Raw genomic sequence first — 288,358 nt, forward strand, 5'->3', positions numbered from 1 at the left:
ATTTGTTCATTGTTTCACTTAAAAATAATAGACTCTATTGTATGGTAACATGAACAACACTTTATGAAAAATAAGTACATATTCAAAAACCAAAAAATGGCATTATTTTACATTTGTGCTATTCTCTTTAATGTCAAAGTTAATAAAGGTAGCTGGATTTTTATGTCTGCTTGTGCATTTATACTGTTGCAATATCGTGTATTATGTAGCCTCTAGGAAACTTGTGACAGGAGAATGAGAAAGGCAAGTAATGTTTTAGAATTTAAATAAAAAGAGTTTGGAGCTCATGAACCCCCTGAAAAGGTCTTGGGACTCCTAGGGTCCCCAAATTACACTTTGAGAATTAGTATTGCAGATGAATATTGTTGGCATGGAGATATTCATGATATATCAACATTTTAAAGTAGTGGATAGGGGTGCCTGGGTGGCTCAGTCGGTTAAGTGTCTGCCTTCAGCTCAGGTCATGATCCCAGGGTCCTGGGGTCAAGTCCCGCATCAGCCTCCCGATGCGGGGAGCCTGCTTCTCCCTCTGCCTCCCAAGGAGCCCGCTTCTCCCTCCCCCTCTGCTTGCTACTATGCCTGCTTGTGTGCTCTGTCAAATAAACAAATAAAATCTTTAAAAAAAAAAATAAAGCGGTGTATATATTTTTAGAATGATTAATATTAAAATAGTGTATACAGTTATTTTCCCAGTGGGGAAAACTACTCTGTCTCCCAAGGGGCCAGCACTTTGGGGGCTGGGGATTCTGTTTTGGAACCCACAGTCCCATTCTCAACCTCTCTCTACTTGGCTGACTCAACTAAATTAGCCAATCTGGTTTTACAGATCTGAATTAAAGTGAGCCACAGCCTATCAGCCTCCCGGCCTGCTGTTGTGGAAGGGAAGATCTACTGGGAATGGAAGGCCCATTTGAAGAGAAACCTCCTTTCTCCATCATTCTCTTCCCTTCTAGCCTTCCTATTTGTTCTGTTATGGATCTACCGCAAAGCTATCTAAAGAATGAGGAAAGAAAATGGATTTCTTGGGTGCCTGGGCGTCTCACTTGGTTAATCGTCGTTAAGCATCGGACTCTTAATTTCGGCTCAGGTCATGATCTCAGAGGTCATGAGTCTGAGCCCCTCATCCAGCTCTGCCCTCAGCATGGAATCTGCTAAATTTCTCTCCCTCTCCCTCTGCCCCTCCCTCTGCTCATGCACCCATGTGCGAGAGCGCTCTCTCTCTCTCTCTCTCTCTCAATAAATAAATTAAAAATATCTTTAAAAAAATAGTAATAAATAAATAAATTCCCTTGTCATTACCTCTGTGCTATGAATGGTTGTTGATCCACCAGGTAAAAGGAACAGTACTCCTCTGCATGGGAGTGGGGAGTAAGGGGCTGGGGTGGGCATGCCAAGGGGCTGCAGGAGACCCAGCAGACCACTGGGGAAGCATGCAGACCCCACCTGCTTGGAGAAGATGCTATTTCAGCAGAGATTTGCAAAGGGCTATCAAGGACTATTGAGATATTTACAAAGCATTCTCAAAAGCCCCTAAGGCTTCCCAAAATTCAGTATTTACACGTGGCTCATTGTTGCTTACCAAATTAAGTCTAAACTCTGTAACTTATTTATTTAAAATATTTATTAATTTATCTTCATTTACCTTTTGTCCCCTTCTCATCATGGAAGTAACACATGCTTAGCTGGGGAAAAATGTTAGATTATGGAACTTCATAATGAGTGCCCCTTGCCATTTTAGCCCCCAGTGGTTGCTCTTACTTTTGAGTATATTTCTTCTTTTTGTAGTCACATACACTAACATATGTTTGCAAAAAATGAAATTTTGTTAAGAATACTTCACTACGGGGCGCCTGGGTGGCTCAGTCGTTAAGCGTCTGCCTTTGGCTCAGGTCATGATCCCGGGGTCCTGGAATCGAGCCCCACATTGGGCTCCCTGCTCCGTGGGAAGCCTGCTTCTCCCTCTCCCACTCCCCCTGCTTGTGTTCCCTCTCTCGCTGTGTCTCTCTCTGTCAAATAAATAAAAAATCTTAAAAAAAGAAAGAATACTTCACTACAACTTGCTTTTTCCACTTAGCAGATCTAGAACATCTTTTCATGCCAGTATATGCAGATCTTTTTTGATGTCACACAAATATTCTCCATAAGCTAAGCTGGTTTATTTTCACACTTCGTATTTTTCCAATCTTGTATTTCTGTACATTCTTCTTTTTGCTCAGGATAGGATTCTTACTTTTTTCCATAGCTACATAAATCCTACCCACTCTTGAAAGCCTGTTCAAATATCACCCTATTCAGATATCAAAAATCATCTTTCGTGACTCAACACAGTGCCTGGCACATAGTAAGTGAATGAATTGATTAAAGGAATGATTTCCTGGCTAAAGTCCCCAATAGCCTTTGAGATCCTAAAGCATTTATTTGCACTGACATTTCACTATTAATGTATATATGTTTTGTTTGCTCAACTAATTTTAGAAGCTTCTTTAGGGCAGGAATCATGTCTTTAATGTCTCATTTCGCTGTGTGCAGGGATTCTCAGGCTCTTGGAAGATCTGCAAAAACTAGGACCAATGGTCTCACCTGTATTAGCCAAAATGACAACAGTAATGAAGATGTGAAAACAATTAGTGAAAATGATAAGGATGCACAGAGTCAAGAGCTTAATTGTTACTTTAAGAAACAAGGAAAAGCAGGGGCATCTGGGTGGCTCAGTCAGTTAAGCAACTGACTCTAGGTTTTGGCTCAGGTCCTGATCTCATGGGTCATGAGATTCAGCAGGCCCGTGATAGCAGGGAGTCTGCTTGAACTTCTCTCCCTCTGCCCTTCCTCCCACTCCTGCATGTGCCTGCATTCTCTCTCTCTCTCAAATAAATAAATAAATCTTTAAAAAAGGAAGGAAGGAAGGAAGGAAAGAAAGCAGGAAGGAAGGAAGGAAGGAAGGAAAGGAAGGAAGGGAGAAAGAAAGAAAGGAAGGAAGAAAAAGAAAGAAAGCGAGCAGAGATCAGTGATGCTTGGAATAATCAGAAAGACTTCCTGGAGGCTTATGCTTGGTCTGAAGGGAAGTTCAGACTTGAAGGGGCAGAGAGGGGGATTTGGGGGTGGAGGTGATGAGAGGTGAGTGACCAGAGTGGGGCTGGTTGGGAGGAGGAGTGTCCTAGCACCAAACCACCCAGGACAGCCTCAGTCCCTCAGTCCTCAGAGCCACACCACCTTACAAGAGAGGAGCACCAAGTAACCTAAGAACTTAATGTTGTCTGTGTGTGTTAAAATTCATGTAAGATAAAATTTATCATTCTAACCACTTAAAAGTATACAATTTGGTGGCATTTAGTATAGTCACAATATTAAGCAACCATCACCACTATCAAATTCCAGGACATTTCTCTCACCTCAAAAGGAAACTCAATACCCATTAAGCAATGACACAACCCCCACCCCAACTTGGCAATCACTAGTCTATTTTCTGTCTCTATGGCTTTGTCTCTTCTGAACATTTCAGATAAATGGAGTCAGACAATATTTGGCCTTTTTATCTGGCCTCTTCACTTAGCATAAAGTTTTCTTTTCTTTTCTTTTTTAAAGATTTTATTTATTTATTTGAGAGAGAGAGAGAGAGCATGAGCAGGCAGAGTGGCAGAGGGAGAGAGAGAAGCAGACTCCCCACTGAGCAGGGAGCCCAACATGGGGCTCAATCCCAGGACCCCGAGATCATGACCTGAGCAGAAAGCAGATGCTTAACTAACTGAGCCACCTAGGTACCCGGCATAATGTTTTCAAGTTTCATTCATGTTGTAGCATATAACAAAAGTTTATTCCTTTTTGTGACTGAGCAATATTTCATTGTATGATATACCACATTTTGTTTATCTAGTCATCAGCTGATGGACAATTGGTTTGTTTCTACTTTTGGCCATTATGAATAGTATTGCTATGAGCATTCATGTACAAATTTGTGTTTCAACATTTTTTTTGTTCTTTTAAAGAGAAAGAGAGTGAGCGAGAGTTGTGGGGTAGAGAGGAGTAAAGGGAGAGGGAGAGAGATTCTAAACAGGCTCCAGTGTGGAGCCTGGCACAGGGTTCCATCTTATGACCCCAAGGTCATGAACTGAGCCGAAATCAAGTCAGATGCTTAACTGACTACCCAGGCGAACCTGAACACTTGCTTTCAATTCCTTTGTGTATATAACTAGGAGTGGAATAGGTCATACGGTAACTCTATGTTCAACTTGTTGAGAAACTGCAATACTGCCTTTCACAGCAGCTGTGCCATTTCACATTCTCACTAGCAATGTATGAGAGCTGCAATTTCTCCACATCCTTGCCAGCATTTGTATTTTACATAATTTTGATTATAGGCATCCCAGTGGGTGCAAAATGGTATCTCATTGTAGTGCCTAATTATTTTTTTCATATGTTTATGGCTTGCTTTTTCCAGGAAGGATTGAAAGAAGCTAGAAAAATACAAATGATACAGGAAGGTCCGATTAACCTTATAACCACATAGGGAATTTGAAAGAAAGGAAAATAAGGTCAAGAGACCTTATTAGGTCTCTTATAACCTATAGGGAATAACCACATAGGGAATAACCACATAGGGAATTTGAAAGAAAGGAAAATAAGGTCAAGAGAATAACACTGGGCACAGAGTGGCACAAAAATGACTCATTGTCAGACAGATTCTAAGCATTCTCACAGCAAACGCAAAGAAAGAAAACACAACCCATCACAACATCCACAGTATTTGTAGAATAAAAATGAACTAGAAGTACTGCTTTTCCTAATATTTATTGAGAGAAAGTTCTCCCACGGGTTCCCATGAAAAACTGCATTGAATGATTCAACAGAAATATATGTTGGACAAATAAGTTGAGGATCTATTGTGTGCCAAGCACTGGGTTAGGCATTGGCTATTGGCTATTTTAAAACTTTATCTCCCAGGGCGGAGCAAGATGGCGGAGGAGCAGGAGACCTGGATTTCGTCTGGTCTCAGGAATTCAGCTGAATAGGGATCAAACCATTCTGAACACCTACGAACTCAACAGGAGATCGAAAAGAAGAATAGCAACAACTCTCGGAACAGAAAAGCGACCACTTTCTGAAAGGTAGGACGTGTGGTGCGGAGAAGTGAATCCGAGGCGATATTCGGGAGGATAGACGGTGGGGGAGGGGGCCTCCCTCGGCCGCTTCTGGCAAGTGCTAGAGCCGCGGAGCACAAAATCGGACCTTTTACAAGTCAGCTCCGCTGAGGGACGTCGCTGCAGTGGCTAAGCAGGGGGTGGAATCCTCCCGGGACAGTGTGGTCTCAGGACCCTTGGGGTCACAGAAAGACCGGGGGAGCCTGAGTGCGCCCGAGCTCCCAGGTATCGGAGCGGGGAAGCCGCTGCAGAGACGGAGCCGAGGCGCGGGCTCTCAGCTCGGGGTTGCCATAAACTGTGATCCGCGGCCCAGTCGGGCCACTGCTCCTCCAGCAGGGACCCAACAAGCGGCAGAGCCGGGGAGACTCCCCTTCCTCCCCCGGGAGGAGCAGCGCGGGAGCGCACCGCAGGGATCTGCTGGGTTTGGAAACTCCACACGGGGTCGGGTGCCAGAGATAGAAACGCTCCGTCACAGGCCGGGTGAGCACGGAGTGCGGCCGGAGACCAGGGAGACGGGAGTGACTGACTGCTTTTCTCTGGGGGCGCACCGAGGAGCAGGGCCCCAAGTCCTCAGCTCCTCCGGGCAGAGAGTGGGAGGCCGCCCTTTCACTCTCGTCCCCCAAAACCCTACGGAAAGCTTGCAGGGAACAAATGCTCCCAAGGGCAAAGCCCGAGCAGATTGCTTAGCCCGGACCGACAAGGGCAGGACAATTCAGCCTCCGGCAAAGACATTTGGGAACCACGGCAACAGGCCCCTCCCCCAGAAGATCAGCACGAACAGCCAGCAAGCCAAGACCAAGTCTACCGATCAAGGAGAACGGGAGAACTCCAGCGCTAGGGCAATACTGCACATAGAATTCAGGGCTTTTTTTTAACCATAATTCTTTAATCCTTCAAAGTTAATTTTTTTAATTTTCTTTTTTTTTTGAATTTTTCTTTTTCCCTTTTTCAAACAACATCTTATCAATCCCTTTTTAAAAATTCTTTTTTATTTTTCATTTTTAGAGTCATATTCTATCCCTTCATGGTAGTTAACCTTACTTTTGAAATATATATATATATATCTTTAAAATTTTGGGATACAGTTTCTTCTAACAGACCAAAATATACCCTAAATCTCTAATGTATGGCTTTGTTCTAGTCTCCTGCCTGGTCACATTCTCTCCCTCCCCCCTTTTTTTTAATCCTCTTCCTTCTTTTTTCTTTTCTTTTCTTTTTTTAAAAATATTTTGTTTATTTATTTGACAGAGAGCAAGAGAGGGGACACAAACAGGGGGAGTGGGAGAGGGAGAAGCAGGCGTCCCGCTGAGCAGGGAGCCCGATGTGGGGCTTGATTCCAGGACCCTGGGATCATGACCTGAGCCAAAGGCAGACACTTAACGACTGAGCCACCCAGGCGCCCCAATCCTCTTCTTTCTTTTCTCAACCAACTTCTTATCTTATAAATTCCTTTTATAAAATCTTTTATATTTTCATCTTTACAGTCATATTCCATCCCTTTGTCATGTTAACCCTCATTTTTGTACATATATGTTTTTCTTTCTTTAAAATTTTGAGAGTCACTTTCTTCTAAAGGACCAAAATATGCCCAAAATCTAGTGTGTGGCACTGATCTATGTACCAGCCTGATCATATTTGATCATATTCTGTTTTTTGTTTGTTTATTTGTTTTTATCCTTATCTTTTTCTTTTTCGTTTTTCTCTCTTTTCCTTTTCCCCCAGTTTCAGGTATCTTCTGATTTGTTTAGTGTATATTTTCTGGGGACGTTGTTACCCTGTTAGCATTTTGTTCTCTCATTCATCTATTCTCTGGACAAAATGACAAGACGGAAAAAATCACCTCAAAAAAAAAAAAAGAACAAGAGTCAGTACCGACCGCCAGGGACCTAATCAATACAGACATTAGTAAGATGTCAGAACTAGAGTTCAGAATGATGATTTTAAAGATACTAGCTGGGCTTGAAAAAAGCATGGAAGATATTAGAGAAACACTTTCTGGAGAAATAAAAGAACTAAAACCTAACCAAGTTGAAATCAAAAAGGCTATTAATGAGGTACCATCAAAAATGGTGGCTCTAATTGTTAGGATAAATGAGGCAGAAGAAAGAATTAGTGATATAGAAGACCAAATGATGGAAAATAAAGAAGCTAAGAAAAAGAAAGATGAACAGCTATTGGATCATGAGCACAGAATTCGAGAGATAAGTGATACCATAAGATGAAACAATATTAGAATAATTGGGATCCCAGAAGAAGAGGAAAGAGAGAGAGGGGCAGAAGGTATACTGGAGCAAATTATAGGAGAGAACTTCCCTAATGTGGGGAAGGAAACAGGCATCAAAATCCAGGAGGCAGAGAGAACCCCCCTCAAAATCAATAAAAATAGGTCAACACCCCGACATCTAATAGTAAAACTTACAAGTCGCAGAGACAAAGAGAAAATCCTGAAAGCAACTCGGGAGAAGAGATCTGTAACCTACAATGGTAGAAACATTAGATTGGTAACAGACCTATCCACAGCGACCTGGCAGGCCAGAAAGGACTGGCATGATATATTCAGAGCACTAAATGAGAAAAATATGCAGTCAAGAATACTATATCCAGCTAGGCTGTCATTGAAAATACAAGGAGAGATAAAAAGCTTCCAGGACAAACAAAAACTAAAGGAATTTGCAAACACGAAACCAGCCCTCCAAGAAATATTGAAAGGGGTGCTCTAAGCAAAGAGAGAGTCTAAAAGTAACATAGACCAGAAAGGAACACAGACAATATACGGTAACAGTCACCTTACAGGCAATACATTGGCACTAAATTCATATCTTTCAATAGTTACCCTGAATGTAAATGGGCTAAATGCCCCAAACAAAAGACACAGGGTATCAGATTGGATAAAAAAACAAGACCCATTGATATGCTGTCTGCAAGAGACTCATTTTAGACCCAAAGACACCCCCAGATTGAAAGTGAGGGGTTTGGAAAACCATTAACCATGCTAATGGACACCAAAAGAAAGCTGGGGTGGCAATCCTTATATCAGGCAAATTAGATTTTAAACCAAAGACTGTAATAAGAGATGAGGAAGGACACTATATCCTACTTAAAGGGTCTATCCAACAAGAAAATCTAACAGTTGTAAATATTTATGCCCCAAACATGGGAGCAGCCAATTATATAAGTCAATTAATCACAAAAGGAAAGAAACACATCAACAACAATACAATAATAGTGGGGGGCTTTAACACCCCCCTCACTGAAATGGACAGATCATCTAAGCAAAAGATCAACAAGGAAATAAAGACTTTTAATGACACACTAACCAAATGGGCTTCACAGATACATTCAGAACATTCCATCCCAAAGCAACAGAATACACATTCTTCTCTAGTGCCCATGGAACATTCTCCAGAATAGATCACATCCTAGGTCACAAATCAGGTCTCAACCGGTACCAAAAGATTGGGATCATTCCCTGCATATTTTCAGACCACAGTGCCTTGAAACTAGAACTCAGTCACAAGAGGAAAGTCAGAAAGAACACAAATACATGGAGGCTAAAGAGCATCCTACTAAAGAATGAATGGGTCAACCAGGAAATTAAAGAAGAATTAAAAAAATTCATGGAAACAAACGAAGATGAAAACACAACTATTCAAAATCTTTGGGATACAGCAAAGGCAGTAAGAGGAAAGTATATAGCAATACAAGCCTTTCTCAAGAAACAAGAAAGGTCTCAGATACACAACCTAACCCTACACCTAAAGGAGCTGGAGAAAGAACAGCAAATGAAGCCTAAATCCAGCAGGAGAAGAGAAATAATAAAGATCAGAGCAGAAATCAATGAAATAGAAACCGAAAGAACAGTAGAACAGATCAATGAGACTAGGAGCTGGTTCTTTGAAAGAATTAACAAGATTGATAAACCCCTGGCCAGACTTATCAAAAAGAAAAGAGAAAGGACCCAAATCAACAAAATCATGAATGAAAGAGGAGAGATCACAACCAACACCAAAGAAATACAAACAATTATAAGAACATATTATGAGCAACTATATGCCAGCAGATCAGATAATCTGGAAGAAATGGATGCATTCCTAGAGATGTATCAACTACCAAAACTGAACCAGGAAGAAACAGAAAACCTGAACAGACCTATAACCACTAAGGAAATTGAAGGCGTCATCAAAAATCTCCGAAAAACAAAAGCCCAGGGCCAGATGGCTTCCCAGGGGATTTCTACCAAACATTTAAAGAAGAATTAATACCTATCCTTCTGAAACTGTTCCAAAAAATTAGAAATGGAAGGAAAACTTCCAAACTCGTTTTATGAGGCCACCATTACCTTGATCCCCAAACCAGACAAAGACCCCATCAAAAAGGAGAATTACAGACCAATATCCTTGATGAACACAGATGCAAAAATTCTCACCAAAATACTAGCCAATAGGATCCAACAGTACATTAAATCCCATGACCAAGTGGGATTTATCCCTGGGCTGCAAGGTTGCTTCAACATCCACATATCAATCAATGTGATACAATACATTAATAAAAGAAATAACAAGAACCATATGATCCTGTCAACAGATGCAGAAAAAGCATTTGACAAAGTACAGCATCCTTTCTTGATTAAAGCTCTTCAGAGTGTAGGGATAGAGGGTACATACCTCAATATCATAAAAGCCATCTATGAAAAATCCACAGTGAATATCATTCTCAATGGGGAAAACCTGAGAGCTTTCCGCTTAAGGTCAGGAACACGGCAGGGATGTCCACTATCACCACTGCTATTCAACATAGTACTAGAAGTCCTAGCCACAGCAATCAGACAACAAAAAGAAATAAAAGGCATCTGAATTGGCAAAGAAGAAGTCAAACTCTCACTGTTTGCAGATGATATGATACTTTATGTGGAAAACCCAAAAGACTTCATCCCAAAACTGCTAGAACTCATACAGGAACTCAGTAAAGTGGCAGGATATAAAATCAATGCACAGAAATCAGTGGCATTCCTATACATCAACAACAAGACAGAAGAAAGATAAATTAAGGAGTCGATCCCATTTACAATTGTACCCAAAACCCTAAGATACCTAGGAATAAATCTAACCAAAGAGGCAAAGAATCTGTACTCAGAAAACTATAAAATACTCATGAAAGAAATTGAGGAAGACACAAAGAAATAGAAAAACGTTCCATGCTCATAGACTGGAAGAACAAACATTGTGAAGATGTCAATGCTACCTAGAGCAATCTACACATTCAATGCAATCCCCATCAAAATACCACCCACTTCTTTCAAAGAAATGGAACAAATAATCCTAAAATTTGTATGGAACCAGAAAAGACCCCAAATAGCCAGAGGAATGTTGAAAAAGAAAAGCAAAGCTGGCGGCATCACAATTCCGGACTTCAAGCTCTATTACAAAGCTGTCATCATCAAGACAGTATGGTACTGGCACAAAACAGAAACATAGATCAATGGAACAGAATCGAGAGCCCAGAAATGGACCCTCATCTCTATGGTCAACTAATACTGGACAAAGCAGGAAAGAATGTCCAATGGAAAAAAGACAGTCTCTTCAACAAATGGTGTTTGGAAAATTGGACAGCCACATGCAGAAGAATGAAACTGGACCATTTCCTTACACCACACACAAAAATAGACTCCAAATGGTTGAAAGACCTAACTGTGAGACAGGAGTCCATCAAAATCCTTGAGGAGAACACAGGCAGCAACCTCTTCGACCTCAGCCGCAGCAACTTCTTCTTAGAAACATCGCCAAAGGCAAGGGAAGCAAGGGCAAAAATGAACTATTGGGACTTCATCAAGATAAAAAGCTTTTGCACAGCAAAGGAAACAGTGAACAAAACCGAAAGACAACCGACAGAATGGGAGAAGATATTTGCAAATGACATGTCAGATAAAGGGCTAGTATCCAAAATCTATAAAGAACTTGTTAAACTCAACACCCAAAGAACTAATGATCCAATCATGAAATGGGCAGAAGACATGAACAGACATTTTTCCAAAGAAGACATCCAAATGACCAACACATGAGAAAGTGCTCAACATCGCTCAGCATCAGGGAAATCCAAATCAAAACCTCCATGAGATACCACCTCACACCAGTGAGAATGGCTAAAATTAACATGTCAGGAAAAGACAGATGTTGGTGGGGATGCAGAGAAAGGGGAACCCTCCTACACTGTTGGTGGGAATGCAGGCTGGTGCAGCCACTCTGGAAAACAGTATGGAGGTTCCTCAAAAAGTTGAAAATAGTGCTACCCTACGACCAAGCAATTGCATTACTGGGTATTTACTCCAAAGATACAAATGTAGGGATCTGAAGGGGTACGTGCACCCCGATGTTAATAGCAGCAATGTTCGCAATAGCTAAACTATGGAAAGAGCCATGATGTCCATTGACAGATGAATGGATAAAGAAGAGGTGGTATATATCTACAATGGAATATTACACAGCCATCGAAAGGAATGAAATCTTGCCATTTGCAACGACATGGATGGAACTGGAGGGTATTATGCTGAGCGAAATAAGTCAGTCAGAGAAAGACGTGTATCATATGGTCTCACTGATATGAGGAATTCTTAATCTCAGGAATGAAACTGAGTGTTGCTGGAGTGGTGGGGGGTGAGAGGGATGCGGTGGCTGGGTGATAGACATTGGGGAGGGTGTGTGCTATGTTGAACCCTGTGAATTGTGTAAGACTGATGAATTACAGACCTGTACCTCTGAAAAAAATAATACATTATATGTAAAAAAAAAAAAAACATAGCAGGAAGGGAAGAATGAAGGTGGGGAAATCGGATGGGGAGATGAACCATGAGAGACTATGGACTCTGAGAAACAAACTGAGGGTTCTAGAGGGGAGGGGGTGGGGGGATGGGTTAGCCTGGTGATGGGTATTAAAGAGGGTGTGTACTGAATGGAGCACTGGGTGTTATACACAAACAATGAATCATGGAACACTACATCAAAAACTAATGATGTAATGTATGGTGATTAACATAATATAAAAAAAACTTTATCTCCCATTTTTTCCAAATTATGGTTATATTTTCCTCTACTTTTCTGTACATACACAGACTTTAAAATTCTATTAACATACTTATTTACTAGTTCCATCATTGTTTTTATTTCTCATCCAATTTCTATTTTTTTATGGTTAAGGGTCATAATTTCCTGCTTCTTTACATGCCTGATCACGTTTTTAAAGTTTTTATTTATTTATATGAGAGAGAGAGAGATAGGGACAGAGATAGCAAAAGAGAGAGAGCACAAGCAGGGAGGAGAGGGAGAAGCAGGCTTCTCGCTGAGCAGGGAGCCCGAAGTGGGACTGATCCCAGGACCCTAGAATCATGACCTGAGCGAAAGCCACCTAGGCACCCCATATGCCTGATCATTTTTTACTGGATGTTAGATACTGCAATTTTTCCATTTTTGGTTACTGGATTTTGTTGTATTCCTTTAGTGATGGATTAAGTTCAGTTGTGCAATTGAGTTACCTGGAATAAGTTTAAGTTTTTTAAAATATATTTTTTAAGATTTTATTTTTAAGTAATCTCTACACCCAATGTGAGTCTCAAACTTACAACCCCGAGATCAAGAGTCATATGCTCTACTACTGACTGGACCAGCCAGATGCCCCTGATTTGATCTTTTTTTTTTTTTTTTTTTAAGATTTTATTTATTTGACTGAGAGAGAGAGCACACAAGCAGGGGGAGCAGCAGGCAGAGGGGGAGGGAGAAGCAGGCTCCCCACGGAGCAGGGAGCCCGATGTGGGGCTTGATCCCAGGACCCTGGGATCATGAGCTGAACTGAGGCCAGATGTTTAACTGATGGATCCACCAGGCACCCCTGGTTTGATCTTTTTGAAGCTAATTTTTAGGATTAACCAGAGGGGATTCAGGGCTTATTTGGCCTCACAAATGCAATGTCCTGCTGAGTACTCTATTTGAATCCCTGGCCATTAGATCTTTCCTCCTTGGCTGACGGGAACACAAACTATGCCCAACCCTCTTGTGAGGTCATAGGATTGTTCTGCTACTTCATTATCAATGGAAGTGAAAATGTGGAAGAATTATATTTAGCATGTAAAAAGAATAAATTTCTGTGCCTCTGTTCAAAGAGAATTATGTTATAATGTATTTACTCTGGTATAGAGGTGACTAATAGGGAAAAGGCTTTGGACTATTAATACAAATGTACTTTCGAATTAAAAAGCATTAACATACTGCCACGAAAAATTGTAGCCTGTTTCCCCAAAATCAGTAGGGGAAAATATTGGTGCCATCATGTAGTATTGTTCAGAATGAATATACAGAGGGGATAGCTTGCTTTGGTAATTATTTTAACTCATGATTAGGAGCTTCAAGATTAAGAGAGTTGACTTTACCATATCCCAGTGGAAATACACTGTATAGTAAAAGATTGCTTAGAGAGTATAAAAAGCCCCTGAGAAAATTCTAAAATAACCCTAAGAATTAGAAGAATCATATCTTTAGCAGCATATATTTTGTAATATTAGGACATTAGACTGCTAGGCAGTCTTCCTATCAGAGTTCAGAGTTCTATATGTGAACCCTGTCTGATCTTCACAACATTGAAGAATTCTCATGGTGGAGAATTTGGGAGATTTGCTACTGTGGATCTGTCTTGTTGGCTAGAACAGTCCTGTGCATAATCCAAAATACTTAGTTTCCCATGCAGAAAAATGTAATGGCTGTGGAATTCTGAATGAAATTAGACTCATAAGCCTATTCTAAAGTTATTAGTTCAGCCTAGAGTTCTAAAAGTTACTCTGTCATCCATTCCATCTGCCTGGGAATTTTTTAGTTCCAACTTGTTCTAATAGGGCTGGACTGAAAATATGAGGCTAGGTGAGGAGTCTATCTGAGAAGGTATTTGCTCCTTGGTCTAAAAGAACCAGATGGGGGCGCCTGGGTGGCTCAGTCGTTAAGCGTCTGCCTTCGGCTCAGGTCATGATCCCGGGGTCCTGGGATCGAGCCCCGCATCAGGCTCCCTGCTCCACGAGGGGCCTGCCTCTCCCTCTCCCACTCCCCGCCTGTGTTCCCCCTCTCGCTGTGTCCCTCTCTGTCAAATAAATAAATAAAATCTTAAAAAAAAAATAAAAAAATAAAGGAACCAGATATTCAGTTCTCTGTAAGGGAAAGCAGGCAAAAGAATGACTGCTGAGATGGTACTATGTTTTAGCACAAGAATTTATCTCAGTACTAAGATGTTCATTGAACATCTTTTTTTGGATAATAAAAATTTGCAAAATACCTAAGTGTCTAAGAGGAAACTGGTTCAATAAATTATGGAATGTCCATATGATGAATGTTTAATGAAATGGTAAATTATTTTGCTATTAAGTAAAACATTATGTGAGATATCTAACTAATCATCTATTTATCTATATCACATGGTACTTTTGTCAAAAGCCTGTCACTTTATTTTATTTTTTTAAAGATTTTCTTTATTTGAGAGAGAGAGAGAGAGCACAACAGGGGGAGTGGCAGACAGAGGGAGAGGGAGAAACAGGCTCTCCACTGAGCAAGGAGCCGGATGTGGGGCTCGATCCCAGGACCCTGACCTGAGCGGACGGCAAATGCTTAACCAAATGACCCACTCAGCCACCCCAAAAGCCTGTCACTTTAAACAACTGACAGTGTTTGTTGCCAATAACGTTTGACCTTCCAAGTGAAAATTAGAATTTTGGAAAACTTGTAATTGTCACTTACAGCTTCACAGCTTCCTAATACTTAAAAGACATTTCTGATGAAATCAGTGGTGATATTAACAAGTGTGAATTTTGGTATTATATAATGAGGTGTGTCAACATTTGGAAGACACACGTAACACAGTGAATCAATGTTTTCTAAATGATCAATACACGATGTTAAAAATCATTCATTGCTAAAAGATCCACTCAAAGTGCAAGATAAATAGATTTAATGTAACAGAGTTAGCAAAAGTTGATTATATAGTTTCAGATTCCACAAGGTGACTAACTTTTTAGAAACTATTTGTTGGGTGGCTCAGTCTAGTAAGCGTCTGACTTCAGCTCAGCTCATGATCTCAGGGTCCTGGGATTGAGCCTCACACTGGGCTCCCTGCTCAGCAGGGAGTCTGTTTGTCCTTCTGCCCCTCCCCCTGCTTGTACTCTCTCATAAATGAATAAAATCTTAAAAAACAAGAAAACTGTTGCATTTTGATGTGGAATCGAATAATGCCCACATTTGTTTGAAAGTCTATTAAATATTTAAAATTTTTAAATATTCTCCCCCTTTTCCTATTATTTGTGTGAGGCCATATTTTTTTCATACAAACCAAACCAAACCAAAACCAAACAAATAATAGATAAAACACATTGAGTGCAAAAGCAGATACGAAATTTCTAGCTTTCTTCTATTTGGCCAGATATTAAGGAGATTTGTAAAATTTAAAATAATACACTTTTCCTACTAACTTTTAATTTTGGAAATCTATTTTTCATAAAAATATACATGAAATAGGCTTATTAATACATTTAAAATTGTTTTTGTTTTAATTTCTACTTCGGTAAATATCAACTAATATAACACAGAAACAAAAGCTCTCAAAGTCCTTTTAGGACTCCAGAAACTAGTCATTAAGAAAAAATGGAAAAGCAGGCCACAGACTAGGTAAAAACAATCAGGACAAACAAATGTATCTGACCAAAGGACTTATATGCAGACTATATAAAGAATTCCTACCAATCAGGAATAAAGACAACCCAATAAAAATGAGCAAAACACTTGAGGACATTTCACAAAATATGTACAAATGGTCAATATGTGTATGAAAAGTAATGTTCAATCTCATTAGTCATCAGGAAAATGTAAATTAAAGGCACAAGATACCATTACACATCCACCAAAATTGCTAAAACTGAAGACTGACACCACCAAATATTGATGAAGATTCAGAGCAACTGGGTCTCTCATGAGATAGGGGTATAAAATAGTACAACCACTTTGGAGAATTGTCAGTTTCTAATAAAGCTAAACACACAACGATACTCTCTGACCTAGTACTCCAAGGTATGTACGCAAGAATGAAAGAATATATCCACAAAAAAGTACTTGCAGATTCACAGTGGTTTTATTCACAACAGCTCCCAAATTGGAAACAATCCAAATGTCTACCAACAAGAGAACGAATAAACAACTTTGTACAATATACTACTGCTCATTCATAAAATGGAACATATTACTGATATATGCAACATGGATGAATTTCAAAACCTTATGTTGGGAGAAAGAAGGTAGACACAAGAAAATAGTATATACTGCTTGATTCCATTTATATGAAGTTCAAGAACAGGTACAAGTAACACACAGAGATGGGACCATCACAGTGGTCGCTTCTGGAATGGGGAGTACTGACTGCAAAGGGGAACCTGGTGGCGGGGACGCCTAACTTTGGTGATGGAAACAATCACGATTCAGGCAATGGTAACAGTGTATACATTTGTTAGGACTGGCCTTTTTGTTTGCTTAAACTGGATTTAAACCAGTTTAGAAAAACGGAGAAGGTACTGATAATGAGCTCTTAAGCTGAGTGATGGGCACACAGGTCTTGTTCTTTAATCTTTAAACGTATGCCGCAAAAGCTTGCTTCATTCTATTAACAGCAAAATTTTCTTCAGAAGTGGGGAAAACGGTGGCTACCTAAAAGCTTTTTACCTGGACTACTCGTATTTTGATATGGCATATAGCTTTTTTTTTAAACATTTAAAAAGTCACGGAGTTAAATAAATGTGTTTCATAAATAATCTTAAATTCTGTGTAACTAATGATCCCCATGCAAGCAAAGGCATTTATCTTTAGGTAAACAATTTTATATGCTTTTTTTAAAAAAGATTTTTATTTGAGAGAGCGAGAATGAGAGAGAGAGAGAGCACTTGAGAGGGGGGAGGGTCGGAGGGAGAAGCAGACTCCCTGCTGAGCAGGCAGCCCGATGCGGGACTCGATCCCAGGACTCCAGGATCATGACCTGAGCCAAAGGCAGTCGCTTAACCGACTGAGCCACCCAGGTGCCCAATTTTATATGCTACTCTTATGGAGATATGCACATGTATAAAAAATTCACATTACTTGCAGATACTGTGTAGTATTTAACATTTCATCACTGGGAAAAGTCATTCTAGATGTATTTTTCACTGTTTTAATGCTAATACTTATAATTCTACATGCTTTTTTCACCATATTAAGGGAATTATTTAAACTTTATTTGCCTTTGTTCTAATGAACTCTGGTTTTACTGACTGGAAATATTTCAGGTAACTGCTACTGTGGAGGCTTTGTAACTCCATTTTAGGTACAATGGAGATTACAGTGTCAAGAAAGCCACCAAGAAAATGAATTACAAGATATTTAATCCATTAAACTTCACACAAACTTTTCCAAAGATCAGTAACTCTTGTATCAATCTTTTCGCCTTAAATGTTTGAAAGGGATTTTTAGAAAAATTATGAAAATGCTCTCTTTAAAATACAAGAAGACTATCTGAGTTTAGTCAATTTCTTCTATATAAAATTTTGTGGGTTTATGTATCAGGATACCAGAAATAGAATAAAAAATATTGCCAGCTTTCTGGATAACTAAGAAAAATACATACTTAGCACTGCACTCAATTTCTAGAATAAGTGTATAATTATTAAGTCAGTTAAAATGAGCCTCATGGGGTCTTTGAGATTTTTGTGGTTATGAAGTTTGCAGCATGTCTAACATTTAATATTCATTTTTGAGACCTCATTACTGAATAGAGTTGAGCTATTCTTCAGAGGTTGTTTCCCCAAAATGAGTATTTCTGTAATTTTGCTACTGCCTAAGTAAACACTGGTGTTTGGCTTAGAGTCACATGGGAGTGGAAAGTAAAAAAACACTTAGCACACATTTCACTCTTATTTTTTTTCTATAAAAATATAACTCTTTATTAAATAACATGCACAAATATCAACTAGTCATTTATTAAACAGATATGATTTAGAACAAGATTTAAAGAAATACAAATCCTTAGGTACAATTTAGTATATCTTGTTCATGATATTTGAATAGTTAAAAAAAAATCACTGATTAAACTAACCATCCTTTATTTCTCTTCCAGAACCCTAAATCTTTTTAGGTATATACCCCATTCCAAGGTTTTTCCTAGCATTTCAGAGCTTTAGAATATCTTTAATATCAAAAGCTCTTAACTACTTATATATAAATTCCACCGAGAAGGCATTCACTTTTCTTTTAGGCTATCCGATTGGCTTTGAGTCACTTTACTAAAGGAAATCTCCAGAAGCAGAATCATGGCAGAGAGGCTCCAGCAACTTGAGGTACCATTGAAGAGGGAGAACTAGGGTTAGTACTTAAAAAGCTGGGACAACTAAAATATGCCAGATTCCTGCTTGCTTGCTTTTTCTCTTCTGCAGCTTGTTCTGTGTGGCCAAACAGTGATTTCCCCTCCTTTTCCAGTTGGACCCTCAGAACAAAATGCTGTATAATTTACCCCTCTCATATTTTTCTATGACTCCAATGTTCAATAATCTGGTTTTTTATCTTTAGGCGAAAGTATAAACAAAATTTGCATTGAGTTTTTCCATATTAAAAAGTATTGCTTTTATAAATTAGCTTTTAATGTTCCCAGCCTTAATAAACTTAACTTCAACAAAACCAGTGCTTCAAAATCTACCCTGCCTTTCTTGGCCCCATTTATCCAATAAAAAAGGCTCAAGTCTCTCATCTAAATTTCTAAAGAACACTACATCCAACCATTATAATAAAGTCCTTGCACTGTGTATCTTTTACACGTGCTGCTTTATTGCGCATGCCAAGTACAGTATGAATTAAAATATAAACTGACGTAAAAATTCAAAAATCCCTAAGCTTAATATATACCTTTGCACTCCAAAACTTCCAATTTTTACATTCTCTCCCATTAGCTGGGATGTCCAACTTGCTTGCTGAGTTTAAGTCACTTTATTCCTCATATATTCTTTTTACTTTTCTCTATCAGAATAAAAAATATCCAGCATTATTTTATAATTCAAGAAAGTACTGTGGAAAGTTCTATAAATTTTATCTCATATACTTATGTTCAATTTTACATATAACCTAATTTTCCTTTCAAAAATGTTTAGTAAGTTTAGCAGATTTCAGACCTGAAATATTCCTGAATATTTAATCTACTTCATGTTATAGGAGAAACTGGATTTTTTCTAAGTATATTGCTAATTATTTTATTAAAAACAGCATACCAAATCTTAATTATAAAATTCTGAAAATTATGTTTTGCATCTTGATACAAGGAAAAAATACGTATTAATCAATTTTTCATAAATATTGAAGATTGATCAGAATATGCCTGTTTCTTGTACTTATTTTGACTACCGAATATCTTTTTGATTTCAGTACTCAGTTTGTATTTTAAAAGTGCAAAGGTTATTAAGCTTAAAACATTATATTTAAGCAATGTAAAAAAGTTTTACAATGATTTAACATGACCAATAAAATTTATTAAACATATTTACATATATTCACAGATTCTTTCATACTTGAGTATTAAAATAGACATTTACAATTTCAGAATTTTCATTCAAAGGCATTTTGGGAAAGGGGAATAGGTTCCACTGTGAGATGAAAAAAAGAGCTGTTTCTTTGCATGACTAATTCTAAATAATATGTCCAACATAGTGGAGTCATAGGAACTATCCCAGGAGACTGGCATGAAACACCCTACACTACTTTAGGCATCGCCTATGGAGAGAGTTAAATTATAGGAAACATGCAATACAACTAAGTCACAACCTTTACAGTTATGGTAATGAAAACAAGCTAACTCAAACACATGCATGCCTTATTTGAAAGTTTTGCTACCTGAACACATTACTAGTACACTCCATACAAACCACAACTTTGGTCCAATAAAACATTAGACACAACAGCTTTACAATTATTTCTTTGTACATGTTTTGACTACCAATCCCTTTGTATACATTTTGACCATTAATTACAAGATTTACATCTGCACAATATGTATAAAATAAGTTATTAAAAAGGAAGACAATATTAAAACTTTGAAAAGAAAACTGTACAATTAATTTACAGATAAAATAAACTGAAGAAATTTTGTGCCAAGTTTTTCTTCCACATTAGAAACTATTTGGTAGGAATTGAACCTTTTAGTTTACCAATATATTTTAATGAAACTTGAAAGATTTGAATACTAGTGGTTATCTTGTTACTTAAGAGGGCTAACAACTTCCAGTGCTGTTAGCAGATTCTCAGCTTTCAAAATATCTACCACAGTTTGCCAACATGCTCTAATGCCATAGTTACCTCTCACCAATATAAATAGATTTCAGTTAGAAACTGTTTGGATCTAGGATCCAAAATAATTCTTTTCATTTTTCATAAAATGACAGTGTTTACTACATAACCAACTTCAGTCAAACTTTACTAACAACTGTAAAGGCATAATATCAGTATTTTTCTCAAAAGGCAGTGTTCCACAGTTTAATACTCTTGAGCCACATGAGTTTAAGACGACATCACCGGAAGGAATGGCTGCTATATAGGAGTCAATTCAAAGTCATCATTAACATCAACAAGGGGAACATAAAACTCCTGGATTTCATAAATGCTGATAGATTTATAGGTGGCAGGATCAAGTTCCTGGAGTTTGAGCTGCCATTCTAATCTCTGGACGGCATTTAAAGCTGCAGCTTCATGTTGTTGCCTCATTAAAAGACAGGTCTATTGAGAAGAAGAGAAGAGTTAATTGATTTTTCTGTTAAATCTGCTTTAAAAATTAATCTCATCCACAGTTTCTTTAGTGATTAAGTTTTTGAATGACACACCCATTTCTGCTTTACCCTGTATCTATATGACAACTATTTCTGGATCTGCAACTTCACCACTGTCTGACCTCACAGACTTTAATTTGAAACTGCTCTTTCAAATAATGAGATTTCAAACTATCAGAAGAATCACCAACATCTAAGAAGTGATTTTTGAAACGGTTTAAAATCTCAAACCAAATAATTTTCCTTATTTGTAGTATATATTCTTTCCTTATTGCTCTAACCCATTCTTTCATAAGTCAGAACTATCACCAGACTTGGATACTGGACAGTAAGCATAAAGATCCCCATCAGAAACTGCTTCTTCTGTGATAGTTTCATCTTTCATTCTACACTGGTCTTGAAAAATGGACTTGTGCTCTTTATTTTCCTTTACTTTCCCACTGTAGCTGGCACGAGGACGCATGACTAATGGCTATCTCCTTTCCTAGTCACTCCTAACAGAGCTGCACTGTTTAAGAGGGAAGCATCCAGTTAAACTGAGCTTCTAAACATACATACCTTTAGTTTGTCAAATTTATCATCCACATCTTGTAACCAAGACATGAACTGTCTTGCATTAAAGCGATCCCTCACAGAAGTTTTACTGTCATCAGACTGAAAGAGAACATCGAAAGTAGCTGAATACTATGCAAGAACCCACTTTAAAACCTATATGCCATTATATCTTTTTATGGTATGATGGAATAATGGAAAGAATGATGGAACTTGAAAAAGGATAAAAATATAATTTTTTATGCCTACAACTTTCTTATTAAAATTGATTTTGTGTCTCATTTTAATTTTAATGTTAATGTTTACCATATGTAGGGAGAAAAAGTGTTAAGGTGGGCTACAGGGCTTTGAGGCCAACATTTTTTCCAGGACCAATATTTTGGAGTGATCGTAAAGAAATTCTGTATCAATTCTTAAGAATACCAGTTTTGGAATGAAGACAGGCTGTATTCAAATGCCAGCTTTGTGTCTTACTATGTAATCTTGAACTAATTACGTACTTTCTCAATTTTCCATTCTGTAAAGTGGGATGAATACCTCTTTTAATCTTGTTTTGAGAATTAAGTTTTTGAAGTCCTCATCAGAACGCTTGGGCATACAGGCAGCACTCATTCCAATAAATGTCTGCTGTAATTACTATTACTACTATTACCACCAGTACCATCAAAGTGCCATGCAGGCATCACGTAGATGCCCACATTCTGAGCCATTATCACTTCCTCCTTGGTCCTCCATAAGATGTCTTGAGTCTTTAAAATTTTATTGTTGGATCTTTTTAATATTACAAGTTTATTTTGAAAAGGAAGAGGTCTGATGAGAAACTAGACTAATGGATGACCCAAGCCCTTAGCCAGGAAAGGTAGATTTTCCTTTTCCTTAAATTCCTTGCAGGCTATTCTCATAGGAGCCTGCTACTCAGTTTAGAGACCAGTGTCTACTCTAAAGCCAGAGTAAAAGGATGGGTAAGAGTTCCACAGTTTTCCTCAAGTGAAGGATTAAGTTCTTCCGTCCTTTAATTACTAGGCCGATCATGGCCTAATCTTCTTTCAGTCTCTGACTTGGGGATCATTCTAAGGGCTTACTGGGAAACTTCACTTATTTTTGATGTTCTCCTTATCATCTATCTGGGGCAACAGATGCTCATCAGAAGTTTCATCATGTGGTGGTCCAGTGGCTTTGTGTCTCGATTTCCAGTTCTGCTATGGATTGGTTTTTATTTTTACATGTCTTTTGTCATTTCAGGGAGTTTTGGAAGGAAGACAAAATAAAAAGGTATGTATACCCAACCACTGTGAACCAGAAGTCTTCAAGAGACTTTCCTTGTAGCTTGATTTATATTGTTCTCAAATTGATTTCAGTACTCTACAATTGCACAGAACTTGAAAAGATCTCAAGATATTACACTGTCTAGTCCAGCCTTTAGTTAAGCTGTTAATTTCCATTATTAAAAACCATTCATTCTTCCCTTTAAATTCTTTAAAGCTGAGAATTATGTAAATTCCCTCAGTGGCCTTTCCAGTGTTTATTTCCTTAGAGTCAAATAGTTCTTTCTTAAGATCCAATTATTATTATTAATATTTTAGAGAAAGAGTATGCATACAAATGGGGTGGAGGGGCAAAGGAAGAGGGAGAGAGAGTCTTAAGCAGACTCCGTGCCCAGCATGGAGCCCAATGCAGGGCTTGATCTCATGACCCTGAGATCATGACCTGAGTAAAAATCAAGAGTCAGATGCTCAACGGACTGAACCACCCAGGCTCCCCCTAACCAATTATTATTATTCTTAATAGCCTTTTCAAATATCTCTGAATACTTTCATTTGGGTAAAACAGTTGGTGACTTAAAGTTTGAAATATACTGATCTAATGTAATCTTTTTTTTTTTAAAATATACTTTTAAAGATTTTATTTATTTGAGAGAGAGAGAGAATGAGAGAGAGCACATGAGAGGGGTTAGGGTCAGAGGGAGAAGCAGACTCCCTGCTGAGCAGGGAGCCCGATGCGGGACTCGATCCAGGGACTCCAGGATCATGAGCTGAGCTGACCGCAGTCGCTTAACCAACTGAGCCATGCAGGCAGCACCCACCCCCCCGGCCCTTTTTTTTTTTTTTTAAAGAGGAGAAAAATAAAGCCGAGAGAGAACTAAGTAATTTTCTCTGTAATACACCCTATATCCTTTGTGTTTCTAGTCTGTCTGACTTAAAACAGCATTTCCTAGTATTTCTGTGTGATAATCCTTCACTGTCCATGCTTATACTCTTTAATCATTATATTCTCTCTATGACCAATGAATTTCATTCTAGTTTGTGAGGCACAAGAAATTCTGACAACTGATATATTTAGTTCTGAATTCAAATAATTTCTATATGGCAGTAAACTTTATTCAAGACATAGCTACAGTTTTTTTTTTCCCCCACAACTATATTTCTTTATTCCAGCCATATCCAAGATCAAAACAAAAGCCTGGCCCTATTTTAGCACCACCACAATCTAGAGATTCAATCTGCCTGTAGTGTTTTCCAGCTTACAGTTGCTTTCCAGTTGCTTGAAGGTACAAACATCCACTTTAGAAACAAATTACAAATTATGTAAAAGGGCACTATCCTAAAGACATATTGGTTTTGTAAATATCAGCTTTTATAATATAAGCCTAATGTTTAGAGGATTTTAGAAAAAAGATCAAGTGATCTAGAAGTACTTTATTCTGCAAGAATTGTTTTTCTCCTTTGAGTTTTACTGATTGCTGAATTCAAGTTTCTTCTATGGAAATAGATTACAAATGCACCCAAGTTGTATTTAGGAACATTTTAACTGTATCAGTGGCACTTTACCTGAGCGTCCAGTGGCACACTGTACACTTCTGCATCCAGTAACACAGTGCACGCACTAAATGGTAGTGTTTGATTTGCCAATGTTCTTGCAGCTCTGTAATGAACTCGTAGAACTTCCTGTTCATTGGATACAATGAGTTTTTCCTAGATGAAGCAAGAATGGAAAAAAAAAACCATTAATACTTCAATCACCTGTTTTTTTCAAATAACTTAAAATGTACTAAAGAACCTGAATCTCAAAAGTTTTTTCTTTTTTAAAACATTTTATTTATTAGAGCAGAATGAGCATGACGGGGGGAGGCGCAGAGGGAGAGGGACAAGCAGACTCCCCACCGAGCAGAGATCCCGACATGGGGCTTGATCCCAGGACCCCAATATCATGACCTGAGCCGAAGGCAGATGCTTAACCAACGGAGCCACCCAGGCGCCCCGCAGATAAGTTTCTTCTTCACAGAAAGCTTCAGAGACTTGAGAACTCAAAGTGTTCTAAAAGTGTAAGTAAATGTTCTCTTTCCAAAAGTGGCAGGCTTTTTAAAAAAATTAAGTTTTCAAGTGTACAATGGTGGCTTTTAGTATGTTCACCAAGATGTTCAACCATCACCACTAATTTCAGAACATTTTCATCACCCCAAAAAGAAACTCTATCACCAGTCATGCCCCATATACCTCCTCTTCCCCTGGCAACCACTACACTCTACTTTTTATTTCTATGGATTTACCTACTCTGAACCTTTTCTTACAAATGGACCCATGGAACATGTGGTATTTTGTAACTGGCTTCTTTTATGTCACTTGTTTTCAAGGTTCACCTCTGTTGCAGCATGCATCAGTACTTCACCCCTTTTTATGGCTGAATAATATTCCACTGTATAAATACACCACATTTTATTTATCCATTCATCAGTTGATGGTCTTTTGGGTTGTTCCTAGCTTTGTACTATCATGAATAACGCTGCTATGAACATTCATGCTCAAGTTGTTGCTTGGATGCATATTTTCTGTTTCTCTTAGGTAAATAACTAGGAGTGGAGCTACTAGGTCATATGGTAGTTCTATGTTTAACCTGGTGAGAAACTGCTGAGTTGTTAACAGCAGTTGTATCATTTTACATTTCCATCAGCAATGTATGAGGGTTCCAATTTTTTCACATCCTTGCCAACACTTATTATCTTTTAATTATAGCCTTTCTAATGGGTGTGAAGTGGTGTGCCATGGTGGTGGTAGCTTGTTTTATAATGAATATTTTCATGGAAACAAACACTGTACTTCGATGCTGATTTTAAACCTCTGACAATCGCAGTATAATCCTGTCTTAAAATGTGTTAACTGGGGTGCAATACTTCCAATTACATAATATGCAAACTCATCCTATCATAAAGTTAATGAAATCATCTAGGCAATCCTCTGCATTTAGCAGACTGGGAATTCCTAGGGTGTAGCTACAGATCCCAACCCATGGTGATACTGGTTACAGACTTGTGTCATCTGGTGGTAACTGTCTTCTTTGGCTTAAACATCAGTGGGGACAACCCTGGGACCTATGGCTCGTTAGAACTTCAAGGACATAGGTAGTGAGTCTAGGAATCCTTCCATTATAAGATGTCCATCATTTTGTTGGTTCTGTCAGGCAGGCTAGGCTGAGAAAATATTAAAGATGTGGCTGGTCTCCTTCCCACCACATTCCCTAGTCTCTCTCGACTTGACAAGAACTTTATCCTTCCCCTACTGGAGCACGGAGGCCTCATTATATCCAAATACGTATTACTGTATAGAGTTTTACTGTATTTATACTTTAGTGAAAACACAAACACAGTCCTATTTAATCTTTTAAATTTTATGTGACAAATGACACTCAGAAGAGGTAAGTCTAACACTTATGATTTATTAAGTACAAGTTTAAGGTGGGACTTTAAATGATAAAATATCCAAAAAATTGACCAGATACTAAGAAAAAATAGAAGTTTTCCTAAAAGATTAGCCATAGTCGTGTACAGATTAAGAGCAATAACCAAAAATCCCTTAACACTACATGAGAAAGAAATATATTATTTGAAGTCAGACTTCCTCCCCTAAAATAACTAACAGAGGTATGCTGCTTAAGTGACAGTGTAGATATCCCACTTTAGGTCACCATTCTTAATGTTATGTCTTTGCACTTCTAGAGGACAGCTTCTCAAACAATGTCTTCTGAGACTGGGTTATTAGTTCTTGGAGAGGCAGAGTGGGCATGAGCTAGAAATCCAACTGTCTAACTAGGAATTCACCGTTTTAGTTCCACAAATTCAGCAAATAACAAGAAATTAATTATTAGAGATTTTTATACATCAAAAATACACTCAGCATGAACTGTAACATAGGGACAGCTACCCTAAAACAGGCTTAAAAATTCCCTAACTACACAGGTACAAGATAACAAAATCAAAGCATTTCCCAAAATGGTTCTAAATAAGGAAAATCCCCTAAGAGAGTTATGTGTGTGTGTGTGTGTGTGTGTGTGTATAAAATATATACATATATACATAAAATATAATGTAAGTCATTATAATCTATTGTTAAAATAGAGTAATTTTTAGCATAAATTTAAGTACTTCTTACCCTTTCAATACTGTGTTGCAAACGTAGTTTCATTCTTACAACTTCCTGTTGCCGAAAAAGCTCTTTAAGTGGATCTGACAGGGAAGGTGGTGGTGTAATCTAATTTTTAAAAAAAACACATTAGTTAAAAATACTAGTTTTTATTTACAACAATGAGCTATTCCTAATTTTTTAAAAAGTTTTATTTACTTAAGTAATCTCTACACCCAACAAGTGGCTCAAAATCGTGACCTCAAGATCCAGAGGTGGATGCTCTTCTGACTGAGCCAGCTGGGCAAATGGGCTATTCTTATAAAATTAAACCTTTTAGTCCATTACTTAATGAAAACATCAATTACGATGTACTCTGAATTAGATAATACAGTAACAATTATACAACTTGTTCTCAATTTCAACGGTCTAAACACAGCATAGCATACCGATAAACTCCAATGTTTTAATTCTTTGAAATTTGCTGTGGCAAATTTCAAAGAGCAAATTAGAAGGGCTAAGGACTAAGGAAGTTCCTTATTACAGAGGTACATTTTAGAGCATCAGTAAGTGACAGCTCATATACTGAGGGAGGGTTCACAAAAACAGAAAAACACCAAGCAAACAGTCCTAAAGGTTATAGTAGTCTGAGTCTTAGTGTAGTAAACATGAAGTCTCTTTGTAGACAGGATACAAACCAAATGCTAAAGTGCTGAGTTTTACATTTACTGAATTAAGTCTTTTATAAAAAGATGGAATTATCCTCTAATAGATTTGTAGTTTTCAAACTTCTTTATTACAGGTGATAACCCATTTTGTCTTTCCATACTCCAAAAATCTTACGGTTGGTTCATCTCTAATTTGATTCTTACAGTGGACTGCTTTCTGGTAGATGCTGGAGGTTAAGGAAGAAGATGCCATCTATGCACTGCTCTACAGTTAATACAGAGGTATCTGTGATCCCTTAATATTCTCCCTCTGCCCCTTGGAGTATCTATATTCCTCCCTCCACCCCCAACTAGCTTCTAACTACTGTCAGCGTTTGGGGCAAAGTAAGGTATCACAGTATGTTTTGGCACCATAGAATAACAGTTGGCTCTTCTGATTCTTTAGAAGGTGGGACAAGCAGAGTCTACGTACTTCTCGACGTGGGGCTGAAGGAATTATACACCATATATGAAAAGCTCTAGCCATAGAATCAAACCTGGATCTAATCAGGACTCTATACTTATAATCAGTAAACAGTTTACAGGAATTATGGGGGACTGAAAAAGATGTTAAATAACATCATAAGGATTCACTCAGTTGAATCAATGTGGAAAATTCTACAGGACAAGTAACTTATTGGGGTGGATTATTTTTCAGGCCTCTAACTTCAGTAATACAATTGTTAGATGTCTGTGCCTTATAAACGTCTTTAAATTAGTAAGAGTAACAGTGAAGTTTAATGCTACTGTGTTTTAAAGTTTTCAAAAATCTTAAAGGCCTCCTTTATGCCCAGAGGAAGAGTATCTACTCCTTTGGGCCTGGCAGAGAAAGCTTCTTGGAGAGGGTGATACCTGAGGTTACATCTTAAAGGAAGAGCCAGAATCATGAGTTGAGAAATGAGTTGTGGGGAAAAAAGAAGGGAAAGAAGAGAGGGAGATAATTCACAGAAGACAGGACAGTGTGATCAAGTGCACAAAACAAAGAGACAGGACGGTGCCTGGACACAACTACAAGTTGAATTCCTGGGACATCAACTTTGAGGGAAAGAATGGTAGGACATGAAGATGGGGAGAGCAGCAGGGGCAAAGTAATAAAGGTTGTAGTCTATTCCGTAAACCAGCTTTTCTTTCTTTTCTTTTTTTAGACTAGCTTTATTTTATTTTTATTTTTTTGAACATTTTATTTATTTGACAGAGAGGGAGAGATAGCAAGAGAGAGAGAGAGAGAGCACAAGCAAGGGGTGCAGCAGGCAGAGGCAGAGGGAGAAGCAGGCTCCTCGCTGAGCAAGGAGCCCAATGTGGGGCTTGATGCCAGGACCCCGGGATCATGACCTGAGTCAAAGGCAGACGCTTAACCAACTGAGCCAGCTAGGCACCCCTAGCTTTCTTAAAGTGTGTTCCACGGAACATAGGGCTCATAAAGATGACTTGCAGGAAATGGTTCCAAGAATGAGTAAGTTTGGGAAACACTGTACATATATCCTTACCTAGGTGTCTCACAATTAACAAATTAAACTTAATGGTTCTGAGAAGTTCTGCAGTGAAGAAAGAAACCTTATTTTTAGATTAACGGTGTTTCATTTCCCAAACGTATTTGAGCATGAGCACTCCCCACCTTGCGCCACCATCATCCCCATGTGTTTAATTACACGCTGTGGAACAGATATTATGCATAACATATTAGGGTAAATTTTGTATGTGGTGGGAAACCACTGAAAGATCTTACAGCTCACTGCTGTGCTGCAGAACAGATAATTAGGAGGACAAGACTACAGGCAAGAAATTAAGGAAGCAAATCACTGTGACCCTGGTATGAGGAGGAGGAGGGAAAGGAAGGGAAGGGGTCTAAAAACACAGTGATTAAAGATAAAAGAGAGGGAGCAGCTGAGGAGGACTTGTGGGTCCTTTAGCATGAGGACCAAATGGCTGATAAGAGCTAATCCAGCAGTGGAGAGCAGACAGGAGAAAAGAGAAATAGGATTTTGGGTTAAGTTCAGTGCTGACATGTTAACTCTGTGGAGCTCATAGACATTCAAGTGGAGCTATATCCATTTAGCAAAAAAGAAGTTGAGAGAGGTTTGGGCAGAATACATAAATTTGGAAATCTGAAACATCTATCAATGTATAGAGAAATGGTAAAACCACCAAAAAGGAGTATATGGAGACTTTCTGAGGAAACTTTCCCTTTCCTGTTTTCCCCATCTATCTTTAAGTGAATCATGTTTGTGAGTTTGTCTTTTAAGATCTGTGACTCCCAGGAGTCTCCAGAATATAAAATCTCTTGACAGCTTCCCTTGGATGTTCTTCCTTCCTGTCATCCACTCTTAGAATCCCACTGTAGGGACTGTGTGCTGGTACTCGCAACCACAGTAGATACCAGGATGTGACAAGTCTTTTTCTTTTATCCTCCCCCTGTTCATTTGCCTTTTGGGAACCTGACCTACAGTTTTTTCTTCCTTTGACTTCCTCTGGAAAAACAGCAGCATTCTGTTTAAATTATGAGAAAAATATCTGCTAGAAGACCAAACACTTAAATTGACTTTGGAGATGTTTCACTACATTTCTAACAGGTTCTATAAATAGATCACACAAATGTGGAGAGAGTAATTCAATAAAATGACAATTAGCTGACAGTGGAAACAAATGGATAAAATCATATTGGAAACTATTAAAAATAATGTAGTGTAAAAGTGATTTTTGTTATTCTGGTTTTTCATTCCTTTTTGAAATGAAGTGTTGAACAAATGAGTTTCAGTCCAGTAAGCTCAAAAGCACAGCCTTTTATGAGCAAAAGATGGGCGTTTGCATATTAGCTCTAATAAATATGAATCTTAAAGTTATTTTGAGCTGGATAAAATAATGGTAATCTCTTAAATCTATACAATATTTTAACGTTTTTAACGGGTTCTGGCATGTATTTCAACTTGCTTTGAGGTAGAGTTGGTATTACTGTTTTATGGATGTGAAACTTAAGAATCAGAGAAGGACTTATTTAAGATCACACAGCTGGTTTGTAGAAAAATCCAGACAAACTTATGTATACTACCTGGAAACTACTGCTCTTTCTACTATGTATGTGCTGTGTGTTTCTTTAATAATTCTCATTAAAAACAAACAAAAAACTCCCTGCTACACTCAGAAAAAATTCTCAGCTCCAGTTATAGCCCTTTCTGAAACAATATTTGATATAACTAAATTCTGATTAATCAAAGCTATATCTCCAGGATTCAAGGGAATTAAACTTGCATTATATCACCTTTGAAGGAATAAGAAAAGGTAATAAACACAAGCACACACAAGCCCACACAACATATATACAAATATGTGTGTCATACTATATATGCATCTTTCAATAGGTAGCGCTAAAAAGGCAACCTTATATGGTTCATTAGAATTGTTTTTAGTGAAATAGCTTGTACAAAGTTTAACTTAAATGGGTTCTTCACAGTTTTACCTACATTTTTCAAGCCTATAATACAACATACTTCAGTTAAAACTTCTTACCCTTTAAAAGGGGAAACAAAGGAACAAGAAAACTATTGGCTTTATATTCTTTAAGTTATTAACAAATTATTTTGCTGAAAGAATTTGGACAACAAATTTACTTATTTACAACTCTATTCTTTTAAATCTATTACTGCTTATTAGTAGTAGAGTAATAAATAGCAAAATCCCTGTCTTTTAAGATTTAAAGGCTCTAGCATCAGATATATTCTGTGGATGTGGGACTAAAAAACCATCTTTCCTCTAACTTTTTGATCTTCTCTGAACTAGGCTTTGAAAAAAGAACATGTACAAAGGCATGATGTGAAACAGTATAGAATAGCCCGGGGAAGCATCATATACAGTTAATAGGGTAGTAACTATAGCCAAGCCTTAGAGAAGTGTGGGAGGACCTGTAGACAATGATGGGGACTTTTTCTATAGAAAACTGGGAGTCTCTAAAGATGTTTAGCCAGGTAGTCACAGAATCAGATCTGACTTATGTATTAGGCACCTAGACAGTAAGAAGGCTAGTGTGACAAAAGAGTTTAGAATAGAACCTATGGCAGCTGTTCAGAAGAATGCCTGTTTTGCTGGTTTCTGATATCCAGTTAGCACAATGCTTAGCACATGGTTATGAATTATTTGTTTATACAATACTTTGAATATCTGATTATGCAATATTCACATATGTGAATGAATAGTCTATGGAGCTAATGTGGTCCGTACACAGCAGTGGTAAGAGAGAGAGGGGAAAGGAAGTGAGATGAATGAACATGACTTAGTGACTGATATGATGGGAAGGCAGAGGGGAAGAGATGGAGGTTGAATTTTGGGTTCCTAGCCTGGGAAATTAGAGAGCAGATAATGACAGTAACTAAATCAGAGGGCAAAAAGAGCACTTTTGAGATAGGATAAACGGGTTTGGCATTGGATAATTATTTTATCCTGGTATTGGTACCTGATTATTATATAGATATTGTGGGACACTCAGGTGATGTTCAGAAGCAGCTAGAAACACAGTTATGGAAATCAGTAGTGTATTCACAGCTGGAGATAAATCTGGGACTCATTCTACAAGAGATAAATAGTGTCCTAGCCCTTAATCAGATTATGAGCAGACATGTGAGCAGTTAACTGTGATATAGTGAAGGCATGAGGAAGACACAAACAATTCTGCTTTGACAAGATTTTGCACAGAGGTGACAACACAGCTGGAACAAAGGCATGGAAGAGGACAGAAAACGACGCCTGGCAAGAACAGTATTTTAGGTAGAAGGAACAGCAGTAAGTACCAAAAGTAGTGAACAAGAGATTTCTGTTGAGAAGTGAGTTAAGTATGGCTGAATTATTGGGTGAGTTTGGAAGTCGTGAGAAAATAAAGCTGGAGGGATAGAGCAGATTGGGGTCAAATTATAAAATGAATGGTTATGGTAAAATTAGATGTAGATTTTAAGCTGTAGGTAATGGGAAGCCAGCTAATCACAGCTAAGATATTTAAGTAGGGAAATAGTTTTTTTTTTTTTTTTTTAAGTTTCATTATTTAAGCGATCTCTAAACCAACGTGGAGCTCGAACTCACGACCCTGAGATCAAGAGTCGCATGCTCTTCTGACTTGAACCAGCCAGCCAGGTGCCGCTTTACTGTTTTAAAAAGGATATACATTTCACAACAAAAGAGAATGCTTCTGCAGAAAGAGTAGAAAAAAAGAAGTGACAAAGTTGCTGCAATGTTCTAAGTGAGAGATGATGATGAGGGCCCTAAAACAGGGTGGTGGTAGAAGGTACAGTTAATGGAGAGAGTTCTAAGGTAGAATGGTTACTGGCGTCATCACTAATAATAATAAAGATTTGTTTCTGAGAGAGTGAGAGATAAATCATTTCTTTTGGTCTTTGGGAGTCTGAGGCTGGAGTGGATACTTGGCGCATGGTTAGACTCCTCCTTCACGAATGAGGCACTCAACCCCCAGCTCCTAGGAGTGTTGGAGGCTGAAAGCTCTCAATGAAGTTCCTCTCAAGGAACTGGCAATGGGAACACTGGAAGGAAAGACAGTTGGTATGCCCAAGGTCATGTTCCCTCCCTGGAGGCAGGCTACCTGTCAGAAGGGCCACCCCAATCCAGAGCTCCTGTGGGTTCAGATGAAATGAGTGCTGCAACTACATTTCAGTTTGACTTCTTGCTCTGAACTGTGGTTCCTTCACACGGTTACAGGTATTGTTCCTGACAGCACCCACCAATAAGCTTCTTGCACACAATCTCAGGGTTCATTTCCTAGGGAACTAAACCTATGACCAGTATCCGCAGATCATTTAGATGCTGCTACCCAGGAGGCACCTACAGCTGATTGTGGTGGTCAACAGAGATGACATGGCTAGGTAAGAATTCTGGGGGACTAAACTGGCATATGGAAGAGTACTGAAACCACAGGAATAGCCAAGACCACAATGACAAAAAGTTGACTGAAGAACTGATTCCTAGAGAACTCTGATGCTTAAAGGGTGGGTAGAGGAGTCATTAAAAGAGAGAGAAAAAGATAAGTCATTGAGGCAAGGGAACCAGAAGAGAGTACCATCATGAAACCAACGAGGGGCAAATTTTATGAACAAGACAGTTACAATGTCGAACGTGACGAAGATCAAGTAGAAAGAAAAAGAGGCCAACAAATCTGGCATTACAAGCTCACTGGTGATCTGTGCCGGTGCATATGGTTTAAGGGATGAACAGAGAAAACATCAGGTATAGGCTACTCTTCAAGAGTGCAGTGGTAAAGGAAAGACAGAGGGAGATCTTGACAAATGGCACAGTCACGGGGTAACTTTTTTCTCCCCAGGATGAAGGAGAACCAAATCACTGGTACTTAATGACTCCAGTCTGTCAAGAGGTATGTTTGACTTAATGACTCCAGTCTGTCAATAGGTATCCACCCACCAATAGTGGGTGGATAAAGGCCAATAGAGAGAGAAAATTAAAAATATACCAGCAAGAAGTGGCTCAACAGAGGAAAGTTCCAGAGAAGACCGTTTCAGAAGCACATGTAAATGAGTTACCTTTCAAAGTAATAAAAGCATACCTCTTTTGGGATCAAAGGAAAAACAGGTAAGGAAAAAGAAAATACTGTAGAACAGTGCTGACTGATAAGGTAGCCACTAGCCACACATGGCTATTGAACACTTACTGAAAATGTTAGCCACACTTAGTTTGAACTGAGATGTACTATTATGTACAACAGATTTCCAATACTTAGTACAAAATATATATATATATATATAAAAAACATGTCTCACTCATAAATAATTTCTCTACACGGATGTATTTTGAAATAGGATTTTGAATATACTGGGTTAAATAAAATGTTAAAATTAATTTTACCTGTTTCTTTTTACTTTTTAAAATGTGGCTACTAGAAAAATTAAAACTACATTAAGTGACTCGCATTATACTTCTACTGGACAGTATTGCAGATGAATATCAAGTGATGTTACTCACTGTGGGAATGCAAATCTTGCTTAAGGGGTTTCCATCCAGGAGGTATGATCCATTAAATGTCACATATTCATCATAATACTGGGGTGCTTGAGGAATAACACTACATAACAATTTGCGCTTTTCTTCAATTTTTTTCCGTATGTGCAAGTATTCGAAATATGGATTTGCTCTCTCTGAACTGTATGGCTGAATCTCATCTAGTTTCAGAGAATCTACAACAGCCGCCAGAGACTGCTGAGTTTTCTCTTTTGCTTGTAGTAAAGAGGGACTCACTTGCACAGGCTGAGGTACACGTGACACTTTCCTTTTCCGTGGGTGGTGAATCTGAGGATCATCTTCTTCAGTCAATCTTATTCTTCCTCTAGGAGATGATGATTCACTGTCTTTTTCTGATAATAGTGTACAGCTAGCAAGAATCTGTTTGCTTTGATTTGTCACTGTAGTTGCTTTGTTTCTAGTCATCCTCTGAGGGATTTGGTTTTCAGTTTTATCATCTTCAGCATTTTCTTCTAATTCTACTTTACCTACTTGACCATATTTATGCATCTCTGGTTGAGCTGATTGTTGCAAATGGTTTTCCACACTTGATAAAGTGCTTTGTTGTGATTCTTCATCATCAATGGAAAGCAAACACTTTTCACCTTCAGGGCAATGTTTTGGATTACCTTGTTCATTTAGGTTTCCTTTTGGCATGCCTGTACTCATTTCACATAAATCAGACTCACATTTATCATTCAAATGAGTTAAGACCAAACTCTCCAGTTTGTTTTCTTTTTCATGTGAAATAACCTGAATATCAGATGTGCTATTTTCAACCTCATGGCCATTGGAAGACTTATACATTAGTTTGCTAAATGTGTAATGTGCATTTAGCTGGGAAGAAGCATCACTTCCACTAAAGTCTTTTTCTGGTGGTAATACAGGTAAAGTATTAACCTTTTCAAAATTTGGTGATGCTTCTTCAACAGTGCTTTCAGAGTACACTGGGACAAAGGCATCTGCCTTTTGAACATCTGTTAGGACAAAAGTATTCTCCATCTCTTTCGTAGATTCATTATCAGGATCTAAAACAGAATTGATAATTTGAACTGCATTTTTCTGTTGTAAAATACCCGGCTCTTGATTGGCAACATATGACATAGACATATGTTTAGAAAGAGATTCGGCATCTGAAAGTGATTGGCTGTGGAAAGAGCAAGGTTGTTGTGAAGGCAGAAAGGACACCGGGTCCTGAGCACAAGAGTTTCCTGGCAGTTCAGTCTGGAAAAAATCAGTGTTCTGTTCTTTCAGTATTTTGTTTTCAGAATTACAAAAACCCTGAAGAGAAGAATCTTGATCGGGTGTACTAGAATTTGGGCAGATCAAATCACTGGTGCTTAATGACTCCAGTCTGTCAAAAGGTATCTCCCATGATTTATTTTGGATCACACCAACTTGATTAGATGGTTCTAAATGCACAGGACTGTCCATTAAAGTGCCCACTGGAGCAGTACTCTTGATAACATTTATATCAGCTGAAATATATTTGCTGCTTACAGATCTAGTTGGAGAGGCTGCAAAACTGGAATGTATGTTAGACATATTTGAAAGTTCTCTTTCAGACACATTTAAGGACACCTCAGATTTGGGAGAAGGACAAACATCTCTTGGCACAGCTAAGCCACCTTGACTGCTTTCTTCTGATATTGTTTGGAATTGTTTTGTATGTTCACAAATGACAGATGGCATGCTACATCTTCGAACTTCTACAGTTGGTCTCCCCTCATTTATAACTAGTTTAACATCTTCTACAGAAGATGATCGGAGATGGGATGTTGGAAGTCTGCTTGTATATGGTGGTTTAATCCGCTCTGGAAGTTCAGCCAAGCTATCTAATTCCCTTTCATGAAGGGCAGGAGATTTGGCAACTGGCAAAAAAGGTGACTGGGAAAAGGACATTTGGGAATCTGAACCCTCTAACATAAAGTCAGAGTCATACTCAACTGGAGGCCTGGGGGTCGTCACTGTAGTATGGCAGGAATCTTCTGAGCTAGCAACTGAGATCATGGATACAGATCTGGAGCTGAGACCTGGCTTTTCACTTTCTGATCTAGGAGATCTGTTTAAACTATTATCTGAAACAAAAGATGACTTCCCTAAATTTGTTACATTTTTGGTGTCAACAGATTGTGATCTGTTACTTACAGCATCTTTAGACTGTTTCTCCTTGGTATAAGCATCAGTCAACTCTGAACTCTTTGACCTAGTAAGTTCTTTATTTTTGGACTCAGCTAGTGCATGCTTTATTTTTTCTTTATCTTTTACTTTAAGTTCTAAACAATTACGATTTCTCAACCGCTCCTTTTCTTTTTGCTTAATTTTTTCTTTATGTTTTTTGTGCCACTGCTCTATTTCTAGGTCTTTAAGGCTTAGCATTCGTTCAAAACTTGTCTGCATTAAATCATCATTCACTAACCTCTTTTCTTTAGGTCGAGTATCTTTTGATGCTGGTGAGGACTTAAGTTTAGGCTTATCTGCTTCAGCTTTTAGTTTGAGTAAACTATTTAGTTGAATTTTATCCTTATGCTTGTCTCGTTCTTTGTATCTGTCTATATCTTTATCTTTTTTATCTTTCTCTTTCCCATCCGGGGTTTTCAAAGGTTCATCTTTTGTTTTTTCTTTAAGGGATAAAGTTTTCTCATGTTGTGCTTTACTACTGTCTGCTATACTTGACTTCTTCTCTTCCTGGAAGTGTTTGGAATTAGTTATATTTATGCCTTCTTTATCTCTAGATTTTTCCTTTTTATCTACCTCCCTGTCTTTTTCTTTACTTTTGCTTTTTTCTGATTTAGTAGAGTCACTATTGTCTGCTTGTTTGGGTTTTTTTTCTATCAAATGCTTTTCTTTGCTTTCTGCTAGATGCCTCTCTTTTTCAGGCTTGTCATGTTTTCTCTCCATCTTTTCTCTACTTTTCTCTCTGTCATCAGTTTTTTTCATGGTGTTCATATTTTTTATCTTCTCGCCTTCTTTATGGCACCTCTCGGTGTGGTGTGAATACAGCTTGTCTTTTTCTTTTATTCTGTCAACACAGTCAGTAAGATCTAACTTGTCTTTCTCTGACTTATGCTCATGTTTGATCTTCCTCTCTTTTTCAGAATTTTTTCTTTCAGTCTTCTCAACATCCTTTTCTTTAGTTTGAAACCGCCTCTCAGATTTTTCCTTATTTTCTTTTATATGCTTTTCTTGTTTTTCCATCTCTGTTTCCTTTTCCATTGAGTGTAACCCTATAGATTCTTCACTGGCATTTGTTCCTAAAGAACTGCATTCTGTTTCTTTATCTATGGGTATGTTCTCTCTTTCTTCTTTTAAATCTTTTTTTTCTTCCCTGAAAGATTTCTCACTTTCCTTTTTAATCCTCTCTCGTTCTTCTTTGAAATTCCTCTCTTTTGAAACATGCTTTTCCTTGGTTGATTTATCATCTTTTATGTTTTTTTCCAATTTTGATTTTTTTTCTGTTAGGGACTCATGTTCCATATTTAAAAACAGATCTTCAGTCTCATCACTTTTAAAAAAATTCTCTTTCCAAAATTCTCTGTCAAATTCTACACTCCGCTGCAGCTCTTTAGCACTATCTCTATTTTTGTATTTTTCCTTTTCACCTTCAATTTCTTTTTTATGCTTTTCTTTTTCCCTCTCTTTATGTTTCAATTTATGCTTTTTTAATGTTTTACCCTCTTTATCCATTTTTTTCAGTGTGCAATCTGAATTTTCAAATGTTGGACTATGATCTTCATCCTTTACTTTGGCATTTGACTTTTCACCAAATTCTAAGTGGAAATCTTTCTGATGTTTATTTTTTTCCTTATGCTTACAAGATTTTACACTTGAACTTTCTGGCAAGAATTCCGATTCTGTATTATCATACCGAACAAGATCAGGCTGTAATGACATTTCAGAACTTCCCGGTGATAAACATGTTTTAGTATGTTCTTGTTTTAGTGGTGTTGACTGCTTTTCACTTAGTCCACAAGAATGTTTAGGAGATTTACCTGTGGAGATATGAAATAAATGTAACGAAGTATCATCTTTTGGGCTAAAAGATTTTCTAAAATTCCCCTCCTCTCTGGTCTTTTCTGAGCAATCTAGTGCAGTATTAACTGTCAAGTTTGTTACTCTGGTATTTTCTTTCCCCTCTTTTTCTTGCTTCAGCTCTTGGTTCTCTTTATTTTTGTTCTGGTTCTTTAATTTTCTTTTAACTTTGCCTTTCTGTTTGTGTTCATTTGAAACTCCATATTCCTTTTTGGTTTGTGTATCAGAATTTGATGTTTCAGGGACAGAACATGGACCAGAAACCTTTTTATTCTGAAGAATTTCTTCATCTGAACTTTCAGAACTTGAATACAAAACTCTAGATGGCTTTTGTTTTTTACTTTTAAATGATTTGGGATAGAAAGCTTTCTCCTGTTTTGTAAATAAACTATTCTTTTCTACTTCAGCTTCATTCTCTTTTCGTAGCTCTTTCCTAAGAATATGTCTGTCATCAATCATTTTATTTATTTCTTCATCATCATCATCTTTGAACTCATATTCATCAAGAGCAGATGGAAGAGGTGCTTTACTGGGAATTATCTGTTTACTTTCACAGATGAGAGAGTCTTTCTCTGTCTCAGAGTCAATATTTTCATCAACACTGGAAGGATTTACAGACCGAGCCTCTTCAGAATCTAGAATAAGAAGAGAAAATCTGTTGTTGGTCAAGAGACAACTGCCAGAAAAATAAGGCTGAGAGAAAAATATAGCATATAAAGTAACTATTTCAATTCAGAAAAAATTTCAGAATTATATGTGAATAATACAATAAAATATGTAAGAACTCTGCTACAGTATTTTGGGAAACATTTATAAAGAATCTGCTTCATAATAAGATCCCTTGACACTTCTAAAAGCACACAGTATAATGAATTCAGAATTCATATATCAAGATACATGATATAAAAATGTATAGTATAAAGCAGAAAATCCAGAGGACTGAATTCAGGGGAAACACTGGTTATGTAAAATTTTACATATATGTACATTTTTTTTTTCCTGAAGAATACTGAAGATTCTCTGATGCAAAAAGGATGAAGACCCACTAACTTAAAGGGACTAATTAAGTATATATCACCTACTGTCTTATAGATTTCAGAATTTTTATGAATAAAATCATGAGGGATCAAGTGAGTCTCATATAGTAACTTAAATAAAGGTGAATGGTTTTGCCTATACAAGACACATGACTATCTGCTTAAAAAAATTAAAGTCATGTATCTCCCAATTACATAATCAAGATTGTAACAGATATTAGACCTGACACTAATATACACTCTAGTACAATGGGGGGAAGTAATGGGCTCAATTTCTACATTTTAAGTGCATCAAAAATTACTTTTAAGTACATGGAAATTTAATTGCATTCAAGCTGTATAAATGTAGCCAAAACATTGCCAGATTCTATTTCATTATATCATCTTTTTTTAAGATTTTATTTTTAAGTAATCTCTATACCCAACATGAGGCTCGAACTCACAACCCCAAGAGTCACATGCTCCACTGACTGAGCCAGCCAGGCACCCCTTATATCATTTTTAAGAAAAAGGTTTTTTTCTTCTTCCTAGGTGGGGGTGGGCATCTTTTTTTAGTTGAAATGTATGTTGTATACATTGGGACTCAATCTGAAAAGAAACTCAGGCTTCTAACTAAAGGTAAAGAAAACTGAGGCCTCTGACCAAGGAGGAAACAGCATACTCACTATAAAAATGATAAATTTGTTAAGTATTTATTAAAATTGTTTATTAAAATTGTAAATTTAATATAGTAAGCTTCCTCTAAACTGATCTAGACTCCAAATATTCTTCTCACATAAAAATTCAAATTCCAGCAGCATTTTAGGGTGTCTATAAGGTACTGGGCACTGTATAGGAGCTCTGGAGAGATCACAATCTTATTTTTGGAGAAGAGGAATATTCTAATGAGTGATATGGTTATACTGACACACGGTATAAAAAAGAACATTTCTGGAATTATAACTGCTTGTACAGATGTTGCAAATACTCCCCATTCCCAGCTATCAATATTGCAATATATAGTATCAAACTACAGAACTTTATGTTGCAAAAAGGAACATCTATTTTGGAAGCAGTGTTTATTTTGGTCCCTGATTAAGTGACTACAAGAATATGTTACTTATACAAGAGGTGTTATTTTCTATTGTTAATTTTTTATTTATAATTTGCTCTTGAGAACTTATCTTTATGTGTAGTTTTCAAGGACTTAATTCTTTATGATTTACATATAATTATTCTATATATATTGTCTCCCCTTAGATGATTACTTTTATTGGAAATTAGGAATGATTTTTTTCCTTTGTATATCCCACAAAACCTCAGTTCTACACTAAGAATCAGACTTCAATAAGTATTTATTCTGTCCCACCAGGCACACAGTGTTAGGTGCCAGGTGGTGATAAGATAAAAAGACAGTCCTGCCTCTTTAACAGTTATACAACCTGATAATAGCTAATAAGGCAATAGATACTAGGTCGAAAGGGTGTACGTGGGAAGCAGTCTGCTTGGGAGAACTAGAGAAGGAAAGCAGGATTCTCAAAGAAGTGGCACTAAAGCTAAGGCAAGAAAGACGTACAGGGATTTCAGGGCATGGAAATAACAGTGACCTAAACAAGCAGATCCAATTACAGCACGTATACCATTTTACATAAGGCTTTTTTCCATTTAACAGATCACATTTTCTCCTGAAATTAAATCTTCATTACTATTTTTAAAGGCTGCATATTACATTGAGTTAATCTGTACTCATTTAAGTCATTTAAACATTCAGGTTGTTTCCAATTATTTGAAGATATAGATATCTAATGTAGAAAAATTTTTTGTACATGTTACTTGAAAACAGCAATATGTCAATTTGTGTATGAAAAAAGAAATGAGAAATTCATCAAAAAGAGTATCTGTGCTAAACTTTTTCTGGAGTAATTACGGGTGACTTTTATTTTCTTTTTCAAACTTTTCTCTATTTTCCAAATTCCTAGCATAACAGATATATTATTTTTATCATTAGGAAAAAAATTTTTTTTTTTTAAAGTTCACTAATAGGGGGGTGCCTGGGTGGCTTAGTCACTTAAGTGTCCAGCTCTCGATCTCAGCTCAGGTCTTGATCTCAGGGTTGAGTTTAAGCCTCGTGTTGGGCTCCTTGCTGGGTGTGGAGCCAACTGTATATATATTATATATAAAGTTCACTAATAGGTATGAAATAGCATCACTATTTTTTTGATTATTGGTCTGGCTCATTTTGCCATGTATTTGTATTTCCTCCTGTGTAAATGTCACTTAATAATTTCTTCAGCCTATTTTCTCCTGGTCTTTTTGTCTATGCATATTAATACATTATTTAAATTATACCACACATATAATCTCATGTATGTTTTGCTTATTATATCATAGTGCTTACCTTGAATATACACATTCAAGATTTAGTGCAAATTCTTTAAGGGAATTACACATATGTGTACGATGAGAGATATAAGATTTGTCATTTGTGTTCCTGATTCATCAACTGAAGGTAATTAAAAGTGCTTTCCAACCCAGACATACTTTTTTTCCTATGGTTCTTTTTCAAAGACTACATTTTTAAAAGGGAAAATAAAAATGTAAGTTTTAAAGTGAGAAAGTTAGCTTGACACTAATTAATGTCCATGGTGGGAGTGTGGCATTACTCCAGTGCAGGACTGTAACCTGGCTCTGGTCACTGAGTTGCATGTGCCCAGTGGGCTTGCTCCACTGCAGGGTGGTTCTCAGCAGATGGTGGCAATAATCCTGTGCTGTTCTCATTAAGATTTTTTTGCCTTTCTTAGGAGATGATCGCTTATAGTGAGAAAATCACCTAGACACTCTAAATCCTCAAATTCTTATAGTCAAATGGCATGGCTATTATAGTTTTTCTCCATTTTGTCCCAATCTTTTAGTCTTCAATTATCTAATCAGTAAATTTGAATTTGTATTTAAAACATATATCAAATTATTTCTGACAGAAATTTCCTTTAAAAAATGTTAATGTTTGGGGAGGTTGGGTGGTTCAGCTAGTTAAGTGTCTGACTCTTGATTTTGGCTTAGGTCATGATCTCAGGGTTGTGAGATCAAGCCCTGCATTGGGGCTCTGTGCTGAGCATGAAGCCTGCTTAAGATTCTCTCCCTCCCTTTCTCCCACTCATACACGTTCGCTCGCTCTCTATTGGGGGGGGGGGCAACACCAAGGAGAGGAGGGGCAGTGGGAGAGGGAGAAACAGACTCCCTGATGAGCAGAGAGCAGGAGGACATGGGAGCTCAATCTCAGGACCCCGGGATCATGACCTTCGCTCTGTTTATCAGCTCAAACAATTTTATTTGGGAAACTAGGAAGGAAAATGAGAAATACAAAGGTTAAGCAATCATTCAAGCATTAAACTTTTTCTTAAAGCATTTTTCTTCTCCATAAAAAAAACGCTAAATAATAAAAGAAAACTTAATTGGTTTAAAACATTTAAATGTATTTGAAATTTGCTCTTGTACTTCTCAAGGCACTTTTAGATATTTGCAACAAACACTAGTGACACTTACAGAATAGTTAAATGTTACTTGAGGTCACTATTATCCTTAGGCTTGACTTTTTTCCCTACTGAGGCTACCCATACATTTCCATCTTTTCTTGTATGGTATCCAAAAACGGGCAGCAGTCAAACAGAGCACATGTGACCAATGCAGAGAGATGGTAATATATAAAGTAAATCCCTCTTTCAAAATCTCTCCAAAATCACCAGTGTGCATTTGACAAATCAATTACATCTCACAAGCCTAATAAGAAATTCACTAGAGGCTGGGCTTTTAAAATGGTTTGAATTATATTAAGTTTTAAGAAACGTATAATTATTCTAATGTCACATATATTCTGGGAGTGGATGGATGATGATACAAAACTAAATACACCATGACCCTAAAACTTGAACTTATAGCGAAGTCCAGGTCTCTACTTTTCCTCAGAGCTTCAGACGCCTAACTTGGACATTCTGGGACTCATTCCAACCATCCTAACTCAAAATTGAGGACATTCAACTCCTTACTTTCTCTTCTGCAGCTTTTTCCTCTTGCTGCTTAAAGCCACTATCTCCCACTTCTGTAGCATACCAAGCAACCCACTTACTCCAGCTGAAAACTTCTGAGCCATTTTTAACATTCTCAATTCCTCAACTTCCAAAATTAACTGTTCAAAGTTTCAATCTCTGGACTATCTCTTAAATCCATCTTCTATTTCCACTACCACTGTCCCAGCTCAGGTTCTCATCATTTCTTGCCTAAATCAGTTATCACTTTAACCACAATGTGGCCAGCATTATAGAACATATTATGTCTCTCTTCATCTGAGGGCTCCCTACTCTAGGATAAAATAAAAACTACAGAGATGATGGCATGAGACTTTTGAAAATCTAAAACACTCTCCTACTATTATTTATTCATAACAGCAATTATTATTCCTATTTAAGAGACATGTAAACAGAGTCTGAGCCAGTTAAGCATCTTGGTCCAAAGTTACCTCACCCTTAGGAAATTTATCCCAGGATGCTCTAGTCCGACTTCACAGTATTTTCTACATTGTCTCCCACCTCTCATTTCTTCTTGCTATTCGCATTAGCCATACTAGTATACTACTCACTCTTCCCCAAGTTTACATGCATATTTATGTGGATTATGATCAGCTGCTCTTTAGCATTTCCCAACTACTTAACTAGAAGATATTTTAGATTAGAGGTTAGGGGGAGGAGCACTTCAAGAATTTATATATAGGAAGGGCTTGGGGTAGTCACCTGTTATGAGGAGGGTAGGGGACTTGTCTTGAGGCTATGTTTGCATTGGTATTTATGGAGATTACATGTTTATTTGGAATGGTTTGGAAGGAGCTACACTTAACTTATTTATCCTTTGGGAACATCACTTCCAAAAGGTGTGCATTTTTTTTTTAATCTGTTATTCTCTTGTCTTGAGGCTATGTTTGCATTGGTATTTATGGAGATTACATGTTTATTTGGAATGGTTTGGAAGGAGCTACACTTAACTTATTTATCCTTTGGGAACATCACTTCCAAAAGGTGTGCATTTTTTTTTTAATCTGTTATTCTCATCACCTTGGATATGGGAGGTTGAAGACTGTCTGTTTCCCAAAAAGGCAAAGGGAAGGCTATCTGTTCCACTATATCCTCAATGCATTCCACCTATTCTAGATGTGTATGTGCTTAAATACATGCACGCACAAGATTCAGCTTCCTATAAACCTACAATAATACATTACTTTATTTTTAATAGTGCCTCCCTAAATTTATAGCATCCAGAGAATGAAAACTTGTATTTTATATTTGTGGGATGGAGCATGGTAGGGTTGGTAGTATGCTTACTGAGAAAAAAAATGGCCTTTTATGGAATTTGACACTCCTTTGTGGGAAGGGAACCTTCAGTGAGGTAGCTGTAATTTTCTGCTTGTTTCCCACATTATTCAACAGATACTTTAAACATAAGTCCATGACTTACACTTGGGGACTTTCATTAAAACATATAGTAGGTGCTTAACAAATGCAGAATAAATATGCAAGTAGGGCGTTTTAGAACCATATTAAGAAATCAAGAAATCAGGGGTGCCTGGGTGGCTCAGTCGTTAAGCGTCTGCCTTCAGCTCAGGTCATGATCCCAGGGTCCTAGGATCGAGCCCTGCATCGGGCTCCCTGCTCAGCAGGAGGCCTGCTTCTCCTTCTCCCACTCCCCCTGCTTGTGTTCCCTCTCTTGCTGTGTCTCTCTGTCAAATAAATAAAAACTTTAAAAAAAAAAATCAAGAAATCAAGTGGGGGTACATAGGGTAGAACAAGAGGACTGTAGAAAGGGATATAAACAAGAAATGCAAATTTAACCACTCTACAAGTTTGTATAGCATCCAGGCGGCAAATGATGTTGCCGCTGATACCATCTGGGTAATTCATTGCTGATGTCCCCTTTAAACTCAGGAATTTGAAAAGGTGGCGAACATTTCCTCCACATGCCATTAGTTCCCATATCACCTGTCATGTGGAGCACAGCTGTTACTTGATTTGCTTTAAGCCACCTTGAATTTTCATATAGCTTGCACTTTCACACATTATGCACTAACATGCCTATCTTCCTATATTGACCTCATGCTCTTATATATCAGCTGCTGAACTTTTTTAGTCAGCCAGAAATTTATTTTTAAGCAATGGCACCATTTTTATATAGTGTTTATACAGCTATTTGAATACATATGTATTTTGTTTGTATTTATCAGAAAAACTGCTGATACTGGTAATAACACAATTAAGAGAGAAACTGATAGATGTAGTAAAAATAGCAAATCTTAGAGGACATGTTCTGAATGGAGCAATGGGTGTTATATGCAAACAATGAATCATGGAACACTACATCAAAAACTAATGATGTAATGTATGGTGATTAACATAACATAATAATAATAAAAAAAGTAGCAAATCTTTAGCCTCCTTCAGAAGCTCAATGAAGACTTCAATTCTGAAACACAGGAAAATTAGAGAACTCATATGAAATACTAGATATATGTACACTGTGTTGATATTCTTTTTTTTTTTTAAGATTTTATTTATTTACTGGACAGAGAGAGAGGGAACAGAAGCAGCGGGAGAAGGAGAGGGAGAAGGAGAGGGAGAAGCAGGCTTCCCGCTGAGCAGGGAGCCCGATGTGGGGCTCGATCCCAGGACCCTGAGATCATGACCTGAGCCGAAGGCAGACGCTTAACAACTGAGCCACCCAGGCGCCCCCAGTGTGTTGATATTCTGAAAAGTAGTTATGAAAATAAGGTTTTAAAATTATGGGAAAAATCAGCATGTAAAATATTTTAATAATTTATATGAAGAGTTTATGCCAATACTGCTAGAAATCAATTTCAAAAGAAGCCCAATGTTTACCTCAGTCTTGACAAAAATTAAGAAAACTGATCAGAACCATTAAAATAATCTGCTCAACCTCCAGCAAAATTTCTTTGTAATAACTGCAAATGACTTTTCCTTCTCAATGTTAAAGCCAGTTTACCATTAAACTCACTATAGGTTAACTAAGAAAATTTGAAATTCAGGCAAGATAACACTTGGAAAAATAATTTTCCTTAAATGAAATCACGGAGATGCAATGAGCAAAATCCAGACTTTGGGAAAATTTACCAGTACATGATCAGGGTATTTCAACTAAAAATTGCAAGAACGTAAGAATGCAAGGGAGATATCTACAGATTAAAAGATACTTGGGACATAGAACCCAATTTGCAATATATGGACTTTATTTGGACTCTGACTTTGAAAAAGTTAAAGAAAAAACCTTTTGATTTTATGAGGCAATCAGAACTTGGAACAATAACTGGATATTTAATAGTAATAACATTTAGTCAGTTCAGGTATGATAATGGTATTGTGATTATGTTTAAAGTAAAAAAATTTCCTTCTTTTATAGATAAATACTGAAACATTTTCCACTGAAATGACTTCAAAATGATGGGAGTATGAAAGAATGGAGAGAGGCAAAACAAATTAGCCAGAAGGTGGTAATTAGCAAAACTGGGTCATCAATACATACTGCTTCATAATATTGTTCTTTCTACTTCTGCATATATTTGAAAAATTTGATAATAAAGGTAAAATCATTAATTTGTTTACAATTACACTGTAATTTAAAATATTTTAAAAATTTTTAAAATATTTTAAAAAATGAATAATTATGCAATATACAGAATAAAATAGAAAACCAAAACATATTTATTTGAGAGAGAGCGAGCATGAGCGTGAGAGAGAGAGAGATCATGAGCAGGGAGAAAGGGTAGAGGGAGAAGGAGACTCCCTGCTGAGCAGGGAGCCTGATGTGGGACTCCATCCCAGGACCCTGGCTGGGATCATGACCTGAGTCTAAGGGCAGACGCTTAACTGACTGAGCCACCCAGGTGCCCAGAGGTTTGTTTTTTTTAAAATAATTTTCTTAATTTTCTGAGTACAGAGTCAGGTAACATGTAAGTACATTTTCAAGAATGTTATATATATGAGAATGTAAATTTTCACTGAAGATTTTAAAATAATGAATGGTAGACTCTATGGCAAAAAACAAAACCACCAGCTATTTTATTTCATTTTCAGAACCCTTTTTGGATAACAGAAGCTGCCACATTCAATCATAATGAACAGAGTTTCATCACGGCACGCTGTGAACAGTTATCACTAAGTCAAATAAATCTACACTAAACTCATATTGTTGTTTTATGCTGATAGCAGCATCATCAGACTCAGAACTTTTCACACCCAGTGACAATCAGCATGGTACAATGGAAAAGGACATTGGTTCTGTCATTAGCCCTAGGTTTGAATCTTTGCTCTGTCACTTAACAGTCAGTAATCTAATATTAGGGATTAACTCACAGGGCTATTGTATTAGATGAATTTACATAACATGCCTAGTATATCCTGGTACATACCATGCATGTGATAAATATTAACTTATTGCTTAGATAAAAAGAGAAAAATATATCGTTAAATTAAAAGCACTTAAATAAAAAGTACACTTAACACGCCAAATTAAATAAAGCACACGTTAACTTAAAAAGCCAAAATTGAATCCCATAACCTTTTGTATTTAATTTAGTATCAGAAAATTGAAGACAAAAAGATTCAAGCTGACTCTAGGTACTTATTTCACTTACTACAGGGTTACAGTGGAGGTATGTGGTCCTTCAGAATGAGGGCAATGGAAACCACCAGTCTTTCAAGTAAAAAATGGACATATGTAGACAAAGACTTTTCCTGGGGTAAGGAGGAGGGGCAGGTGGAGGCAGTGAGGGGAAAGAGAAATAGAGTGAACCAAGAAACAATTTTCTTATATTAGTGTCTGGTGGAATTTATATTTTTAAACATAAAAATACTAGTCATAAAAAGACAACTACTTACGTAAAAGATTTTTTAGTATTCCTCAAAGAAGGGATGGGAAATGGGAACGGAAACAGAGAAGGGGAGACACAATTACAGAATTATTTCATTTGCTAATTGCAATTTAATGCCATTATAGAATGATTTAAAAATAAGTGTTTCTCCTACAACTTAATAAGTAGATGAGAACTTTTTGCTGAAAATAATCCATGGGGAAAGCTTAAAATACCATATTTATGCAAGTCTATAAATTACCTCATTCATTTTTGTACCCATCTTATATGTCTAGGGTACTACTATGTAATAATGTTAATAATTCATTTGTCCATGACCATATAAGTTAATAAGTGGCAGAGCTAGGTCTTCAAACCCATTTCTCTGACTCTAATATTGGTACTCACAACCATCATGCTGTTACTTCTGAGTACATAAAAACTTTAAATATAGTCAAGATGAACTATACACCCAGTAAAACCATGCCATAATCCATAAGCATTCATATGAAAACCTTCTACTTCTTTATGTTTATTTCATGATGGAGTATATCAAGAAAATAAATGCCACAAAAACCTAGGCTCTACAATAAAGGATTATATTAAATGAGACTTACTGTTAACCTAACATGTAAAATATTTGAACTAAGAAAGTAACAAATAATGGTGTTAAACATACCCACCTGAGGTTACAGTTGAATTTCAAATATGAACTCGCTATCTCTCTATTCTTTCTGTGATTTTGAGATATTCACATCTTAGATATACAGTATTTTGATTTCTATATTCCATAAATACATGAAATAAAAGATTAAAAACACCTCACTCATTGACTATTAATACAATTTATAAAGGAAAAAAAGTCAGGGGATGGGGAAGATGGGTGAAGGTAGTTAAAGGGTACAATTTTCCAGTTATGAGTAAGTTCTGATATAATGTACAGCATGATGACTACAGTTAACAACAGTGTATTGTATATTTGCTAAAAGTAGATTTTAAAAGTTCTCACCACACAGATGAAATTGTAGCTATGAGGCCGTGTCCTCTAAACTTACTGTGGTAATTCTGCAGTATACACATATACGAAATCATTACACTATACACTGTACATTTACAACTTATATGTCTATTATATCTCAATAAAGCTAGAAATAAAAAAATAAAGGAAAACCAGCTATGTTGTGACTACCTCAAATGACTACAAACCTGTGAACTAATCGATTTTCCATCTTTATAATGGTAAATACAAATGACATTTTTTAAAGATTACAAAGCTACAATATTATATAAGTATGGTTCTCAATATATCATTTTAAATAATTGGATGTCTAATGTGATAACCTTATTTCATATTTTCACTATTTTTATTTATTTTTTTAAAGATTTTATTTATTTATTTGACAGAGAGAAACAGTGAGAGCAGGAACACAAGCAGGGGGAGTGGGAGAGGGAGAAGCAGGCTTTCCGCTGAGCAGGGAGCCCGATGTGGGACCTGATCCCAGGAGGCAGACGCTTAATGACTGAGCCACCCAGGCGCCCGGTATTTTCACTATTTTTAAAACTAGTATTTATCAAGTGTATTCTGTGCCAGTTGATATTCTAATGCGTTCATATATTAACTCATTTAACCTTTATCACACCTCCATGAGGTTTGTACTGTAATCTCTGTTTTACAGATATGGAACTTAGCATATACAGGTTAACTAACTTGCCCACAATTAGAGATCCAGGGATCAAATCTAGATAGTATGGAATACTAAAATCTGAGCTTTATTATTAAACAGCCATTTCAAAAAGAATAGAAAAAAATGCTTTATGACTTGATTTCCATTACCAAAATATCTACAATGTTGAAAGCTGTACGTGTGTGTGTGTAATGTACTCAAACAGAACTACGTATTCTTTTAACACAAGGAAGATTACTTAAAAAAACAAAATTTATATTTGGAATGTTGTTTGCTTATATGTCTTCTTTTTTAAAAGATTTTATTTATTTATTTGAGAGAGAGAATGAGATACAGAGAGAGAGCATGAGAGGGGGGAGGGTCCGAGGGAGAAGCAGACTCACTGCTGAGCAGGGAGCCTGATGCGGGACTCGATCCGGGGACTCCAGGATCATGACCTGAGCCAAAGGCAGCCGCTTAACCAACTGAGCCACCCAGGCACCCTTTATATGTCATTTTTATTCAGTGATGGACTAGTGCATTAAAAGTCCTAAGCTATAACTCTTTGGTAATCTTTATTTATTATAAAGATTGTTTTCATTTCCTTTATTTTCAAGGAGCATTTACTATTCTTTTATTACAAAAGTAAAACAGTTCATGACAGAAAACTGAGACATACAGAGATGGGTAAAGAAAAAAAGCTACCCATAAAATAATCCCACCATCCAAGAGAACCGTTCTTCATAACTAAAGTACTACATTTGATTTTATTTGGATTTAATTAACTTAGAAATAATAAAGGGAACAGAATTTCTGAACTTCAGATCTGTTCTCTTGACTCGTCTAAATTGCCTGACCAATAGACACCTCTTACTGCCATTTCAGAAAGCATGCATGTGCTCCATGAGCAGCCCAAAATCATGTCACATTTTAGCTTGCTTTATAATTAGGCCATGAATTGTTCCTATGTTTTATTTTCCCTGGAGTTTTCACCTTTTTTCTTGTTCATCAGCTCAGACAATATGCCTTCATATCAATAATACCAGACACAGTGAACTCTCAGAATCTAGTTCACACAACATGTGTATTGTTATCTACTCTTTTCTTGTTAACATTCCTCATAAAGCTGACATTATGTTCAAAAATATGCTAATTGCTCATTGCTGTCACTCTGGAATTTTTCACCAAAATCCCGAGTTAGTCTTTGTATCTTCCTTTTAGACTTGCATTTTGTGTCACTGAAGAGAAATATATGTGAATGGGTGATTTTTTCAGAAAAAGAATAGAAAGCATGTCCAAGGAGGTTTTCTTTAGCCTTTACACTTGAGTGATGAGTGGGTGGGAATGGAACTCTAGGTTCAAAAAGAGTATTTCACAGAATGCTGTAACTATAGCTCCACCTGTCTTCTAAAACATTTAAGGATGAGAAATCTGATGCCAATCTCTTTCCTTTGTAGGTAACATGTTTCCCTGTGATTCTGGGAGCTTATAGGATTTAAAAAAAAAACCTTTATCCTTGAAGTTGAGATGTATCGAGATGTGGAGGTTTTTTTTTTTCTCCTTTCTTCCTTTCTATTCCACAAACGTAAATCTTTCTTTAAATAAAAAACCTATTTTCTTAGCATTTGCTCTTTTTGTAAGATGAATACTATATTATCCTGGGCATGTGTTTTGTTTTTGTTATCATTTTTCTCATATTTCCAATGTCTCTTTAAAAATGTTTTATACATTGCTCTTCTCTTTGATCTCAAGATCTTCAGCAATGTCCAGTCTGTTCTTTAGTCCTGTATAGAATATTTATTTTCAGTAATGATAAATATTTTGGGTTCCAAGGACTTTCCAGGTCTACTTTTTCACAGCAGCCTTTTGTTGTTATTGCCCACCAAGGCTCTCCAAGAAGAATTTATCCTTCTGCTTTCTACATTATTTATATTTTCCAAGATCAACTGTTCTGTTTGTTCATCTTGGCCCTTTTGTCTTTCATTCACTTGACTTTCCTTAAATCTCTGTATTTCTTTTTGTATTGATAAAGGGGAAAACTCATTTCTTCAGCAGTTTTGTGGTGAATCTCTACAATAGGCCTCTCCTCCCCTGAGAGGACTTTGCAATGATCTGTGGCTCACTCTAATCTCAGTCTTCTGCTGATACTGTTTCCTGAAAAAACTAAGTTTCAGAGATTCTCTGGGGCTTCATGGAGGAGTACTTCACAACTGCTGCAAGCCTCTCATACATATTTTGGGTTGTTCCTTTGCTCTGTAATAGTTCACTAACTGCAACTAACATATTTAAGGACTCACTATACAAGTTATTTATATTATATAGCCAAAGAAGTAACACTAAAAAAAAATACACCTGCATTTTAGGAAACAAATCATTACAGCTTTCATATCCCTAAACTGATTGAGAAATGTAGCTTGGAGACCGGGAAATAAAACATCAGGTAATTTTATATAGTCTCTTGTAAATCTCAACGTCTAAGCCACAATTTTCCTAAGTAAAGTACAGGCATTTTAAAGATTTTATTTTTAAGTCATCTCTCTACCCAACGTGGGGCTTGAACTTACAACCCTGAGATCAAGAGTTGCACGCTCTAACTGTGCCAGCTGGGTGCCCCAAAGTTTAGGTATTTTAATTCTGCTTTATAGAAGAGAAGTCATACATCTATCTGGAAATAAGTATGCCATATGAGGACATATTCTCACTGTATTTCTATAGTAATAGTTGTAGGTAAGAGAATTAAAGTCAAGACTTTAGGGGCAAGCTGGGGAAGGAAGAGAATATAATCAACAGTTGAAAATATGAAGTCTCAAAGCAAAATCTACATAGGAAATAAAATCAAGTACCACAACACTCTGTATACTCCCTCACTTAATTGTAATTAGTTATACACTGCCTTTCTACTAAAATGTCAGTAACATAGAAACTAATTCTATAAAGTATAAATTAATCAAGATTTTTCTCCTAAAAGTAAGACTAGTATCACTACAAAAACTTTGATGTCACTAAAGGAAACTGACAAAATCACCCAGTCTCAGCTAATTCTGTTAAGATATATATAGTACTATAATATATATATATGTATATATATACACACACATATATATATATGTATATGTATTACATGGAGGTCCTTTTAACCATGACTAGATAAAACATCTTTCTGCAGACAGGATGATATAACTAAGGCTGAACTCATTCAAATGTATGCATATATAATAAATATTTTTAAAAGTCAAAGGTCTTTAAGGGTCTGCCCAAATGTACCCTTTACAAAGTTTTAGTCTTAAATATTCAGTAATATCTCAACTACCATAATTATGTGACAGACTCACTTTAAGTTGCTAGACACTGGCAGAAATTCAGTTTGTAATGAAAACCATCAAGCTAACATATTATTAACAAAAACCTATTAGCTTGGTATTTATGATAAATAACTTTACAGATTTTGGGTAAATACACTTGAAATATCTTTACTATATGTACATGAACTTCAAAGAGGGATATTTAGCAGACTATTATTTTATGTAACATAGAATTTCAAGACTTATTAAAAGTATTCATTTGCAGATATCCAAAAAACAGCTCAGCTGCAACCACAATTCTCCACTTATTTTTCTGATATATGAGCAAGTAAAAAATATAGAACTGTGTAATTTTTATAGACACTGCTAAAAAGTGAGTATCTATAGTAAATGGTAATTTAGTTAATTTTGTTTCCTTTTTCTCCACTTAACTTTGACATATATATTTTTCTTTAAAAAACATTCTGTGTAGAATTAAAAATTCTTAAGCTTTGGAACTAGGTTGCTATAATTAATCCACATAAGACATATGATAAAATCTGTATTGATTTGAAAGTACTGATTTTCAAATAAGAGAAGTGTAGAGGGTTTTTTTGTTTGTTTAGGATTCAGGAAGAAGCAGCTGGTGATATTTAGGAGAATGTTTGAAAAATTAAAATCAGAACTGTGTGTGTAAAGTGTACCATATGTCACAAAGCAGAGGAGAAAAAGCAGAGCATGCGAAAACACTATGCAAAACACTATGGAATTTCTTCTGGTTGGCCATTATATCAAAAAATATCTCATTGCCTATCATGCTGTATGCTCAGCCCTCCATATATTATGGTTACCTAAGTGTCTTTCATTTCTTTTAAGCACTGGTACTACAGGGATATGTGAAAGATAAAGGGTGCTGAACACCCAACACTGTGCTTGCTGCCACTCAACAATTTCAGAAAAAGATTTAATCAAAGAGGGTGCTGACAGTCCTAATTAAATAAAATAAGGTTCTTGGATTATAAATGGGTTATAGTTTTCCACACTTGACCTAACCCACTTCCTAACATTTATACTGGAAGTGATTTAAAAATGCCATTTGGAAAGCAAGAAGATAAAAATATTCTTTACATCTTAAACAAAAGAATCCTTAATTTTAGGTATACTAACATGCAAACTCCTTTATCCTATAAAATGCTCTATCAAGTCTAAACTTCTAATGATCAAGTATGTTGATACATATTTTAACAATCTAAAAACATCTTATGTAATTTCTTCCTATAGATACCTTCATACTTCTAAGGTTAAAAGGTTTGCTTTGTTAAACGGTTTCCTAAGGTGATGCTTCTTCCTATGGTTAAACTGTTAACATCACATAATCCATTTAATAAAAATTTCTGGTATATTTTGACTTAAATAATTGTTTTTTAATCTCTTTATTAACTGTTATAATTCCATATATGCATGTATCAACCAGTCATATTTTCATAGCTCCTGAAATATAAAACTGAGGAAATGAATTTCACAAATTATGACAATATATTTAGAATAGTTAACAATTTACTATTTTACTATTAAGAAAATAAGGCTTCAAAATACTGGTCATTTTGTGTATTTTATGACACAGAAATGTACTCAGTAAACATCAGCGGTAACAGTATATCAATGTCTTTTTAAAAGTTTCTTAATCTGTTTTACAGCAGATGCTAAAATGTAGCTCATCTATTTATTATGATGGAGCATCTCCTTGCTTAAATTGAAGTATGCAAGTGAGCAAAGTTTATAGCAGCTGCTTAATAAACAAGGCCAGATTTCTGGTGGTCAAAGTAAAAGAAAAAAGTGAATAACTTTTTTGACAATGACTGGCATTTTCAACTTTGTTCACTGGCCACTTTAAGTAATAAAATCAACGTCTGCAAATTTACAACAGAATCTCTACTTTGGCAATTAATGAATGTCAAAGTACTGGGGAGGGCACCGTGTGACACAGAATTACCCATTTCTCTACACCATAATTGTTGTTTCATGAGCATGATATGGCTCTCTGACTATGACTGAGTCCTCAGCAGGGTAGCAAGAAGCAAATATTTGTAGCAAACACCATTATTCGACAGAATTTCTGTGCAGGAAGATAATATGGAATAAGACTGGGAAAAGGGTAGAAGTTGGAGGGTGGGAGGGGGGAAAGACTAAAGAATTATGCAAATTTAAAAGTGCTGCACATTGGTATACAAATAAGCTGTACTAACCAGGACTGTATTCCTGCAACAATATCATAAATGTTTGATGTGTATGACATAGGACAGCTATTCAGTGTTGTCCTTGAACTGAGGCCAGTCTGCAAACTGTTTATTACTAATATGTGAAGAAATAAGGAGCCTGCACCAAAAATAGAAATCAATTATGTCACTAGCACACTGGTTAGCTCAGCTGATATTTACTCACAGCCTTTTTTCCTTTTTTATAAAAGGAAGGTATGCATTGATTTACATTCTGGCACAAGCTCCTTATCTTGAGGACCAATAACAGTTTGTGGAACAGCTACCCTGACCTGAGTAGCACTGTCATAAAGCACAATGCCTAATGGAATAAACCATATTTAAAATGTTACATATTTAACACCCTTTATTTCCTCCAAATTTATTAATTTCTGAAATTCAATGTCTTGGTTATATTCTCTAACTTTGTAACACTTAAAGTGTATCTGTCACATGGATGATGTGATATACTGGATGGGTGATGATGCTATCAGGCCTTATACATACAAACAGCTATGGGCAGTTAAATTAATTATTAGATAGTAATACATTCTAAATTTAGATCAGATGAAGTTTGATAAAGTTAAGTCTAACAAGGACCTCATGTAAATTAAGCAATGAATTGGGTATTTTTATCAGTCTTTTTCAGCAACTCCAAAATCTTTGTATGATACTTACTGATGATTTTTGCATCATTCCTTGAGGGACTTTGATCAAGCAATAATTCAGGCACATTCATCATGTGGAAAATAAATATTCTGAAAAACCAATACATAGTTGATGAACACATGAAACAGTCAAAATCAGTGAAAATCAAAAAAGGTTCCAGAAGATGTGTTTCTCTCTAACTAAACATTTAAGTTTAAATAAGATAACTTCCCTCTTCCATGGGAAAAATTTGCTGTAGCACCTCTTTCTAATGGAAAGTTTTATAATAAAAGCTGCTTTTTATAGCTACTGTTTTCTGAAAAGACCAGAATTATAGAGTTTGTAGCCATAATAAATGGGAAAATTAACGTTATCATATACATATCATATAACATCACATTTCTCAATTTCAAATCTTATTTTCTTACTTTCTTATGAAAGCCAGTGTACTTTCAGCTATTATGGTCTTGATTTCATATAGCACAAAGATGTTCAAATGACCTGCAGCATATAACTGGTAGATGGATTTACAAATATTTTTTTTAATTTTTTTTAAAGATTTTATTTATTTATTTGACAGAGAGAGACACAGCAAGAGAGGGAACACAAGCGGGGGGTGGAGCGGGAGAGGGAGAAGCAGACTCCCCGCTGAGCAGGAAGCCCAATGTGGGGCTCGATCCCAGGACTCTGGGATCATGACCTGAGCCGAAGGTAGATGCTTAACAACTGAGCCACCCAGGCGCCCCTGGATTTACAAATATTTTAAAAGTAGAAACTGACAGGGATAGGTGGATGATTACATTAGTATCCCCATTTGCCTAATCAGCTGTATCTCTAGTACTTAAATAATGCCTAACACATAATGAATGCTCCAAAATAGTTGTTGAATAACTGAACTGAAGGACAAGGAGGAAGAAGAGCTTAGGACGACTAACAAGTGACATATGTATAGGTGAATGATGCTATCACCAATTGAGACAGGAAAAACAAGAAAAGGAGTGTAAATGGAAGAAAAAGAAGTTCTATTTAGGGCTATTGACTTCTGTGCAATTCTAAGCGGTAATATCCAGAGGGCAGCTAATACACAAGTTTGAGGCTTAAGAGAAAGAGCGATTATTTGGAAGGCCTCACCACATTAATGGTAATTAAAACTGTGAGTGTGGATGAAATTTATCTGTGAGAATATGTGTCATGAGAAAAGAGTCCAGAAAGCAGAATCTTTGGAAAAACTAACACAGGGTGATGGGAATGAGTAAGAAATGAAGATGAAATTCTAGAAGGAAACTGAGAAGAAACAGTCCAGGAAGCTAGATGAAAGCCAGGAGAGAATTACATCCCAAAAACCAACACAGGAGAATTTCAGAAAGAACTTGGTCAACACGGTCAAAATCTACAGAAAGACTGAAAAGGCAGCTAAAGGATCTGGCAGTTAGAAGATCATGTGTGATGTTAGTAAACAGATTCAACAGAGCATATTTAGCTAGGTATATATCCTTTCAGATTCTGCTCCATGCTTTAAAGATTTTACACAACTATATGTACATATACAAACATACACAGAGGTTTTAAAAACATTATTCATTTTACAAAGAGATATTACGATTATTTATCATGATTTTTCTAACTCAAAAATATCTTATGAAAATCTCTCCAAGTAAGAGCAGTAAGACATGCTATTTCAAATGGTTGTACAATAAATTGTCCATTGTGCGGCTATCTACCTCAATTTATGCAACCAATCCCTTATTATCACTATATATTTTTTCTTTTGCAACTAAAAACAGTGCTGTAATAAACATGAGATGTTCCCAGAAGCATGATTGCTAGATCAAGGAGCATATGTATTTTAAAGAGAGAGAATGAGAGGGGGAAGGGTCAGAGGGAGAAGCGGACTCCCTGCTGAGCAGGGAGCCTGATGCGGGACTCCATCCTGGGACTCCAGGATCATGACCTGAGCCGAAGGCAGTCGCTCAACCAACTGAGCCACCCAGGTGCCCCAAAGAGCATACGTATTTTAAAAATCATTTTTATCATGGTAAATTTTGAACTTACACAAAAGTAGACTATGTTATACTAAACCACCATGTCAGGTACCCATTAACTCAGCTCCAATAGCCATCAATGCTTGACCAATCCATACCTCTATTCATCCTATCCCTGTATCATTTTGAAGCACATCCCATTCAATCTTTCATTTCATCTAGAAATGTTTCAGGATCTATCTCTAAAAGATAAGTGCTCTTGTATTTTGTTAGCTGTTGTTAGACTGTTTTTCAAAAAACTGACAATTCATATACCTCCCCTTTGATCCCTTCTCCTATTAGGTAACCACTTATAAGTTGTTGGTTTATTTTTTCCAGTATTTTTTTAAAATGTAAGAAAATATACATATTGATGCATCTTCTAAATGCTTAAATGTCTGCTATTATCTTTCTTTTACCCTGTCATGTGAATAATACCTTGGTCAGGTACAGAATTTTTACGGTGGTTCTTTTCTCTCAAGATCCTATCTTCCACTTTTACAAGTTAGAAGTCCAACGCCATCAACCAGGTGTCCACCACTCTGCACACCAACTGCAGCCACTGCAAGCAGCCCATGAGCAGCCACGGCTGGGTCTGTGACTGGTGCCACTGCTGCGCCAGCATGTGCGCCGTGTGCCACCACATGGTCAAGGGTCTGTTCGTGTGGTGCCAGGGCTGCGGCCATGGTGGCCACCTGCAGCACATCATGAAATGGCTGGAGGGCAGCTGCCAATGCCCCGCGGGCTACAGCCACCTGTGCGAGTACTCCTGACCCGCCCAAGCTGGGCTCGACGCGGGAGGGGCTGGGCGTGACAAGCCAATAAAGGAAGCTGGAGCCGCAAAAAAAAAAAAAAAAAGTCCAATGCCAATGTGACAGTATTTCCTTGTAGATAACTTGTTACATTCAGAATGAAGGAAACTGACCAATATATGTCTGGGTGTGTGTGTGCATTTTCATTAAACCATCCGGAACTCACTGACCTTTATCATTGATGGACTCAGGCTATCTTCAGCTCAGGAAAATTTTCTTCTTTTTGTTTAATTGCGGACTATCCTTCACCTGTTTCTTTTTTCCCATTTAAATTCCCATAAATATTATTCACATGTTAGATCTCTTAGGTCTCCTAGATCTATTCCCTAAAGTCTATTATCTTTTCTTTCAGGATTCTTCTCCTTTGTATTTTTGCTGTGTTGTGAGGATTTATTTTACTTGATTTTCCAGTCTAATAATTTAAGTCCCAACAATGATCACTCCTCACTGCAGTTCTGCTTGCATAATTGTGATTTTTATTAGCTGTACCTACATTTCCTTCAGTGTTCACTTTTATCGTTCAAGTTATCTGTTTCCTCTAGTAGTTTTATATAGTTTTATTTTTTCTGTTGGTTCAGAATGATCTTTCTCTTGAATTTGTAGGCAACTCTGAAGGCCTGCCTTTCTTTGTTAGCACACTATAACCCAATGTTGGAGTGGTCAAAGCAGCAGCTTTCCTCTGAGTAGTGGAAGGTAAAGTGGCCTTCACCCCGGGACTGCCAGTTAGCAGCTAAAGTACCAGGAGGAAGGCTCTCTGGTGTTTGATTATAGGTCTTCTCAAACTTTCCTAATCTCAGTAATGGATGAACTCAGCCTACAGGTTCAGCTGTTCCCTGGATTTGTGGAGTCCTGGCGTAATCCCTAAGGGCCAGTAACCCCTCCCCACCAATTCAACAAATATTTACCAAGCAGTGTATGAACCACTTACAGAGTTTATAGCTACTGGATGGGGAAGAGATGAAAATAGATACTAAAAGGAATGTTGCCACCTTTACAATTTTGCCTACAGTTTTAGTTTCATTCATTAACATTACCACTACACCAAATACTGCTATCAACCCTTTAACCAACATTATATTTTTCTCTCATTTACAATGTCCTACCCCCATCTCCTCTTCCTATAATCAGTCCCACTTTTGGATAGGTGATAGTTAGTAACAGCACCGATCATTTCCTAAGTGAAATAAAGGCACTACACTACTGGTGGTCCCTCTCAAAAAAACTTAAAACATATCAGGCTTTTCCTAACATATCATCTTAAGAATTTCTTATTATTAAAAAAACCTAATATCCTGGATCTTCTATGTGTCATTTATTGTGACTGAGTTTTGCACAAAACTCCCCCAGAAAAGTATAAAAATCACCTATTAAATACATGCTTAATTTTTTAGTCTTTACTCCTTTTAAACATTTTAATTTTTTCCTATGGGTTATCCTTTTTCATTTGCATACAATCTGTTGAAGAACTGGAGCTGTTTGGGTTTTCCACAGTCTAGATTTTGCTGGATACAGTTCAGTATATCCCTCTAACCTTGGTATATCCTGCACGTTGCAGCTGGATCCTGAGGACTGAGAACTGGTATTCTTTCATAGGGGGCATGCAGTATTTTCTTTTAATTTAACGTTAGCAATTACTGATCCTCAATGCTTAGATATATTAACTAACTGGGGGTTGCAAAACAGTTAATCTTTTTTCCTCATTCTTTTGGCTGGATTAATCTTAAAAGAAGATACTTCTCACCTATAATGAGGTTACCCAATGATAAAGTTCAAAGGCAAAATAAATCATTTTTTTCCAGTTCTGCCTAATTTTTAACAAATTCGTTCTCTGATTATGCTGAATTAATTAAAAAATTTATCACTGTAGAATCATGGATTTAAACATAAATGATGGGTTTTAAATATTTGTAATTAATACCCTTATTGAAACTCAAACTATCCCATCTCTGGCCAGTGGGAACTACTCCAAGTTGTCTCCTAAGGCTTTTTGACAAGACTTTGACAGTTTCCTTGGAATCTGTAATGACAAGATGTTTCAAGCTTATCTATTTCCTGTCCCAGACATAGAATCATCCATTTTTTCCAAGAAGCCCTGGTTTTCTTTTAGTAGTAAATATTTCAAGATTATAATCTGGGCATTAAGAATGATTATTGCTTACTGTCTTAATGTCATTACTTTTATATCTTTTCAATGGACAAAGCAAGGCAATTTTATGTATTAATATCTATTTTGAATTTCATTTGGAATTAATTTCAAAATCACAAAAAGCTAGAAAGAATACTATATATATATATATCCTTTTCCCAGATTTGCCTATTATTGTTATACTCTCTTGCTTTATAATTTGCATTCTCTCTATACATGTATGTATATATACATTTTTGAAGGAAAATTACATACATCATGGCTCTTTACCCTTATATACTTCAGTGAATATTTCCTAATAAGTATTTCCTAATACATAAGGATATTCTTTGTCACCACAGCATAATTTTCAACTTCGTAAATTTACATTGATACAACACTAATCTGTCCATTTTCCTTGTTAAATGATCTAATAATGTCCTCTATGGTCACCTCCCCCCTCTAGTATAGGATACAGCCAAGGAACAGGTATTGCCTTTAATAATTATCTCTTTACATAGTCTGGAACATTTCTATCACTTTATGACATTGACATTTCTTAATCTTTCATGGCATTGGCTTTTAAAAAGGAAAAAAAACCAAAACATTCTTCATGGTTATGCATTCACAGCCAGAATGTTACAGGAGTAATGTTATATCCTTCTCATACTACCACATCTGAAGGCTCATGATGTGCATCTGTCCCTCCTTTGATGATGTTAATTTTATTTATTTATTATTTTTAAAGATTTTATTTATTCATTTGAGATACAGAGAGAGAGAGAGCGAGCATGAGCAGGAAGAGAGGCAGAGGGAGAGGGAGAAGTAGGCTCCTCGCTGAGCCAGGAGCCCGATGTGGGGCTCGATCCCAGGACCCTGGGACAATGATCTGAGCCAAAGGCAGGTGCTTAACCATCTGAGCCACCCAGGTGCCCCTGATGATGTTAATTTTAATCACACAGTTCAGGTAGTGCTAAATTTCTCTTCCCTATCATCACTGTTTTCCCAGCCCCCCTCCTTGCTTGTAAACGTGAAGAGGCCATGTAAATATCCTGCTCTTTATAAAAAAAAAAAAAAAAAAAATCCCCTCTAGATTATCAACCATTAGTGATTCTTGCCTAATCATTTTTACCATAAAGGGTGTATCAGGTAGAGGTGGGAACTTACTAGGAGAGGGCTTAAGGAAATTTCTGAAGTGATGGAGATAGTCTGTATCTTGATAAGACTGGTATACAGGTCTACACATTTCTCAAAACTCAGAATGTTTCATTAAAGAAATAATTGTTAATTTCACAAGTGTAAATAATAATTTATAAATTATTAAATAAGAATACACAAAAATTGAACTCTAGTTAATGAAATACATGCTGAAGTATTTAGAAATGTTTGCAACTTATTTTGAAAGGCATCAAAAAAAACAGATGGATTTTGGGTAGATGGGTTAGGTCTGTGATAATGTAATAAAGGAAATACAGTAAAAAAGTTAATAACTAAAAAATGTAGTTGGTGGTACAGGGTGTTCACTCTGTAATTCTTTGAACTTTGTTGTATGTTTGAACATTTTCATAATAGAATACTGGGATTCTAACTTCTGCACAGCAAAGGAAATTATCAACAAAATGAAAAGGCAACCTAGTAAATATTTGGAAATTACAGCTCATAAAAATATCTAAAACATGTAGAGAACTCATACAACTCAAAAGCAAACAATCCAATTAATAAATGGGCAGAGGATATGAATAGACATTTTTCCAAAGAAGACATACCTATGGCCAACGGTATATAAAAAGATGCTCAACATCACTAATTATCAGGGAAATGCAAACCACAATGAGATATTCCCTCACACCTGTGAGAACGGCTATTATCAAAAAGACAAGAAAATAAGTGTTAGCAAAGACGTGGAAAAAATGTACAGAAAACAGAACCCTCCTGTAGTGTTGGTGGGAATGTAAATTAGTGCGACCACTATGGAACAGTATAGAAGTTCCTCAAAAAATCAAAAATGGAATCACCATAAGATCCAAAAATTCCACTTCTGGATATTTAACTGAAGAACAAAAATACTAACTCAAAAAGATATAGCACCCCCATGTTCACTACAGCATTATTTACAATAGCCAAGATATGGAAGCAACCTAAGTATCCATCTATGGATGAATGGCTAAAGATATGGTATATACATTTAATATTACTCAGCCATAAAAAAGAATGAAATCCTGCCATCTGCAATAACATGGATGAACCCTGAGGTCATTATACTAAGTGAAATAAGTCAGAGAAAGACAAATACCATTAAGATCTCACTTATATGTGGAATCTAAAAACAAAACAAAACAAAAAACCAAGCTCACTGATACAGAGAACAGATTATTGGTTGCCAGAAGTGGATACTGGCCAAAATGGGTCAAAAGGTACAAACTTTCAGTAAAAAAATAAGTCATGGTGATGTAATATACAGCATGGTGACTACAGTTAATAATACTGTACTACATATCTGAAAGTTGCTAAGACAGTAGATCTTAAAATTCCTTATCACAAGAAAAAAAAAGAAAAAATACTGTAACTATATAGGATGATGGACCTTAACTAGCTTTACTGTAGTGATCATTTTGCCATGTATACAAACATCAAATCAAGTGGTACACCTGAAATTAATATAATGTTATATATCAATTATACCTCAGAAAAAAAAGTAAAAGGTAGATCTTTCTGCCTCAAAACTATATCATAGGTATTGTTTTACTGCCTTCTGGCAATGGCTTGATTAAATGAGTATGGTTTGATTTTTATTTCCTTGTATATAAGAAGTAGCATTACCTAATTTCTTGTAGAAAGTCTTTAAAATTTTGTGAGAATATGGTCAGTTATGATTTTTTTTTTTAAAGTGGGATCCACACCCAGTGTGGAGCCCAATGTGGAGCTTGAACTCACAACCCTGAGATCAAGTCCTGAGCCGAGATCAAGAATCAGATGCTCAACTGACTGAGCCATCCAGGCACCTGGCCAGTTATGATTCTGAATCAATTCTTTTTCATTGATTTTTGCCTGAAAATATGAACCTTCCAATCTGCACACAAAAGACTTTCCTCAATGAAGGAAATTTTGTTACATTTTTAAAAAGAAAAAGGAGTGTGCCAAGAGTTATCTGAAATATTCTTTTAGATCTTTCCTTTTTAAAACTGTGTTTGTAAAACTGAGCCCTATGTTGCAAAAATGACCAGAGTTCAACCACCTAAATCAAAGAAATAAAAATGCAAAGATGATTCATTAATGCCAGGAAAAACAGGAAGGGTTTGGCTCTCTAATTTATAAAAGAATGAAAAAAGTCAGAGTAGCAGTGCTGATAGCTGTTAACGAGGAAAGGTTCTGCAGTAGACTTGAATGTGATAGCAGTTTGCAGCGGGGGGGTGGGTCATGAAAACAGGGCAATGACATTATGTTTTCACTTACACAGTGGACATGTAGCAAATACCTAGGTTACTAATTAATAGCTGGCTAGCATTACTCTAAGGAACTCAAAACATTTTATATATCATAAAGCAGAATCAGAATGTTCTACTAAATACCATGTCAAACAGTTGAATGTAGAATATGTGAAACGAACCTGTGTAACTTTCATCATCATCAGATAAAGGCACCTCTCTTTTTAGCAGCAATTCCAACTCCTCTGTCTCTGCTACATCCACCGGACGCTCCCCGTGCTTATTAGCTTGAAACGGATTTCCACCATGACGAAGTAACAGTTTCACTATCTGCAATATTAAACAGTAGAAGATTTAGTCTCTTCAGAGATTGTATAATTTCAACCATTCTCTTGATAATGCAATATCCCTCTGCCTCATCTACTCTGCCTCCCTTCCTCAGTGTCTATTCTAAATCATGATTGCTCTCTTCAAGTTCCATTTTCATTGCCATCCACCCTCCATCTGATGATCTTTACTACAAAAACATTTCCTCTTTAAAATTTAAGGTGGGTTCTTTGAGCATTAAATCTCTTCATTTTTCTTCCTGTTCCATCATATGTTCACTAAATATTTACTGAGGACCTAATTAATAAGCACTATTCCAAGCTTTACAGATAAATCAATGGACGAGAGTAACAAGCTTCTTGGCCTCTTATAATGTGTATTCTAGAGGGAATCTCAAAAGAAGTATTACCGTTCTCTGTAAGGCTAATATCACTACCAGTGTTCTTAATCTTATTTCCCATCTTCTGGGAATATAAACTATCAGGAACTGACATGAATTTATTCAAAACTAATGAATCAAACTTTAAGGCCATCACTTTCATGGTCCCCTTATAGTGTCCTGGATCTAATTTTGTATTCATTACTTGGACTTTTTTCTTAAGCCCTTGCCTCCCCTATCACATAAAGTAAGCTTTGGGTTCCACGAAACTGGGATGTGCCTGGTTAGTCATCATTTCATTTCTTTTGTTTGTTGTTTTTATCCTCTTCCTTCTATGTTTTTAAACCTCTTTCTGATTGGCTCCCTTCTAGAAGCCAGTCTTTCCAGCTCATGGCTCTTTCATCTTAAAAAAAAAAGGCAATAAAGAAATGAAACAGATAAAACAAGACACCTGTATTCCCCTCCTCTAGCTAAATCGGTCTTCTTTCCTTTTCAGTCAAGCTTATGAAAAGATATTCACCCTTGCAGCCTTGACTTTATTGGCTCTTCATTCTACCTACAATTATGCTAACATCAGTCCTATGAAACGGGTCTACTAAGATCTGTAAAGATCTAAGCCAATGATTGTTTTCCCTAGGGCTCTGCCCTTGATTCACTTCTCATGCTTTAGTCTACATCATCTGTTTGGAGCTCTCACCCACTCTGTTTGAATGTGATTGACAATTATGCAATCCATTCATTTATCTTCATTCTCCTGCTTGCTCTTTCTCAGCCTTCTTTCTTGAGCTCCAAACACAAACATCCTGGATATAGCTAGATGAGTGTATTTGCATTTCAATGCAACAGCTGAAACCCATAGGTTCCAAACACAGTTCATTAAACTTGCACCTTATCTTTTATCCATTTCTATTCTCAGTGACTGGCACCAAAATATACCCAGTCACTGAAGCCAGAAAGCTGGGAGTCATCGCTGACTTGTTTTTCACTCATCCCCTATGTCAAATAGGTGGCCAAGTATTATTAATTCTGCTTCCTCACTGTCTCTTGTTTTCACCTTCTATTTCCATTGACATTAATGTGTTTTGTCATATGTAAATCTATACCATAATTAACACATTTCTTTCCTTATTCTAGACCATAAACTTCATGAGTGATCAAGTATTTAGTCCCAACACCAATTCTATGGTGTTTTCTGGTATTTAGGAAATAAATCATGTCTTTTTTAAAGAACAATATTAAACAAAATATTGAAAATTAGGAATTCCTAATAAATGAAAAAATATTTAATAATAAGACTATATTGAATAATGGAACATTTTTTTCTAGACTATGAAAGAGTAAACTATCAATACAGAAAATCTGAAATGTAAGAATGTATGAAGAAAATAAATTACTCATGACCCCAACTGTTAATATTTTATCTCCCTTTTTGTTCACTAATTTTTTTCAAATTACACATGCTTGTGATTTTAAAAGATCAACTAGCTTTTCAAGGCCACTGGTGAAGAACAACTATCTCCAAAACCTATCTCCAATATACTTAAATAACAGATTTGAGCTTGTTGCTTCCGTATTTTTGTTTTAGGCATTGCCTCTTGTCCCACAATGGAACATGTGGATTCAGACATCTTTCACCAACTCTCATCCCCTCTCCTTCCATACACATACACTTCCCTTCCTCCTAGCTTTCTAATATAGTTATGTATTTCTTGCGATTAGGACTAATAAAAATGTTGAATCAAGTAGTGCACTATGACTAAATTTCCATTCTTACACCACTTTATTTTCCCCATGGAGTTAAATGCCTTGATGTTTCATTTGCTCAGTCTTCTACATAATTATCTCTAATTCATCCCCCATTCTGCTTTAAGTACAGATCTCTTTGATTTAATACAGTATCACTTTTTTTTTGTTGTTAGAGACTCCTTTCTCCAAACCTTCTAATGTGCTCTCAAGTGGACTGGATACCCTTTAGATTTGCTTTCCAGCTGTTACTTCCTTTCAATCCTATCATCCCAGAAATACCCTTCCCTCAATTTTGTGTGTTGGATTCTTTAAATCCTACCTTCTTTTCTGATTTACTCCCTCATTTTGCTGAATCACCAACTCCAGAAAATTCCTAAGTAAAGATTTTTTACATGTCAGGAAATATCTTTATTCTATCTTCACTTGATTAATACTTAGTCTAGATAAAAGACAATTTTCCCTCCAATTTTGAAGGCATCACTCCATTATCTTCTAGCTTCTAGTGCTATTAATGGAAAGTCTGATGCCACTCTGATTTTTTTATTTTATATAACGATTTGCTTTTTCTCTCTGTAAACTTCAGGACATTCTTTGCCCCTACTGTTCTGAAATTCCAGGATGAATATATCTTTTTTTTTCTTTTTAAAGATTTATTTATCTGAGACAGAGAGAGAGCATGTGAGCAGGGGAAAGGACAGAGGGAGAGGGGAAGCAGACTTCCTGCTGAGTGGTGTGCCCAACACAGGGCTCAATCCCAGGACCCTGAGATCATCACCTGAGAGGAAACCAAGAGTCGGACACTCAACCGACTGAGCCACCCAGGCGCCTCCCCCCCCCGCCCCCGGATAAATACAACTTGATCTTGGTCTTTTTACATCCATGTGCTGAGCATTCAACTGCCCTTTCAATCCGAAGACCCATGTTCCTTCAATTCTAGGAAAATTTCTAGTTTTATTTGTTAATCTCCTAAATTTTCACTGTTCTGTCTTCAAAGAACTCTTACTACGATACTAGATCTCCTAAAGTAATAATCTTTTTTCTCATTTCCGCTCCTTCACCTTTATCTTTTTGCTTCCTTGTTTCTGGGAGACTTCCTCGACACAAATGACCCTTGAACAATGCAGGCGTTAGGACACTACCCCTGTATAGCTGAAAATCCATGTACAACTTTTGACTCCCCAAGAGCTTAATTACTAATAGTCTACTACTGACTGGAAGCCTTAGCAAATACATCAACAGTCAGTTAACATATACTTTGCATGTTATTATGTATCATATGCTATATTCTTACAATAAAGTAAGCTAGAGGAAAGAAAATGTTAAGAAAATGGCAAGAAAGAAAATACAGTACTGTACTGCATTTATCGAAAAAAATCCGTATGTAAGTGGCCCCATGCAGTTGAAATCTGTGTTGTTCAAGGGTCAACTATAATCCATTTTTCATTTTTGCTACCATATTATTAATTTCCAAGAAGTGTTTTCCTTCATTGACTGTTCCTTCCTTAATGCATTTAGGTCTCATTTCATAGCTACAATAAACTCTTACCTCTTTGGGGAAATTGATGGGATTTTGGGGAAGTTCCTCATGGCATTATCCTGTCCTCCAAGTTCCTACTTTTCTATTTGCTTGTTTTGGTCTTTGTCATCTTATATTAGAGGCTTTTTTCAAATGCAGGTGGATCATTGGCTGTCCACATATAAGAGTAAGGCAATGAAAGTTTTGTTGGCATGGTTAGGACTTGCTGAGAGATGGACTTTATGACAGGTCCATTTCATCAGAATCCCCTCTTGGCTAGTTCAGTTGCCTGTGGAGAAATCTTCCAATTTACACCTAAAACTGTAAGCCTTACGGTCAGCATTCCGGTTGCTGAAAGGAAGCTGGGGTCTTAAAATTCAGTATGTTTCACTTAATTAACTTACACTTAAATCCTTACTCTCACCTATTCTTGTGGTATGTCAGTCCAGAATATACGGTTCATATTTGCCAATAAATCAACCCCCATTCTTCTGCCAGGGTCAGAGAGGTGCAGTCATCTGGCTATGTAAGGTGAGGAAGGGGACAGAAGGGTCAAAAAGACTTTGATCCATTTCTCGTTTTCAGTTCTAGCTTAACAAGCACTTCCAGAAGTACCAATAGAAGGTGGTACACACTTCCAGGTACCATCAATTCCTGAGCTTTACTCTTTCTGGGATTCTGTGTTGGAATGGCTCTGGTTTCAATTTTGCTTTTCTAAATCAGGAGTTGGCAAATTTGGTGTATAGACCAAATCTGGCCTGCTGATGAAGAATAGCTTTTATATTCTTTTAAAAAACCTTAGGGGCACTTGAGTGGTTCAGTTGGTTAAGCTTCCGACTCTTGATTTTGGCTCAGGTCATGATATCAGGGTTGTGAGATCGAGCCCCACATCTGGCTCCGCACAGAGGACGGAGCTTGCGTAAGATTCTCTTTCTCTCCCTCTCTCTCTGCTACTTTAGAAAGGATTCATAAAGGAGAATTAGTTCAGAGGAAGAAAAGAGGGAGGAGAAAGGAAGGGATGTTGGAGGCGGCATGTGGACAGCAAAATCTAAAATATTTACTATCTGGCCCTCTACAGGAAAATTTTGCCAACCCTGTTCTAGATCAGTAACCACTCATTCTTCTAGTTTCCATCTCCAAAATATTGGTTTTCTTGTTTCTTCTGTTTTTGTCCTTGTGTACCTGTCATTTAATGAGTCTCCTCTGACTGTCATTTTAGGAGTTTGAGAAGTTACAGAAATAAAAACTTTTAGTTATTATAAATAATACTGTAGGGTACATCTTTGTGAGTTGAAATTTTTACATTTTTAGGCTTATTTCCTTAGGCTAGAGCCTAGGATATGAAAATAGAATGCAGGATCTTGATATTGCTCAAAACTTTCAACACCCAGCAGGAAATAATCAGCAAATATTTATTACATGTCTATGATGAGTCAGGGACAGCTGGTTAATTCAAACATGTTACTAAAACCTCAACCTGGATAATCCTTTACAGATTATCCTCATATGCAAATAATTATTTATTCTAAAAAGGATTTATAAAGTAAACTAAAGTTGTTTAAAACACAAGAGAGAACAAATTTTAAACAGGTAAAAACAATGAAATTAGAGATAGGTAACTAAAATAGAACTAGAAATAAAGCATTACAAAAATATGTCATTAAGTACTATATACACTTGCAAATGGTAAGCTAAAGATTAGGCTCTTAGTAAGCTGTTAGTCCTTACTCTAAATAGTTAGAAAAGGACACAAAACTGTTATCTCTCTGCCTCTCCCACCTTAGAAATGTTTTATGGATGGTTGAAGTTGTCGTACTACTGAGTGAAAGAAATCCAATTCTTAGAGATTCCTAATAAATGGTACAGATATATACACATGAGAGTCTGGTGGCTCTCATTTTCCTCCTCCTCCTCAGGCATAAGTAAAAGAACAAGGACAAAATAGCTCTCAATAGCTCTGAATTGTGACTCCTACTATCCTAGGCATGTTGGTAGGAGGAAAAAGCAAAGGTCTCTTAAAAGTAGCATACCAGTCTCCCTCTGTGAGGAAATAGTGTTTGAGTCTCTGTGTATAGGAGCTCAAAGGTCAGCCTCTGGAAATATTTGCAGCTCTGCGCACATTTAGAAACTTGTATTCACAGAAACATGTCCAACAAGGCATAATTCTTTAACATTATATTTAGAAATTAGGAAATGTTTATTACTTTAAAGACAAAAAATTCATCTCTGATAAACTATCAATAATAATGCTTTTAAAAACAAGAGCAAAGTACAGTAAAATATCACAGCTGGTGTGCCTGGGTAGCTCCAACCATTAAAGGTCCAACTCTTGGTTTGGCTCAGGTCATGATCTTGAGATCAAGCCCTGCTTTGGGCTCTGTGCTCAGTGTGCAGTCTGCCTGAGATCCTCTCCCTCTCTGCCCCTCCATCCCCCACACGTGCATGCTCTCTCAAAAAAAAAAAAAAAAAAAAAAAAACACAGCCAGAAAAGTCACTTTCTGATAAATGCAGTGGAAAAGGAAATGTACCCTATATATTGTCAGGCCTTATAAATTAAGTCTTTGGTATTCTGCTTATCTTTGGTCACTTATGTATTCATCCAACCACCTACACATGCACCATGGCAAATTTATTATGATGTGTTAATATTAAGTCTTCTGTGACAAGAAGTTCCAGGGATCACTAACACAAATCAATACAAAAAAAGCCTTGTATGCCATGGTACTCACAGTGCAGTGTAGGAAACATATATCGGTTAAAAAAAAAAAGTTGTAAGTGCTATCATACAGGCATATACAAATTGTCAACGGAGCAGAAAAGACTGGTCCAACAGTAAGCAAAAACCAGTTTAGGAAAAGTAATATTTATAGGCTGCATTTTTCTTCAAAATTAGAACTTCGAGAATCATGAAAAATACCTTAGAGAAAAAAGTCAGAAAGAAAAATAGTATTTTCAGTTTCCAAATTTTAGTTTCTAAAATATCTGGGTATATTTGAAAAACAGTAACATGATATAATCTTTTACCTCTGACATTTCTATACCATTTTAGATTTCAAGGTGTGTTTACAAGCACAGTGTCTTTTTTTCCTTCAAAATATCCCCTTTAGATAGGTATTATTTATTACATAAGTTAAAAAAGGGGAAATGGAGATTCAGAGGAGAAAAGTAACTTGTTCAAAATCACATAGTTGGTTAACTGGCCAGACCACAGTTGAATTCATTATCTACTTTCACTTCAAATTCCATTTTTTCTCAACCAGAGTAAAATTTGGCTTTTTAGATAGGCAGCTTGACACTGAAATTTTTACTGCATGTCAAAAAAGAAAATAAGGCAGAGGATGTTTGCTGCTAAAGAGAGAGAAAAAAAGAGATTTTCCAGCAGAAAGGTATGAGATAATATCAAACTCCAAACTAAGACATTACAAAGCATGTCCTATCTTTCTCACTAGAGTGGAGACTGTATTAAATAACAACTCTCCCAGATTACTGAATCATCATTTCATTTTTTGTCTTAAAAAGACACTGAGATTAAGGGGCACCTGGGTGGCACAGTTGTTTAACCTTCCAACTCTTGGTTTCAGCTCAGGTAGTGATCCCAGGGTCCTAAGATCGAGCGTGAGTCAGGCTATGTGCTCAGTGTCGAGTCTGCTTGAGATTCTCTCTCTCTTCCCACTTGTGCTCTTTCTCTTACATAAATAAATAAATAAACTTTAAAAAAAGACATTGAGATTTGTCCCTTCTGGTCCCTTAATTTGGAGTCATACTAATTTGATAAATCTGGGAGTGTCCTGGAAGAGTGGGACTTCTTATGTCAATGCTCCTCCAGGCTCACAGAGAGGCTGAGGGTATTGAAATGTAATAGGCCACACAGTTTTATTTTTTTTTTAAAGATTTTATTTATTTATTTAACAGAGAGAGAGACAGCAAGAGCAGGAACACAAGTAAGTGGAGTGGGAGAGGGAGAAGCAGGCTTCCCGCTGAGCAGGGAGCCTGACGCGGGGCTCAATCCCAGGACCCTGGGACCATGACCCAAGCCAAGGCAGACGCTCAACCAACTGAGCCACCCAGGTGTCCCTAGGCCACACAGTCTTAACAAGACACACCAGAAGCTTATTTGCTTATTGTGATGATTAAAAGAATCAATCCATATAAAACATTTGGAGCACTTCTTGTCCCACAGTGAAAACACAAATACTGCCATGAGAAGTTAATGTAATGTATTCACAAAATAACACAAAATAAATGATCACTGAAGGCAAGTTACTCATATTTAGTTTCATACCCTAGTCATTTTATCATGTGAATACCGAGGATTTTTCTTACTGTAAAAATCTAATTTTCATTTTTGTCACCCAGTTGGTTTTTCGTTATTATTTAACTCTGGGAAATATTCACTAAAACCTATTAAGTCAAAGAAGACAAGTAAATGCAACTACCTGAAAATGCAAAGTTACAAGAACCTCAGATAAATAATTTATGTGACACTCCATTATCAAGTCTTCCTTGATGTAAAAAATTTCAGTAGTTCCAAATCTTTTTCAGACCAATAAGCAATTATATCTTCATTTGTAATGAAATGGTGCCACTTACATGCAGACTGTTCAAATACTCCCCAAAGAAAATGTTATTTATGGCACAGTTTCAAGCAGAGGAAATTGCTGAGTTCATGGAATTCAGAGTACAAGATATTAAACGTGATGGTAGTGAAGACTTAAGTGTTCATCCAGCTTAAAAAGAAATGCTGCATATAATGCCAGACTTGCTAAAAGATACCCAAATCTTCTCCTCTTCTTTTATCACTATTGCTGGTCTATTCAGTTGTAAAACAATACATGAGGACATTTTTTTTAAAGGGAATTTCCTGACCCTATACCGGATGAGGCTCACTTGGGATTAGGTCACCATGAAAATAAAAGTTTTACCTGAGTGTCAGGAGTTTGGATTCACAAAGGCCAGTGTCTGACTCTTGCCTAGAGAAACCTGAGAGTGAAGGGTTGACTGGATTTGCTGCTGATAAGCAAGGAAGGAGGGCGGTCATGAAACAGATCTGCATGCTCACTAGTGGTGGGAAATGGTGTGTGTTTCTCTGGGCCACACCTGTACTGTGGATTGGAGTGGAGGGGCAGCTGCATATGTGTCAACAGGGTCAGGTAACATTAACAGTGCCGGGCTGAAGCTTCCATCTGAAGTTTATAGTGGATGCTGTGCACTGCTCAAATACCCTCTTCTACACCAAGATACTTATACCTTCAGATGCCGGGAGTATTGCTCACTAACAACTGTTAGCTAAGTTCCTCATGAGAAACTGCCATGGCCAAAGGCGCGGCAGCACTTAAAGGGTATGCCTCCTTGCCGTCAGCAGCCTGCATCCCCCCCATGTGGCGGCACACAGACCTAGCCCTTACCTCAAATCAGAGCATCTCAGAAGTGCATCCGCAGTTCACCTTCTTCCTTTGTTCTATCCTGCTCCTGTCACATCCTTACAGGTGTTGTTCCTGACATCCCCCTTTCCTCCCATCCTCTGCAATCACCAGCAAATTTTGTCTCAGAATCCCAGGGCACCCAACCTATGGTACATGTGAGAGTGGTCCTAGCTGCAGACTCTAAAAACCCTAGAACAGGATTTCTGAACTGGATTACATGTTGGCTGCCATGAGATGGGAATATGGATAGTCCTGGCATATGATGGTCATGTAACTGTTCAAACTTCCAGGCCTTTGAGAGGTCCTGGGGAAGTACTAATTATAATGACTGCTTCTCTTCTCTTCTCTCTCACAACCAGGAGAATGTACCTTCCCCAACCTTGAAGAAGAGGTTTTTCTCAAAATAAGAGTAAGTTTCTGGGTTTAGATAGCACAGTGGAGAACAGCTTAATGGTATTTTACCTAAGTCAGGAAGACTGAATAAAAGTTTCTCTAAGACAGAATGAGTTTATAGTCTCCCCTCACAGCTGTCAAACAAAAATTCCCCCTATGCTTGGCTTCTAAAGTGCTAGAAAACATTCTTATGTCGTAGAATATTGCTTTCTGGAGAAAGTACTGTCTCAAGAGAAGGACCTACAAATACTGACATTTAGGAGACTTCTGACAAAACAGCCATCTTGTCCACCAGACATACTACAGAGAAGCCAACCAGCCAACATGCTCTGGATATTACACATCTTCTCAATCAGGCTTTTCAGAGCTTCAATCAAATATGAATGAGCGCAAGTTAACAAAAGATCTCTATTGTGAGAAATATACCAAATCAGAGCAATAACGTGAAGGATTTGGGGGAAATCTGTGACCATGCAGGAAGCGGAGCAAACCATTTAATTAATATCCTCAGAGAGTTAAGATGGGCACCCAGGAACTGGAAATTTCATGGACAGACTGAGAATCCCGCATGGGATTAATGGTAAAGCAATATTCCAGGATAGCATCCATGCTACAGGATCTAGAGAGCAACTAGTCCCAATTAGATCAGGATACAAGATATCTTATATACAGGGATATGAGAAATCCCACAGGTATTTCTCAAAAACAGTAAGCTGATCAATGTGCTTTACCTTAGAGGCATTTTAGAGTTATGTCAGAGAGAGTAAAGAAGAACAAAAATAGATGCATGGGAAAACTAAACAACAACAAAAAAAGAACAAGAATGTGTTAACCCAGGTAATAAAAAACCCAAAAAAGAAAATATGATTATAGAAAGTACAGTATAGACTAGTACAGACTAGACAGTATAGATTTTGTGAGTCTCTGGGCAGCAATAAAATCCTCTGCAGGAGGTCAATAAATAATAACTAAAAATTAAAAAGCAAGACAGCTTCATCTTGTTAGAAATACAGAAGTAACTACTAGAAGAAACACCTACAATAATTGCTTTTGGCGAAAGATACTGGGAAATGGGGAAGAACGGGAAGGAGCCTGTGGTTATCTTTATAAGCTGAATAGTACTTTTCAACTTTCTAAACTATGTCCAAATATTCTTTGACCAAAGTAAAAACTATGTAAAGAGAAAACCTATTTATTTGAAAACAAAATCCTGCTTTAGAACCACTGCTAACAGTGCCCCAGGTTGGTGTGTTCTCATTGCAAGCAGATTACTGCAATGCAATTTAAGCCTTAAACACACTTAAAACCTGAGCTTCATTACAACAAAGATGGGTTTAGCTTTGATATCAACATGTCAAACACTGAAAATGCAAATGGATTTAAAACCTACCATGGTTCATAAAATTGTATCAAAACAAATTAAACATGATGTTCAAAGATGCCATTAGTTTGTAAGCATATATAATCACATTTGATTATGTTTTAGTACTATACACGTAAGTCATCCGAATATATTAAATAAATAATGTCTGCTAAAATTCAGGAATGAAGGTTGTATAGCAAGAGATAATTAAATATTAATAAGTCTAAAAAATATATAGGGAGGGGACTCAGTAAAATTTTTATTTTAAGTAAAATCTGCTTCAACCACTATATCTTGTTATCTGACAGAAGGCCTTGCAATAAAAATTTTGCCAACCTGTTTAATTGTCAAGTTACATAGATTTTATGAAAAGATAATGCTAAATCTGACTATGATAGGAATTAGCAATTAGAAGGCAGAAAAAAGGGAAAATAAAACACAGATGAGCTGACCAGGCATTGAGTGAAATAGGAAATGAGATGGTATGACTAAAAAGTGAAATAAATGACTCTGGGCTGAATTAATATTTTGCAAATGTATATTGATTTTTCTATCATACTTACATCTCTGTGCCCACTGCTAGCAGAATCATGGAGTGGAGTGTCATCATCTAATCCTTGTGTATTAACATCTGCTCCAGCTGCTATAAGTATCTTAGCAACATCATAATATCCAACGTTGCAAGCTTCATGCAATGGTGTCCAGCCTAAGGTTAGAATATTAATTTAATATATATGTACTAATTCAAAATATGTGCTTTTTATATACATAGCCATGTGAGATATACTGATTCTAATGCACATAGTACAGAAGGAAAATGAACAAGTTAGTGGAAATAAATACCTAAGAACATCACCAATTCTACAGACAGTTCATTTATGTTAACATTATTTCCACTGGTGCTAAATTATCTTACCAAAATATTAAACATTTAAGCTTATCCAGTCAATATAAACTTGCTGTAATTTTTAATAATCATCTAAACTATGGAAAAAGAACAGAAGGGGATAAAAATATTAATAAGCTTGTTAGGGGATTTCAACAAACAAAAACCCCCATGTTTAAGGGTTTTCATCTTTTCCAGACTTAATACCTACTTTAACTAAAATAAATTTACCATTGCAGTAACTTTGGTGATGAAAAAAGTTACATGTTCATGAAAGAAAAATTAGAAAACAAAAAATACAAAGCAGAAAAGAAGCATCACCCATAATTCCACCACCCAGATGTAATAATTTGAAGACTCTAGTATAAATCCTAACTTCTCTCCCTCTTAGATTTATAATAATTTTTTTTTTAAGGTAGGCTCCATGCCCAGTGTGGAGCCCAACACGGGGCTTGAACTCATGATCTTGAGGATCAAGACCTGGGCTGAGATCAGGAGCTGGACACTCAACTGACCGAGCCACCTAGGCACCACTAGATTTATAATTTTAAAATGAAACTGGGAAAGTTGTTTAACCCTCTTCTACTTACTGCAGTGAAAATAATCTTCCATGTCATTACACTTTTCTACAGCACAGTATAACACTGATTGATATACCATATTTATTTAAGCAAGATCCTATTGCTGGGCATTTAGATTATTCCTCATTTTTTTTTAAAGATTTTATTTATTTATTCAAGAGAGAGAGAGAGAGAGAGCGCACAAGCTGGGGGAGTGGTGAGGTGGGGGTGGGGGAGGGAGAAGCAGGCCCCCCACGGAGCAGGGAGCCTGATACAGGGATCGATCCCAGGACCCTGGGATCATGACCTGACCTGTAGGCAGACACTTAACCAACTGAGCCACCCAGGCACTTTTTCTAATTTTTAAAATATTAAAAACAATGCTGCAACAAATAACCTTACAACTAAATCTTCATGCATAGCCATGACTAAATATTTAAAGTAAGTCTTTAGAAGTGGAATCGTTAGAGCAAAGTACTTTTTGGTTTCTGATACATAATACCAAGTTTTTTTCTAGAATGGATGTTATGAATTTTAAGTTTCATTCTTTAAAGCAGACCCTGTTCATTGTCCTCTTTTCCACTCCAAATAGAGAAATAAATTCCAGATGTATTCTAATAGGACTCCACGTAATAGCAAAACAAAAACAAAGTTTGGAAATGACAAAATAAGGGATATAATTTTATAATATAGGAAAAGAGAAGGCCTTCTTAAAAAAAAAAATCGAAGAATCCATGAACAAAAAGATTAACCGACATAACATAAAAAATTAAAACTTTAGTACAATAAACAACAGTGACATGAAAATTCAAACATAGCCACAGTGAAAACCTTTACATATTTGAGAGAATTAAAACCTACATTAAGCAAAGGGCTCTTACATATTAATAATACTGCCGTAAGAAAAATGGGCAAAAGACTCCATCTGGCAAGTCACAAATATACACATAAATATATAGTATGCACTAGAAGAATATTCGCTGCCATTACTAAGAAAATCCAAATAAGGTCTTTTTTTATTTGTCAGATTGTTAATAATTAAATTGATAATATCCAGTTTCAGTGAAGATGTGAGGAAAAGGGATCTTTTATATACTCTTGATGGTAGTGTAAATTGATAAAAGATTTTTGGGGGGGCCACTTGATTGTATTTACAAAAATTTTAAATATGTATCCCCTTAACAGTTTCCATTCTGAAATTCTGAAATCCTTCTATAACTATACACTTCTTTCTTTCTTTTTAAAGATTTTATTTATTCATTTGAGAGACAGACAGAGAGCATGAGCAGGGGGAGAGACAGAGGGAGAAGCAAGCAGACTCCCTGCTGAGTTAGGAACCCAATGACGTGGGGCTCGATCCCAGGACCTGAGCCAAAGGCAGACGCTTAATCATCTGAGCCACCCAGGCGCCCCTATACACTTATTTCTATAGGAGTGTTCACTAAAGTATTGTCCATGGAATCTATACTATGGAATGGTATGCAGCTGTTGAAATGAAAAAAATAGACCTACCTGTATGTACTGACAGAAATGTCTGTAAGAGATTAAAAAGGCAGGTTGTAGAACTACAGACTGATAATATAAATGGGATGACTTAATTTTTTAAAAAAGCCTATTTACGAATAAATGTTCATTTTACATATATAATAAAATGCACAGAAAGGATAACCTTCAAATTGTTAATAGTTTTGTGGCAAAAAAAGAAACTATATTGTAGTATGTGAAACTAAAGGGAATCTCTATATTGTTCCCTACATGCTTTTACTGTTTGAATTCTTTACAGTAAGAACGTACTGGTATGGTATTTGAGTAATTAAAATGAAACACCAACATTGTTAAAGTCCTCATGCTCAAGTGAATAAATGTTCTTGAAAGACTTATGAATTAACACTTTGAAAACATTATATAACTTTAATTCATCTAGAATAGAACCTAAATTGGATAAAGAATTTTATGGTAATACATCAACTAAAATAGAAGTTTAACATTTAAAAATTTGAGTAGTTCTTGACTTGGAATTTTCAGCAGAGGATCAGGGTTTTATGTACACAGTCTGAAAGAATTTTGTAGTAAAGTACACTTTTAGAACACTTTTGTTTCAGCAAGAGGAATACAGGAATACACATTATATTTTAACAAGAAATCTGTCTAGATGATAAATTTGAGTTCCTGAGCATTAGTCTTTAATTACTAATCTTACCTGCAAAATCTTTCACATTCACATTTGCCCCTAAACTTATTAATTCTTTGACTTGTTTCACATCTCCTCGAATAGCTGCCATGTGTAAAGGAGTTTCACCACGTTCATTTCTTTTATTAACTTTATCTTTTTGTCGAGATGAGGAACTGGGAGTTTTCTTCTGGGCTGGTGTTGTTTGTGATGGATGATTTGGTGTGGAATCTGTAAGAAAAAAAAGAAATCAACAAAAGTTCTAAGACTGATATTTTCTATGTTCATTGAAAGGTTTGTAATGTGCAATTTCCTGGAATGGGAGAATATCTTCTCACCCTAACACTCCAAAACTTGGTTTAGATGATATATTAATAATTTAACCAAATATATGGAGTAAGTCTTCCTTTAGGGTTATCAAATATTGCATGAGAAAATTTAGAAAAAATGTTTTATTCTGTTAATTCATAAAATTGGCTTGAAGTGATAACAAAGTATCAAGCATAGGCCCTAAAAGTGTTTGCTCAATGAATAATTTGATAAACTACAAAACAACAACAACAACGTATTTTTCATGGCATGTTATTCTATTATTCCAACACCTAGATGAAATGACATCGAAGGCTTGAGTTCACATTTTTAACTCAGACAAAGTATTAGAGTTCTATTCTGATATTAAGTGCAAATTGAGGTCATGGATGATTTTAGCATAAAAATGAAGCTTAACATGTATAAGAAACAAGGACAGCCTGGGAAGGCCTTTAATAAAAAGGGGGCTGATAAAAGAGAAAAAAATTCCTTTGTTTTGATTCTCATTCTTTTTTTTTTCTGATCGCCATACCAAAAACAAAAAAATTAAGTAAGATGATGCCCAAAGTTTTCCCTCTTGTCCCAATTTCAGAACTACTGGAAACAAAACAAAACACATAATAGGTTTCTCAATCTGTTAAGGATTCCAGACATATGTATAGTGTTAATAATTAATTCTGAAAATTCACAAGTATTTAAAAGAAACAACTATTCTAAGAGAAAAATCTATGGAAAATAAATTTCCAGCATCATAATTTTCTTGCAAACTGACATGATTAGAGCACTAAAGTACTATCATTCTTTCCTCAATAAGAAAAAAGTCTAAAATTTACATTTTGGATTTTAAAGTACATTGCATCAGTAACAGTTTCCTATCTGTACTTCTATAATGTACAACTCCATAAGAGCAAGGGCAGCTGTCTACCTTATTCATTACTGTTTCTCAACTGTTCAGAAGACTTCTTGGCACATGGTGGTACTCACGCAGTATTTGTTAAATAAGTAAATGAATTTTACTATAATCCTTTTTTTTTTTTAAAGATCTTATTTATTTGAGAGAGAGAGAGAGAGAGAGCACGAGCAGGGGAGTAGGGGGAGGGGCAGAGGGAGAAGCAGGCGCCCTGTTGAGTGTGGAGCTTGATGCCAGGACCCTGAGATCATGACTTGAGCTGAAGTCAGATGCTTAACTGACTGAGCCACACAGGTGCCCCATGAATTTTATTATGATCTTTAGAGTCAAATTATTTATTAAGAAAATTAGCTGTTCAACTTCTTAAAAACGAAATGACATACTTTTTATTTCATACAACTTGCAAGGAATTAATTCAGACAAAATTTTATTAGCCATTTCAAAGTAATATTCCCATACATAAGAGTATTGTCCATAATGGCAATCAGGGTAAACGTAACATAAACATGGAAAATTAATTATGTAATGGAGAAAATAATGAACCCTAAACCGCAAGTATGTTTATATTCTGGCAACCAACTCTGTATTTCAAAAGCTTTCCTCCCTAGTTCGACATATAATAAAGCTGGCTAAAAATCCTTAAATGAAAAGAATCAACTGCATTATAGTGTGATCTTACTTATATTTTAAAAACACAAACAACACAGGGTGCCTGGCTAGCTCCATTGGTGGATCATGTGACTCTTGATCTCAGGGTTGCTGAGTTCAAGCTCCATGTTGGGGGTAGAGTTTACTTAAAACACACACACACACACACAAACACAAAACAAGAAATACAAACTACAAAAGTATATGTTTGCATGTTTATGCCTAGAAAATTTCTAGAAGAAAAAATAGCGATGAGGCAAGATTAACTTTTTGTCTTTTTTTTTTTTTTTTTAGATTTTATTTATTTATTTAACAGAGACAGAGACACAGCGAGAGAGGGAACACAAGCAGTGGGGAGTGGAGAGGGAGAAGCAGGCTTCCTGCGGAGCAGGGAGCCCGATGCGGGGCTCTATCCCAGGACGCTGTGATCGTGACCTGAGCCGAAGGCAGATGCTTAACGACTGAGCAACCCAGGCACCCCTACTTTTTGTCTTTTCATTAATTCTAAGAATGGAGGTTCCTGGTATTAAGAAAATGAGTTTTGAAAGCAGAAGTCTTCTCGGGGCGCCTGGGTGGTTCAGTTGGTAAGGGTCCGACTCTTGATTTTGGCTCAGGTCATGATCTCAGGGTCACGAGATCAAGCCCATTGCTGGGCGTGGAGCCTGCTTAAGATTCTCTCTCCCTCTGCCCTGCTCCCTGTCCCCCAACCCAGGCTCACGCATGCTTGCTCTCTCAGAAAAATTAAAAAATTAAAAAATAAAAGTCTTCTATTAAATCTGACACAAGGTCAACATTTTATAGGAACATTTAAAGTTTTAACAATGTATAACATCTTTAATTTGGCTATAGTCTTTCAGAAATTGGGAGTGGAAAGGTAGGAGAATAACCCCAAACAACATGCTCTTAATTAAAAAAGCAGGAAGACCTAAAATGTGTTTATTAGTAAAAGATACCAGGCAGATCATGATTTTATGGAAACTATAATACAAAGAAACTCTAAGAATTTTACCATGTTGTCATAGTTTTTTTTTTAAAAAAAGAGCCAATATGAGAAAACTTCACTAGAGTCAACTGTCCTTTTCAATGCATTTCAACAGGGTCTGTTACATTACCCAAAATCGTATATAAAGATGCCTTGAATTCAGAGCCAATTTTTTTCTCTAGACAAAACTGATTTACTTTATCAATCAGAACTGTACAACTTAAAATTTTTTTGTGTTGTTGCCAGAATGCATTCAATGCCCAATAGTAATTACCATCTCAGCCCAGCTATCTGGATTTTATCTACATTTTTACAGCTCCTTTATTTAATTAGCGGGTTGGGTACTTTTGTTCCCTTGTTGTTTTGGTTCTGCTGTAACCCATCTAATTATTTTTGGAGGGCACAGAACAGGAATAACTCCCCCCCAACATACACGTAGTACACCACCTTAATTGGAAGTGTGCAATGAAATACAAGATAAATTTACAGAGTATGCTGCAGACATTTTTCCTTTTAAAATAATTTAGATCTCAAACAAAAAAACATGGATTACACTATTGCTTCTAAAAGTACTCATGTGATAAGATTACCACTTTATCAGCAGGGTGCTAGCAAACTTAAAAGTTAACTATAAACCTAGAAGCAGCTTTACAGAAACTGTGGTAAAAGGTTCTTTAGTAAGGTGAAAGCACACAGTGCTACAATGGATTTCTCAAGTCAACTGACCATTTCTAAATTACCCATTTTAGTTGACAAATATTTTCTGAATGTCCGCTAAGTGCAAAGATCCCTGCTTTTGTATAGATCCTTATCTGGTGGAAGATACACAAATAGACAATTATCACACAAATGTAAAATTACAAACATGTTATAAGAAATTTTTATTAAATCCAAGAAAAATGTAAAATTAAAAGTTTAAAGTAGTTAGCTGTTAAGGGTAGAGAGTCTGAGTAAAACTAAGAATACACATGTACTCAAAGATGATGTCACCTGGACTGTTGTCTCTTGCTGTCATCTGCATGAGAAGTGCCATCTGCTTCCGCTCAGAGAGTGGATAACCAAAAAGAATGCTAACTGGTGTGGACTTCTTATTTCCAGCTTCCTTTTTTGTCTTCTTCTTTTCTGGACCTTCTTTCTCTGGAATTATTAGTAAGTATGTAAGAATTTGAAAGAAATGTAAGTACTAAAAAGCAAAACATAGGAAAACTTTAAAAAAAAAAAAGATGCTATACATGTATATGAGAAACATGTATAATATACAGACCAGCAATATGTTGACAAAAGAGCACTACTTTTATTATGTAAGCAGATTTCTTCCTGAATGCTTTGAAAAAAAATATATTATTAATTCTGTTTTCTGAAAATTAAGAACATTTGGAAATTCATTCCTAGTGAAATTTGTATTTTAATGATTTGTTCTTTTAAAATTTAACTTCTTCAATATTTCAAACATTCCTTAGTATTTTATCTTTGAAACTTCTTTCATTCATTATAATTTTATTCTTAATTATTGCTAAGTCCTTACAGCAATGTTCCTTCAAATTACTTCCCTAATTCCACTGATGATTTGTACAATCTTCTAACAAGATAAGTATTTAAGACAAGTCTCATCAAACAAAGTAATTATTGTAAAAAAGCAAAGGATCACTTTATTCCAGACACAGGATAGTTGAACATGGAATGATACTAATCAAAGCTAAAACTGAGCAAATTAAAGATTCTGTGTGTGTGTAGGTAGGTGGGGGGTGTTTAACAGAGATTCTGCAAAGATCTAAAAAATGCCTTAAGAATTTTTCTCAAAGAGATTTGATCCATCAAAAAGCCAGCTCTTAGGTTGAGCTATTTGGGAAATCTTTCGGCAGTACAGCCAGCATTCCCCATCAAGTCCCAGGAATTTCAGATGGAACTGGATTCTGTAAGTCAACAAGATGCAGGTATCTATCTTGTAGGACTTCTCTGGGAGATAATTCAGGTGAGAGCTAATGCAGAGGGTCTGCTTGTTAACTGTCTAGGCATCTATTTCTTGGGAAATCCTACATAAATATCTGAGATTTACTGATCCGGGTTTGAGGGTCCCTGCAAAGACAGGCTACAAAGATAAATAAGTAAATTTTAAAAGTGTAAAACACAGCAAAAATGGAAAAAGGGAAGGCTCAGTAGTCAATATTGCATTTTTTTTAAGGCAGATGGGGCCAGCGAGTAGACTACTCTAGGAGATAATAAGCACTTATGCATCTAGCAAGTTTCAAAAAACTAGTAATAGTTTGATATTATTTAAATATTATTAAATATTATTATTTAAGGCATAAGAACTTAAAGTAGTAATTCTTGCAGTGTACCACTTAATTAGGATACAATGGCTGGCATCCTAATGGCCTAGAAAAATTAAGAGATCAGAATATTTAAATTCTGCTGCCCACAAATCACACTCAAACTTCGATAGCTCCAAAATGTCCACTGTATTGATATTTTACATAAAACAAAAAAATTAAAGATTTACTTAAGTCAGCCTTTAATAGTTCTAATATATTCTTTTATTTTCAAACTTCTCATTAATGAAATGAGAAATTAATCATTAATGGCCTGTTTAGTATAAATCCAGTTTCAGCAGAGTACTTCACCTAACTTACTAAATTTGTTAATTAAAAGTCCTTAACAGGTTTTTAAGAGGAGCCCTTTTTCCTGAAACATTTACTTTCTTCTAATAATGTTATGTATGCTTTATTTCTCTCATATTTAACGAGGAACCATAATTGTTTTAACAATTTTCCATCTAAATAACAAATCCTTAAATATAATGAACATACTTCTTACTTAAAATTAAAATATTTAAGTGTAAAAATTTTATAGAAAGTAGAATTTTTAAAAAAAAAGTAAAATCTAGTAATTGAAGGAAACAAAATGAAGAAAATGTACATAGAATCTATTCTTAAAATATTTTCTAAAATTCGGGAGAAAATTTTGTATTTGCAAAATAATGGATTTTCTGCTTTCCTAATGGCATTTTCATGCAATATTTTAAAAAGAATATGCTCTAAGGTGATACATACTGAGTTGACAGGAAAAAGTGAGATATTTATAAATTCATTTGAGCATTCAACCGCCAAATGATCAAAGACTGATTACATTTTGGAAAAGAATATAATTGTACATATTCCAAATATTCAAGCAAAAAATTCAAATTAGATACTAGTATCCAATCTGGACTTTTTTTTCCTTTGAGTTATGTTAGTCATTTGTCTGAGTTCATGGTTTCCATGAGATAGGAAAAGAAGGTAAGAAAACAGATGCTGGTAGCTACGTTAGAGATAACTATATACCATTCTTCAAAATTTTGTTAGATTAATACGTCCCAAAGTATGCTTTTTCAAGTTTAAAGTATTCAATGAAATTTTGTCTAGGATCTATTCTGTGAAGAACTTGTTTCCTGGTCTGTCATAAATAAAAAATGATCATATAAATTTGAGAAAGTTTGGTGCTTTTCAAGTATAACTGAAATATGTACTTATTTGTCCAAATAATGGGTCAGAATTTTAAAATTTAAACATACTGACACATGTGCTCATTTAGCACAGTCTCCTATAGACCTGAAATTCCCCTGAGCCACTCAAGAGATTTTGAAAGAAAAATCCAAGTGCTTTACTTAAGATTAAAGAAAAACAGAGAAATGGATTTTGAACAATCCAACATTTTTTATTTCAAGGTTCAGAGGAACTGAGAAATATAGAGATGTCTCAGTCTTATAATTATGAAAATTAATGCTTTCTTTTCAGGACTAGTCAGAATAAACAGAAAGGTCAACACTGTCACATCTCAAGTGTAGAGTATATTAAGGAGAAGAGACAAAATTTCTTACTTGGGGAACAGTTCATAATCCAATCAGTGCCTCAGAAACTAAAGAATATGATACTTTCCCACAAAGCAGTCATTGTGGAAGGAATGGAGCAATGGAGCTATAACTCAACTGGAATGTGTATATTTCAATTCTGAGAAAAAATGCTGCCATTGCTCTCCGGCTCTAAAGCATCTATACATATCTCTAAAAGTTACGTGCTTTTATCTTTTGATTTCCAGCACCTATACTCAGATCATGGATGGTTTCATCCCATATAGCTCTTTCAGAAAAGTACACCTAACTCCACAGTAAGTGTAGGCCTTTTAAATTTAATGCTGACTGTAAACATGTCCTTCACTCCCAAATTTTGATAACCAAATACTACAGACTTATCAGCTCAATTAATAGCTTTCAGGATAATTTTAACAATAATTATTTGGTTCTATATCACCCTCACCCAAACTGCACAAATTTATAAAATAATAAAAAATATACCCAAAACAGAAGGTTTCTTTCAAGTTTTTACAGCTAAATGTCATATGCTGAAAGCTGGACACTTGGATACCCAGGGACTAAATAATATTTTACATTACAAAAAAGTTAAGAGATAAAAATGTAAGCCCATTTTTTTTTAAAAAAACAGGATAATCAAAACACTTAACTAATTAGTTTTCACATACTAGATGGTATTTATATATATTCTCCAATATTTTTCTATCTGGAGCAATTATGAAGTATTATACCTGGTGCCATAGCCAAATAGAGTTGTTCCAACACAGTTAATGGTAATGGCATTTCTCCAGGAAAGCTGGTGTTTTAATCCACTGTTAAATTCAACATGGGCAGCAAAGTCAATAGACTAAAGATAGTTCAACCAAAATTTAAAAAACAAACAAAAAAAACACTGCATGATTAAAGCATAAGATGACACTGTCTATCAAGACCAGACTTGGTATATCTTGTGACGAGTACAGAGCAAAAGAGATCAAAGACCTTGGGTATCTTTCCATAGGGATTGCTGCACTGCCAAGGGGCTGACTTTTATATTGTTTTCTATGTGAACGGTGCCCCCCACATTGTGCTATACAACTACTATGTGGCATATGATGCACTAGATACCTCAAACAAAAACTGGAAAATTCAGTGTCACTCATGTAAATTCACTTATTTAACCAAAGACATCTATATACTGGTTTGAAAGGAAGTTATTTATAGTACAATAATTACTTGTAAATGTGAAAGAAACCACTGGCTCAACAGGTGCCCCTGATAATCTAATTACCTGAGTATGTCCTGTAAGAAGATATAAGTCTCTCCCCCCAATTTTCACTTGTATGTCCTGGATCTGAATCTACAGAATGAGAAGAGACAGGAGAAAAGAAAAAAAGCACACGAAGGGAAATGCAGAATTCAACAAACCAACATTTTTCAAAGGATCACTAGTTAGTCAATGATCTATCATTGTTTTTCCAAAAGATTATTTTTAAAGTAAAGCCAAAAGCACATTTAAAACACAGGTTTGGCTGAAGATTTCAGTTTGGCTAAGATTTCAGTTTCTTCAACTGGAATATTGAAGTTGAGAAAGTCAACCATGCAGTTTGCAATAATAGATATTACTGATGCTGCTTATTAAAAGATACCTCCTTTAAGGCTATGTATTTTTTCAATTTCTGAATACGATAAAAGAGGCAATACTCTATTACTGTTTTTCTGTTTAGAATTTGTCTTTAGAAAACCTGAATAAAGGACCCTTTTTGTTCTATGAATGTCAAACTACTCAGAAGACAATGAACACTTTGGACAGCAGTATCATTCTAGACCACAGACCTTTCTATAAATTATACACATTTTGAGTGATATGAATTACTACATTGACCTCTACGTAAGACCTGTTAGAAAGAAAACAGCCTAAAATCAAAACAAAGTTTATCAGCTAAGATAAGAATACGGAATTCTGCCTAACAATTTATGACAAGTAAAAATATTTCCAATTGACTTTTGGCAGTATGGCCAGAGCAGATAGAATTACTTGCAAACAATATGCCGTTTTAAACACAATATTATTTTGATCTTCATATACTCAACTTATTGACATACACTTTTCTTTCTGGGATCATTAGTATAGATATTATTCATGAGTTGAGTTAGGTATAAAGTATTGGGAAAAAAAAAGGAAGCAATTTAGAGAACAAATAAAACATAGTGCTTGAAACTTTTAAAGATAAGCCTAAAAGTTTAGTGATGAGAAGGCTCACTCAACTGAAAGAGAAATAACTGATAAAATAACATTTAGGCCAATTCTAAACCAAGTGGGTAAATGGATTCAGTGACAAGCCTTTCAATGAACACTTGTATTTCAAAACTGAACACATTAGGTTAGCAATTAGAAAAATTCCATGACAACTATTTGACATTTCATTTAAGACAAGCAAAAATGGCCCCCATATACTGCAAAGAAAAGAAAAGGCAGCAACCAATAAGTTATGCCAACAAATAGAATTAAATGGATTACTGAAAGCAGATCATATTATTGTAACAGATTGAAGCACAATGGATAAACTGAACTTTAACTTATATTCATTAATATAAGGAAGTGGTTTATTCAGTTTATTCAAATCTTCCTTTGGTGGTAAATTAATCCACCCTGACTCCATACACCCTTTGGCTTTTACTCAAATAAGTATTTTTATATTTGGTGCATCTGAATGACTATTCTACAAAGATTTTAATTCAGGAGATTCTGTATCTTGTCGCTTGACTCGCCCATTTTCCCTCTGTGCTATACTGAGACCAGTGCTCCCTATGAGGTTTTTATAAAACACTGAGTGCTAAGCAGAGCAAATCTCTCTCCCTGGTATGTTCTCTGCAGCAAGCCAAGACAAATAATACTTATATTTTAAAAGCCATCTTTTTAATATTGTTTCAGGTTGCAAGAGAGTAAGAGAAAAAAATCAAGAATGATTAAAAAGGTTTGCACTGTATGTTTGAAAATTTTTAAAGTGAAAGTTTTATAGATGGGAACAAGAGAAAATCTGTAATAATTAATCTCCATGAAAATCATCAAAAGGTGATCATTCTTATTAAGCAAAGCGCTGATTTTATCTGCTACTTTAACGTAGTTACCAGAGAAATTATATTTGTTTTCTTTTTTTTAAAAAGTTCTTCTCTCCAAAATTGTTTGAGTCCTATTAATCAGGGTAAACCCTTCAGTGGCATCAGGAAAACAGAACTTCTAAGGCTGGATGGCAGAGAAGATTTAGTTTAAAACATGTGAACATGCTCCACCACTGCCACCATGGACTTTGGGAACAGATCATACTGTGCCTCTTTGGATTTTCTCATGCCGCATTATCTATACATGCCAAAAGAAAAAAAATAGTAAGTAAATAATGCTTATAAAGAGAAAACAAGTATTTTAAAAAGTGAAGGACACTATCTTTCTACTTATTTAAACATACACACTAAAATGATGAAGTGCCACTGGTTTACCTCTATAGAATATTAGATCAATCAAACTTAAAGAAAAACATGTGCCCCAATGTTATTTGAGGTTAAAGAACATTCATATACCGCTGGTGGTTTTGTACCTCTATATAATTACTTTGGAGAAACATCACAGAAATATTTAACCCTTAATTCTGTAATCCCACTCCTGGGAATGAATAAGAAAGAATTCAGGGTATAATAAAAATACAATCTGCAAAGATGCTCGTGATGTCATTATTCCTAACAAAATAATCGCAAATTTAGTTTCAAGGCCAATAAGAGACTCTCACGTATACCCTGAAGAGAGCTGTTTAGTACTTTCATATCGAGGGATTGTGGCTTTCCCTTGAATGCCATTAGACTAGAAAAGTATGATTTTTTGATTGACAATGCAGGAATAAAGATAACTTAGGTAGAAACATGAGTAACTCTTACAGAACCGCAGTTTTCAGTTATTAATGACCATATTAAAAACTACATACAGTGTCAGTACTGTAAGATGCCTACCCAATATTCATTCTCTCCTTCTTAGCAGAAATACTCCAATTTTGATCAGGGTGACAATATGCCCAGCTAAAAGGAGTTAACCTTCCAGACTTCCTTGCAACTAGGATAGCCTAATCAATGAGATGTAGGCAGAAGAGTTCCTAGGGATGTTGTTTCATCAATAAAAAGGCAAAGTTTCACTGGAAGAAAGATACTTTTGTCGCTGGTCCTTCCTCTCCTACTTTCTGCCCAGGAGGAGGCAGAAGATATTGTGTGACTATAAAAAGCAGAATGTTAAGAACAAAGCCCATGTACGAGTTCAGGGTGAGAGAGCAGAACGATGAAAAACACCCCAGTCCCTGATGGCATTATTGAACTAATTATACCAACAATGAAATAGTCTTTTATATTTAAACAATCTTATCTTTCAATATGTGTGTTAATATATGCCCTGTGTACACATCCATACAAATATAAATATACATAAGCTTTCAAACAGTACATATTATTTCATAACCTATTTTTAAATTCTGTATGCTATGAATATCTTTCCATTTCATGTATTCTTCTACAATGTTATTCTTAAGAGTAAAAATTGTATTTCTTCATTGGATTTACCATAATCAAAAAAATTCTCTATTACTTGACATTATTTTCCTGGGTTTAATTTTTGCTATTATACATGAAGTGGAGATAAAGATAATTTTCATTGTCATCAATTACTTATATAGATTAAATCCCAAAAGAAAGAATAGGTCAAATGTTAACAAACTTTAGTTCTGGATAAATGTTTTCATATTTACCTCCAATAAATATTCCTATTATTTAGACCAACTAAAGTAAGTTCCTATTTCTGGCCACTGACCACCTGGTACGATTTAGGTCAACAATTATGTCAATTGTTACATATTGTTTTTGATTATTATTGATATATTTTAAAAATATATTTCTTTGCTGGGTGTCTGCGTGGCTCAGTTGGTTGAGCGACTGCCTTCAGCTCAGGTCATGATCCTGGAGTCTCAGGATTGAGTCCCACATTGGGCTCCCTGCTCAGCGGGGAGTCTCCTTCTCCCTCTGACCCTCCCCCCCAATGCTCTCTCTCTTCTCTCTCTCATTCTCTCTCTCTCACAAATAAATAAAATCTTAAGAATATATATATATATATTTCTTTGCCAAGAGCAATTCTGTTGTTTTAAACTACTTGTTATATTTTCTCCATTTTCTCATTTTTTTCTCTTCACATTTCAGAGACCTTTAAATACTAAATATATTAAGAAACAAGGATTGTCATATATGTTGTAAATATTTCCTTTATATCTTTATAATTTCAAGTAATCATTTAAAATACATTTTATAAAAAAGATCAATGTCAAATGTGGGTCTTGGTGCTATAATTATTTTCATATGGAAAATACCACTTGATAGTACTTTGGATTCTATTTTTTTTTTAAATTATGAAAATAAGACAGATGGATTGTAAATAAGACATTCTGCTTTGGGCCTGGGGAAATTCTTATTAATGCTCTGGGGTGTGTGTGTGTGTGTGTGTACATACATGCACGCACATGCATGTATGCACAAGCAAAACTAAAGCCTACATCTACTTTTTACTAAAATTTGTGTGTGTGTGTGTGTGTGTGTACGCACGCACATGCATGTATGCACAAGCAAAACTAAAGCCTACATCTACTTTTTACTAAAATTTGTAAATTTAGCCTACCAAAAATATGTTTAAATCCATCAAAATCTTGTCTAGTGTTAGCATATAACCTTTTCAAAAGATATTTAAGAGTCTGTTACAAAACAATCTTAATGAGAGCGAGCTGTAACATTCTGCTACATTCAGGGAGTCGGAATATTATAGCAGGGGAAAAGTATATAATGTAGTAAATAGCCCCGCATTGGGCATCGGGCTCCCTGCTCCGTGGGAAGCCTGCTTCCTCTCACGCCCCCCTGCTTGTGTTCCCTCTCTCACTGTCTCTCTCTCTCTGTCAAAAAATAAATAAAAAATCTTAAAAAAAAAAAATTAGATTATGTTTATCCAGTGCTTAAACTTTGTGCCTAAGTAACATTTTCTCCTTTATTTTACAATAAATAAAAGACAAATAATCTAGCTGATCTGATAAGGTTCTCATGGGAAGTTTATTATTTTGAAATCTTATTTACTTCTAAAAATTAATTAACATTCTTTGAATTTATCTAAATCCCTTCTTCAATTACTAGCAGAAATATCACTGTCACTGGAAAACAAAACCTGGTTAATGCAAGTACTTTAAAAATGACAAACAAAAGGACTTCCAGGGAAAAAATATGAGAAAAGTTAAATCTTATCTATCTAAAGGCACATATGCACCTTCTCAGCTAAGTGATCAACTAAACGGCTGAGAATACTGCTTAAGGATAAGGAGTCATTCTTCAGAAAAAAAGACTGAATCTCTAGAAGTCAGTGTAACTTAAAATGAACAAAGCACAAAATATCTTAATCATTGCAAAAAAGAACAATTTTCAAGGATTAAAAATGTCACATATAAGAATTTCTAATTCAAGCTAAGAGAGACAGCAAAATACACAAAAGGAGGCCTACCTCCTGAAAGTTAATTTAAGTACTTTCTAAAGCTATGTTAGCATAGGGTGTTTCAAAAGTCTTTATAGAGTATTTTCAGATTCCAGAGTCAAGATCATTTCCATATTGATGATTAAAATGGCTAGAAAAGTATAAGCAGAATATAATCTCTGTACATAAACTCAGATTAGGACGCTAACTTTCTGTGAGTGAAGCTGAAACATTCTTAAAAACAGTTCATTATTAGTATTTTATGCAAGGGATAAAACAATTATGATAAATACATATCAAACACTGAAGTTTAGTTTCAAGAAATGATTAGTTCAGGGCTACAACACAATCTAGTAGTGATTTAGTAGATAGTGGTAATGAGGTTCTAATCTATTGTGAACAACTGGGACTGACTGATGTCAAGGATCATTCTTGACATATGAGAGTTCTGAGGAAAAAAAGTACCATGAATTGGGCTTAGGCAAGAAACCCCAGTAATTTTTTTTCAGGGTTGGGGAGGGCATATTTCGGATTCATTTCTGAATCTAAACTGCCTATACTGTTTTCTCTGGTGGGTTCAATAGTGTGTCCACAAAAATTCAACAACTTTTTCTCACCTCTAACATATCCTATGCTCCTTATCACAGTAAATTTTCATCACTGAAATGCTCCCCAAGAAATTAAGTTCTGAAAGTGGTAAGAGATTTGTAATAAACACGGAGAGTAAGGAAAGAGGCAAATTGTTGTTATCTGATTAGAGATCATGTTTGGGTGAGAAATGTATGAATTTCTGCCCCAAAATGATAAATCTGAAATACTGAAATACAAATATTTCTCTATAAAATGGGGTGCAAGAGGAATGATATGAAGAAAATCATAGTGAAAGAATGATTAAGATTTTACCAGAGAACAACAAATTATTCTACCTGTGTCTGAATCTCGTTCTTCATTTCTTGATGGGCTAATGGTAAAAGGAAGTTTACGTTTCATGGATGATTTCTCTTTCATCTCCTTGCCCACATCACTTCGGTCAATTTTTGGAGTTTTACTATATGATGCAATCTTGTCTTTACTCTATTAAAAATCAAATATGAATAAAGTTGTAACAATATTAGCTAGGCAATACAGTACCTAAAAATTAATGAAGAAGTTTCAAATATATACAAAAGTAGAGAGGTATTGTAAACCACTGTCTTCAATGTATTCAAGACCCAGTTTCAACAAATTTATCAGTTTTTAACTTGTCTCATATCCCTTACTTTTACTTGACGACAGAATTTTAAAATAACAATAAAACAAAATATCTTGAATATAAATAAAACTCTGTATCTAAGTATAATATAGATGAATCATCAACGAACAAATACATAAACCTGAAAAAGCGATTCTGTATATAATTAAACATACTGTGCTTTGTGAATATCCTGTGCCCACCCATTCAGGTGAGTATCCTACCTTCATGGTCTACAACCATTATCAAGTTCACATTTATAATCCAAATATCTAAATTGGTACTGCACATATAAACTGGGCTATAACGACTCCTTTGTGAAAAACCCGCTAGATACTAAGAATTAAGCCCTATCACCTTAGCAGGAGAGCTTAAAAGAATAGTGATAGGACGGCGCCTGGGTGGCTCAGTTGGTTAAGTGTCTGCCTTCGGCTCAGGTTATAATCCTGGGGTCCTGGGATGGAGTCCCACATCAGGCTCTCTGCTCAGCAGGGAGTCTGCTTCTCCCTCTACCCCTCCCCCTGCTTGTTCTCTCTCTCTTTCAAAAAGATAAATATTAAAAAAAAAGAATAGTGATGATAAATGACAGATATGATAATTACAGAGACTCTCAGAAGCAAATTAATAGACTCAGACTGCAGAAGATACCAGCTCTCAACCCAAGACAGAAAATGAAGGAAGAGGGGGGAAGAACAGGCATTAAAAATTAAAAAGTAGAATTTATCAATAAAATCAAACCCCTAGAGGGGTTATTAAAAAGTTAAAAAAAATACTGTATTCATTTTTATACCACCAAAAGTTTAAGAGGCCTAGAAAAACAGACTACTCTCTTAGAAAACATTACTAAAAATTGGTTCATGAAAGAAACAGAACAGACCAAACATCATAAAAGACCATAAATCCACAGCTAAAGATTTTAAGCTTAAAAAATGTACCTAGCCCAGAAGATTTTACAAGAGAGTAAAAAAAATTCAAGGGACAGATATTTCACGGGTCATATAAATACTATAAGCATGAAGATATGATAAGAAGCAACAGTCCATCTTATAAGCCTAAAATAAAACTGATACCAGAAGGGAATATAAGACAGAAATTATCAACTAAATTGGTTATGAAATAAACACAAAAATAAACTACCTAAACAAACTGTCAAATCAGATGTAGTGTCTTAGAACTTAGAAAGATAATATATCATAATCAAGCAGGGTTCACCCAAGGAATACAAGAATAGTTCATTATTAGAGAATCTCTTAAGACAATTCACTGTATCAAAAGATTAAAGAAAAACTATACGATGAACTTACCAGGTGACAAAAATACATTTTGACCGAGTCTACATTCATTTTTGATAAATCTATTAACAAAATCAGGAAGAGAATGTGACTTCTTTTATCTTAACTGATAAAGATTACTGAAGAATAACAGCCTCGTATTATTTATTTCTCAGTTATAAAGTTAAATCCTCTTGAGCTGTTTTTCCACTTCTGCCATTGACACTGAGCTTCACAGGCATGTATTTTCTTTATAAGGTTGTTTTAGAATGTAGGTTTTATTATTACTCAGGTATGGTGAAGCCAACAGACAAGGAGACCACTGCCACTGAAAGGACAGTTTGTTACAGTTCTCAAGATGAGGGGGCACGCCACACTACACAGGGACACAAACGGTAGCACCACGGTGGGTTAGGGGGCAGAAAGAGAGAAGGGAAATGAGGGGAAAAGCTTTTATTGTGGTTTCCTCAGGGAAGAAAAGACAAGGCACAGTAAGTGGGCTCAGGATTGGGTATTTTTAGTAACGTCAGCAGTTTCTGGGCCATGGGCGTTGTTTCTCTTACTGTCTGGTACCCGGCTCTAGAGTGATTTATTAGGGCAGGGGAACAGTGGGCCAGGGTGGAAGAGTTGGATACGGTTGGTGGCTGGGTCTGGACTCTGGATTGGTTGGTTTGCATATGAAATGTTGGTCATAAATGAGTTGTTTACTATCTTTGGGAATTGGCTAGCCCTGGAAGCGGCAGTCTCCCTGGTGTCAGCAGGCCCCAGATGTCAAAGCATCAGAAATAAAAAGGCATGATTAACACAAAGATTAACCAATGAAATTCCAGAGACTTGCCTTAGAAATAGGAATCTTTGTTATTAACAGAATCTAAGAAAAATGTGAAGATGTCCATTTTCCCTCAAATCTGTGTAAGTAAAGATACTGTTCTGTGCCATAAAACAAGTTAAAAGAAACCAATTTGATAACAAGTGGAAAATGTTCACAAGAACATATTGGTCACACTCTCCTCTGCAATATGGTGATCAGTGTGAATATTTCTAACTGCTACCAACCAGCTCTGTTCTCTGTAAAATAAACTATCCTGGTTAGTACTACTTGAACAAAGGGTTTTTGTGAGATTCTTAAACACTTTAAAAATTATTTTCAGATCTGGGGAAAGAAACTTTCAAAATGAATAGTTACATCTGACTGTCTTGAAATTTCTGTATTACCAAATCACTGGCACATTCTTCTTCCATACCCATGACATAGAAAAGTCTAGAACTCTTAAATTATTTTAAAATATTTTAAGTCTTTTTCATTTATGTTAATTGTTATTCTTTCAATAACCTACAACAGCTAAGATACACAGTAATGAAATCAATGTAAACATCTGGGGCCTACTATACATTAATAAAAAAACAATGACAACAAAAATCAATGGCAAGATGAGTATGACCTTCTATCACTGTTACTGTTAGACAATATACTGGTAGCCTTTACCAACTCAGTAAGATGGAAAAAAGAAGAGGTAAAAATTTACCGAGAAATAAAAAAATAGAAAACTCTTGAAGGACACAACCTTAAATATGAAGAGCTATCTGTAGGTAGCAGCATTACTGGTGTGTTGGGAGAGAATTCTCCATGGCTCTCTTGCATATCTGCACATCTTACAGAGGCACTAACTCCCGTTGTTCTGGACTATCTTTTCAAGAATATCTATATGGAGAACAGCCTTGGAAGGTAGCATTGGAAGGAGCACAAAGGCAGGTCTGTATACTGTTCTGTATAATAAATAATTTCTCCCTTTAGGGGCAGTAAGTCAGGCAGCCCATTATAAAAGATCAGGGGTTTCTCTCCTGCACTGCAACCCCCTTTTTATGTAGTTGTCACCTGGCTCTCTTCTTCGCATCCCCTTGTGAGAAACAGGGCTCACGTTACAGGCACAAATGCTGATAAGATGGCTACTGCTATTGTTATGAGAAATTAACTTTCCTTTATATCCCATTCAGGAGTCTCGCATCTCCTGCCAGCATCCATGAAACTGATTAGCTTGCAAGTAGGACAGTGTACAATGCAATCTCAGATTCTTGATGGTTTTTTACAAGGCAATTTCTATTTTCATTATTCTTCTATGTATTTTCTAATTTTTCTACAACCAACATGTATTATATTACTTGAACAGTAAAATAAAAATTTCTCTCTTATCACTTGGATATAAAATAATGACGGTCTGAATTATGTTGATAAAAAGGATAAGACAGCTACTCAGCAGGTTAAATGATTAATATCCACTTTCACACTTCATGAATTTAACCTAGATTTAAGATTTTTATAGAAGGTTTTATCAAAGATTTTTTTTTTTTACAGATCATAAATACTAACTTACAGCTGAAAACGGTACAAAATAATTTCTAAACTAAAATCAATGGAAAAAAACCCTACAGATTAGCACTGAAAGGATAAAATACTTGAAGAATTGTGAGGAGACATTTTTGATGAACTCCTACTGTGATATTTAATGAGGTAATGAAAGCACTTTATATTAAACGCATATTGCTATAGAATGTGATTATTATTTAAAATAATGCTCTACTTAAATCATTTAAGAAATTAAATTTTGATTCAGGTTATTTTATTAAGTTAGGATCTCATAACAGCAATAGTCTGTGTCATATTAAACTGTGAATAAGATCTCTATCAGAACAACTCTGTATTCATTTCTAAAACCGTATGGAAGAAAAAACTCAGAAGCTTGAGGCTGGCTTCAAGGCCAATCTACTCACTAAGTTAAATATCTAACACTGAAGAAAATCACTTTTAACAACAGCTTTCAATGTCAACCTGCTCAGAAATCCTAAAACATGGCAATGAGCACCATGCACATTGCCTCAGAAGAGCTTCTGATCCTTACCCAAACAAACAAGTATGTGATCTTGATTAAGTGATTGTACAGAGATTGAGAAGAGTTAAATATATCACTTTGGGTAAGCCAAAAATTAATAAATGAAAAACATAGTAGTCTGTATTATTCTTCCCATTTATTGTATAAATCTAATGATTAATAAGCATTCTTAACTTACCAAGCAATGTTTTTAATAGAAGTATGTTAGTGAAAAGTGTTTGCTTTTTGCTAGTTGTTTCTACACTTTTATGAAGGCAATGCTTAGCCACTACTGTTTATTTAGTGGCAGCTTTCAAAAGATACATACAAAGTACCTAGGAAGAATAGAAGTTTTAACAAGTTCAGCCATATAAATTCAACCCCCAAAATGATATCAAGCAACCCAGATATAATTTCACAAATGCAACCTTTACTATATTCAAACATTTAGAAAAAGAAGTTCTAATTGTCTTCTTAAATCTAGCACTGCATTCTGTCCCTAAAACTCTACTGAAATTACCTTTACCAAGCAAAGTCATTTTAAGGTATCTCAATTGACAAAATCCAACGGCCTCACCCTTCCTGTTAACCTCTGTGGCATTTGGCATACAGACTCCCTTAGCTACTCTTCTCTGTTTAGCCTCTCCTGGTTCTCTCTGTCCTCATTTCCTGTCTCTTGATGACTCTTAAATATTTGAATTCCTCAGGGTATACTCTCCTCCATTCTCTCTCCACTCTCTTTGGGTGACATCTCCATAATAATGTGGTTACTTTTCCACTAGTCCTCATATATTTATTTCCAATAAGCTGTTTTGAGCTCTGGATTTTTATCTAACTGCTTATTAATACTTCCAGTTGGATGTTCCAATGGCCAAATCAACAAGTACAAAGCAAACATTCTTCTCAAAACAACCCATTCCATTTCTTGGATTCCTTCTCAGGGAATAATAAACCTCAGGGTGGACCCAGATTACTTTTTCTACATACTCAAGTTTAATTCATTCAACATCTTTTAGATGTGCCAACTTCTTTCTATCCCCATAGCTGCTGCCCACACTGCCTTTAGTTTGGATTTTTAAAATAACACTCTAACTGCTTTCTACCATAGCCCTTCCCTTTTGACTCAATGGCTACAGGATAAATTTCAAGTTCCTTGGCAAGACACATAAGGCCATAATGAATCGGCCCCTGTCTAATGCTCATCTCCTACCCTCCATCCTCCACAGGCTACATCCTGACTTTATATGTACTACTGTAACGTTAAAATTCATGTCTTTTTTTACATCTTGGACTGTCCTCCGCTTCTACTTTCCTGCTGGCCACATACTCATTCATCCTTGAGAATTCAGATTAAGTATCTTTTCTACTGTGAAACCATCCCTGAACCCTCTACAGTTGATTGCTTCTCTCCTTTTTTGTCCCATCACTGTACACTCAATATTTCCATTAATGTGCTTCTTACAATGGTAGAGCAATTCTCAAAGTATGGTACCTGAGACCATTTCAGAGGATCTGCAAGGTCAGAAATATGCTCACAGTGTTACTGTACTTTGCTCATTCTCTCAAGAATACATACTAGAGTTTTCTAGAGGCTACATGACAAGTGATATCCAAATACACTGCATGCAGAAGCAGATGAGAATTCAGTGGTCTTCTGTTAAATCAGACATTAAAGATATGTGCAAAACCAAGGACACTCTTCTAATAGTTTTTGTTTTGGATTTATATAGCTATATATCCCATATAGTTGTTTTCCATGAAAATATATCATGTGTGTAAACATGTAGTAATAGTTTTACTGTTTTTTTAAACCAGTTAATATAAAATTAATTTTTTCTCAGTTCTAATTTCTGATACTGTAAATATCAACAGATATACCCACATGTAAAAAAACTTTTTGGGATTTTTTTTCCCCCCCAAAGATTTTATTTATTTGAGAGAGAGAAACAGAGAGAGCACAAGCAGACAAACAGGCAGAGGGAGAGGGAGACGCAGACTCCCTGCTGAGCTGGAAGCCCAATGTGGGGCTAGATCCCAGGACCTGGAGATCATGACCTGTGCTGAAGGCAGACACTTAACCATCTGAGCCACCCAGGTGCCCCTTTTTGGGATCTTTGATTATGCTAAAGGGGTCCTGAGAGCAAAACATTTCAGACAAACAGGAAGAGTAATTAGTTAAGAGTCTTCATAAAGATTTAAATCATACCTTAACCACCTGTTGTTTTATGCTTAGCGTCATAAAACAGTATATAATACACTAAGAATCCCATATAAAGTTTGTTAGATAAAACTAATAATGAAATCATTCTGCTTAGGATTTGTCACATTTGGTGCATTAAAATACATTTGGGGAAACTTGTCTATGGTGGAGTGAAGATACTGGCAATTTATCTCCCCAAGAAACAACGATAAATCTAGACAATTGTCAAAACAACCACTTCAAGGCTCTAGAAATTGAAAAAAGCAAACAACAAATTGAGAAGTCTTTTTCTTTCAAGAAAAACTGCCTAAATTTTCAAGAAAACTTTTTCTTTTTTCAAGAAAAATGATTTTTTTTCAAGAACGGTGAGTGTCTTTGGCATTCTTGCTTGGGGAATGCTTTCATTCCCTGGCTGATGCTTAGTTTGCAAGAAGTGCTACTGGGGTGGGGTTGGCAATGAAAACCAGCATCTTTGCTGCCAAAGAGTGTCAACCTGAATTGGTATAGAAGGCCAAAAGCCCACACCCAGCTGCACTGTTTATAAAAATAACAAACAGGGTAGGAAACAACTGGAGGGGGCACAATGCATAGTCCTATCAGCCTAAGATTGTGATCCTGCTGCAGAAGAGCAGCAGCTGGTGCGTAAGCCAGAAATTTACCAAGGAGACTGCAGAAATGAAAGAACCATAGGGTGTACCAGATAAGATTTGTTTGCACACATCCTTGGCTGAGAGGGGAAGCTATGTCAATGTATGGGGAAGATCTGAGAAGGGCTAAGCTCTCCATATATCCCTCACTGACTGGGAGATCGTGTGTACCATGCAGAGGAAATCTGTGAGGGTCCAAGCTCTCCACATATCCTTAGTTGACTGCACACAAGCAAAGGGAAGACCTGGGTGAGCCTAACAGAAAGTAAATACCAGGGCAGATTTCAAAAATGCCTGAAGAGGGGCACGTGTGAGTGGCTCAGTCAGTTAAGTGTCTGCCTTCGGCTCAGGTCATGATCCCAGGGTCCTGGGATGGAGCCCCCCATCAGGCTCGTTGCTCAGTGGGGAGCCTGCTTCTCCCTCTCTCCCTCCCTCTCTGCCGCTCTACCTGCTTGTGCTCTGTCAAATAAATAAAATCTTAAAAAAAAAACAAAACAAAAATGCTTGAATGTTGAATGCACTCCTCAACACACAGGCAAGTCTGTCAATAGAAGGTGGAAGTCTTATGGCTCCTAGTATTTGAGTAAAACCTCTGACCAATCAATTGCTGCTGACTAATCTACACAGACACAGGGGTAACCCTGTGGAAGAAAGACCAAAAAAGAAAAAGGAAAAAAAAATGGATACCAGTGGTTGAGACAAATACTGCAGATAAATTCTTAACATTTTATTATAAATAAATAAATAAACTCAGCAACAGTTACAACTTTCAGGTGGGAAATAATGAGAACCCAGGATTGTAGAACTGCTACAGTATATGACCCAAATTGTCCAGTTTTCAATAAAAATTAAGACACACAAAAAAAGCAAGGAAAAAAGTATTCAATAGAAACTTCTCTGAGTAAGCCCAAATACTAGATTTGACGGTTATTATAAAGAAATAAAACAATGTTTAAAAAATTAAAGTATGATAATGACTTATCAAACAGAAAATATTAATAAAGAAAAATTACAAAAACAACCAAATGGAAATACTGGATTTGAAAAGCAGAGTAACTGAAAATGTCTTAGAAATGTTCACCAGCAGATGTGAGATGAAAAAAAATCAGTAAATTAATTATTCCAAATTTCATGAAAACCTTTAATCTACAGATCTAAGAAGCTCAAGAAACCCCAAACAGAATAAATACAAGGGAATCCTAAGCACATGACAGAGAGAAGCAATAAAAAAAAAAATTCATCTTGACAAGTGTACAAAACAGCTGACTTATCAGAAACAGTTAAAGCAAGAAAGAAGTAGGGTGACATTCAATTTTTTTTCTTTAAAAAAGTCAACTAAGAAATCTATATCCAACAAAACTGCCCTTTGAAAACAGTCACCAAAGACCACAATTCTATAACTCAATTTGTATGGAACATCCAGAACAGGCAATTCTACAGAGACAGAAAGTAGATTAGTGACTGCCTAGGGCTGTGAAAGTTGGGGACAAAGCGAGGAGTGACTGCTGATGGATACACAGGTTTCTCTTTTGGGTAAAAATTCTCTAAATCAGTAGTGGAGATAACTGCACAACTCTGTAAATATAATAAAGACTACTGAATTGTACACTTTAAAATAAGTGAATCATATGGTATGTGAATTATATCTCAATAAAGCTGTTTTTAAAATACAGCAAAACCAAGATATTCCTAGATCAATGAAGACTGAGAAATCTAATCATGGCTGAAGATCTGTTTTACAGTAAATACTGAAATTCCTAGAGACTGTAAGGAAATAACAACCAGACAGTAACTTGAGTCTGTAAGAAGAAGAAATTAAGAGTGACAAAAACTGGTAAATTTGTAGGTAAAAAGAACTGTATGAATATGTGTTTCTCCTTTCTTCTTTCATTTCTTTAAAGATTGTACAAAATCCTAACAGTCTATTTTGGAGTTAATAACAAATGTTGATGAATCTATAGATACACAAAAAAAAGGGGAAGAAATGGAGCTATCCAGGAACAAAGTTGCTATGTTTTACTGGAATTACGTCAATATTAACTTACAATAATTAGATGCATATTATAATCCAGAGATCAACTTCTTAAGATTACAATTCAAGAAATCAGAAATTTAAGAAGTTTAAGAAATCAGAAATGTAAATAGTACAATGAAAAATATTTAGAATAAAAAAAGGCAGCACAGATGGGAGAAAAACAAAAAAAATATGAAACATATAAGAACACGGCAAATCTGCAACGACGTGGATGGAACTGGAGGGTGTTATGCTGAGTGAAATAAGTCAATCAGAGAAAAACATGTATCAGATGACCTCACTGATATGAGGAATTCTTAATCTCAGGAAACAAACTGAGGGTTGCTGGAGTGGTAGGGGGTGGGAGGGATGGGGTGGCTGGGTGATAGACATTGGGTAGGGTATGTGCTATGGTGAGCACTGTGAATTGTGCAAGACTGTTGAATCACAGATCTGTACTTCTGAAACAAATAATGCAACATATTAAGAAAAAAGAAAAAGAAGAAGATAGCAGGAGGGGAAGAATGAAGGGGAGTAAGTCGGAGGGGGTGATGAACCATGAGAGACAATGGACTCTGAAAAACAAACTGAGGGTTCTAGAGGGGAGGAGGGTGGGGGGATGGGTTAGCCTGGTGATGGGTATTAAAGAGGGCACATTCTGCGTGGAGCACTGGGTGTTATGCACAAACAATGAATCATGGAACACTACATCAAAAACTAATGATGTAATGTATGGTGATTAACATAACAATAAAAAAATTTTTTAAAAAAAGAACACAAGACAAAATGGCAGATTAAATCCAACCCTATGAATAATTATATTAAATGTAAATGGATTAATCATTTTAATCAAAGGCAGAGATTGCCAGTGCAATCAAGCAAGAAAAAAACAGAAGTATCTATACTGGAAAAAAAGTAAAATTATCTTTATATGGAGAGAACATGATCCCATTTGTAGAAAATCCTAAGGAATCCACAGACTTTTAGAACCAATAAATGAGTTCAGTAAGGTCACAGAATACAAAATCACTACATAAAAATCAATTCTATTTCTATACACTAGCAATGAAAAACCCAAAATGAAATTAACTATTATAGCATCTAAAAGAAAAAAACACTAATAATTTAGCAAAAGAAGTGCAAGATTTGTACACTAAAAGCTATAAAGTATTGCTCAAGGAAACTGAAGATCTAAATAAACAGAGATATTCAGTGGTGATGGACTGGAAGATGCCAATACTATCCAAACTGATCTATTCAATAAAATCCTTATTAAAAATCCCAACAGGTTTTTTGTAGAAACTGACAAGCTAATCCTAAAATTTGTCTAGAAATGTAAAGGACCCTGAATAGCCAAAACAGTTTTGAAAACAAATTCTGAAAACTTAAAATTCCTAATTTTGAAAGCAGATCTGGGGTTGTCTGGGGGTTGGGGTGAGAATAGGGACTGAAGGCAAATGGGCATGAGCATCATTTAGCCATGACGGAAAGGGTGTAAACTGGATTGTGATGATGGCTGCAAAACTTTATAAGTTTACTAAAAATCACTAGATTATACATTAAATGAGTGAATTTTAAGGGTATATAATTATACCTCAATAAAGGGATTAAAAAACATTTGTACACAAATGTTCATTGCAGCTCTATTCATATTTGCGAAAAACCGGAAACATTTCAGATGTCCTTCAATAAGAAAATGACTTGGGGGAAGAAAAGACTTAAAAGGAAAAACAAAAAAACAAAAAGGAAATATTCAAAGATAATGTGTAAAATTAATTAGATAAAGGAGATTGAGACCAGTTAGGAATGAAGAAGGATAGATGTAAAAAGAATCACAGGTCATTGGCAATGACTAGTAATAATAAATAATAAGCAAAAGCTGTTAATATTTATTAAGCACATATTATGTAACAAGCATTGCATTAGGCACTATACTTATGCCATTTCACTGTCACAACAATTCTCTAAAGTACTCTTGTCCTCCATTACAGAGAGACACTGAGGCTGGAAAAGTTACGTAAATTTACCCAAGGTTAAATTTATGGAAAATGCAACTGCTACTGTATATGTGTGTTTTGCTCCTGGGGGTCAGGAGGTGGAGAAAGAAATGCCAAATGATTGTGAGGTCTTGGATCTTTTTTTCACCCCCTCTCACTGATTATTTCTTAAGTAAATATGACATATTAGTAATTGTGTTATCTCAGGGAATGAAAAACAATCTTATTCCTAGGGATCCAATTTAATTTTAAAAGATTTAGATATATGGTTTGGATTTATCTGGCACCCAACTGCTTTTTATTTTATGGGTAATTACTAAAAATACTAAATGGGGAGTTCTTGCCAATTCCAAAGGACTCAACACATCTTTAGTATAATCATATACCTTTCTTCCATATGGTTTTTCTACCATATTGCTGTCACTGTCAGAATTTTCACTCTGAACTGGTTTTGTGAACCCAGATTTGGGCATCTTACAGCTGTTCAGCTAGCTTCTTCTTTTATCAGTCTTCTCATCCTGGATCTGTAAAGAATGGATATATAAGGGTTATTTGTATACATATGCAATGAAACTTACTTAAGAGTATATACCACAATTAATGCAATTTGATATTCTCTATGTCTCTGTAAGTCCTAGCCTAAACTAAGTTTTCATTTAAGAATTTGAGCTTCTAATTAAAGTCCACTCAGCTTGTCACTGAAAAGAAGAAAAGAGAACTACTTTTATATTTCTTCCCATCTTCTCTAGACTAATATCTAATATCCAGTTTTCCAAGGAAACACAAGCAGTAGAAATGAAAGCAGTAACAAAGCGTTTGTCATTTCAGCCTGTCTCCACAGGTAGAAAGTCCTAGCAGATTCTCTGGTAGTTCTGCACTGGTCTGGAATATACTTCTGAAGACCCAACCAAGAATCTGATAGGTTTGATTGCAATTTTATAATATCTAATTCCATTTTAAATTAACTTAAATTTATGAAACCATTCCTACTTAAAATTCCTGGAGTATTTACTCACCTTCACTCAACTCCCAGACATTCCCAGGCAGTTAGTCACTTTATCAACCTATCCATTTGCTTAATGTTTATCATACTGTAATTATCATGTCATATATCATTTTCTTTCTAATTTGTTCAGCCTTCTGTTTCCTGCTCTGCAATAGGTCAAGAACCTTCTTAGAAGCTTATGCTTATATACAAGCTTACACTTGAAATCCAAAAAAATTCCAAGAAGGGAGTTTTACATATAAAAAGGGAAGCCATGAGACTAGACCAGCGTTGCTGTCTGACGACCTACTAGCTACATGTGGCTGTTAAAAGTTAAACTAACTAAAATTAAAGTAACTACTATATAATACAGATATACATTTCTATTATCACAAAGAGCTCTACTGTATAGCACTGGGCTAGACTGAAGTTGCTGGCCAACAGGAGCATGACTTAGACCACAACATTAAGCAGAATGACTGACAAGCCTAATTTTTAATTATTTCATGCAATAAATTTCCTATAGATGGATATTACAGGTCTAAGTAAGCTACATTCTAGCATCTATGTGAATTATTAAAACCCAGACACCTTGAACAGAGGGTTAATAAAATCTTCTACGTTCTTCAAATTGTTCTATTGGTGCTTTAAAATGTTTGATTTCAATAGGTGAATCAAACCCCAAAATCCCTTAAATGAATGGACTTAACTTGTAGATTATCAAAACTAGATTAAATTAATCTGAACATAGCCAAATCAGAATACATTCCAACAGAAAAAAACAGCCAGAGTTCAAATAGTTCAAATCTTTCATTTATAGAGGAGGAAATAAACTTGAATAAAGAAACTTTTTTGATACTATACACATGAGGCACAGTTTACCTTGGGATCATTCAACTGTTTCAACTATTACCATATAAATAGAATCATTAAACATAGCACTGCCCTCAAAACTAGCCTTGTGTAAAGCCTACAGAGTTACAGTTATGAGTCATATATAAACAGATAAATTCTGACTCAAAAGCAAAATGGATCTGCATAATATCAACCCCAGGCATTGGTGTAGGTGAGACTATAAAGATAAACCACTAGCTCCTTTGTAGATCAAGCAAAGCAAGTTATTGGTGAATGTAGGACTGTCATGAATATTTTTTAAGAAAATTATACATAGCAATAATATTCTATTTATGAACTGTCAGAAAAAGGTTGTATTACCTTTCAGTAACTTTATTTGGAAAATTTCAGAATAAAAATCAAAATCAGATTCTAAAAATAGTCCATCAATAAATAATAAGCATGTAATATATAGTTAGGTTCTGAGCCTATGCTATATAATGTAACTGCTAGAGCAACCAATATACAAACTATACACAGGATAATCAAAATCACATTAGGTAAACTAAAACAGAGTATCTTAAAATGTACAAATAACCAAATAGAAGGTAGGAAAAGAATGGAAAAAAGATATGCCATGCAAGCACTAACCAAAGGAAAGCTAGAGTAACTACATTAATATCAGACAAAAAGATCTCAGAGCAAAGAGGAACTTTACATATTACACAGATAAAAGGATCAGTCCACTAAATAATGTGTATGCAACTAGCAACAGAGCTTCAAAATACAGGAAGCAAAACCTGGCAAAACTGACAGGAGAAATAGACAAATTCATAACTACAGCTGAAAGCTTCAACTACTCTAAGACAGAAAATCTAACTGATATTTGTACAAAAATCTGCCCAACAACAGGAAAATATTCATTCTCTTCAAGGGCACACAGAATATTCACCAAGATAGGCCATGTCATGGGTCAAAAACAAACAGTGGGGCGGCTGGGTGGCTCAGCTGGTTAACCGTCCGACTCAATCTCAGGTCAGGTCTTGATCTTAGGGTTGTGAGTTCAAGCCCCATGTTGGGCTCCCAAACAAACTACACATCAATACAACAGCTCATCATCATATACCAAAAAATCTTCAATAAAATATTAGGAAATTAAATTCAACTATATATAAAAAGGACAATCCATCATGACAAGTAGGATTTATCCCAATAATTGAAGGTCAGCTTAATGCGTGAAAATCAATCTATGCAATTCACTGTATTAACAGACTAAAAGCGAAAAAAACAAATGGTAGTCTCAACAGATACAGAAAAAGCATTTGATAAAAGTTAATACTGATTAATGGCAAACAACTCCCAGTAATAGAACAGAACTTGAATGCTTTCTTTGTCTCCTAAGATCAACAATGAGGCAAGAATGTACACTCTCATCAAACCTCATCTTTTCCCCCTGGTTTTACTGAAGTATAACTGACAAACACTGTATGTATCTATGGTGTATAATGTGGTAATTTGATATATGTATACACTGTGAAATGATTACAATCAAGCTAATTAAAACATCCATCATATCACATAATTAACACATTTTATCTGTGTGTAGTAAGAGCACTTAAGTCTATACTCTTAGAAAATTTCAAGTATATAATACATTATTAACTATAGTCACCATGCTGTACATCTCCCCATTTCCCCCAATCCCCAGCAACCACCATTCTACTCTTTGCTTCCGTGAGTTCATTTTTAGATTCCACATGTTAAATGAAATCATACAGTATTTATTTTTCTGTCTCTGGCTTATCTCACTTAACGTAATGTCCTCCAAGTTCCTCTATGTTAGCACAAATGGGAGGATTTCCTTTTTTTCAATGACTGAATATTCCATGGTAAATATGAAGACCGTATTTTCTTTATCCATTCATCCATCAACATACATTAAGGCTGATTCTACACTTGGCTATTGTGACTAATGCTGCAACACAGATTAGTAGAAATATCATTTTGAGGTACTGATTTCATTTCCTTTAGATATATACCTAAAAGTGGGATTGCTGGATCAGATAGCAGTTATACTGTTAATGTTTTGAGGAACCCCCATGCTCTTTTCCATAGTGGCTGCACCAACTTACATTCCAACAAGAGTGTATAAGGGACCTTTCTCACCACACGGTCACCAACTCTTGCTCTCTTGTCTTTTTGGTAACAGCCATCCTAAAAGGTGTAAGGTGAGATCTCATCATGGTTTTGATTTGCATTTCCCTAATGATTAGATTAGTGATGTTGAGCACCTTTTTTTTTTAGATTTTTAAAATTAATTTATTCATTCATTTATTTATTTATTTGACAGAGAGAGACACAGTGAGGGAGGGAACACAAGCAGGGGGAGTGAGAGAGGGAGAAGCAGGCTTGCTGCAGAGCAGGGAGCCCGATCCGGGGCCTGATCCCAGGACCCCGGGAACACGACCTGAACCGAAGGCAGACACTCAACGACTGAGCCACCCAGGCGCCGAGCACCTTTTCATATACTTGGCCATTTGTGTGTCTTCTCTGGAGAAATGTTCAGGTCCTTTGCCCATTTTTAAACTGAATTTGTTTACTATTGAGTTGTATATATTTTGGACATTAATCCCTTACCAGATGTATGGCAAATATTTTCTCTCATTCCAAAGGCTGCCTTTCCATTGTTTTCCTTCGCTGTGCAAAAGGTTTTTAGTTTAATGTAGTTCTACTTAATACAAATTTCCTGGAGTGCTGGTTAAAATACACATTTAGTAGGTTTGAAATAAAACCAAGAATTTGTACTTCTAATAAGTATCCCAGTGGTTCTTAATCATTAGGAAAATTTGAAAACAAATTAAATTAGTATTTTTACTGATATTATAAATGATCTCATTAGAAAAGGATTCATTTCATTAAAGACGGGATTTCTCTACCATATTAAATCATATATATACACAACATGCATGCATGTGGGTGTGTGGGATATCATCTTAATTTAAAAAAATAACTACATTAAGCAGCATGAGAGTCTCATTAAAATTTTTTAACTGTCATTGCCTTTCTTCACAGGGTAACCCTTTGTGAGAGTACTTTAACTTACAAGACTGATCCTAAAAAGCATTCAAACACTGGCATCATATTTATTTTATTCTACTGATTGTTACTTATGCCATAAATGCTCCATAGCTTTCTTCTCTTAGATTGACTTGTTTCCATTTTTATGGGAAGTATATGTAGCAACTATTAGTTTCTTATCACTGCCTCTTAATTATCACCTTTAACACTGGCTTCTCTGGAAGTTTATTCTTCCCTCCACTTTAGATAGAAAATTTGTTGCTTACTCAATTACTGCCCTCTTTAGATTTTTAAGTTTAAAATCGTCTTAGAAGAAGCTTGCAAACCACAGATTATATTTCTTTCTTTCAGATTATAAGGAAAAAATGAAGCTTTATACAATTCTTTACATTTAAATAGAACTTTAAACAGTATTTTCCAAACTGGTTTTTCAAAGCCTCCTTCATTGGGATCTCTAGAAACTACTTTTGATGTGGAGTGGGGGGTGAGGGATGGGGAGGAGAAATCACATAACTGGAAGAAAACTACTGTATCTTAAACCTCTTGACCTATGTAAGGTGGTACCCATCTACCTTACCCAATCCTTCTTTCCAGTAGAAAAATATTCTATAAGCACACTTTCTTGGATTACATATGCATTTGCTTTAGCAAAAGGAGTCTAACTGACTCATTTATGGGGCACAATGCATGCATATCTAAAAAGTCCAGTTACTGGAAATTTGCTAAAAACTATTGATAAAAATCCGTATGTAAAGTTTAACCAAGCAAGTAAAACTAATTTAGCCAGTAGCAATGTCACTAAACTAATGCTGTTATAATTTAATAACAAAAAGAGCAGATTCAAACAACACAGCTAACTCGACAAGAATAATTACACAGATAAGCATCCTTCTTGAAGGCTGAGGTAACTGCAATGTCAAGTCTTGCTTGACAGTCAGACTTCTTAGTATAATAACAAAACCAGTTCTTCAGGAAATATTAGTAAGTTGCTCTTTTTTGTTTATGACTTACTCTTCATCCTAAGGCTAACAATTTGGAGAAAACTTTATCTTCCTAGCAGAGAGTAAAAATCGCCCATAGCAAGAAGCCAAATGTTGTTGAGAAAATGCTTTGGAAAAACCAATGAAGAAGGAATAAGCCTTGGGAGCAGTCTGTAGGGAAAAGCTACTCAACACGACAAAACAAGTGAGGGTTAAGGGAAGAAATCCAAGAAGAGAGAAAAGACTGGTAGACTATTGGCAAGATAGGGAGGAAAGAAAAAGAACACCGCTAGTTGGTAGTATGGCTAGACGAGAACTTTGGAGAACAGAAGTAGATAATGGAATTTGTGAAGTTATATGCTATGGATGTAAAAGATTACATAAAGTAAAAGTGAAAATCTACAGAAGTGTTCCTCTAAAGAAACTAAAGAAAATTCTGTATTTTTAGATCACTTTATAGTTTTGTAACATTCAGTGACCCCTGGACCCTAAGAATCAATGCTTTAAACATTATTTTTTTGTTAGCCCTAGTTACTCTATCTTCCAATTATAAGTCTAGTCACTCTATTTTCCAACTATAAGTCTGACTTCAAAATTCCTCATAAGGGTATCACAAAATACCAGAATTTGTCTTTAGCTTCTATCTACAAAACAAAAAGGTATCAAACTCAAAGTCTGTCAGCAAATCTTTCCCAATTAAGTCATCAGATATGCTTAGCTTTACTACTACAGCTCCATACCTACTTGGCAATTAGTACTCATCCTTTAAGAGTACATTTTTACCAAGGTTTTGGTGGCAGGAACAGGGGAAGCTTTCCTCTAAGTGGGCTAAGATAAGCAGAAGTTTTAAAAAAAAAGTCAGGGGGGAAAAACACCCAAGAGAAAATAAGCAGAACAAAGTACTGAAACCAAAACTTAGTAATGGATGAATACAGACTACATGGATTAAAAGTTAACTGAAATCTAAACACAGATGCAACAAGCTGACATTTTATAAAATGGTTTCTTTCCCTCACTTCAACCCTGCCTAAACCGACTTTTAAATTAAAGACAATCAAACTGCGTTGGCATTTGTTTTTAGCTTTGATGAGATCCTCTTTGATTCACATTACTGCTTCCAGAACATTTCAATTTACTCAAAATATGCTGTTCTTTTAGGCTTATGCAACCCGGTAATTCAAACTTGCTTGACTACCAGAAGCAAAGCAGAATGGTTTGTTGTTGTTGTTGTTGTTTTTTAAAGATACAGATTTCTAGCTTTATCTTTGGAACTACTGAGTCAGAATATCTGGGAAGGGAAATAAATACCACTTTTTAAAAAAGCTGCCTTTAATGGCTGCCAGGGGTTGGGAGAAGAGGGAAACAGGTTTCTTTTTGGGTAATTAAAAATGTTCTAGAATTAGGTAATGGTGATGGTTGCACAACATTGTGAATATACCTAAAACCACTGAATGGTACACTTTAAAATGGTTAAAATAGTGAATTATATGTGAATTTTATTTCAATAAAAAAAGGTCCCTGGTGGTATAACTTAACAATTCTGAAACTACTATACAGTTGAGCCCTGAACAATATGGGTTTGAACTGCACAGGTCCATTTATATGTGGAATTTTTCAATAATTACATATTAGAAAAATTAAAGAGATTTGCAACAATTTGAAAACACTCACACAAGAACTACACAGCCCAGAAATAGTGAAAAAAGAGTTAGGTATCCCATGTATGCATAAAATATGTAGATACTAGTATATTTTACCATTTATTACCATAAAATATACAGAAATCTGTAATAAAAAACTAATTTATCAAAATGTACACATGCAGAGACTGTACATGGTACCATTTAGTCAAGAGAAATGAAAACAAATGTAAAGATAGAGTATTAAATAACTGCATAAAATTAACTATAGCACACACATCTTGTACTACCGTAATAATTTCACAGCCACATCCTGTTACTACTGGTGGGTTCAGTGTTGCAAGTATCCACTTAAAATGTCAAGTCATGCCAATCATCTCTACATAAATTGCGCATCGCAGTAAAAAGTGATCTCTTGTGGTTCTCCCTATTAGTAAGGAGTTAAAAGGAGTTTTTAAGGAGTTAAAAGTTGTATGTGGATTTTCAACTGTGTGGGGAGTCAGCACCCCTAACCTCTGTGTGTTGTTTAAGGGTCAACTGATCTTGTATTCTGGAAATGAACACTCAAGTAAATGGATAGTGAATGGTAGGAGCTATGGTTCTCACTGCTTGAGTGGGAGACTGCAGAAAGGCAAGTCAGGAGAAGGCTGAAATGTGATAATGAATTATTGTTTGAGAGAGTATGAACTCATGTTTAGCTTAATGTACACACAGATGGTTTCATACAAAAATATTTATAGATATGCATAGGTAGAATTAGATTACACACATAGATTTCCTTCCTATATCAGCTAGCAAGCCCAGGAGCAACAACAAACACCCCAGTAGCAACAACAAACACCCCAGTAGCAAGGAGAACACCTAACACCAAGATCTTGGTTACTAGTACCTTTCTCCAAAGGAACCAGGGCTTAGAAAAATGGCTGACCCTAGGACTGAGACAGGAAATATACAAGGTGAGCTTGGAGACTCTTGTACTATAAAGTAAGGAAGTCCTCAAAAAAAATGAACATAAATTTATAAATTCAACAATGGGAATGTGTCAAAGGGATACAGGTGTCAACTGTAAGAGGTCCCAACTGGTAAAGTTGGAACACTTTCAGCAATAGAATAAATAAGTAAAGTGGTACTGGGTTATCACCCAAGGTATAAATATCTATGTCCATTTCCATGAAGAATTCCAGGTAGTTTATACAGATATTCTGCTCTCAAGGAGGTGAATGAAGCATTATTCCCCACTCTGTGGGTTGCACAGAGTGACTTCCTTCCAAAGAATATAGTATGGAAAGAGGGAAAACAAAGAAACTTGAAAAACCTGACAAATACTATCTCAGCAAAGTGATTAAAGTTAGCATCAACAGTGATAAGTCATGTTGATAGTATGTACCCTTGATGTGATGAAAACGGAACTTTACTTAGGCGGTTTTCTCCCTAAAACACATAACCCTAATCTAATCACAAGAAAAATATAAGACAAATTTCGATACTGGGGCACCCTACAAAAATACCTGACTGGTACTCCTTAAAATGGTCAAGACCACCAAAAACAAGGAAAAGTCTGAGAAACCATCACAGCCAAGAGGAGTGCAGGAGACATGATGACTAAATGTAATGTGGCATCCTAGATGGGATTCCTAGAACAGGAATATGACATTAGGTAAAAATTATATAAATCGGAATAAAGTAGGGACTTCAGTTAATAATAATGTATCAATTATGACAACTGTACCATACTAATGTAAGATATTAATAATGGAGAAAATTTGGTGTGAGGTATATAGAAACTCCACGTTGTCTTTATAATTTTTCTGTAAATCTAAAACTACTTTAAAGTAAAATGTTTACTTATAAAAAAGCTCCCCAGGTAATTTCAATGATTTGGGAACCATTAAATAACTTTTCCTCTACCCTTTTTACTGCAAGCACCTACATACCTCCCAGTTACTCTACCTCATATTGAGTTTTATCACTTAGTCTTTATCTCTACCTCAAATCCCTCCCCCATCATGGTTTTCTTCAAAGTTTATGTCTATATCCCATCTCATGCTCTGATCCCTTAGGTTCTTGGACTTCTCACTATCAAAAACTTTTTCACCCCACTTTAGCCACTACTCCATTTTTTTCTCTTCAGATTTTTGTTAGTATCCTTTGCTATTTTCTACTGTGGTATTTACGATTTTTCTATTGTCTTGTAAAAGCAGAAAAACAATGCTGCCATTTTTGTTGCATACATGCACACACATACACAGGTATATCTCAGAGATACTGTGGGTTTGGTTCCAGACGACTGCAATAAAGTGAAAGTTGCAATGAAATGAGTCAAATGAATTTTTTTGGTTTTCCACTGCACGTGAAAGTTATGTTTTACACTACACTGTAGTCTATTAAGTTAAAAATATGGATATACCTTAATTAAAAAAAATACTTTCTTGCTAAAAACTGCTAACCATCATCTGAGTTTCGAGTTGTAATCATTGAGCACAGATCACTATGACAAATAATGAAAAAGGTTGAGATATTGCAAGAATTACCAGAATGTGATAGAGACACAAAGTGAGCAAATGCTGTTGGGAAAATGGCACTGACAGACCTGCTCAACACAAGGTTGCCACAACATCCAATTTGTAAAAAAAAAAAAAAAAAAAAGGGTCTGTAAAGCGCAATAAAGCAAAACCAATAGAACAAAGTATGCCTGTGTATTTATGTAATCACATGTAATTTAAATTTAAATTACAATAATTTAAATTGTGGTTAAATTATAATTATAACTATGCATTTATAATTAAATATAACTTAAATTTAAAATATATATAAAATTTAAATTGTGGTGAAATATACCTAATATAAAATTTACCACTTTAAATTTCTTTTTTTTTTAAGATTTTATTTATTCATTTGACAGAGAGAGACACAGGAAGAGAGGAAACACAAGCAGGGGGAGTGGGAGAGGGAGAAGCAGGCTTCCTGTGGAGCAGAGAGCCCGATGCGGGGCTCGATTCCAGGACCCTGGGACCATGACCTGAGCCGAAGGCAGACGCTTAACAACTGAGCCACCCAGGCGCCCCTAAATACTTTTTTATAGAGGTATAACTGACATGTAACATTACATTAGTTTCAAGCATAAAACATAATTCAGTATTTGTATATACTGTGAAATAATCACAATAAGTCTAGTTAACATCTGTCACCGTACACAGTTGCAAATTATTTTCCTCATAATGAGAACTTTTAAGATATACTCTTAGCAACTTTCAAATTTGCAATATTATCCATGCTGTATATTATGCTGGCACCATGCTGTACATTACATCTTTATGACTTTTAATTTCCCACTTTTTTTTTAATCTTTTGACCCCCTTCACCATTTACCCCCTACCTGTAGCAACCACTGTTTTCTATATCCATGAACTTGCTTTTTTGTCAGTTGTTGTTTTTGTTTTTTCAGATCCTAAATTTAAGAGCGACCATACGGTGTTTGTCTTTTTGTCTGACTTATTTCACTTAGCACAACTGTCCTCATGGGGGCACCCATGTTGTTGCAAATGGCAAGATTTCATTCTTTTTTACTGCTGAATGATATTCCCGTGTGTGTGTGTGTGTGTGTGTGTGTGTGTGTTTTGTAGGGGCCAAGGTAAGGCCACCCAAAATCTACCACAATGGCGTATCGATTATTTTGAATTGCAGCTACTTGGGAAACAGTCCGTGCAAAGACACTTACACACTCTTTTGTCCCCCTAAAAGCAGGAAATATATCTCCCATATAAAAGGCACCTTCCCTGTACTAAGTGAAAAGGCATCCTTATTATTAATCAGAGATATGGACTTCAAAAATGAAAAAGCTGTAGAAATGAATCTACTACCTCAGCCCAAATTTCACCTGGAATTCCTACTATGTGAAGTTCCCGAACATGTTTTCTTCATCCTCTCAATTCCTCACAAATTTATTGTCTTTGTCTGTAAAGTAGAAAAACTGCCTGCCTTGCTCATTTCTTGGATCTCATTTCATTATTGGGCCTCCGTGAGCACATAATGAAACTTTGGGTTTTTTCTCCTGTTAATCTGTCTCACATAAATTTAATTCTTAGTCCAGCTGTAAAACCTTAAAGTGCAAAAAAAGAATTTTTCCTTCTCTATTGTATATATCATAATTTCTTTATCCATTCATCCATCAATGAACAAACAGGCTCTTTTCATATATTTGCTATTGTAATAATGCTGCAATAAACATGGAGGTGCATGTATATTTCCAAGCATTTTGTTTTCTTTGCATAGATACCCAAAAGTGGAATTCTTAGATCATATGATAGTTCTACTTTTAATTTCTTGAGGAACCTTCATACTATTTTTCATATTAGCTATACCAATTTATATTCCCACCAACAGTGCATGAGGAGGGTTCCCTGTTCTCCACACCCACACCAATACTTACTTCCTGCCTTTATAATAGCCATTCTAACAGGTGTGAGCAGATATCTTATTGTGGCTTTCATTTATATTTCCCTAATGATTAATGATGTTGAGCATCCTTTCATGTACCTGTTGGCCACTTGCAGGTCCTTCTTTGGAAAAATGTCTATTCAGATCTTCTTTCTACTTTTAAATTGGATTGTTTTCTTTTTTGCTAGAGCTGTAGTTCTTTATATTTCCTAGATATTAGTCCCTAATAGATATAGGATTTACAAATATTTTCTCCCATTCAGTAGGCTGCCTTTTCATTCTGTTGATGGTTTCCTTTGCTGTGCAGAAGCTTTTTAATTTGATGTAGTCTCACTTATCTTTGCTTTTACTTTAGGTGTCAGATTCAAAATACCATTGCCAAGATCTGTCAAGGAGCTTAACACCTGTTTTCTTCTAGGAATTTTATGGTTTCATGATTTACGCTCTTTGAGTGAATTTTTGTTTAGGGTGTAAGATAGTAGTCCAGTTTTCTCAAGACCATTTATTGGAGAGACTGTCCTTTCCCCATGTATATTCTTGCCTCCTCTGTTGTAAATTAACTGACCACGTATGTATGAGTTTATTTCTGGGTTCTTTGCTCCAGTGACCTCTGTGCCTCTTTTTATGCCAGTAATACACAGTATGTATGTATGTATGTATGTATTTATTTATTTATTTAATTTATAAAGATTTTATTTATTTGAGAGAGAGAGAATGAGAGACAGAGCACGAGAGGGAAGAGGGTCAGAGGGAGAAGCAGACTCCCTGCCGAGCAGGGAGCCCGATGCGGGACTCAATCCCGGGACTCCAGGATCATGACCTGAGCCGAAGGCAGTCGCTTAACCAACTGAGCCACCCAGGCGCCCAGTAACACACTGTTTTAATTACTATAGCTTTGTAATACAGTTTGAAATCAGGGAGCATGGTGATGCCTTCAGCTTTGTTCTTCCTGAAGACTACTTTGGCTACTTGAAGTCTTTTGTGGTTCCACAGAAATTCTGATAGGGATTGCACTGAATCTATATATTGCTGTGGCTAGTATGGACATTTTAACAATTTTGATTTCATCAATCCATCAGCACAGAATCTCTCTCCATTTGTGTCTTCTTCAACTGCTTTCATTAATGTCTTCTGGTTTTCAATATACAGGGCCTCGTCTCTTTGGTTAAATTTATTCCTAGGTAATTTTTTTGATGCCATTGTAAATGGGACTGTTTTCCTGATTTCTCTTTCTTATAGTTCATTAGTATACAGAGATGCAACAGATTTTGTATATTGATTTTATATCCCAAAACTTTACTGAATTCGTTTACTAGATCTAACAGTTTTTGGTAGAGTTTTCGATATATATTATGTCATCTGCAATGACAGTTTTACTTCGTCCTTTCCAATTTAGATGTCTTTTAATTCTTTTTCTTGCCTAATTGCTCTGGCTAGGACTACCTATACTGCGTTGAATAAAAATGGCAAGAATGGACATCCTTGTCTTGCTCCTGATTGCAGATGAAATGCTTACAACCTTCCACTGTTGACTCTGATTGTCAGCTCTGAGCTTGTCACATATGACCTTTATTATGTTGAGGCACATTCCATCTATAACTGCTTTTGTTGAGTGTATTATTTTTTCCCTAAGTGGATGTTGAATTTTGTGAAATGTTTTTTGGCATGTATTGAGATAATATGATTTCTACCCTTCATTTTTCAATGTGCTATATCACACTGACTGATTTGAGGATGCTGAACCATCACCATATACCTGGAATAACTCCCATCTGATCATCATGTATGATCCTTTTAGCGTACTGTTAAATTTGGTTTGCTAATATTTGAAAATTTTTTTATGTACATTGATACATTCACATCAGGGATAGCAGTGGCAATTTTTCTTTTCTTGTGATATCCTGTCTGGTTTTGGTATCAGGATAATGGTGGCCCCATAAAATTATTTTGGAAGAATTCCCTCCTGTTCTATATTGTGGAAGAGTTTGAGAATAATTGGTATGAATTTATTTGAATGTTTGGTAAAATTCATCAGTGAAGCCATCTGTTTACAAGCCAACTTAACCTTTCATCTATTTTGCCTAAACCCCACTTCCCACCTCTGGCAACCAGCAATATGTTCTCTGTATCTATGGAGCTTTGTGTTTTTGTTTTGTTTTAGATTTCACATGTGAGATCATATAATATTTCTTTCTCTGACTTATTTTACTTAGTGTAATGCCCTCAAGGCCCATCCATGTTGCTGCAAATGGCAAGACTTCATTAATGGCTGAATAATATTTCATTGTACACATATACCACATCTTTATTCATTCATCAATGGACACTTAAGTTGTTTCTATATCTTGGCTATTGCAAATAATGCTGCAACGAACATGGTAGTGCATAAATCTTTTTGAGTTAGTGTTTTCATTTTCTTTGGAAAGGTACCCAGAACTGGAATTGTTGAATCATACAGCTCTCTTTTTAATTTTTTGAGGAATTCCCATGCTGTTTTCCATAGTGATTGCACCAGTTTACATCCCCAACAACACTGCACAAGGATTCCCTTTCCTCCACATCCTCACAATCACTTGTTATTTCTTGTAATGTATGGTTCTGTGGCAGTAAGTACATTCACACTGTCGTGTAAGCATCACCACCATTCATCTTCAGAACTTTTTCATACCCCCAACTGAAGCTCTATACCCATTAAACAGTAACTCCCCATTTCCAATTCTCCCATTCACTGGCAACCACCATTTTACTTTCTGTCTAAATTTAACTGTTTAGATACCATGTATAAGTGAAATTTTATAATATTTGTCTTTTTAAGACTGGCTTATTTCACTCAGCATGTCCTCAAAGTTCACCCATGTTGTAACGTGTGTCAGAATTTCCTTCCTTTCAAAGGCTGAATACTCTATCCATTGCATTTATATACCACAATTAGTTTATCTATTTATCCATTGATGGACACTTAGGTTGTCTCCACCTCTTGACTACTGTGAATAATGCTATGAACACAGGTGCCCAGTTGACTGTACAATGTACTATCAAAAATACATTTTTATGCTTGTATTTTCCTTATGAATCCTTTTTTTTTTAAGGCTTAAACTGTCTCTACTTCAAGATTAGAGAATATATTCACTCCTATTTCCTTTAATTTCTTTTGACATTTAACTCTTCCCATCTATCTGTAACGCCAATTTTTTAGTATCATTCTTATTCCTTTATATGCCCAAATCTGTCTTCTAGTCTGAGTTTCTAGTCTGTTTCAGTACTCAGTATTTCCATTCTTATACCAATACTCTATGGTTTTGTGTTTTTTTTTTGCATTTGAGTATCTTATTTTTTTATACTTTTTTGTATAGCTTTATAATAAATTTTAATCCATCATTTTTTTCCAAAATTATCTTTCCAATTCTCACCAAATAAATTTTAGAATAATTCTGACAAGTTAAAAATGTTGACATCTGGGTCAAAGAAATAAACATAAAAATTAAGCCACAGAAATACTAGAGGGATGCTTGGGTGGTGCAGTCAGTTAAGCCAGACTCCTGGTTTTGGCTCAGGTCATGATCTTAGGGTCGTGAGACTGAGACCTGCACTGGGTTCCAGACTCTGCAGTCTGCTTGAAATTATCTCTCCCTCTCCTCCTGCCCCTCCCGCTTGTGCTCCTGCTCTCTCTTCTATAATAAATAAATAAATCTTTAAAAAAATACTAGAAAAAATTCTTTAGGTTTTTTCTAAAATGTGATATAAAAGCTCAAAGTCATTTTGTTAGAAATTCTAAATAAAAACTGTAAACCAGAAATGCAAATACCACAAACAGAAACCAGACAACAAATGAAAACATTTGCAACCCAAATGGAAAAGGACTAATAATCAAAGAGTTTTAAACAAATCACTAGAAAACAGACAACTTACCAGAAAAAAAAAAAATCAGAAGCTATGAAGAAGCAGTTTAAGGAAAAAGAAAACACAGAAGTATTCAAATCCATTTCATAATTTTAAAACTATAAAATGATGGAACACCTTCTCACTTCAAAGACTTGATAAAGATTAAGGCTGTGCTGGCAAGGGTTCAGGGAAACCTGAATACTCATACATTGCTGATGGTGATGAAATTGGGATAACCTCTTTGGAAAGGAATTTGGTTGAGTCATTAATATATAAATGCAGTCTTCTGTCTTAATAATTCAATTCTTAGTAATTTATCCTACATGTGTGCTACACAGATATGCAAAGATTATAAAGAAAGACATCCAGGGGCCACCTGGGTGGCTCAGTCAGTTAAGCATCCAACTCTTATTTAGGCTCAGGTCATGATCTCAGGGTTGTGAGATTGAGCTCCACAGAGGGCTCAGAGTCGGCTTGTTCCTCTCCCTCTGCTCCTCCCCTGCCAATCAAGTGCTCTCTCTCACTCAAATAAATGAAATCTTAAAAATCTTAAAAAAAGACATCCACTAAAATGTTACTTGTATGCCCTAAACACTGGGGGAAAAGAATCTAAATATCTGGTTAAACAAAGTACTGGGTGGCTCAGATGGTTAGGCGTCTGCCTTCGGCTCAGGTCATGATTCTGGAGTCCTGGGATTGAGTCCCGCATTGGGCTCCCTGCTCCTTGGGAGCCTGCTTCTCCCTCTGCCTTTCTCTCTCTGTGTGTCTCTCATGAATAAATAAAATCTTAAAAAAAAAAAGTATACTACATGTTTTATGCTGAAAGTTGTGCAAACAAAAGAACAAGCCCTTTAAAAAAAAAAAAAGCTATTTTTTCCTTGGCATCCCCTCTTCTGTAGAACCTGTAAATGCTGGGAGTGCCTCAGGACTGGATCCTAGACGCTTTTCTATTCTCTAACACACTCCCTAAATGACCTAATCCAGATTCATGGCTTTAAGTACCATTGAAATGCCAGTGACATCTAACTCTGTACCTTTAATCCTTACCTAAAACTCTGTATTTGTATATCCAACTGTCTATTTGCCATCTTCACATGAATAGGCATATGAAACCAAAAGACTATAGAGAATTCTTGATTTTCCCTGTCAAATTTTCTCCTCCACACCCTCATCCACCTTCTCCATTTCAAGAAATAGCACCACCATCCATCCATCACTTAAGCCAAAAATCCAGAAATGATGACTCTATCTCTACTACATATCCCAAATTAAATCCATGTCCTTTCATCTTGATTGCGACCCATCCCAAGCTACTATTATCATTTGAACAGGCTCACTGCAAAAACTTCACAAATGATTTCCATTCCTTCTACTCTTACCCACTTCTTCCTTCCTCCTCCTCTCTTTCTCACTCTCTCTCTCTCACCCCTATACACACCTTCTACAGGCAGCAGAGGGATCTTTTAAAACTACAAATTGGATGATACCACTGCCCTGCTTAATTTTTTTTTATTGACTTCCCACTGAACTTTGAGTAAAATCTAAACTCTAAATTATGTACACTATATGAGGTAAATTATGAACAATTTTTAAAGCATTCAAAATCCTCAAAGAGGTAAGAGAAGACTGATAATATGCAGCAAGACTAAAGAGAACCAACAAGAAATAGAGTAGAAAAGTATAATGGCTGAAATAAAGAACTTTACAAATTTGATAAATAATAGAATGGATAAGCCAAAGAATGAATTAATGAGCCAGAAGATCAGGTAGAGGATAGTTGCAGAAGGCATTAAGAGGGGATTAAAAAAAAAAAAAGGGAAAATATTAAAATTAAGAGATATAAAGAAGTTAGAAGTGGCAGAATCCATATAATAAAATTCTCAGAAAGAAAAACATGGAGAAACAAAATATTTGAAAAAATGACCAATAATTTTTCAGAATTGAGGAAAAGATGAAAGACCTCAGATTAAAGTTTCCGGAATACATCCTAGCACACAGTAGATGCCAAATAAGTATTGGCTGAATGAATGAATGAAATAAGACAGAAAAGTAATTACACCCAGACTCATGATAAATTGGAAAAGACAAAAATTTCAAAATCTTCTAGGGAGGAAGTACAGGTCACACTGAAAGGAAAAGAAACCAAATGGATATCAGAACTTCCAAAAAGCAACAGATAATACAGTAATATTTTCAAAACGTTAAAGGAAAAGAATTTCAAACCAAAAATCTGTAATTAAACTAATCTATTATTTAAAAGTGAGGGTTACCTAAAGGTATTTTCAGGCAAAAAAAGCCTTCGAATGTTTACATACAAACACCCTGTTGAAACTGCTTTTATATAGGCACTGAAATAAGAACTGAAATAACTACGAGGACACTACATGATATATGCGAGTAGGAGTGCGTAAGTAACCTAATAAAGCATATTTTATATAAAAAGTAAGAAAAAGGATGAAGAAAACCCCTCACAATCCAGAACTAAAATTCAACAGAACATGAACATGGCTACTGGGAAACTGAGGATGGAGAATGGGGTGGAGCAGACCAGAGGACAGTGAGAAAGCAATTAAAGTAGTTGCCTTGTTTGGAGGGAAGATATATATTATATACACACACACACACACACCCCCACATGTGTGTGTGCACATATTTAGGATTAAAAAACTGTAGAAACTAGAAATTTAGTAAACAGAATGTAAATAATTTCCAATGTATTATAATAAATGAAAATGGATTAAACTCATTAATCAAAAGATTAGAGTCTCTGTGGCTGGATAAAAATAAGATCCAGCAATATACTTTGTAAAAGAAACCACAAAAGGATACTAAAAAGATTGAAAATAAAAAGACAGTAAGAAGATGTACCAGGAAAAATAAACCGAGGCAGGTAGACTTTGTTTACCCCATTCATGAATAATTCAGACCTCTCCTGGTCTGGGCTCAGCTCCCTGCGGTTCCTGGGTGTGTGGATTCCACCACTGCATTAAAGCTCACAGGCTAAGTCTCCTTTATAGGAAAGGGCTTCATTTTCTGTTTTCTATTATGATGATGAGTCCTTTTTCCTTTTGAGGCACCTGCAGATTCCTCTTTCTAGCTTTCAAACTCAGCTGTGAATTTTTTATATGTTTTATTTTTATCTAGCATTTCCAGATATTTGAAAAAGAAGGCAGCTTCCCCAGTCTACCATTTCGTCTAGAAGTCCCCAAAACATCCACTTTAGATTATGTTACAACTGAAAAACAAAGTTAAAGTTACTTAAATTTTTCATCTATATTACAAAATGATAAAGCTCAACTGATAAAGAAATGGAAATAAAATGGTATCTTAGCATAGTCCTTGGTACATATAAAATATTCAAATACTGCCCTCTAAATTCACCACTAATTTTACATTCTACCCAAAGAAAGTAAAGATAGAACCATAAGCATGGAATGAGAATTCCATTTTTCCTGTTTCAGCTTTCACTGGGTTGCAGCTGCTTTGGGGGTAAAAATGCTTCCTTCAAAATTGCTTTTTTTTTTTTAAAGGCAACTAGTAAAGGACCAAAGTATAGCAACAGAATTCAATGATCCTTAAGAGTCATTCAGTTAGGAAAGTAACCATTACTTTCTCCATGATTTCATCTTGGAACCTAAAATCCAAGACTGTATTCTGAGACCTACCACTGATGTTTTGGTTGACCTTCATCACATCTCAGTATTTCTGTCTCTTCTTGAAAGTAATGTTAAGCTAGATGACAATGCAGATCTCCTATCCTTCCAAAATTCTGATTCCAGAATAAGAGGTTTAGAATAATTTCACTCCAAATTCTATTTTTCTATGAATGCAAAAATGATAGCTTAAATTATTAAAAAATTATGACATCCTTACTGCTGTCCCCCCCACACGCAAAAAAGTATAAGCCATTACACATAAGTACTAAGTATTTCCTACTTAAAGACCATACAGCTTAATTCCCTCACATTTTAAAAGTGGTTCTAAGAGATGACTGGGGGGCTCAGTCTGCTTTTGGCTCAGGTCATGATCCCAGGATCCTGGGATCGAGTCCTGCAACAGGCTCCTTGCTCAAAGAGGAGCCTGCTTCTCCCTCTGCCTGCTGCTCTCTCACTCTCTCAATCTGACCAAAAAAAAAAAAAAAAAAACCTGGTTCTAAAAAAATAATGGAAAAGGCCTCACAATGCATGCTTCTGAGATATTAACTGGACTTCCCCCCCCTTACCTACTTAAACCATTCAAGGGAAAATTCAGTCTATGAGAGGGGATTGTGCGTTCTTTATCATACCAATGGCCGACTTTCACCACAAAATTTTCTGGCAGCTATTCCATAATATTTTCCCACAAGAATATGACAGTTGTATTCCAGACCAAGAGATTAGTATCATAAACATGACAAATTTAACCAACAGCAAGCAAAAGATGAAGACAAACATCCACATCCTTTAAAATAAACTGTCCTCAACAATGTCCTTAAAACAATGTTCTTAAAAGTCCTTAAGTTTATGGTCTATTTTTATAGTTTTATATTAACTTTTATAATGATCATGTAGTACTTGTATAATCTAAAAAAAATAAAAATTAAAAAATAATAAAATAGGTCAACTTCCATTTGGTTTGCTCTGGAGAACTATGATGTTCTAGGGGAAAGTATAACAAGATGACAGGCGAAAGCCTGCCTCAGACAGAGGGAGAGGGAAAGTAAAAGGTACTTTTGTGTGTTTTATGTTTTCTAACCCAGCCACCAGAATAGGAAAGGAAGTAAAAGATTCAGGACAGAAGCTCAATCCAGTAAATATGGGCTGTTTTTGGGCTGGTGCTGCTAAATATTATATCTTTCAGGAATTTAAGCATGGCAGGTAATTCAGAAGACTACTCAAAGTAAATGCAAGGGGCATCTGGGTGGCTCAGTCAGTTGAGCATCTGCCTTCAGCTCAAGTCATGATCCCGGGGTCCTGGGATCGAGCCCCACACGGGGCTCCTTGCCCTGCAGGGAACCTGCTTCACCCTCTCCCTCTGTCTGCTGCTCCCCCTGCCTGTACGCGCTGTCTCAAATAAATAAATAAAATCTTAAAAAACAAAACAAAACAAATACAAGATAAATGGTCAATTTGGTTTAGCTATATGTGTATATTACTCTCAAAATTACACAAAAGTAAACCTATGGTACAAAACAGAGTAATATTTAGATACCCCAATTGCCTGAAATATAAACAACCAATATCTACTAATCCCAGCCAAGCCTAAGGCAAAACATATTAGGAGAAATTTAGCAAAATAAGTACCAGAAGACCTGAGTTCTTATTGTAACTCTAACTCTTTGGGTCTCAGTTTTGTCATTTTTAAATAAGGTCCATTCCAGCTCTAAAATTCTACCATTCTTTATCTCCCCCACCTCTTTCCTCAATATAGATAGAAGGTGAAAAGTATGTCCAACAAGCATTGGTCTAGAAGAACTGATTCTCCTCATAACTTCAAAAAATGAATATGTGATGCTAAACAATTTAACTAGGGGTATTTCCTTTAGCTATCATATCCCAGTTTGCTCATGCAATTTTTTAAAATAGATTTGACATAGAGAGAGAGAGAGCACAAGCAGAGGGAGGGGCAGAGGGAAAGGGAGAAGCCGAGTCCCTGCTGGCAAGGAGCCTGATGTGGGGGCGGGGGGGGGGGGGGTCCCACAACCCTGGGATCATGACCTGAGCCGAAGGTAAACGCTTAACTGACTGAGCCACCGAGGCGCCCGCTCATGCAATTTTCAATCACTTAATATTTACTAAGCATCTATATGCTAAGCAATGGAACTAAAGATAAACAAGACACAATTCTAGCCTAAAGGAAATTTACTGTTTTTAAGGGACAAAAGATAAGGTAATTACTATATGGAACAATGTTACAGAAATAAGGCAGCACTACCACAAAGAGATTACCCAACTCCGGTGCATGTATATGGGGGTGTGCTTGGGGAATTTCAAGAAGAGGTAACATTAAGACAGTCCTGAGGATGACCACCAGGCAGGTAGATATGAACAGCGCTGCACAAGGAGAAGGATAAGCATGTGCACAGGTTTGGACACACACTCCCACACAAGAAAGCAGGCCATATTGAAAGGATAACAAAATTTAAAGCACAATGGGTAGAAAATGAATCTAAAGAAAGAAGGAAGGGATCACATCATGAAGCACCTTGTGATTATGTTGTAGCATCTTAGTGATGACAAAAAGCACTTTAAGACTTTTAAAAAGGCAGTGACATAATTCAAATAGTGTTTAGAAAGGTGTTGCTGATGAAACTTTGGAAGACAGACTAAAGAGAAATCAGATGAATGACAAGTAGACCACTTAAAGTATAATGATCAGATTGTGAGGTAGGGAGAATAGTAAATAATAGCAAGGAGGTTAGAATGACACCCAAGTTTCTGGCTCCAGCAACAGGAAGTTGCTGAAAGTAATTTAAAATACAACAATTCAAGGGGCACCTGGGTGGCTCAGTAGGTTGGGCATCCTACTCTTGATCTGAGCTCATGTCATGATCTCAGGGTCGTGGGATCGAGCCCCGCTTCTGGCAGCAGGGCAGTGTGCAACATACTGTGAGGAGCCTGCCTGAGATTCTCTCCCTCTCCCTCTGCTCCTGCCCTGATGCACATGCGCACTCTCTCAAATAAATACATCTTAAGAAAATAATTTAAAAGAAGCAATTAGCATGTCTGTTGTATTTATCTCCTAACAGTAGCAACTAAATAATATCTCAAATTTTTAAAAAACAAAATTCTCATTGCTTTATTAGACAATATTTACAAAAGAGATTAGTGATAAAAAGATGTTTTTTGACACTGCCAAACAGTGGACCATAAAGGACCACATTCTAACAATATATTTAGACTTTTAAAGAAAATAATACAGGCAGTTGTGTTTACAATGATCTATTTGCCCTGGGTATCTAATACATCTACATATACATTTATTTCCAGAATTGTTAAGATGTATTATATAAACTACTTATCTGCCATTGAGAGAGGTGGCATAAATGACTTCTAAAGTTTGAAGATTCTAAAAATGAGCTGCTGAGTTCCTGACCTCTTTCTAGCCCCACAAGGTTCTAAATTGTAACTTCCATAGACCAGTAGAGGGCTGCAAAAGCTCAGAGAAAATGGTTAGGCGTAGCTTTCCTTGCTTCGCCGGCACTGGGAGCTGAAAAAATTACCAATGGCTAAAGTAGAAATCTAATAGAATCTATGTATTCACTTCACTGTCAACAGATTCTAAAAGGGGTCAGGAGTAATTACCCAAATCCTGAAAACTAGAAACACTCATTATTAAGCATTTTGCCACCAGCTCCTTTGTCTTCTGCCAAAATAGTAATAAAGTGTTTTGGGAGGCCAAGTAAAATCTCACCAATATATAGTAATAAGGAGGAAAAAAGTCAATCAAAATGAGTTAGCAAATCATCACTTCCTTTCAGACCCACTACACCACACTGCTCCTATCAGACTAACCTTCCTAAAAACAATTAGGTTATTCTTACGTCTACTTTATCAATTCTGTTCTGCATATAGTAGTGTTGAAATCTGACTTTCCCTTTCCTAGATTTTAAGATAGATTTTTACCTCATGTATACAACCTTATTTTCAACTCCCCTTCTCAGACCACTCCTACTATTATATATATACTATCATATACAATACAGAATAAAGTTAAAATGGAAAGAGGTCATTGAAGGGAACTTTGAAGAAAGAACCAAAATTACATAGGTCTAGAGAAAGGGAAATGCCACTGTTGGGAAGTTTGTACAAAGAAAGGGAGATAGCCTGAGGGAGCGAGGAAACAGATCCAGGAAAAGCATATAGGGGGCTTCCACTGAATTTGTAATGTTTAATTCTTAAGCTGGTGATAGGTACCCAGGAAGGTCACTATGCTGTTTCCTGTACCTTTTATATTATTGAAATATTTCAAAATAAAAAGGTTTTGATATTTCAACTTTGCCCCCTCTCCCGCCCCTCAAAAGACAACATAAATCTGGTGCCATTGTAAATACTCCTCACAGTTTAATTCCAAGTAATGCCTTAACTTACTTTTACTTCTTTCTTTTAAAATGACAGGGCACATTACCTTCAAATGGAAGGATTTTTAATTGTTTAGATAATCTAGTATACTTTTGACAATGGTACATAAAAATATAAGAGACTTAGGATAAAGATCATGGCATTAATAAAAAAAATAGTTTACAAGAATCACTGCTTCTGTAATTATAAACCTGTGATCCTGAAACTCATCTTTATCTATGCCCAAACTCTTTATGCAGCTGAGAAGCTGCTGAAAATAGTACCTTATGAGAGAGCAATGCTAGTGGAAGTATTAAATTATTTCTAATCTGCATACCACACTATTCCTACCCTGACCCAACTACAGCATCAGTTGTAACACTGCTTCAAAATAGAGCCAAAATTTATAGCTTTCATATGACTTCACACCAGGGTTGAATTGTTTGGGCTTTATTTTAGTAGTTATCTGCTACCTCACTTTTTCTGTATCCTGCATACTGTCCAACATAACCTACCTACTATACTACACACAAGAATTCAGGATAAGTGCAGGGATTTCAGGGCACTTAAAACATGCTCTTAACTGGCTTAAGGTAATGTATGTATGTATTACTGGTAGCTTTTCTTGGCCACAGCAATTTAGAATTATAAACTGGTTCCTTATCAAAGTATACTGAAGAAAGTGATAAGGAGAAATACGGTAATGGGGGAACTGAACAGAGTAAATCCCATGTATTAAAATAACTGTAAGAAAGTAACAAGAAAACAGTAGTATAGTGAAAACTCCAATCCCCACAGGAAGGAATACATGCATATTTTGTCTTACTTTTAAAAAAAGAAAACATTTCTGGATACATAACCACACAAAAGTTATAAAGTGGGGAAAAAAGAGGCACATCTCACTGATAGTACCAATATTAAAACAGCTTTATCTATCAAAAGGAAATATACTATAAAAATAATGCCTAAAAACACAAGTTTAGGACTATTTAAGAATATAATAATTCTAGATCAAAACTGAACTTAAATTTTCAAGTCAGTGATTCTTAGTCTTTTGGACAGACCTATTTCAGACCCTGAAAGCATATTCATTAAGGAATTTGCAATATAATTTCAAAATGTTTACAAAACCTCTTCCTAATTATGGATCCTTGCTTTAAGTAACTATCTCTTCCTGCTAGATTTCAAGCTCCATACAAGCAGAGAATGTCATCTTCTTCAGGTATGTGCTTAGAGCACTGGGACCTAAAACCTTAAAACCTAACAACCTTATCAATGATCTTCTTGTCTCTCATTGAATTCCATACAATTTCTACAATTATTTTCTAAGAAAATCTGCATTACATCATTTCCCATCTTGCAAATTCATTTTTATTAAGTTCTTCATCCTAGTAATTTCATGTGCTATCTTTCCTCCCTTAGTCTTCTTATGCCAATCAAATCATTCTCCTGTCACTGGCATTGGGGTGATTCTTGGTCATTCAATAAATATAGTGACTCTTTACAGTGTGATGAAATTTGGGTGTACAGCACTGAACAAGACAGACACGATCTATGTCCTTGCAGGGCTTACCACATTCCTTTCTACACCAACCAGAAAGCAATTTAGATGTTTAAGAACAATACTGCCGTGGGGTGCCCAGGTGGCTCAGTCGATTAGGCATCCAACTCTTGATTTCAGCTCAGGTCATGATCTTGGGGTCATAGGATTGAGTCCCACATCCGGCTCTATGCTCAGTGCGGAGTCTGCTTGTCAGTCTTTCTCTGCTCTTCCCTTGCTCATGCTCTCCACCCCCCTCAAATAAATAAAATCTTAAAAAAAAAACAACAAAACTGTCCTCCTATTTCACGTCTTTGTTTTGTTCACTTAAGAGTAAACCCTTAAAAAAGACAGAGACCATAATAATGTCTTTGTGTGTATTTTCCCAAACATCTGCCTCAACAGTAAGTGCAATGCTGTTCATAGAAACATTTATTTAAAATTTGTTAACTATGAAATGTTTAAAATCTTTATTATATTCGTAATATTTGTTCAACTTGAAGATTCAGAAGTAAAAAGATAAAAATTCTAGTTACTTTCAAATTCAATACCCAGAGATAAACTATCACACTGTCAGAGTGGGTCATTCAAGCCCTTTCACTCTTCATAAAAATCCATAATCCGTAACAAAAAATAATTACTTTTCCCTAAAAGGGTAAACATGTATCTATTATTTTATCCTTTTTTCTCTTAATAATATCACCAACTTCTTTGAAGGTGTACTTTTGTGAGAAAACAATACAGCCACAGATTTTAAAACAAATCTCATCTCTAAAATGGAACTCAGATACAGGGTGCCTGGCTGTCTCAGTAGGTAGAGCATGTGATTCTTGATCTCGGGGTCTTGACCTCAAGACTCATGTTGAGTATAGAGATTACTCAAAAATAAAAAAAATAAATGGGAATAAGATAAACTTCACAAGGTCACTGTTAGGAGTGAATGAAAGGTTATGTGGAGAGCCTATTACCAATCATAGAACACTTGTAATTACACCTGTATCGGTCCATAGGTACTTCATAACAAACATGACTTAAATGTTAGACTCCAGTTTTCCACTATGCTCAAAGGATTCTGTTTTCTGCTACTTCTTCCCTAATATCTGAGTTCACAAAAATTATAGACAGGAGAAATTCTTGGACTCGGGGTGTGAAGGCATAATAAAAAAGCCCAAAGAGTTATCATGTCAGTAAGGTTAACAGTTTGGAGAGAGCCAGTTTCTTCTGGGGTTTGCCAAAAGGCTGCAAAATGCAAGTTCTGATTCAAATGATAAATATAACATACAGAATGTTATAATAATTATAACATATAGAAGATTAACAATCTCTAATATACAAAGAATAACCAGAGGGGGAGGTCGGAGAATTGTTAACTCTTTCATTACATAGTTTTTTATTTTAATAATAAGCATATATTATTTTTATAATTTAAAAACACAATAAAAGTGTTTTTGAAATTGTTTAAATACTTGATTGCCACTCTTGGAGATTTCCAATAAGAAGGAACAAAGAGAGAAAAATAGCCAAAGGATATGAAGTGTCAATTCACAGAAGACAAAATGCAAATGATTATTTCCTGATATATTAGCTAATACCCAAATTCCTGTAGCTAAAATCAATATTCATACCATAATTAAAGACAAAAGCCTTGAAATATAAAATATAGCGGTAATACTTAAATCTAATAACACAAATTTAAATTGTCAACCAACAGGTATAGATTTTTTCCACTGGGTGTTTGCAAAAGCAAAGGAACACTGGCGTCTGAGGGGGAAGGAGGAGCCAGGAGGAGGAAAAAGGACAAAGGAAAGGAAGAATGAGTAAGCCAATTTTCTGTCAAACATTCCTGTTTACTTTCAATGATATGAGGACAAATAGAAACTCAGTAAAGAGGTATTTTTTTTGTCCTGTTCAATGCAACTTAAAGAGAACATCCATCTTTATTCTTGGGATGAACACTGGAAGTCAGGGATAATTTCTGAAGGTTCAATAACCACCACTGAATGACCCACCTCAACATAAATCTATGAATGAATTAGGTTGATCTTAAGAAAAATTTCTCTTAAAGTAACAAAATTACATTTATATAGCACTTACAAATTTCAAGTTAGTTCATGAGTACTAGTATCATTTCCAACTTTAGATAAAGTTGGAAATATTCCAGTGACACCTTTTTGAAGTATCTTCGTAATTAGATATGTAACATACCTACTCTCATCATTGATTAAAATAACATATATGAAAGTATCTAACAGTATCTTAAGGACAGAAGCTCAATAAAATTAAACTTGATCACCAAGTAACTTTCAAATACTCAAAATTAAACTCTGGTAAAAAGGACTTACTTTAATTCAGAGGTTGCAAGACTTTGGTATAGAACAACAGAATGTAACAAGGCTTTTTTCCACCTTATAATATTTTTGTGCAAATTAAGGTAAGAAACATTCTGTAAAATTTTAATTTTCTCCTCTGTCATTATCATCACCACTAATTAGTAAAGTGGTATAAAGAAGGTTTTTAGTATTTCTACCTGCTTAAGTTTCAAACAGAAAAAGTATAACAAATAGAATGAAAGCTGTGTACAACGTGCCTTTGGTAGAAAAGAGAATAAAAGTATGTGTGTTTTTTTCTCTCTTCCTTTAGATTTGCTAATGCTTCTCTTTCTCGAGTGAATTTCAAGAGTCCAGCATTTTGCCAGAGAATTTTAACCTGGATCCTACCCATGGTTCAACACCATCAGGTTAACTGATGTTTTACTGATCTCACAGTAGTTGGGAAATTCAAGGGATCTGATATAAAAAGTACTTCATGAACTGGGGCGCCTTGGTGGCTCAGTCAGTTAAGCATCTTGATTTCGGCTCTTGATTTCAGCTCAGGTCATGATCTCAGGGTCCTGGCATCCAGCCCCACACTGGGCTCCCCACTCAGCAGGGATTCTGCTTTAGGATTTTCTCCCCCACCCCGACCCCCCTTCATGCTTGTGCACACTCTCTCAAATAAATTAAAAAAAAAATTCTTCGTGAACTACACAGCACCATAATTCTTACATACTATTATCTTGTATCCTGAGTCAATACAGCTATTTCTAGGAAAAGAGAACCACACATGCATGGTTTTCATTCTCTATTAGAATTCAGGAGGCAGACAAAACTCCTATGTAGGAGGAAGAACAATCTGAGAAGCTACAAGATTCTCTCACACCTCTCTCAAGTAACAAAATAGTTTAAAAATATGATATTTGGAGATGCCTGGCTGGTTCCATCAGTAGAGCATGTGACTCAATCTTGGGGTTGTAAGTTCGAAGCCCCACATTGGGTATAGACATTATTCAAAAATAAAAAAAATCTTTAAAAAGAGAAAATATGGTATTTATCACTAATATTTGTGACACTTCCCCCAATTATGGCCCAAATACAAACCAAAGCCAGAAAAGTAAACTACTACATATTTTGAAACAATTTTTGTGCAATAAGCAAATATTAAGGTATTGACCAACGAAGAGATGGTACTTAAGATGCCAAAGAAAAAGAAGTTATTTCCACCTTATTACTTGCAGCTTCATGTTTACCTCTTCTACTTATCTCAATCTGGAAGCATTTCTGTGTTTAAACTTAATTTTCTAAGAATTTCAGAGTTTGAATTTCTTGGAATTTTGGAGGGTCTCATTAATTGGAAAATCTAGTCTTAGATGCAATTTTTCTAAAATGGACAAATTTACTATAAAAGTAAATTACTTATAAAAAGTCCTAAATGAGTCTGGTTAGTGATCTTTTTTTCTCCAGTCACATACATTTTTTTAGAAAAATGGCACCATCATCAAGGTGGAGTTTGTTAAAATCAACTCTTGTAATGTTAACCCTAGTCCTTCTGTAGCTGGTGAGATTAATTTGCTTCTGACAACTAACATAAAAAAACCCCAAGTTATCTCAACATCTCAGAAAAGGCTTGCTGCCTACCTTCCAAGATTCTCATAAAGCGTTTACTTTTCGTTTTGTTTTTTTGACCAACACAGTAGAAGGTAGAATAGCTGGCCCCTAGACATTTTCACAAAGTCTGAAATTTAAGAAACACTGCCTTACAACTTCAAAATCAGCTAAACACTCTTAATGAGAGGCAGAGCACAGACAAACGGTTAAGAACGGGAACAATAACAGTCTGTCACTTTTTTTTAGGTCTGTGAATATCTACACATCGCATTAACAGTTCAAAGCCTCATTTTCCTCAGCCATATGTTAGAATAATAATAGTACCTGTTTAACAGGGTTATTTTGAAAATTATCTTAAATATTTTACTTAAAACCTTGAACACAGATACATTCATATTCTAAGTGCTCAATGAATGTTTTTCATAACTTTTAGCTTCAAGATTACAGGTAATCTACATAACACAATAAACAATATTCACATATGTTTCCAGTATTATCAATTTAAAGCACTAGAAGAAAAGGTCTTTAAACATAACACCTAAAGCTAACAAACAAAAACTGTCTGAACATTTCTATATTTTTAGATGTACAAGATAACCTCAACACACCATTCAAAAGCTGAGTTTAGGAAGGAAATTATCTCCTGTTACTGCCATATGTGGAAACTAGCAACAGACAAATTAACATTGCAACTAAGATACTTTCACTATTACTTTTTAAAAGCCAGTGTTAAAGAAACAGATTATGTATGCATGAGTGTAAATGAGAATGTTTTCAAATGCTATATGGAGAAACTTCATATTCTCCAGAGGAAGTCAGGCTCTAACAACTGCAATATTTAAAAGGTTCATAAGAGACTTTACTAAGATTAGAACTAAGTGGGGATCAGACAATGTATCTACAGGGAGTTATAATCTGTAAAACAGCAGGTGTTGGAAACAATAAAGCTAAGGCTAAGCAAAAACCTAGGGATCTAGGCACCTTGTAACACAGTAAAACTATTTCTTAAATATTGCCACTTTTTATATGTATAGAAGTTTACTGTTTTACCTTGTGCTCTCCATATGTAATCATACTTGTTCCATCCAACAACCCTGTAAATTATTTAGGAAAACTACTTTTTGTAGATTAAGAAGATTCTCAAAGTTAATGTGATTTGTCAAGAACCACAGTTAGGAAGTAATAAATCAAGATTTTTTATTTAAATCAAGAATTTAAACTGAGGCCTTATCACTTATATTTCAGTATTTTTTCCACTACTCCATAAAACTACTTCTTAAAGAAAGAGGTATTAGCATTTTCACAGAAAGGAATCTCTAGGCCCAACCACAGACTTTTTAAATAGGCTGTACTGACTTGGGTAAGTCATTTCACCTTACCAGAACTTAATTTCTCTTGAGGAAAAGAGACCAGAAAATTTGAGTTCCCTTCCAGTTCTAAGGACAAATCACCATGACTGTACCCTTTACACAACACAGGCATTTTAGAAATACATTTCAACGTTAATTTTAGCAACAAGTTCCAAGTCACAAAATGATGTGAACAACTCTTAAGCAACCTATTCGAATTATCAGACAATTTTTTCATGCCTTTCTGATAGATACGGATTCAGTATCATCAAGTTTATATACAGAAAACAGCCTAAACCTCTTACTGACTATGATGGAAATAATCTCATAGATCATTCTCTTTTCAGTGTAATAATGCTCTTAAACATGAGAATGAGGAAAATTTAACTACCAGTCAACTAATGCCAACAAATTGAACATTTTTATTATTCTTCTTCTTACTCCTTAGAATAAAGACCTCTTTTCCAACAAAGTGTTTTTCAAATATCCCACTGACTCCCATTTTCTACAATCTACCTCAGAAGACTATCACATTTTCCAACAACTTCTATAGGACCAAAAAGGAATATATAAGCACCTTGATAAAAACATCTTCATTTTAAATTCATTCCATTGAGGAGGCATTTGTCTCCAAACAAAATTCTGGCTTTTTTTTTTCTTTTCTTCCTGATATTCCTGATATTCAAGAAAACCACAGAGACTGAATAACATATTTTCACCTATTAAGTTGTTTCCTCATTGGAGTATTTTAGTTCTCTCTATTCTTCCTCAAATATTCCTAATGGAATACTCAACCCTAGATTTTCACTTTCCCAGCTCTGCTTGCTCATAAAACCATACTAACAACAACTATGAGATGAAGAACATTAAAGGCATCCTGTTTCTCTTTTTTCTTTTCCTTCCATGAATACCACTTAACACTTAGATTTTAGTTCAATTTTAACACCTTGCCTGCCCCTAAAATATAACACATATCCTGAGTAGTTAAGCTTGATTTTAGTCAAACCGACTGCACACCTTCCTTTAAAAGAAATTTAGTTAGTACTTGGTGTCAACTTTATAAAAGATTTTTAGTAAAACCTTTCTCCTCTTGCCTATAATCTGGGGAAACATTTTGAGTCTTTAAATGTTTTTTTGCGTTTAGCCCAAATTAAAGACTTTTCCCAACAAGATTAGTTAATATAATGACTTGATCTTATATAGTCAACACTATCTCATTTTGTTTTTAAGCCACTTGGCACCAATAGAGCATATGTTCTGCCAGTTCTGAGCTAATCTCCAGGAAAGCCTTTGTATAATGACTGAAGAAACTGAAACAGATCAGTGCCCGAGATTTGTAACAGCCTACTTGAGCATATGTTTTTAATAAAGAGTCAATTTATTTTAAAATAGCTATTTTACCGTTTCGCCTTCCTTCATAATTTACGTAAACCTTTTTAAAATAAAAAAGGAGTACGACTAAGAACACAGGTTCATTTCAACTTTAGGATTACAGATAATTCCAAGGCTTTACACATCACTGAATCTGCAACCCATTTCACCCGCGTTCGCAGTTTAGCCGCGGGTGTCCAGTAGAAATTACAATGTCAACGACTACACTGCTTAAAATGTTTCCTACGGTTTCAACTGGTGCAATAGTGTTAACTCCCATCCCAAACTGTTTCTGTTATTATTAAAACAGCTGTCAGCTGGGCTTCGGTAACCTCTTTGTACAACCGTTTATTAAACGCTTTGGGATCCTCGAGGATGCGTCACACCATATTACCCCTCAAAATGAGATCTAAGAACCTGACGTGGTCCAAGGGTCTACGAACACCATTAGAATGAGCATTTGCAGAACCATGAAAAGAACCAATTGCCCAATGCGGCAAAGATAGATTACACTGGCATTTAAGACAGAGCTGCAGCGTGCCGCTCTCCTTTCCCCTGCGACTACTAAAGCGGCAATTTCCCTTCTCCCTTTCATCTTCCTCTCCCCTGGACCCCGGTACCTCCGATGCTCCCTCCGGGAGGGGCCGCAGCGGTGTCCTGCGGCCGCGCCCGCACCCTGGCTCGCGGCGGGCGGGCGCGCGCGGCGGGCCGGGCGCGCCCCTACCCTCCCCGCCCCGCCCCGCCCCGCCCCGCCGGGTCCGGCCGCGGCACGCCGGCGGCGCCCTCTCGGGCCGCGCACACTCGCACGCACGCTCCTTCCGACCCCGCCATGTTCCGGGAGGCGGCGGTAGCCCAGCCCCGGGAACGGCGGCGGGGGATGCCCCGCCAAGTCCCCCCGCACCGCCCCCGCCCTGCTAGCAGCTCCCGGCCGCGCCGCGGCTCCTCCGGACTCCTGGAGGGGCGGCGGCGGGCGGGCGGACCCGCGCCGGGGCCACTAACGGCCTGTCACTGTCAGGCCTGCGGCGCCGCGGGCCGCTCCTGGACAGGCCGGCCGGCACGAGACAGGGTGGGCAGGGCGCGTCCCCTACCTTGCTCTGGGGAGGGGGGGACGGGAGCAGCGCAGAACTGAGGGGTCTCCTCCCAAGCGCCGGGGACGGGGCTCGAAACCGCGCCCCTCCTTCCTCCTCGCCTGTCGCCACGCCCCCCTCACCCTCACGGACCCGAGGCACGATCGGCGCAGGAGGGTTTACCCCCTGAACGAGTGCCTCGGTGATGCCGTCGCTGTCGTTGTCTTCGTCGCCGCTGCAACCGCCACGAACGCCGCGGAGGCCGGGCTTGAAAACATCTCCGGTCTCCGTCCGTCTCTCACCACAGCCTCCTCGCTCCCAGGACAGCGCCGCTCGGCGATTGGCTGCGACACAGGCACGTGACTCCGCGGGCACGGGACGGGCGGCGTGACCGCCCCGCCCCCAGTGCCTGCCCGCCCCTTCCGCCGGCCCCTCCCCGCTACCCCGCCGCTCTTTTCAACTCTATGGAGAAGCTTCCCGAGCCGTGGGGCGGAGGAGTCGGAAGGTACCAAGTGAGAGGCGGCGGGGGTGCAGGCCGGAACTCCTCTCTAGTTGCTCGGCTCTTCCCGCACCCACCCAGTATCGCCGTCTCCCTCCGCCGTCATCGGCCCGAAAACAGAGGGGGAACCTAGGGATGCGCAAGAAAGCAGCGCAGACTCCGCTGACGCTGCGGGGCTGGAGAGCTGTGAAGTCTCTTTTTGTCGCGACCATGGCAGTGGATGTGACTGGAAACTTCTGGAAATGGCGGCGGCGGTGAAGAGGCTGAACATAGGGTATTCACATGTTATTTTTGCAGGGCGGGTGGGCGAGTCTGTGAGGTCGAACCCGGAAAAATATGTCTAAAGGCAGAGGCAGGGTATCTGCCCCCTAAATTCTCACTTGCGAACGGCTGGACGCGTCGGGCGCCCCCCTCCGCCAGCCCGTCCGCGCGGCAGTGCGCTTGCGCGCCGGCGGGACAGCACCTGTACTGGAGCCCAGGGGACCCTGACGCGTGCCGGCAGCTCGGCGGCGCACCGATGCGCCCGCTCTCACCTGCGCCAGGCGGGGTCCCAGTGCCAGTTCGAAAGTGCATTAACGTGCATCTGTCGCGGGGACACCGTGAACCCCCGAGTACGCTCTCTTCCATTCACACCTTCGAGTGACCTTTTTAGAGAAGCAATTCTCTTCACATCCGAGATAATATTTCAGAGGGAACTAGTTGCTCGAGTACTAGAGAAGAGTGCGTGAGGAAAATTTACGGTCTCGGCCTACCAGCAGCGGGTACTCTTATTTATGGACGCTTTTTATTTACATCGAGGTTAGTCTGCGACAGTTTGTACATTACTTAACCACCAAAGGGGTTACATAATCAGATGGAAACCATTTTATTCTGACTTTTATTTACATCGAGGTTAATCTGCCACAGTTTGTACATGCTTTTATTTAACCACCAGAGGGGTTACATAATTGGACGGAAACCACCTCCCTCATCAATAATGGTCTCTAAACTACAGCACCTATTTATGACTTAATGGAGTTACAAATTTGTCACTACTGGACACAAAGCTAAATCTCAACAAATTATATAAATTATAAACTTGCATTAATGATTACTTTTTCCCTTCCTAGTTTCCTGATTTCTCCCACCTATAAAACATTAGATTCAATGTGAAGAGTAAAAGAGCACCTTAGGCTAGAGGTGGAATATTGTTACATTTTTTTTTTAAGATTTTATTTATCTGAGTGAGTGAGAGCGAGAGCTTATGGGTGGGGGGAGGGGCAGTGGGAGAGGGAGCAGCAGGTTCCCTGCTGAGCAGGGAGCCCCATGGAGGACCTGAGCTGAAGGCAGATGCTTAACCCACTGAGCCACCCAGGTGCCCCTACTGTTAATGGCATGAAATACAAAGAAACCCACTAAAAATTTAACCAACTAACATACCTTCAAGTCATTGAGTTCTCATTTAAATCATGGTCATTAGTATTGATGGCAATGGCAATTGCTATTTCTATAGCAGTGCCTCACTTCAAAATTAAAAGGTAAGTAATCGTGAATTTGCTTAAGTAAATTAGCCATAATTTATGGCAATAACTGTATGTACAACCGTATTGCTTAAAATTACTGAATATATGGGGTGCCTGGGTGGTTCAGTTGTTAAGCTTCTGCCTTCAGCTCAAGTCATGGTCCCAGGGGTCCTGGGATTGAGCCTGGCATCAGGCTCCCTGCTTGGACGGGAAGACTGCTTCTCCCTCTCCCACTCCCCCTGCTTGTGTGTGTCTTGTCAAATAAAATCTTTAAAAAAAAAAAATCACTGGATATATGAAAGATTCCTAAGACAGCTGTGTTCCAGGGCACTGTATTGACTACACTCAATGGGACAGGTGCAAAAAAATTTCTTAATGTTCATATTAAGATACAGGCAAGTTATAAATGAGCCACAATTTATTATTCAAAAGGTCCGCATGATACTTAGGAAGGCAAGAGGAGCTAATTTTCCTTTTCAATGTGAAACTAGAAATACAAATCAAGAAATTATAGCTATTACAGATAGATGTCTCAAAAGAAGTCTGAAGAAAACAAGTTTATATCCACAAGCTAGTTGGTTAGTAAGCTGCTGAGACTTAATTGCATAGCCCTGTCTTTTGTTGGCTCAAATCTTCAGCAAGTGGGTAAAATAAGTTTTCATAATAGTACTAAAAGGTCAAGGACCCTAAGCATTAAAACTCAAGTCTTAGCCAAAGTTAAGCAGACACTTAAAACACGTATACAGTTGACTCTTGAACATGGGTTTGAACTGCATGGGTCTGCTCATATATGAAATTTTTTTTAATAGGTAAGGTAGATGTACATTTTCTTTTCTGTAACTTTATTGTGAGAATACAGTATATAATACATGTAACATAGAAAATATGTGTTAACTGTTTCTGTTACCAGTTAACAGTAGACTGTTAGTAAAATTTTGAGGGGAGTTAAAAGTTACAGGAGGATTTTCAATTCGGAGAGAGGTGGGTTGGTGCCCCTACTACCCACCCCAGCCCCCCAACGCAGGGCATTGTTTGAGTCAACTGTATTTGATATCTGAATTAGAAGCCATTCTGCAAAATATACCCTCTTACCATCTTACTTAGTTCTTCACAGCTTTATAATTAAGTTCTGCTACATTAAGTCCAGTTCAGATCATTCAAAAAATCCTGCCATATTTCAGGAAGGTGAATGTAATAAATGAAAAATGCAATCTCAGATCATAGCTTGTTATATGACTTAGTCTATACATATGTAATGCCTCTGTAGCAAATACGCTTTTAACTGTTACATTATGTGGTGTTGGATTTTCTGGAGCAATGGCCCCATCCAATTACAGCAAGTAATTGTGAGCAATCAGTAGTTTCCTCTAGCAACTTTTAGTAGTTGCTACAAAAAACCGGTATTAGATTGTCAGTGGAGAGAATGATAAATTGTTTATTTTTGTCATTAAAGAGCAGTAAGATTTCCTCCTCAAATACCCCCTTTTTGAAAAACAGCACAGAGTTAGGAACTGAGAAGAGGAAATGAGGGAGCAAGTGGTGGTAAACACACAAATGATGCCTACCTCTCCCTACAGGTTTGAGAAATAGGCCAGGTTTAGCTGTCATCTCTGAAAATGGGTAAGGAAATTTTAATCAGTGCGTTCATATATATTTTAAAACCATCCTGGATTACTGTAATAAAATTTTACCTGCCAGGTGTTTTTAAAAGCTAATCAGAAAACTACCATTAAAACCAGTATTTTAACACTGATAGGGTAAGAAAAATAGGCAAAAAAATTAAGCAAGACTCAAAATCCTAATATATTACTACTGCAATACAACATAAGTGATGATCTAAGAACTACAGAATATGTTTTGATAATGGTATAACAGTATGCCTATAGTTATAATAATCTAAAATTAATTTTCTATTTCTAAAATATTACATAAAAATTGATAATAGGTGCATATCCTTAATACATCTTTTTTTCACCCAGTATTTGAAGTTTCCCCACTTCTAATTTTTCTTCTAGTAAAAAAAAAAAAAAAATGTCAAAGTAAGGCATTTTTATAAAAGTCAATAGGTCAGGAGGGCCCTAGGATAGAAGAGAGGCATTTTCATTGTGTTACCTTTCTATGCCACTTAAGAAATTATTGTTTACCTTCTCATGTAAAAAACAAAAACTAATTTTTAAAGATATTTTTAAAAATAATCATGTTTTTAAGCATCATAATTACTACTAGTGACTGGTTAGTCTGCCAGAAGAACAAGGCCAAACAAGGACTTGAGAAATCCTGAAATGATTGATTTAGATTTATCCATGCATTCAAGCTATTAATTTTCTTTTCAACTTGCAAAACTAATGCACCATAGCTAGTTTCCTGAATGTATATAATACACAGGTTTATCCTTTGTTCTAAGTTGAAATATGCATTCAACTGAAGAATGTATTTTGCATATCGACTGCTCTTTCCAACTCAGATTGTACTTCGTCTCTTTGCCCAGTTTCTATATACTTGGAGTATACAATAACCAAGTGCCTTCCTTTTATAAAAATGATAAACAACAAAAACTAATGATGTACTATATGGTGATTAACATAACAATAAAAAATTTAAAAAATGATAATACTTCTAGAGACAACTACTTTATCCCTCTTACACCTCTGCTTGAGGTGTCACTTACCAGTTGGAAATATAGTTAACAATTATGCGCTGTAAATTTAAAAATGTTTAAAGGGAGGACTAACATAAACAAGGTCTATAGAAAGATCATGTTAAGACTTGGCTTTAAAGATGGAAAAGCAAAATGTATGTGAAATTTGACACAGTTTTCACTTCACAATAATCTAATATTGATAAAAGTGACCTGGCAGTTGAAAATGGATGACATTGGAGTGACTGTTAACTACATTATAAAATAATGTCTTCATAGTTAGCCAGAGATAGCAAAAGACTAAAATGGTACTCCGAAGTTTCAACATGACATTTATATAGCAAGTTGCTAGGTATACACCATGAAATGAACAAATAATATAAAAAGTTTATGTAGATAGGAGATTCATTTTTATTTCTCCAGTGACAATATTCACACTTGAATATAAATTAAAGTCCTGCTTGGACACCAAAGCCAGGTCCTTTGGGTGGTTCAGTCAAAGAGGTAAGACCTCCAGCTGGCTCACAAGAGAAGCGTCCACTCCTGAAAAGAGCAAGTAACATTAAACTATTAATGATTACCATTTATAAATCTTTACCTAAAAAAATAATTGTTACTTCACAACAGCCCAGTTAAGTAACTATTTCTCATCCAAGAGTTACATGGATTATTTAATTCAAATATTTCAACTGCTGCAAGATTTTCAAAAGTTAAATATGAAAACGGACATACCAAAACTCACCATAAATATGAAAAATAAAATAACACTACTAGTTCCATTTACTGAGCAGTGTACATATACTATTAGCTCATTTAATCTTTACAACAATGCCATGAGTCAAGTAATACTGGCCTTATTTTACAGATATAAAAATGAAGGCTTAGGGGATTCACCATCTGTCCAAGGATCAGAGCTAAGAACTATAAGAAAATAACACAGGCCCAGAGAACATTTTTAAAAATCATGCTTTAGGGGCGCCTGGGTGGGTCAGTTGGTTAAGCATCTGACTCGTGATTTCAGCTCAGGTCATGATCTCAGGGTTGTGGGATGGAGCCCTGCATTGGGCTCAGCGTGAAGTCCGCTTGAGATTCTCTTCCTCTCTCTAAAATAAATAAATAGGGGCACCTGGGTGGCTCAGTTGGTTAGGCAGCTGCCTTCAGCTCAGGTCACGATCCCAGGATCCTGGGATGGAGCCCTGCATGGGGCTCCTTGCTCAGTGGAGAGCCTGCTTCTCCCTCTCCCTCTGCCTGCTTCTCCCTCTCCCTCTGCCTGCCGCTCCCCCTGCTTGTGCTCTCTTTCTCTCTGTGTCAAATAAATAAAATCTTAAAAAAAAAAAAATTAAATCTTTTAAAAAAATCCTGTTTTAATAAACTAGAGCATTACATGTATTCTTTTTATATTTGAATTTTACTTAGATTGAGATCCACAATCACAGTGAACAGAAGAGAATACAGACTTACACGTTATATTCAGAAATAAACAGAGGAATTAAAGGAAATGGGAATTTGAAGATTTAGGAAGGGTGTTCCTTAGAGGCACTGAAAACAATTGGTATTGTTTGGTATACTGAAAACAGTATATTGGTATTCATATTTTTAAAAGCAATATTAGTAGTATTAACTTTTCAAAAACAGGTTCCAGACCAGAGTAGCTACCCACAGCCACAAAGAAAACAGGAACAGGTCCTTAGGTAGAATCTATGAAGAGAGGTAAGCAGAGAGGTAGAAGAACCTGTCTTTTGTTCACCCCCACACATACTTTCCCAGGTAATCACTCACCTCTGCCCCTGTCTGACCTCTGTTGCTAGAGCCCAGGCTCACACCCACTCTCCTATTTCGCCCCTCCTATTTCCTGGCTTTGTTAATTTACCTGTTCCTGCCACAGATTTCAGCTGAAGAATTGTTCAGTTTACATCTTTTTTTACTCCTTCTTGCTTTGCCCTTCACATTTGTCATCAATCTTACAAGTTTCTTTTTAGAGCCCCAGGAAATCATTTTTTGTTCAGGGGACAGGACAGGGATACCACATAATCTATTACGTTACACAATGCAAGTAACTAAGTCATGTATTGTAATGAAGAGTGCCTACAAAGTCAGAAATTATATTTGCATTATAGGTTCACTATGAAAACCAGATCAAAAAACAGTTACTGTGAACTATCTGTCTGAATCTAAAATTAATATAGGGTAAGTGGCAAAATGGTATCTAAACTTAATAAAAAACAGTATTTGGCTTTGTAATTTTTTTATGTTAACTAATAACACAGGTATACTTGCTGCTCTTTGCTAATGAAATAATGAAATTATTTTGGAGGAACTTTCTTCTTCCCCTTTACTAGGTTCCCTCTATGGTTTAAGCTCAGCTACTTCTTTACCAACACAAAGGATTCACTTAGGAAGATTATAAAAACTGAGGTTTTGAGAACAATAAATGGGAGAATTAATCATGCACACTGCCTGAACTTTTTTTTTTAAAGATTTTATTTATTTATTTATTTGAGAGAGAGAGAAACAGCATGAGAGGGGAAAGGGTCAGAGGGAGAAGCAGGCTCCCCGCTGAGCCGGGAGCCTGATGTGGGACTCAATCCCAGGACTCCGGGATCATGACCTGAGCCGAAGGCAGTTGCTTAACCAACTGAGCCACCCAGGCGCCCCTGCCTGAACTCTTTAAGGAATTTTGGACTTTTGTATAAGAAAGTAATTTCAAGAGTAATCTGGCCCATTTTCTTAAGTTTATTCCATGCAATTACAGTCCCATGACCTACACTTCAGTGGGGGGGAGGGCAGGGGAGGTTTCAATGGCCTTTTATGTCTGCCTGCAAACTTTCTCTTTCCCTCACCCTTCACAAAATGCACATTAAAATGCTATAAAGGCTGTAAAGTCCACAGATTGTGTTTCATCTACTAATCATATAACTTTCCCCTCATTTTATCTGTAAATATACATCAAACACCAGAGGCATCACGTGATCTAGCCCTTCCATTCACAATTTACACTAGGGTTTTCACTTCATAAAAAACAAAAAATGATTCGCGCCTCAAGTGTTATGCTTAAAATGCCATCTATTAATTACCTTGTTCTTACTACAACTCAAAAGGTAAATCTGGTTTTTTAACCATTCCAACACTACTTGTACATTCATCATTTTAACTTATTTGCATTGTAGAAAACTTGGCCTTTCTGTACATTATGGCTTAGAAGTACTTTTTAAAGAAAAGCCACTTTATGAAAGATTAGTGCTTATCTTTTTAATATTGCTAAGATATACCCACCACTGCCCTCTACTTTTAGTATAAAAAAACAAGTGACTTTACAGTCTAGAGTTATCCATAAGCAACCACCTATATTTTCTTTACACATATTATCTATACCCCATAGAATTCTGCAAAAAGGTATCTTTATAAAACTAAATATGAAGAATTCAAACTGGACTTAAAATTAGTTTTAGTTAACCATACTAAAAAACAACTTCTACTTTTTAATTAGTAATTTCAAAGCAGGTTAAGAAGTTATTTTTGGTACTTAAAAGAAAATGAAAATAACAATCTCAGCACAAATATTTAATGTCAAAATAAAGCACTGCCTTACCATCAGTTTAATATTTCCTTTCTACTCATCATTTACCAAAAACATAAAGAAAGCAGTTCTGAACCACATAGAGACATGAATCTTTTCCTGATTTTGGCCAGGGTAGATCTGGTAATGGTACTCAGAAATCAGGTAGGTACTGCTGAACCAGTTTAATTTCTCCAGTTTTTCAAGGACTCACAATGAGCACCTCTTTTACATATGTGAGCAGAGTGCTTTATTATAAAAATAGTAATAAAAAAAGAATCAGCCAGCTTTGGTTAATTTAAAGTGTAACTATAATAGTATTTTGGAGTATAACTATAATTATATTTTGGTTACTACTATAATTGCAGTCTCTTTCATTATACTATATATCCAAAAAACTTGGAGGAGAGGAAAAGTTTTTGTCTTCCAATGCTGGGAAGACATTCTAGAACTACCGTGTCCAAATACAGTCTCTATAGACACCACTTGTAGGTGCTCTGCAATTACTGAAAAGTAAGTAGATTTATCTCCGCTTTTTATTTTTTTTTTAAGATTTATTTATTTTAGAGGGAGAGCACGTGGGGGGGAGGGGCAGAGGGAGAAAGAATCCTCAAGCAGTCTCCCCACTGAGTGCAGAGTCTGACTTGGGGCTCCATCCCAGGACCCTGAGGTCATGACCTGAGCTGAAACCAAGTGTAGGCTGCCCCTCAACTGACTGAGCCACCCAGGTGCCCCTATCTCTGTTTCAACTCAAATTATGTATATGGGCCCCTATCTACCTCTTGAGAGCATACACAGAACTGCTAGAGAGCAGGAAAACATATTTAAAACAGGAATAAAGGGCACATTATAGTTCTTTTAATACATTAAAATACTACATGGCCATTAAACCCTACACATACATTGAGAGAAGGAAAATTATATGGCATAAACAGAAAAAAACAAAGGGCTTAAAACTACATAAAACTACAAACACTTGCTAGTATTAGAAAAAAATTCTGAGCAATATAAGCACTCAGATATGGACAAGGGGTTTGTTTAGCAGCAAAAGTTCAGGTTCATAACTGAAAGAAAAGTAATTAGTATAACACAACTGCAAGATGGGAGCAACTTGGATGAACAGTAAGTTAAAAAAGATCTAAGCATTCTGACTGACTATAAGTACAATTATTGGTGAAATGTACCTGAAGTGAGAGTTGATGTAATTAGGCTGCATTATTTATGTCTAGAACAAAGAAGATAGTCCCACAATGCTCTGCACCGCTCAGTACATATCTCAAATACTGTGATTAGTGGAAGTATCAAGTTAAGAAAGTCAGCCAGAAAAGCTACAGAAGAGGGAAACCAAAACTATGTCATATAAAGAAAAAAAATGAAGCAACGGTAGACATTAATTCTGAGAAAAAGATTTGGGGAAGAGAAGACATCTATTTTAAGTAAAGGAAGAGCTATCATTTAGAAGAGGTATAAAAGTTACCTTGTGTCAGTTCAAAGGGCAGAATTGGACATGTAGGTGGAAATTAGAGGGAGACAGACTTTGGGTCAATCTTCTGGCAGACAGTATGACCTTTAAACAGTGGAATAGATTTTTATTTGTAGTAAATTCCCCTTCTCTCTAAATATTCAAGTAGATACCAGATGATTATCTGAGAGGATTTTAGAGGGAAAAAAATAGTTGCTTTAGATGACAGATTGCTTTCAATACTATCCAAAGCTCCTGACAACTCCAAAGCTCCAACAACTTAGGGGATAATTTTTTTTTTTGAGAAAGGGAGAGGGGGGTGGTTAGGAGTTAATGGAGAGGGTGAGAGAGAATCTTAACTCCACACTGGAATGGAGGGCTCGATCTCACAACCCTGAGATCATGACCTGAGCTGAAATCAATGCTTTATTTACTGAGCCACCCAGCTGCCCCTTAAGAGATAAAATTTAAAAAAAAATTTTTTTTAATTTTTAAAAAAGATTTTATTTATTTGACAGAGAAAGAGAGCACAAGCAGGGGGAGCTGCAGGCAGAGGGAGAGGGAGAAGCAGGTTCCCCACTGAGCAGGGAGTCCAATGGGGGACTCAATCCCAGGATCCTGGGATCATGACCTAAGCTGAAAGCAGACACTTAACTGACTGAGCCACCCACACACCCCTAGGGATAATTTTTTTTTTTAATTAAGTTTACATTAGGTTAAGCCATTAAAATTTATTGTATAGAAATAAAAGCATACCTTGGCCCAGGTTTTGGAATTTTGCCAGCTTTGAGCTCATCAATAATTTCTTCGATATCCTTAGGTGTCAGATCCTCCTAGAATAAAAAATTAAAATTACTTCCTATTACTGAAATCTATATAAATCCCTAATATCAGTTAGTTTATTGTTTTTCTGTTTTTCTCAGCTCCCAAGTTAGTCACCAAGGTAGCAGTAACTGATTAACTCCTATGTATAGTATATACTGTTAAATGCAGTATGCAAGAAGAGCTGCGGCTGAAGAGGCAATACAGAGTAGTACTTTCAAGTGAAAGAGTTCTGCATTTGAGTCCTGACTCCCAACATTTAATAGTTAGTAATCTTAAATAAGTTATTCAGCCTCCTTAAGTTTGTTTATTCACTTGTAAACGTACTTCAAGAATGTTTTTGAGGATTCAGTGAGAAAATACATAGAACAGTGCATGACACATGCTCAACAAATGCTGTCCTTGAAGAAGAGTGAGGTACAAATAGTAATTCGCACCAGCAGTCATAATAACATAAAAGTAGATGCCTAACATCTATCTCTAATCTAAAGATAAAATACTCTCATGATATCTTCCTTCTTTCCCATGTAAAATTCACCGTTTCCAAATTCACTTAATTTTTGAACAGAAAGGTAAAAGAAATTACTTTTGGAACATATCTTAATGACCCTGACCCTCCAGTCCCCATTTCAATGACAGCAGCTCTATATTTTATACACTATGTACCTATGTAAAATTTTTACCTCAAGGGTTCTGATATTTAAAATAATAACAGTTGAAACACACAGATACACATGCCCATGTGCCTAGCTGCACCCTAAGTTTAATCAAAGAGTCAAAATAGAATGGGTAAGATTAAACTAAAAGAAAAATGCCTAAACCATACTCCTACTCCCTCTCTAAAACTGTTAAGTACTTAAGAAAATGTTTTATAGGACTCTGATACTATGCTAGAGAAATCGTGATTCAGCACTGCATCTCCAGTGCCTCACCACATAGAAGTTCTTTAATATTTGTTCAATGCTTAAACATTTATAAAAATAAAACACTGCTTTCAAACTGCTTGGGTTCAACAAATGTTCAGAACCTCATACCTAAAAGGAATCTTTAAGTCATCTAATGATTTTATCTCCAACTTTTTATTATAAAAATTTAAAAACAATACATGAATACCCATATTCCTACCACCTGTATTCAACAACCCAGGATGCTGCAGTACAGCAGCACAGACAGAAACGGAGATAGTTGGCCTGGAGAATTCACTGAAGAACAGTCTGCGATCTCTCCGCTCTGAGGCAGGGGGTTGGAAACAGTCTCTTGTGCTCTCTTGGAAGAGACTTGGAAAGCTGCCAGAGAACAAAAGCCCCCAAAAAACGGTTTCCACTGAGCCTATCCCCAGCCACAGGGAGCAGGGCAACTCTGCCCAAACAGGGTTGCCTGAGTAACAGCACGGCAGGCCCCTCCCCCAGAAGACAGGCTGGGAAAACAAGAGACCAGCAACCTCAAGGTCCCTAGAAAACAGGTGCATCTCGCTTGGGTTGTGGTCAATAATTTGGACTCTATACATTCCCTCAACCACCCCTCAACAAAATGACTAAGAGGAACCCTCAAAATAGGAGTCAGAGACTATGACTTATGCCACAGATTTACAAATGGATGCAGATATAACCAAGATGTTGGAGATGGAATTCAGGCTGGCAATTGTGAAGACGAATGCTAGGATGGAGAAATCGATTAATGGCAACATAGAGTCTCTAAGGGCAGAAATGAAAACCGAATTGGCAGAACTTAAAAATGCTATCAATGAGATCCAATCTAATCTAGATCATCTAACAGCTAGGGTAAGCGAAACAGAAGAACAAATTAGTGATTTAGAAAACCAAATAATAGACAAGAAGGAAAAGGGGAGGCCAGGGAAAAACAACTCCGAATCCATGAAAATAGAATCAGAGAAATAAGTAACACCATGAAACGTTGCAATGTCAGAATTATTGGGATCTCTGAAGGGATGGAGAGAGAGAAGACTAGAAGATATATTTGAGCAAAACGTATCTGAGAACTTCCCTAATCTAGGGAATGAAACAAACATTCATGTCCTAGAGGCAGAGAGGACCCCTCCCAAGATCAAGGAAAACAGGCCCACACCCCTGAATGTAACAATAAAACTTGCAAATCTTAGAACCAAGGAAACCATCTTAGGGGCAGTTAGGGAGAAGAGATTCCTTACTTACAGAGGGAGGAATATCAGAATAACGTCAGACCTATCCACAGAGACCTGGCAAGCCAGAAAGGGCTGCAAGACGTATTCAGGGTACTAAATGAGAAGAACATGCAGCCAAGAATACTTTTTCCAGCAAGGCTGTCATTTAGAATGGACGGAGAGATGCAGAGCTTCCATGACCAGCAGAAACTGAAAGAATATGTGACCACTAAGCCGGCCCTGCAAGAAATATTAAGGGGGGGGTTCTATAAAAGGAGAAAGACCCCAAGAGTGATATACAACAGAAATTTACAGGGACAATCTATAAAAACAAGGTCTTCACAGGCACCATGATGAGAATTAATTCATATCTTTCAATAATCACTCTCAACGTGAATGGCCTAAATGCTCCCATAAACGGCACAGGGTTGCAGATTGGATAAAAAGGACCCATCCATATGCTGTCTACAACAGACTCATTTTGAACCTAAAGATACATCCAGACTGAAAGTGAAGGGATGGAGATCCATCTTCCATGCCAATGGACCTCAAAAGAAAGCTGGGGTAGCAATTCTTATATCAGACAAATAAGATTTTAAACTAAAGGCTGTAGTAAATATCTACACCTCCAACATGGGAGCAGCCATCTACATAAGCCAACTGTTAACCAAAATAATCATATTGATAACAATACATTAATTGTAGGAGACCTCAATACGCCACTCTCGGCAACAGACAGATCATCTAACCTGAAAATCAACAAAGAAACAAGAGCTTTGAATGACACACTGGACCAGATGGACCTCACAGATATATACAGAACATTCCACCCTAAAACAACAGAATATTCATTCTTCTCGAGCACACACAGAACTTTCTCCAGAACAGACCACATACTGGGTCACAAATCAGGTCTCAACCGATACCAAAACACTGAGATTATTCCCTGCATCTTCTCAGACCATAATGCTTTAAAACTGGAACTCAATCACAAGAAAAAATTTGGAAGAAATTCAAACACTTGGAAACTAAAGACCACTTTGCTCAAGAATGTTTGGGTCAACCAGAAAATCAAAGAAGAACTTAAACAATTCATGGAAACCAATGAGAACGAATACACATCAGTCCAAAACCTATGGGATACTGCAAAGGCAGTCCTAAGGGGGAAATACATAGCCATCCAAGCCTCACTCAAAAATATAGAAAAATCCCAAATTCACCAACTAACTACACCTTAAAGAACTAGAGAAAAAGCAACAAATGATGCCTAAGCCACGCATTAGAAGAGAAATAATTAAGATTAGAGCAGAGATCAATGAATTAGAAACCAGAAACACAGTAATCAAATCAACAAAACTAGAAGCTGGTTCTTTGAAAGAATTAATAAAATCGATAAACCAGGGTGCCTGGGTGGCTCAGTTGGTTAAGCGACTGCCTTCGGCTCAGGTCATGATCCTGGAGTCCTGGGATGGAGTCCCGCATCGGGCTCCCTGCTCAGCAGGGAGTCTGCTTCTCCCTCTGACCCTCTTCCCTCTCGTGCTTTCTATCTGTCATTCTCTCTCTCAAATAAATAAATAAAATCTTTAAAAAAAAAAAAATCGATAAACCACTGGCAGACTTAATGCAGAAGAAAAGAGAAAGGACCCAAATTAACAACATTATGAATGAAAGGGGAGAGATCACAACTAACATCAAGGAAATAGAAACAATTATTAGAAATTATTATCAACAACTATATGCCAATAAATTGAGCAACCTGGAAGAAATGGATGCCTTCCTGGAAACCTATAAACTCCCAAGACTGAAACAGGAAGAAACTGACAACCTGACTAGGCCAATAACCAGTAACGAGACTGAAACAGTGATCAAAAACCTCCCAAAAAACAAGAGTCCAGAGCCTGATGGATTCCCTGGGGAGTTCTACCAAACATTCAAAGAAGAAATAATACCTATTCTCCTGAAACTGTTTCAAAAAATAGAAACAGAAGGAAAGCTTCCAGACTCATTCTATGAGGCCAGCATTACCTTAATCCCCAAACCAGGCAAAGACCCCATGAAAAAGGAGAATTTCAGACTGATATCCCTGATGAATATGGATTCCAAAATCCTCAACAAAATCCTAACTAATAGGATCCAACAATACATTCAAAGGATCATCCACCACGACCAAGTGGGATTTATCCCCAGGATGCAAGGGTGGTTCAACATTTGCAAATCAATGTGATAGAACACATTAATAAAAGGAGAGAGAAGAACCATATGGTCCTCTCAATTGACACAGAAAAAGCATTAGACAAAAATACAGTATCCTCTCCTGATTAAAATTCTTCAGAGCATAGGAATAGAGGGAACATTCCTCAAGTTCATAAAATCCATCTATGAAAAACCCACAGCAAATATCATCCTCAAGGAGGAAAAGCTGAGAGCCTTTCCCTTAAGATCAAGAACACGACAAGGATGCCCACTCTCGCCACTATCGTTCAACATAGTACTAGAAGTCCTAGCAACAGAATCAAACAAAAAGAAACAAAGGGTATACAAATTGGCAAAGAAGAAGTCAAACTCACTCTCTTCGCAGATGACATGATACTTTATGTGGAAAATCCCAAAAGACTCCACCCCCAAATTACTAGAACATATAGCAATTCAGTAATGTGGCAGGATACAAAATCAATGCACAGAAATCAGTTGCTTTCTTATACACTAACAACACAACTGTAGAAAGAGAAATTAGAGAAACGATTCCACTTACATTAGCACCAAAAACCATAAGATACCTAGGAATAAGCCTAACCAAAGAGGTAAAGGAACTACAGAACACTCATGAAAGAAACTGAAGAAGACACGAAAAGATGGAAAAACATTCCATGCTCATGGATCAGAAGAATAAACATTGTTAAAATGTCTATGCTACCCAGAGCAAACTATAACTTCAATGCCATCCCAATCAAAATTCCAATGACATTTTTCAGAGTGCTGGAACAAACAATTCTAAAATTTGTATGGAATCAGAAAAGACCCTAAATCGCCAAGGAAATGTTGAAAAACAAAGCTGGGGGCATATGTTGCCTGATTTCAAGCTATATTACAAAGCAGTGATCACCAAGACGGCATGGTACTGGCACAAAAACAGACATATAGACCAATGGAAGAGAACAGAGAGCCCTGATATGGACCCTCAACTCTATGGCCAAATCATCTTTGACAAAGCAGGAAAAAATACGTAATGGAAAAAAAAAAAACAGTCTCTTCAGTAAATGGTGCTGGGAAAATTGGACAGCTATATACAGAAGAATGAAACTTGACCATTTTCTAACACCATACACAAAGATAAACTCAAAATGGATGAAAGACCTCAATGTGAGACAGGAATCCATCAAAATCCTAAGGCAGTAACCACTTTGACATCAGCCACAGCAACTTCTTTGAAGATACATCTCCAAAGGCTAGTGAGACAAAAGCAAAAATGAACTTTTGGGACTTCATCAAGATAAAAAGCATCTGCACAGCAAAGGAAACAGTCAACAAAACAAAAAGACAACCCACAGAATGGGAGAAGATATTTACAAATGACACTACAGATAAAGGGCTGGTATCCAAGATCTATAAAGAACTTCTCAAATTCAACACCCAAAAAACAAGTAAGTCAAAAAATGGGCAGAAGACATGAACAGACATTTCTCCAAAGAAGACATACGAATGGCTAACAGACACATGAAAAAATGTTCATCACCATTAGCCATCAGGGAAATTCAAATCAAAACCACACTGAGATACCAGTTAGAATGCCAAAAATTGACAAGGCAAGAAACAACAAATGTTGGAGAGGTTGTGGAGAAAGGGGAACCCTCTTATACTGTTGGTGGGAATGCAAGTTGGTACGGCCACTTTGGAAAACAGTGTGGAGGGTGCCTCAAAAAATTAAAAATAGCGCTACCCTATGACCCAGCAATTGCACTCCTGGGTATTTACCCCAAAGACACAGATGTAGTGAAAAGAATGGCCATATACACCCCAATGTTCATAGCAGCTATGTCTGCAATAGCCAAACTGTGGAAAGAGTCAAGATGCCCTTCAACAAATGAATGGATAAAGAAGATGTGGTCCATATATACAAGGAATATTACTCAGCCATCAGAAAGGCTGAATACCCAACTTTTACATCCACATGGATGGGACTGGAGGAGGTTATGCTAAGTGAAGTAAGTCAAGCTGAGAAAGTCAATTATTATATGGTTTCACTTATTTGTGGAACATAAGGAATAGCATAGAGGACATTAGAAGGAAGGGAAAAATGAAGGGTGGGAAATCGGAGGGAGAGATGAACCATGAGAGACTATGGACTCTGAGAAACAAACTGAGGGTTTTAGAGGGGAGGGGGGTGGTGGATGGGTCAGCCCAGTGATGGGTATTAAGGAGGGCACGTACCACATGGAGCACTGGGTATTATACAAAAACAATGAATCATGGAACACTACATCAAAAAATAATGATGTATTATATGGTGACTAACATAACATAACAAAATAAAATTAAAAAAAAAAAAAGGAAAGAAAACCTAGGAAGACAAGTGGAACACCAAGCAAACCTCGTTTCAGAGTTTCATAGCCCAAAGGGTCAAGGGACAAAGCTGCAGGCTATAGGACACATACCAAACACACAAAGTTAAGACCCTAAAAGGCTATTGCCTCAGGAGTAAACTAGATATTAAACTGTTCCTCAAAAAGAACTGCTAGTCTAGAACCTTACACATTGGAGCAACCGGGGATGGTATAAGGAGAGGAGCTTTCTTTTGGAACAGTAGTATTTACAGGATCAAGAAAGAAGTAAAGCAAATACCTTCCTGATGAATCCACACACAGTGCAGGAATCAATTTCCACGAATAAATTTCTCAGAAGTATGAACTAATAATGTATGAAAACCATTATATATAATTACGGTAGCAAGAAATCTTTTTAAAAAGATAACTAGAAAATTCCACACACTTGGGAGACTAATACTTCTAAAAATCACAGGCCAAAGGAGAAATCAAAATGCATATTTTAGGGGTGCCTGCATGGCTCAGTCGGTTAAGCGTCTGCCTTTGGCTCAGGTCATGATCCCAGGGTGCTGGGACTGAGCCCCACGTTGAGCTCCCTGCTCAGCGGGGAGCCTGCTTCTCCCTTTCCCTTTGCGCCTCCCTCCCCCCCCATGCATGCTCGCTCTTCCTCTCAAATAAAGAAATAAAATCTTTTAAAAATGCATATTTAAAAATATTTAGAACTAAATGATAAAAATATTACTTATCAAAACTTGTGAGATCCAGCTATAAAGCAGTACTTATAGGAATGATACCATCTCTAAAATTTTTAAAACAAGCAATATAATATATTAGTATGGCTGGATACATATACTCAAGGAGTTTAAAAACATGGACAGGAAGAATACACCCTAAATTTATGACAGTGGTTATCTGTGGAAATGAAAGGAATAGGATTTTGGGGGCATAGGAGTGGTTTATCTGCATCTGAAGCTTACTTCTATTCTACAAATAATAATAATGATGATAAAAACAATAATACCTAGTAACAGTAAGTAGATATTTTATATCTGTTAAATCTTGGTGGTTATTTTCTGTATTTCTATGTAAATTATTTTTCATAATTTAAAAGCTTTTAAAATATGTCATCATCTCCTGGAGTTAAATGCAAAATGTTTAAAGATAATTTTTAAAAACCTTCTGGTGGACAACAATGTGGAAGCTAAACTTGACATATTTTTATGCAAAGCTTTTCAATTCTTTGTTTTTTAATAAACTTTGGAAAACAGAAAAAAAAACCTTCTGGATATTTATGCAGTTTCTTCTAAATGAGTAATTCAGAAACTTACATCTACAGGAAAGGAAACCAAATATTTAAAATATTTTAAATATGAGATCATACAACTTTAATTTATATTAAATACTCACATAGTAGTTGTCATTTATTTGAACCATTGGTGCATTTACACAGGCCCCTAAACATTCCACCTCTATAAGAGTGAAAAGTTTATCAGGTGTAGTCTCCCCAACCTTTATTCCTAAAAATATAAATAATCACTGTAAGGACCAGGTTATATTTTAATAGCAATGTGGCTTAAGAAAACAACAACAAATTACAGAGGTATACAAAAAGTACTGAAGAACATTAACTTTCTTCAACAAAACAACTCTGTATAATTATACCAGAACATTCAAGGATTTCTTAAATGGACTTATTCCTTTAAAAACAGTTAAGATTTCAGGGGACTCATCTCCAGTGTTTGCTGTTATAGAGCAGTATATCAGAATATAGTATGTTCATTTTGATTGTGATAGTTAACGTACTATTATCAGTCACACTATCAGATTGCCAAAGACTCAGAAAACTGCTAATGTCAAAGATCATTAAGACTACAAAGAAAACATACTCTCCTATCTTCAGGGAAGACATTCTGGCAAAATATAGTAAAATTTGACTCAACAATTCTATTCTTGTAAACAACCTCGGTATACAATAGGACAATCATGCAAAGATATGTATGCATGAAACTGCAGAATAACTTAGAAAAACAAGGCAGGCATATATATGCTACAGCCAAAATAAAGTACAAAAAGCAAATAGACATATTTGTGTTTTTAATAATGAAAATAAGCAAAACAACATAAAATCTAAAACCAATTATACCCAACTATTAGAATTTCTAAGGGTGAAATTTTGAGCAGACTCCAGCTTTCTGTTTTATATACTTCAATAGAGCCCAACTATTTTTACAACATGCAAATACTTTATATTCGGTAGCAACAAGATTAAAGTATACCTCCTTTTACTTCATTTGATATGTAGAGCTATAAATGCAGCAATGGCAGTTTTATATGGAAAAATGTTCTTATAATTTTATAAATGCCACTCTAATAACATCTTATTTCAAATTTCCCTTTCTGAAGCATTCTTACTGTTCTCATATCTTATTTGTTCCAAGACTCATTTGGAAGAATACAAGGACAATAAAATCACTTTTTTATGTACCACATGCTATTATTACACAATGAGTGAAACTTAATTTCTAAACAATGAAAACTTTAAAACCCCTAGAAGCTTTTCAAACATACTTAATGATTATGGGGAAAAAGAGGTGAAAATTCAACTTTGAGGCTGAGAACTAAGGAAAAATACAAAATAAGAACAAATAAAGGTGGGCAACCACAGTAAGACAAAAATTTACTGAAGTACAGATCAGATCCAATAAGATGGCAAACACTGGAAAACTCGGGTAGAAATGGGTCAAATCTAGAAAGACAATCCTATTTTTCATAAAAGTTATAAATACAATGTGTCCCATACCAAGCTTTTTCTGAATGGCCTCCAGTATGCTGTCAGAGTTTCGAAGCATGCAAGGTGTAGTAGTGCAGACCTGAATGTGATACTTTCCAACTGGCTTTCGATTATACATTGTATAAAAAGTTGCTACTTCATATACTCTCATTGGAGGTACTTGTAAAACTTCTGCAACCTAAAATATTAGGAAATTTTTAAATAATTACAATGTTTATTAATTGAGATTTAGGTATGTTGTAAAGAGCATAATTTCAATTTGGTAAAAATGTAAAACTTCTTCATAATCAGAAAATATACTTGTACTTGATATTTGGGAGGTATAAGTCCTTCTACACTTAAATCACGCAGAGCCCAGAAGCTAATGGTTACAGCACCTCCTCCACTTTACCCCATGCCCCATCTCTGCAAAAATGATCTTTTTCTCTAAATCTTTAAGTCTTTCACTGTTAAGAATTTCTACTTTGATCATTTCAACTCTCATATTTTATAATTTAAAATTTCTAAATAGCAAAAATTTGGTGACCATGCCCCAATAAATTAAATACTTGTATGTTTTCAACCCTTCACCAATTTTTTAAAAAGCCTTGATGTTACTAGTGATGTACACTGCATGCAAATGGTATGGCAACACAAAAAAGGGGCGAGAATCAAAACTCACCTATTAGTATTGATTTACATATCTACACACTTTATACACACACAAACCACACACACAACACATACATAACTCTCCAGAACAATCCAAAAACACTACTTCTATTTCAAATTGCAACACTCTACAAAAATCGTATGGACTAGTACTTCCCAACCCTTCAAATCAAGGTATTTATAGTAAATATTTCTTTTGACACAGTGGTGTTCAGAACCAAGGGACTCATTATCTGAGCACAACTCTCTTGATCAGGGCAAGTCTATTAAGGAAAACAAGGTTGTTTTAGCTGTTTGCCAGGGATAGTCCACATATAGTCTATTATGACTATCATCCTGGCTACAACTTTACAGGTGACCTAACATCATTAATCTATCTGGTCATAAGATTTGATATCTGGCATTCTTAAAAATTATGCATATTTCCATGTTTTGACATAAAAGATGAGTTTGTTAAATGGCATTTCAGATGACAAATATGTTGAACTTTCTCATATTAGAGATTCTAAAGGATATGTATTCTCAAAAGACATCTAATCATGGCTCACTTGTGAACGTAACTATGCTAAATTTAATTTGGTGACACTAAACCAGGCATGTACCTCTGAATCTGGGAGCTCTCTCAAAACACACATGCTGGAGCCAGAAAATACACACGCTGGAGCTCTACCACTGATGCCTAACTGAAAAAGCTCCCCTGGGGATGCTGCTGTCTATCTCCCTACACCTTAGTGATGGTTAAGGTACTAACGTGTGAGCTTCTGGGTATTGTTTTGGTCGTAAGGTTGGGTTTTCCTTTGGGGGCGGGGAGCCAAACGAACAGTAACATTAAAGTCTCAAATATTAAAATAGAATCTTGATTCTATTCTCTGTACACTATTTCCTGACTCTCAGACATATACATTCAATTCTAAATAGAACAGGACAATACTTATGAAACATTTTCACCTTGGTTGTCATTTATTTTATTTCATTCTGTTAAGCTTGCCATTCAGCAAGACTTCCAACACATTTGCCATTATTAAAGACTGAATTTTGGGGACGCCTAGCTTGCTCATTCAATAGAGCATGCAACTCTTGATCTCAGGGTTCTAAGTTCAAGCCCCATGTTGGGTGCAGAGATTATTTAAAAAAAATAAAATAAAATCAGGGCGCCTTGGTTGCTTAGTCATTAAGCACCTGCCTTCAGCTCAGATCATGATCCCAGAGTCCTGGGATTGAGCCCCACATGGGGCTCCCTGCTTGGCGGGAAGCCTGCTTCTCCCTTCCCTACCTCCCCCTGCTTGTGTTCCCTCTCTCGCTGTGTCTCTGTCAAATAAATAAATAAAATCTTAAAATAAATAAATAAAATAAAATCTTTAAAAACGTCAATCTTTGCAGAAAAGAAAAAAGCATACCTAAATCGTTATTTAGAAAGTTTGCTATTATAAAACAAAAAACAATGTTAAGTAATTTAGAAACACCCAAAGAGCTATGTGATTTACTGGAAAAGAAAAAACACCTGACTATATTTTACTAAGTATAGTACCAATGAAACTTGCTTTGTAACATTTTTCAGTCAAAAATAATTAAAATAGTAATAAAATAATAATGGTCCATAACCATGTTAGAATACTATACAAAGCAAATTAAGAGATACGAACAAAATCTAAAATCTGCCTACGGCATTCCATTAGATCAACTGAAGACATTCCTATTCTTTAAGAAAGATGATAATGGTCTAGCCGAATAGACCAAATAAAATTTAGAAAGTGAAAAAGAGAAATGAAGTATAGTAGAATCTCTGCAATAGTCAAGTAGCAAATGCACTGAATTGGAAATGGTCCAGTCCCAACTCTATCACTTAGGAATCATAACATAATAATTTGTAGAGATCTACACTAGTTCAAAATCTTCACTGCAGATGACGAAGTAAGTCCACAGAAAAACCAGATCTCTTAGCTCAAAGTCAAATGTATTTTCCATTATATCACACTTGCTTCTTATTTGTGTGATTCTCATAAGAATCATATGATTTTTGTATGGCATTTCATAACTATACCCTGCAACATAATACCACAAAAACATAATTAATATATATTAATAATATAACTATATTCATATATATGTGAACAAATGTGAAATATGGATTACTGTTGAAACCACAATTAGAAAAAATGAGTCTTAAAAATGTATGAATAGACTAACCTTTAAATGGGTCACCCATACCATTTCTGTATGTTGCTAATTATCAAGCCTAGGGTGCCATCAAATACTATGTATTATATAAATTTTATTAAAGCCTGTAGCCAAAGATGCAAAATAATAAAAAGATTCATATTAGCTGTGAGCAGATCCTTTTCATTATTTTAGTGTTTAAACAGCACATTAATTTTCAGAATATCTTGACAGCAAATTATACACATGTGGAATCTTTTATCTTTACTATGGCCATTTCTTTCAAAAAGGGAAAAAAGAGAAAACTACTTTCACTATAATGCCTTTACTATTTCCTGCAAGGATAAGAAGCTCAACCTTTTCAGTTCTCCACATTAAGAGAACCAACAAAAACACACATCTGAGGAAACATAAATGATTAAAAGCTTCAAATTCCTAGATTCTAACATTAATAACCGCCAGAGGAATTTCTACATAAGGAAGAAATTCATAGTCTCTCCTCTTTTCAAACTAACACAAAAATGATTTTGGTACCTTGTTCATAGCAGAGATGGGCAGCCATCCATTCTGTCTTTGGGCTAAATCCAGGACTGGAAGCACAGCTGCTGCTTTATGTCCTTCTGGATAGTTTTTTACAATTGCCTCTATCCTCTGTATCAAAGAAAAAGCACATATTTTGATATATCTGGAAAATATTAAATATTTTATAAATTATACTGTTAATTTAGTCATACCTTATAGTTTTCTGGTGTGAAATCAAATGGAGTATCTGGGTTATTCTCAGGAGTATCTCTGTGCTATATAAAGGGAAAAAATATTTTCCAAAATTATCAAAATTCCCTCAAAAGTATGAACAGCTCTGTATATTACTATACTACTACTGATGACTTAATTTCTTCACTTTAATTCTGACATTATATAATCTATCCTTGCATCAAAAAGAATGGCTAATTATTAAATACACATGACTATGATTAACAAAGTAATGTTAACAGAATTCAAAATTTCAGAAAAGTTTTAGAAATCACTCTTTAATAATTATGAGAACTAGTTGTAGGACCAAACCCAAAAAAAGTATTATCCAACTTGATTAGAGAACAGGATCTTCTAATGTAATTACCAAAAACCCAATCGCTGGAAGACTTATAAAATCAAGACACAAAATTTTGAGTATGCACGTAACATGCATTGTTCCAAAAGTGTGTATCAGATTATCAAAAGGACCCACTGTGTTAGGAAGGTACACAAGCACGACCTCTTCCCCACATAACAAAAACTAGTTAATGGCAAGAAGCTTTATTTCTTTTCTACAAAGAGAACAGGCCCTCTTAAAAAACTGACAAGAAATGGCATGTCAACAGGAAATCAAATGAGTCACACTGAGATTAACACTTACATCAATTAATGTTTAGTATGTTTGGTGAACACAGAACTGAATCCCTCAATATGTTAACTCTTAAAGTTCTGCTTTTTCAAAGATATAAAAGAGGAAAAGAAAATGGAAACTTTGGACAATGATCTCAAATATGTGGCAAATTTAATACTTTTAGACAAACATGAAAAAATATAAAGCAGGAATCTACTCAATAGATGGCTAACTCATTTATTAAGACTCAGCCTGGAAATAATTCAGTTAACAAAACTGTACCACTAACTCTAAATCATCCTACAAGGCCACTAAATTGCCTTTAAACAACACAAGATTGATCCCTGAAAACTGCGCCTTATCACAGAAAGGAGATACATTATCTTATCTCTGAATTGTACAACTAAGCTGGTGAGTTCATGGACATCTACCTGTAGTTAAAACCTGGAAACCAAAAATATAAAGCAACTACTAATGTATTCACTGTATTACTAAAATCCATGAGTTTTAAACTAGTGCCATTTTGGGATTCCCCAAGTTGCAGCCACAGAATCTTTCGTCAGCCAATATGACTGATTTTTAAGAACCCAAAGTGAGACTAGAAATCAGTTTAGGGCTCACAGTAATTTCACCAAAAAAATAATGTCAATTCAGAGGTACCCTGGTGTCAACTTAAACTCAAGAGGTTCAACTGGAATCACACATCTTTTGAAATTTAATGAATTCAATTAGCTATACTTAAATCACCACAATGGCTAGCATATACCAAGGACATTGGTGTTTAAGATATCTTGGATTGTTACAGTAGTTTTACCCAAATTTCCAAGTCTTTCCATTCTGAAGAAATTGGAGTAATTACTTACCACAAATAAGGCTCCTCCAGCTCCATTTTGCACAGCTGTCTTATGTAAATTCCTTGTATGTCTCCCCTAAAATTTTAAGAAAATTTAGTAAATCATAAGCCTTAAGAAATTTTTCATGAGTAAATACCTTAAGATCCATAATTTAAAACAACAGACTCAATTTATATAAGTAAAAGATCTTAGGAGATATGGCTCACTGTGCTACACCCTGCCCATCTCTATTTCAGGAGAGGTATAAAGAAATGGAAATCCAAGGTAAGGTTATTAACCTGCCTAAGATAACACATGAGTCCATGGAAGAACCAGGTCCACAACCTATATATCTCCTAAGTCATGTACCCTTTCTACTACACTCTCGTCAGCATGCATTAGGAGAGTTGATATTCCATTAATTTATGGCCTTTCACTTTTTTCTGAATCAAGCTGGATGCCAGCTTTCATTCAATGTGGGCTTTCATAAACATGTTTTCATTCTGTACAAATGAGTCATATACTCTTGCACAAATGAGTCAAGTATAGCCCCCTTTTCAATTCTTTATGAATTAGTTTAGAAACTCCAGCCATAAAGTTTCAGAAAGCTGCTTATGATGCTAAGCGGTGACCATAGTCAGCCGTTTTAGAAGGAATCCATTTGATTACTTTCCGTTGCATTTTATTTCTCTTTGCCCTGTTGCTCCCCCCAACACCCTTACCACCCTCCCTGCCACCACCAAAAGCAATTCAATCACTATTCAGAAAGCCTCTGATTTCTGAGTTCTACTAATCACACAATGGTAGAACACTGGATTAAACCAAGCATGAAACTAGCAAAAGTTGGACAATTCAAAGAAAGCAAATATAATAGAGAAGTAAAAGCAGTGATACAATCATGTATTTAACTTTTCCCTAGGTCCAAATATTTCAGTTGAAGAAATAAGTTTATGTAAACACTTGTTTAACAAGAAAAGATCCAAGTACAGAATGTGGCACATACAGAATGACAAATTAACAAGTCAGGAAATGACAGATGTTGGTGAGGATGCGGAGAAAGGGGAACCCTCCTACACTGTTGGTGGGAATGCAAGCTGGTGTAGCCACTCTGGAAAACAGTATGGAGGTTCCTCAAAAAGTTGAAAATAGAGCTACCTTATGACCCAGCATTTGCACTACTAGGTATTTACCCCAAAGATACAAATGTAGTGATCCGAAGGGGCACTTGCACCCTAATGTTTATAGCAGCAATGTCCACAATAGCCAAACTGTGGAAAGAGCCCAGATGTCCATTGACAGATGAATGGATAAAGAAGATGTGGTGTGTATGTATACACACACACACACACACACACACACACACACACACACACAATGGAATACTACTCAGCCATCAAACAAAAATGAAATCTTGCCATTTGCAACGATGAGGATGGAACTAGAAGGTATTATGCTAAGTGAAAGCAGTCAATCAGAGAAAGACAATTAACAGATGATCTTACTCATATGTGGAATTTAAAAAACAAAACAGAGGAGCATAAGGGAATGGAGGGAAATATAAAACAAGACGAAATCAGAGGAGACAAATCATAAGAGACTCTTAATCACAGGAAACAAACTGACGGCTGCTGGGGGGGTGGGTGGACAGGGTAACTGGATAATGGACATTAAGGATGGCACCTGATATAATGAGCACTAGGTATTATTCAAGACTGATGAATAATTGAACTCTACCTCTGGAACTAATAATACACTATATGTTAATTGAATTTAAATTAAAAAAATTTTTAAAAGAATGTGGGACATAGGTATAAAATACAGGGTAAATATCAGTTTCAGGATAATGGGGGCAGGGAGGGGAGAATTTGATCAGTACATAAGGGGGCTTTAACTCTGGTTGTTTTTGTTTTCTTTCTTGGGCAGCAAAAGGAACGCAGTGCTTATTATATTCTTTTTGCTTTTCTGTGTCTTAAACACACAAAAATTTAAAAGAAAAAAATAAAACACATCAAGGAGATTGTTTAGGTTCTTGTACTTTTATTCAAATTCTCCCAAACCGCTTCAGGATCAATCTATGAATTAAATACAAGATTATACTTATACCCCTGATTTGCTTGTCCAGAACCTAGACTGAGATAAACATAAAACTAAGGCCATAGTTCCCAAATAATACTGTTAAAAAAAACACCACCAGCATAAAGCTTTGAAAAATTAACTGAAACTAAAATTTAGAAGATAGTCCCTGCCATCACTTTAGCTGAGATTTGTTTTTAATCAAAGAACAATTTTTACTGAGTACCATTAGTGAATTACTTAACTAAATTCTGAGAAAAAACAAAAGACTTCATAATAAAGTAAAGAAGAATGGATTTAAGAGAACAGAAAGCATCCAGTCTCCTCTTTTCCTAACTTCTGAACCCTAACATTTTGTTTACTTTACTGACTCTTTACCCACCCCTCAGGGGAGGTTGTCCTCAGGGCTCAGCTCTGTCCTAGGTTCTTTTCTCCACAGATTTTTTTGCCCCTTCAAGCTTATTTATTCTCATGTTTAACTCCATGCTGATGACTCCTGGATCTTACACACATTTGATGACCAAAAATTAACAGCCTGAAGAGATCATAAACACATATAAGTCAATGAGGAAAATGAATAAATATGAACAAAAATGTCATAATATAACTGCTAATGAACTAACTAGTAATTTAAAACATGCATGTGATCATCAAGACAGCAAGGTACTGGCACAAAAACAGACACATAGATCAATGGAACAGAATAGAGAGCCCAGAAATGGACCCTCAACTCTATGGTCAACTAATCTTCGACAAATCAGGAAAGAATATCCAATGGAAAAAAGAACAGTCTCTTCAATGCTGGGAAAATTGGACAGCCACATGCAAAAGAATGAAACTGGGCCATTCTCTTACATCATACACAAGGATAAACTCAAAATGGATGAAAGACCTAAATGTGAGACAGGAATCCATCAAAATCCTAGAGAATACAGACAGTAACCTCTTTGATCTTGGCCACAGCAACTTCTTGCAAGACATGTCTCTGAAGGCAAGGGAAACAAAGCAAAAATGAACTACTGGGATTTCATCAAGATAAAAAGCTTCTGCATGGCAAAGGATAGTTAACAAAACTAAAAGGCAACCTATGGAATGGGAGAAGATATCTGCAAATGACATAACAGATAAAGGGCTGGTATCCAAGATCTATAATGAGCTTATCAAACTCAATCAACACCCAAAAAACAAATAATCCAGTCAAGAAATTGGCAGAAGATATGAACAGACACTTCTCCAAAGAAGACATACAAATGGCCAACAGACACATGAAAAAATGCTCCACATCACGTGGCATCAGGGAAATACAAATCAAAACCACAATGAGATAGCACCTTACACCAGTTAGAATGGCTAAAATTAACAAGACTGGGAACAACAAATGTTGGCAAGGATGTGGAGAAAGGGGAACCCTCTTACACTGTTGGTGGGAATGCAAGCTGGTACAGCCCCTCTGGAAAACATGAAGGTTCCTCAAGAAGTTAAAAATAGAGCTACCCTACGACCCAACAAGTGCACTACTGGGTATTTACCCCAAAGATACAGATGTAGTGAGAAGAAGGGGCACATACACCCCAATGTTCACAGCAGCAATGTCCACAATAGCCAAACTGTGGAAGGAGCTGAGATGTCCTTCAACAGATGAGTGGATAAAGATGATGTGGTTTATATATACAATGAAATCTTAGTCAGCCATCAGAAAGGATGAATACCTACCATTTACACTGACATGGATGGAACTGGAGGGGATTATGCTCCCATCCAGGTACTAACCAGGCTTGACCCTGCTTAGCTTCCAAGATCAGACGAGATCGGGTGCGTTCAGGGCGGTATGGCCGTAGACTGGAGGGGATTATGCTAAGTGAAGAAGTCAAGCAGCAAAAGACAATTATCATATGGTTTCACTCATATGTGGAATATAAGGAGTAGTACAAAGAATAATGGGGGAAGGGAGGGAAAACTGAATGGGAAGAAATCAGAGAGGGAGACAAACCATGAGAGACTCCTGACTCTGGAACACAAACTGAGGGTTGCAGAAAGGGAGGTGAGTGGGGGTGTGGGGTAACTGCGTGATGGGCATTGAGGGCACGTGATGTGATGAACACTGGGTATTATACGTAACTAATGAATCACTGAACATTACATCAAAAGTTACTGATTTATTATATGTTGGCTAATTGAATTTAAATTAAAAAAATAAAAATAATAAAACAGGCATGTTTAAATGAGATAACATTTCCAGCTATCAAATTAGTACCGGTTTTTCTTTTTTTTTTTTTTAAAGATAACAGTTCTGTTGAGTGTATGGAAGTAGGTATGCTTATACATTAGGTAAAAATTGATACAGCCTTTTAGGAGAGCAAATTGATATGGTGTATGGACAGACTAAAGAAAGCTTCCATCTTTTAATTTACTAATTCTACTGCTAGAATTTTATCCAAAAAACAGTATAAAATGAGGATAAGGGTATATACAGAAATATATTCTCTGTATTGTTTTTACAGAACACAAGCAACCAAAAGGCCCAACATAGAAAGGTTTTAAATAATAATTCCAACAAAAATCATACTGTGTAGCTGCCAAAAATTGTATTTTCTAAAAATAATGACACTGAAAGATGTATTTATGCCACAATCACAACTGGAAAATATCAGGGTTAAATAAAACAAAAAAGCATAAACTACCATCCTGATTTATTCAATATAGACACTAATGAAAAGATTGGAAGGCCATAACAATTTAAAGTGCTTATCTCTGTTATTATGATGTTAACAAGATTATAAGGGAGTCTTATTTTCATACTGTTTCTTGTATTTTTCTCTATTTTCCATGCTTCTTATGCAGCATGGATTAATTGACAAACAAAAAATCTTATTTAAAACAAAACATTCATCAGGGCGCCTGGTTGGCTCAGTCAGTTAAGCACACAACTCTTAATTCAAGCTCAGGTCATGACTCAGGGTCCTGGGATAGAGCCCCAGGTGCAACTTCACACTCAGCGGGGAGTATACTTGAGGATTCTCTTCCTCTGCCCTTCCGTGCACGCACACACACAATCTCTCTCTCAAATAAATAAATCTTAAAAAACAATAAAACATTCATCAAGTACAAAATGAAATTTACCACCTCTACTATTAATCCTACTTACCCTTCCAACTTCCCTATATATTATCAAATTAAACACCACTAATTTCTACGTTAAAATACCTTCAGTTTCGGGTCAATATTTGATCCCTTCCTCATTATTTCAGTATCTGTCACATAACTTTACTTAAAATGAAAAATATGGGAAAAAAGAAAAATACCGAGATAATCTTGAAAATTGGTCTCTGGGGCTAGGTAGCTATATATTGGAAAATCTATTTTGAGGCACTCTCTGGCTGACCTGTAATTCTGGATATGCACATGAGTTTACACACACGGGCCCTTCTACCCAAAATTATGTGTTTTAAAGTCCAAATCATTGAAAACAGACTACTGATTGAGAACAGTCAGGAAAAAAACAGCTAAGCCAAAGAAAAAATGCTGGAGTTTCAGATTTAAAAAAAAATTTTTTTTACTAACATGTGACTTTACACAAGTCACTTAATTTTTTTAAGACTCAATTTCTGCACCTATAAAACAGGGATGTTTACTTACTGGGGTGCTTTGAGGTTCAAATAATAAAGTTTCTCTGAAAATACTATATAACCTATTAAAGCATTATCACATTTGCTTAGCTAATAGGATAAAACATTTAATAACTGAAAAATGGAAGATTTAAACAACTGCATTTTAAGAACTAAACAGATTTTAAAAGTGCACTTTGTTAGCTGACTCAGAGTCACTATCACATTGTCACAAAGAAAAGATTAGTGATAGCTTCCTGAACTTCCACATAATTATTTTTATTTATATCCACATAAGACCATCAATTTTTCTGGTGAAAGTATATTATAGATGGTTGAAAAATACTATCTCCTCTCTCATCAGTGAAATTAACTTATAAATCTTTTTTTACTTAAAGTGGGGGAATAAGTAATAGTGCTGGTAGACAATTTTCATGTTTCTGCACATCTCTGCACCTGAGAAGAGGCACTAGCCACTGACACCTCTCGCTCCAGACTGTCTTTTCAAGGATTTTTGTAGAGGATATCTCCCTCTCAGGCCAACACTGGGCAAGTTCTCTTGCAGCTGGGGTTGGGTTCCTCAGTTACGATGCACAGCATTCACCGAGGTTGCTCCATGTCACTCCCATGGGATGTGAGGGTGAAGGAGAACCAATATGAACACGAAGTTTATGCTACCCTGCATGGCCTGAGTAATAAAGTCCTCTGTCTCTAACCCAGGAGTCTCAGTCAGCATCTACTAGACTCAAGCAGTTTAACTTGTTGGCTGGGAAGTAGGGTAAAATCTCAGAGCCTTCACAGTTCTTGACAAGAAGATAAAAATCTACAAATACACCAGTCTGCATGTCCCACTAATTTTTCAAAATATAGAAAATGTTATAAAATACAGAATATAGAGGTATTACAAGAAACCAGTAACAGTGGCTGTCTCTGAAGAAGGGGATCAAGATGTGGAGTGGGAAGGAAATTTATTCTTTAATATATGCAATACATTTAATATATTCACCATAATATATATATATCCTTGTACCCCATTCTTTAATGTATATTTTATACTTACTATAATATATATATCCTTGCATACTGTTTCAGTTGTCATGTATATGTATTACATTTCAATTTTTTTTAAGATTTTATTTATTTGACACAGAGAGAGAACACAAGTAGGGGGAGCGGGAGAGGGAGAAGCAGGCTCCCTGCTGAGCAGGGAGCCCAATGTGGGGCTTGATCCCAGGACTCTGGAATCATGACCTGAGCCAAAGGCAGACACTTAACTGACTGAGCCACCCAGGTACCCCAACATTTCAGTTTTTAAAAATGAATATTTAGTCCTTTTCCTCTCTATCACTACTCCATTTCAGACATTATTCCAGGCCTGTGCATTACTCTAATAGCTTTCTAGCTGACTCTTCCCTAGTCCAAAGCATCCTGCCTAATGTCGCCAAACTAATTGTTGAAATACTGTCTTTCTGACAGTGGAAAGGGACCAATACCAAACAGGTCAATTTCATCATTTCTAAAAGCCACATTTTCCACAGTTCAACATCTTGGGAATTGGGATCTATCCCTGGTACTTAATATTCCATAAATATACTATTTGCAGAAAGACAATATAGCTGAGTTGTTAAAAGCCCAGCTCCAGAGCCACTTTCCTCATCTATAAAATTGTACTAACAACAGTATATACTTCATAAGACTGTTGTAAAGATTTTAAAAGAGATAATCTATGTAAAGTGCTTAATATGCTGCCTGGCATGTAGTAAGTACTATATTAGTTTTACCTATCATTACCTATTATTATAGAAGTACTATCTGTCAGTCACTAAGCTTTTTACACATTATTTAATTCTCACAACTTTCATGAAAGATGGGTATTATTTCCAGATTTAAATGACTTATGAAAACTTCTCAAGATCATGTAACTAATTACTGGTAGAACTCACACTGGATCTTAGGGCTAATGCTTACAAGGTTATGGGCTTATTATTAGCCACCTGAATGGAACTATTTGATGATAATGCGAGCTCTAGAAGTATAGAGTAGATCTAGGAAATCAAGCAGTTTAATGAAGAAAACCCTGGAATGCATCCATATATAGGGAGACAGATTAGAAATGAAAAGACCTGCCTCCTCCATTGGCTCACATGTTCCCATTTACAGACAGAAGTATGTACATATGCCCTCTATTTAAAACAAGCTATTTACTGTTTTTTTGTTGTTGCTAACATTTAGACCTTTATTCTTTTTTTTTAATTTTTTTATTGTTATGTTAATCACCATATATTACATCATTTGTTTTGGTGTACTGTTCCATGATTCATTGTTTGTTCATAACACCCAGTGCTCCATGCAGAATGTGCCCTCCTTAATACCCATCACCAGGCTAACCCATCCCCCTACCCTCCTCCCCTCTAGAACCCTCAGTTTGTTAACATTAAAAAAAACAACAGTAAATATCACGCTTCTGTTCCTACAGAAAACCTAAGGCGGGGCGGGGCAGGGCTGCAGGCACCCACCAGATGCTATGGCCACCGCACCGGAGCCTGGCGAGCCCGCCAAGGGGAAGATGGAGGGCCACGGAGATTAAAAAAAATACATATATCCTACAAGTGATCCCAGTTAGTGGCAGAGCAGAGACAAAAACCCAACTCTGGATTTCCAGCTTTTCCCGTCACACCTACCCTCCCCGCCTAGGTGTAGCTGCCATGTCGTATCAACAAAGAATCAAATCAAGTGCAATTTCTTATCACAGCCCTTTAAGCTCCTAGGAATTTTAAGTGTTGAAAACATTCCCTGTGCACGGGATTCGATATTGTATGGTTCATTAGGACCTGTTGTGGCTGGCCTTGGACATTTTTTGTTAACTAGTGGGATTAGAAGATCATGTGACATTGGAGTAGGAGGATTTATCCTGGTGACTTTAGGATGCTGGTTCCATTGTAGGTATAATTATGCAAAGCTAAGAATCCAGGAAAGAATTGCCAGAGAGGGAATTAAAAATAAGATTTTGTATGAAAGTACCCACCTTGACCCTGAAAGAAAACAAAGCCCCAGCAAGAGCAGCAGTTGAGCGGAATCACGCTTGAAAATACAACTCCGTGGAGTCAGTGTGAATAAAATGGAGAGCAACTCGATTAAACCTCATATGTACCATTAGACTTTCAATCAAGTAAATAAAAGATGTGTTGGTTGTAAAAAAAAAAAAGAAAAAAGAAAAAGAAAACCTAAATATATATACATTAGCATAGCGTTTAAGCAACTTAAATTTCAATGTCTGAAGCCAGAACTTCTTCAAAACAGTAGGAAAAAGGCTCAGATAATTTGTTTATAAAACAATGAACAAGCAAAATAGGGTAAACTGATCAATATTAGCCCTCATTGTTACTCAACTGGCATAAACTGTTACTCATTCCTATCAAGTTAGCACATGGCCATTTTCAAAGCTGCCTTGTTTTTTGACATCTTTAAGAGCTTCACGAACTATTTTACATTCATTATAACATCCACATCAGACACTTGCAATAAAGGAATAAATTAAGATATAAAAAGTCTGAATTAACATCTTTACACTACTTAATAAGCCATTTGAATTTAGTTTCACCTTGGAATGAAGAGGCATTCCAGGACCAATTATTGGTGCTGGAACTGGAAATAAACAACTTAGCTGGACTGGACTGATTTTAAGAGTAAGCAGTTTTTCCCCCTTAAAGTACACTCTTTTCACCAGACTAGAGTCTAGTTTCTCACTAGACTCTAAAGTATCTATTGAATTCAGTGAACGCCAATGAAAATTCAAGTAACTTTTTTTAAATAGACAAGAATAGTTTGACATATAGCACAGAATTAACAGTGGACTTCAATTCCAGCTTATTCTTTTTTCAGAGTGTTTCAGAAGGAACAGAGATTTACAACGGGCAAATAATGGCAGTGTTTTCTTTAAATTCAACTTGAATCGTTCTGTGTTAAGTACTTCAAGATACCTTTTTTCCACTGACTCCTCAAAAATCTATGGTTAGTTATTATTATTTCCATTTTACTTTTAAAGAAATTTAGGCTCAGAGACAGTAACCTGCCCTATACCACACAATTAGTGACTGAGATGAAGTCTGAGCCCAGGCCTTTTGGCTCTAAGTCATCTGCTCTATTAGCCCTTCTCTTTTTAATCATCATTTGCATTACCAATACTACTAGCTCGAAATGAAAAAAAATTAAATTTTATATTCTTCCACCCACTCCCCAAGAACAGAATCTTTCATGGGCCCTACATTTGTTTTCTTAGTTTCTTCTGTTGCTCAAACATTAACAGTATCCACTCTGCTCACCTTTCAGTTCTATCAGTTATTTGCACTATGAAAGGCCACATCCAGCCAGAGGAACTTCATAAAGGATAAGGAAGCTGCAAAACAAAACTGACAGAATCAGTAACCTAATTAGTCAGAAAAACAGGACCTAGGTCAAGCAACTGAAAATCGGTGTTTTCCTTTATTAGCAACTAATTCAGGCAAGGAATATACCTCTCACACTACCCCCAAACATTTACTAATTAAATCCATAATATATGTGTGCACCTGCAGGGAGGTCACAACTCACATGTGAAACATCAGGTAAAGGGAAAGTGATACTGGCTCCCTCTGTACTTTCTTGCCATTGTTCACCAATTACCTACTCGCCTATTACCTACAGCCTCCCCCACTGCCAGCTCAAGCAAAAGCCATTTCTTTCAGCTTTCTAGAGCAAAGACATGCAGAGAACACAAAAAGCTCCAAGAGTCTTTGGATATGATACACTCAAAGTTGGTATTTCTACATTTTAAATAAAAGTTTTCAGTACATTCTAGTTTAATAAAGTAGATGATGGCTGCACAAATAAAAACTGTGATACCTATTTCAAGGATAGTGATAATAAATACAAGTGCTTACTCTCCATCAGATACTGTGCTACAAACTTTATAAATACTATAACTCATTTACTCCTCCCAGCAACCCTACCATATAGGTATTATTATCATCCTGTTTTAGAGATGTGGAAACGAAGGCTCAAAGAACAAAGGAAAAAAATTTCCCTAGATCACAGTGTTAAATAAATGAAAAGCCAAACATAGGTTTGCCTGACATGAACCTTAACCTTCACTTTGCCACTAAAATTAAGTTTTGTTATATTTTCAAATATACATGGGAGGGCTCTTACAAATGTCTTCCAAATAAAGTTCCAACAATAATTTAACTAAAAATGTTAATTCAGATTAAAGAAATCTAAGTGATTTTTCTAGCACTGTAAGAGAATTAACAAGCAAAATCTGGCCAAAAAAGTTACACCAAAAGCCAGGTTTTTGTTCTAAGGATAGGAATACTTCATAGAAATGAAACATCCAAACATCATTTCAGTCAGTAGACCTAGGTTCAGTCTCATCTTCACCAATTATAGTACTGTAACCTTGGGCAAGTTACTCTACCTCTCTGTACCTAGGTTTGCTCACCTATAAAATCAAAGCATAGTACTCATGTACTGGCCAACTATCATTATTATTATTATTGGAACTTTAAATAGTAACACTCCAGTCTCCTAATTTTCTTTTCTTCTTATGCCCCTAAAATGAAGGCAATACGCCTCAATAATCACAAAAACAGATGAGACCCTAAATAATTACAAGTTAATTTTAAGAGCAAACATTCATGTTCAAGTTTAAGTGATTTTAAGAGCTTTTAACTTAAAGAATTAACTGGTAAAACTTAAGCACGTTTTTTGAGGGGGTTTAACTTGAAAATCAAACAAACATGAGCAAATGCTGTATAAATGTAAACTATTTTATTTTCTCGCCCTAAGGACTAATACTCAAAATAAACATATATTACTTAAAATTTAATAAGCTTATGACCAGGAGGAGTTCTGTATGTGTATTTTTAAAGCATCATTGGTCATTCTTGTGATCCAGTTTGGGAATTACTGCTTTAGGCTATATGGTATCTATACCCTAGCATGCAGGTGATGGATTTTACAACTGGTCTTCAAAATGTAATGATGCCAAGAACAAGAAATGCTAGGCGATCTTTTCCAACCCAGAATCTTTGCAAGTACTAAAGAATATTAAGAAGTATTTAGTCAGTGATAATGAGGAACCTCCTTCTCCATACTTCAAAATATTGAGGATATGTACTACATATTGCTATAAATGTAGCCACCTGAACAGAGCATGACATTACCTGTGTTTTTCAAACTGTAATTTTTTCATGGTACTATCATGATAGTCCCTTAGGAACAAAACTGTATCCATCATGCAGAAGTTAACCTCCTCCTCTCCTCCCCTCTGCTCCCTTCCTTAAGTACAGTGAAATCACTTCTCTAGTCTGTTCACAATGACAAACCCTTCTACTATTACAGCACCTATTAAGTTTAAATCTTCACCATATATACCAATTTTCCTCAGTAAACTTGAACTTAGAAAAGCACTTAAAAGAAAAAAACAAACCAATGGGACTTGCAAACAAAGCCAGTTCAGGCTCTTACTACTGTGTAATTTTGGGCATATTTGTCTGGGAATCTTCAGCTGTCTCACCTACAAAATGGGATAACACCCAGGAAAGTATCCCACATATAAAGCACTTTCCCTCTCTAAGAACAAGGCAAAAAAAAAAAAGGTGTTTAAACATGTTGTCTTTAGTGCTTGTTGAATGAAAATAATTTCCTACAACTATGTTTCCTGACCTGAAAGTGGTGGGTAAGTCAACGTTTCTCAATAGAAAACCAAACTGACATGGTCAATGAATCTATAATTTATTACCCAAAGTACTGGGCTGATATTAAACAGTGGCCAAAGAGAAGGGAAATTCAGCTATTCATATCTTTGAAATGCAGACTGAGTTCACATGTCCAATACAAAGATCTGAATTTGTAATGTGCAACAGTGGCCTGCTGAACCTCACTGAATAAAAAATTTGTACATTTTCTCTTTCCCCTTAAGTATTTAAGGCCATGGCAGGTGGAGTAATGATGCCCAAAAAATACCCACTTCCTAATCCTGGGAAACTGTAAATATATTAATATGCATAGCAAAAGAGAACTATGGCTGCAGATGGAATTAAGATTGCTAATCAGCTGACCTTAAAATAGGGAGATTCCTATTCTGACTTACCAGGGTGGGTTCAAGGCAATCAGAGAGCCCTTTAAATGTGGAAGAGGGAGCAAAAGAAAGGATATGTCACAAATGATGGAAACAGAGTCAGTGATGTGAGAGCTTAACCTGCCCTTGCTGGCTATGAAGATGGAAGAAAGGGGCCATGAGCCAACATATAAGGGCAGCTTTTTCTAGAAGCTGGAAGAGCCAAGAAAACAGATTGTCCCCTACAGTATTCCAGTAGCTCTGCCAACACCTTGATTTTAGCCCAGTGAGACCCATGTCAAACTTTTAACCTACAGAATCACAAGATAATAAATCTGTTATGTTATGTCACCAAGTTTGTGGTAATATATTAGAGCAACAATAGAAAAGTAAAATAAATGCTTAAAAAAAAAAAAAAAGAACTCCTTTAGAGTCCTTGAGCCAAAATGGAGATACCCTGGGACACTGCAAAATCAGGTTTAAGAACCTCTAATGGAATGGGAAAACATTTCATTCTACAGAACTTAAAATTTAGAAAGAAAAATGCCACCACAGGAGGTTCCACTTGTAGAGTAGCTGAGTAGATATTATCAGGCCAAACCACTAACAACTATAAACTCTGGACAAACTATTTTTTAAAAATAAAAAACCCAAAACACTTTCCAAAGGCATTGGAGAACAACGAAATGCAGACAGACACAGAAGGGGCGTCTATACTTAAGATGAAGCCAATGAAAGTTTTTTTGCTTTACACTTTACATATTTTAGCCTGAAGGCAGACCGCTGTCAATCCTGCGCTGGGCAGCTAAAACTCTAAGAGAAAACCTGTAGCCTTAATGGCTTGAAGAACCACAGGACAGTCTGGGACAACCACAGGCATGATGGGAAAGTGGGAAATCCAAGAAAAGGAAAAGCCAGAGGGAAGCCCCAAGTTCTGTGCCTGACCCCAAACCATGCATACACATGGGGCCAACTCCAAGCAGCCCAGCTAAAAGAACTGAACCAATATTTGAGCTGCTGCCCAAAAGGGAGTTGGATTATAGTTCAAGTTCAATTGAGTTAACAGCCTGCCACAACAAAAACACTAACGGAGGAATTAACAAAATCTAGAGTTTCTATGACATATCGTTCACAATGTCCAGGATAAAATCCAAAATTACTCAACATAAAACAACAAAACAGCCCATTTTCCAGAAAAAAAAGACAATCAACCACGCAACAATTTCAAAACTGCTGAACCCATGCTTAAGGACATAAAAAAATGTATCTTCAGTAAACGAAAAAAATCAAATAGAAACTATAAAAAAGAACCAAAACTCTAAAGCTTAAAATACAATGTTTAAAAACACCACAACTCCCTCACTCCGACTGAACTAAGCAGTGGCTTGGGAATGAGGCACTGATGAGCTGCAAAATGATGTCAACATTACAGAGAGCCATGGGAAATTACTGAAGAAGAGAATAAGCCTATTCTGTGTATCTACTGCTCCATAATTCACTTTTTAGGCAATTCTTGATAATCACTAACTAAGGTATTACTGTACTTTACAGGAAAAAAAATAAGACTTAAGAAATTAAGAAATATGGTTCAAGGTCACGCAACTATTGTCTTGTAGGCACTTCTAGACAGAACTAAGTTATGGGTATTTTTAAAGCAATGATAAACTGAAGTCTGTAGCTAAAGAAATTGGCAGTTAGCTAATACAACAGAAATTATAACAAAATAAGCAATTTCTTTGAAAATGTAAATGGTTTCCTTAATGGTTTCTCTTTTAGCAAAGGAACTTTATTAGTAGGACCTCTTACACTTTTCCTGATTTTTCCTAGGTCATTCTGGTATTCTATTTTAAAAAAAGATTAGAAGGGCCTGGTTATGTAAGTTATAAAAAACATCCTCACAATGGAATGCCACACAGCATTAAAAATGACAGTAATGTTTACTGGTAAGGAAAGTGGATCAAAAATGTTTTGTGAGAAAAAACAGCCTACAAAACAATGTGAACAATATCATCCAATTTTACCAAAAAAAAAAAAAAATCCCATCAGGCCTGTTAATTGCAGACACAAAAATGTTAACATTTTGGTCATTTCCAGGCTGATGAGACTATGGGTAATTTTTATCTTTTGAGCTTATTCTGTTTGCTGTTCCTAATATTATGTTTTTCCTACAATCAAACCATCATGCTGTACACCTTAAACTTCCGAGATTTGTCAATTATTGCTCAATAAAACTAGAAAAAAAATGAAAAACAACAAAAACTTAGACTTATTCATCAATTCAACAAGTATTTCTGGGGTTCATACTACATATGATTCAGGTAATATTGGTACAAAGAAAAAAACAGCTGCAGAAACTAACATAAGACTTGATTGAAATTTTCTTCCACTACCTGAATATGTTCTTTTCTATTGTTTAAACTGCTTTTCAATGTATACCTCTAATAACCCTTTGCCTCAAAAACTGAAGAAGTTAAAATCTATCTGTACTCTTATTTCTATCTTTTCTACTAGTAGACAAGGTCTGATCCTCATCACCTCTCACCTGGGGTTCTGCAAGAGTCTCTTACCTATTTAGTCTCTCTGCCTCTGGCTCTGATCAAACATATTCCCTCACTCCCATCCAGCCATCTACCCAATACAGAGAAACCTGACCTTGTCTCTCTGCTCCTTTAAAATCCTTCATGGCTCAGCACTGCCTCTAAGATAAAGCCAAATTCTTTGGCATGGCATGCAAGGAGCTCCGACATCCGGGCCCTGCCCACCTCTTATTTCATCTCTGGATTCACCTTACTTCCAACAATGGAGTCCAGCAACACTGCTTGAGACTTCTTATATGCACCAAGCTTTTCCCTGCCAACTATCAACAGACTTTTCTTATGTTGTCCTTTCTACCTATCATATTCTCTCCCTAATATATGTGGCCTTGTCACCAATTTGTTAGTATCGCCTCCAGGAAAAATCTTACACCACTTTCAAACCAAACTGACCTTATTCATATCTCTTAACACTGTACTCTTACACTGTATGATATTTACTTCAAAGTTTCTCTTACATGAAACTATCGACTGCACAAGAACAGGGATTGTCTAAATCTGTTTATCTGTAATATGGGGAAATAACAGTACCAACCTCACAAATGAGATTTAGAATGTAAACATTTAACAACGTGTGCTTGGCACCTGGAAGTATTCACCAAATGTTACCTATCATTATTATCCACCAGCAGTGCAGGACCTCAAATGTTTACTGAAAGTCTAAACTCTGCAAATTGGAATATCCCTCCCATTTTATGACCAAGAAAACTAAGTGAGAGACATCACAGCCCAGTGTCACAAAGCTAGAAAACGCAGGGAAACCACCAAACATACTCAGGTCTAACTCTAAAGCCCTGAAGTATGCTATACTACTATGCACTATTTCCCTGTCTTCTGCTAAGAACTGACTCAACCTTTCTATTTTACTGCTAGGAAAAAAAAAAAAGCGTCTTTCCAGTAAATGCTGTTAAAAATCGTCATTCCTGGAGTCACCATTTCTAAGTTAACCTGAATGAGTGTTTCGACCCGAGACTCAATTTCCTTGCCTACAATAAGTTTATGTACTTGAAACTCAGAAGCCCATTCATGCTCTTAAAATCCTTCTGGGTGCAGTATTTGTGGTGGTGTTCTTTCACATAGTACGATACGATTATTTACCGAACTTTTCCGATATGCAAAATACGCTCTTCACTATATCAAACACCTCTCCGCCTAAGGAAACGCTCTCTACGCTTTCAACACGCAAGCCAGAGCCTACAATTTCAGAGTCCTCTCCAGTGCGCTGCAACCTGACAGCAAGAAGGTCATCAGGCTTGATAGGCAAGGTGCCTCCTTTGTGGGCGGGGGGTCTTAGAAACCTATCTGGCCGACGTAGGCCCGGCCCCTGTTCCGCGACGGGGCGAAAGAGCAACAGACCACCGGGCGGCCCCTCCTTCTTCCTCTCCTTGACCACATTAGGCGTAAACTTCCCAGTTCTGTGGGGGAGGCCACGCACCCGCCGCAGCTACGACTGCGACCCTCCCTCGGAGCTCCTCGTTCGCAGTGGAGCTGTGGCGGCCTGCCTGGCTGGGAAAGGGCGAAGGCCGCAGTGTCCTTGCCGCCGCCTGCAGGCCGTCCAGAGCCAAGCGCTCTCGTGTGCCCACCACAAAAGGAGACATCGAGAAAGAGAAAAGGGCGGAGGCAGTGCCTGGGCTCATTCCGAACCTCCTTACCCACAGGGCCGTGAGACCAGCCGCCTTGGCCCGGAGCGCCGCGGAGAAGAACATGGCGGACCAAACCGTTGGCCTTTCCCTGCGGCAAGGGGCGAGAATCCCGAGCGAGCCTGGGACGCACGGCGTGCGCGCTCCCGAGCCCAGGCCTATGGAGTCCAGGGCGGCGCGCCCCTCCCTAGGACGAGGCGGCGGGGGCGCGCGGAGGCTCGAGGGGGCTACTGGGGCCCAGTGGGCGGAGACTTCCCCAGGAAGGGGCGGGGCGAAGACCAGCCAGGTCCATAAAAGGCTGGGTCCCACCGGCTGTGGCTGGGGTCTCAACCTTGAAAGGAAGCGACCGTGAGCTTTGCGTTGGGCTTCTAGGGAATGTAACGCCGATCTGGATTTATGGGGTGAGCTTCCATCCTAGAGAGCCTTTTGGGGATTTAACCACCTACTTTTTTTTTTATCGTGGTTACTTAAAAAAAAGATTCCGTTGTAACTCCTTGTAAATCATATTTTACAAGTTATAGACTTGAAGATGCAGAAGACTGCCGCCGAGTGGGGTGGACACTAAATGCCTTGTTTCCCAGACTTTTTCTTTAGATATGTATGCTGACATATTTAGGGGTGAAATAATATATCTGGAATTTGCTTCAGAATAATGAAGATATAAATGAAACAAGATTGGCTATGAGTAATGACTGAAGATGCGGTAGTTCTCATGACTGTTCTCAGTACTTTTGTACATGTTAGAAATTTTCCATAATAAAACAAAACAAAAAAGCCACTTCCTTCTTGATGTTTGTTTGGTCATCTCTGGAAATTCCAGCAAGTATTTACTCAGTAACAGCCATAATATGCACAGTGCTGTTTCCTGCTGTGTAGAGTTTACCAAGCACTTTACTGCCTCTTGATTTTCCCCTTCACTGCCTTCTTTTCTTGTGTGTCATGTCCTGTACCACCCCTTCGTTTTGCCCATTTTCTTTGCTAAACTTATGAATGATCTCTGGAACTTTCAAAGCAGTATAGGAATTTTAAATTTTTATTCTTCATTAATTTAAGAACTCTAAAGTTTTCCATTGCAACCACTTATGAATCATATTTTACAAATTATGAAATTCAAGTCACAAGAAGGCTCCCAGCTAATGAGCTACAAATAGACACCAAATGCTTCCGTTTCCATTTCTTTGCTTATCTTTTATATTAGTCTGCTTCTCCTAAATTGGTTTCAGTATTTACATTTGAAAGGGAAAAATATTCTGGGCCTCCATGCTGATTTAAATTATTGTATTATAGGGGCGCCTGGCTGGCTCAATCAGAGGAGCATGTGACTCTTGATCTCAGGGACATGAGTTCGAAGCCCCACGTTGGGTGTAGAAATAACTAAAAAAAATAAACTTTTAAAAAAAAATCAGGAATTTGCTTTTAAAAATAAATAATTATTGTATTATAAAGTCACCTAAATATATATACACCCAACACTATTATACACATAACACTGTGTCTTATACAACTAAAACCAAAATATATTACAAATTAAATACAAATGGATGATACTGATATGGCATGGATTCTTTGAATCTGGTACATGTGCATTCACTTGATTTCTATCATGGCCTTCTCTGACCTCTTGGTCTAGATTAGTTCTCATGATACCTTCCTTATATATGCCTGCCTCCACTTTCATTACCACATTTACCACCAGATTATTATTTTCCCATAGGTGTAGAATCCAGCCCTTCCCAACTTGTTTGATTCAACAATTTGAACTGTACCCGGCATATGGAAGACATTCAATACTTGCTAACTGAATGAAAATCTTACACATGGTGCAAGTATGTGGACTCTCTGAAAGAGTTGTATGTCTCTGGTTGGATTATGCTTAGATACATGTGTATCAGTGAGAGTGCTTTTCCATACAAGTAACAGGAAAGCAAATGGAAGGAAATTAAACAGTTTTGAGTTCATTATATCACATGAAAAGAGTTCCAAAGGTAGAGCAGTTCCAAGATTAAATAACTCAGTTACTCTAGAATGTCCTTAAAAACTTGAGAGCCTTCCATCTTTCTACTCCACCATACTGAGCTGTAACTTCTGTTATGGTCACAAGATGGCCGCAACAATTCCAAGTATCATATGCAGATTACAACATTCCCCAGGAAGAAAAAGAACTCTTACCTTTCAGGGGTCTCAGGTCTTCCTCCAGCTGACTTCTTTATCTCAGTGCCATACCTGTCATGGTGGCCAGGAGAACAGGCTCTAGAATGAGACTACTGGTTCAGATCCTATATCTACTGCTTTGTAGCTGTGTGACTTTAGGCAAGTTTGTCTCTCTGGGCTTCTGTCTAGTAATAGTACCCTACCCATTGCTTTATTATGGGAATAAAATGAGTTAATGCCTGTAAAGTTCTTTTTAAAAGTACTGAGCATAGGGGCACCTGGGTGACTCAGTCAGGCAAGTGTCTGTCTTCAGCTCAGGTCATGATCCCAGTGTCCTGGGATCGAGCTTGGGAGTCCTCTGTAGTAGGATAGCCTCTTGTGGATTCACAGTCCATGGAGTAGGTGTATATCTCATTGGTTTCTAATAGTCCAAGCAAGGACTAAGCAGGTGTCCCTAATTTCTGTTACCTAGGAGCAAAACCAAAGAGTGCAAAGAGTAATGTTCAAAAAGTAAGGATCAGGGACGCCTGGGTGGCTCAGTCGGTTAAGTGGCTGCCTTTGGCCCAGGTCATGATCCCAGGGTCCTGCGATCGAGTCCCACATCGGGCTCCTTGCTCAGCAGGGAGCCTGCTTCTCCCTCTCTCTCCTTCTGCTTGTGCTCTGTCAAATAAATAAAATCTTTAAAAAAAAAAAAGTAAGGATCAGGGCTAAAGGAGAGTCTAGTCTGTTAACACTCCCTCGAAGATGATACCGAAAGTAAATGCTTTCAACAGTCATTCAATGGCAGTAAGTGTAATACCACTTCGTTCACCAATCCAAAAGATCTGTTAATGTCCAGCATGACTTTGGCTTATCCTTAACCCACATAATTCTCAAGTGAAAACATTAGGATTAATCTTCCTCACACCTGATAACATGAGTTCATTTCTAGAGTCACCCCACTTATAAAGTAACCTAATACATAATCAACTATTCTTCCCAGAGTCTTTAGGATAGAATTGTAGGGGATGTGTGAAAAATCCCTGTTCTTCCCTCCACTCTCAAAGCCATTGTTTCTAGTCACAAACCAACACATGCCAGTGAGTTAAATGTTAGTGACCTAACCACATAGTCTTGATTGAAAATGGCTTGATTACATACTGTAATGAATATTATATCTGCCTGATTAGACATATTCCGTGATTCGAAATTAGTGCAACTACCATTAGCCCAGGGAAGTTGGCCCTAACTATAGTGGTCAACCCTTTAATTAAAGAATGTGTGTGGGGTTTTGGGGAGCAGAGAGGAATGGGGGACTAGGAGCTAGGAGAACTGGAATAAAGTCAAAGGGAATGACCAAATGTGGGAACTTGGGCTTTGCCATTTCTATGATTTCTTCTCCATTTAAACTATCACAAACAGGCACTAGTGAGGACATGGTATAATGAAAACCATGAAATCAGAGGGACTTGGATTGCAATTCTGACCTCATCTCTTACTAGATTCTGTGAAGTTTTGATCCTCAATTTCTGCAAGTATAATTAGAACATTAAATCATCCTCCTAGATCACATCATACTTATTAAAGCAGTCTCAGACACATCATAGCGTGCTCTGCCTCTCGCATGCCTTCTAACAATACTGACCGACCTCATCAGGTTTTCTAATGAATAACATGAAATGCAGCGTCAGTCTTGCTTTGAGGGAAGAAGAGGAACTGAATCAAACTCAAAGGAAGGGGAAAAAAGAGATAAGGTTATTGCTGGATGAGTAAGAGATAGTTTTAGAGAGAGAAGGGAATAAAGGTCCTTCAAGTAGGCAATTTGAGGATGCAAAGAAGGGTGATGTGGTCACAGTGGTACACTGAGGTGTTAGACCTGTTTCATGCTGTTTCACTCTGAGATGAGGGGGAAATGGAAGGGTAATGAATAACCTCTTCATTGTCTTTCCAAATTCTTCTCAAGGTAATGTTGGATATGTGGCACCAAAAGGGAAAATGAAAATCAAAACAGCCAGTAATTTAACTATACAGACCTCAAGAACAAACTGCCTAAAAAAATAATAAGCAGAATGTCACCTGAGCCATTATCAGATTCAGGTCACTTGTTACTTCCCTAATGTGGGACTGAATCTTAGTAGCCTCTAAGACTCAAGTGAAATTTCCTCTAAGAATTTGATCAATGAGGGGTGCCTGGGTGGCTCAGTTGGTTAAGCATTGGACTCTTGGTTTTGGCTGGGATCATGATCTTGGGATCCTGGGATAGAGACCAGCATTGGGCTCTGCACTCAGTGGGAGGTCTGCCTGAGATTCTCTCTCTCCTTCTCCCCCTGCCACTCCCCCTGCTCACATGCAAGTATGTGTGTGCGCTCTCTCGCTCTCTCAAATAAATACATCTTAAAAAAAAAAGAATTTGATCAATGTTTCCCTATCAAGTAATCATTGTAATGAAACAATGAATATAATTTTTGCTCAATAGATAGGTAAAATTTTAAGATTGCTAACTGCTGGTATTGGTAATATGTGGAGCAACAATCTCTCATGCAATGATATAGTAAAGCAAATAAGATTATCCTCTCCAGAGGGTAATTTGGCAATATATATTGAGTTTCTTTATATGCAAACTCTTATATCCAGCAATTTTACCTCTGTGAATTTATCCTAAGGAAATAACTGGAAAAGTCTACAAAGTTGTATAAACAGATACGTTCGTCACAGTGTTATTCATAATACTGAAATCCTGGAAGCCATGTAAATGATTATCATCAACAGAGAGTTGATTAAACAAATCACAATACAACCATACAATGGGATGTTGCTCTGCAGGTTTAAAAACAATAACAAAGATCAATATTTATTTTAAAGGAAAGATGCCCATGATATGTTAAGTTGAATTTTTAAGATTTTATAAAACATCGTGTATAACATGACCACATTTTTGTATGTGCAGAGAAAAAACTGTGGAAAGATACACATCAAAATGTTAACAAGAGTTCTCTCTGGGTGATTGGATATAAGATAATTTTCATTTTTGGGGCGCCTGGGTGGCTCAGTCGTTAAGTGTCTGCCTTTGGCTCAGGTCATGATCCCAGGGTCCTGGGATCAAGCCCCGCATCAGGCTCCCTGCTTGGCAGGAAGCCTGCTTCTCCCTCTCCCACTCCCCCTGCTTGTGTTCCCTCTCTCGCTGTGTCCCTCTCTCTCTGTCAAATAAATAAATCTTAAAAAAAAAGATAATTTTCATTTTTTTACACTTTTTGTATTGTCTGAATTTATTTCAATTAACGTGTTATTTTTATCACAAGAAACTAAAGCTGTATTCATTTTGAGAAAGAGTGTAATAAAGGAAATAGAAGGGTGAAAAAGTTGATAACTCTCTTTTATACTCCCTTTTAGTGGTTGAAAACCTCTTCAGAGTATATTTCCTTTTTCTGCTATTAATTCAAGTTTTAATTTAGGGCATCAGTGAGTGTGGGCTGCGAAGAAGAAATTAAGCCAATTCTTAGGCTCTTTGGACAGTTTTAATTTTAGACAAAAGAAACAGCTCTGGACTCTCTCCCACAAGGCTGCTCCTTAAAATTCCTATGCAAATCTGAATTTGACCAGTTATAAAAAGATTTATATAAAATTTCTTTAAATAGTCAATTCTCCTTGCTCATATAAAATATTCCTTGACTAAGAAATATTATATTGCAGCTAAGTAGTTCGGTTGCTTCATGTACTTGTGTGGCGTGGTGCAAGCAGCCTAAGCTGTGTAATGAAAGAGTAATCAGAGCAGGGTGAAATTGGTCAGAAAAGTCTTTTCATTCATCCATGGGCTATACAAATATATTTCCAGCCCTAATTATACACTAGGCGCTAGGGCGCTGAAGATACAAAGATGGCAGACCATAGCCCTTCTTGGGAAGACCTAACACACTGCAAGGAAATGATTATAGTGCAGAGTATGTGTGCAAGACGAATTGAGGACTTAGAAGAAGAAGTGCCAAAGTCTTCTTGGGGGAGTTCCTGTCGGGCTAAGACTGGAAGGCTATGTAGGAATTGCCATAAATAGGGTTTCCTGAGGGTAGGTTTTCTACCTGAAGGAAATGAAAGAGATGTGCTGGTAGAAAGGAGCTGAAAGTTCAAGGTGGCAAATAGCTAACCTTTTAAACTGATCCCTTCCTGCTAATAAAAAAGCTTAGAAGAGACATTTCCCTGCTTCTTCTGTGGCCCACTTCCTACCAGGTAATTTCAGCATATAGTAACAAAGGCACTTGATGGTGGTGCTGGGGTCTTCATTGTCCTTTCTAGAAGCGAGATCTTCTGGCAAGGACTTGTACGTTACTGTGTGTTAACAGTTGTATGTTAATGTCAAGATGGCATGTGATAGAATTAGAATTAGAAGGGGCTGTGGTATTAGGGTGGTGGAAGGACAAGAATTACTGTATGGAGGGATGCCTGGGTGGCTCAGTTGGTTAAGCGTCTGCCTTTGGATCAGGTCATGATCCCAGGGTCCTGGGATTGAGCCCCGCTTCAGGCTCCTTGCTCAGCGGGGAGCCTGCTTCTCCCTCTGCCTGCCGCTCCCCCTGCTTGTGCTTTCTCTCTCTCTCTCTCTCTCTGACAAATAAATAAATAAAAATCTTTAAAAACAAAATAAAAGAATTACTGTATGGATTCTGAGATAGCCTGACTCAGTGAGTCCTGGTATTAGCATTTTAGAGCAGGAAAGACTGGAAAAGATCCGGTGCAATCTCCTCATTTTATAGGTTAAAAAAAAAAAAATTACTGAGATTGCCAAAAATCTTAATTGCCTTCTTTAAAAATAAGTGATTAAATGTAATGTTCTGTGTAATAGTGCTGTAGTATATCTCTGTAAAACTCAATGGGAAGATTCGTTTTGTCCATCTGCATAGTAGAGAAATAATGCTGTTTCCTAGCTCTAGCTCATGTGTATCTTGTGTTTATATAGTCAAAGGTCAAAAGCTGACTAAGAACAGATGAGCCCTTTCCTTTTGCATCATTTTTCAACTTTTCAAAGGGCTTAAAATAAACTATCATTTTCCATTATTTACTTAAGGGATTTGTTCTGCAGAATTTGTAGCTCTTGGGAACCCCCCTGTCATTCTTACAAAGTACACAATCTGATTCTTACTCATCTATCAACATCCAAGGAATGTTGGTATTAATATGTATGGTTTAAGTCACCCAAAACAGAATAAGAAGGCTGAATTGGCCAGTAATGTTTGTGACTTTCCATAAATATGTTATGTGTATAGAATCAGGAAATCACTCTTCCTTGAATAGAGGAAATGATAGAGATAGAGATATAGAGATGGTGAGGGGGGAGTGAAGGAGAGAGAGAGAGACAGACAGACAGAGGGTTGGGAGAATGTATATCAGTTCTGAGACTAAGGATTAGTTTCTTTGAATAAAAGCAGTTCCTTTTCTAACCAGCATTTCATCTGATACATTCTTAAAACCCAATGCAATCCTAGTCTTCTAAGGGCTTACAAAAATTTACAGCTGACCTTGTGTAGAAAAGGGTTTGCACTAATTTTCACATGGATTCACTCTTCTGCTGAACTCCAACTTGAAATCTGTGAGACACTACTCCCCAGAGTACATCTAGCATCCAAATCTTTGCTAGTCAACCTCCAGATCAAACTACATTGTAAATTCTATCTTTCCAGTGCCTGTGCTATGAAGACTCTGACTGTATTAGCAAGTGCAGATTTTACTGGACATCACTTCTATTTTTCCACATTATAGGTTTTCTCAGATTAGTATTTTGAAAGGTATTGTAAAATAAAGATACCAGAGCCATCATAGGGGATACCTTGTTGACATTCATCTAATCAAATATTTGTTTAGTGTTTCTGCAATAACAGACTTCCCCACGGCCCCATGGCTGCTTTCTAAATTGGCGTAACATTTTGTTAAATGTGTAGCCTGGGGGAAAAAAGTCCTAAGAGAGACAGACTTTGTCATTCACTAAATCATTCTTCAATCCATTCAATGTTTGCCAAGTTCCTTTCATGTGTCAGGTAAAGGGCAGTAAGTGTTGAAGATGTTGAGATAAAGGACACAGTCTCACCCACCCCAAGGAGCTCACAGTCTTGCTATTAGTACATGATCGAGTTCTTAAGTGGATTTGTCCACTAAAGAGAAGGTACAACTCCAAACCCTCCTATTATATGATTTGCTCCCTCTGAAATTTAATGTTCTTTTGCTGTGGTGCAGTTTTGCAACTTGTCCGGTTGTTTTAGGAACAATAAACGTTCAAAATAATAAACATTATCGAGCACCTACTATACCAGGTGGTAAGGCAAGCAGACCCATAAGATGACCACCCCCCTCAATGATCCCTGCTTCCTTGTATTCTTGGTTTTATGTAATCTCCTTCTCTTAAGCATGGCTGGACTGAGTGACTTGCTTCTCACCAAAAGAATATGGCAAAGGTGATGGGCTGTCACTCTATAATTAGGTTAGAAAAGACTATGACTTCTGTTTCTATTGCTTTCTTGGTTTGCAAGCTCTGGTGAAACAAACTCCCATATGGGAGAGGCCCACTTGGCAAGGAGCTGAGGGTGGCCTCCAACCAACAACAATCCAGGAACCAGGGCCCTCAGTCTATCAGTCCGTGAAGAACTTAATCCTGCCAACAATCAGGTCAGCTTGGAAGCCCCTGAGAATGAGGACCCAGGTGAACTCTGCCCATATTCCTGACTCACAGAACCTGTGAGATAATAAATCTGTCTTGTTTTAAGCTATAAATTTGGGGATAATTTGTTATGTAGCAAGAGATAACTAACATGGAAATCATCCTTGTTCTTAAGGAATTGACAGTTTAGCTATAGCCAGACAAAACACTAACTATAACACAATGTTGAAAGTAGTGTCATCTTCAGTAACTCAGCAGAGGTGGTTTCAATCAGGGACAGAATTCTGCGATTCTGGCATTTCAATTCTAATCTCAAGTTAACTTGATTTCTGTTTTTATAGGTTTTCCAGCTGGAAAGGCTTTTGAGCAACTTGGTCCCTTTAGTTCTTATCCCATATTCCACCTGAAAAGAAGAATAATGGTACACATTTTAACTGACCAACTGGACTACATGGTCCTTGAAGGTAGGAAGAGTATTTTATGCTTTGTGCTTTTTCACATGCCCTTTCATATGACTGATGAACTATAATCTCACAGTTAGTAAAAGAGCAAAAAACACATGAAAGACTTTGGAATTTCCTGAAAGACCGGAGAATTCTGGTGCATGTCCTGGAAATAGGGTGGGGTGAGGGGCCTGCGAAAGCAGTCCTCTACAGGGCTCTGATGCACAGTTTAAGCCAAACATAAGCAACCTTGGAAGACTCCCATGGGTAATAGTCCCCGTGACACTGCACACTTCCCCCAGAAGGCTTCTAGCATCACTAAAACAAGAGCCCTGAATGTTATTTGTATTGATAGCAGCTGCTGACTGCTCTCTGGCCCAGGTACTGGCCATCACAGTGTATGCCAGGGCAACCTACTGCAAGCACCCACAATTTTCCATTTGGGGGTTTCATCCAGGAGTGCAGGTGCAGCCCTCAGCTACTGACATTTGAATGGGAGGAAAAATCCCTGAACTTCTTGCCCTCCTTTGGTGGGATGACTCTGAGGTGTATTCTCTGCTGTTATCCATAGTTCCCCAGTGGTACTGACACCCCTCCCCCCAGGTATTGACAGGGGTAACCCACTCAATAACACTTTCTTGGGTCACCCCAAAATAAACTACTTGGATTCAAATCTTTGTCTCAAAGTTGGTTTCTGGGAAAACCTGGCTTAACAAATAAACTAAAATAGGAGGCTTAAGGCTGAACTCTGTCTTGCTCAAACATCTCAGGAAAGAACGAGGCCTAACTTGGTGAAGTGTGATCCATTGGGAAGCCTGGGTAGGGCGGCATGACTTGGAAGCTGATTTGCTCACTGCCGGGGGGCGGGGGGGGGGGAAGGGGAGTGAACACCGGGGCCTGGGTTGATAGATAATTTTTTTCATGATACAGACTTCCTAATAATATTTAGAATATTGACAAATATAATAGTCACTAATAGCTATCAATCAACCTAGGGCTTGATTTCCTTCAGCAAAGATGAGAGAAGGTTTAAGTCCGTTCATCAAGCCCCACCTCTGCCCCAAGCAAGGTCCAGAAAGGTCCCAGAGGTGGTTATGCTCTTGCTTTGGCCTCTGGACATCCTACAACCTCCCAGCCACTGAATTGCAAAAGCTCAAAATAGGGTCATTTCCATCGCTGTGCCTGGCTCCAGTGATAATCACCCAAACCAAGCCCAGAAGGTCCCTAGTAGCACCAGGGAAGTACAGATGTTTATTTTTACACATGATCTTCGCCAAAAAGCCACGACGTGAATTGCTTTTCTTCTGGTTTAATCAAAAGCTTTGATAAAGTTTGGTTTTAAACCATATGCGAATATACTAATCTGAAGGATTTGGCGAAGATTTATTTGTTTTTCTCTTTCAGTTTTTTAATGCACACACAGATTAACACTGATTCTAAGAGCCCCCCCTAAGTCCAGCGCAAAGGATACAGTTAAATACAGCAACTACACTGAGGAAGAGTCTGAAACTGGACTGGGCAGGTGCCTCCGACAGAAAACCAACCCTTAACAGTTACTTAACTGAGTCACAGTTGGAAGTTTCAGTCCTTATATGTGAAAGCACAAGCATTTTAGTGTATGAACTCTGCTGTGGAGTTTGCATCTAACACTTGGCTTTCTAGTTCCTGCTTCTCCAAGAATAAATAGCATGGTTAAGTGCAGTCTTCAGTTGACAGCCTCTGCTTTGTGAACACAGTCAGATCTCAAGTGTTCATCCAAAGGGGTTGATAGAGGTTGTCTGATCTTCGGACAGAGATCCCCATCCCATGGCCAGCAGATGTGAAAGCAGCAAAGATAGAAGAAAAACCTTTGGAAATTTTGCTGAGAAAATGCCCCCTTTTCTTTATAGCATATGTGTTCCTTCCTCATGCCAAGAGAGGCCATGTGCTTTCCATGTTTCCAGTCTTTTGGGGGCACCTGGGTGGCTCAGTTGGTTAAGCTACTGACTCTTGATTTTGGCTCAGGTCATGATCCCAGGGTCATGGGTTCAAGCCCTGTGTTTGGGCTCCATGCTCAGCTGGGAATCTGCTTGGGATTCTCTCTCTCCCTCTCCCTCTGCTCCCCCACCCCCGCTCACGTGCGCACTCTCTCTCTTTCAAATAAATAAAGATAAATCTTAAAAAAATAAATAAATAAAGGCAATCTTTTGGAGGGGAGGGGAGTTTTCAGACTGACTTGACCAACTCCATGTCTGATCTGAGTTTTCTTCAAAAAGTCTTCAATTTCTTCTTTCAGTGTAATCTTCTTCGGGCTGAGAGCTGTTTTTGCCCCCCAGTGGTATGGATATGTATTTCAGAAACTATTAGTATCTTGTGGTATCTGTGAGTGAGATGGCTCTTCACAGTGGGCACGCTTCGAGGGGCATCATCTGGATTCATGCTGGGCATTCAGTAGTGTTCTATCCATGTCATGATTATAAAGGGAAATTGAGGTTGACCACTGCTCAGCGCCCTTAATACTAAAGTGTGGCTCCACACAGAGGCCCTGTAGGTTCTCTTCCTATAGCCTAGACATTGCGGTTCTGCTCATCTGGTCAGGGTCAAGCAGGAATGAGAGTCTAAGTCATTACTTTTATGTCTTACAATATGCTTTATATTTTAATAAAAGTAATATAATATTCAGATAAAATTCCTTAATTACCTTTTTTCACTTTCCTTCCCAAATGCTCCCAGGGGTATCTCCAGTACATGACTCTAGTTATTATGTATATATGTATACATCATCAATACATACAGTGTTTTTTATTTTAAAATAATTTGTATCATATCGTTTATTTCTGCAACCTGGTTTAGTTCCTCTTAACAGTATGTTTTTGTGATCTAGTTACAACATTAATATAGAGAGACCTAGTTCATTTTTTTAAATTGCCATTTGAATGTTCTTGGGAATACAAACTTTATATTTCATTTTGCATCTGATGGGTTTCAGATCATCCCCAGCTTCTTATAGCTGTTTCCTATGCACATATTTGCAAGTTTCTCTACAGGAGGACCTTTTAGGTCACAAGAAATGTAGATTTTTAGCTTTACTGGATATTGGGTTTTTTTTTGTTTATTTGTTTTTTTTAAGCAGTTACCTTTTTACTTATTATTTATTTTTTATTTTTTAAATAAACTTTATGCTCAACTTGGGGCTTGAACTCATAACCCCGAGAGTTGCACCTCAAGAGTCACACACTCCACTGACTGAGCCAGCCAGGTGCCCCTTTACTGGGTATTGTTAATTTGATGTCAAAATAGTTGTATTTGGGGACACCTGGGTGGCTCAGTTGGTTGAGTGTCAGACTCTTGGTTTTGGCTCAGCTCATGATCTCAAGCTCATGGGATCAAGCCCGAGCTGGGCTCTGCACTCAATGTGGAGTGTGCTTGTCCCTCTCCTTCTGCTTCTTGCCCCTCACTCATGCTCTCTCTCCCTTTAGCTCTCTCAAATAAATAAATAAAATCTTTTAAAAAAAATAGTTGTATTTATTTTCACTCCCACTAGTAGATTTTGCAAGTTTCTAGTTTTTATCTTTCCAATGTCTCATATTGTACGATTAAACATTTTGTAGACAATCAGATGGATATAAAGAAGGATCTAATTTAATTTGTATTTCTCTCAGTATGGTGAGGAGGAGCATATTTGTGTGCATTTTGGTGACTTTTTTTTCCTTTTATGTTTCTTGTGCATATTTTTTGCCCATTTTCAAAAATTGGGGGTTTTGTTTTATTGCTTATTAATAATCTTAATTCCTTGTATATCTTAGATACTTTGTAATACATGTTATAAATATCTTCTCCTAGTCTATGGCTTGTTGTCTTTTTCTTTTTTTTTTTAGTTAGAGAGAGACTATGCACGTGCATGGGGGGAGGTGGGGGGGGCAGAAGGAGAGGGCGAGAGAATCCCAAGCAGGCTCCACAACCCAGCACAGAGCCCAATGAGGCTGATCTCATGATCCTGAGATCACTACCTGAGCCGAAATCAAGAGTCATTTGCTTAACTGACTGAGCCTCGCAGGCGCCCCATATGGCTTGTTTTTTAACCAGATTTTTAAGCTAAGCTGTAATTTTGGCATCATTTAAAAATTACAAGCAAATTTATAAATCTTTTTTTATGATTCATGCTCTTTCTGTCTTGTTTTAAGAAATTCTGTTTAACTCAAGTTCATGAAGACAATCTATATATTTCATTCTAATAGTATAAAAGTTGTGCTTCACATATTTTCGTCTTTGGTCTTTACTCTTTCGGTAACTTATCTGTGCATAGGGTGTTAGGTAATAAAAATCTAATTTTACTTATTTACACCTAGAAGTGAATTTTTCCAATACTGTAATTTTTACAATGGAAATAGCTTTCTGATTATATAAACAACTCATGATCACTGTTAAAATTCAATTAACTATTTAACATATGAAGAAACACATTAAAAGTCACCTGAGAGCCTGTTGCCCTAAGACAGCCACCACTGAGATTTTCGACATCGTTGGCCGACTGTCTGGACTCTTCCCACTTGTTTATGGTACCACCTCTGTCATACAGGGAGAGGACTTGGGTCGCATTCAGGGAAACTTAGAAAATTAACACTAGATCTGGATATAATTTATAGAATTTGAAGTATCAACTTAAAGAATTTTCAAGTTTGAGTACATCATGTGATTGCGTGATTTCATTAAGCGTATAAATAAGTAAAAAGAATAAGTAGGAGCATCATGTGAGAACTAAGGATTTCCCAGGAATGGCCAGTTTTTCTGTGGTTTAAGGAAGCACGAGAACAAAGACTACAGATTTATGAAACAAGGGCCAATTTCTCTTAGTATCATGCTCAGCATGGTAGGTTCATCTTGCTAAATGTTTTCAAATTTAGACCATTTGTGTTTCCTCTAATAAATAATTTATCTTAAATTTTGTCACAGAGATATACAAGGAAAAACAGAGCCAATTCCTAGAAAAGCACTGTCCAACTTGGATAGAATGTGAAAACCTGCATCAGTCAGTCCATTTTGGAGGCTCTGTGGTGTGAAAGGTGAAATGGAGTGGGGTCACTTGCATCCAGGGGTTTTCAAATGGAGCCAGGAGGCTATAGAAGTGGTAGGCCTTACACATGTCCTCACCAGTGGAACCAAGAACTTTTGCACTGGGTCAAACCGAAAATATTCCAAGGACTCAGCACAAACAATTACAACTTGTTACAGTAACAGACTTTAGCTTAGTGGTAGCTTTTACAATACCAATTGTATTCAGAGAAGATTAATTTTCTAGGAATAACACCAATCAAAAGTCTTTGTAAACAACTTACACAAACATTCTCTTCCCTCTTTTAAAACCCTTGACTTTTGTTCCCTGAGAGGACACTATTTGGGTTGCTGCCCAAGTCTGTGTTCCCCAAATTGCAATTCTGGGAGCCCAAGGAAATGCTTTTGTTTTCTTTTAGCTCTGCCTCTTTTGTTAGTTGACCCTGAAAAGTTATTTCTCATATTTCACTACCACCAAGAAATAGGAGATTGTATCTTTCCTCTGCATACACAAATATCACCCTTCACTATCTTAATATTTCCCATTCTTCATGGAATTCGTATGTAACTTCCTCCATGCACACATTAAAAGTACATTTGATTTTTTAATTAAAAAAATAATCAAGGCTCCTGAGTGACTCAGTCGTTAAGCGTCTGCCTTCGGCTCAGGTCATGATCCCAGGATCCTGGGATCAAGGCCCACATTGGGCTCCCTGCTCCACGGAAAGCCTGCTTCTCCCTCTCCCTCTCCCCCTGCTGGTGTTCCCTCTCTCGCTGTGTCTCTCTCTGTCAAATAAATAAAATCTTAAAAAAAATAAAATAAAATAAAAAAATAGTCAAAACCACATATAGGCCATGTTGATCTGCCTGTAGAATGAGAGTCCTTCGGTTTTCTGAACTTGGGTCCACTTTGATGTCTAATGAACACTGATGAAGTTAGTCAGCTTTAATGTAGATATCCTTCGGTATATATGACATGGTTTTTTGAAAACATATTCAGATGTTACTCATTCCTGTTCCAAAGTGGTTTAGGATGTTTTCAATGATAATATTCAGTGTAGAGTTCAGTTATAAATTACTGTACTGTATGAAGAGATTTGGAAGAGCTACATAAAGATTAAGTCCCTCTCCCGAAATATGGCCATGTAGATATATCTGCTCTGACTTTACCCTGTCTGAGTTCTCCAGTCTCCCCTTTTGCCACAGTCTAAAGCCAAATTGGCAGAAAAGAAAACAACAACCCGAAGCATCCAGCATGCCAGCGAGACTGGATTCCGAAGTACTTGTGACTTCTGAGTTTGTGCAGACCGGGGTGAATCAGAACGACTTCTCTTCAAGCACATGTGATTGATTCAGACACTGACCAGCTCCAAGGTCTTCCTGACCACGTGCTTCCTTAAGACTCAGGGGGCACTTGCTGCTCGATCAACCTTAACCCAGGCCTCTCTGCGGCTCTACTGCTCTGACGCTTCGGATTGCGAAAGCTGTTTTCCTTGAGGACACTCCTAAGAAGAAAAGAGGAAATCGCCTATGTGTGTGCTTCTGAGACAACTTCAAGGGGTTTTTAGCGAGCAAAAAAAAAATTTCCAGTGTGCGGTTTTTTTGTCTCATCTGAAAGACACTGTGGTTTTCAGCTAACTTGGTGCTGTTACTACAGTCATTTTACCTGCCCTCTTTTTTTTTTCAACAGGCATAAGACAAGGCTGAGCTCATACTTTCATGAAAGCCACTCTGCCATCTAAGCAGAACTAACACTGTTAGAAGAGCATGCAAATTGTAATTAAAAAAAAAAAATCCGTAAGCCAGCAGTTTCTTTCGACCACAGTGGTTTTTTTCCTCCTGCTCATTCTGCTGAAACAGCAGCATTGGGCTACACTGCAAGGCTTCAGCGTTCTGCTCTAATTTGCTGTTTTTCTGATGAGAATTGTGCATTTGAGGATGTGTTGTTTCATGTGTGCTAAGTGTTGCACACCCAGCTGGATTTTAAATTTCTGCGGACATGGACCCCTCCTTTCTTTGCCCATCTCTTCTCTTCTATAGGATCTAATAGGGCAATCCACTGTAGGTGCTCAGTTATCAGATGTGGAGTGAATGTGTGATTGAACAAACAAGGAACCGAACAGATATTTCCAGTCTCTCATTTTCTAAACTAAACCATGCAAACCAGATGGGATCCATTTCAGTCCTAAAGGAGGATCGGTGGCAAGGAAGAAATAAGATGAGAATCCAAGAGCACAAAGCAGGAGCTGAAGAGTTCACCAGCTCCATGGTGAAAGTGGTTTAGACCTCTGTGGATGGAAGACATAGGCTATAATCAGGTGTTTGTGTGTAGATACATGTGACATGGATTATATATTTAGTTACATACATTCAAGTAATGATCTACATGTTTCTACGTGTTGTATGTTCTGCACATGCATATGACTTACATATAACCACACATGCACTGTGTGTGTGTGTGTGTGTGTGTGTACAGTTGACCCTTGAACAACACCAGTTTGAACTACATAAGTCCTTTTATACACACACACTTTATCTTTCGATAAAGACAGTGTAGCACTGCAAATGTATTTTCTCTTGCATATGATTTTTCTTATAACACTTCCTTTTCTCTAGCTTACTTTATTGTATGAATACAGTACTTAGTACATATAACATACAAAATCTGTGTTAATCAACTGTTTGTGTTATTGGTAAGGCTTCCATTCAGTAATAGGCTGCTAGTAGTTAAGTTCTGGGGGAGTCAAAAATTATGCAGGTTTTTTGACTGGACCAGGAGGTCAGCATCCCTAACCCCTGTGCCGTTCAAGAGTCGGCTGTATGTACATTAAAGAATTTGCACCAGAGATCCTCTTAGAGAGCTACCTTTGTTTAGAAAAATATCGTGATTCTCCACTTATGGGTGGAAAGTAAGGCCCTGGGGCTATGGATGGAAGAATACATGGAAGTAAAGTCACAGCTCAACCAATCCGAATCTAACCATCAAGAGGAATTTGGGAGTCGAGAGAGCAGAAGGGAGAGACTAAAGAAAGAGAGATGGGGTTCCACAGGGCTTTGCTTTGGAAAGTCGTCATGGGAGAAGTTAAAGAAAAGAGGCTGAATTCCAGTCTGGGTTGGCCCAGAACAGGAAAACAGATGGCGGGAGTGGAAGCGGACCCAAGAGAGACATGAATTCAGGAGGAGCGGGGCTTTGGGACTAGAAGTAAACACAAGCCTGTACAATCTCAGTAACTAATAGGTAAGTCTGGGGAGATCATTAGACTTTGCATAGAGCTTGGGAACAAGGCTCAAGCAAGTTTCAATTAACTCTCAAAAACTGCTGTCACCTCAACTTATGTCTCCGGATTCCTTCGAACCAACGATTGAGAAATCCTCTACTCATTCCAACACATCAGTCTCATGTCTGATCTTCCCGAAGCCCAGGGTTATAAATAAAATAAACAACTCAAGTCACCTCACAGTCTCTTTCAGGGGTTGTTAACAATGGATATTCGAACTGGTAAGACAAAGTTATCAACTCCAGTTCTGATTCTGGTGCCAAATCTAAGCAGGCGCAACCCTGTGCCCAGAATGTCCCTGATTCTGCCTATTCTCACTCTAGCAATGAGGTGAGGACAGGGCACCGATGGGGCAAACTGAAAATATGGCGGGTTAGTCATAATGCTTACAGCCTAGCATTGGAGTCTTTTTACCTCTTCTCCCAGGGCTATGTTAGTTCTTATACTAAAACGCCAAGGTAATTTTCACGCTTGTACGATATAGATGTCTATTGTTCCTGTTTTATAAATAGGAGGGCTATGACATTAGCTTGCTCAGCACCAGCAGAGCAGACTTCTGAGTGAGGAATTATGATTTCCTGGGCTGGGCTTGGTTCACTGGACACCACTGTCCTCTACAAAGGGTTTATTGTGAAATGTTTACAAAAGCACTTTTAGGAAGAGGTCAGTGTCCATTTCTATTGTGGTGAAAAATGTGGCTGAATGTATACGAGCAATGGCAGAGTCCCTTGGCAGAAGGGAAAAGAGAATTTAATGCTTGCCCTGTTCATACTGTAAGTCCACCATCAGGATTCCTTACCTACGTTATCCGCACTTTCTGAAAGATGAAGCAGCAGGGACAAACGTTCTGAGATGATGTAATGTTCTCTAACTTAATAGCATGGATACACAAGGTTATACATTTGTCAAAAGGCCTCCCCTGGGACACTAAGATTTAAAGTTTCAGTAGTTTAAGTGTCTGCCTTCAGCTCAGGTCATGATCTCAGGGTCCTGGGATCAAGCCCAGCATTGGGCTCCCATCTCAGCAGGGAGTCTGCTTCTCCCTCTGCCCCTTCCCCCACTCGTGCTCCCTCCCTCTCCCTCTCTCTCTCAAATAAATAAATAAAATCTTTAAAAAAATATTTAAAGTTTCATTCTTTTAACACTTCAAAGGAAATTGAACCATAAACAGATATAAACTCTTATTAATGATATAGAGGCTAGAGTGTTTGGTTGTGAAATGTTCTGATGCCTAAAATTTACTTTGAAATGCATCCAAAAAATAAGATGGATTGGTGGGTGGATGGAGGGATGGTTCAATGGATAGACGTGTGATAAAGCAGGTATAGCAAAACGGTAATTGTAGAATCTAGCTGACAGATAACACGGGTATTCATTGTATAATTCTTAAAATTTTTCTGTATGCTTGAAATTTTTCATAATTAGATGTTAGAAGGAGGAAAGGTGGTACTGACAGCTTATACCAGTCTGGCTGCTACAGAAAGCCCAGAAATCTGAGTGCTCAGAAATAAAATATTCCGGTCAGGCTAGTTTTAAAGCTATGGGGGTAAAAGACCCTCCTCGAAAGTAAAGAAGGATAGCAGCTCATTCTAGTTGAAATACATTTCTAAAACGTACTGCTCTCCTCTGTGAACTACTGTTAATTGCATTTCTAAGACATAGGTCATGGTCCTCACCTTGATGGCCTCTCCACAGCATTTGGCAACACTGGCCACTTCCTCCTCACAATTCTCTCTTGGTTTGTCTCCCACTTCTCTGCTGGCCCCTTCTCGTGCTCCTTTAACTACTTTTTAACATACACGTTTCTTTGGGCTGAGTTCTGGGCCTTCCTTTCTTTTACTTGAGCTCTTTCTCCCAAGGGGGTCTCATTGGGTTTGGGTCTCATCTCAGGGATGATATTAACCAAAGCTGTTAACTTCGGCTAATCTTCTCTTTTGCGACAAGGGACTCTTAAAGCCACGTGCCTCCATGAAATCTCCACTTGAACGTCCCCCATGAGCTCGTTCCTAACAAGTGCACATCCCTTCCACACTATTTGATCCCCTGCTGGGGTGTTTCTCTTTTCCTTCATTTCCCTTCCCCACCCCTGCGGAGGTCTGTCATCTGCCCCTGCACCAACCTGGGAGCCTCACAGCTGGTCTAAGACTCTCACTCCATTCTCATTGAATCAAAGCCACCAATGTCATCTTTTAAAAACATAATTCCGGCGGCGCCTGGGTGGTGCAGTCAGTCAAGTGTCCGACTCTTGATCTCAGCTCAGGTCATGACCTCAGGGTTGTGAGCTCATAGCTCTGAGCTCAGTTTGGGGTCTGCTAAAGACTCTCCCTCTCCCTCTGCCCACCCCCCCACCATGCTTTCTTTCTCTCTCTCAAAGAAATCCTTAAAAAAAAAAACACACATAAAAACATAAATCTGATTATGTCTCCTCTTTACCTCATTAATGGGGGCACCTGGGTGGCTCAGTTGTTAAGCGTCTGCCTTCGGCCCAGGTCATGATCTCAGAGTCCTGGGATTGAGCCCTGCATTGGGCTCCCTGCTTGGCGGGAAGCCTGCTTCTCCCTCTCCTACTCCCCCTGCTTGTGTTCCCTCTCTCGCTATGTCTCTCTCTCTGTCAAATAAAAAAATAAAATCTTAAAAAAAAAACCTCATTAATGGCTTGCCCCTGTTGTTAGGATAAAATACACTATTCCTCATATGGACAACAAAGTTCCACTGCTGGACCCTCTACCTGCCTCTCTGTCCTATCTCCCATCACCTTCCCTTGGCTCACTGGACAGGGGCCACATGAGCTTTGGATCCTCCAACAAGCAGAGCATTTTCCTACCTCAGGGCCTTTGTATAGGACAGTCCCTCTTTTTGGAACTCTTCCTACAATCTTTCCTGATAAATCCCTACTCATTGTTTAGGTCTCAGCTGAAAAATGCTCCTCGAGAGAAACTTCCGGACACACCCCTCATCCCATCTAAATTATGCTTTATTCTGTTGTTGTCTGTCATAAAGCTTTCACTTTTTGTCTCACAGTAGAATTAGTGATTTGATCACATATATTTGTCCGTGTGCTTATTTGTTAATGTCTCTCTGCCCTGCAGGACTTCAAACTCCATGTGGGTAGGGAGCCTGTCTGCTGTGCCCAATTCTGTGTTCCCGGCCAGACCATGAGCCCGGGGCCCTGGGGAGGTGATCAGCATACACTTACTGGTTCCATGAACACACCGCTGTGCCTCAAGGAGTTGCAGTTTGAAAGGTGGTGTATAATGTCACAAATCAATGTGGCATCAGGATTCAGCGTCATTAGGACCTGTGCAGTCTACCCCACAGGTGTCACCAAGAACCCTTTCGACACTGGGTGTGAGGATGACTGGGCTGCACAGTCTCTTCTGAATTATTCCAGTCCTGCCTCCTGGCTCACTCCCCACATGCACGTAAAGGAAAAGCCAGAAAAAGCAATGCTTTAAATGCCTGCTAAAACGACTTCCTCTTCCTCTTCCTCACGTGGGGAGCATTTGTAGGCATAGCCTTCAAGCCCACAAAAATGGAAGACAAGTAGTTTTCAACTCAGAATCACATGGTCGGTCCTTCCAGGCTCTGTAACTTATCAGACGTAGGACCTTACAGGCAGAATTTTATATCTTAGAGCCCTGATATGCCCCATATTTGTCCTACAAGGAGTACAGAGTGGGCTAATGTGAATGCAAGTACTTCTCCTGCTCTAAACCTATGGACCACCGCATGCATGTGGCTTACTACGGAGCTTGAAGGACGGTAAAATATTAGATATATTGATTTTGCTGTTTTTAACAACTGACCACACTATCAGTTTCTTACTAATTGTTTTACATTTAGAATAATGAACAACTTGATATTCTTTCCACTTTAACAAGGATACTTAATAGCAGACAGGAACATGGTAGATGTGACCTAAATTCAGAAATATCATTTTCTAAATCAGCAATCCACAGTCAGGATTAACCCACATAGCCCTTAAATTATGTGAGCCTTCAACTGATCGACTGGTAATGGCTTTCGTGATGACATACTAAAATCTCTGTTTTCCCTCATAGTTACATATTATTTTAATAACAAAAAATCTTTACTTTCCCATTTGTAAAAGTAGTATGTATTCACAAAAATTCAAATGATTTACAAATATAATAAGTGGCAAAAGAAAGTCATCCATAAATATATTCTTTTACACCAAAAGATTGTAAAAATAAGACCGCCAAGTAAATATAAACAAGTCTTATAAACAGGCATCACTTGATGACAACTTTAAAAATCTCTCATACGTGGGATTATTTCAAAAGACTGCTTCTACCTTGCAAAAAACACACATTTTTGTTTATGATACATTTTCAACTTAGTTCTTTCAGGGAAAATGGCTTGCCATTGTGTATTTGAGAGGATCATCCTTTTCAGTTGGAAAAGAAGAACTAAAATGTCCATTAACTATTTCCAGTGGCTTTACCATATGTAGAACAACTAAGAGATAAAGAAATTGTTAGCAAGGCAAATGATGCGAGGACCTACGGTATTTCTTAAATGTTACACGGAAGAGGCAAGAAATGCAAGTTTCATGGCATATGCATTCGCAGATTATTAATAAATACAGACATTATGCTGGCTTTGACTTTATATAACAGCAATTCCTCTGTACTTGCACAAGGAAACAGCCAAGGATGTTACAAATTGTAAATGCTAGCCTGTCATCAAGAACGAGGCTAACCTCCTGGGATGTTCCAGGAAAAGGCAGAAACACGCCAGGAGCGTTGAGTAAACTTTCAGGCTAAATTCGTGTGAATTACTGGGTGACCATGGGTTTCTAGATTCTTTTGCAGCATAGATCAACTGGCATGTCCGTGTAAACAAGGCTAAGGAAGGGGCTACGCCTGTTCTATATCGCCATCTAGCGGATAGTGACATCCATGCTCCTAGGTGTATTTGCTTTGGAGGGAGACTTGCCCTAGTTAGCAAGCTAGCTGATGAATATTATAGGAGACACAGAAGATGAACTAACCTTTGAGTTTTGGTTTCCTTCAGACTTTAAAATGTCTGTTTAGTGAAGTAAATCTGGCATTTCATCATCTTTGGTAGGAAAAATAATCAGCCTTTATAAGCACCATCTCTTCCTCTTTCCAAGAATTAAAAGTGCATAAACGTTAATGTTTCCACTAAGTTGCTATCAATAATTAATTTTTAAATATCCTTTTTTACCTTCCTCCCCACCTCTTCCTACCTACTTCACAAATCTTCGGTGTAATCTAAAACAAAAAAGAATTCAAGTTTTCTTTCATTGTTTTTGTTTTTGTTTTTAAAGATTTTGTTTATTTATTTGACAGAGAGAGACACAGCGAGAGAGGGAACACAAGCAGGCGGAGAGGGAAAGGGAGAAGCAGGCTTCCCATGGAGCAGGGGATCCTGATGTGGGGCTCAATCCCAGTACCCTGGGATCATGACCTGAGCCGAAGGCAGACGTTTAACGACTGAGCCACCCAGGTGCCACCAAGTTTTCTTTCATTGTATTACAAATGGGTAACAACACATTTGTGGATCCTGACATCAATATAATGGGTCATGACCAGCATCAAAAAAAGAAAAGATTTATTTGTTATTTTTTGAGGAGACTCTCTACCGTTTTCCACTGCAGGACTCCATTTATCCGAGGTATCTAAAATAGTTAAATTCATAAAAGCAGGAGTAGAATGGTAGTTGCAGGGGCTCTGAGGGGAAGGAGAAATGGGCAAGTGTTCAAGGAATATAAAGTTTCACATACACAAGACGAACACATTCTGGACATCAGTTGAACAACATTGTGTCTAGAGTTAACAACACTGTATTATGCACTTAATTTGTTTAGAGAGTAGATCTCATGTTAAGTGTTTCTACCACAATTAAAAAAAAAAAGAATTATTAAGGAAGACCATGAACAAAAGAAAAAAAGAGAGGAAAGAAAGACTAGACTAGAATCTAAAATGTCAGAGTGCTTCTCACATGCTAAGTGAGTATTATTCTGTGAAACTTCTGTTACACACGTGTGTTTGTGTATACTAGGGAGTGATGTTAAGGGCTTTTCACTCTGTGGGTCAAGTTCAAAGAACTTCGAAAACGTCTTCTCTATTGTTCTCAAAACAAAATTAAACTAAAGCTAAAATTGGTGCTGTGTTTCAACTGAATTAGGTTTCCTTGTATGTAAACATGCTTCTCTATTCCCAAACAAGGCAGTTTGAGATTCCTGGAGGCAGCACATGACTTAACTTAGAGGCACATAAATTGCTGACTCAATCTATGCTTTCTCTTTCATGGAAAGATAAGGTAGGACTGATCTGGGAGCTTCGTTGTGCTGAGCAGAGCTTCTGAAGCAGGACAAAGCTGGTTTCGAATTCTGCTACAGAAACTTCTAGCTGCACGTTAGCCTTTGTGAGTGTCAGCATCCTAACCTGAAAATGAAGCCAATGATTCTGACCGCATGAAGCTGTTGTGAGAAACTAATGCTAATGTGGACAATGAGTCACCAATTCACTGACAACATTTTAAATAGCTCTTATCTTCCTTTATTGCCCTAAATTTCTATATCTTAGAATTGCAAATATCCCTAAGTCAATTTAAAACCGACAGTTGAACTGGAACCTCACTAAGGCTTTTTTCTTCTTCAGGGCAGTCTGGTGAAAGCTTAATGCTATACTCTCTTATTCTGCTTATGTCTGTGTTTAATTTATTGTAAATCTCAGTGGAACTGTATTCCTGGCTTCTGTAGTGCCTTCTATATTTTACAGAGAACATGGATCTCGCCTGGTTTTTCCTTCTCAAAGTGGGATGCCATCCTGGGGGCCTTACTACCCAAACATAACAACAGTGTTTTGTGTGAGCAGAGCAGGTCCTGGGAGAAGAGAGAGGACCCAGCTTCAGTCCCTTTACTGAGATATCATCAACATATTAACATTATTTTAGTTTCAGGAGTGCAACATAGACGATTCAATATTTGTATATACTGCAACATAATCACCACAATAATTCTAGTTAACAACCATCACCACACACAGTTATATTTTTTTCTTGTGATGAGAACTTTTAAGATGTACTCTCTTAGCAACTTTCACACGTACAATACAGTGTTGTTAACCAGTGTCACCATGCTGCACATTACATCCCCAGGACCTATTTATTTTATAACTGAGAGTTTGGACCTTTTGACCCCCTTCACCCATTTTGCCTACTCCCACCTCCTGCCTCTGGCAACCACCAGTCCGTTCTCTGTGTCTATGGGGTCAGCTCTATCTTGTGCCCCTTCCCTTCAGCTCGATCTCTCCTCAGTCCCTTTCTGCTTCTTCCTCCTTCCTCCTGCAACCTGCAGCAGCCTTATCCCAGAGGAAACCAAACTGACAAACTACTGCTCAAAATACCACCTATCATGCCTCCTCAAGAGGGGATCCTGGTGAGGAAACAAGAAAATGAATGTACAAGCTGTAAGAACAATGGTGGTTATACCAACGTCAGGTGTTTTTTTTACATTATGAATCCATTCACGGTAATGTTGGTGAAGTGTTAACGTGATAAAGGTCCCTGGGTCTGTGTGACCTTGGGCAAGTTGTCCAGCCTGTCAAGCCTCAGTTTCTTCATCTCTAAATTGTGGAAAATGGTGCCCACCCTTCACAGGACTCTTTTTGAACAGGTAGTGCACAGGGGCGCATGGGTGGCTGAGTTGTTAAGCGTCTGCCTTTGGCTCAGGTCATGATCCCAGGGTCCTGGGATTGAGCCCCGCATCGGGCTCCCTGCTCAGCGGGAAGCCTGCTTCTCCCTCTCCCTCTGCCCCTGCTTGTGTTCCCTCTCTCGCTGTGTCTCTCTCTGTCAAATAGATAAACAAAATCTTAAGAAAAAAAAAAAAGAACAGGTAGTGCACGGAGATGCCTTGAAATAGGTCTTAGCCATAGTGAATAATTGCTCCGGACTGAATGTTTCTGTTCCCCAAAATTCATACATTGAAGCCTAATCCCTACTGTGATGGCCTTTGGAGGTGGAGCTTTGGAGAGGTGATTAAGTCACAATGGTGGAGCACTCATGAATAGGGTTAGTGCCCTTATAAGCAGAGACGTGAGATTGCTCTCTCTCCCCAGCAAGTGAAGACACAGGGAGAAGGTTGCCATCAGCAAACAAGGAAGAGAGTCCTCACCAGATACAGATCTGCAGCACCTTGATCTTAGACTTCAAGACTCCAGAATTGTGAGGACCAGTGGTTATTTAAGCCCCCCAGTCTATGCTACTTTCATTACAGAGCTAGAACTAAGACAATGATCAGTTAATATCAGTGGTTGTTATAGTCCCATCTCCCCAGATTTTGTGCCCTTGAAGGACACAGAAAGGTAGTCCTTAAAGTTAAAAAGTTAAAGTTGAAATTTTATAACACCTATGAGTTGTAGGGAAAATGGGGAAAAACAAAAAATTTGGAGTAGAGGAGCCTTCTTGAAACTCTGAAATCATACCATGTGGGCATTCACCTGGGCAAAATACTGCTCTGTATTGGGAGTGGTGGTTTTCCAATTTACTTGAAATTTCGCTACAGAGAGAGCAATGTAATAACCGACTCCATGAATTGTCCACTATTGTGTTTTAAGTGAATACTCTTTTCAAAACACAGAGACTGCTTATTACTTCATATCTCTTCCTATCATATGATCTGCTCACCTGCGGGTCATCATGTTTGCCCCCTCATTTTTGTCCTGCCTTCAGAGTCATAAAAAGCAGGGAGCTCAGGTGCAGAAAGGGTCTTGGGGGTGAGGATGGGGGGTGAGGAGGCAGGGAGGGGGAAGAGAAGGGCAGGGAGTGGCTGAGAGTGAAGTACTAGAGTGCTTACCGTTTTTAGATGGAATCTTGGTCAACTCGTACTCTGTGTGCTCTTTCTAGTGAAGGAGATGATTTTAGATGAGACACAGGTGAACATTTTAAAGTTTCATCCCTGCCAATGGTCAGCTCCCAAAAGATCATCAGAACAAATTTTGAGCAAGCAAAGGTGTTTATTAGACTTAGTGCAAAAGAAGAGAGCACCCCTCTGGCAGTTTTAGTTGTGAGTCAGGAGACAGAGCTCAAGGGAGAATATTTATAGGGTTCTGAGGTCTGGGCTCAAGTGGTCAAAGATGGGTCTGTTGTGGCAGAGAATGGACCAGGGCTAGGCTTGGGATGGGCGGACGCAGCAAGGTGAAGATCTGCAGGAGTAAACTGTTATCTAATGTTTTCTCAGGTGGGCACACTGTTTTCCTGAATGAAGTCATTGGCATAAATTTCCTGAAGCAAACAGTAAAGTTATTTATTGGTGTATGATCTTATTTTCCTGGGCAAGGATTTTCTGGAACAAATGGTTGTTTTATGTTGACACAGATGGACTCAGTTCTCATAATTTTGTGTTTAGTTAATGTGTATTTCATAATATATAATTGGTACCTCAAACCATTGATCTTGAAAGTGATATTATTTAGGACAACACAGAAATAAATTAAGTTTAAAGATAAAAGCTGAGTTGATCAAAGAAATACAATAAATAGTGTAAGTGATACTCAACCATGACAAAAATTGTGAGTACAGTATATGAAAGACTGAGGTGTGAAAGACACTGTTCAATACTGGGAGAATGTCCTGGTGGAGTCTAGACAGGAGGAAAATTCTCTTATGGGGAAGGTGTATAACCCACAGTTGAATCGTCAGAGAGAGCCAGGGGAAGAGTCAGGGGATTGGCAGAGTCAATTGCGTGGCCTGGGAGGGGCCCCGTGCGCCTGGGGTTTAGTGTCTTCTCTGTTGTGCAAATGAACTGAGAACTAGAAAAGTCCCTCTGCCTGGAAACTCTGACTTACTGGTGGGTCTACTTGGGGCTTGAGCTTTCAAACAGGAAGTAGCAGCTGCTGTTGGAAGATCCTACGTAGGGCAGATGGATTCCCCAACAGCGGCACCTGCCATTGTGGTAACCCAGATGCCAACTGCATAGTGTAGCAAAGAGGCGCTGAGACTCAGTGAAGGACGAACCAGCCAGAATGCCTTGGTGGTGGATATTTCCGACAAACTGAACAGGATAGAGGGAAGAGGCAAGGGCAGTTTCTGGTTTTCTAGAAGCCAGAGCCGTAACAACTTCTGTGGTGGGGCTCGTGTAGGGGAAGGAGGCCAAATCCCAGTTAGTGTGAGTTTGTGTGAATTTGAGGAGAGGAAACTTTGGGACCAGATAGAGAAGGGCCTTTTTTAGGTAGAAAGCCCAAAGACCAGGGAAGAATCCTGTAGGGTCTGTTGTCCTCAATTGTCTGCTAAGACAAAATAAAGCATGGCCGTCGGTCTGGGGGTAATGGGGATGGGAAGGGAGAAGACAGAAGGAGGCGGTTCCTTTATGTTGCTGAGGATCCCACCCCTGTGTTCATCAGTGATGCGACTTGAATCATCCTGGGACCTAACTCTGGGGAGCTTCACAGAACATTCTACTCAAACCAAACCAAACAAACAAACAAAAAAACCCAAAGTGGATGGGGCTCACCCTACAGCGAAACCAAGGGGACTGGGAAAAGAGCCATTCTGAAAGTAACCCTATTACTTAACTTTTCTCAAAGACAAGGGCCAGATACCATCAGTATTCTGCAAATCAACAATTCCTAATGAAATTTTGTGATGCTGTAGTTTTGCTCACTGCTTTGTTACCCCCTGTCAGCTCCCCTGACCAATGTTGCCTGATGGTTGGAGTTTGGTTTTGGTAACACGAGACTCCCCAGGCAACTTCACCAGCAGCAGATGACCTAAAAAAAATTAACAACCATTCAAAAAATAAAACAAGGCAAAAAAGCAGACCACGGCCTTACCAGCACCAAAGAAACATCCAAGCAATAAAGTGGAAGACTCACCAAGATGTGGACATTTGAATGTTTGCTATTGTTCCTTAAGAAACAGACAACTAGAAAAGGAAAATGTCAGCAGATTTTTCCAGCAAGCCGAGATCCTGGGAATGTCTGCATGGAAGACAAGAGAGCAGCCACTAGGCTTATATTTTCTGCCTGGTTTTTACTGTTTGGGTAATATGAGTTGAAAGAAGGAATACCAGGTAACACAGGGGGAGACTCCCAACCAAGAAATCTAAAACATATAGTAAAAGGTTTTTTTTTTTTTTCCCCCTTTTCTCTTCATTTTGGATGCTGGTGCTAAACTTCCAAGTGTCGTAACTTAAAAGGAAATTTTATGCCCTTCTTATTTATTTCTAGGATGAAGGACGATACCATTTTTGTTTCCTTATGTGATTTTCTTTGAAAATGGGCAGTATCATGTTCCTTAAAAAGAAATTTAAAAAATGTTTTTGAAGATTTTATTTATTTATTTGACAGAAAGAGAGCGCACATGAGAGTGAGCACAAGCAGGTGGGAGGGACAGAGGGAGAGGGAGAAGCAGACTCCCCTCTGAGCAGAGAGCCTGACACAGGGCTTGATCCCAGTGTTTTAAAGTGGTTAAATCCCACTTTCAAGGATGCCTGAGCAAAAAGAAAATTTTTACCCTCGAAAGGAAAAAAAAATTGTTCCACCACTCAATACCCATCACCGCACAAAAGATGCTTACCCGCCCTGAGCCTGGTGTTTTTGCATTTGTGCCGGTGTCCTGGTGGTGTTATGAAGACCAAGTGACAGAGTATATGCAGAATGCCTGGGACATTGTCAGGACTTAATACATATTGGCTGTTAGCTATTTTTTTTATGAATCTGAAGGGGGGGTTTTGTTTGGGGATTCCTGCTTCCCCGTGGGCCTGGTGGGAGAGGAAGGAAGGCTGAAGAGAAGGTGGGGCCAGGGGGCACACAGGCAAAGCTCCAGCGTCTTTGGGAAAATAAACTGTAGGTTGGCTTATGTCATCTATAGTCCCAGTTAAAAAAAAAAAAGAAAGAAAGAAAGCAAAAAAAGAGAAAAAAGAAACAATAGTAACAACAAAAAACCCAACAAAACCAGCAAACCTCTAGGAACTGAAGGCAAAGGGAGGAAGAAGGAGGAGGAAGATACCGAGGGAAATGGTGAGAGACGGTGATTTTGTGACCCTGGGCCTACAGGGAAAACGTCATTAACAGCTTATTTGAACCAAGGCCGTTTGAAGGAAGAAAACCCCACAGACAAAAACAGAGAAATAGGAAGAACGAAGGTAAGTGGGAAAGCCAAACAGCCCGTGGGATGAAGGGGTATGTGCAAAGGAAGGGATAGTCCATGAAAAGGGATAGATTTTAAAAAGTATGTAGATGCACCCAGTTAACAATGTCGTGAAACGTTATACCCACCTTGACAATAATTAGAAAAGAATTGGCATAATTTGAATATATTGTTTGGTAACGATTCTGAAGATACTTAAATTCAGTATAAAAAGTATGTAAACCCTAGAAAATAATTTAAAATTACTTTAAAATTGTTTTAATTGATTTAGCATTGTTTTAGTTGATTCCTGGGCTATCACTTTTGATAAGTAAATGCTCCCTCATTTTGCTGTTACCTATCAAGGCAGTGACTGACACATGTATATGTAATCACAATTAGGGGCACCTGTGTGGCTCAGATGATTAAGCGTCTGCCTTCGGCTCAGGTCATGATCCCAAGGTCCTGGGATTGAGCTTCGAATTGGGGTCCCTGCTTGGCAGGGAACCTGCTTCACCCCTCTCCCTCTACTGTTCCCCCTGCTTGTGCTCTCTCGCTCTCTCTGACAAATAAATAAATAAAATCTTTAAAAAAAAGTCCTTCCTTCTTAACAACAACAACAAAAAAATATATATATATATAATCACAGTTAAAACAAAAACACAAGAATTCCTTAGATGGTGGGGCGCCTGGGTGGCTCAGCTGGTTAAGTGTCAGACTCTTGATTTTGGCTCAGATCATGATCTCAGGGTCGTGAGATTGAATCTCGAGTCAGGCTCCACGCTCAGTGGGGGAGTCTGCTTGAGATTCTCTCCCTCTCCCTCTACCCCACTCCTGCACTCTCTCTCTCTCTCTCTCTCTTTAAAATAAATAAACAAATCTTAAAAAAATAAAAGAACTCCTTGGGTGGGCTAGGATGCTGGGTATGCCACACTACTGGGACATGTGCCACAGGGTCCTTATTTTTAAAAGAATTTCCATCTGGCTCTCCCCAGTCTAGTCCTCCTTTTTGAGCCTGTAATGCCCTACACTATTCCACACTTGATCTTAGCCAAAAGGCCAAGAAGCGATGCCCTACACTTTTCCAGATGTGGCCTGAAACCCACTGTATTTTAAGCACCTGCTGATTTGTTTCTCTCCCCCTTGGACTGCAAACTGAAAAGGCAGATGATAAATGCTTGGTGACTTAGAGCAAAGACCTGTAGGAGGAGCGGGGGCAAGCCCTTTGAATCTTGGGAAGAAGCACCAACAGAGGGAATTGCAGAGCAAGTGCTCTGGTCTGAAAGGGCTGGGCATGTTTCAGGAGCAGGTGTGGGTGGGCGGGGGGTACAGAGCGAGTGGCGTGGGGCGGTTAGAGCAGGGGAGGATTTCGGTTAGAGAGGTTAAATGGGGCTTGCAGATTGGGTAGGACCTGGCAGGTCACTGTAAGAGCTTGGCCTTTTATTCTGAATGAGTTGGGAGTCCATGAGCGGTTTTGAGCAGAGTGATATGACCTAGCTTTTCAAGTTGAAAGTTCCTTCTGGCTGCTAGACTGAGAACCAGCATGAGAAAGCAAAGATTAAAGTAGCAAAGACAGTGAGAAAGCTAATGAAGCCATCCAGGCAAGAAATTGTGGCAGCTTCACCCATGGAGGGAGTGCCCATGTCAGGTTCTGGATTCACTGAGCAGACCGTGAATTGGGACAGTGAGAGGAGGTGAGCACAACCCCAAGGCTATTGGTCTGTGTGGCTGGAGGATGGAGCCGTGTTCCAGGGGGCACAAGGGGAGCAGGTGCACTGTGCGGGAAGCCCAGGAGTTTGGTTATGGACGTAATAAGTTTAAGTTCCTTATTAGGCATGTCTTTCTTTTTTATGTTGAATTCTCCATCCAAATTGGAGAGCTGGTGGTGTTTCTTTTTCAGTATTACAGTCTATCAGGAACTGAAAATTTTCGTTAACAGTCTGGCAGGAACTGAAACCATGGTGGAAGGGAGGGGAGGGTTTGAGTGTTTTTGTTTAAATATAAGGAGACAAGGGCGCCTGGCTGGTTCAGTTGGAAGAGCATAGTGACTTTTGATCTTGAGGTCGTGAGTTCAAGCCCTGTGTGTGGGATAGAGTTTACTTGAAATTAAAAAAAAAAAAAAAAAGGAGACAGATTTACACCCACAATCCCATTGTTCTTGAGCAAGGACTATAACATTAGTGCTCAGTGTTGTGGGTTTTGGGATTAAGGTAATTCTGAAGGAAAGTTTGGAATTCTAAAATGTATGTGGAGCTCTGTCTGGAGAAGCAGTCTGCCCTGGGCCCTGAACATCCCCAAGTCCTCCTGCTGAGTGCACTGGACTGTTAGGTTGATGCATCTGCTGATACAGAGCAGTTTCTCTAGTTAGTCACTTTAAGTAGGTCACGGCAGAGGGGGAATGGCTTGTGTGTTGCTGGCTTAAGGGCTGGGGCCTTGACCTCATGTTTCTCTCCTTCAAGGCAACCCACTGCATATTCAGGTATCATGTGGGACCATGGTGTAATCCCTATGCTACATCCAGGCAAGGGAACTAAAGCAAAGGTGCTAGTGTTATTTGCTCTGTTGTTAGTAATGAAGTCCTTTGTCTCTGACCCAGGAGTTTCGTGTCTTCTGCCAGCAGCCAGGAAACAGGAACAGGGTAACTTGCTAATGTATAAGTTGGGTAAAATTTCAGACCCTTCACATTCCTTGACAGGCCTCATCTCCCTCAAAGGAGTTGTCTGAAGCCTGTGCTGGGATGGAGAGATAGCTTGAGTGACACACAGAGAGGATCTGGGCAGATGGCCAGGCCCAGGGTAGGACTCTATTTCCTCCTGCGGACTGTGCTTCTGGATGAAGTACTTGATGGGGCAAAAATGAAGAACACCAATTACATGGAGCTGAATGGCTTACGCTAATTTTCAATTTGTTTATACTTCTTTACACACCATATAGTAAATGGGAGTCCTTTCTACAATTCCTTACGATTGGATAAAGGATGGAGACAGGTAGAAAGGTCAGTTTTAGGGTAAAGGCAGCAGATCATGGCTGCTGAAAATAGGACCAAGGAAATCCTGGTCCACTTTTGCCTAGGGATGGACAGGTAGTCAGGCCACAAAAAAATGTGACACCTTTATTTTTACAAAGAGAATCTATCTGCATTTATTTTTAAGAAACTCAAGACTGGCTAGGCCCCTGGGGCACTGAACCTTCCCCATTCACATTCATTGCCCTTGAGATCACCTCCCTCCCCTGTGGAACGGGGAGCCAGCAGATACCCATAGTAAGTGCTGTGCTGGGGTGGGGGAGCAGGTGTAAAGACCTAGAAGAGTCACTGGCTGTCTAAAGGAACAGTGGAGGGGGACATCATTTCAGTAAGTGTCAGCTTTTCAGAAATGTACAGTACTAATTTAGTAATGTCCCAACTTTATGCAGTATGGCAAATCTAATTGAGCCTTTTCTGTGGGTTCTAGACCTTCTCCAGGTTCTGGAGTTGGGTAGGCCAACAGGGCTATGTTTCAGAAAACATGAAATCATGGACAGCAGAGCATTAGCTTTCTCCCTGGAGGGCTCTATTCATCTGTTGTCCGCTCTTAGAACATAGGATCCTCCAATACCAGCCACGTGTGACTATTGAGCACTCTGAGGGGCCAGCTTGAATTGGGCTGTGTTGTAAGTGTGAAAGACACACCAGATCCCAAAGACTTAGTATGACAAAAAAGGCTGAACCATCTCATTAATTTTCATAATGCTGACATATCAAAGTGATAATATTTTGGATATATTGGATTAAATAAGATAGAACATTAAAATTGACTTCACCTGTCTCTTTTTTTCTTTTAAAAAGGTGACCACTATAAAATTTTAAGTTAGATGTGTTTCTTTTGGAAAGCACTGCTCTATAAATTTAGAACAATAGATTAACTGCATGTCAGAAAAGGAGAAGGAACACAGAGGGAAAAAGACAAATGTGTTGGCTTTTCTTCCTTCTCTAGGTCTTGAGGAATTTAATGAAGGAAAAAGATTTTTTTTTCCCTCTCAGAATTTTAGAGCTAAGGCCATTAGAAATTATCTAATCTGATATTTCTCAAACTAGAGAACTTAGTTTGAATGTAATCTAGAGCTGCAGAGGAGTCTGCAGAGCCCCGCTTGAGAAGCAATGATAGAATCCAAGAAACTTATTTTATGGATTTAGGAAACCAAGGCTCAGGGAGCCTAGGTGGCTTCAGGGCAGTGAAGACATAACACTGGAAGCCAGGTCCCCCTACCCAGTCTACTCTGTGGTACCCTATGGAAATGTTTTGTTTTTTAATAAGAAGTAAATTCCACTCTTTTATCTTCAAAACTATGTCAGTATACATGGAAAAGTGATACGTGTCTCTACAGCAAAAAGAGGGTATATCAGGAGAGACTCGAGGATATCTAAAAAAAAAGGTCAAATTCAGGTCACTTCCTTTGACTCAACAGCTCTGATATTTCCATATTTTCCTTTTTATCCCCAGTATTCCTAAAATCCTCATTTGGGTCTTATATTCTATTTTCTGGCACCCTGATGAGGCTTTTAAAAAACTTACTTTGATATCTTCCTCTCTGGATCCACACATGATCTGAGGGGATTATATTTCCTTTGCGGAGTCCTCTTTTCTTCAAATTCAGAAGTTTCCTCTTCAAAATATGTACCCTTTACCTGCTCCAAGTCTGTCAGGGCTGCTGTCGGTAAAACCCACGCCGTGTATCAACAGTGTCTTATGGCCTTTCTGCCACTAAGGCAGCTGAGAGGCTGGCCCCAAACAGTCCCCTCCGGTAAACTACTCAGAGCTTCCTTCCACAGTAGCACAGTGTTTCCCTACAGCATAAAACATCCCTGGAATGTGCCTGTGACCCGTCCAGACTTCCTATAGCTTGTCTCTTGCTTGGTGGAGATGATGCGGGAGCGGTGTCTATCTGGTAGCCTCTGCCATAGTATTTCCTCATTGAAGAAAGTCTAGCCTTTCATTCAAGTCCTTGGCCCCTGGGGCAGTTGTGAAGTTGGCCTCAGTGATTACACAAAAAAATTCTCCACTTCTCTTCTCTGTCCACTCTGAATGCTTTAGAATTATCAAATATAATTAGAACTGTCGGGAGTCTTTAAGAGACTCTAGACAACCCACCAGCACTTTCTCTCTGTGTCTACTATTAAAAGAAAATTTAGATTTTGGAACTTTGTGATTACTTTCCAGAAGAAAGATGTTCTGAGGAGATCATCCAAAGAATTGACTCACGCTGGGTAAGTAAGTGTTTTCTGTTCTCCTGGTGATGACTAACAGCATTCTTCTGGCTGTTAAGTGTAATGATTTCAATTACTATATTGTGTAACCAAAAGATGGCAGTGCTAACTCTTCCTGTTTTCTGTGTTAGGACAAAATGGAAAGGTCATCGTGTTCTTACTTCCCTTTTCCCTTTACTCACCACAAAGTGAAAATAGTGAGTAAAAATTACATAAACAAATAAGTGAAATACATCCCGAGCCTCTTTAGTACAACACTAATAATTTGCTAAGGACAATTCCATGGCAACAAGAATTTAAGACATTTTCTTTTATTTACTTGATTTACTTTTCTGACACTGGAAGGTTGCTTCTATTTCTGAACATTTAAAGAACTGTCTCCAGGGAACCTCCAAGATACCTTCCAAATGACAGGGAAAGGGTAGATTTCACTGGTAGCCAGTAGTTCATGTCTGTATGTGCCAAGGGAATATTGACTAAAATAAAATTCAGTAATAGTGATAGTGCGTTTCTTGGTTGTTATATTTCCCGAAATTATTGCCCTATTAACCCCATCCCATCAATTTATCCTTCAAATCCCAGCAATTTTTTTCTTTCATAACTTTACTTTCTTGTAAGACACGTCCCTTAACAATTAAACCAAAGATTTGGTCATTTAGAGAATTACACCTAGACTAGGTGTGTTTAAATAGGAAACCATACAGTCTGGCATAGCCAATACATAATTTAACTCTTACTGGTACTGAATTCCTCTAAAAACAATGATTTCAACTCATCCTATCCATTGATGAATCAGGTGACTACCTGCAGAGCAAATTTATGGACATCGGTGTTGATGTAGCCAGACCTGAACTCATAGACCTTGCTAGGCCCTGTGATTGGGAACAAGTTACTCAACTTTAGGCAAGTGCCCAATTTTCTGACTCGTTGTGAGAAAAAGCTGAAACGATCAATATATGTGGAAGTGGCTACACTGTGCCTGGCAAACAGTAGTCAGTCAACCTAAGCCTTCTTCTTTCCTATTAAGAAAACATACACTTATATCCGTCATTATTGTTAGTTGGCCAGTAAAAGAAAATAAAGGATAGAACTACACTTGTCCAAATGTTCTTTTCCTTTGGGAAGAAATACTTAATTGATTTCCACATTCCATAGAAGTTATTGTTTAAATCATTCATGCAGTAATTCCTTTGGTTGTAACTAACATTTATTGAATGCAGGGCCTTCCTGAGTGTCTACATGGATTGACTCCTTTAATCCTCAGAGCCCCGGTGACAAGATACTATCATCCCCATTTCATAGCTGGAGAAATGGAGTTAAAGAGCTGTTAAATAACTTGCCCAAGGCCACGCAGCTAACAGGTTGGAAACTCTAGCATTCAAACTCAGGAAGTGCGTCTCTAGAATCTAGGTTCATAATCATTATGCTATTCCACGTCTCTATTTACCCTGGTTAAAAAGAAGAGGGTCAGTGCCTTGAAAGGGAATCTTCTTTTTCTCCTCCTCCTCCTCCTCTTCTTCTTCTTCTTCTTCTGTTCTTTAAAAAAATTATATCATTGTGGCAAGAACACATAAGATGAGATCTACCCACTTAACAAATTTTTAGTTGTATGATACAGTATCGTTAACTCTAAGTACAATGTTGTATAGCAGATCTCTAGAACTTACTCATCTCGCTCAACCAAAACTTTTTGTTCATTGATGAACAACTTCCCATTTTTCCTTTCCTCTAGCCCCTGGAAACCACCTTTATATTCTTTGAATGATTTTATGAATTTGACAATTTTAGGTCCCTCATATAAGTGGAATCATGCAGTATTTGTCTTTTTGTGACTGGTTTATTTCATCTAGCATAATGTCCTCAAGGTTCATCTTATTGTCACACACTACAGAATTTCTTTATTTTTTAAGACTGAATAATAGTCCACGTATGAATATGCTACATTTGTTTTGTCCATTCATCTGTGAATGGTTATTTAAGTTGTTTATATATCTTGACTATTGTGAAGAGTGCTTCAATAAACACAAGAGTGCTAATGTCTTTTCAAGCTCCTGATTTCAATTCCTTTAAATAAATATCCAGAAATAGGATGGCTAGATCAGATGATATTTCTACATTAATTTTTTGAGGAACCTCCCTATTGTTTTCCGTAGCAGCTGCACCATTTTGCATTGCCACCAACAGCATACAAGGCTCTCAGTTTCTTCACATCCTCACCAAAACTTACTGTCTTTCTTTGTCTTTTGGTAGTACCCGCCCTGACAGGTGTAAGGTGGGGGCAGGGATATTATCATACCCTCTGATCCCAGCCCAAAGGCAATGTGGCTGGCTGCTGAGTCACTAAAATAAACAGTGTCAGCAATGAGGACAGAATTTTGGGTGGGCCCAAAATGAGAGTTGTTCAGTTGAGCTTGAGCAGGCAGCCATCGAAAATGAAAAGAAATGTGCCTTGCTTATGGGCTAGGGCAGCTCTCTCCTCTTGTATCCTCTGATCCCTTCATCTTCCTCTCCCTGGCTTTCAGCTGCTTTAAGGAAAAAAAGTGATTACAGGCAGGACTAAGTTCTCCCTGTCTCCAAGGAGAACAGAGGTCATATACACCCATCCAAGTGTTCTGGGGAACTTTGATGGTAGAGTGGAGAATGCCTCAAACTCCTATGGCTCTGTTGAATACAGGCACCCAAGTGACCATCATATCTTTAGGGGAGAAGGCACTCGGATTTGGCTGATGGGATTTGGGGAGGGATCGCACCAGGAAAAGGAGGCTACCATGAACTTGTGGGATGGGGACTTTGGGGCAAGTCAGCACACTGTTGTTACATGTACATTTGAATGTATAGGAAGAACTGATGTGTTAGAGACTTGTACTTCCCTACCCCTGGGGTAATAAGTACCGCTGGGGATCCTTCTGATCTGGATGAGCCACTGGGCAAGAAGTGCTGGTGAGGCAAAATTCCCTGCCATTTGGCACTAGTGAGTGAGTCAGGATTTAGTACAAGTGCCTCTACCTTCTGATGTTCACTAAAGAGATGATATCCTGTTGTGACAAGTCAGCAGTCTCAGTCTCAGTGACCCAGACTTCTGTGTAATCACACCACTCTCTGCAGGAGTGTCTGATAAACCCCAACAACGTTCTGCTTCCCCCAAAAAGCTTTCTTGGGACTATGTGAGTAGATACACGATGATCAGTCCTTCCAGTGATCAAGGAAAAATTGCTATCTATCGGGCCTCTGGGCACCAAAAAGGAGGCCATTGTGTTGGAGACAGTACATGTCAGTACTCTGGCTGTCTGTTTGGTGCTCTGGCTGTGGCAGGCAGAGCTCTAAGATGGCCCACGACCTTCTCCCGGTTTTACTCCCACCATTATGTTATGTTACATGGCAAAAATTTTGCAGATGTAATTGAGATTAATAATCACTTGCATTTAACCCAGGGAGATGATCTGGGTGCACCTCACCTCACATAAGCCTTTTAAAGCCCTGAGTTTTCATCAGTTGGTAGCAGAAGAGGAAGTCAGAAAGAAAAGAAGCAGGGGAAGGATTTGGCACCATTTGCTGGCTTTGAAAATGGAGGAGGGCTATGTAGAAGCATTGGAGATTCGCTCCAGGACAGAGAGTGACCCCCTGGCCAACAGCCAGCAAGTAAATGAGGACTTCCGTCCTACAACTGAACAAACTCCAGATAAGAGTCTAGCCTGACCATCATCTTGAATTCAGCCATGTCAGACCCTAAGCAAAGGACTTAGCCAAGCTCACCCAACCTGCTGATCTATGGAACAGTGAGCTAATAAATGGGTGTTGTTTTAAGCCACTGGGCTGGTGGCAATTTGTTTCATGGCAATGGAAAACAAACCCCCAAATTAGCATCCTTCAAGGGGGCCCAGACCAACTTGCTGCATTAGAAGCTGTCCAGCAACATTTTTTTTAGATTTCATTATATAAAATTAATTTTTAAAATAAAAACATTGGCACTCAGTTTTAAATTAACTAATTTATGAAACCCTTTTCTTTTGTAGAATATACACTGACATTAAAACAGAGTAAAGAAGTGTAATGGGTATCTATAAAAATTAGTTCTGACTGCTGTATTCACCCAAATTTTGTGTCTGCACATGTGAAATAAAATTAAATTTCTCAAACATTTTATATGCAGCATTTTTTTTAAAGTGCATTGTTTTTCACTGCTTTGGTCTTCCTAAAGGATTTGGCTTAAAGCTTAAAGAAAACCCAGGTACTAGGATAACTTTGCTGTATTTGTATACAGAATAATTTGAGTCAGCACGCAAACAACTTCCCTTTTTTTCACATATCTGTATGTAGGGAAAATTCTACTGGTTTTTGCAAAAATAAAATCCCAACACAAATACTGCAGGAAGCAATGTTAAAAAGACCAATGTGAGTGGCACATAAAAATCACATCTTTATTTATTATTAATTGAAATTCCCAATCATGTAGTAGGCACAGGGAGATCCAGGCCTTAGGCCTTAGGGGTTCACTCTCTAGAATACCTTTAAGTAATTTTTTACAGCTTTAGCATTAAGCTCTGAAGTGCTTGACAAAAGTCTAGAATTATTTCTGGAGCTACTTGCAGGGAGCACAGATGTCCTTGCTGAAGAGACTGAACACTCGGACACCGTTTGAGATCGATGATTTTCAGCGTTACTACATATTCACATAAGCCAGAATTATCAGCAGCTGCCAGGTAGAGTTTGTTTTAAAGGTGCTAGGGAACCCGGATGCCTCTGAGATCCTACAATCCAAACGACCTCCTTTGAGCTGCAAGTCTCTGTTTTTGCCAATTCAGATTTCTGGCAAAGAGAGGCAACGGGAAGTGGAACTTCAAGGACCATAACAGCTCCACTGCTCCCTGCAGGGTCAGCTGAGGCCTCTGTTGGGAATGAATTGCAACTGAACTTCTCCCTCTGCCCCATCCTGCTTCCCCTTTCCTCTTACAGGCAGTGTTCCCCAGTAAAGCCCTGCATAAACATCCCTGGCCCAGAGTGGTTTGGCAATGGAGGGTAAGAGGGAGGAGGGGTGGGGCAGGGGATACTTGACCTTTGGCATCAAGTGTATATAACTGTAGTGGCTAAGCCCCTAGCCACTATTTTTCACTGCTTCCATTCTCCAAGAACTGGCTTTAGTTTCAATAATTGCAAGCAGTGCCTTAAAACTAAGAATGAGAATGGGTCACACCTGGGTGGCTCAGTGGGTTAAATGTCTGCCCTCGGCTCAGGTCATGATCCCAGAGTCCTGGGATCGAGTCCTCTGTCAGGCTCCCTGCTCTGCAGGGAGTCTGCTTCTCCCTCTGCCCCTCCTCCCACTTGTTCTCTCAATCTCTCTCTCTCAAATAAATAAAATCTTAAAAAAAAAAATGGGAATGGGTCTCAGCCCAAGATTGTATTTTAAGGTACAAAAGGGCTGCCTCCAAGTCCAATGGAAGCCTTTGGTTTATCACATGATCAATCACTACCTTCTACAAGGCAGGGTGGGGAGGTGGAGAACTGAGTTAAGTTGAATTTTGTTGAGTAAGAGAGTTGATTGTGGGATAGAGAGGAACAGGGAGAGGGTCCTAACTGAGGTTCCAAGAAATTGAATTCAATGTTCTGGAAACATTTTGGAAACACTTAAGTAGGGGAGGTGCAAAGAGAACAGAGTAGCAATGCAGTTGCTGTCCTTCACATTGGCAGCTGGTCTGGGGAGACACTTCCTTTGCAAAACCATCTAGTGATCTGGTTGCTATGGTAGCAATAGTAATACTCTACTGCAGACTCCACACAAAAAATACTTCTCTGACTTTCATTCTTTCTTTTTTAAAAAATATTTTGAAATATGCTTTTGAGGTAAAATATTCAGGGCTGGTGGCCTTCCTTTGGTATGTAGTAAGGCAAAGCTCTTTCCCTCTTGTATCCTTTCTATGTGTATAAAACCAATACTTTAATACTTGCAATTTGTGTAGAATTGTATGTATGTATGTGTTTTAAAGTTTATTTAAGTAATGTCTACAGCCAACGTGGGGCTTGAACACACAACCCCGAGATCAAGAGTTGCATATTCCTACAACTGAGCCAGCCAGGCGCCCTTTCATAGAATTTTAAAAAGAGGGTTTCATGTAGCTGTGGCCACCCAGTGAGGTGAACATGACTATGCCACAAATACGGAACAGCTCCTTAGCTGTCTAGATAAATTGTAGAATTGGAATTCTTTTTGTACTTCAAAGAAAGTAATTTTTTTAAGATTTTATTTATTTGAGGGAGAGCGAGTGAGAGAGAGCACACGAGCTGTTGGGGGGAGACAGAGGGAGAGGTAGAAGCAGACTCCCTGCTGAGCAGGGAGCCTGACTCAGGGCTCGATTCCAGGACCCTGGGATCATGACTTGAGCTGAAGGCAGTTGCTTAACCGACTGAGCCACCCAGATGCCCCAAAAGTGATTTGTTTATTAAAGTGTTCCATGTTTTATTTCTTCTTTTATCATTAGCCAATTTTAAATAAGTGAATTTTTGTTAAGTACTTTGCTTAAATAAATCACTTCAAGTCAGAAAGTGGAAGAAATTGAAATGATTATAAATTAGTACAATTTGAAATGTGGTTCTTGTTTGGATAGGTAGGTTCATGAGTAAGAATGTTTTGAAAAATTTTCTTGTAGGGGGTAATAATAGCTATAATTACCATTTACTAAGCACTTACTCTGTTCCAGTTACTTTCATGCATAATTTTATTTAATTCTCAAGTTAACTTTATGAGATAGGTGTTAGGTCCTCATTTTACAGAGGCAATTTTGGCATATATAATGTCTTTGTGGGGGTGATGCGAAATTTTTATGTAATACAATATCTATCTACTCTGCTATCCATGCTGGGTTTGGGTTCAGCTTCTCTGGTGAGGAGGTAACCTATAGAGGTGTGACATTTTAAGCAACAGATCTTTGAAGAGAAAGAATGTGTTTAGGATTCAGATTGATGCTTTTCTAAAAAAAATAGCTATGCCAGATGCTTATTTCTCTGAAACGGAGCTTGAAGCAAATGTAGTTCAGCATTTTTCAGCACCCACAATGCATGAGGCATTGGTGATACAACCAAATCTTGAGATGTTGCTTTATGCGACGTACTCTGGATCTTCAAAGACCTATTTCTCCTTCTCCTCCTCCTCCTCCTCCTCCTCCTCCTCCTCCTCCTCCTCCTCCTCCTCCTCCTCCTCCTCCTCCTTCTTCTTCTTCTTCTTCTTCTTCTTCTTCTTCTTCTTCTTCTCCTCCTCCTCCTCCTCCTCCTCCTCCTCAGCTTTATTGAACTATAAACTCACATACCATATAATTCATCCATTTAAAATGTACAAATGATTTTTAGCATATTCAGAGATGTGGCAACCATCACCACAGTCAATTTTGAACACTTTTATGACCTCAAAAAGAAATCTCATATTTTTGACGATGGACTCTGAGAAACAAACTGAGGGTTCTAGAGGGGAGGGGGTGGGGGATGGGTTAGCCTGGTGATGGGTATTAAAGAGGGCACGTTCTGCATGGAGCATTGGGTGTTATGCACAAACAATGAATCATGGAACACTACATCAAAAACTAATGATGTAATGTATGGTGATTAACATAACAATAAAAAATTTAAAGAAAAAAAAAGAAATCTCATACCTTTTAGCTATCACCCTTCTATCAACCCATCTATCCCCAGCTGGAAGCAACCATAAATCTACTTTGTGTCTCCACAGATTTGCCTGTTCTGGACATTTCACATGAATGGAATTCTATAATTCTGATTGGCTTCCTTCACTTAGCATGATGTCTTCAAGTTTTGTCCATGTTGTAGCGTGTGTCAGGATCTCATTCCTTTTTATGGCCAAATAATATGCATATTCAACCTTTGTTTCATCCATACTTTCATGGTTGGACATTTAGGTTGTTTGCGCCTTTTGGATATAATGAATAATGCTGTTCTACACACTCAAGTACAAGTTCTCGTTCTCATTTTCCTCGGCTGTTTAACTAGCAGTGGAAGTGCTGGGCCCTCCATTGCTCCTAGCCACATGTCAAAAGCTCAGAGGAAAGGACCCAGTTCTGCCTAGGACTTGATCTGGAGTCTTGGCGGCTTTTGGACTTCCTCATTTACCGAATCCTGAAAGGCAAGGTTTAAAGATAATTTAAAGCCCTTGGGCAGGTGGAGTGAGCAGTTTCATAGATGGAAATTTCATAGCTCCAGTGAGCAGACCCACATTCATCCCCAAGTATTTTTGGATCCTGGTGATATTGATATTTATGCTGAGGTCTGTACTGAAACAAGGATTTTGGAAGTCTTGAGGGAAATATCAGACTGGGGAGCCGTCGTGGGGGGAAAGGGACTATTGCTCCCTGAAAGTCTACACTCCCTGCTGTGTTCTGTGTTTTCTCCCCATGTGGTCCTTGTGAATCCTTGCGTCTTTCTCTTCTCATCCTACTTTCCTCCCCGGCTGTTGTTTCTCTGCTGTAACTGGCTTAATAGAAAAACAAAATGTATTTTAACTAATATATAAGCTTTATAGTTCTTCTTATTCACATACAAATCAGATAAGTGGGAGATTTTATATCTTTCTCTTAAAAATAAAACTTTTTTTAAAAAAGCAGAAAAACAAAATGAGGTGGCTTATAACTGATTAAATCTTGTGGATTTAATAGTTCTTGATTTAAAAAAAAGTTCTCTAGTCCTATTTTCAGAGACAGTTAGGTCTGAGTTGTTTTCTTCTTTAATCTTGTAGCAGGGAGAACTCAGAAGGGCTGGGGAGAGATTGTTGGATCTATTCATTCGTCCTGATCTTTAGAATAATTCTTAAATTGAACAGAATATTTGAACACAAAGCTTCCAGACAGTGAAACAATTATGAAATATCCAAACTGTGGGAGTCTAAAATCTAACTTCATTGGTAATATAGGGAAAGAAAACTAGCTTTCCTCTTCCCAGCTTAAGTTCTCAGCAGGGTGTCTGTAACAAAAGACAGATTTAACAAGAGAAAAGCTTACAGATTTATTTAATATAAATTTATGAGACCTAAAAATCTTCATAAGGAAATGAAGGCTTCAAAGAAACTGTCAGACTTGAATGTTTTTATGCTGGGTTTGATGAAGAGGGGGACGTCATGGGAAAATAGGATAAAGGATCTGAGTTAAGGGTAGTAAACTGGGGGAAACTTAGCAAGGCATTCCTTCCAATTTCTCTGAGTCCCTCTGTCTTGGGAAGTAAGAATGCTCCCCTCTTCTGGGAATAGGGAAGGCACTTTCTTTTCTTTCTTTCTTTTTTTTAAATAAGGATTTTATTTATTTATTTGTCAGAGAGAGAGCGCCCACAAGCAGGGGGAATGGCAGGCAGAGAGAGAGGGAGAAGCAGGCTCCCCGCTGAGCAGAGAGCCTGACACTGGGGCTTAATCCCAGGACCTTGGGATCATGACCTGAGCTGAAGGCAGATGCTTAACCGACTGAGCCACCCAAAGGCCCCAAAATATCTTTTTTTTTTAAGATTTATTTTTTTTTTTTTGAGAGAGAGAAAGAGTGCAAGCAGGGGGAGGGCCCCAAAATATCTTTTTTTTTAAGATTTATTTATTTTTTTTTTTGAGAGAGAAAGAGTGCAAGCAGGGGGAGGGCCCCAAAATATCTTTTTTTTTTTTAAGATTTATTTATTTTTTTGAGAGAGAGAGCGAGTGCAAGCAGGGGGAGGGGCTGAGGGAGAGAGAGACAAGAAGACTCGGTGTTGAGCAGGGAGCCCCTCCCAGGGCTCGATCCCAGGACCCTGAGATCATGACCTGAACCAAAATCAAGAGTTGGACACTTAACTGACTGAGGCACCCAGGCACCCCTAAAATATCTTAAATTTGTTCATTTGCTTGTTATTTTTTTTTTAAGAAAACAAAAAAGCAGCAGCAACAGCAAAGAACATCACCAAATTCCTAAATCAGATAACTTAACTCAAATGACCTTTGATTTGTGTGTGCTCTTTGCTTGTGATAATTACCTAGATTTCTCTGTAAAGCAGTGTGCCTGGGTGACATGACATTTGCCGTGATTGCAAATAACATCCCCCAACCTCCCCATCTTCTACTGCTGGAGAAAATATGGGACTTATCTGATGTTTATTGAAATATTGTGTGTTAAACAAGGAGACAAAAAGGGGAGTTTTGCATGCTAAGCTTCAGCTGGCACCAGAAACATGTTCATTCTAACAGAAAATGCTCTTCTATTTTACCCTTGCAATTTCTCTGTTCCACAGTATTCCTTCTCTGGCAGCCATGAGATTTGTCTTGACTGAGGCAGCTTGTATGTGCGGTGGAAAGACACTAAGCTGGGGAAATAGGGCAATTTGGGGTGTAGTTATGACTCTATCACTGCCGTTGGGCATCTTATTTGAATATAGCTGAGAAAAAAAATATCAACTTATAAATATCTATAGTTTTCAGCCCTTACCTTGCAAGGAGGGAGGGTCTTTTATTTGCCACAGCCACTTTCGGTGGTGCAGATCAGCAAAAGCTGGTGTTGCTGAGGGCTGTCAAAATCAATTTATTTTGGAAGGGAACAAATGTAATATTCCTCAAAAAGGAATCGAGTATAAGAAGAGACAGGAGTAAGGGAGGAAACTTAAGTCAGCTGATTTGGGAAGAAGGTAAATCCAGAGAAAGGAGTTTATCTTTAAATAAACTCTATTGAAGTATCCTTTAAATACACTACAACGCATTCATTTTAAGTGTCCTGTTTAATGAGTCTTGACAATTGTATGCAGCCACGTAACTACCAGTGTGACGACGTTTAATGCACATTGCCATCACTCCCAAAAGTCCTCTTTTGCCCTATCTGCTTTCCGTCACTGAAGATTTAGCCTTGTCTCTTCTAGAGTTTCATAGTAATAGAATTATACAGTATGTACTTTTTTGCAGATTCTTCTGCATAGCATATTTTTTGAGATTCATCTAGGTATCAAGAATTTGGTTCTTTTTATTATTTTTTTAAACGATTTTATTTATTTATTTATTTGACAGAGAGAGAGACAGTGAGAGCAGGAACACAAGCAGGGGGAGTGGGAGAGGGAGAAGCAGGCTTCCCACCGAGCCAGGAGCCCGATGCGGGGCTCCATCCCAGGACCCTGGGATCATGACCTGAGCTGAAGGCAGATGCTTAATGACTGAGCCACCCAGGCGCCCTTTTTATTATTGATTTATATTCTACCACATGGATATAGGATATACACAATATGTTTATTTAGCTGTCGGTGAACATTTGAGTTGTATTCTATTTAGGGCTATTATGGGTAAAGCTGCTGTAAATATTACTGTATGGGTCTTTGGACATAGATTTTCATTTCTCTTGGAAAAAATTCTTAGAAGTGGAATAGCTGGGTCCTATGGTAATGGTATGTTTGACTTTATAAAAAAATTGCCAAGCTGTTTTACAAAAGTTATATTATTTTAAATATTCACCAGCAATGTATGAGAGTTTTAGTTGCCTCATAACCTCCTTAACACTTGGTATTTTCAAGCTTCTAATTAAGACATACCTGTGGGTGTGTACAGGTGCCCTTGTGGTTTCAATTTGCATTCCCTGAGGACTAATGACATTAAGCACCACTTCCTGTGCTTACTTGACATCTGTGTATCTTCTTTGGTGAAGGGTTCATTTAAATCCCTTACCCAGTTTAAATTGGATTATTTGTCTTATTATTGAGTTGTAAAAATTATTTACATATTGTGAGTACAAAACCCTTGTCAGATCCTGTAAATATTTCCTCCCAGTCTGTGGCTTGTCTGCATTTTCTTACTTGTGTTTTTTGAAGAGCAGAAAATTTTAATTTTGATGAAGTTTAATTTATCTCCTTTTTCTTTCATGACCTATGTTTTTGGTGTCTTAAGAAATCTCTGCCTGCCCAAGGTATTTTTTTTTTCTAGAAGTTTTATAGGTTTGAATTTTAGATGTAGGTCTATCATCCATTTCGAGTTCACTTTAATGTATGGTATGAGGTAAGGGTCAAGGTTAATTTTTATCTAACTGGATATCCAGCAAGATTTGTTGAAAAATTTATCCTTTTCCCTTTGGATTGCCTTGATATCTTTAAAAAAAAAATTGACCATATATATGTGCATCTATTTCTGGACTGTATATTCTCTTCCATTGATCTCTATGTTTATCCAATGATAATAATACCACACTGTCTTAATTACTATAGTTTCAAGTCTTGAAATTAGGAAAGGTAAGTCCTCTATCTTTGTATTTATTTAAAAAGTATTCTGGTTATTATAGATATTATGGATTTCCTTATAAATTCTAGAGTCAGCTTGTTAATTTCTTAAAAATAACTCCTGGGATTTTGACTGGAATTTTGTTGAATACATAGACCAATTTGGGGGAGACTTGGCATCCTAATAATACTGAATAATATGTTTCACAAACATGACAATATATAATAGACTATATTCTATGTACTAGAAGTTTCTACATTGGTACTTGGTCTGGAAAGTGGACTTCAATCTTAAAATTAAAAGGTGGGATTTTTAAATTAAAAAATATTTTATTTTATTTTTTAAAAATTACTTCTTTTTTTTAAGATTTTATTTATTTATTTGAGAGAGAGAGAGAGCACAAGCGGGGGGGGGGGTGGCAGGCAGAGGGAGAAGCATGCTCCTTGCCTTTTTCAATATTTTAAAGTTATTAAACAGATCTTATTGCTTTTACAGATAAGATCAGGACTGTCAGAGACTCTTCTTATCAAAAGAGTTAAGTAAGACAATTAAGTCTTTCTATTACAGTTTTAAGAATCTGTGAGAAATGTTACTTTGGCCCTTAGGCCTCTAAAGGACAAAATAATGGGCCATTCTATAGGATAAAGAAGCTAAAATGGAGTGCAATTTTATATATTAACTCAAAATGAAGCATATGAGTAAGACCTAAAACCAAAATTTGGGGGGGGGTACAAAATTAGCTTTTTATATAAGTTTTCAGGGACACTAGTTTTTAAAGCAGTAATATCTTTATCAAGTTATTTGCTAATCCTCCAAAACATCACAAAAATGATAAATTGAATGCATTTTCTTTTGTCACTCCCTAACATCAAAAAGGGATAATTATACTGTCTATAATTACAATTTGACGACAACTGTATCCGCTTATTTACTTTGAGCAAGCAGTCATAATAAAATTCTGCAAAATTATTAAAAAGAAATATAAAAAATTCCTGGAACTCTAACTAATAAGGTAAATAAAACACTATAAAGTGATATACAGAACATTATTAAGTTCTTATTTGTTACCATTTTTACCATGCATATCTCCACTGCCCACATGCCTTCTTTAGGGTGTTCAGCTGATTTATTTATTTTTAAAAATCACTGCAGTAAATAAATGCTTTGGTCCAAAAAATTTGAAATTCAAGATTATAAACTAAGTCTACCAATTTCCTACTTAAGATGAAGCACCCTTAAAAAAAATCATTAAAACATCTGTAATTAAATGTGAAATACTGCTCAGTAAAAATACACAGAATTCTTTTATTCCAATGTCTTTAATCAGGGATCAAGAAATTTTCCGTAGGGCGCCTGGGTGGCTCAGTCATTAAGCGTCTGCCTTCGGCTCGGGTCATGATCCCAGGGTCCTGGGATCTATTCCCACCTCGGGCTCCCTGCTCAGCGGGAAGCCTGCTTCTCTCTCTCCCACTGCCCCTGCTTGTGTTCCCTCTCTCGCTGTGTGTCTCTGTCAAATAAATAAAATCTTTAAAAAAAAAAAAGTTAAAAAAAAAGATATTTTCTGTAAAGGGCTAGATAATAAGTATTTTAGGCTTTGAGGAACAAGAGGAAAAACTGAGGATATTATATAATACTTACATAACAAGACAGAGAACACATTTCCATAATGTGGAAAAATCTTCAGCAAAGCTAATCACTAAAGCCATTCAGTGCTTGATAATAGTGGTTGAAAGTGATTCTTCTGATTCAAGAAAATTTCAATCTACATCCTAAACTCAAAAATTGCAATAAAATCTTACCACCTCTGAGTCATCAAAACAGCTGTATAGTAGTGCAAATCAGGATATTATCTAGTTCTGAAAAAATTTTGTGGAACTGATGATAGTTAAGTTCATGTTTATTATACAATGACACTATAGCCTCTGCTTGAAAAATACAGTATATATCGACATCACCAAAATAAGCAATCATCACAATAGTCCCAACTCATAGGAAAGCCACAGTCCGAAAAATTAGAAAACTTTAAATGCGATATCTCATCAGATGAATTTCTTCACAAAAATAAAAATGGAAATGAGACTTTATGTTTCTGAATGACTCGTTTGTTAACCAAGCAAGGAAAGCCATTGACTTATGGGGAGTTAATGAAATCATGTTTGATTGTAGCAGCCAAAATGAGTACAGAGAAAATAAATCTGTTTAGGATTATAATCCTTTTGGTGTGAACACCGAATAAAGGATATTGGGGAAAACATCAATTCTTTAAAAAAGGAAAATGATTCCAAATGGTTTTCCTTGATGACAGATGGGATTGAAAATGTTCAGTTTTTGTTGTTTGTTTGAGGAGTTAATGGCAATTTATAGTGACTAAAGAGGGGTGCCTGGCTGGCTCTGTCAGTAGAGCACGAATTTTTTTTTTTTAAGATTTATTTATTTATTTGAGAGAGAGTGCAAGCAGGGAAAGGGGTAGAAGGAGAGGGAGAGAGAATCCTCAAGCAGGCTCCCCGCTGAGCAAGAAGCCCCATGCGGGGCTCCATCCCAGGACCCTGAGATCATGACCTGAGCTGAAATCAAGAGTTTGTTGCTTAACCCACTGAGCCACCCAAGCACCCTGAGCATGCAACTTTTGATCTTGGGGTCGTGAGTTCCTGCCCCACATTGGGCATAGAGGCCACTTAAAAAAAAATTAAAAATAAATTAAAAAACAGTAAAGTGACGGAAGAATTAGCTCTTGAATAGTCTGCATGAAACACCTATAAGTAATAATGTTTTTAAAGTTGAGAAAGTTCTAACTCCATGCAACCTAGAGTGGAATACGCTAAGATGTGTTGCAACCAATGGCAGCAAACGACGGAAACCAAAAGCAAGCAAAGAGGCTTGGTTGTACCATAGGCTTGCTTCTTCCTTACCAATCTGGATGCCTTTTATTTCTCTTTCTTGCTTCATTACACTGACTATCATTTCCAATATAATGTTGAGAAGTAGCAAAAGCAGGTATCCCTATGTTGTTCCTAATCTTAGGAGGGAAAGCTTTCCAGTTTTTCACCATTATTTCCTCACATTTTCAAGGCAGAACAGCTTATGCTTCAAGACAATTTGCCTAATAAAATAAGTTATTTTAAAGATTTTATTTATTTATTTGACAGAGAGAGAGGTGAGAGAGAGCACAAGTAGGGGGGAGGGACAGAGGGAGAGAGAGAAGCAGACTTTCCCACTGAGTGGTGAGTCCGGATATGGGGCTTGATCCCAGGACCTGAAGGCAGTACATACAGTATGGAAGCTGACTGAACCACCCAGGTGCCCCAAAATAAAAAATTTTTAAAGATTTATTTATTTATTTGAGAGAGAGAGAGAGAATGGGGGGAGGGGCAGAGGGAAAGAACCTCAAGCAGACTCTCTGCTGAGAGCAGAGCCCCATGCAGGGCTCCATCTCACAACGCTGAAATTATGACCTGAGCTGAAACCAAGAGTCGGGTGATTAACCGACTGAACCACCCAGGCGCCCCCCTAATAAAATAAATTTTTATAAATTTGTTCAGTAAAATAAAACTTGTATCCCAACTTAGGGACCTTTTCTTGAGACTGACTAAAAAATGGAAAAAGAAAACCAGAGACACAAAGGCAGAATTCTGGAGTCAATGTCTCTGTCAGTTTACAGAGACCAGAAGAATGGACCCGTGTGAAGTGCTTTGTCCTCTGCCTAATGATGGTGGGCTTGTGTCTCTCCGAATTTTCTCCAGCAAATGCAGGTGTATTAGATGGTTAAGGAGGATTATGAGATAGATTAAAAAGTCCATATTTTTTACTGTCTAAAAAGGTATCTCTCGCCTTTACAAGAACTACTTAAGCTGGTTTGTTGGACATTTGTGAACAACTCATAATGATTTCTGAGATGAACTAATTAGTATTCTACAAACTCAAGATTCTTCCAATAAAATTAGGCCTCTAAAAGGAAACTAGCTGTGGTTTGCTAGAGTCATAATAAAAATACTTGGAATCATGGTATAACTTCCTAAAACCATGATATTTACAAAGAGGACTAAAGTAGGTACATTGCATTTAAAACCATTGTCAATTTTACCAGAATTTGAAATATAAAAGCATTTACATCTCTTTTACAATAAAACCATTTATTAGTCTGGCAAATATTTTTCATAATTGAAAAAAGTTATTGTAAAGTTAATTATCTCATTAAGCAAAAAAGCCCTGTAATCATTTAATGTAACCTCTTCAAAAAACTCCAAAATGGAAATTTAATAAAAGAACATGCTAACTCTTAGGATCAGCTTCACATTCCTTGAAGAAAAAAAAGAATGGAAAGAAAATTGTGTATCTCATGGAAGGGTTGTGAGAGCTCGAGTCTGAACTTTGCCAATAGGGCAGATAAGCTGAGCAATTATTTTCACTTGGAAGTTCATGAACTTAAAAGTCTTGTTCTGTAGTGATAGTGTAGCTGGAAATTCAAGCCATCCACCCAAGTTGCCCAGTGACTTATCCCTTTACTGAAAAGTAGAAAGTATTATGCATGGTTGGGACTTCATGAAGACAAATGTTCACTCCTGGAATTCCAGTGACCAAAACTGATGTGAGTAAACAGGTGAGCTAAAATGATGCTGTACATTTGAAGATGAAGTTTTTCAAGAGTCACAAGGACTTCTGTGTTTTCCCACTTTGTGTCTTATCACCTGTCTTTTTTTTTTTTTTTTTTTAGAGAGGGAGAGAGGGGTGGGAAGGGCAGGGGGAGAGAGAGAATCTTAGACGGGCTCCATGCCCAGCACAGAGCCCAACACAGGGCTCGATCTCACAACCCTGAGATCATGACCTGAGTCAAAACCGAGAGTTGGATGCTTAACTGACTGAGCCACCCCGGCACCTCTCACCTTTCTCTTCTACTTTTAATACTTGCTCTACTTCATAACCGCAGGTCTCTGAGGTGCCTAGGTTTGAGGGGTAATGTAGAGGAGGTAAAATCCTTTGTATCTATAGACTGTTCCTGGCCAGGTACCTCTCCTACAACAAGGTTTTCACAATTCAATTTTCATTCCTTTATGAAACAAAGTAGAGAACAAGGATGGAATTAAAGTTACCACACATAGTAATGGGGCAGAAGCTGCCATCTTTCTGGTAGGTAATACTGTGCCAGGTTATCTCTGCCACTAGTATTGCCAAAGATCAGGTTCATATCACATCAACACACACAAATGTGTGTTATCTGCACAAATTGTGGGAGCAACAAACTGAAGTTTGGGGGGCACGAGTAATGTTAATCTAACATTGTCTCCCTAACAGAGGGGTACTCAGGTGGTAGCAGTCCCATGGATTCATGGATAGGGGTGAACATTTGAAATGTATGAAGCAGATTGTAATCATCATGTTTTCTTCTTGTCTACATTTTACATTCCCAGTGATAGGCAAATAATCCCAAAGGTGACTAACTTCTCTCTCATACTGGTCTTGAATTTCTTTCTCTAACTACATCTACATTTAAGGGTTTCAATTTCTTGGAATATTGGTAAACCTAAAACTCCAGCAAATACTGGCCAATAGCAGTATCTAGAGTGGTGTACATTGTCTCCTAAAAAATCTTGTTAAAGTATATTATAGGGCATCATGGAAAAATCAATTTTGTCTTCATACTTTGGAGGCCAATATTTTGTCTCCTGGGTTCTTAATCATTTTCTGTATTATGATTGCATAAATATTCTTAATGCCTCTCTATCATGCCTTCTTTTTGATGAAGACTCATCTCCCTCAGAGTTTATGTTCTAACTACAGAGATAAATCAAAGATATACATATTTGTGTCAAGTTGTTAGGTCTCCAATTTCACTATTGAAACTCACTTTTAGGCTAAAACAAAGTGGATTCCAATTCAGTGAAAATTGTCTACTATTGAAATAGGGGTGAGAAGCATGAAAATAATGTCGAGGCCACCTGTGGACACACACTGGGTAATCCAATCTCTGTCCAGACTCTTCTAGTGATGTGCAGCATAACACTTCCGTCTTCTGTTTCCATCCACTTCTCAGGTCCAGCCTCATCATCAGCCTCAGTCTGTACATTAGAATCAACTACCAAAGTGCCAAGTGGTTTCCATCACTCCTGATTGTTACTCTTGGCCTGACTTGCTTCTTTCAGTTCTAATTTCCTATGGTCCCTTGTGAAGGCCAATGGGAAGCTTCCACTACTCTTTTTTTCACACTGCCCTAAGGGGTCCATACCTACTCTTGCTTTGTGTCCTGTTTCATAGGTTGACACTCTCTTTTGTTATCCTGAAGAGGGGTGCAAAGATAATAGGTCCACTGCTCCAAAGTCTGCACTTTTCCAAAGTATTTCAGTGTACTTAGAGCACTTAGGACTTAACACAGCTGAATGATTGGTAGACATGTATTTTAAAATCTAGTGTCCATAAGAGGGTATTATAGAGATTTTCATTTATGCAAGACAAATGAGTCCTTCAATTATATCTAATATACCTGTCACTACTATGTGTCACACATGAGAAATAATTTCATTAAGATTTTTAATCACTTCATTGAAAATTAATATGTTACCAAGAAACAGAAAGTACTGATTTTTATAAAATGGGAAATGACCATGATCTAGTACAGTTATCCTTTAGCAGAGTTCTAAATACTCAAGGAACAGATCTTGGACCTGAAGAATAGAAAAAAAAAAAAAAAACCTTAAAAGTTCCCAGACTTTCCCAAGTTTGTGTTTGTATGTTGACTTCATAAAAACAGCAATCTGGTACTGGGCTGGTGGTCATCATTTCTTTATTTAGAGCCTGAGTTTTAACCCAGATATCCAAAGCTGGAAATATATTATGCATTCACCATGGTAGGCTCCCTCCCAGGCAATAATATGGACATATACTTAAAACATAGTCCCTATCAAGAGATTAAAAATATTCAAGGAGAAGAAATTTGGGGCAGTGAAATACTACATGTCTGGATCATGATTATTAAATTTGAGAGTTGGGGTATTATTGGTGCTGTTTGTATAATTTTAGGGCAGTGGTGGGACTATGAGGTAGAATCTTGAGAAAGAAGGGCAAATTTCCTGATTTCAAACTATATTATAAAACTATAGTAATACAAACAGTATGGAACTGGCATGAAAACAGACACATAGGTAGGGGCACCCGGCTGGCTCAGTCAGTGGAGCATGTGACTCTGGATCTCAGGATTGTGAGTTCAAGCCCCTTGTTGGGTGTGGAGAGTAATTAAAAATTTAAAAAAAGGGGTGCCTGGTTGGCTCAGTCAGTTATACATCCAACTCTTGATCTCAACTCAGGTCTTGATCTCAGGATTGTGAGTTCAAGTCCTGTGTTGGGCTCCACCCTGGGCGTGGAGTTTACTTGAAACAAACCAACAAACAAGCAAACAAAATGCCAGACATACAGATTAATGAAACAGAATAGAGAGCCCAGAAATAAACCCATGCCTATATGATCACTTGATTTATAACAAGGGAGGCAAGAATAGACAAGGGGGAAGAGATGGTCTCTTCAATAAATGGTGTTGGGATAACTGTGCTGGCACAGCAAAATAATAAAGGGCACTCATAAGCCAGTACACACTCTCCATGAAGGATGCCTTTGAAATGTGGATACTAAACATGTCCAAGAATCTGTTTGTTAGATGACTGGTGATGTCTCTACAGGCTCTAGAGAGATTTGCTACCCAGTTCTACCAGGAAACTGCTCTTACAGACTTTCTGCAATGGAAGCTGCTCTACAATGAATTGAGGTGCCTTACTGTAATTGGAAGTGTTTAGACATAAGATGAAAAACCCACTGTTTTGGATGTTATAGAAAGCATGCCTGAGTGGAAGGGGGTTAGAAGCCATAACCACTGAGGGCTTTTTAAATTCAAACACTCTGTGACTTAAGGAAACGCTAGTTTTTCTGAGTTGAAGCAGAAAGCCCACATCATCATCTCTCATCACAATGTATGCTAATACTTCTGTGAACAGTTCATGGAGCAAGATGATAGAATGTCTGTACATGACTACTGGCTAATCTACCATATGAAATCTAGCTACCATGAGCAGTCAGATGGAGAAAAATGATTATGACAAAGAGAAGACCCCGGGGAAAGGATTTTTCTGCTTGAATAAATAAAATTAAATCACTTCCACTGGGAAAAGCCTGTCAAATTCAAAAAGGAAGGAGCCACAACAAGAGGAAATGGAGACTAGCCCCTAGCAAATGTTTTTTTCAAAAATTTTTAAAACCACAATCAGAAATACATTTTACATCATGATTCACTACACACACACACCCCTAACTATAACCAAAGTTTCACAAAACAACATTTACTCTCATTAAGGGTCATCAAAACTGACATTTTCTATTTTATTACAGTTTTAAATAATTCTTTTGTTGAAGTGTAGCAAATATATAGAAACATTACATGATGGTAAGTGAAGAGCTTGATGAATTTTCACAGGGAACACATCTAAGTAACCTATGTTTTATTCTATGCTATTTCATTTTTTTTTAAAGATTTATTTATTTATTTGAGAGAAGCGAGAATGAGAAAGAGAGTACATGAGATGCGGGAGGGTCAGAGGGAGAAGCAGGCTCCTCGCTGAGCAGGGAGCCTGATGTGGGACTCGATCCCAGGACTCCAGGATCATGACCTGAGCCGAAGGCAGTCACTTAACCAACTGAGCCACCCAGGCGCCCTCTATAGTATTTCATTTTATTGTAATTATTTTTTTTATTATGGTAAGATATGCATAATAGACAATTTACCATTTTAACAAATTTTAAGCATGCAGTTCTATAGCATTAAGTACGTTCACACTGTTGTGTACCCATCACCACCATCCATCTCTAGACATTTTTCATTATCCCAAAATGAAACTCTGTGCCCATTAAACAATATTCTCTCATTCCCCATCTCCCTCTAGCCTCTGACAAGTACTTTTTGTATCTACCTTTTGTATCTATGAATTTGACTACTCTAGGTACTTTGCACAAATGGAATCATTCAGCCTTTTTTCTTTTGTGATTGGCTTATTTCACTTGGCAGAATGTCCTCGAGATTCATCCATACTGTAGCATGTGTCAGAATTTCCTTCTTTTTCAAGGAGGAATGATATCCCATTGTATGTATAAACCACATTTTGCTTAGCTCTTCATCTGCTGATGGGTTGCTTCCACATTTTGGTTATTGTGAATAATGCTATTATAAACATGGGTACAAATATATGATTTAAAAAATGCTGGTTGCAACACATCAAATTGATTTTCTTGACATTGAAAAATACTGGTGTGCTAGTTCATAAATTGAAATCAAATGTACCATTTCCTTTGAGCCAGATTAAGCTAACCAGGGCACTTTCAGACTCTTCATTTTCTTTCTTGAACTGAGAAAGGCCTTAGTATGTGCGAGAAGGGATGATGTAGGTGTGGAGTTTTTCCCTTTAATGATAGAAATTGTCCAGTTGTGAAATGTAATGCCTCGTGGAGAGGAATCCCTTACTGTAGCCACTGCTCAGACACACACTAAACCTTTATTATCTCTGGAAGTGAGAAAGTGTGATGGGCCAGCAAGTTTTTTTTTTTTTTTTTTTTTTTTTTTTTTTTTTTTTTGGCATGCTCTGGTTTGGGGTGTATCTGAATAGTTACAACACCTACAGCTAAACACAAGGCTAGCTGAATAGGGGGGTGCCTGTGGGGGTGCAGTCAGTTGAGCATCTGACTCTTGGTTTCAGCTCAGGTCTGATTTCAGGGTCTTGAGATCAAGCCCCATGTCAGGCTCTGCACTCCATGTGGAGTCTGCTTGAGATTCTCTCTTCCTCTTCCTCTGCCCCTCCCCACTTCTCTCTCTCTCTAAAATAAATTAAAAAAAAAAAAGACTAGCTGAATAGGACTTGCTCAGAAAACTTCTGAGAGTCCACAGAGTGCTCTATAAGTTGGTTATTGGTTTCTGTGGCTAACATATTATACATCATTTCAAAATCAGTCTTGTTAAGAAAAACTACTTTCCTGAGGCATCAATCGTCTATTGTTGCATAATGAATCACCTCAAAAATGAGTAGTTTTATATAACAGCAGGTCGTTGGGCTTAGCTCGGCATTCCTGCTGTCACTCCTGAGGTCATGCATGTGTCTGCAATCATTCATTGGTGCCACTGGGGCTCATCTCACATGTGCTGACAGTTGGCTGTGCCTCTTCCCACTAGTCTCTTAGCTTTGTGGAGGCTAGCCCAAGTTTCTTCATGTAGAGGACTCATGGTTCTGAGAAGGAGAGAGAGAGAGAGAAGTTGCTGCAAGCCCAGGCTTGGAAATCCTACAATATCACTTTCTTCACATTCCTGTTAGCCAGAGCAAGTCACAAGCCAGCTTAGATTCCAGGGGTGGGGAAATAAACTCTACCTCTTGATGACAGGAGCAGCAAAGTTCCATTGCCAACAGATATGTGCACAGAGATGGGAGGGATTACTATAACCCTTTTTGATAACAATCTGCCAAACCCTACTCTTGTGAAAAAGTAGGGTTTGACCCCATTTCCCATTTCTGACAATGTCCTCTACAGATCTACTTGCATACATATAAAATGATATATGTACAAGATTATTTACAGTAGCACTCTTTGTGATTAGAAACAACCCAACTATCCGTTAACAGGACGCTAATCCACCAACATGCCAGGACGCTGTGCAGCTGTAAGAGGACTTACAAAACTCTTATGTTAGACAGAAAGATCTCTAGGACATATTGCTAACAAAATCAAAGTGCTTAAGAATGTACACTGTGTCCCAAAAGTCCCAGTGCAGTTTTAAACCTTAATAATGTCAGAAGTATAAAGGCTATAAACTTAAAAAGACATGACTCAAAAACTTAATTGTATACATTTTTTTAAAGATTTTATTTATTTGTTTGTTTGAGAGAGAGAGAGAGAGAGAGAGAGAGCACGAGCAGGGGGAGGGGCAGAGGAAGAAGCAGATTCTCTGTGAGCAGGGAGCCCGACGCGAGGCTCGATCTCAATCCTAGGACCCCAGGATCATGACCTGAGCTGAAAGTAGTACATGCAGTATGGAAGCTGACTGAGCCACCCAGGTGCCCCAGAATAAAAACTTTCTAAAGATTTATTTGTTTATTTGAGAAAGAGAGAGAGAGAATGGGGGGGAGGGGCAGATGGAAAGAAGCTCAAGCTGACTTTCTGCTAAGTGCAGAGCTCTATGCAGGGCTCCATCTCATAACCCTGAAATCATGACCTGAGCTGAAACCAAGAGTTGGGTGCTTAACTGACTGAGCCACCCAGGCACCCCTTAATTGTATACATTTCTTATTCACTATTTAGTCCTGTGAATTTGGAATAAGAAATTTTAACATCAATGCTTTTGTTTCAGTGTTTTTTATCTTCAATCAGAGATACTGAAACAAAATTTTAAAAATATGTATTATATAAAATTTACATGACTAAACAAGACTAAAAGAGATTCAAATAATAAAACTTTCAAATGATGTTGTTTGCAAGTTTATAGTATTTGTACTTCTGAAGTTACTAAAGCCTAAAACTGCACCAAGACTTTGGAATGCCCAACCCGGGTGTGCTAATTTTTTTTTAAGAAAAGGGTGAAGATAAGTTGTGTCTGTTTTCTGTTGTTTCTGTAGCAGATTACCACAAACTTTGTGGTGGAAAACAACATACATTTATTTTCTGCTAGTTGTGGAGGTCAGAGGTCTAAAATGTATCAGCAGGGGATGCCTGGCTGGCTAAGCATCTGCCTTTGGCTCAGGTCATGAACCCAGGATCCTGGGATCGAGCATTGGGCTCCCTGCTCAGTGGGGAGTCTGCTTCTCCCTCTGCCTGCAGCTTCCCGGGCTTGTTCTCGTGCTCGCTCTCTTTCTCTGACAAATAAATAAATAAAGTCTTTAAACAAAAAATAAAATAAAATGGATTGGCAGGGCTGCATTCCTTCTGGAGGCTCCAGGGGAGAATCTTTGTCTTTGCCTTTCCCTGCTTCTGGAGGCTGCCTGAATTCCTTGGCTCACAGCTCCTTCCTCCATCTTCATAGCCAGCAGTGTAGTACTTTCCAGTGTCTCTGTTGTCTTTTCTCATTTCTGGCCCTCCTGCCTTCCTCCTGTAAGGATGACATTGGGCCCACCTGGGTAATTCCACATCTAAGGATCCTTCACTTAATCGCATCTGCAAAGCTCCTTTTGCCACAAAAAGTAGCAGAGTCACAGGTTCCAGAAGTTCCAGGACATCTTTGGGCGGCCATTAATCGGACTATCATGTTAATATATTTATTTTTGTTTGTACTTGCATAAAGAAACATTGAATGGTTAGATGAGAAAGTAATAAAAATGGTGACTTATGGGGACAGTGAGGAGTGTGGACAGGGTGGAAGAATTCTTTTTTTCTTTTTTTTTAATTTTTTTTTCTTTTTAGATTTTATTTATTTATTTGAGAGAGAGAGAGAGACAGAGATAGTGAGAGAGAGCACAAGTGGGGAGGAGAGGGAGAAGCAGGCTCCCCACAGGGCAAGGAGCCCAATGTGGGGCTCGATCCCAGGACCCCGGGATCACGACCCAAGCCGAAGGCAGTGGCTTAACCGACTGAGCCACCCAGGTGCCCCCTTTTTTTAAGATTTTATTTATTTATTTGAGAGAGAGAGAGAGCAGGTGGAGGGGCAGAGGGAGAGGGAGAGACAGAATCTGGAGCAGACTCCATGCTGAGCACAGAGCCAGATGCTGGGCTCGATCCCAGGACCTTGAGATCACTACCTGAGCTGAAATTAAGAGTCCACACTTAACCGATTAAGCCACCCAGGTGCCCCAGGGTGGAAGAATTCCGAATGTGTATTATTTTATATGGATTTGGTATTTGAATACATGAATGTATTATCTACTCAAAATAAAATTAATAGTAACAGTTTAAAAGGTAGGGCCTGCTGATTTTCAGGTATCCCCTGCTAGGTACCTAGACTTTTGCAAATTCTGGACTTTATGGAGATAACAGCATAATTCTTCTAAAGTGGCTGAACTGACTATAAAATCAGAATGGTATGAGTTCACTTACATGCAGTGAACCAGACATTCCATATACACAAAGCTGTGAAATCTGTCTTAATTCTTTCCAGTGAAATGGCAAGAAGCAACGTGATGAAAGGGATAGTTCTGGTCCAGCCTGGGGCCTCATTCTCCGTGGGTTTGGTTGTTTCTTGTCTCATGGATTTTATGACAAGTGGCAGCCAGTTCTCGGTATTTGCTTGTGCGCTCCACCTCCGGGAGAGAGTTTACCTTTAAAGCTTTCTCTCTCACTGGGAAACCAAATGCACTGACGCAGGTTTCGGGGGTTGTGGGCCCCACGAAGACGGGAAGGAGCGGGGACGGATGGCTCCTCCAGTCCCTGGGGCTGCTGCCTGGTGTTTGTGCGCGAGCCAGCCCTGAGTCACCAAACCAAGAGGAGAAAACTTCCTCCAGGACCACCTGCCAAGGCAACGTGCTCCAGACTGCGCTGGAGCGTGTGCTGCTCAGGAGCTCACATTTCAGTTCCGAGGGAACCCGTGGAGAGAAGGCAGGTGGGGAAAACCCCCCGGAGTGCCAGTTTCATCGTGCGGCGCTGTGCTGATCCGGAAGGTTTTTGTCCCTTCCTGGCTGGTCCTTTCCCCGGGGACAGACGAGACGCAGACGTGCTGGGCGCCCCGGGGCCGGCCCCTCCCCCTCCTCTGGGCGGAAGCGCCTCGTTGCTTTATCTTTGGTTGCATCAGAGGGAAACTGCATTGTGAGGGGGAAGATTGCTCATTGTTCAAAAGGGGCAGTCTAACAGGACCCTGCCCTGTTTTCCGCAGATAACAAGCGGGGCACATCCTCTGCTGAGTAACCAATCAGCCCCGGGGCAGACTTAAAGGGTTTCATCAAGGGACCTGCTGCCTCTGGCTGAGTCACGGCCCGCTCAGCGTGACTTGGGCGGGGGTGGGGGGTGGGGGGGGCTGGCTGCTTCCTGGCTGTGTCCGTCATCGGGGCGGGGACACTGCCTCCTGTCCACGGGTTGCTCCAGTGACTTCCTTCCTCTCTGGGTTTAGGTGACCCCAGGAGATGGGGGTGGGGGAGAACAGACATCCCTGCGTGCAGGTGAGGAGCCCTGGACCGGGAGCAGGACCCCTTGGGCTCCGAGGCTGGGCGGCCTGGAGCACTGGGTCTGCCTTGATTTACCCCTTGTGTGTGCCAGCTGGGTGCACACTGTGTCCCCACCACACATGGCTCTCTTAGACCTTGCCAGCCCTCTTCCCAGCACGTGCCACTGGTTTCGAGGTCAAATGGTGTAAGAAGGTGCGGATGGATAGTAACAATAAAAGTAGTAATAGTATTAAGGGATTTACCCCTGGATTATAACTCTTATCAGTCATAGCCCTCTGTTACCCTCCTATGGAGAAGCCTTCCTTCATACGGTTGTGTATCGGCTGTTCTTGGCGGCGGGTGGGGCAGGGCGTAATTCAAATGAGAAGTTTGTAAAATTCAAGTTTGGTGAGAGAAGGGAGAGGAAAGTTAAGAGAAGATTTCTAACTGAGTGGGAGAGAGGCTGACAGGGCTTTGAGGGGCTGGAGGTACTGTGGGGAAATTTGAGCTGCTGAAATGGGAAATGGGACTTTGGGGGGAAAATGATATTGAAATGGGACTTTGGGGAAAGTTTCCACGTGGAATATGGTGCAAATTCCCTTCTCTTTAAGTAGCTTTAAAATACTTCTGTGAAGATCCAAATTGCTTTTCAATGTGTTGGAATCTGATGTGTGTTTCTATGTACAATTTTAAGTGCAGACTGGTCCAGGGAGGCTACTAGACCAGGATCACCAGCCTCCACCCAGGTTCCCGAGACAACAGCGCCACCATACAGTATGGGTGGCAGGTGGGGAATCCCAGGGCTTGAGGGTGCAGGGAAAGGACTGAGGTGGGGGCAGGGAAGGAGGGAAAACAAATAAAAAGTGGTGTAATTCAGAGTCCGCCCCAGCGTCCCAAGAAGAGAGCAGTTGCACACAGGACATTCTGTAGAGGCTGTGTGGAATCATTGCTCTGGGGACGGCAGACTGCCACTGGAGTGGGAACAAGAGTGAGCAATTTCTCTGTCAGCTCCTTCTATCTCCTCTCATTGCCAAAGCACACTCTCTGGGGCATTAACTCCCTGGGTCTGTGTGTGTGTTACCCAGCCCCAGTTAGAGCCCCTGGAATCTGTTTGGCTCACACCAGGGTGCTGGGGCTGTGGCAGATGTTAGGTGGCCTCCGCTGGCCAAGAGAGGCAAGGCTGGAGGCAGTGCCGGGTAGTGGTGATGCAACTGTGGCTCTTCCTGGAGCAAGGACCTGAAGCCCAGGGGTCAGGGGTCAGGATAAGCAAATCTGGGGAGGCACACCAGCTGGGAGTGGTGCAGTGCCTTTATGCTAATGGGAAAAGGTACATTAAGTGTAATGTTTCAATTTTTAAAAAGATTCCCCTGCTTAGAAATATCAACTTAAGCACCATTTTTTCTAGCACATAGCAGGAACTCAGTAAACATCAATTACTTACTAGATGGCTCAGGGCTGTGTGAGCAAACCAGCAACACACTGGGTCAGCTTTGAGTAGTCTTTGTGGAAGACACATGTGCAGGAGGCTAGATTTTCCCCCACTGAGTGTTCTGTGAGTCTATAGTTAGTAGACTCTGAGGAACTGTGCTCCTGGTGACTTCTTCTTTTTAATCATGCTGTGGATTTCCTTCTTCCTTTAATAAACACCCTCTTGATGTTAGCTCGAAGCTAAGGACAAAAATACTATGATGAATCTTATTGGTGTACTTTTGAAGGTACATTATTAAAATAATAAACAAGGACAAAAACCCGAGGATGAGGTTGTTTTAGAATCAACCAGGTGAGCGTTAGCTCTCAGGCTGGGAGTGTCTATTCAATTCTTGGACAATTCTGGACATAACTGTTCTGGATCCAGAGGAAAAAAGATGCCAAGTTGCAAAATAGAACAGACTCCTAATGGATCCATGAGATGAGGTGACTCAGTAATTTTCCATGCTGGGGACCCGTTCCACCAAGCCTACATGAAACACAGGAAGAAAGACATTACTGACTTGGAAAAACAGGGACATGAAACTATCTCTATTTGTAGGTTTAAAAAATTTATTTCTATCCTTATCTTGTTCCCCAAAGGCTTTAAGGTGGCTTACAGAGATACAGTGACTATAGCAAGAAGACATAGCCCTAAGCAGGAGAACAAAAATAAAAATAAAAACAAGGATAAAGTAGGAAATGGAGCCTGAGGTTAATACAAAAATGCACTCTGATGGGCCATAAAATTCTTTTTCTGCCAGAAGAGAGAAACCTGGTAAGTTGATAAGCCGGGGTCCAGAGTGAGAGGGACAGATGCTCAGGGGAAAAGGAAGGAGTTCTGATGTGAGGAAATGAGGCAGTAGGGGAGAGCTAGTGGAGGCAGCCACAGCAGGACAGGAAGAAGCAGGAGATGGCAAAACGTAGGCTCCCATGCCCATGGAAATTTCCAGAAAGAAGCCACCAGTAGGCATGATTAGGCCAATCCTAAGTGGTGAATAACTTACTGCGTCTGAGAGCTCTGAGGAAAAGACTCCAGAACAGTCTTGTCTGACCTTGATACCACCTGCTGTTTTAATTTTGCTGTGTAATTTATAGAATTCTTCATACACGTCCTCTATTACTTGACTTATTACATGAATCTGCCAACTTGACAAAATATTCTCAAGCCTGTTCTGTTTGGGTTGAGCAGCCTTATTGTAGGCTCTTTTATATTTCAATAAACTTTATGAGTGTTTGAAGGACAGGGAACACAGTGTAGTATATTGGAAAAGGCATTGTTTTAGAGTCAGAAGAACCTGGATTTAAAATCCACCTCTTCCACTAAATACATAGGTCTGAGTGAGCTTAACTAGAAAATGGAGATGAAGTGTCGTGGATGCCCCTTGCCCAGGATAGGTTTCCTAAGTGCTGGTTATGATTACTGAAAATAGCTTGTAATATCCCCAATACTTAAGGATCCAGGATTGGGAAGCATTAGCCTAATTCCTCCTGTAGAAACAGGAGAGAGAATACGAGTGGCTGGCTGGCAGGGAGTTATTCACCCATAGTGATGTGGTCTAGTTTAATGCCTCTTAAACTTTTTGACCGTGACCCAGACTATAAAATATATTTACCTTGCTACCCTATATACACATACTGACCTGTAACTGAAAAAAAAAATCCTGAACCAGCACTGGGATGTTTTCCTTTCCTTTCTTTTTCAGTTAATGAAAAATGGCTGGTCAAGAGTCACTAAACTGATTTCATGACCTATTAGTGGGCCATACAGCTTGAAAAACACTGGTCTAAATAAATAGCCTGGCTCTATAAATATGGGTCATGCCTCAGACCAAGAGACAATGGATTATTTCATTTTTTAAAAGAAAATCCCCAAGCTCTCATTCTCTAGAGATTGTTAAAAATTTAATCTTGGTCGTGATTGTGGTTCTTTTGCCTGACCATCAGGGTCCTGCAAAGTCCTCCAGTCTCATGCAGGCCAGTGTTGGGGGAGGGGGCCTTCTGTTCTTGGGTATGAGCTCTTACAGCCCTTAAAGCCTGGGTGAGGCCAGGACTTCCATGACGAGCCAGCCCAGAACAGGCTTGCTGAGGCTGGGACCCAAGGACTCCAGGCACAACCCCTTCTGGGGTACCATCCAGCCCATGCCCCTGAGGTTCTGCCCCCATATGGGGTTCTGAAACTCAGGAGGTCCCTCTCCTTCTGGGCTCACTCTTCACTCCCTTCCGAGACTATGAGAATGTTCGAAGCTGTACTCACTTCTGTTCTCTTCAGTATCCAAGCAATGTCAGAGCCTCTCCCTCACCTAGGATAGAGACTCTGCTGCTTATCTCTGTCCTACAGCCCTGGTCCTGCAGCCCAGGTCTCCTGGAATCAAATTCCCCTGTGCCTTCAATACCCATAGACAGGACTGCCAGGGTGGAAAGCAGTGCTAGAAAAAGCCCCTGATCTCAGTATTTAAGATTATAGATTCTACTCTGGAATTTGCCTCTGTAATGGGGTCTGCAGGTATTGTACAGAACCCAGCACAGAGTTGATGCTCACAAATATCTGTGAAATGAATGAATGAATGATTTGGAGCAAGTCATTTGACCTCTCTGGGCTTCAGTTTCGTCACACCTCTGCCTTCAGCTCAAGGTGAAGGTTGGCACAGCTGGTTCATGGAGCCCATCGTTCAGCTGGTATGTGCCAGGGAAAGCAGAGTCAGAATCCTTGGCTCCTCTCCACACCCAGGGTGGGAAAAACAGGATAACTGAATGTAGTCACATTTGCTCTTACTGAAGAGAACATGTATTTTTTTTTTTCTCCATCCATTTGGTGGAATTTACTGTCTTTAGTTCTGATCTCATGTGCTTTAAAAAAAAAATGCTGTTTTCCAAGGCCTTCACTGAAGGAGTAAGTAGATTTAGTGATTTCTTTTCATCTCTGTATTTCTCTTTTTAAAGGAGTTGAGAATTAAAGAAGTTTTATTAAGCCCGTTCCTCTGCTCCCCAGCTCTCTCTCCTCCACTGTCTGCCAGTGACAAACAGCCCACCCTGGAGGTGTGCACACAGTGTGATGGCAGTGCCGTCTGCCCCAGAATCCACAAAACCTTGGGAATGCGTGGACAAATTTACAGAAAATGTACTTGTGTGAGAACTGGAAGCTTACTAGTTGGCCACCAGTTTGCCGTAGACCTAAGCTACAAATACCCCAAAATGTAGACAGGCTTTGAGGATAAAGATGGTGACAACTCCAAGTGTTCATTTCCCATGCCTTCTGTACTTTATGCAAGGAAGTTTATTTACTTAATTTATTTTAGGAAATTTTATTTTATTTATTTGAGAGAGTGCGAGAAAGAAAGCACAAGCAGGGGGGAGGGGCAGAGGGAAAAGAAGACTTCCCCCTGAGCAGGGAGCCTGATATGGGGCTCGATCTCAGGACCCCGGGATCATGAACTGAGCTAAAGGCAGATGCTTAACCAAGTGAGCCACCCAGGCTCCCTGCAGGGAAGTTTAGAAAGTGGGTATTTTCTGCCCTAATTCTTCTTTTTTCTTTACATGAGCTCTATGATTTTAATCATTTATGATCCTATCTCAATTAATATACCTGGACAATTCTATTAACATTGTGTTCCTTTATGTTTTTATAATGATACCTTGTATATATCTCTATTGATGTAATGATCATTTGTGTTAAACTTCTGTTTATATATCTATTTTCCTAACTGGACTGAGGTCTTCCTTAGCATAGGAATTGTGCCGTTTTCATGTTTGTATCAACTTTGTATTTAACAAGGGCAATCACACAGTGTATGACCAATAAATGTTTGTAAGATGAATTGAATGTAAACATTTAACCCAGGGGCAGTTAATCTGTCACACAGCCCATCTGCTGACATTTCCAGCCCTGTGACTGTAGCAGACATCACTAGTTGATCACGGATCACAATGATCATTCCCACTAAGCTGGGATATAACTGCTAGAATTTGTCTCAACACAGCACTCTAAGCAGAGGAAATCTGTCACCTAATGTTACCCTTCCTGTAAGCTGCCTTAGCTGATGCAAGGCAAGGCCTGGGTCAGGGCCAGTGTTCATCAGAGTTATGACCCACTGATTGTTTACTGCTAGCATCTGTTCTTACTAATTAGTGCCCATGCCATGGCTGAGGTTAAGTATTTTGAGTGTAACCCTGGGATCAGACAATCATTGTCACACACATTCTCATCCCCCAACCTCAGTTTCACTCTTCCCTTGGAGGAGTCAGACCTCTCTGACTCCCCCAGGTCCGATGGAGGAGACACCATCTAGCCTCCCCAGTGCCAGGAAGCGCTGTTCCTGCTTCCACTGTAGCCTCCTCCCCAAGGCACTTTTCCACAGGTGGGGGTCATTTTCATTCCCGCAACACCTGAGATGAGGGATACTGCCTGCCTGATAGGTTTAAGTAATGAAGTTCCCAATTGCCTCTTAAGCCACAGTGGTCTTGAAAGTGGAGATCTTGCTCCCTTTGTTCCCCATGACCCTCCTGCTCTGTACTTGACCCAACTGTTGCTGGTTCCCATGGCACTCACCAGGGAGCCTTGGGCAGACATTGATTATGCCAGGGGACTCAGAAGCGTCACTGCTGCTGATACTGCCCTTTGGTCTTGCCCCTAATCTCCCTCTAGCCTCCTTGCGGAGGTTAATCTCTACGTCCCCGAGCTAACGCAGCTGTCTCCCTTGCTATGACACAGATAATTTGCTCCACACTATCACTGCTGTGTAATCGGATTGCAACCATACCGCCTTGCATTCTGTCACTTTGTGGCCCAGAAAAACATTCCTGCAACTACAGATCCTCTTTTTGGAGAGATAAGACATGGTATTAGACACTTCTTGTGTGTCACTGCAAGATCTCCTGGTTTAGCTGAGCTTCGTTCCTGCCTCTGTGACCAGTTCTCCTGGCTTTAATTCGTTTCACGAGGGTGCAGCTTGCAAGCATCTTGCTTCAGGCACAGGCTGTAGTCTCCAGCTTCCGGTCCTGGGGCTTCCCCGTTGACCCCATGGTGTAGAACTCAGAAATATTCGTGTGTCCACATATATGCAAACTGAAAGCACGAGGGTTTAACACCCAAAGGGCAAACCTTTAGCCAACATGAGATGGGAGCCCCAAAATGCTTCCCGTTTCTTACAAAAGGTCCTGAGATAGTATAAAATCTTCCAGACTAACGATTATATTTATATACGACTGGTCAATCTATCTTATATATAAAGACAGTCTCTCTCTCTGGTCTTTTTTCTTTGTTGTATTTGTTATTCAACATCTAGTGCAGAAACTGTACATGTGCTAAAAAACAAACCAAACAAAAAAAACCCTCACTCAATACACAAAAAAGAATAAAAATTGTATCATAGATCTAAATGTAAGAACTAAAGCTATAAAACTTCTGGGAAGAAACAGAGGAGAAATTGTGTAGAGTCTTCTTAGAAAAGATAAAGATTTATTACATATGACACCAAAAGTATTACATATTAAAGAAAAAATTGGTACACAAAAATTCATCAGAATGAAAAAACTTTTGTTCTTCAAAAGACACATTAAAAATGAAAAAAAAAAACCCCACAAAGCACAGGCTAGGAGTTAATTTATGCAAATTATACATCTGACAAAGAACTCGTATGCAGAATATATAAAGAACTCTCATATCAGTACTAATATAAGAAACCCAATTTTTTATTTTTTTTCAAGATTTTTAAAAAAAATTTATTCATTTGAGACAGAAAGAGATATATAGAGAGAGTATGAGCAGAGGGAGAGGGGGAAACAGACTCCCCGCTGAGCAGGGAGCCCGACATGGGACTCGATTCCAGGACCCTGGGATCATGACCTGAGCCGAAGGCAGAGGCTCAACCCTTTGAGCCACCCAGGCTCCCCAGAAACCCAATTTTTTAAAAGGACAAAATATTTGAATAGTCAGCAGAAATGATATAGGAATGATTAATAGGTACATAAAAAGATACTCAACATCATTAGGGAAATGCAATTAAAATCAAAATAAGGTACTACTATACACCCACTATACTGGCTCTACTCAATAAAACAGACAATAACAAGTGTTAATGAGGATATGGAGAGACTGAAACATTATTACTTTTCTGGTGGAATGTAAAGTAATAGCAGCGGCTTTGTAAATCATTTTTGAAGTTGATTAAATAGATACACTTACCATGCGATCTTGCAATTCCATTCCTAGGGAAGTGAATAACTCCAGGAATCATGAAAACCTAACATCCACACAAAGACTTGTACTCCTTCACTTGTGACTATTCATAATAGCATTATTCATAATGGCCTCAAAGTGGCAACAACCCAAAAGTCCATTAGCTGGAGAATGGATAAACAGAAGGTGGACTGTCTCCCGCCAGCGGAGTAGTACCTGGGATTAAACAAACGAACAAAACTACTTATATATGCAACAAGAATGAAGCTCAAAAACATTCCAAGTGAGGGGCGCCTGGGTGGCTCAGTTAGTTAAGTGTCTGACTATTGGTTTTGGCTCAGGTCATGATCTCATGGGTTGTGAGATCAAGCCTTGCAACAGGCTCTGTGCTCAGCAGGGAGTCTGCTTGAAGATTCTCTCCCTCTGCCCCTCTCCCTATTCATGCGTGCATGTGCACATGCTTTCTCTCTCTCTCAAATAAATAAATAAATAAATAAATAAATCTTTAAACAAGACAAAACAAAACATACTAAGCAAAAGAACCCAGACACGAGAGACTGTCTATTTATGTTTCCATTTATATGAAATTTCTAAAAAATAAAAGAAACTCTTGCATAGACAGAAACCAGATCAGTGGTTCTCTGAAACAGGTAGAAGGATGTGGAGCGGGGGAGGGGGGTTGCTTTTATAGTTTGTGCTGCTGTGACTTATTTGAGAAATCTTTGCCAAACCAAGGCCACTAAAATTTTCTCCTATGTTTTCTCCTGGAAGTTTTGTAGTTTTAGTTCTTTCATTTGGATCTCTGATCCATTTAATTTATGCCTATGGTGCAAGATATAGATTGAAGTTCATTTTTTTTTACTGTGAATCCATATCCAGCTGTTTCAGCACCATTTGTTGAAAAGACTAGTTTTTGGTCTATTGAATTGCCTTTGTATTTTGGTCAAAAAAAATCAGTCTACCACATATATGTGGATTTTTTCCTGGACTCTGTTCTGTTCCATTAATCCATTTGTCTTGATTATACTGTCTTGATTATTACTGATTTATAATAAGATTTGAGATCAATTAGTATAAATCAGGTACTATACGTCCTCCAACCTTTTTTAGAAAGTTGTTTTGGCTATTTTAGATCCTTTTCATATTCATATAAATTTCGCAATAAACTTATCAATCTCTACCTTAAAAATTCTTATAAAAAGTTTGTTATGATTTTGTTAAATCTATAGATCAATTTGGGGATAAGTGCTACTGTAATTTCATAATCAAATTACTTAAAACAAACAATTAAAAAAAATCTCATAAGCAGCTAGAGAAAAAGGATACATTACGGAGTAACAAAGATAAGAATGACAGCCAACTCACTTCTCATTAGTATGAATGCAAGCCACAAAGACTAGAACAATATCCAGCTGGATTTTGTAAATGGAGTCAGAATCTTTTTTTTTTTTTTTTAAAGATTTTATTTATTTATCAGAGAGAGAGAGACAGAGGCAGGCAGAGGGAGAAGCAGGCTCCCTGCTCAGCAAGGAGCCCGATGTGGGACTCGATCTCAGGATCCCGGGATCATGACCTGAGCTGAAGGCAGATGCTTAACCAACTGAGCCACCCAGGCACCCCTGGAGTCAGAATCTAATAGACAAATGTGATCTATTTACATTTATGTTGTGTACTGATACATTGGATTTTTTTTCTATTATCTTATTCTGTGTTTTCCATTTACTGTGGTCTCTCCCCTCTCCCTGACCTTCACCTCATTTGCCGGTCTTAGTGCTATCATTATTATTTACAGTAAATGCTGATGAAGATAACCAATGTATTTACCATTGCTTCTTTTTTTTTTTTTAAAGATTTTATTTATTTATTTGACAGAGAAAGAAACACAGCGAGAAAGGGAACACAAGCAGGGGCAGAGGGAGAGGGAGAAGCAGGCTTCCTGCAGAGCAGGGAGCCCAATGTGGGGCTCGATCCCAGGACCCTGGGATCATGACCTGAGCCGAAGGCAGATGCTTAACAACTGAGCCACCCAGGCGCCCCTTACCATTGCTTCTGGCATACCACTCAAATCCATTCTTCCTATATAGTACATTTTAACCAGTTATTTCAAGCATGTCTGTAAATAGTAAACTTGCTTTTCTGAAAGCATCTTTATTTTGCTCTCGGTCTTGAGTGATGGTGTCACTGGGATAGAATTCTGGGGAGACAGTTTTTTCCCCCTCAGAACTTTGAAATATCACTCCATTGTCATTTGACTACTGTTGTTAAGTTTTCTCCAGTATGATTGCCATTCTCTGATACATAATCTGGTGGCTCTCAAGACTTTTTTTCTTTGTTTTTTATATTTGCTAGCTCATTATGATATGTTTCATTGGGATTATGTTTTTATTTTTCCTGCTTAGGCCCTGATGTTGCAGGCTTGCAGGGTTCTTGTCTCACGGAGTTGAAGAAGGAATCTCACGGACACAAGAGGGTGAAGTGAAGTGAAAGTTATATTAAGTGAAGGTGAGAACATAAAGGAAAGAAAAAGCTCTCTAGAGTGAGAAGGGTCCTGAATGGGTTGCCACTGAGGGCTTTTAATGGAAGTCTTTCGTTGAGAACTGACTGGGAAGCTTGTGGCCTTAAGATTCTTGTACCTTCTTGGTTTGTTCTCTTATGTCTTGTTCTGCTCTGCCTCAGCATCTCCACCTGCCAGGGGTAGTTTCGAAGCCCAGTCGGAGAGTCAGGGGCCTCCTAGCTCTACCGCCTGCACCTTAACCCTTACTCTACTCACGGGACAGGACCTGTGGGCAGAAAGAGCTACAGTGGGATTGTGAGGAGTGACTACTTGTGTACTTTTTAATTAGTGGGGGTGAGGGATAGCACCAGTCTCCAAGGAATCTGGAAGCAAGTCTTTCAGGACCTTGAGGGATCAGCTGCTGTCAAGATAAGGTTCCTTTTAAACATTAAGCCACTAAGGTAGCTACGGGTTCCTGGAGGAAGGTCATGCCCTGTGTGTTTCAGGCATCTGTCAATGGGCTGCAAGCTGCAAAGAGATTTTAATTTAAGCTACATTTCTTTTGCCTTTGTTTTCCACATCACCGATATGTTCCTTTAAACCAAAGACAGGTTCCTTTTTTAATTCAGGGAATTTTCAGCCTTTAACTTTTCAAATACCACCACCTCCTCTATTTTTTTCTGTCGATTTTTTGGGTAATTTTTACCAGACATATTTTGAGATTTCTCATTCTGTCCTTTATGTATCGTAGCCTCTCTTTTCTTTTCTTTTTAAGATTTTATTTATATTTTTGTGTGAGAGAGAGAGAGCACAAGGAGGGGAAATGGCAGGCAGAGGGAGAAGCAGGCTCCCCACTGAGCAGGGAGCCTGATGTGGGACTCGATCCCAGGACCCTGGGATCATGACCTGAGCCAAAGGCAGACACTTAACTAGCTGAGCCACCCAGGCGTCCCGCCTCTCTTTTCTATTTTCATCCTATGCTGCAAGGTTTTTTTTAAAGATTTATATTTCAATTCACTAATTTTCTATTTGCCTGGGTCTCATGGGCTATTTTCCCACCTATGACATTAAAAAAAAAGTAATCTCTACACCCAATCTGGGGCTCTAACTCACGACTGGAAGATCAGGAGTGGGCTGCTCTACTGACTGAGCCAGCCCGGTGCCCCTGTAGTACACTTTTAATTTCAGTAATTATACTGTCCCCTTTTTAAGTAGGCTCCACGCCCAGCATGGAGCCCAATGTGGGGCCCAAACTCATGACCCTGAGATCAAGACCTGAGCTGAGATCAAGAGTCTGACGCTCAACTGACTGAGCCACCCAGGTGCCCCTCAATAATTATACCTTTTATTTCTACAGTGTATATATAGTTTCCTTTCAAAAACATGTTCTTCCCATATTACCCGGTACTTGACTTACAGTTTGTACACCTTCTTTTGTCTCTAAATATTTTAAACAGACTTATTTTATAACCTTTTTCAGCTTAACCTATTACCTTTAGTTTTGGGGAGTGCAAATTCTCCTGTTTGATGTTCCTTCTGACTCCCTCTCTTTGTAAGGTCTATACATGTTTCTTGTGAATTTATCTTCAGTGAGTGTATCCAGACTGCCATGTAACCAGGAGTGTCAATCAGCCTGGGTGGCTTCCACATAGAAATTTATTTTCTCACAGTTCTGGAGGCTAGAAGTCCAAGATCAAGGTGTTGCCAGCAGGTTTGGTTTCTCCTGAGGCCTCTGCCCTTGCCTTGAAGCTGGCCCTTTTTACTTCATCCCCACATGGTCTTTCCTCTGTGTGTGCATCCTGATGCTTCTTCCTCCTCTCAGAGAGACTCCAGTCCTACTGGATCGGGGGTCCATCTTTATGACCTCGTTGAACCTTAATTACCTCTTTAAAGGCCCTGTCTTTAATTATAATCACACAAGGGGCTCGAGCTTCAATGTATGAATTGTGGGGGTTATAATTCAGTTCATCACAGGGGGTAAAGAAATGTCTCTAAGAACAGATTTACAGGGCCTCCTCTGTGTTTCTAGTGACTTCACCCATTTCAGAATTTTTATATTAATTTCTTAGCATGAGGATTGTCTCACCATATTCAAATTGTAAATTCAGACCTCACACCTCTATTCTGATATATTGTGGGTGGCTCTTTTGGTCCGAGGGTCAGAGTAGGTGGCTATCTTCTTGTTTCTTCTCCAGGCACATAGGAAGAGATTTTCTACTCATAAGTTCATGAAAGAAATGAAAATTTGAGATTCCTGACATTATTCATGACCATCTTTTCCCCATGGTTTGGGAACTAAATCTTCTGTCTCAGTGTGTTAAAACCTCAACTCCCAGCTGATAAGACCTTTATTTGGGTATGATACCCCCAGGCCATGCTGCTTCTGCTCTTCATTACCACTCTGGCTTTGGTTTCCTTTATATATTGGACCAGTTTCTGAAATCTTGTAAACTGGGCTACCCATTTAAGTCTGTTATTAGGGGGTTATATATGTTTAGAGAAAGATGGTGGGAGAGGGCAGTGAATCTCTTCCATGCCCACCCAGTCTACTATATCGACCCAAAATCATAATTCTGGAAGGCCCCCATCTTCATTAGTTCCCTTTAATGGCCAATAACAGTCCTTTAATTTCAAAGCTTGTGTTCTCTATTTTACACCGTACTACCTTGTTTTCCTAATTGAGAGACATCTTTAAGTCTGAGCTTATAAAAGATTATTGATGGATGAATGGTCACATTCTTCATGATTATAATTTTACATTCTATCTGGTCCTCCTCTCTGAGAAGATCTATCAGGTTCTTCACTACACTTGCCTTCTATGGGAAATGGACACCCCCCACCTCGATCAGTGACCTTAAAATTATAAGCCCAACAAAAATAATTGTCACCAGAGGAAAGGATTTTATTCCCTCTGTGACCATAAAAATGTGACTGGTCATGTTTCTGTAAAAAAGGAAGGAATATACACCAAACCCTGTATAATTTCTCTGAGGTGATTTCACAGGTCAGGGGCATCCTGAAAAGTTTTGGCAAAGCATTGCTACAATGGAGACTGCACCATCTCATGCTAACAAAACTCCTCAAACTCACATTTCCTTTCTTTTCTGGGTAGACTCTCGGTGAAGTCTCCAGAGGGCTCTGTACTGATAGCAACAGTGAGCTGATCATGATGGAAAAGCCACTCCCAATGGGATTTGCTTAATAGACACTTCACAATAGAGGAAGATATAACAATAATTATAAAAGTGGGAAAAGGGCCAAGAGCTAATGGATTTCTTAGCTCCATTTTCAGCAACCCAGGTAGAATTATGTTTTAAGAAATCTCATTCCATGCAATTTAAAGGTCTGCTGATTTCAACATTTGGGGTCTCCTGCATTTGTTCTAATCAGTTCACTCTGAGCAAAAGAAGAGGAAAAGATGACATTTTCCTCCATGCAAATTACTTAAACTGGAAAAGGTTCATTTAGAAACTAAGAAAGATTCTACTGCTTACAGACTTAGCATAACAAACATCCATTGCATTCATATGGAAAGCTATTGGAAAATTATGGCCTTAAAGTCATTCTGATTGTAGCCAGAAGTGACAAAAATGCTGTAGGTGAACTTAACTATGAACACAGATTGCTTTTATGAGGTTCTGTGCAATTCTGTTATATTCTTTGCTCAGCTCTTTCCACAAAAGAATTGGGGAGTCGCTGTTGTCCCTGGACTGAATCTCTAAATCTCTGCCATCTTGTCAGAACAACAATAAGGTTAATGACTGCTTTTGATGACTAGGACGGATGGCCAAAGTCCTAGCTCAATCTCAGGGCTCCTGTGTCACCTTTCCTTACCCTCTCCAAGTTTATTCACTTGTCTTTAAATAGTCTAACAAAAATATGAGCCAGCTACATTAGCCAAAGAACTCATGTTGGGGAAAATCCAACCCCAAACAAGATATAATGAAGCAGAATTCACTGAAGTCTGAAAGCACTCAACACCAACAGGTGCACAGGAGCTGTCACAGAGGATTAGCAGCTATGAGGTTGAGGGGACTAGGCACTAATCTGGGATTCTAGAAACTTGGGCTGCCACCAGATAATACCTGTCTCACCCTATACTAGTTAAAATGCTTTTAAGCAGCACAGATACAGAGGCATCTGCAGAAAGAGGGCATCCAGCCATCTGTTACCATTCTTGATCCTCTGAATACAACCTTCTTGTGAGCTCCCCTGAAGCTATGTGGTCAGGCAGCCTGCATCAAAGGGGTGGGGCTGGGAGGAAGAAGGGAGCAAAGAAAAATGGTTTCCAGAGTGGTCTGGATACATCTGTGCATATACAATGAGTACTTTGGGCAATTTTATACAACGCAAGTTAATACTATGCTTCATTTTCCTGAAGAGGGAGGCCAAATATATTATTGGTCTGGATATGTTTTATCTGCCTTTGGCCCTAAGTTTTTTCTTCATTTATTTGTCTATCCATTTAGCTATCCAGCCAATATTTATTGAACACTTATTGTATGTCATGCTCCATTCTAGGTGCTGGGGAGGCAGATATTGAAATAAAAGATACTAAAAAAAGTGCTATTAAGAAAAATAAAGCAAGATAAAGGGGGCAGCAAATAACAAGGATTATATTCCCAAATAAAGAGGTGATTTGCATAATAGCTGTTAGAAAAATACTGTTTTGATACTCAAGTGTTCTGTTTTGTTTTATTTTAGATTGACTTACATCATTTATTACAATTTGGTCCTATACAATTCCACAAAGATAATTTATATATCCTTCCAAAAGTAGGCTTACAAATTAAGTTATAATGTACTATTATCTTATTTGAGATCATTAAAACTCAAAGATGAAATGATATTCTGATTTCATGACTAGGACCAAGGTTTGAAAAGCAATATAATCACTGTCCCAACTATATCACTCTAGTTTTTCTCATGTAAGCTAATTAAGACCTTTAAAAAAAATCCAGTATGATTAACATGCAGTATCATAATAGTTTCAGGTGTGGTGTTCAACTTTTGAATCTTTCATTCCAATAATCATTCTATGAAAGAACCAGTTTCTTCTATGATTAAAAAAAACACACTATTTTCTAGCATAGTGTATTTATACGTAAAGGTGTATGTTATGTTAGCTATTAATTAAACAATTAACTTCGAAGTTGTCACAGGTTTTTTGTTTTTTTTTTCAGAAATAGACACCAAGATGGTGTTTGATGTGTATGTTGTTTATTGGAGATCATCTGTGGAAAGGAGGTGAAGGAAGTGGGATTTCTTCATGGGAAAGATCCAGTTACAGTGCAGGCCAACAATAGGAACGCTTTGGAGAGCTCTGGAGCAGAAATGGCCTGTCAGAGTGGTCCCATGTTGGGCTGAAATGGCTGGGCCTTTGTCTCCTACCACAACCAGTCAATGGATATGGGTCCCCCAGGAAGAGCATGTTCTTGGTCAAGTCAGCTCTCTGCCACTGAGGCAAGCTGGTGATTGTCTTTCCTTGAAAGGGTTGCAGGCACTGCAGCTCCATGTCCACCACACAAAGATATCTATATACTTGGAGGCCAACTGGGAGAAATATTCATAACATAATAATAGGCAGAAAGTCACCAAGTCTGGGTAATTTTGAATTAAGTTGCTATAAACATCCATGTGCAGGTTTTTATGTAGAAATAAGTTTTCAGCTCCTTGAGTCAACACCAAGCAGTGTTGTTGCTGAATCATAGGGTAGGGGTCTGTTTAGTTTTGTAAGAAATCCCAAACTGTTTTCCAAAATGGCTGTGTCATTTTGCATTCCCACCGGCACTGAATAAGAGTTCCAGTTGCTCCACATCCTCGCCAGCATTTGGCCTTATCAGTGGCCTGGATCTGAGCCATTCTAATAGGTGAGGGGTAGCTTAAGTAATTTCAAATTAATTTTTCATGAAGCTCTCTGCTCACATATTTGAAAGAAGTCTTAATTATGAGTTTTGAGTAATGAAGAACAGAGGAAATGAAACTGTTTCAATAGAACCCATTTCTGAGTAACACTGCTAGGTCTATCTTTGACCAAAATTCATCAAAGATTCATGTTTCCATGTGGTTCAAAAACTGCTTTTTTGTTATGTTTGACGAGTGATAGTTAAAAACAAAATACTAAACCAAATGAGAAGAAAATACCATTTCTTAATTTTGGCAGCAACACACAGATGTTTGTATGCTGCCATTATTTTAAATTCAAGTACTAAAATAATAACTAAAGCAGCTTGCCAAATGACTAATTAATAAAAAGAAGGTGCTTCTGGTATAGATTAGGTAAACGTAGTTTAAAATCCTTCATCTTCAGTGTTTTAAAAAACACCTAAAAATTTGACAGAATTCTTTGGGGGTGCAAGTAGTATCTGAAATATAAAAAAGTAGAGCAAGGTATAGTTCTAGTGTGATTGTTGAAGTGTAGGGATGGTGGGTCTGCCCGAAGCAGGAGTGGGATGGGGGAGCTATAGGATCTACACCAACCTGGGTTTTGAAGGAGGAAAAGAATCCTTCGTTTTCTTTCTAGGCCAGCACACATGGTAGAGGAGAAAATCCAGGATTTGGGATTCTTGCTCCCCTTTACTGACTTCTACACTGAACATGAAAAAGTTGCTTGTAGAACTTTAAAAGCATCTCTGGTATTCCTTAGGGGGAAAAATTACTCTTTTCTAGATTTTTTTCCCTAAATAGGGCAGATTTGCAAAGATGGAAAGACAAGGAAATGCTAAAAATAACTTTCCCCAACTAGTGGTAGCCAAACGCATATGGGAAGACAGAAATAGTTTTCGATGGCCCAAAGCAAAACTGTGACGCAAGATGAACTCCCCAAGTGCAGGGGGTAATTAGAAACAGCCACGAAAATGTACTCAGGACGCTGTGGGAACAGTTGCTGAATGTGGAGAGAGGTGATGATGGTCTTGCAACTTCTTGGAACCTGTGGACTTTGAGTAACTGAATCTGAAAATATTCATTCCTGTCATTTTTCACAAAGGCACGGATGCTGGGCTCCTTCTTGGAAAGTCAGAAATTCCGGATCTTCTAACAGCAATTCTGCGGAGGGGAGTGTGATCTGCATTGCACATTTCGTGAAGCCCAGTGGCAAATGGCTCTGTGGCTGCTTCTCGGCTGAGGGTTTTGTTTTTGACTCGGGCATGTGGAGTAGAGCCACCTGTGGCCCGTGAGCAGCGATGAGAAGGCAGGAGAGCTTGCCAAGATCAGCATCACTCTGGGCTTTGGCCCAACTGACCAGCCGGTTTCCCTGCCTTGGAAATTCGGGCTGCCGTGCAGCCAGCTGGCTGGGTGCTCCTGCCAGGGCTGCCTCCCCGGGTGGGGAGGGTCAACAGCTAGGACCACAGGGGCCGCTGGACCCGCCATGACGGGCGACAGGGAACCTGGAAGGGCAGCTCCTCCATGTTGCTGCCAATTTCCCTTTGTCGTTGGCCTCCGTGTCCATTAATGATTCCAGATAGTCACATTCTCTTCCCTCTGCCCTCATCTCAGTACAGATATTCAGTCAGTGTATACCTGATGAAGAGCAGTGGTTGATAAAATATTATATTTCTTTGTACTGGTCAGCAGTCAGTGCCGGAGCCCCAGACTTACCACCAGGCACCTCTCCAGGGCCCCCCTAGCCCTCCCCAGGGTCTGAGAGGTGAAGGGCTCATGCTTTCAGGAGTACAGCACTGTCTAAAGATTGACCTGCATCCACCCCACGCTGTTGTTCAATGCTGTGAACTGAACCTGTGAACTGAACCTCTTTCTTTTTCTTTCTCCCTCTGACCTTAATTTCCTGCCTTTGACCCCCAATTCTGCTTTTGGCCATTCCCTTAGTCTACGATCCCTCAAACAACCTACAGGCCAGTCTCCTTTGTTCCAGAATCCTGGGCTGCTTCTCCTTTCCCATGCTGAAGAACGGCCCACCTTCCTCTGCTTTTGTCCTGACAGGTGAGATCAATAGCTGGACAGTGCTCACCTCCCCGAAAAGGAATCTGATCAGAGAAGGGGGAGGACTCTGGACACATCACATAGGCAGCCTGTCACTTACACCACAGCCAGACTTCCCAGGTTTTTGGGAATTGTTTTCTTGGATGCCTCTATTCAGCCGACTCAAGGGTAGAGCCTCCAGACTGACCTCTTTGCTCCCTGCCTGCTAATCCATTTATCAAAAAAAAAAAAAAAAAAAAAAAAAAGTAAACCAAGCCTCACTGTTCCCAGATGAGCCTGGTTTCAGACAGTTTTCAGCTCCCCCTTCCCCTTTGTTGCGTCTCAGTTATAAGTCCTACTTTGCATTTGTCCCAGGCAACACCCCCATTCACTCTCCTCCCTCCCATGAGAGCATAGTTGTAAGCTGACAACCAGCTAAAGGTTATTCTGATGCCAGGTGTCCTCAGGTCTCTCCTTGGGAAAACTGAACTCAGAACTAACAACACTGTAGTCATCAAAGGAGCTGCAATTTCACAAGTTACATGGATGGACACATGCCTTTCCCGAGTACCCACCACATATGAGATTCGGTGTGCACAAAGATGACATGCTGGGGGACAACGTCCTTGTTGGGGTTTGGGTTTCTGGTTTAGAGAAAGAAGAAATACAACCTGCAAGGAGAAGAAGTGAAAAATGACACAAAGGAGTCAGAAAGGAATGGCAGCAGAGGATGGAGACACCACTGTGGCCGGGGGACTCCCAGGGCCTGTGTTGGGAGGAAGGTCCTAGGACTGGGGAGGAGGCAGCTGGGTTTGAATCTCGGCTTTGCCAAGGTGTGTGCCCCCACCATGCCTCAGTTTCCCCGACTGTGAGATGGGAATAATCATACTACCTCTTAGGGCCGTCATGAGAATTATGTGAGACAATGCTCGTCAGGTCCCTAGCACATGGTAAATGGGGAATTAGCAGAAGCTATTGCTGTGTGAGCTTCATGGAGGAGACAGCACCTGGTCTGACCCTAAAGCCAAGGCACATGTGGACATATGCCCCAGGACAGTTCATGGTGCAGTTGGGGACTCAGAGACAAACCAGGCCTGCGTCTTAACTAGCAAAGGGCTTCTAAAGAACTGACAAATCCCATTCTTTTGGGCTGAGAAGATAAGTGATGCCAACCCTTAGTGATACCATTTTTTAATAATAGCCACTAAAGAAAGCTGCTAATGAAAAAGACAAAGCACGCAGGCATACCCTGTAGCAAAGATCATCAACTCAAGGGGCTAAAAGTATTCACAAGTGACATTCTGGAGGAATGACGGATTTTCCCGGAGACGGGTATTTCTCCCCATAATGGCTAGGGGGCGATGGAAGCACGCAAAAGCAGGGAGAATGTTCACTGTGCTGACAGGCCAGCCCTGGGCCCTGCTCTGCTCACCTATACGGAGCATCCAAACCCCCCCACCGCCAAACACCCCATGGGCTCACACTCTCACCCCTTCCTGGCTTCTTTCTCCAAATATTTCCTGAAAGACTAATATGTCTCAGGCAGGCATAGGTACCAAGCAGCAGAAATGTATGGAAAACTCTATAGATATAAATACTGAGTCTTAAATGTGGCATTAATTGTTAGGTTGCCATGTTCGAGAAATGCATATCTGTTAAGATGAGGTTTCATTTGAACACTTGAAGCCTCCTTTAAAACTCATACTTGTCTAAACACTGTTCAAAGTTTTGCGGACTACACTCAATTTGAGGAAAAAAGCCCCAACTCAGCAGTGAATTCTGGATAAGGTATGGCTTTGCCATCATCGAGTCTGGGTTCAGCTCTGAGCTGCAGCACGATCAGTGGCATGAGCCCAGATGAGTTAATCTCTCCAAGGCGCAGGTTCTATGGCTCTAAAAGGTAATGCATAATTGTACGTTTGCAGTATGTGGCATTCAGTAGGCGTTCAGCAGGTGTTAGTTCCCAAGTCTCTGCTCTCTAGGAGGAAGAGGAAGGAGGGAAGTGTGTCCACATACTCCATGTCCTTGGCTGGGGACGCGGCCGCTGCACAAGAGGCATTGTCTATATGGACATACGCAGGGAATATCAGTTAATTCAAATGCCCCCAAACACTTGAAATCATAGGGGAGGAAATTGAGATAGTCTGAAATATGCTTATTACGAGGTGAGGAGAAGAGTTTAGTCCAACAGACATGTCTTGAGCGCTCCATCCATGTGGGGCAGGGGGTCAGGGAAGGGGAGATCAAGACAAGACCAGGTGGGAATCTGGCCAAGTGCAGTAGCTTCAGGAGCAATGGTGTGACACCTGGGCAAAGACAGTGAGGAGAGGGGCGGAGAGGGAGAGAGAAAAGCTGCAGTGAGGACGTCTGCCCCCCTGCTTCACATGGCTTTATTAATAGCTGGTGTCAGCTGGTTTCTGGGTAATTGGGTTTGATGGCTCAGCCTGGATTTGATTGACATGTGTGCTGAGAGGGGCTCCTGGGGGAAATCTTGAATTTGATTTAAGCACACTGAATTTTACATGTCATAAAGTATTTTATGAACTGCAAGTGCCCTGGATGACCTCAGAAAATGTTTATTTTGGGGATATGAAGTTTGCTATTAGAACGGGGGTGTGATGTGCAAGAAGGGTCTTGGGTTCAGGACTCTCACACTTGACTGCGACTCCAGTTTTGCTCCTTATGACTCGTTAGACATGCACCTGATGACTTCTAAGACAGAGCTTGTTGCAGAGTTCCAGGGTGGTCCCCCAAATTCCTGTCCCTGGGATGCATGTCTTGGATAATCCCCTCCCCCAAATGTGGTGGGACCTTTGAATATGGTGGGATAGCATGTTCATGATTCTCTTACATGGTATGGCAAAGGTGAGGGGAGTTTGCTGAGGTAATCGAGGTACCGAGTCAGTTAATGTTGAGTTAATAAAAGGGAGATTATTCTGGGTGGGCCTGACCTAATCAGGCATACTTTTGAAAAGAGGGTCGAGAGGTCAGAGACAGAAGTCAGGAGGATTTTCCTGATGGCCTTGAAGAAGCAGACTGCCATGTTGTGGAGAAGACCACATGCCAGAGGACGACCCCAACGGAAGGTCAGCAAAAAGGTAGGGACCGAGTGCAGCCACCATAGGGAATTTTGGCTATCATTTCAGGGAAGGCCGTCTTGGAGGACCACAAGCAGTGGGCTTGATGAGATGAGATCACAGCCCAGCTGACATTTTGACTGCAGCCTTGTGAGGCCCTGAACAGAGGACCCACGAAGCCCTGCTGGAGTCTTCATCCATGGAAGCCTCAAAATTTATGGTAATATTTTCCTCAGCAATAGAAATGAACTCAGAACTCACATTACCTACTTTACAGGGTTGTTGTGGGGATTAGGGAAGAGGTCTGCAGAGCACCTGGCATTGTCAGAAATCATTAGTTAATGATAGCTTTTAGTCCTGTAATTGGTAATTATCCCATCGTTTTTTAGGGAACATAAATCTCTCCTTCTTGAATGGATCTGGTGAGGTGCTAAGAAATACTGAGAGGGTTGAATGAAATGATGCGTGTACCACGCTCCTAGGGTAGTGTCTGGTGCAGTACACAGTACGTGATGGCAATGATGATGGCGATAACGACCATCCTGACTCACAGTGATGGTGACTTTTATCCTGGTGAGAATTAGGTATATTTCTCAATAACACACAGATCTCTTCTTCCCCCTTAAAACCACTTTTGACTCACTTCACTTAAGCTAATTAGCTTTTCTGGCAGAAGTACCAGAGACCATTACTGAACCATCCACTGAGTAGACATGAACCTTAGACATAATCTGGTCCGACTTCTTCAGTTTACAAAAACACCTTGAATATGAAGCGGGGTTTTTCAATGCCACAAAGCGAATTAATAGCGGGATCAGGAACAGAATTCAGGTATGTGGATGCCAAGGTCATTCCCACAGAATCAATTTTCTGAAAATTGCCCTTTATTTAAGACACAGTGCCATTTCAACTCACAAATTATCAGCATTCCCTTGTAAAACTCACCCCGCACATAATTTATCAGTTGTGAATGTTCATTTCCAGCTACCTCTCCTGAAGAATTTATTGATCTTGATTCATTGAATTAACATTTATTGAGGGCCTACTATGTGCTATATTTAGAATCAAGCTTGTTAACCTGTAGTCCCAAGTCACACTAAAATTATACCCCAAGTTCCTTGTAAGCCTATTTGCCATAACGATCCTCTAAGTGGGTGCTGCTGTGACTACCATTTTATAGGTGAAGACACTGAGAAATAAAGAGGTCCAAGGGGTGGTTGCCAGAGGGAAGGGGGCTGGAGGGCTGGGTGAAATAGACACAGAGGTATGGACTTCCAGTTATACTATGAATAAGTCACGGAGACAAAAAGTATGGCATAGGGAACGTAGTCAATAATATTGTCATATCCTTGTATGCTGACGGATGGTGATTACACTTCCTGAGTAATGAATAGAATCGACGCATTAATATGTTGTGCGCCTGAAACTAATAGAACATTGTATGTTAATTATACTTCAATACAAAAATAGATAATAAAACACCGTGTCTCAAATTAGCGAGAAAAGAAAAAAGAGGTCCAGGGGTTTGCAGGGCCAAACAACTAGTAAGTGATGGAGTTGGGATTTGTACTGGCTGCCACTTTGAACTTCTTTCCACTTTTAACTAGACTGCTTCCCAGAAGCTGGTTTGGCCAAATAATAATAAAATGAGTCAGACAAGTCAAGAACTGCCCCCTCCCGCCTTCATCCCCATCACTGAGGCTCTGCTGGATCTGGGATGATGCTCAGGCACAGATTCTGAGGACTGACAGCACGAAGGCTCCCAGCATGGACAGTGAGGGAGGAGGAAAGGCTGAATGGTTCTCCTGATTTTTTGGTCCCTTCTCAGCAGAATTCTCCTTCTTCCTCAGCAGACGTCTGAGAAGCTTGGTCAGACGCTGACAGGGGCCCAGATCCTGACGATGGTACCCCACATTTCTCATTAATGACCCTGTCTCTCCAGGGCCTGAGTCTGCCACCTACCTGTAAGGAGGGCGACCTGCAGGAGGTGACCAAGCTCTGGCTCCGTGGCTGAGGTAAGCTCATGAGCAGGGACAGGTGCTTCTTCACGCTTCCCATATTTGTAGTGAGAACAGGGGAAGGCCACTGAAGATGGAGGATAATCTTCCAGACAGCACGAAATCTAAAGCCCTGACGTGTTTTTTTTTTTTTTAAAGATTTTATTTTATTTATTTGACACAGAGAGAGCACACACACAAGCAGGGGGAGCGGGAGAGGGAGAAGCAGATTCCCAGGACTCTGGGATCATGACCTGTGCTGAAGGCAGATGCTTAGTTGACTGAGCCACCCAGGTGCCCCTGAAGCCCTGAGGTTTATAAACCTCTCCCTCCCACCACAGGTCCTGTCCCCATGGTCATTGCCTGCAAACCCTAGGATTATGGATCTCAACATGCAGGAACAGAGAGAGAGCAAGAATGAGGTCAATTGAGACAGTCTTGTTCTGCTAAGTTGGGGTGGCAAACTGCGTGTTGAGAAATGCAAAGCGATGGAGTGCCCTCTGCCAGAGCACAGCCGTATGAATGTCCCCACAGGCCAGGTTGGGGGAGACAGATCAGGTTGGGGGCAAAAAAAAAAGAGCTCCAACCAAAAAAATGTAGCTCAGGATCAGCACCAGGACAGGATTAATGCCAGAATCCAACAGAAGCTTGATATTTTCATAGTTTTCCATAGGTACTGGGTTTCCCCCCATATATATCGGTTTTAACTATTTATTGACTATTGACAAACGGTGGTTTGTTTTTTCCATTAGTTCTTTTAAAATAACCCCCATGTTGTTTTCCACAAACACCGTGTCTGAAGAGCCTGTGCAGCGCATCACGTTGTTGATATGCCCCCAAGCACTGTAAGTTGAGTGGTACACAGAGTAAGAGGGTCCTGCTGCAATCTACAAAACACAAAATTAACTTTAAGATGTTACCATACATATTGTAGCTTCTTGCCTGTATTTTGAAAATAAATGATGCAAGTACTATTCATGAGGTCTATAAACCTTTTTGATGTGATGACAAGTCTTTTCCATTTTATGGACAAGGCAGGGAGGCCTGGTGGGGTTAAGTCACATGCTTGAAAAGATGGGAAACCATTGCCTTACTGGTGGAGTCAAGGGGACTCCCCTGACCCAGTGGGTGGTTGTTTGGGCAGCTACCACGCCGCCACCAGTAACCTGAAATTAGGATGAACTTGTACTTCCATCCAATGGTTCCTTAGCAGCTGCCCACCTCCAGGATCGGCTCCCCCCACAGCATCTGATACAGCTGATCCCCTTCCCAGGCCTACTTGTTACCCAGGGAAGTCATGAAAAGCATTGTTTTTAGAGACACGATTAAAATGCACTTATAGGGGTGCCTGGGTGGCTCAGTCAGTGAAGCGTCTGCCTTCAGCTCAGGTCCTGGGATGGATCCTCGCATCGGACTCCTTGCTCAGCGGGGAGCCTGCTTCTCCCTCTCCCTCTGCCTCTGTCTCCCCTGCTGCTTGTACTCTGTCTCTCTCTCTCTCAAATAAATCTTAAAAAAATAAAATAAAATACACTTATAAAATTTGTTATACAAATACATAGAAATATATCTCTATGCGAATGTTCAATTGATTAGTTCCCTACGATATGTGTGAAAAGTAAACAGCTAGGTAAGAAACCACCAACATGTTAGCATTAAGCCTACAGAGCCTGCTCCCGGCAGGGTGTTGTGAGGCGTAAGCTGGCCTGACCTAACCACAGGAGTGATTAATCCCGTATTCCTTCTGCTCCCAGGCTGTGGGTTGAGGCTTCCCCCTCTCCAGTGCAAGCGGCTTCTCCTCCTCCCCATAGAGTCCGTGAGACCGAGCAGGCCCTTGATGTTCACTGAGGTCCCCTCAGTCCCGCCCAGTGACTGGAAGTCTCAGTTTTGGGGGGAGACTTGGCATTTCATGAAACAAACCATTGCCGAGCATCTGTCTGGGCAGAGCCACTTGGAAATAAAGTCTGGAAGCCCGCTAACACTCGGGGCCTGTGCCTCTCTCCCTTCCACCAGCTCTCAGTATTCTCTGCTCTTGCCCTCGGGGCTCCTGTGCTCTCTTCTTCCCTCCTCATTTCCCCTTCTCCGTGGCACAGGAGTCAAAGAACGGCGTTCAGTCTCTACGTTTTCCATCTCAAGGGTATCTGCCTTCACAACCTTTTCTATTGCTGTGGATCAAAATGTCATTGCTTCTACTTGAAGTAGATCGAGGCTCCGTGGTGCCAGTGGGAGAGAGAATATAAGCTCCATACATCACCCGCTTACTAACTTTCTCTTCCTGTGTGTATCGGTTTCCCCTTACCACGTGCAAAACTCAAGTTTTGCCTTGCCCATGATGACTTTGTGGGCGCTCCTGTGTCCCGACTGTGTGCACAGCACTACCTCATTCCACCGTGGCTGTGCCCCTAGGAGGCGCATATTAGTCCCATTTCATGGGAAAGGCAGGGAGGCCTTGGGAGGTTAAGTCACGTGCTCAGGAGGGCCCCCGGATTGGAAACGGCAGCTGCTGCATCCTGCCCTTCAAATCCCCCTCATGGTCTTTCCTTTTCTCTGTGGTGTCGACCAAGTCCTCATTTCTTCTGTAGCTTCCTTCTTCATTGGGTCTATCACATATGGTCTGTCTCCCTGCCTCTTTCCCAGCCCCTGACGAGAGTCCACCAGCCCTATGAAGGCAGGGGCTTTTGTCAGTTACATTCCCTGGGGTATCCCGGTGGCATGGAAGACTACCTGCCTCCCAATGACACAGAATAAATATCTTTTTAAGAAGATTTAATTTATTTATTTATTTGAGAGAGAGAGACAGTGCTTGCATGGGGTGGGGCGGGTAGGGGGACGGGAAGAGGGAGAGGGAGAGAGAATCCCAGCATTCTCTCGATCTCACAATCCTGAGATCATGACCTGAGCCGAAACCAAGAGTCGGATGCTTAACTGAGCGACCCAGGAGCTCTAAGTAAACTTTCTTTCTTTCTTTCTTTTTTTTTTTTAGTGAATGGATAAAAGTAGCTAAAGCTAGAGGTCTAAGGAAGTGTATTACCCCAACTTTAGCACCACCTTATGTATCACCCAAAGCTTTTTTTTTTTTTTTAATATAGACAATTCATCTCTTTTGTGTCCAGTGAGGAAATAGTGTTTGGAAATTTTCTGTAGATGAAGCAAGCCCTGTGGCTTTCATCTGAACCAACTCCCTGGGCAGCTTTGGGTTTCTCTCTATCCACCTGACAGGGAGGTGGGTTCAATTGTTGGTAGCCACAGAAATCCATATTCATTATAAGAGTTGAGCTCTTTGAATACCATTATGGGATGCATTAGTGATACCTCAGGAATCACATCAGTATAATGTCCAAGACACACTTACGGATATTCATGCTTTTTGCCATGAGATTTTTCCATATGGCTACCAGCTTCGCATGTGTTTCTGCTCCCAGACAGTAGCACTTGTAAACACTGACACATCCTTCAACCTCTTCTCCAGCCCTCCCTGCCAAACGCCTTCCAAAAATGAGCCCAACTCTGACTTGACTTTATTTGTGTGCATGTCTTGTGCCATTTTTTCTGTATGCTCCTTATATGGGAATGTTCTAGGATTTTCGTAGATCTTTTTTTTAATTTATTTATTTGACACACACACACACACACACACACACAGAGCGCACAACAGGGGGAGTGGCAGGCAGAGGGAGATGCAGACTCCCTGCAGAGCAGGGAGAGCCCGATGCAGGACTCGATCCCAGGACCCCGCGATCATGATCTGAGCCGAAGGCAGTTGTTTAACCAACTGAGCCACCCAGGTGCCCATTCGTAGATCTTTTTAATGTGGGCTTCAATATCTGCTTCAGTTGCTGTCTTACATTATTCTCTCTATTCATATAAAGGTTTGTTGGTTTCAAAAGACTCCACAAACATTTTCTTATCCAACACTCCCCCCGGGCCATGAGGTTAGCAAGACAGGCATAATTATTGGTGATATTTTATAAACGAGTAGTTTGATTCTCAGAGAGGCTAAGTGTCCTTTTCGAGGCAACAAGGTAGGAGGAGGCAGAAGTGGGACCAGACCCAAGTCTTCAGAAGACATGCCCCACCCTTTCCCACTGTGCCACCGGGCCTGGACCCCTGTTGGCTATGTTTCAAGTGTGGTGCCATGTATAATTAGGTGCTTAAAACATGTTTTTAAGGCTGGTGTTTTCCGCAGCTGAAGTAATAGTCCATGTGAATAGTGTAAAAATAATTGAGCTAAGAGAACCAAAATATAATCCAAGGCAATCAGAGAGGCTGAAGGGTATCATGTGAGGCACAAGGAATAAATAGCTTGGGTGGAGAGAAGATAAATTCTGTGGGGAAAGACCAGGGACAGACTGAGTGGAAAAGAAAAAAGAAAGCCTTGCACGGGTCTAGTGTTCTTCATTTTCAAATAAATGACCTCTTTTATTCTTCAGACCAAACTCGTAGGTAGATGTTATTTAGAATTTCCATTTAATTGAGGAAGGGATAGCAGACCAGAAAGTTTAGTGCTTTTTTCTCAGTTGGTAGAGGTGGAATTTAAAGCAGATTTTCTGCCTCTAAAGACTGAATTCTTTCAAGTGCAAAGCTTAGATTATTTTTCCTCCAAGATTTTGAAGTCACTCTGGGTCCTTGCATTATATATAAGTTCTTCTCTAGGGACAATGGCTGTCCTCTGGGCTTCTCTGTTTTTATAATCAGCCCGAGAGGGACACAGTGGCCCACGGGACAAATATGAGTTCAAACCCCTGCTCTACCACTCACCAGCTGTGTGAATTTAAGCAAGTTACTTCCCGTCTCTGTGCCTCAGTTTGTGATCTGTAAAATGGGGATAATAATAAATCTGGCACATAGGATTGTTTTGAAGATCAAGGGAGACGTATGTCAAGTACTCAGCACGGAGCCTAGTACCTAGAAAACCCTCATTAAATGTTAGTTGTTGTCATTGTGCTGTATAATAAAAGCACTTGTCTGCTCTTTGTCTCAGGTTCTAAACTCTTGGAATTTCCTGAATGCTAGGAGCCCTTGGACCACACCTGAGTTAACGCTAACCAGGTAACTCAGGATAGGGCCAGTTGTGGTACCAGCCTGACCTCCCCACCTCTGGGGAGGGGAGCTGGAGTTTGAGTTCAGTCATGTGGCCAATGATTTGGTCAATAGTGTCTGCGTAATAAAATTCCAATGAAAACACTGGATACCCAAAGCTGCCCCAAGGTTGATGAGCATACTGAAGTATCGGGAGGGTGACACATCTTGATTCCACAGGGAGCGGGCATGGAAGCAGCTTATTCAGGACCATTCTAAACCTCACCCTATTGATCTCTTCATGTGGCTATTCCTGATTTGTATCTTACTTTTTTTTTTAAAGCTCCTAGTGTGGAGCCCAGAGTGGGACTTGAACTCTGAGACCCTGAGATCAAGACCTGAGCTGAGATCAAGAGTCAGATGTTTAACCAACTGAGCCACCCAGGCACCCCCTGATTTGTATCTTTTATAGTAAAACCATAATCATAAATATAGCACTTTCTGAGTTCTAGGAATCATTCTAGTGAATTATTAAACCTGAGGGGGTCATGGGAACCCCAATTTCATAGCCAACTGGTCAGAAGTACAGGTGACCTGGGGACCCCCAAACTAGCAGCTGGTGTCTGAAGTGAGGCACTGTGGATGGAGAGTGTGCCCTTCACCTGTGGAGTCTGTGCTAACCCAGGGGGGTGAGTGGCAGAGGTGAACAGCGTGTTGCACACTGTTCTCATTGGATCAGGCATCGTCCATCCCAGAAAAAGAAACACCTCCCAGAAGGCCAGGTTGTAGGTCATGCGGGCAGGAAAAATAGACCATGTTCAATCAGAAACTCAAGTTTCTCAGCATGTAGGTCTTCTTTGGGCTATGAAAGGGGGTGTCTTTGCAAACATTTCCAGGACTGGAGATGGGAGTCTGGGGCGGGGGGGGGGGGGTCAAGAGCAATAGACTTAGAATCCTATCCCAATTTGTGAGTAATGCTTACTTATTCAAGGACACATTAATTATTTCTGGAATTATAATAGTGCCGCTACTCCTACTCCTATTCCTACTACTAAACATTCCAGGTAATCTCCAAAGTGGCTTATTGAAAATTGGCTATTTTGAACCACCCTTCTTTTTCCTGGACATTTGGGGCCCTTCTAAGCTCTCTCATCTCCAAAGCAGATTCTTCTGATGGCAATCTCCACGTCCTGGACGCCTTCCAAATACTCCTCGTTGTGCGGATTTTCTGGTCCAGGCTCCATTTAGAGGCCTTGCCCCTGCTCTCCCCATCCACAGGTCCCAGTCTGGGGCAGCACAGGGTGACACTGGACGCCTGCCCTTTTCCCCATGGTGGGTATCCTTTTCTCTTTCTCTTCAGAGTTTCAGACGTGCCTCTGTGTAAAAGCCTTCTGCAGCTTCTTGCCAAGATTTTTTTTTTTTTTTTTTTTTTGCCTTTCCTCTAAATTCTGCCTCAAGGCATAAATCTTCTTTGAAGTCTTCTATGGAGATTTTTGCACCAGAGTGTTCCTATGATTTGTAGCAACTGAACAGCTGTCTCCTCTTCTAGATTTATCTTGGAGGACAAGGAACAGCAGATGAGCCTATGGTAGAAGAAATCAGGAGTATTTACTTCTGCAGTTCTCTAATAAAAATGAGGTTTTTCCTTAAAAACAATGACACTGTTAAAAACTGACAAAATGAGCATTCTCCAGGCAGTCCGAGTTCCCTGACATGTTTGGCTAAGAGTGGCTGGGAGCTGGCGGGGAGACAGTTGACACGGAGCAAAGGTGGCCAGATACGGGAATGTACGATCTCCAGCCCTGGAGACAGACAGCCTCAGTTCTGCGGAGAGGGATGTCCCCAATTCTTAGGTGCCCACAAACTCACCGGCTATGACCTGAGCCAGTGCAATCTTAATTGTGCAACCCATTTAGACCTGTCGACAACAGGGCTTCTGTTGTAAAAACCAGAGCGATGAACAGTTCCAAGGGTTTCACAATTTTCTCCTTTAACCATGAAATGACACACTTCAGAATCCCACCTTCTGAGAGCCGAAGCCTTTTCTTTGTGTCCCAATCTAGTCTTTTCCCTTTTAACTGAGAGAGAGTCACTGAAAACGCCTTTGGGTGAGCGAAGCAGCCCTCCCTTGTCTGGCGAGCAACCAACTTAGCTTGGTTTTTCTGGCTCTGGTTATCTTTGTTCAGTTTCAAAGCTGTCTCTGCTATTTAAGAAGAGATGTGACCTCGGGTAACCTTACCGAAACTCAGTCCTCTCAGATGAGGATAATAATAGTACTCTCCTCAGATAATTATTATTTGATTGATATGAGGATTAAATAAGATAATCCACATAAGCACTTGGCCTAGTACCTGGCACATAGTAAGCACTTTATAACTATTAGGGGGAAAAACAAAATGGCTGCAAAATAGACAGAAATCCCTAGAGTGCCATTTGACTTGGACACCTTATTAGCCCTGACATTAGCAAGTACGGGAGGCTTAGTACTTATCTCATCCACTGTGTCATTTGACTCTCATAGCACCTTTTAGGAAATTCAGAGTGGGCATTACTGCTATCACCTCACAGCCGAGGAAACTAAGGGAAGGAGACTCGATAGGTCTTAACCTGAGGTCACTGGCGGGTTAGTGACAGGAAGCGTCCTGACTAGTGTTGCCCACTCTGGACCACGGTATTTCCCTCTCAGAACAAAATGTGAACAAAATGTGTGGATGAACAATACATGGTTGACCCAGTAGGCTTGGGTTATCCAAACTCAGCACATTCCGAAGAAAGGTCTAGCACTTGACTGGTTCCTGAGAGAGAACTCTAAGCCCATGGAATATTCTGCCTGACAAGACGGTCTTTATTTACCTGGGGCACTGGGCCATGCCAGATAATCTGTGATCACAGTGCGATTTATGGTGGGGACCTTGGCCATGCTGTCCCAGTTTGGAGATGCTGGAATCTGAATAACTAAGGTCAGTCATGAAGGTACCCCATGCCTCCGTGACTGACCCCAGTAAAGTCTCTGGACACCAAGGCTCATGTAAATGTCCTCAATTGGCAATATTTGGCACATATTCTCACACATTGTTCCTGGGAGAATGAAGTGCTGTCCACAGGGCTCTGGTGGGGACAGATGACGGGAACCTTACTCCTGGAAGGAAGTAGGAAGGATGGACAGATGGGAAGTAGAGAAAGTTGTGAATCACCCCACAGGTTGGGAAAGCCACTCCTCCACTGTTTTAGTGGCTTCAATTCACTATTTTAGATCTAGAAAAATGTGCTATATTCTTGGTTTTGAACAAGTTCATCCTTTGGGAGCACATCTTTCTCCTCTTGGTTCCCATTTCCTTTTAAAAATGACAACTTTCTCAGACAGGGTCTGTTTCTTATTGTGGTTCTGACACTCGTGGAACTCTCTCCTCGTTCCATGTGGCCACCACCTGCCATCCTTTGGGTCTCAGCGTCCATGTGACTTCCTCCTGGAAACTTCCCGCAGCCCCCAGTCTAGGATAGGTTGTCACCCGTGGTGGCTTTAAAATCTGTCAGCTTGATGAGGACAACCACATCTCCCAGAACTCCCTTCCCTATAAGTGTCCAGTCATGATGAGCCACAAAAGAGACTCTTGTAGGAGGTGAGGAGGGTGGACATGAGGCAGCAGCGCTTCTGGAGCTGACAACGTGGTCTCGCACCTGCTGGCTCACCTCATTGGCGGGAGGCAGGGGCTGGCCCTGAGTGCTTCTCCCTTCCAGCTTCTCCGACTCCTGGGCCAGATGTATGCTTTTGTCCATGACTGAGGGGGTGTCTGGGAGGCAACAAGAAGGCTTCTTTATCTCCCCCACTTTACATCCAACTTTCTTTCCCCAATTTCCTGCCCTGTGAGCTCTTCAGGCTCCAGCCTCGGATGTGAAGACAACAGCCAGATGGAAGGTGCTTAGCAGCTCCCACAATTGCATGAGGCCAGTCCCTGTAACAAATCTATCATCTATCTATCTATCATCTATCTATCTATCTATCTATCTATCTATCTATCTATCTATCTATCTATCATCTATCATCTATCATCTGTCTATCTATTATCTATCTATCTATCTATCTATCTATCTATCTATCTATCTATCTATCATCTACCACCTATCATCTATCTATTTACTTATTTACCTACCTACCTACCTACCTATCTTAGATCAGGCTGCTATAACAAAGTACCACAGCCTGGGTAGCTTATAAACAACAGAAATTTATTCTCATGGTTCTAGAGCCTGGGAAGTCCAAGATCAAGGCTCTGGCAGATTTGGCATCTGCTGAGGACCCTCTTCGTCATTCATGGCTGTCTTTTCACTGTGTCCTTACCAGGTGGACAAGAGAGGGAGCTCTCTGGGCTCTCTTTTATAAGGACACTAGTCCAATTCCATTGGGGGTAGGTTTCAGTGTATGAATTTAGAGGGGACCACTTGGGTCTTTGTCTATCTCTTAGTGGCTCTGCTTTTCTGAACCCTGTTAGATCATGCCAACCATTCCTTCACTATCCAGACTTCACATCATCGCCTTTACAACACTGGGCTGTCATTTCCTGCAACTCTCCAAGTCTCACCAAGTTATGCAGGCTTCCCTTAGTCTGGCATCCTGTGCCCTGCCCTGAGGCCAGTACTTCATGAGGGCAGGGACGAAGCGTGGCTTGTTCTCTGCTATACTCCTTGAGATACATAGTCTCTGGCATAAATTAGGTGCTCAAGAAATACTTGGCGCATGAAAAATGGAATGAGTTTTACTTCAATTGAATCTTTTTCCCCCCTGTTCAGCAGGAATTTGTTTGACAGTTCATAGCTCGGACATGGACTCACCCCTTGTGCAGGGATGAAGAAGGTCAAGGTGCAGTAATTGAGGGAAGAAATAAGCATTTGGTTTTGGAATCTTTTGGCAAAATAAAGTGGTTTAAATAATTTAATTATACTAGATTCTCATGTCTACATCATTTCCATGCTTTTACCTTTGGGCAGGTAAGTGTGCACATGAGCACACCACTCCATTCGCTTCGTTCTCTGCATTTCTTAAGTTGGCTCTAGGGGAGAAAGCCTGGCCAGGCAGCCAAGGCTTTAGGTGCCCCTTGGCCACTGAAGGCTGACTTGCCTTGTTGCGTGGCCTCAGGTAAGTTATCTCAGCTCTCAGTTTCCCTTTCTGCAAAATTAGTTGGTAGGACCAGTTGATTCACCATCAGAAACTTTGTATTTATCTTGTCAGGCTCACTGCTTCTACCAGCTTCTACCATCTCATGACCATAGAGCAGAATAGCATAAAGTGGGGAATATGCTCTGTGCTCATGAATAAAAGAAGATATTTAAGGTCAAATTCTAAATTCCTGTCCTTGTGCATTTTTTTTTTAAATTGTGGTAAAATATATATACCAAGGAACTTTCATCATCTTTAAGTGTACAGCTCTGTGGAACTGAGTACATTTACAATGCTATGCAACCAACCCCACCATCCATCCACAGAATTTTTTCATCATCCCAAACAGAAACTCGGTCCCCATTAAATAACTTGGCATTTCCTCCTCCTCGCGGCCCCCCGCAACCACCATTTTACTTTCTGCCTCTACACATTTAACTACTCAAGTACCTCAAATAAGTGGAATTATATGATATTTGTCCTTTTTTTGACTGGCTTATTCATTTAGTGTAATAGCCTCAAGATTCACTCTTGTTACAGCATGTGTCAGGATTTCCTTTTTTTTTTTTTTAAGGCTGAATAATATTCCATGGTAGTATAGATGTAATAATTTTTTTATCCATTCATCCTTTAATGGGCCCTTGGGTTGTTTCTACTTTTGGCTGTGGTGAATAATCCTGCTATGAATATTGGTGTACTCAAATATCTGTTTGAGTCCCTGCTTTCAATTCTTTTAGGTATATACCTAGTGGTAGGTTTGTTGGATCACATGATGGGCTATGTTTAATTTGGGGGGAAATTGCCAAACTGTCTTCTTAGCTCCTAATTTTTAAAGTCTATCATCTCAGAGTCTGCAGCAACAAGATTTGGTCATGCGGTTATTAGGTTGCTATTAGAATTGGCTTCTGTCTGCCAACCAGGAAGAGGGCCTTTGCCAGACACCGACTCTACTGGTACTTTTATCCTGGACTTCTTAGCCTCTGGAGTTATGAAAAATAAATGTCTATTGTTTTAAAATAATTGGTGTTGAGATCCAGGACAATTTACAGCATGGCTGTAAGTCCTTTAGAAGGAGACTGGGGTTCAGGTGGTGGCTTCATCAAATGCCAGCTGTGTGATCCTGGGGATATCATCAACCACCTTGACTGGTGGTTCCCACATGGGTGAAGTAAGCATACACTTTACTCCCCAGGGTTACTGAAGGGATTAAACACACAGAAAACATTTTGTGTAATGCCTGGCATAGAATAAAGGCTCAATTAAAATCAACCCCCTTCATCCTTTGCATTTCATGGCCACACCCTCTCCACTTGGGTCCACCCTCTGCACCCCACAAAGTCTGTCCTTCTGCTACACTCTTCTCAGAACACTTTTCTGTGTTGCCCCATCTCCATTCTTTCCAGGCCTTCCTCTCTGAAAATACCATTTGGAAAGGAGTTCCTACAAGCCCTTGGCAGGGCTTAGCAATCCATAATTTAATGCGTGGGCCTCCCTGGGGCATCTGTTTTTTAACAGGGCTTGAGCTTGCAACCTAAGGATGTGTGCTAACAGTGTTTTAGACACTTGGTATCGAACCCTGAATGGTAGTAATGGGGTGGATGACCTCCACTAGGAAGCTTAGATCCTGCTGTGGACCCCACTGTACACTCTCCCTGGCCTAAAACAGTGTGGGGGTAGACAGAATAATCAACCTGAAAAATTGAACCAGACCAGTCAGTCATGGGAAAAGGAGAGGCAGCATTTGGTCCTTGTATTCTTAATGCCCTTACTAGGTTTATCACTACTCAAATTGCTACAATCAGACTCCAGTTGCTCCTTACTCACTATCGCCTGTCAGAAGATGAAAATCATGCCCTCTAAACTGGTGTTTAAAGGGGCATTAAAGGGGGAATGATAAGGAAAATCTGGGTCCTAAGATGGCGGACTGAGCCAGCAGGAGAGTCCCAGTCCTTGCACATCCGGGTTCTTCTCCTAGCTCTGCTTCCTGCGTGCGCCAATCCAGGTTCTTCTCCCTGCCCCGCTTCGCACACTCGCCAAAAGGGCCAAGAATGCAGAGGTAGAAGTGTATAAATTACCCCCTTTTTTTGTGCTCAGGGCTCAGACCTTTGGAGACCACTCTCCTCTGAGCCTGCTGGAGTTAAATAAACCTCCTATCCTCCAAGATCTCTGCGTGCCGCTTGGTTCTTCCGTTGCGCGATCCAGTCCAGGTTCCGTAACCAAGTGACTCAGTGAGAGCCCATTCTGAAATGAACACTCGAGACTAAGGCGATTTGATATACAGCCTTTTTTAAGGTGAACATAAACCTCATCCTCATATAGTTTCCTGGTATATGAGGGTGAAGTGAATGAATTTCAACTGGAAACTGAGGCACAGGCTCTCAAAATTAATTTTTGTATTGAATCCCAGTGCAAGAGGTTGTCTGATAGATGTAGTTTGTATACTAAAATACTGGAATTTCTGGGGCATTTTGATGGATTACGGAGACAAGGACTGTATTCAAAACCGAGATGGTTTTAGAAATGCTAGAACATATGGTAGTGAAATTCACTGCCAACACGGGAACCAAAAACAGTAGGAATTTTTGGTGAGTTGAATTTGGAGACACAGCCAAAAAGTGGACTCTTTCTGTCCCTGTCCCTACTGCTTGTAGCCTCTGGCCAAATGCTGCCCATAGATGAAAAACAAGGTATCGCAGGAGGTTGCTAAGTGGATGACGCCATGCGGGGGAGCTGGGTCTGCCCCAGTGAGCATGGCGCAGACTTGACAAGGCACATATGGTGCTCATCTTGCAAATGTCAACCCCTCATTTCAAAATCTAAAAATGAAATAAAGTGCATTTTAAACATTTATGCACAGATCAATCGAGAATATGGTTCCAAGGATGTGAGTTTGATGCATGAAACTGTTTTCATACTGTGTCTTGCATATTCCCCTGGTACTCTGGTTGTTCTGACTTGCAGGGCACCAGGGGAACCCCAACTCACTGTAACTGAAGGTCATCATGCCTTCTGCTCTCATGCCAGTGAAACTGCAGACTGAGTAGCCGTCCTCAGGTGGCTTTTAACCTTTAGGTCCTGCCTGACTAGTAAGACTGATGCCACAACAATCAAACTTTGGACAAGAAAATATTCTCAGGATCATTTATGAATTTGACAAAATATGCAGCCTCTTTGCCTTCACCTTTAAGTGGTCATTGGCTGTATTAGTCAGGGTAGGCTAGGTTATGCCGCAGAACAAAAATCCTTCAACAAAGGCATATTTCTTATTCATGTTATATGTCCAACACAGGTCAGCAGGTGTGGAGGAATGATATGTCCCACACAGTGACTCAGGAACTCAGGCTAACAGAGGCTTTGCCGTCTCTAATGTGGCTGGTGGCCTGGGAGGGAAATCCCGCACAGAGAGCTCCCATCTGCGGTTCAGATCAGAAATGACACATGTCACTTCTACTTGTCATCACATGGCCCCATTTGATGGCAGAGAGGTTTGACCTGTAGTCTTTCATGTGCCTGGAGGAGACGAGACTTGGAAATGAGCACTAGTAATGTCTATCAGATTTTAGAATTTCATTCATTCATTCACTCATTCATTCATTCATCTAATGAGACTGGACTAAATGCAGTGTTAGGCCCCATGGAGGATATAGGCACATACAAAGTACACTTGCCCTCAAAATCAAGAGAAGCCATGTCTCAGACTGGCAAAGATGAGGTTAGAGATTGACCACCCACACTTAAATGATTATGTCATTTGGAATCTCTCTCTCCTAAAAGATGAAGAAGGATTGCCCAGAAGAAGGGCAGATCAGGTAGTGCCTGACAAGCAAATGAAGGAATTACAAATGACCCCTACCATCAAGGACTTAGCAACAAACAACCTTGAACACTATCTCTGCCAGAGCCACACTCCTGGGCACTGGCAACCAAAATTGGGTGGAATAGGTAGTGTTCATAGGAATGTTAGAAGATGTGAAAAGCAAGAATACCCTGGCTGATGATTTAGAGTAGGCTCTGAGGCAGGGCTGGATCCGCCAGTCATGATGGCTCCTTTTAACACTGTCTCAAAGTTTCTTTTGATTTTTTTATCATGCTTGATAGTCAATGGATTTGAGATTCACTTTGGTTACTGAGCAGCTTTGTTCAAAAATATACCTACTGCCCAGAGGATGCTGAAGCTGATGGCTTTTGAGTGTGACCCCCTTCAATCAGATATTTTTCCTTTCGAAGACCTAGCTGAACTTGGGGAGAGGGATTTGACTGAGGGCCAGGGATAACAGGCTAATTGGGGTGAAGGTCTTGGGGCACCACGAGTGAAGTGGGGAATTGGGGAAAGAAACACGCTAATCCAGGGAAGGAGGTGGTGTTCAGACCTTTGGGGGTGACTGCACCTGAGACGGTGGGAGGTTAGGGAGAATAGCTTGTTGAGTGTCAGTTCAGTGTCAGCACAGAGCTGGGAGCTTCACATACATTCAGCTCATTTTATTCTCCCAGGAGCCTGTGGGTTAGTCATTGGCTCCACTTTACAGGAGAGCAACCACGGTTCAAAGACAATAAGAGATTTGTTCAAAGGGTTGGCAAGGGCCAGAGGAGCAAGGGCCATGCTCTTTCCCTGATGCCATTTTCCTTCTGGTCACTGACCTCTCCCTCACTCCTGCAGTACTGACCTCCTGGTGTCCAGACAGGACTCAGGTCAGGCCTGGAAGGACCAGAGTTCTCTGATCTTATAGTCAAATAGAACTTGATGGACCAGCTCAGAGACCTCTCTTCTGTAGTTGATACTTTTCCTATGGCAAAAGGCACACTGAGCTCCAAGTTGCTTGCTTACAAATGCATTAGGGGGGGAAAATACAACAGATCATGGAGCCTGCTCATATAATTAACCCCCTTAAAAATCGCCAAGTAGGCTTTAAGTGTTATTTTAATAGTTCTGGGATGGATGACTGTCAAAATGTGACTATCCTCAACTAACTTCTTGGTGTGAAAAATTCAGAGTCTGACTTAATGAGTATTCCAACCCTCACCTTTCGTGCATTTGTACTTCTCTATGATTGATTTAACTAGTCCAAGTCTTCTCCATGTTATCTGTTGAAATCAACTGGGAGTGGGTCATGGTTTCTGGAATGAAATGTCTTCATCTTAGGTTCTGAAATAATCAGAGTATTAAAATGAATAGGGGTCGGAGTGCCTGGCTGGCTTGGTCAGTAGAGCGTGTGACTCTTGGTCTCAGGATTGTGAGTTCAAGTCCCATGTTAGGTGGAGTGCTTACTTAAAAAATTTTAAAAAGATGGATAGGGGTCAGTTTTCCTTGTTAATTTGCAGGTAGGACACCTGGGTTCACCTGGGTTCCTTCTAGAACTGGATCTGCCACTAGATAGCGATTAATTAATGGGGATATCATTTAACCTGTCTGAGTCTCAGACAGTCTGAATCTCAGCCTGAAAAAATGAGTGTAATGAATTGTAGGATTTCTAAGTTGGCTCAGCCCTCTGGGATTCTAGGATCTGCAAACAGCTGGGATCTCTGAGAAGACCAGTTCAGGATGAATGTGAGGTTTTGGGTCTTTTAGGAGATGCCACATTCTGGTGAACTTTCTGCTGCCTGGCTGGACATCGGGCATATTATTTTTCATTTGGCACCTGTTCTGGTGTGCGATCAAATATTCTAGACAGAATAATTTCTCAGAGCAGCAGAAAGGCTGCCTTGGGTTCTCCAGGGACTTGGAAAGTAACAAAAACAGGTGCAGGAAACAAATAAACCATTTAATGTTGTCATGGTCTGTTCTTTGGGAAGATTTGATCATCTTTATGTGGTCTACTAAAGCATCCTTTTGAGGGCAAAGTAGTCACAAGAAGGTGACCTGCTAGCAACTGCCTTTTCAGAGAAGAAGCTCAACAAAGAACTCCTTTCACAAAGGTCCAAGAACTTCAGGTTTAAAATAAAGATAAGAATTTTTCTATACGTAAGCGTTAGTGCTTTTGCCTTGAAACCTTGGACACCTTCCTGCTCAAAGAGAAAACCTTGCATGTTACATGACATTCCCTTGCTTTTCTATGACTCTTTCTCTTTGGTCGGTTCAGGCTGTTTTGTCATACCCAGAGTGTTGCTTGCTCGAGTCAATACGATGATTAAAAAACCAAGTCAGAGCAAAATTGTTTGGCACCATGCAGACAAAACAACCTATCGCATGAACTACAGATTACTTCTACCACTCCCTAGATGAGATGGGCCCAAAAGGGACGCTTGCCTTCTTCCAACTGTAGGCAAGACTTAAGAGAGGGTGCGAGCAGACAGGAACACAAGTTGATGACGCACACATGTGGCTCTACTTCAACAGAGTCTGGCACATACTGCAGACAACTGTGGATGAGGATTCTCATTACAAATGTATTCTTCAGATTGCAGAAGTATTTTGCTCTTTTGTCGCTTTTCTTTGATTCAATGCAATGTGCTGTAGGCAAAGCCCTCTGCTAGGAGGTGTGGGCACAGAGATGCCTAGGAGGCAGAATTTCAGCCCTCAAAGAGCAGATGAGGGAGGAACCTGAATACCTTTGGAGTGTGTGTGTGTGTGTGTGTGTGTGTGTGTGTGTGTGTGTGTGTGTGTGTGTGAAGGACTATATGACCATATTACTGGTTACAAAGAAAGCCCACGGAATCCAGTTTGGGGGAGAAGGGAAGGAGCTGGGACTGGAGGAAGAGAGCTATCAATGGGCAGAGATAGAGCAGACTGAACACAGCTATTTGGTATCTGGGATTGGGAGACGAGAGGAGCAGTCAATTCTCCAAGAGCAAGTTTAAACAGTTTTTTTTTTTTTAAAGACCTCATCCATTCATTTGCGAGAGAGACAGAGAGAGAACAAGCAGGGGGAGAGGCAGAGGGAGAGAGAGAAGCAGACTCCCCGCTGAGCAAGGAGCCCGATGCGGGACTCGATCCCACGACCCCGGGACCATGACCTGAGCCGAAGGCAGACGCCCAACCATCTGAGCCACCCAGGCGCCCATGTTTAAACAGTTTTTAAGGCATGTTTAAGTGACCACTGTTAAAATCATGATCTAAAAATGTTAACAGAAAGGGTAAGAAGGCAGAAGGATGAGACAAGCAGACAAAGAGGTCTCAAGGGTGACGCATTTTTTAAAAAAGATTTTATTTATTTGTTTGACAGAGAGAGACAGTGAGAGAGGGAACACAAGCAGGGGGAGTGGGAGAGGGAGAAGCAGGCTTCCCGCCAAGCAAGGAGCCCGATGTGGGGCTGGATCCCAGGACCCCGGGATCATGACTTGAGCTGAAGGCAGATGCTTAACGACTGAGCCACCCGGGTGTCCCAAGGGTGATGCATTGTTATGTTAACTATCCCACCCCCACTGAAGTGCAGGACCCACCCCTTTCCCTTTGGTCACTTCAGGTGGGTTCCTCCTGAACATTACACCTGGCTGAACCTCTGGGGTCCTGAAATGATGAAAGAGTTAAGCAGAGTCTGGGGGGAGGGTGGGGAAGAAAAATGCCAGGGTTGTGCTGGGAATATTGACTAGATCAGCTTGGTTGAGGACTCTGGATTGTGGAAGTGAATAGTAGAAAATAAACCTAGAAGAATAAAAAGGGATCTGATTTTAGAAAACCTGAAACTTCAGCCTGAGGACTTTGGACTTCTATCAGGAGGCAGTGGAACATTTTGATCAGGGGAGTAATACAATCAAAATAATGCTTTAAGAATAGGAACACCCTGACTGTATTTGAGAATTTATTTACAGATAAACTACTTGGAAGAAAATCGTGGGTCCGTAGGGTTGAGGCAGATATTCAAAACTGGGTTAGCAACCATTGCCAATAACCCTTACTGATGGCCCTCTCATTTGGCCTTGATCACCTACTCTTGGGAACTGTAATTACCATCCCTTGTGTGCTGAGCTATGACCGGGTAACTAGATCACAAATTCACTGGAAGAGTCAGGGAATAATGCATAGTAACTGCTCAGGACATGTTTCTTATTAGAAACGATGATGAGACAGGAAATTATAATGGAAACCAATGGGAAAAGAACCAAATATGTGAACCTTTGATTTGCACTCAACTTTAAGGGAGGATCTGTTGCTCAGGGAATAGAATTTGTATATGAGACATAAGCAGTCTATGTGAAAAGTTATGTCTGTTTCTTTTAACACCCATTATATTATGAATATATTTTTAAACCCATAAAAATACATTTAAAAATACGATCATGAATAACAACAACAAATATGTACTTCTCCTGATGGGTTTACCTCCTCCATTTGCTGGAGTAATCACAATGGTTCTCAAATGACCAATGTGGACAATGAGGACCCTTTTTAAGAGGCTAAAGTCTAAATACATTAAAAGGGACATTCCTATCAAAATTTGATCTTTCCTCTAAAGGCCCAAACAGCCCAGGTATACTAGATATTGTTCTTCATATCTCCAGTGCATGCATTATGAACTTGGCAACTACTTCAGAACCTGGAAAGGCTAGCCAAAAGTTAGCCATTAACTAACCAAGAGAATTCTTATTCAACTGAATAAACGCAGACAAAGTATATAACTTTCTAAGTAAAATAAAGAAGGTAGTGTCATCAAGGAGCTCTTACAGGAGTAAGAAAGTCATTGGTAACAATTGTTATTTCCTCCCTCAGGTGAGGCAACAGCTGTTTCCTTGAACGTCAAATATGAAGTATGCTCATTGATATATTTCCTGATTCATTTCTTAAATGTTCCCTACGTTTTCTGTTGAGAGAAGAGGTGGGTTAAAACCAATTCAGTTGATACATCATAGGTGAATAAAGTTAAAAAAAAGAAGAAAAGAAAACAGGCCAGCACCAAAGTGAGAAATGTTGGTTGTGTTGAATTTATTCTAGATTACTATTAGCCATGTCTGTTTTGTGTTGATGGTGGTCTTCCCAAAGAAACAACCAGAAGTACTTGTTGATCAAGCAAAGCTGATTGTATTGGATCTATAGCAGGACGGGAGAACATGACAATGTTAGTTTTATTTTATTTCTTTCTTTTATTTTTTAAAAAAGATTTTATTTATTTGAGAGAGAGAGATTGAGAGAATGAGTGGGGGGAGGGGCAGAGGCAGAGGGAGAAGCAGGCTCCCCACTGAGCAGGGAGCCCAATGCGGGACTTGATCCCAGGACCCTGGGATTGGGACCTAAGCCGAGGGCAGACACTTAACTGACTGAGCCACCCAGGCGCCCCATGATATTATTAGTTTTAGAGTGCCATGACACAGAGAAATTAGGATAAGACATAGGGAAGCTGTTAGGGCCTGGACTGAGTGCCTTTAGGGATGTCTTGCAAGGCAAGGAATGGGATCAGATTGGGCAGTTCAAGACATCATAGCTTTGAATTTAGGAGGCGGGGGTCTTGAAGTCAATCTTGAGGAGCAAGCTATTAGTTTGATAAGCAAACTACTTTAATTGGGTCACAGTTTTATCTCCAGGAGCAAGCATTGCATGGAGCAAGCACAAAGATCTTCTACTTGTTGCTGGCGCTGTTTAATGCAGGGGCAGTTCTCACTATCATTCCCCACTTCTCCAGCTTCTTTTCCAGCAGTTAATACACCTCCTGCAGCCGGGAGAAGAGGTAGGAGAGGTGGGATAGCCCCTCAGGGGGTTCCTGTGGTCTTATGGGGAGGGGCCTCTGCAGAATTTGCCAGCCCAGCAAAAGGACTGGACCTCACTAGGGAAGGGTGGGCCACCTCTTGGGCCCAGAGGGTCCGGGGGCCACTGTCCAATCCACATCCTCAGGCCATCATTCTAGATGTCTCTGTCCCACATTTCAAGATGGCAGGTTTTCCCCACCAGGGCCCTGGCCTTTGCATAACAGAGCTTCCTTGGCTGAGCACTGCAACCTCCCTGGAGCTCCAGGACCCTCACAATGAGCTCTTCAGCCTGCATGTCGGCTGTGTCTGTCATTCCTCCGCAGGAGATAAAGGCCCCTTTGTAAGCTCTCACAGAGACCCTATGTTAGCAGGCCTCAGTCGCTCATTCTTCTTCTGCAGGCCACTGAAACACCCTAGCGGCATCCAGCCCCTGTGCCGTTTCTGCAGACATGTGTCACCTGTGTTTTCAAATGCCTGCATCGAGGCGTCTGTCATAGCATTCTCCTCCACCAGAGCATTCTCCAGGTCACCACTGGTGAAATCTTGAACAACTGAGCCAATACCTTATATCAGGCACTCTCCGTGCCCCATCTGCCGACCAGAAGGGCCAGCTCTTCACCTGCTGGGAGGTGGGGAGCCCGGTTCCACATCCCCATCGAACTGGCCATTTTCTCAGACCATTCCTGCCCCCACTTGTGTTATTCCTGGTCCTCCAAGCAGCAGATGCCATGACAGGATTAATTGTGCAAGAAATTGGTTAAGGGGGAGGCCTGTGAGAGAAAATGGGGACGGGGTTGGGGAGAATGGACGAGCGGCCAGACTGCAGGGCAAGGCTGGGCACAGTGAAGGAAGGGGAAAGGGAAAGAAGTCTAGAAGGAAGCTTCCAGACTGCTTTGAAGTTCTCAGGGGGCTTCCACTCAGACTCCTAGGAAGGGCCTGCCTTACTTACTATCCTGCCGTACTGGCTCATGGGCAGGCAGTAGACCTTCGTGCAAGATCAGTAATGCATTTCAGAGCTGGGCACCTGGGTCCCTCGTCACCCTCCAGGTGGAGGACAGACACCTCCTCGGCTGCCACATGCACACAGACGCACGATGGATAGACGTGTAAGAAAGTGCTCCTTTTGCTTTCTTGCCGTCATTCAAATATCAATTTTAACTGAGTAAAAGGCAGAAGGTTTAAGTTTTGATGATCATGTACTCTACAATTGCTAGATTAGAATTGACATCTGACAAATCTCTTGGTTTCAAGTTCAATTTGGAAAAAAATGCGCATGTGGTTCATTTAAAATGTGAACATTTCCTTAGCTTAACGTTCAAAGGGGCCCGTGACCTAGTGCCAAACTAGGACTCAGGCCACATGATCTTACTTGGTGTCACTGCCCACATTGTTCGCTTTTATGAGTCTTTACCTTTGCTTTGCTATCCCCTCTTACCTAGTTCTCCTTTTCCTTTCATTCTCCACAAAGCAACATCTTGCTAATTATTCAGGATCCAGATGAAATACTACTCCCTTGCTTTCCTGATCCCTGAGTTGGAATGAGTCACCTCTTAAGGGCTGTAAAGACAGCAGGGTAAGTGTCCACTCATGCCTGGAATTGTTCTGGCCACTCTCATATAACTTGTATTATCTTCACATCAACCCAGCAAAGCAAATGCTATTATCCTTATGTCTACACATTGTATTAGTTTCTTATGCTGCATAACAAATTGGCATAAACTTAGAGGCTTAAGACAACATGCATTTATCCTCTCAGTGTCTGTGGGTCAGGAGTCCCAGCACAACTTCATTGGGTCCTCCTTAAAACTGCAGTTGGAGTCTTGACCAGGGCTGGGTTCCCATCTGGAGGCTCGAATGGAGAAGGGTCTGCTTCCAAGCTCATGCAGGTTATTGGAAGGATTCATTTCCTGGTGGACATAGATCTTATGGTAGCTTGCTTCTTTAAACCTTTCAGGGAGAGCAAGCCTCTAGAGCAAATCGAACAAGATGGAGTCTCAGGTAACAGAACAGTCGTGGGAGCGGTATCCCATCATTTTTGTCATATTCTGTGGGTTAGGAGTAACTCACAGGCGTCATAGTGGCCGCCTTAAGCTCTATCCGCACACACATGTAGAAACTCAAACTCAGCCAGATCAAGTAATATTCTAACTAGCAAGAGGCAGATGCCAGAATTCTAAACTTGTTCTATCCAGTTGAACCAAAAAGCCACCTTTTTGACACTAGACCATATTCATTTATTTCATTATAGTTGGATGATATGAAGGGATGTGGTTATTTTGATGCTAAGGAGGCTGCAACTTTGGGGTTCCTCATTTGCACAGCCTCTTCTATGACTTTGGGAGGGACCTGGGGGCGTGTCAAAGTTTAGTGAGCCCTGAAACTTATGCAGAGTTGCAAACTAACAAACATAGAATTGTTATGGCCTCTCCCAAGGCCTTAGGGGGAATCTCTGCCAGTAAGGGGCCCTGAAGCTTAAGTTTCATGGCTTTGTGGTAAACCTGCCCCAGAACAAACACCCTAGCTCTTTTTACTTCTTGTGGAACCCATCTGGCAAAGCCCTAATCCTAGATAAGACAAGAAGTATGTATACGCTTTCTGTCTGCTCTGGAGGAATGACGCACAGAGCCCTTGGCCCCCGCCGCGCCCCCGCCGTGCACTGGGAACACCGTGGCTACCCTGCTGCCTTGCACTCCTTTTGGTCTGCTTGGCCGCTCACTCTCTCTCCAGATGATCGCCTCTCCTCAGTCCTCGATGCTCATGCCTCACCCTCCCCTTCAGCAGATGACTGAGCATCCCACTGCACAGAGAAAATACCAGTCACCAGATGGAGATGCCCTGTCTCTCTCTGATTATCTCGGCAAGACCCCTTCCATCAGTGCCATTCCAATCTTTGTCCAGAGAGAAACTGGCCTTCCTCTGAGCCGAGGTGCCGTCCCTCCTGAGCTCCGGATGCCGCCTGCCCCCCATGCCTCCTGCCTTCTCAGAAAGCTCACACTCTGGGCCAGTCTTCTTTGTTCTTTGCATTATCCCTTTTATCTTTTATATTCAACTCCTCCCTCCCAAAAGGCTCTTCATCACCAATTTTTGAAGTCTGCAATCCAAGCCAATCCAAGTCAGAAGAAAAGAAAGGAAACCCTCCCTTTCCCCTGCCCCGAACCTGCTGCTGCCCTCTCTCTTCCCACCTCTCTGCAGCTCAGTCTCTCAAAATTCTCGATTACACTTGCTGGCTGCAATTCCTTCCTGTACATTCCCTCGTCCACTGCTCCGATTCTGTGACTGCATTGGTTCCATCCTACTTGGCTAACCCATGATCATTGCATTGAAGGAACGTCATTGCACTCGCTCTCTCTGCGTGCTGTGACAGTGCTGATGAGAGTCAGTCTCCACCAGTGAGACATCCTCTCAGAGGACTGCCATTTGAAACTGCAACATCTGTAGGGAGGCGGGGCTTGAGGGGTCTGTTGTGCAAGTGTGCCTCCGGCAGGTGCACAAAGGGGCAGGATGGCTCTGCGGCCGGCAGCCGGGAGGAAGCTTCCAGACCAGCAGCTCCCTGATGATGCTTTGGAATAACAGTCTCTGCAGTGCAGTTTGCAGAGTTATTCCTGGAAGCTCAGCCCAGAGTCTGTTTTCTTGCCTTTCCCAACAATTCTATAAGTTGCCTATGACTTTTAATAAATCTCTTTTATTTAAATGAGCTAGCATGGATTCTGTTGTCTGAGACTAAGAACATTGACCAAAACAGTGGCTTTTTATTTTAACTGATGAATCATTTATTTGGACAAAACAAAAATGTGTCCACATTGTTTCTTTTTATACAGAAACTGGGACATTTCAAATATATTAGTTTTCTTTTCTCTTTTTCAACAGAATTCATTTCCATCTGGTCCCAGGAACTGCTTCTCATTTTAGGATTCATATTTTAGTAACACACATGCACCAGTTACATCCACAAGAGCATACTTGAAACTGGGATAGTCATTCATTATTACCATGACCATCCCAAAACATGGTAAAAAATCCTCTGGCTCACTGTGTCCTGCTTTTTGAGTCAGTTCTGGCCTTTGCACAAGCCTCTATCACCAACTCTTGTTATTATCTCCTTTAGACAGAATTTTGATGTTTGTCTTTTTTATGAATTCTGATTGCTCTACGAACTACTGGAATGTCTCATCC

The 288,358-nt window shown here is 38.6% G+C and overlaps 2 protein-coding genes across 9 annotated transcripts; both read right to left on the reverse strand.

Annotated features, from left to right (window-relative positions):
- Positions 1–18,091: 18,091 nt before the first annotated feature.
- ANKRD12 (ankyrin repeat domain 12) lies at positions 18,092–141,422 on the reverse strand. Of its 7 annotated transcripts, none has more exons than XM_027575389.2 (13): positions 138,299–141,422; positions 105,407–105,544; positions 93,720–93,867; positions 87,550–87,618; positions 83,423–83,569; positions 79,614–79,814; positions 76,531–76,673; positions 65,003–65,150; positions 34,601–39,303; positions 26,955–27,053; positions 24,360–24,503; positions 21,538–21,633; positions 18,092–20,929 (listed from the first exon to the last, which is right to left on the reverse strand). In XM_027575389.2, the coding sequence occupies exons 2-13, from the start codon at positions 105,491–105,493 to the stop codon at positions 20,744–20,746; spliced, it is 6,171 nt and encodes a 2,056-aa protein (XP_027431190.1). In that variant the 5' UTR covers positions 105,494–105,544; positions 138,299–141,422; the 3' UTR covers positions 18,092–20,743. The 7 variants fall into 7 exon arrangements, with proteins under 7 accessions (XP_027431190.1, XP_027431189.1, XP_027431191.1 ...); XM_027575388.2 differs by having other exon boundaries at positions 138,167–141,422; XM_027575390.2 differs by lacking the exon at positions 138,299–141,422 and adding an exon at positions 137,699–137,747.
- Positions 141,423–143,103: 1,681 nt separating this feature from the next.
- NDUFV2 (NADH:ubiquinone oxidoreductase core subunit V2) lies at positions 143,104–180,502 on the reverse strand. Of its 2 annotated transcripts, XM_027575397.1 has the most exons (10): positions 180,124–180,256; positions 173,104–173,177; positions 166,890–167,030; positions 163,134–163,199; positions 161,639–161,701; positions 161,439–161,555; positions 158,106–158,274; positions 156,713–156,822; positions 148,559–148,635; positions 143,104–143,327 (listed from the first exon to the last, which is right to left on the reverse strand). In XM_027575397.1, the coding sequence occupies exons 3-10, from the start codon at positions 166,890–166,892 to the stop codon at positions 143,234–143,236; spliced, it is 699 nt and encodes a 232-aa protein (XP_027431198.1). In that variant the 5' UTR covers positions 166,893–167,030; positions 173,104–173,177; positions 180,124–180,256; the 3' UTR covers positions 143,104–143,233. The 2 variants fall into 2 exon arrangements, with proteins under 2 accessions (XP_027431198.1, XP_027431199.1); XM_027575398.1 differs by lacking the exons at positions 166,890–167,030; positions 173,104–173,177 and having other exon boundaries at positions 180,124–180,502.
- Between the last annotated feature and the right edge of the window lie 107,856 nt (positions 180,503–288,358).

The sequence above is a fragment of the Zalophus californianus genome, chromosome 14 (genome assembly GCF_009762305.2).
Source record: "Zalophus californianus isolate mZalCal1 chromosome 14, mZalCal1.pri.v2, whole genome shotgun sequence".
NCBI lineage: Eukaryota > Metazoa > Chordata > Mammalia > Carnivora > Otariidae > Zalophus > Zalophus californianus.

Coding starts and splice junctions, on each gene's coding strand:
- NDUFV2 (XM_027575398.1), bottom strand. CDS start 180,177: ATGTTCTTCTCCGCGGCGCTCCGGGCCAAGGCGGCTGGTCTCACGGCC. Junction 158,275..161,438: donor CCATCTCTGCTATGAACAAG/GTACCAAAATCA, acceptor CTAATATTTTAG/GTTGCAGAAGTTTTACAAGT. Junction 148,636..156,712: donor AAATAAATGACAACTACTAT/GTGAGTATTTAA, acceptor TTTTTATTCTAG/GAGGATCTGACACCTAAGGA.
- ANKRD12 (XM_027575389.2), bottom strand. CDS start 105,493: ATGCCCAAATCTGGGTTCACAAAACCAGTTCAGAGTGAAAATTCTGAC. Junction 87,619..93,719: donor AGAACGAGATTCAGACACAG/GTAGAATAATTT, acceptor CTCATTCTGTAG/ATTCAGATCCAGGACATACA. Junction 21,634..24,359: donor GTGTGCCACTGGACGCTCAG/GTAAAGTGCCAC, acceptor GTTCTCTTTCAG/TCTGATGACAGTAAAACTTC.